Source organism: Melospiza melodia, chromosome 6, assembly GCF_035770615.1.
Source record: "Melospiza melodia melodia isolate bMelMel2 chromosome 6, bMelMel2.pri, whole genome shotgun sequence".
Lineage (NCBI taxonomy): Eukaryota > Metazoa > Chordata > Aves > Passeriformes > Passerellidae > Melospiza > Melospiza melodia.
Genome location: NC_086199.1, coordinates 68288332 through 68576689, shown reverse-complemented (window position 1 = coordinate 68576689; position 288358 = coordinate 68288332). Strand labels below are relative to the sequence as shown.

At 44.1% G+C, this 288358-nt stretch overlaps 3 protein-coding genes across 5 annotated transcripts; 1 reads left to right on the top strand and 2 right to left on the bottom strand.

Annotated features, from left to right (window-relative positions):
• The first annotated feature begins 143606 nt into the window (after positions 1 to 143606).
• Positions 143607 to 182101, top strand: ALX4 (ALX homeobox 4). Of its 2 annotated transcripts, XM_063158835.1 has the most exons (5): positions 143917 to 144096; positions 148575 to 148734; positions 170991 to 171301; positions 178286 to 178414; positions 180486 to 182101. In XM_063158835.1, exons 3-5 carry the CDS (start codon positions 171047 to 171049, stop codon positions 180807 to 180809), a joined length of 708 nt encoding a protein of 235 aa, XP_063014905.1. In that variant the 5' UTR covers positions 143917 to 144096; positions 148575 to 148734; positions 170991 to 171046; the 3' UTR covers positions 180810 to 182101. The 2 variants fall into 2 exon arrangements, with proteins under 2 accessions (XP_063014904.1, XP_063014905.1); XM_063158834.1 differs by lacking the exon at positions 148575 to 148734 and having other exon boundaries at positions 143607 to 144096.
• An 11360-nt stretch (positions 182102 to 193461) lies between these two features.
• EXT2 (exostosin glycosyltransferase 2) lies at positions 193462 to 264662 on the bottom strand. Of its 2 annotated transcripts, XM_063158832.1 has the most exons (15): positions 264614 to 264642; positions 263938 to 264047; positions 262333 to 262892; positions 262072 to 262161; positions 257209 to 257325; positions 253619 to 253814; positions 250165 to 250304; positions 249182 to 249275; positions 230824 to 230955; positions 221861 to 222050; positions 209536 to 209702; positions 202478 to 202621; positions 201831 to 201959; positions 200563 to 200645; positions 193462 to 193883 (listed from the first exon to the last, which is right to left on the bottom strand). In XM_063158832.1, the coding sequence occupies exons 3-15, from the start codon at positions 262866 to 262868 to the stop codon at positions 193745 to 193747; spliced, it is 2157 nt and encodes a 718-aa protein (XP_063014902.1). In that variant the 5' UTR covers positions 262869 to 262892; positions 263938 to 264047; positions 264614 to 264642; the 3' UTR covers positions 193462 to 193744. The 2 variants fall into 2 exon arrangements, with proteins under 2 accessions (XP_063014902.1, XP_063014903.1); XM_063158833.1 differs by lacking the exon at positions 263938 to 264047 and having other exon boundaries at positions 264614 to 264662.
• A 7594-nt stretch (positions 264663 to 272256) lies between these two features.
• Positions 272257 to 287023, bottom strand: ACCS (1-aminocyclopropane-1-carboxylate synthase homolog (inactive)). The gene is made up of 15 exons (XM_063158831.1): positions 286350 to 287023; positions 284660 to 285273; positions 283089 to 283148; positions 280438 to 280508; positions 279848 to 279917; positions 278694 to 278760; positions 278138 to 278235; positions 277487 to 277564; positions 276374 to 276474; positions 275624 to 275713; positions 274608 to 274653; positions 274339 to 274480; positions 273590 to 273732; positions 273054 to 273207; positions 272257 to 272847 (listed from the first exon to the last, which is right to left on the bottom strand). Exons 1-15 carry the CDS (start codon positions 286984 to 286986, stop codon positions 272549 to 272551), a joined length of 2670 nt encoding a protein of 889 aa, XP_063014901.1. The 5' UTR covers positions 286987 to 287023; the 3' UTR covers positions 272257 to 272548.
• Between the last annotated feature and the right edge of the window lie 1335 nt (positions 287024 to 288358).

The window sequence follows — 288358 nt, the reverse complement described above, 5'->3', positions numbered from 1 at the left end:
CACAACTCTCCACAAGGGATTTATGGCTTGGCTCTGGCACAGTGGCAAGCTGCTAAATACTATGAGTGTGGTATAAATTGGTTGGGGGAGAGGCACAAAGCCAGAGCTCCGAGAGCAGCACGCAGGAGGTCTTGCTGACTTATGTGTGTGGCAAAATGATGGCTGAGGAGGCTGCTACCAAAAATGTGGGTATCACATGTGTTGCTGTAGTAGATGCAGCATCATGTAAACATTTAAGAGTTACAGCTCTTATAATGGTATTCTGTAAGCACAGGGTTGTTTGCCCTGTAAAAGAGGCCACCTCTTTTTTGCAGTACCATAACAAGTGCATCTGCATTCCTATTTCACTTTACCCTGATGCACACTAAGACAAAACTAGAAGAGAGTGGAGAGGGAGGCAGTAAAGAGGAAAAATGTGTTTGCACATTCCAGTATGCAAAGAGTTTGAACATTGCAGTTTCACTTGGACTTCGAAGCACACTATGCACCCTAGCTGAAGGCCAGACACCTTTGGTGTGCTTGTCAGTGTTGGGCTGAGGAGGAAACATCAGTGTGTGTCAATAGCCAACTATATTCCTTTCTAAATTCCCTCTGCTGGCCTGAGGATGAGTGTGCCACAGCGACATGATCCCAAAGCCTAGCAGGGCTCATATGTGCTTCTTGGCTTTCCAGCACCTCATTTCAATGCATACTGAGTGCTATGGTGAGGGAGAGGAAGGCTCTGGTTATGACCCTGTTGAGAGCTGAGTGTTACCAGAGGTCATCGCTGCTGATGGCTCTTGCCTGTGCAAGAGAAGCCACTTGGGTTTAATCCAGACTTTAGACTCAACACCACTGAACCCATCACCACTGAACACATCTGCTTGCACAGCTGTGCAGCCCCTCGCTGGCAGGCTCGGTGGAGAGAATAGTGCTGAAATATGGTGCAAGGCCTGATGACACAGTGTCTTTTGTGGAGATAAAGGGAGGCTGGTCCCTTTCATCACTGCTTAAGCAATTGTTTCCGATGTCTTTGCTTTGCCTTTCTTCTGGTCAGGATGGAAGTTGGAGGCTCTAGTGGATGCAAGACAACCTTTGCCAGAAGGTACAGCTCCTTGGACGGGGGTGGACAGTTCTCAGTCCCAGTTCCCTGGAAGGCAGCCCCACACTGGGGTATCTCCATCTGTCTTGCCCATTCTAGAAAAGCCTGGTGTGCAGGGACTCGCCTGCTTCTGTCGTTTGGCATGCCCTGTGAAAAGAAGGGCCCTTCAAAAGGGTTTCTGCTTCTGGCTCAGGAAGTAAATGCTGCACAAACCAGTGACACTTATTCCCATCTGACCCCCACAGTGGTCCTGTTCCTAAACAGACGCCCAGCTCTGCTGTTCCCCTCCATGCAGTATGGCTGCCAGGAGTGTGGCTGCTGAACATCAAAGTTAATTAGCATCCAAAAGCAAATAAATCAATCAATACATTCCCAGCCTCCTTAGAAAATCTCATTATTGGGAACCGACCCAGGCAGCGACTCCCAGGAAGAACTACAGAGGAAGAGATCCTCCAAAGCTGTAATTTTTAAGGTTGTACCACTTGGAGAATAATTACAACCAGCAAAACAATGTTCACATCTCACATTAATATAAAGTAATGACTTTATGCCTGTAGCCAGCTAACCACAGAACTGAGAAGAGACTGTCAACTCTTCAGCCCTGCCATAATACAAAGCATCTTGGAAATGCTAACAGCCACTGCACGCCAGCCCCTTGTCATCCTTCCTTCTTAAAGACACAGACCGTGGGCTGCTTCAGCCTCTGAATGCTGCTGGTACAGGAGATGTTGTCACCGATGAGTTTACTTTGTGTCTAAACTAAAAATGAAAACGAATATGTTTATAAGCTTCAGTGAAGCAGAATTTTAGGACAATTTGAGACACTTATAAAAGTTTTTGTTTCAGAAAAATACTGCTTCTGGTTTTGGAAATGTGTCAAATTTCCAAATACCATTTTGTCTTCCTTCATTTCTACATTATATTTGCTATCCTTTTTACACTACTTCCAAGTGTGTGTCCAGCATATGTTTATGGTGAAGTACCATGAAATAGTGGAAGCAAGAACATACAAACAAATGAAATGATAAAACAAATCAAATCAAGCAGTGTTTCTGAAACTCTGGCACAATTTTTATTATTATATCCAGAAAAATCTAATATTAAGTATTTTTCTATGAAAATGAAAATCAGAAATCAGGGAGTATGAAATCATCTCTCTTTAGACTGAGATAAAAAGTAAATAAAATGTGGCTAGAGTCTTCTAGAAATCATGATTCAAAGAGGACACCTTTGTTGCTGATAGCAAATACTGAAGAGATTGTTACCAGATTATCTGTCATCAGAAGGAGACTTCTGTAAGTTTAGACTCAGTCCCTACTTTTGGTAGTGGAGGAGGTTCGTGTTACCATCTTTGTATGTCAGATGAATTAGCTGTCTTAAACAAAGTATTCAGGAAGTCACCCACTATTTTAGCAGAAAATTCTTCTGCTGTGACTTGGTTTGACTCTCTCAGGAGATGTTTCATGGGTGGTGCAGTCCACTTATGCTTCAACACCCAGGTTCTCGTGCAGGATTTTGGAAGATTTCTCTTTGCTCTCCCTCATCCTCATCTATTGTTTTTTTAGAGCTATCAGGAGGACTAGTAACACAGTTGCTTAATGGTCCTTAATGCTTAAACTAAATAAATAACAAAAGAAAGAAAAAGTCAAAGGGATGTGAAGGCAGAGATTGTGCCAAAATCCATGAAGTCAGCAGAGCTGGCAAAGCTTCACGAAAGATTAGAGAACCACCACTGTGGTTTTAATGAACTGGAGTAAATCTAGTGACAATATTATTTCAACAGCCTGGGTGCAAAGCTTTGCAAATGATGTTCTGCAAAACAGCCAGATCAGCAGTGATGGAGTCGTGGTTTTAATTTCCACTGACTGGACACCTGCCTTACCTCCAGGAAAGGATGAGCTGGAAGGTCTTTGTGTGTCTCTTGCCATCTATTAGCCCAAGCCCTGGCCTGAGGGGAGGCCGGCCAGCATCTTGAACTGCACAAACAGGAGTGTCCCACTTGGCAGCCACCAAGGACATTCCTTGGCTCATCTGCAGAGCTTAACACCAGAGGCGCTCATGCTGTACTTGGGCCAGAGACTGCAGGACAAGGCAACTTCTCTGCTTCTCCTCAGTCCCTTTGCACCCTCCAAACAGCCCAAACTTGCCTCATGTCCTAGTGCAAACCTGTCACCATGGGGCACAGAGAGGAAAACAGCTCACTCCTGTGCTTATCTGCTGAAACCCCCCGAGACACCAAGAGGACAGACCTGGAGGGGAAAAAGTGGCCTGAGAAATTGTACTTTCACTCTGTGTCACTTTGAAGTCACCCCCGAAGGTCTGTCAGCAGCTGACACATGTAGGATAATCCTGATGCTTCTGCAATCCAGTTTAGGGTTGAAAAGCAAAATGTAGAAGGTGTCATCAGCTCCCAGCTGGAGCCTTACCTTCTTCGCTGGGGACAATTGCAGCAAAGCAGGGACTCTGGCCCTAATCTGCCAAAACCAGAAGAGTTTCTGGGTGTCCTGTTCCTTCATGGCACTGGGCAATAGGCAGTGAATCTCATTTATCTTCCAAGACTTTCAGAAAGCCTGGCAACTGCACCGACACCATCTCGCTCCAACTGAGAACTAAGGAATTTTGCCGCAAGATCCATTCGAAACCCACTTGAGCTTTCCAAGCCCACTGTTCCCTTGGGGCAGGGGAGGCGGGGAGAGAGTCTTGTGTTGATTAATATTAGAAGAAACTCCCCTGAAAGAATGATAGATCATGGCTTGGTGACTCCAGAATCTTTTCTTGTTTCTTTCTTTGATGGGAGGAGGGGGAGCTGGAAACAAAAGGCCTAGGAAGGGGGGAATGGAGGGAGGGGTGTGTTTTGAAATCTGCTTCCTTTTGGCCACGCTTGAACTTCCAAGAGCCTGTTTTTGACTGACATCCCTAGGAAATGGGAGAGAAAACTCCATGCTGAGCCGGCTCTCTGCCCAGCAGAGGAAGGAGGAGGCATCTGGCTCCAAGGAGCTGAAATAGATGCCTTTAATATGTCTCTCAGCCAGCATCACAGAGGTGCACTTAGGTTTTTCAGCTGGAGCACTCTTTTGCTGCAGGCTTCCAGGGCCTCTTTGGGGTCCACTTACCTGGGTACTGCATCCACACTCACCTGGATGGCTCCAGGTAGGACAGTGGAAGAAGCCAGACACAGAGCCACTGTGCAATCACAGCTTAAAAGGAGGGAATGGAGCCACTGTTGCAAAACCTGGCTTTGCCCTTCCTAGCAATCCTCTGTGCTGGTGCAGAAGGGGTGGCAGAGAACTGGGACTATCACCCAAAGCATTTTAGTGACATCCAGTTCAAGAATGTGGAGAGGAAGTGTGTTAATAAGGGTATCATCCATGCCATGCAGCTGCCCTCCTGCCTGCAACCCCAGGGGACCAAACACTGGCCCATATGTAGGGCACATGTCAGAACAGAGCACCACAGGAAAAAATGGGAAAACAGCCCTGAAAAGGGAGATCTGCTGCTTATCTAGCATTAAGCCGGGATGGGAAGGTGGGAAGGGAGTTAGGGAGAAGTCAGGGTAAAAGCTGTTAGCAAAAGCTTGAAAACTGTTGGTGAGACTATAGAGATATTTGCAGGATGGTTGTGCCAAGATGCTCAGAACAACACATGGGAGCATTGTAGTTCTGTCTCCAGAGAAGTTAGGGGGATGTCTCCTGGGTAGGCACTCACAGAAAAACTACTATATAAACCACAGCATCAAATACACCTTTTTGCTTTCTAAGGCCTCTCACATCCACCCCCCTGGACAAATTACTGACTTTGAGTTTGCCCTTATGGCCAAGCCATGTGCTTATTGCCATTCTCTGTGTTAGATCTCTTGAGCTCTTTACCAGCAACTAGGATCTTCTAAAAGGCTCTTGCCTGTAGTCTCCAGGTTTCCTTGTCTGAGTACACAAATTTCTTAACAGAGGACTTCTGAGTTTTCCCCCAGCAGAACTGAAAGCCTGATGCCTTTTGTTACATCTTGAAGCATTTAGCTGTTTACATCAGTTTTTGCTAACTAGATGTTTTTTTCTGAAAGGAGGAAGAGAGGAGTTCCCATATTTCCTTTATCACTGAGTTCTCAGTCCATTAATTGATATTTGTCACTAGGTTATAGGAGGTTGGACAATGCCTACCCATGTTTGTTGATGTGGCTATTTCTGATCATAAGTACTTTCCTAATGCTCACCCTAAGCAATAGGACCTAGCAAGCCTTTAACAGAACATGGTCAAACCCTCTTAATAAAAAGTGAGGGAAAGCCAAGTGGACCAGATCTCAGATTTGCTAGGGAACAAGGACAGTTCAAATGCTCCTGCAATTTGGCAGTTTGGGATGTTATTCACCTTACTCAAGCCACAGAGCTGCTTTATTGGCATTCTCCTGCCAATGTAGTTTGACTGAGCTTGTGTTTTACCATGGTTATCGCATGACACCTTGTCACGATCACAAGTCACATCAGGGAAGCCTGTGGTCTACAGGCTTTCTGTAGATTAGGGAAAAATTGGTGCCAAATAAAAGGAATGAAGGTGGCTAATGGCACAAGATGTTGATACTGGCAGTCTCCCGTTGTGCAGATGGCCTGCTGGAGTCCATAAAGTGTTGGACCAAAGCCTCAGTTATATGTTAAATTTAAAAGCAGTCAGCTGGCATTTCTGCAGCTGTATTGGACTGACAGTTTCTCTGTCAGTTCCTCTTTTCTCCTTGGGCTTGTCTTTTAACATTGCATCTTCTCCAACACTGCTGGGTGCCAGCAAGGAAGTTTTGCCATTGCCGAGGAGGTGAGGGGAGTGCAAGTTCAGCCAGCCTCCACAGAGGCTCCACAGAGAGGAGAAGTGACTCTGCCCCGCTCCTGGGGAGCCGTGCATGGGCTTTCTGCAGAGCTTGCCCCTCTGCAGGAAAGAGCCTTCAGCCAGAACCAGCCGTGCTACATCGCAGGCCTGTCTGCAGTTCCGCACGCTGCCTGTGATGAATAGTGAGCCTGGGGAAACCCACAGGGCTTTAGCTCCCCGTGTTTTAGCTCTCCCAGCGCTCTGAAATCCTGCCCTCACTGTTGAGAGACAGTAAGCTTGCACGCGTCCAGAGGAGGACTATACAATGATAGATAATAGCAATAAAGCCCTGAGCTGTTCTGGGCAGGGGAGGGTGATTTATCCCCAGCTGGATGGCCGGGCTGAGCGGAGCGCAGAGCGGAAATCCTACGGGAGCTGCGGGGCACACATCAAACCGCGTGTCACACATCAAACCGCGTGTCACACATCAAACCGCGTGTCACAGCGCCCGCGACACCCGGGGCGCCGCTTCAAAGCTGTCACGTGCTGCGGCTGCAGACCGAAGGTGATGCCAAGCTAATGAGCAAACGAAACAATAAATAACCCCAGTGATCATTACACTCCCCTCCTTGGAGCTCGCCTGCTCCGGCCCTGGTGAGCCAGTGCTTCTCACACCCAATTACTCATGCTGAAGCCCCTCAAAAGGAGCCCAGAGCAGGCTCAGCAAACCATTCATCTTTGCAGAGTGGAGTCCTTTCAAGTTTCTCTGCAGCAGCCTTTCTGTTTATTGTTAAGATGAGCACACAGTTTACATGAACTGTTCTTATTTATCTTTGACTTTTACCTTTTAGGTCATTTCTTTGTGCGTCCGGCACTTTCCAAGTTTCAACCAAACTTTTATTTATGTCCCAGGATTTGCTGTCTGAAACTCTCCGGCTCCTAGTGATGGAAAGGTGAGCTGAGCTCCTGACCGGGGCCTTTTCTCCAAAAGAACTGAACTCCCTGAGGCAAATCAGTCCTCTGGACCGAGATTTAGGAAGCTGCTGAAGGGAGGGGATGGGTGGGTTGTGTGTCGGGGGGGGGTGCTCGGATAAGTGCTAACAGCTGAGTTTTGCGTGACTTTGGGCTGAGGCTGAACATGCAGCCATGTTGGGAGAGAGGATGGATAAGTACATGGTTTAGGCATGATAATGGCACTTTGGGAATTGTTTGGCTGTATTGTTTGCTTTGCAGACTGCTAAGATGCCTGAGGAGAGAACAGACCTGGGTATTGTCTCCAGTGGGCTTCACTGCTGCATGTATTTATAATATTTCCGAAATTCCAGGTCCTCCTTAACAGTCACCACAGCCACAGCTCCCCTGCCTGCAGTGACCTTCTGTGCCTTGCTGGCAGCTCTCTGCCACCAGCCTCATTCCAAGCTGTGATCAGGGCACAAACTCTTGCTTTTCAGATGAGCCCTGTAACAGTGACATAGAGGCAGAGGAGTCCTTCCATGCCTTAGTGATGATGTATCCAAACTGTAAAGAGCTAGACTTGGATTCTCCCTAGAGCAAGGAAATGGAAATATCTTTTATAATATCAGTGTTTATGGTCAAAGAGCACAACTAGGGTGGGGTGTCACCAGACATGTCCCAGTTTACAAGAGCAGGAGATCTGCCTGATGTGTGTTCACACTGGAGGACAAGATGCTAACATGCAGACTAAGGAAGGAGCACTGAGAGAAGGTAAGTCCTTCAGCAAATTAATCACTTGGAAACACAGGACAAAGTGTGGATGGCATTGGAGTTATCTCACAGACTCTGAGACCTTGAGGCAAAGCGCCAGACTCAACAGGGCAGAGCTGCCGATACTGTCACGTCTCCAGAGGGCTTGGAAGCAGCAGTGGCTGGAGGGATGGCCCTGGGCTCTGTGTGGGCCTCCAGGCCTCTGTGCCCCTTGTCAGCAGCTGTGGGAGGCTGAGGGCAGCAGGCCTCGTCCCAGCCTCCCACAGCTGCAGGAGATGGAGCTGCAGACCTGCTGCCACGTGGCACGGAGGAGGAGGAGGCAGCCCGGCAGGAGCCACTGCCCTTCACAGCCAGTTTGGTCTTTCTGCTCCAAAGGCACATCACCTAAGTAAAAGTCACACATTTAAATTTCATTCCAGGGGTTAATTACTTCCACAATGATTACAATGGAAAGAATTTTTTTAATTGCATATTCATTTTCACTGTTGCTTTCTCTGGCCTGGCCAGGAAAATAGCTGTGAAATTTTTTCTACTTCTCCCTACTCAGGATCTCTGATTTTTCCTTCTCTTGTCACCAGTGTTATCAGTTATGTTAGCCAGTGCCTGTTTTTACCTTGGCTCTTTGACCCATGAAATAGTTGAAGAGCCTTTGCATCTCACATGTCCAATAATAATGTCCATGCCTGCAGAGTACTGTGACCACTCTATATGAGTGGTACTAAAGAACTGGGATGTCTTCACAGCACCAAGAATATTTTCTCACTTTCAAGGGCCAGCATGCAGGTCTTTCAGTCCAGAGCTATGCCATTACAAAAGTGCTCAGGAATATGCAGGGGCAAATTCTGCTCGATGTTACACTCACACAGCTCAGAAGAACCACTCAGGCTCTTCACAAGGCAGATAGGGAGCAGGAGCTGGGCCCACTAGAAAGGAAAAGTATCCTAATTTCTGGGGCCTGATGGTATAAGAATGGCCTTCCATTTCCAAGAAGCTACAGCAAAGCCTTGAAGAAAAAGAAAGCAGTAACAGGAGAGTCTATTTTTTGAGAGGCTTTGCTGACCTTAGAGAGTTATCAGATAAAGCCTGTTCATGTATTTCTTCCTTTCCCCTAGGGACCAGAAAGGGTTAAAAAACTCCTGTGATATAGGTCTGTGTTCACATTGAATCTACACCCATCATATATATTGGCTTTTGAGGAGGGGGGAGTGGTTTGCACATGTCACTGGCCATAACTCAGACTTTTATTATAATCGTGACCATATGGTTAATGGGACCTAATAAACCACTGTTGACCTGGACACTGTGTGCACAAATCCCTTGCTCTCTTTGCTTTTTTCCTTGCTTGTCTGGGTGCACTATGCCAAGCAGCTGCAATTTACCGACTCTAAAATGCCAGTTTTAGTGGCTCAGCAGCCAGTTTGTTTAGAAAGAAAAAGCCATTACACTGTAGCCTGATGGAGACAGGGACTAACTTTTGCCAGGTGACAGGGCAGCTGCTCAGTGCACTGCACAGACATGAGCAGTGTCTGTGGGAAGGCTGGAACAAGGGACATGGCAGGGACATCAGGCAGGCCTGAACACAAGGCCTGGGTGTGATCCAGTGATTGCTGTGGAATTAAATCCATGCTTCTCCTGGTGCAAAGAGAGGAGCATTTAGCCAGGAATTTCAAAGGAACCTAGAGTTCTGGCTTTGGCAGAAAAAAAGTCTTCCACTTAATGGAAATTAGAACTGGGGGGAAAAAGCTATTAAATCCTATCTCAAGCTTTCCTCTAGGACCCCATTGAAGGATCCAGGCCATGTCTTCTTCAACTCCTTTATATAATCTAGTTTTAGAGTTATCTAAATAATGGGCAGGTGACCCCAGCCTTGGAAGGACATTTCTTTCTGATCATTCATGCTGCCATCTCTCCCACTTTTAATAATGCTGCCTTGTCACCCATCTGTCCCTGACTCTCCTGCTCAGCCCTCTCCAGCCCCAAAGGGGATTGCAAACTCTCCTCAGGCATGGCTGGACACCTGCTCCCCAGTATTGGTTACCTGAGCTGTGCTGCTCCTGGGGCTTTGCATAAGGCTTACTTTACAACACCTCCCCATGCAGAAACTTCCCCAAGCTTGGTCTCATTGCATTGCTCCCAGGAATGCTGCTGCTGACTGATTTTACTGGTGGGGGCCCAGGACAAGAAGTTCCTTAGCTTTCCTAGGGAGATGAACATATGTGCCTTGGAGGAATGAGTGATCTTGAAGCTATAGGTATTGAGGCATGTGGCTGACACATCAGCCTGAGCCAAGGTAGAAGTTTTGGTTCTATTTTTTGCTCTTGAGCTGAAATTAATGTTTCTATTATTTGATTGGAGTTTTTGTGATTACATGCACCTGCTAAAAATGATATCCAGGCACACTTGTAGGTGAGGTGCTGTCAAAATTAAACTCTTTTTTCCCTAAAATGACCGTGTAAACACCAATATCAGCTCCTTGTATCGTGTTTAGAAATAAGGGCTCCTGGTGCTGTATGACCATTTTTGAGCCATTCAGAACAGACACAGGGGAAACCTATGTTGTTCTGCTCTTCTGCTCTTCTGGCCATCTTCTCTTCTCTTCTCTTCTCTTCTCTTCTCTTCTCTTCTCTTCTCTTCTCTTCTCTTCTCTTCTCTTCTCTTCTCTTCTCTTCTCTTCTCTTCTCTTCTCTTCTCTTCTCTTCTCTTCTCTTCTCTTCTCTTCTCTTCTCTTCTCTCCCACTGTTTGGAAAATGTCATATCTTTGCCACATTATGCACTTAGAGCTCTGTTTCTTCTGACCACATATGGCTCACGTGGCTTCATTTAGGACCTGATCTGAAGGCTGGTGGTCACAGCTGGAGTCATTATGCTGTCTTTGATGGCTTTTGGAGCAGCATGAGTAGATTTTGGTACATCTTCAATCATGTTGGGTAGGTATAAACTGTTACTCTTCACAGAGTTCTGTCTCTTCTGAAACATGAACTGTTTGTTCCTAACAAGTGGCAACCCTGGCACTTGTATAGATCTAGGAAGCATCAGAGATAGATGGACATACAGACTGTACAGTGAGCCCGAAACATAAAAGAATATGTTTAAAAATGTAAAAGCCAATGACCTGCCTGATGGTTGGGCCTTCAGCAGGTGAGATATGAGTGGTGGAACTTTCCATGTCAAGAGTAACCTGATCCCAAAATGGAGCCATCCCTGGGACATCTCACCCTCCGTTCCATCCCACCCAAGAAACAGCCTTCCTTCGCCTTCCCATGGCAGCCTCCTCTAGCACCATCCTGCCCATTGCTGCAACCACACAAGTTCTGTCTGGCTAAGAAGTCATGGCTCTGGCTGGAGATCATGGTGGGGGCACTGATTATTTTCTGGCAAGTCCCCACAGGTCAGGTGCAGTGGCTGATACGAAAAGGCAGCCTCTGAGAGGGCAGCACCATGTTTTCCCAAGACCTTTTACTCTGTTCCTCAGCAGAAGCAGCCAAGGACAGGGGAGCAGGCAGAAGCATCCACAGCTTGGAAAGTCTCGCTTCAAGCAGAAACCTTGCTGGGCAGTGTCAGCAAGTCAGGCAAGGGCCAGGCAATGACTGGGCAGCTTTGGGCCATGCTAGGGGATGAGGGGCAACAGGGGTACCTTTACTGCCATTGCAGTGCCATACACTGTGTACAGAGAGGAAGCATCCAGCTCCACATGCATCTGTCCGGCAAGCCCTTGCTTGAAAACCAGTCTAAGCAGAGCAAAGAGTGGAGCAGCATGCGTGGAGGCACAGCAGGATTTCAGCAGCAAAGTCTGTCTGACTAGTCAGTCTGTCTAGCCTTGCTTTGTCTCCAGGTAGGGTGTCACACCTCGCCCTGCAAACAGAATGAGTGTTACTGCTCTGAGGTGATTCCAGCCCTGCCAGAGGCTGCCAGTCACCCAGGGAACAGTCCTTCAGGGCAGCTCAGTGCACACAGATGACAGCCAAGTGTCTCTGGCTGCAGGGGGAAGCGGCTCCCCGCACCCCTCGGGAGGAGCGTGCCCAGAGGAGCAGCAGGCATGTGGTCCTCACTCCCAAAGGCTGGCAATGTTTACAAAGTCAGACACGTCAGCACAGTTACAGTCAGCGAAGTGAGTGCAAAACTGGCCTTGTTACTTCCCAGATCTGAGGGATACGAGGCAAAAACACACAGATGGTCGGCCACTTTCCATAATGAAACACGTCTTTATTGTCCCGAGGAAGCTGCATTTCACAACCTAAGCACTGAGGCTTGCTTCTTTTTTTATATATTTTATTTTCTCTGCAAACTGTGGGCAGTTTTGCCCCTTCCTTAAATCAAAAATTGTGGACGATAAAGACGTGTTTCATTACTGAGAGCTGGCCAAGCATCTGTGTGCAATGGACTTCATTTTCTTCTGTAGGTTGCTGGCACAAACATTCCCAGACAAAGCCAGAGAGGAAACTGAAGTGAATGCAGGGATCTGAGTACTCCCAAACTTGGGGAGACTTCCGATTTTGTGGCTGCTTCTTTCTGGTAATGCCCAACAGCCCTATCCCGAACTTTAAATGATGTGCTGAAGTTTAGGCACAGACTGGCTTTGCCAGAGTTGAAATGCTTGGGTGCCCATGCTGCTGTGGCTCCCAGAAGAAGAACAAGCTCACAAGAAAGTAGACACTGTCCTTCAAGGGATGACTAAATTTGTGCAAGTCAGCCTTGAGGAACCCACCTAGAAAACACCTTATGCTAGTGATCCCATGGCCTTTGTTTTGTTTTGCTTTGTTTCTGTCCTCACTAGTGGGGTTGCAGCCCTTACCTTTGTTTGTATGTCTGGATTCATGACCCTGGCAGGGCTCATGAGCACTAGTTTGGGAACACCTTCCCATAAGCCAGGCCTGAGCTCCTCCTCACCAGCAAGGAGGGGATGTGATGTGATGTCCAGTCCCCACAACTGCTCCAGGAGCCAGCTAGGATCCTGCCTGTCCAGCAGAAACGATGCTGTCCTGTTCTGATTTACACTCCTGACAGAATGCTTAACAAATGCAATACTTCCAAGCATTACCGTGTTCACCTTGGGACGAATCCATTCAGAGACACGGTACAAAGCATATGGTTGTGATGACAGCTCTGGGACCAGGATCTATTTGTCCCCAGTGCAATGGGGTTATTTCTGCAAGCATATATTTTGTGAGAAGTAGCTGGCTTTAATGATGTTTAAACAGCTCCCCCAGTTCTCTTTCACAGGAAAGACAGAAAGACTAAGAAATAAAAATAGACGAAGAAGAAAAGGAGAGGGCCCCAAGAAAAAGACAAGTCATTTGTACCACGAGTAAAAGTATGAGGCTCTTGACCAGGCACCTGAATAATTAGAAGCATGTTTTTAAAAGCTTCCTTATCTGCATAATTTGTACTGACCTGTGATGGGTTCCCAAATACAATAAAGTCTGGGAGGGGAGCAGCGAAATGGGATTCTTGAGAGCCATGATTTTTGCTGTAGGCTTTCTGTGGGAGCCAGGACTGAGCCAGAATATGTGCTTTCCTATGCTGTGGCATGGACATGGGGCTCAGGCTGCTTTCTTGGTGAGGCTGAATTGTTTCATGTGTGTGGAGACAGTTTTGCACTGGAGGTAGTCCCCAGGGCTAATTAGTCTGACTTAATTTCTCCTTGCTCATAACCCAGATCCTGATCCTAGTTTACTTGGTCCTGGTTTCAAAATCTGCTTTGCCTTAGAGTTAGGAGCCAGCCAGCACACCAGTGCCAATTCTGTCCAACTCATACTGCATGAGAAAAGGGTGGTAGGTCACATTCCCACACTGTGTCACTGCAGCATGACTCCCTCTGCATGAGATCTCTCTCTCTCAGTGCTCAAAATGCAACTTTCAATGGACAATTCAGGCATATTGTTGTTTAACCTACACAGTTAAAATCAAAGATAATTGAGTCACTAGAAATTAGGAATTAAGCACTTTTACTGGGCTATTGGAAATCTCCTCTAAATATAGCAAATGCAAAATACAGAACATGCATGTTCTAAATCCATATAACTCATCTTCTCTGCTATTTAAATTTCACCTTCAGCTTCTTAAGTTGCAAGGACAGCCAAGGAAATTTACTTGCAAATCCCTTGACTGTCCTTGCCTAAAGTACATGGCTTTTGGGGAACCTGACCTTCCCAGAGTCTTTGGGTTCTTCTCCTTAGGATGCGTTTGAGAAAGAAAAACCTCTGTGAATTCACCGTCCTGTTGAGACAGTTTTGTTAAACATCCTAGTAATTTCTGGTGGCAGATTTGAAGAGTAGCTGGTGTCTTGGCTGGGCACAATACAGAGCTGAAACTACACTAAAATGCTCTGGTTGCCCTTCAGAGGAGCTGAACACAGGAGGGATAAAGAGCCTGGATTCCTGGGTTGGCTGGGCCAGGCTACTTGGTAGATGTTGGCATTGAGGAATGGAGTAGCAAAAAGCTGTTATGGAGCTGAGTAAGAGGGCCAGCCTGTGACTTCAGTGAAGCGGTTATATCACTTGGGAACTAAAACAAGAAAGAAAAACACGCTCCCAGTTTACTTCTGTGCTGTTCTCCCCTGTCCCACCTCTTGCTGCATCATAAGATGTCCGCGTGGCAGAGCATGGAGGGCTGTTTGCAGCATATCTGCTGCAGCTGTCTACACCTCTGCTTCCCTCCCAGGTATCAGGCTGCAGGGTGGGCCCTCACCCGGCCAGCTGGGGGACCAGAGCCCTGCAGGGTTCTTGTACAGCAGGTGCATAAGGCTCTGCTGCCAGCTCTTCTCTATTGCGGAGCATGGCAGAAGACTATAGCTGTATATACACACAATGCTACATGAATTCATGAATTGCTGTGTAGCCACCACAGGGCACAGAGGGACACCTTGTGAAGTGCCACTTCTTAAGCTGCAGCTTGAAGGCAGCTGTAACCTGCAGCTACAGCCAGGAAAACACTTGGTTCTCACAGCAGACATTTCCATGCTCTCTTTCTTCTTAGGAACGTGTACAACAGTAGATACAGTGTGAAAAAAATAACTCTGCTTGCTTGGAGCAACAGCTTCCCATTTGTCAGAGCTTGATGGGAGAACTAGAGGAATTCAAGAAACACCCTATGATTGGCCACATGGCATTCTCTGTACCCACAGCTTGACGTTCACCTTCTTGTCACAGTCAGAAGCTCAGAGTGTCAAGGAGAGAAGCTGGGATAGAAAAAGTTGTTGATAAATGGTCTTCCTCTGAAGTCCTAAGGAGACAGAGTGTTCCTGAGTGAAAACCATAAAGAAATCCCCTTTTCCACTGCTAAGCTGACAATCAAGCACGCTGAGTCAAGCCTTTGTAGGTGATTCATGGCTCTGGGGTCACAGAGGTTGGAGCTTCTCATCTGAAGGGGATTAGGTATTTCCAAGGAAGAACAGTTCTTCAGTGCCTTCAGTATATTCTTGAAGTTTTTGGAGCCTCAGACCTGCTTAAGACCTCCCTCATTACTCTGTCTCATCACATGAGAAGTCCATCACAGCTTTGGCAGAAAGGTATGGAGGGTGTGTGGTGTGGGGCACATGAAAGGAAATCCTTTGAAGGGTGCTAGTTCCTTCCCATAAATCCAAATACATCTGGGTGCAGGGAAGCCAGGCCAGCTCCTGGGAGTCCCCCTGGTGTCCATATAATATGTTCATCCATCTGATAGCCTGTCAACAGAGTGTGCTCCCCACCTGGTGCTCCCTGCGTGCCTCATGCCTTGCTGCACAACTGCACCTTCCACCTGTGCGCTGCAAACCAGCACCAACCTCAGCTTGCTGGGGACGACTGGCTGCAAGGCAAGGCACATCCATGTGATGACAACCCAGGGAAAGGCAAACCCCCTGTGGACAGCACACACAAGGCTGGCTGCTTCGCTGATGAGAACAGGCTCTCATGAGACTGCCGGGAGCAGGGCTGGAGCGGGCTCCACTGGTCCTTGTTTGCCTCCCTCCAAACTCTCTCCTTCTGCTCCTCTCTCCTCTCCAACATCAAACACTTCTCTCCTAGCAAGGTGTTCTCTGATGCCTTGCATTAAGTTCACAGTGTAAAATTAGAATGTACTGGGCCACTACAGGATGCTGAGGTTGTTAAAGCTGCATGTGCGCACACACACGTGTGTGTATGTGTGTGTTTAATGCAGGGCTTTACAAAACTATCAAGCACTCTTTAAAGTACCATAAAATTTAATGCTCAGTAGGGAAGCCTAAACAAATGAAGCTGCACTATAAAATGTTTAGTGTTTCTATCGCTTTCACTTTGAACATGAAGACTTACTGCAAATCACAAGGGGGATTTCTCTGTCATTTTCTCTTTCTTATCCTTTCTCCCTTTGCCTTTTTTTCTTCTGGATTCCCTATTCCCTGAGAATTTACCCTGGATTTTGTACAGGAATATCTCCAATGCCCTGCATGCTTGATTCCAAAAACGTGGCTGTCTGCCACTGAAGGGAGCTGCCTGTTCTCTGATGGTTCCTTGGCAAATATGTAATTGAGACTAAGAGAAAAAAGCACTACTCTTTCATTTACCCCAAAAGCCACTACATTTAATTATCTCACCATGTAAAGTGGCTGCCAAAAGTGCCTTGTGCAACTCTTATCCTTGGCCCACTGAGATTTTGTCTTCTTTTGTTGTGACTTCAAACACAGATCTCAAAGCACCATCAGTAGGTAGCCAAAGTGTGCCCTGAGGTCTCCTGAGGCACAGGTGATGGGCATGTTTTGCACTGTGAACACATCCAAGTGGCATATTTCTGTTATTGTCAATGAACTCAACCCTTGCATGGTTCCCACCTGAGTTGCACATCTATCAACCCTCTCTCTAAAGGAAGGGCATGACCAGGTGGGGTGTCCTTCTTGCTGCTGTGGGAGCATATCTCAGCTAACCCTCATGTGGGAGCGACATAGTCAGCTACTGGTGAATAAAATTAGTCAGTAAATTGTGACTCTCAGAGGCAGTGGGGATTAGATATAACCTCCTGTACCCCAGTTGAACAGTACCAGATTAGTCCTCTCCTCAAGGTCCTCATCTGTAGTCCAATGGTGTCAATATTTGCTGCCTTCTGGCATAAAACTTCCAGCTCACTGATGATGGTTTGCAACATTTGGTTTCTCAGGATAGAGTTGCAGGATGAGTTTGGAAGGGAAGAGCAGGACAGGCTTCTAGTTGGCATGGCTGTGTTTCCAACAGCAGGCAGTGGAAGAATGAATAAAAGGCACTAAAGACTGTGAGGGGTCTCCACCTCTTTGGACTATGCCACAATATTATATAAGTGTATGGTTTCAATTCTGTGCGTACTATGATCCCTCTGGAGAAAAGATGTAGCCAGTTGCCTTTGTTCAAATAATTTTTCCATGTGAAAGGCTTCAGAATGTCCAGGAAATTGGATGGCTTCTCTCTTTCTAGACCTGAAAGAAGCCATAGCTCATGGCCTTTCCTGTTAATTCGGCCATGTAGTTCTATCTCATCAAGGGAACATCACAAGGTCGCAGCCTTTTGTCCTGACTGGAACCCAGGAAAATAGGGATTAAATCTTGGGCATAGCTTAACACTCCTGAATTTGGACACAAGTGGAAAGAACTCTTCTGTTTTCTAGTTTACCTTCCATCTGCCCTGGGGCCTGAACTTAACTGCAGGTTTCAGCATGAGAAGAGGCACGAAGTTCCAATGTGCACATCTGGAATTAAGAGCTGAAAATTGGGCTCGGTGCTGATAACGCTTTATTGACAGGAGATGAAAGTCTTGATTCCAATAACTTTCTGAGTTCCAGTTCCCACTGCTTTACGAGGTGTTACACACTTTGGTACCTTTGAGAGGGAGTTTGCTTCCCCTCCTTCTCTCCCACATCTTTATTGCTTCTGTTCCACAGACTTGAGTCATTAAAGTCTGAAATGCTTCAGCCCAAAAGGGTATGAAAACCTCCTTTTCCAGAGCCACAGTGAGGAAATGTCAGCAACCAGCTTATCTGAGAGGGATGGTCATGACAGACCATGAGGCCAGAGTGCCCCCAGGCTCCCAGCATCAGTCAGGGACAGAAGTGTTTCACCTGAGCACAAAAGTCTTGGGTCAAACACCGTTTTCAAAGAGGGCAGGACCTACGATCCATGCTCAGTTCATCTTCCTTCCTCTGCCTGATGCATGGCAACGGCACAGGAGCTCCCACACTACCCAGAGGGCTCCCTGAGTGTGTGTGTCTGTGTGTGTGTGTGTGTCTGTGTGTCTGTGTCTGTGTGTCTGTGCGTCTGTGTGTCTGTGTGTGTGTGTGTCTCTGTGTGTGTGTGTGTGTGTGTGTGTTGGGGTGAGGGGTGCTGCCAAAGCAAAAGCAGAAGAGGGAAAGATAAACCAAATGCTGAGGAGGTGTGGTGTGACTGCCATTCCCACTGCCACGTGTTCCTACACCAGCAACACAGAGCACAAGGCAGGACTCCAAACTGGGACCTTATCCCAGCATCACAAAGCAAATTGATCTCAGAAGGCTCCAAATCAGAGGAATACCATCCACTTCCATCAAACCTGCCTTAAAAAGCCCAAGTCATCTGCATCCATTGGACTTTGGAAAGCCAAGACAGTACCTGTGTTCTTGTTTCCTTTTGAGCTGTCCCAAGTTGCCATTCCTCTCCATGCTCTAGTTGTGCACTGAGAGGCTTCCTCCTGCCTGTCTTGGGCTACCTGGTCATTTACGACTCACTCCTGCTGCCGGAAACAAGATCTAATAAGAGTCAGCTGCTGGAAGGGACCCCAGACTCTAAATCAGTTCTGCATTAGCAGCAAAGGCTCCATGAAGGAAAAGTCAAAGGCTGCAGGCCATTATAATTACAACTGTCAAAATATAACATTGCTCAAATTGGGAAATATTTTATAAAGGGTTTTTTTGTGTGTGTGTGTGCAGAAAATCTATGCTTGCCTATAGAAAGGCTTCTGTGTTTGCATTTTTTTCTTCTTTATATTAATTTATTTTCTAACAAATACTAGCTCTCCTTAAAATTCTTGCCTGTGCATTTCTGGACAATTTCAAATTTTCTTTAGAAAGTAAAATGTCTGAAGAAATGAAGTTTGGGGGTTTCAGCCAAAAATAAGGCATTTTTCCTAAAGTAAAAATTGCAATAGGAACCTTAGTGAGCTATCAAAAGTCACTCTTCACATTTTAGAGTCAATGTTTTCAGTTAATCATCATCAAAGCTTGGTGTAAGGGCATAATGGAATCTGTAGTCTCATCCCACAGTAGAGGGATATCCCATCTGTACAGCTGACTGTGGACATGAAGAACTCTCACTGTAGCTCCCATTAGGAAAGGCAATGACATGTAAATGAGCCTGAAAAAGATAAGTATTTTCAATGTTAACAACAATTCAGATGAATTTTTTACATTTTTAATGTTAAAAGCTCTCCAGGCTTTCAGCTCAGCTGAAACTGTGATCCAGAAACCTTGTTCATTTGCTGTCTTTTGCTCATCTCCTCTATCTGTCTGTGACTCTGCATTGGGCCAAACTATGCAGGAGGAAATTCTGACTGAAGCCACAAGGTTCCTCCGGACTTCCTCTTTAGTGCTGAGCTTCTTGTCCAATATGATACCCATCCATCACCCTCCATAGGCCAGCATTTCTGACGCCCACAGAAAGGGAGGCATTTAAAAGTGGCAAAAAAATCTCCACTTTTCTGGCTGAACTCAAAACAAGAACTCTTCAGCAGTTTGCTGGGATGCTGCTTATCTGCAGGGCTCCCCTCTCTGACTTCAATATCCACTTTGTCTCTGGTGATTTCTTCTCCCTGTAGAAGAAAGGAAGAATTAAGCAAGCTAACCTTTTTCTCCAAGTCTTGCTGACAGCCCACGGCCCCTCAATAGCTGCAGGCTGCTCATACATATTCTCATGAGGTCAAGTCCAACAGTACAAGAGTGTCACAAAAACCTTATTTGGGAAGATTACCCCCTCTTAGAAGGTTCAAGGTTACTTCCCAGTTAACACTGTCCTGATGCATTCAGGCAATAGATGTCAGGTCTTTGCTTCTCCTAATACTTACTGAAAGAGTTGGGTGCCTTTAGTTTTATGTCAAATATCAAAGAACAGCTCAAAATCTGGAAAGGTCTTGAGTACTCTCTTGAAAAAATCCCCAGAGAGCCTCAGAGTGGAATCCTTTCCTTGCCTTCACAGATTTTATTTTATGTTTATAGGAAGCCTTTTGCTCTTTGCTGGACCTGAATTGTCTCTGGTCTGTCAGCCACATGGTGCAGATGTCGGCATCTCCCTCTCTGCTTGCATTCTCCCAGTCATTATTCCCAAAACCTGATCTCCTTGTCTGAGCCTCCATGTGTTAAGGAACCCTTTGGGACTACATGATTATTTCCTTCTGCCTGTTGTGTATCCCCTGATGGCTAGTCTGGTGAAAGCCAAGCTTTGACCACAGTCTTAAAACCAGTTCATCTTGCTGGGAGAAGTGCCATTACTTGCAGTTGCAGTCCTTTTCACTAAACAGATCTTGTCACCAGCCTCAAAAAAAGCCTAACAAAAAAAAAAAAAACAAAAAAAAAAAAAAACACCCCTCAAAAACCCCCAAAACACAAACCACTAAACAAAAAACCCAAGCAAACAAAAAACAACCAGAGAAAGGTGGTAACTCTTTAATTTCTTCACATTGTAGAAAGCACCTATTTACGCTCTGTTTAAAATTACTTTTAAATTTGAATAAGGAAAGCAACAATGAGGAAAAACACCCAAAATTAGTGTGTATGTAAGCCAGTAAGGAATGTGTATGTACTAAACTGGGGTCCCCTGGCTTCCCACCAGGGGAGCCACCTACATATCCTGCTATGAAACGTTGTCCTCCATTTCCTGAAAAGAGAAGCCTGAGGGAACACAGGAGAAGGGCATAGACAACAATGGTTGGCCTGGGTTAGTCACCAAATCTTCCATTTCTAGAATGGAAGAGACTTAGAAAAAAAAAAAGCTAGTGACAGGATCAAAACACCAAGAGGTATTTCTTAATCCAGCCTAGAGTTGAGCCATGGAATTCTTTGTCACAGGATGTTTGGATATAAATAATGTACTTACTAGAGGCTAAATTAAAGGGGAAAAATCATTTAGAGCTGTTAAACGCAAGGATATTAAATTCTGGAAGTCTGGAAATACATGCTTGAAATCTGCCTTGTTTGTCCTTTCCTAAGCCTCCATCATGCCGGTCCCAGAGGGGCCAGAAGAGATGGACCTTTGGTCAGCTGCTGTGCTGCAGGACCACACGGTCCCCTGCATGTTTAGTTGACTTGCATCTCAGCCCATATTGCTCCTTTAGAGGCCCTTACTACTCTCCAAAGCTTATTGCTTTTTCCTTCCCTTGCCAGTCCTGGCTTTCCACTGGCTGATGAGGCAGACCTGTGTGTCTTCCCTGATGGCCAGCAGAGGATGTTAAGCCCTTCCCACCACAATCCTCTGAGGTGAAAGTGAGGGGTACAAAGTGGAGCGAGCTGCATCTCTGCCGCAGCTGTCTGTGATCTCCTGCTCCCCTCTGACAGATGGGAAATAGCCTGAAGCAAAGTTGAGAGGAGCCCTGTTTATTTTGGGACTGCAGATTACTGTCAAACATGAAGAGAGACAATTATTTCCATTGTGGAAAATGTGGTATTAGTGAATGAGCAGTTCCCTCCACCTCGCCTTTGTGTTTTGCTTGTCTCTAAGGAAGGTTTCCTTTCTTTTTGCAGCACAGGCTTGAATTAAGTGGGCAGAAAAGAATTTAAATGCAAATATTTGTAAACTAAGTGGTTTTCCCGAATAAAGTAGATCCAGATGACAGTCTGCTGGCTGCAGCATCTCGGTGCCTGTCACACCACTGCCCCTTTGTTCGGCAGCTGGGTACCACAGCAGGCATCCCAAGGGACACAGCCAGGCCAGCAGGCAGGGGAGAGCCCACTCAGAGTGTGCCCAGTGGCAGGGACGGGCACACAGGGTGCTTTTGGCTGCTGTCAGTCTTACACATGTTGTACTACAAGTGCCAAACTGCCAGGCCTGAAGGCCATGAGGAGTGTGGTAAAGCTGATGATAGTCTGAAGGTGCAGAAGATGCTGTGAAGTTTCAGAAGACCTTGCTGGTGTCTGACTGGTTTGTCAGGGGTCAAACAGACCTACAGTTCCTGGCAGTAGTGCAGGAATATGAGGAGCAGTGTGGATGAGCAGCTTCTGCGGCAGCATGAGCTCTAGACAGCTCTCACAGCTCATTGGTTCACAAAAGCAGGGCAAGATTTTTCTTGCATAATGTTTTTTTCAGAGAAAAAAATTGTTTGCCGTATCCTAAACCATCTTTGGTTAAGGATTTGGAAACAGCTTAATTAGAGAATTTTCTCATGTCTCAGAAGGTCAAAACTTTCTGAGTTTATGTTTATAGGAAGCCTATAAACCCTGAGGTGGGTGTTCTCTCTTGAGAATGGCCAGCAGCTAAAGCCTTCTCTGGGGCCATAGGTGATCCAGACCCAGACCCACTGCTCAGAGTATGTTTAAGAAGTCTCCACCTTTATCCAAGCCTTGATGAATGGAAACTTGTGTTTGTGTTGTTTTTCATGGAAAAGCTTCCAACAAGCTCTAATCCATCCTGAAGAGAACCCAGAAGAAAACTATTGGAAGCGCAGGATGAAAAATGCACTTTTTGCCCATCCCTATGGACTATAATCCCAAGACTGTACTTGCTAACTTCTGCTTCCTGCTGCCCAGCTCCCCCAGCTCACCCCTGCAGTCATGGGCTCTGACCAGTGTAGGTTTGCAGGGCAGCGCTGCACCCTTTGGCTGCTGCTGAGCTGCATGTGCCAAATGCCAGGAGAGTGCCAGGTTCAGCTCTGCTAGATGCGATTTTTAATTCTTAATAGTGTCCTGAGGCCCTTGTTACTTTCCATTGTTCATTTTGGGGGGAACTGTACTGCCAAGGTCTGTTCACTTGTTCTGGCTTTTTCTGCAAAGGCCTGAAATGTCTTTTTTCTATTTGTTCTACAAAACAAAGCATCTCTGAAAATGACATACACCAGATTTTCACCTTCCCCGTGTTTAAACCACAAATGTCTGACTCCTGACAGTTTTTATACTGTTAACTTGATCTTTTTGCAGTGGCTGCTCAAAGACTCTTGTCTGTCTGTACAGCTGTGGCAGGACTTGATGGGAAGGAAGGAAGACAAACTCCTGGTGCAGAATACCTGCATGGAGCCACCCTCCAGGTCATCATCAGGATGGCCATCCCCATCGACAGGGAGGCTGATCCTGGGCCCTCTCCCCCAGTCTCTATGAAATATATCCCACATTAGCTCACCCATCACATTACTGAAGGGGGCACTGATGTATTTGATTAGTAAGAATGCTCTGAAGGAACCCATCTGTCTTAGCATTTGGACGGATATTTATCTCTTTCATGGGTTTCTTTTGTCCAAAGGAATCGTTTACTCTGATGTGAAATAATGCAAGATCTGGTCTCTTTGGGGATTTCAGCAGGAAGCTATCCTCCCTAAGCCTCATTTTAATCTCCTGTTGTCGTAAATCAGGAATAACCGCAAGAAAGTCAGTAAAATTAAGCTTGTGAAAACTGATGTACAAAACTGGGGGCCTCTGATCTCCAGCAGCAATGGAAATGAACTCACTCCCTGAATCTCTTCTCCCTCTGGATGCAAATACCGCTGGTATTTCAAGGCACTCAGATATGGCTCTGAACATTGTATGTTTGAATACTGTGCCCAGGCTTTGGTAAGTGGCTCCTCACATGATTTTACTGACCAGGTAGAAGGAAATAGTAGAACTTCTAGGGGAAAAAAAAAATCTCCTTTTGGGCGGGGTCATGCTAGATCAATACAAATAAGAAATTCTGGTTGTGTAGAAGAGCTTTCAAACCTACTCGTATCCCAACCAAGCTGCTGCCACACACTTCCTGATCACAGCAATTAAAATGATGGCTATAGATCAGATTGAAAAGGGAAATCTAAAGAATATTCCTGTGATATCAGAGCAGCCTGTTTCTAAAACTTGTGTGACCACAGAAGCTCCAGGAAACAAATCTTTTTCTTTTGTTCTGCCTACCCAGCAGATAAAGTCATGAAAAATATTTTCACAATTTCTTCTCTTTCAAATGGCTAAAATCTGAGCTTAGTTCCTTTCTTGGTTCAGATAAATGGAATGGATTCTAACTAAAAACCTTATTTAATCAGAACTGCAAAAAAGAGAAAATATTTTAAGATTTTGCAATGCTGAAAATATGAATTTAAGGATAGATTTTCAACAATATGACTTGCAAGATGCCATTTTTGAATTCATGTCCCATCAACATTTTATTTGTATCAGACAGTATGAATGGTCTGTTCACTTTCATATTTTGGGGAGATACTGAGATTTCAGACCATGCAGGAAATACCAATTAATGCCATTCCTTCTTGAAATTCTCATGCTTTCACATTAAGGTTTGGCATGAGACCAGGTTTAAGAGTGAAACACTGCCTGTCTGTCAAAGTTATATGGTTCTTCCAGTGATGTCTGGGCACCTTATTGTTTTTGTTAAAGCTTGAGAGATACACAAAGAAGTGACCTTTCTGCTTTCACAACTTGTATAAATAGAGGGGCAGACCTGGATGATGGGAAGGTAAAATTCCACTTTGTGAGAAATTTTCTCTTTTAAAACTGAGATGTTATTCTAAGTGAATGTGAAAAGACAGTCTTCATCAATTTCCATGGGTATAAAATGTTGAAACATTTCAATTTGTTGCTGTCAATGCATCATCTGCTGCTGGTATGGAACTGCTCTGTTTTTATAGCATCAAAACATGCAGCAGTACGTTAAACACGACACCGGGTATATCCAGGAATATTTCATGTACTTTGTGAACCACAGTGAAACTAGCCAACGCATTGAACAACGTTTTCAAAGTAAAGCAGAGGATGGGGGGCCATGGGAGCAGTAGTCACTGTGCTGAGTCTCAGCATGACCACTCTGCTCTGTGCTGGTGACAAGCAGGACAAGGACCCCTCTGCTGTGTCCTTAGTCCTGCTTGAAATGCCAAGCAGTGCTGTGCAGTCTGGCTCTTCACAGGAGATCCTGCTGCTCACTGAGCTCTAGGGTAACAATGACAGCTCCAGCCCATGACACTGGACACTGGCTCTTTGCAGCCTTTCTAAAAAACAGCTCCTTTTGCAGAGTTTGCTGCTCTGGGCGAGAGGAAAAGTCTCAACTGCATTTCCTGATGGAGTCTCAAGGTGCTGCAAGGTTTAATTAGTCCTAAAATACTATCTGATACGGGAAAGTCCTACCAACTTCCACAATTATATGCGTTTTGAAAAACTCCTAGATAAGAAAGGCAAAGTGGCTGCTGGCATGAATGTCTGACAAGAGCATCTACTGATACCCAATTTAGGGTTATATAAGTGACATGGTTGGGAACCTTCCCTTTACATCCACTTAAAACACAGACATAGAGCAGCCGTGTTTGGCAGCATGCGCCACACGCTTCCCCTCCTGTGTCACTCTGGGGGCTGAAGTTAAGTCACCCCCATCCCGTGAGCCCTGGCTTGGTGGCCCTTCCCTGAGGAGCGGGCTCTGCAGCTCTCCATCAGGCACTGGTGGGACTGTCTCCTGTGATGGCTGTCACCAATTTGTTCCTCTCTAATTTCCTTACCCTCCCCCTGCCCGACCATTGTACAGATATCAAGAGGCTGCGATAGGCATGTTTGAATGAGACAAATGAACAAAGACATTCCCCCTGCATCTCCCACTCGATAAATTACAGATGGGGCTGAACAAACCCCCCTCGATCCAGTGTGTCATTATGTATCTGCCACTATTGCTTTCCAAGAAGAAGGATGAATATAGCTTTAAATGATTAGCTGCCTTATGTACTACCATGTCTGAAAGCAACAGGGGGGTAACACAGGCAAATAGCTACACAGCAAGGAAGTACATGAGGGCTGAGCTTTCAGGACTCTCTAACAACTGTGGTTTCTTTATAAAGAGCATTAAAGATGGTTTTAATGTGCTGTATACGATGCAACAGATGCAGGATGCCTCTGGCAAAACTCCTCTGGTCTAAAGCTGACTGAAGACAGTGTGATGATTTGCAGGGAGCTGCAGATCCCAGAAGGGGAATAGTACATACCTGTCAGCTGGTAATCAAAGCTCAAACTGGCCTTGGAAAATCTTAATTAGTACTGACATCAGCACAATTCTGTGAGCTTGGGAACAGTCAGAATTTGGTGCCTTTGCCCTATTCTCTTCCACCCCAGTCTCAGTCCTGCTGAATTTGGGGGCCAGCTCTCTCTGGCATGTGCCCAGGCCTCTGACACCACCTGGTGCAGTATCCCTGTCTCCAGGCTGAGCAGGAGCAAAGAGCAGTGCTGGCTCCTGTCTATTCCTGCTGCCAAAGATGAGTGTAGCAACGTCAATGTGGCAATGACATTGATAAATGCAGAGCAGGAGCATGCTCAAGGGATAACAAAACACATCCTGGCAAGCCCTAAGAAGCACATGGAAAGTAAAGCAAAAGGCTACAGTCTGTCATCTCCCAGAAATACAATGATGCTTCAACCTCAGAGGTTGAAGAATCCATTCTATCAATTAGGTAGAGGTAGAATCAATCCATTCTATCAATAGAGGTAGAATCCATTCTATCAATTAGGAATGGATTTAGACTGAGTCTTCAAATCCAAACTATGACGTGGATCTCCTGTCCATTTCCTTTCTGTGCAAACACCCCTTTCCTTTATAAGGACTTCAGAATTCAAAGCTCTCTTACATATTGTGATGACTGTGATGATTGCCTTCATAAATAAATTCCCTTATTGGATTTAATCTCCCAGTAGACATTCCATCTATAGCTTGTCTTGTCTTCCTTTGCTCCCTGCTGCCTGTGCCAATTCCTCCATATGATCTGGCTACATAAGCCTCCCCAAGCTCCCGTAGCATATTCCCTAGAGACAAATTTTGCATGGAAGCCCAGGGACAGAGCAGGCACTGCAGGGGGAAAATGAGAGTTTCACTTCATGTTGCTCAGAGGGAACTGTGAAGACAGGAAGTATCTCTCTGGGAGTGAGATGAGCCCATGTCTTGCACACTCTTTTCCTGAACTGGATCCAAAGCTAGATTTCCCCACAGATCTGCAGCTATGTCAGTGGGATGCCCAGAACTTTAAAGAAAACTATAATGTCCATCTGTGGGCCCAGCTTCAAAGTTTCCTTAAGTCCTGGGAGAAGATGAAACTATTCCTACCTCCAGTTTTCTTCATACAGCATATCCTCTGTACTCCCAGCCTCTCTTAAGAAAGACTGGAGGCAGCACAAACTTAACTGTGAAGCCTCCAGCAGTACCAGAAGGAAGGGAAAGGAAATATTTTCTGCTTGCATTGTCAGAATTAGAAGAATAAGCACTCTCCTGCAGACAGGTTGGCAACAGTGAGGGAGCCTGCTAACATCCTCCCATCTGTGAGGTGCAGACCTTGACTCACATTTCAGGCTGATGCACTGTGACACGGCACCAGCTCTGAATGGCTGGACGTGTCTGAGCTGTGCCAGCACTGATGGGTCTTTCAAGTGCACTTAGTAGGGCTCCAGAACTGGGCTGGGTGTGGGTGGTTGGTCAGGACTTGATTCTTGATTTCTTGACACAGTCAATGAGATGCTTATGGGATGGAGAGTGAAGAAGAGATTTGTACTTGATGCAACTGTAGTTTTTCCAAATCCCCTACTATGTGAAGACTAAATTCTGACCTATTTTTAGAAATTTCCCCAAAAAAATCCCAACAACAACTAAAATATATATATATATATATATATGTGTGTGTGTGTGTGTGTGTATGTGTGTGTGTGTGTGTGTGGTGTGTGTGTGTATATATATGTGTGTGTGTGTGTGTATATATGTGTGTATATGTATATATATATAGATATATATATATATGTTGGAAAGCTGTGCCTGTCTTGAATGAAGAGAAATCCAGAATTTGTTTTTGTTTCAGAGAGGTAAATAAGTGGAGTGAATTCAGTGGTCTTCTGGCTAGAAGTGGTCAAAATTCTACAAGCCCCATACGGGGCATATGAAAACGTCCATTTGTCTGGAAACCATAACAGCCCTGCTAGTGCCAGGGGGGACAAATATCCGAGAGCAGTTTCTAGACAGGAGATGACATTGTCCCCAGGGCTCCCATTGTTCCACAAACACGGCAGCTGGTCTGGTCTGGGAGCAACATGGGATCCAGGACAATGCAGTGGGGTTTGTCCCAGCATCCCATGCTGGTTGGCATCCTCCTGCCCCTGCAGTTTGGGCTCCCCAGCAGCCCTCCTGTCAGCACAGCAACACTGCCAGTCTCAGGACACTGCCACACATGTTAATGGCTCTAAGCACAAGGGTGGGTTACACCCACAGTAGCCTGGGAACCTCTATCACAGAGGCCTTTCCATTTGCAAGGAAGCAAATCCAACCAGCCTGGAAATTACAACCTTCAGATGTCATCCCTGAAGCTGCCAAGGGTATGGACAATCTTGGAGCAACTTTTCTTCTCTCTGTTCAAATCTAAAACTAATGGTAAAGCATCTTTTACCTAACACTCCCAAACTCACTAGTGGGCAGCGCTGGGCTCTGGGCTGGCACTGCCAGTGGCTCATGAGCATTTACTGCTGCTCTGTGGAGGATGTGCTGGTCACTCCCTTGGCCAGATCTCTTCATTCTTTCTACATACCAGCTTGCATGCAAAGGCATCTATAAAGACAGTAAATACTTTCCTCATGTTGCCAGCTGAATGACTTCAGGATGGCCAGAGGAGAGTGGAGAGAAGGGAGATAGTCCATGCACTGAAGGAGTGCAGTAGGGAATGGAAAGATGCATGAGGTATTGAGATCTGATGTAAATGAGGGAACTGCTTGTAAACTCCTAAATTAGACCAATCATCCCAAATTTATAGGAATGCAAAAAAATAGTCACATCCGTTGCTGTCTTTTGCCAACTGTAAGCCTGCCAGTGCAATTTTTAGACTAGTGGGAGGAAGTTACAGATATACTCACTTTTTTCTCTTCCCTTTCACTTGGTGTCAAGTTTCAAGTGAAAATACCTTTTCGTAGTGGAGGGTCATTTTCTACATTTATGGGGTGCATGCAAACCAGCTCAACAAACACTTTCATACTTGATCAATAAGACTTGATCACAGGCAGTTCTTCAAAGCACTCAAATTTTGTTCAGTAATCCATAAATCCATTATAATTTGACAAAGACAGTAAACGCTTTTGTCTCAGATCTGATTTGTAGCATACAGATACTGTCATGGCAGCACAGATTCACAGTAAGACTTACAGGTTATCTAGAAAGATGCAACTGAAGCAGCCAAAAGGAACAGCAAACTGAATTCAAGGCATCCATTCATGCTCTAAAATCTCTTCTGTGACAGAAAAATGCCCCACTTGCCAGAGAAATGTCCAGTAATGGGGCATACTTCACACATGAGTGCAAACCTTTAGAGAGAGGAGGTTCTGGAAAGAGCTCTCATTTTCCTGCTCTGGTAAAAACCGGCACAACAGTACAGCCAATAGAGCTGGCCATGAAGGACCCACATTCAATGACATGCCCATGCTCTGACTGAGAAGAGCAAACAGAAGAAAATTATTTCACTGTTGAGAGGCACAAATTTTGCTGCCTGCACCCATCTGAGGAGATATGTCCTTTCTAGACAGCTATTAAAACTCACAATGTTGGTTAGCCTGTAGCAAATCAGAGCATTATCTCATTCTCCTCTGGAAGCAATAAAAGGAACATCAAACCAACAGCATCTTCATGGCCAGATCATTAATGACCTGTTTCCCTCCCCTTAAACCCAGCTTCTTACCTATGGCTTTACCTCTATTCAAGAAGATGCAGCCTGCAAAACTACAGGGTGAAAGATCCCCAGCCAGGGCCTGTTCACCAGGCAGAGGTCACCCTGCTGGAGAATGGCTTATGTCACGTTCCAGGGCATGGCCCAGCCAAGTGCTGGACATGAAACTCCAAGGATGGATTCCCTTTCCTGGCTTTAGACTCTTGCAATGTTGATATTTAGGCTGGTACTGGCTGTCTGTCCTCCCTAACTGGAGAGAGTCAGATGTTTGCAGGGTGTAATACATCTCATACAGAGACAGAACTGCTCAATCAGTGAAGCAGATTGTGCTTCCTTTCCTCTGCTGATTGCAAGAAGAGTCTCAAATGCCTTCAATGTAAGCGTCTAAAGACAAAGAAGAAAAGTCCACATCCTATTGGCAAAGGCATTCAGAATAAAACATATAGCCTCAGAAGATGAACTGATTCTCAGAGCAGATGTTGGTTTGGAAAGAAAGTGCATGGCAGCAGGAGTTTTCACCCTCCCGGCCAGACCTCCCTTATACCAGTGATACACTGAGTCACCAGGTTCAGCCCAGCAGTTTCTGCAGTGCAGGAGGGGTAGGACTTGTCCTTGTGTTAGATAAAACTACCTGCAAAGAAAACCTGTGTGATGTAAAAGAGATGCTGTGCCTTCAATGTCTGACACTGAGACTGGACTGACACCTCCTGACCTGTTTGAAATGCCATGCCACAAGAGCCATGCCAGCCATGCACCACAGTAAACGGTTGCCATAAGACCTGAGATGATCCTGCTCCAACAATTCCAGTGTTTTCTCTAAGACCCTCAGCCAGCTTCAAATCAGTGTAAGAACTTGTGCTCCTGCCCTATCAAAGAGGTATTTACACTGCACAGGAGCACAGTAGGTTATGCCTGGCAAAAGTTTGTACTGTGAGCTTCTATGAGGCTGCATTCTGGGAGCAGAAATTGGGAACTCTGCCATCTCTCCAAACTGCCCTTCTTTCTCACTGCCCTTCTTTCCCTGCTCGCCCTACCTGGCACCCAGCAAGCAGCAAGGCCATGAAGAGCTGCAGGTGCTGGGCTCCCTGGTGCCTGAGAACAGTTCCTGCAGTCTAGAATGGACCAGCTTGGAAAAGCACCAGGGCACTGCTGAAACTATGGAGGGGGAAGACAATGTGTATTGACACTTCCAGAGAACAAGATGTGATTCCTTTCCTGGTCTATTGTGGCTGTCCTACAAACCCACAGGTTTTCTTGTCCACAAGCAATGCTGACTAGTAGCAAGTGTGAAATTGGTTGAGGAGAAATAAGGAACTAATGTGTCCCTTCAGCTTCCAGGTGGCCATTGGCCAGAACTTGACAGTCAGACAAAGAAGCAGAAGTCCTAATCTTCATCCAAAGCTGAATCCAGAGCAGTTCAAGCACATCTTTCGTCTTTAGCAGCAGCCTACAGGAATTTATCTATATGATTTCTCATCCAAACTTACACACCTGCCCAGGTACATTCTTTAGGAGGCTGTCTTGAGTCTTCTGAGCACATCAAAACACAATCCAAAAAGTGATGTGTTCAGCTGCATCATTTTGAATACGTGTAACAAGATGGATACTTCTGAGGAGCTCATCCACTCCAAATTCATATTCCACATGCACTGAGTCCCTAACTCCTCATCAGCTATTTCTCACATGCATTGGCAGCCACTGCAGTATCCCCCTGGAGTGGGAGATAGCCAGGGTGATTTCTCCAGGTCCCCAAACAGTACAAACTCTCAAGCATTGCCATGAGTTGGCTTCTTGCAACCTCTACAGTGCAACCATGTTTGAGCCCTGTGTACTGAGTAAAAGAGGATTAAAGGTTAATTACTTGGCTAATAAAGTAATCATGGATTTTTTGTTTCCTCTGAAGTTGCAAAATGCTTTCTGTTTCCCTGGTTTCTCCACTGTCCCAATAGGAAGAGCAGAGTGTAAAAGTCTCATTCTGAAACAAGGGAACCAGTGCAAGTTTTGTTTCCCACTTTATTCTCATTTCCATTCTCCAAGTCCTGATTGGAGCCAGAAAGAAGGCACTGTTTCAAGAGGATCTCAGATGTGTTCAAGAGTCCCATCCAGCTGACAGTGTGAGCAGAGTGCAGAGCACAGGGAAGCTTTCCCCATAGTCATGATCCTTAAGGACTACTGCGCTGATCGGAACCAAAACTGTCCCATTTTCTAGGGTTTTCACCAGAAAATAATTACTTGTGTGCCAAAGTCTCCTTTTCACATACATTTGGCATGAGATGACTGTAGGGTGACCCCTTTTGACTTTGGATTCAGTATTTCCACTCTGGCTTCTCCCTGAGCTGTGCTGCCACGCTGTGCCCAAATGCTCTCCTGTCCCACACTGGCATTCGAGGGGATTCTGTTTCTCCACTTGGTGAACTCAACTCTCCAGCCCTGGTGCTTCTGCTTTGTGATTTCTGGTGCTCACATAACCAGATTCCACTTTTTGCCCCTGCATGAGCAGATTTATTCAGGGACTATGTGGGACTGGTCTCACAGCCTGCCCTCTGCTCCATGGGCACCACCCAAAGCTGCTGAGGTATGCCTCAACACACATGGCTACACAGCCTCTTTTCCCCACGCCAGGCACCTCCCCAGCTCACAACACAGCTGGGCCCAGCCCTGGATATTCTCTAAATTCTGCTGATCTGCCAACATTCCTGCAAGCAAATGTGTTTGCTGAAATACTTGTGGAACGTCAGCATGAGAGGATGTGGACAAAGCCATACAGAAATAATTTCTGTTCACAGGCAGCGTTTGAGCTGCCTCAGCCCTTGCTGCCACCCTCGCCCTTGGGGCTCTCACTGCCCAAAGGGGTGAGGGTCACCCCTGGCAGGCATGGGCTGCTGTGCCCAGCAGGCTGGGGCAGGTGCCCACGTGGGGAGCCAGGATCCCCCACAGTGGCAGAGGGCAGCAGAGCCCCCCTCCCCACCCCCTCAGGATGGAGTTTGCACCAAAAATTCTCCTCGTTTCAGCACAATTGCTCCGCACCATGGAGGAAGGTGCCACATCCACCTTGAAATGCCAGCTCCCGGTTTTAGGGATCATCAGCATTTTCCTTAAGTTTTACTGTGATCACTTCTCCAATCACTATTTATTACTGTAGATAGTAATAATGTTAAAGCACTGTTCCTTGGTCCTCAGTTTCCCCCTCTGGGACACACTTTTGACAGCTGCCAGCCACTGGGGTGCTCATGTGCTGTCGGAATCAACCTCCACAAAGTGCTGTAATTACTGCTGTAATTGCAGTACACAAGCTTTGGAAGGACACAAACCCACCTCTCTACATGGTCCTGCGGAGTAGGGAGTAGGTTTCCCTGCAGATGACCCCTGTGCAGTATGGAAGCCAGCCCCCAGTGTTACCCCCTGAAGGCAGTGAGCTCTCCAACCCCACTGCAGCTTAGCTGTGCCACACCACAGAGACAGTTTCCCCTGGGAACCCATAAGGATAGACAAGCCTCCAGGGACCAGGGCAGATCTTTCTTAATCCCATCTGTTCAGGTCCCATTCCTGCACTGTGGGGCCTTCTGACATGTTTATCCCACAAGAAACCTGTCAAGGGAGGGGATGCTGTTCAACCCCTCCCTAAAATGGGGACCTGCAAACTGAGTGATCTCAGAGGTTCAATGAGCATGAGTGTCTCTTTCACTTCCCCACCCTCTTGTGCTGTTTCCTCATTGTTTTCTTCTTTTCTGGGCTTTGATACCTCAGGAATAGGGAGATCCAGCCCAGCTGGGAAACAGCATTAGCAGAATATGAGTAATTTTTTCTGAAAAGAGAAGATCACGAGTTATTTTTGGTCCAAGAAGGGGCTGGAAGTATTTGACATCTTCAAATGCCTGGAAACCTTTTCTCATAAAAATTGAGCTTCACACGGGATGTTCAGGAAGGCTGTTGTCCAGGGATTTGGAGAAAGCCCTGATGGCCAAATGCAGTGGGGGCATTTGTGGTAATACTGAGGTAATACTGAGTTAATACTGGGGTTGCCATGTCTGGGTTACCCTGACAAAGGGTAACCACCACTCCTGAGCTAGCACACAGCTCTTGGATACCACCATGGCTTTGCAGTGGCTCCTGGGTGCACGCTTCATCTGGGAGCCACCCCCACTTCTCCCACTCCTCCATTCAGGCACTGCTCTTGGGATTACTTTTTTCTCCCCTCTGACAAAGCACACACAGATGGCTTGTTGTCTGTCACAATCAAGGGTCTCAGGTGAGTAATGGAGAGTGGCAGGACTTGGCATGTACTTGTTTGCCTTAGTGCAATTTTCCCATAATTGCACTTCCTAGCTTTTCAGCATCTGCGAAAGATCAGCTTGTGACACAGCAAAATTGGCCTCACATTTTTCTGGAGTTTGCATCAGGTTGGAAATCAGGCATCCTTCATTTGGCTTAAATCATTTTGGAAGGGTGGGGAGAAAACCACCCCATTTTTGTGCATAGTCTATGTTGCCTGGACTTTAAAGCCTAGGAGGAAAAGCATGGCCTGTCAAACATATTTAGCTCAACACTCTGGTATTGCTTTGTGTTGTTTTTAGAAAGGTGTTGATGAAACTGGCACAAGTTATTTAGTTTTCCCAGGCCTTGAGGTAAATGCACACAACACTGATCAAGGATGATCCTGGAGCAATATAAAGCCAAAACTTGGACTCAAAATAGTTCTGAGCTGCAAAGAACAGGGAGATCATGTGCAGACAGACAGCTTTGCTGTGCCAGGCAACTCTTTCTTAACTCTCCTTATATCCTCCATTTCTTTCCTGTGGATGTACATAGTGGCCAATAATGAAATAGAGGAACAATGAGAAACAGAAATAACTTTAGAACTGAAGTGACTGACCTTCCTTGTCAGCTGGGAGAGGGATAAACTAGGCTGTGGCACATACAGGCACCAAGGATGACAAAGAGCAGCCCCTGGCTCATGGAGCCTGCAGTCACAATGATTAGAAACAGAGAACAAACCTTGGAGGTTTCTGGGGAAATACCTTCTGCTCAGACAATCTCAGAAACAGCTTGGGATCATGCTCTGTAATTTATCAAAGATTGCAGGTTTTTGCACTGGAACAAACATATATCCTGCTATCTTCCCCAGAATATTTCAGGTTTCTTCAAGCTACAGCATTAATTGAGTCACTGGAACACATGTGAAACGTCAGCATGAGAGGATGTGGACAAAACTAAGCTTGTTTCTTAAATGGGAAAACAAGGTTTACTCTTCTGGAAAACCCTAACTTTATTGATCTTGTAGCGCACATTCACAGCAATGGTTTGTAGCTAATAATTCAGACTATTCAGCCAGGCATCATTGTATTTTTACAAAGGTTCTGAAGCATTTTGTTCCTTTTCAACATCCCTTCCTGGCCCCTGAGTACTCCTGGGAATAGCTAAGTTTCTTTCTTTTTTTGAGATAATTAAATCCCTTATTTTGTCAGCAAAGTTTTCCAAGTCAGACAAGTCACCTATTTCACTTCTTTATCTTAACTAATAGATTATCATCCATTTATAATAAAATTTTAATGAAACTCATCAGCTTAGTTTATGCTCAGAATAAAGTTTTGTCATAAAAGGGACAACAGCACCACTAAGGAAAGCTTTTGCTTTTTTCACTTTTTATTCTGTTGACGTTGCTTTTATTCACAGCAGGGGTGAAAACAGGGCTGTATACAAACATCTTTAGTAGTGTTGGAAATCCAAACAAAATAATACCTGCCTGTGGCATGAGAACTGCATTACACTGCCAGGAGAGGAGTTCAGTTTCATGACCCAGCCAGATGAAAAGCATAATAAAAGCTTACAGAAAAATGCTGAAAGGAATGGAGGTTTGTTGCTGGTTTGTTTTGTTGGGATTTTTTAATGAGTTTGGTTAATTTCCAGTTTGGTCTTGTCTTGTTTTTCTTCTTTCATTAGAGACTGTAGCTAGATACACAACCATGAGTCACATCTCAGTGCCTGCTCTGATGCTCAAGATACTGAGATTGAGGTTTGGCCTCACATACAGACATATGTACACTCAAAAAAAAAAGCTCAAGATTGCAGCTTGCTGTGGCTTTTACCACTGAAGTAAGAGCTAATCAAAAACTAAATACTGACTTAGCAAGAGGTGGCTCTTCTGTGTTCTGAATTACATCAAGTAACCGGAGCTACATGTCTTTCCATTTGAGTTATACTCCAGACCTGCAAAGTGATACCCCAGCCACTTCTCCATCCAAATATTTTTCCCATCCAATGGGTAGCAGGAAAAAAGTCTTCAGAGAGCTGCCTATGTTAATATTGAGCATCTGGGTATGCCTAAGGAATGATGCTGCAATCTCTTCTCAATCCCCTTCTTGCTGGAGAGCTGGGGAGGGAGTTAACTCTTTGTCTGCAGGAATGAGATAAGGTCCCTGTTCATACTCTGGAGCAAAACCTGGCACAGCCCTTCTGCTCAGATGTGCAGGCAGGCACAGTGCAGACACAAGCAGCAAAAGGTGAGAGGAAACACTGCTGAATTCTTCTCTCATGCCAGTCCAATGGCAGCACTGATTCAACAGCCAGCCACAGCCAGTGGGTTTGGCCCTGTGCGAGATAAGTACAGGAATTTACCGACCCCAGGTGGCATCTGCCTGAATTCACTTACACTTGGAATGTACAGGACAGTGAAGTGCTGCTGCATCAGGGGCCAAAAGCATCAGCAGGCAAAAGGAAGAAAAGCTAAGAAAAGCAGCTGAGTATTGGAGAGTTTAGAAATTAAAGGAGCGGGAGACATTCTCAAAGGCCTTGAGGTCCAGGGCCACATGCTGAGTCCCAGTCTGAATAAAGATAGTGACAATGCCTCCATGGATTTCTAAGAGAATGGATTTTACATCTTAAATTAGGGAACAGAGTGAAAAGAGCTTTTCCAAGGTTGGGTCAAATAATAAACATGGTAGAGAACAAGCTGTGATGATGTGAAAGCACCCAGAAAGTGATGCAGGAACAGCTGCTGATTCAGCCTCAGCATCATCTGCAAGGGCAAAAATGTTTTCTTATCCTTATTTCTGAGCCAATGGATCTTCCTCCCACAGAAAACAGAAGGGTTTCATGCCCACAGGGTCAAAAGAAGCAGGTAAAATATGCACCATCTTGTCACTGTTGGTAGTTATCAGATTCTTTATAATCCAGGTAGTTCTGAGAACCAGGAAACTTGGTAGTTGCATCCTGCCTGCTGTGCTCTCCCATGCCCCATGTTGCAGATCAGTGTGTTCTGCTGTCTGCTCTAAAGCTGCCAAGCTAAAAACCAAGTCAAGGTTTCAGATAAAAGCCACAGCCAATTATTCATTCCTAGAAGTAGCTGAAAATGTTTAAAGTTTTTTTCCATTAAAAAGGGGTGCCTCATTCATCTTGAGGTTTTTTTTGCTTTGTTGTCTTTGGGGGTTTTGTTATTTTCGGTGAAAATAGTGTCATTTGTGGCCTTCTTTCATTGAAAACCTAATTAATAATTCTAGTAATAACAGTCTATTATTTTGGGAGTTTTTTTCAAAAAACTGAGAAATCACAAGGTATGGGCTTGGAAGGATATTGCACTTTTTCCTTTGGCCGTCAATTCTGCACTTTTTTTGGTTCTGAAAGCTGCCTTTGCATTTCCCTGAACAGAGAGAAGATGTGAAGCGAAGGAGGTTAAAAAAAGAATGAAAAACAAGAAAATGAAAAAATGCATATAAGCTGAGAAAAAGCACACAAAACTTTACAACCTTGTAGAACAAGCAGGACCTCAAAAATTACCTTTCTTTCTCATTGTTGTTTTTTTGGGGGGGGTTTTGGTGGGGGGTTTTTGTGTTTTCTGGTTTTGGCTTTTTGCTTTCTTTTTGGTTGATGTTTCTTGCCTCAACACCTTCTGTGTAGCTCAGCTGTCTCAGAGAGAGAAGAACCCTGTGGGCCCCTGCTCCTCAGCAGCATCCAGGCTTGCATGCATTGAATAATGTGCCACCATAAGAGAGTGACAGAAGGGTGGCTTCCCTTCCATCCCCCATGTCGTGCTGAGTAGCCAGCCCTGAGTATTGGCACTGGGTCCCAACCAGGTCAGCCCAACCACTGACACCGTGCTGGGGTGGCTCTTCCAGCAGGTCACACATTTCACTGTATGCTTACCAGAGAAGCCCTGCTGGCACTGGTGGCTTGGCAAGGCACCACAGAGTCTGCAGCCTTACAGTGAGAGAGGGGAAATGCAGTACAGTCTGCTGCACCTGGCCGGTTTTTGATTTGGGTTTGTGTCTCTGTGTATGTCTATTGAACTTGGTTAGAAGGAGAGGTGAGGAAGGGGAAGTGTTTGCATCTCATCCTGGGACAGAAAAGGGTCTCAAATGGCCTGACTGCAAATCCCAGAACAAAACAGCCTTTAGTTTTTGGAGAGAATCTAATCCAAGATCATTCCCATTTCTAGCTAAAACTGAATTCTTGCCTAACAGCCTCACAGTCACATTGCAATTAAAACACTCTGTTACTTTCCGATGCAGCTTGTAGTAATTTTGTATTCTTGAAGTCAGCTGTGAGTTAGGAGAAGGTGAAGAGTATTATGTGGCTGCCACATCCTGCACGCTTTCCTACCTAGATATTGTAAATTATGTGTGCAATGAGCCCTGTTATTGTGCCGTAACAAGGAGGAAATCCCTGCAATGTAATTTGTAATGCATCATCTTCTGCAGGCCAGTTTCACAGGCTGATATGGTTCTGCTTTACTCTCTGATTTGCTGTCAACAGCTCTTCTCCACATACAAGCATAATATATTTTTTATGAGCAGGATATAATCACTTCAAATCACCCAGGAGATTCTCACCAAGCTGCTCCAGCTGAATGCCAGCTATCAATAGGACAAGGGGAAAGTGGGGTGCTGTTTCCATCTGATTGCCTCAAGCCCACTCCACAGCCTCACTGACTCTGTGCCAGGCAAACCCTGGCACCAGCCAAGAGTCACCTGGAAACAACAGGTCATAAAACCAACTCTGAAAAAGCTACAGCTATGCTACTCACTCTGATAGTCCACAAATTGGCTTTCTCTCTGTCTTTTATTTTTCATAGGGCCAGTAAGTTGAAGATTGGTCCCAACAATCCACAGGGTGGAGCAGAGAGGTGCTTAGGAATACTGCCATATTCCAGAAGCTCAGCTCTCTGCTACTTAGTATGAATGGGGGTCTGCAGAGTTACCATCTCCCTGTAACTCCAAGAATGAGCAGGAATTTTTCTCACACTCCTTGAGAGATGGTAGAGGTTCCAGCTCACTCTTATCACTGCTGGGTGCTCATTACTTTAGCCTTGGGAAGAGAAAACCACCAAGTGTCTCCTTCTCCTGGAGACAGGTCATTTCCAAAGTGGAATGATATTGAGTGCACCAGGAAGCTGACCTCTCTTACATCTCCTTTTGAGAGCAGGAGAAATGAAATCTCTTCTGCTCACATGCAGTTTCTGTACTTCTTTCTTGCTCAGGATTAGCAGCAGGAGAGGCTGAGGTTCTGCATGAGAGAAATATGCCCCTAGAGAGAGGGTTGTGGACCTGGAGGTAGGTGGCAACCCTGAGGAACCCAAGGTGCCCAGGGAACCCAGAGCTCAGGTTTTAGCTGCTTTCGGCAAAAGACAAAACCAAAGCAAAAGTCCTGCAGGCTCTAAAGAACAGACCCCATCCTCTAGGGATGCATATGTAGGCTGGGAGCAAATACATGAAAGGAAGTAATATCTACTGGAAGATGAGACCTTCAGTCCTTGAAAGAAGAAAAACACAGATGTCTCTGGAATATGAACAGGCCGTAGGGCCTTAGAGCAAGCGAGGGACAGCAATGAAAGCAGAAGTCTGGGTCTGGGCATAGGCAGGCCTGAAACAGGCAAGTACTGCTCAAATCCTCTCTCTTGGCCAGGAATACCCAAGAAACTGGCTATCCTGGGCATTTGCTATCCTTTCCCAGGCTGGATTTGTGTGATGTTTCCCTGGCCACTGGAAATTTACTATAAATATGAGGTACTGAGCAGCCCTTGTACACTAATATCACCTCTCCACCCTTTCTAGCTGCCCAAGGCTGCAAATGATGTGAAAATTGCATACCCCAGTCCCAGGCTTTAGTAGCTATTCAGGGGTTTGGCCACATGTCATTTGTTATTCTTCACTTATGCATACATTCTTCTTATTTACTTTTTGTAAACATTTGTGTATAATTATTCACTCCAGAATTTCCAGTGATTTTCCCTGGCTTGCAGATGTGGCAAAATTTGTTCCCTGCATTCAGGAAAGAAGGTTTTTTTCCAACTACTGCAAAATAGAATCCTGACAGATTTCAATCCGCCGCTTCCATGTCCATTCTTGCGACACTTCGCTACCCATGGCAAAGAGACAATTAGCTTTTTAAATATAAACCAGAAATGGTCCCAAGCCGCAGATTTCACATCCAGATCCAAATTTGGGGCAGTTCAGATTCGGCCTGACATTTTAGGCTTGGGCCCGGGCCGGATTCTGCTTGCGGAGCCGTTTGACATTTGCAGTTCTGGGAAGTCGCCCTCCCTGGGCGCGCAGCCTCTCTCTCCGCGGTGCAGGCCCGGCCCCGGGCTCTGGCCCTCTGCTGCCGAAAGCTCTCCTGCTGCTCCGGCCCGTTCAGAAGCCCCTGCCTGTCGTTACTGCTGCTAATTCAATCCCTGCAGGGATGGGTACAAGCCTGCCATGATGCTGCTGCTGTGCCATTTTGGGCCCTGCAAGGGATCTAGACAGATTGGGCTCTTGCTCTCTGCAGCTATATGTTGCTTGCAGAGGGGAAAAAAAACAAACAGTCAAATGGCAATAAATCTTGGGAATTCAGGTTAGATCTCAGGCCATCTGCCTACAGCTCAGACCCCACAGGTACCCTCATGTAACCACAGTTATGCTGTGATAACCTTACATTCAGAGTACAGGCCACAGAAGCAGGATCAACAACTCAGAGTCCCTTCTTCAGTCATTTTATAATCAGTTCTTCAATAGAACTGGATCTTTTAATAAGAGGGCTTAATTTGGCTTTTTCATTTTTATTTTGTCCAAATATAACACACAGGCACACTATCTCTAAAGTTCAATCAGTCATTTTCAGATAATTTTGGATGGATAGACCATGACAATCAGCTAATATATTGTGTCCCTTCTTCAAGAGTGAGGTGCTTTAAGAAGCTCATGTAAGCAGAATTTACCAAGCTCAAAATCAAGCTATCAGTGTAAGAAGTCTCTTCAACACTGACATTAAATAATATCACAATGTGTTTAACTATATAATCTCAACAAAATGTGACTACTGTAACCTCGCAAGGCAGACAACTGAAGCACAGAGAGATGAAGTGATGTGCTCTAAATAACACAGTACTCTTCATATTGAAGCTCAGAAGAGTGGAGATCTCCTCAATCCTCTTGGTCTTTGTCCAGGAGATCATAGTTCCTTTGATATGCGCACCATTCATGGGCACTGAAGTTATATCAGGAGTTCACAGAAGGATCGCTACAAGTATTAAGCCTAATTTTAGCCCTGACATCAACTTTCAGAACATCCTTTTAAGAGAAAATGTCTGGCAGTAACAACGCTGTGGCAAGCTTGGTGGAATGGTGCTGGCTTTACAACAGGCTCCAAATCAGCTCATAATGTCTGAAAGAATTCATTAAACAAGGCTCACAGATAAAACACACATATGACACAGTTCTTTATAAAAAGAGGCTTTTAGAGGCCAAATGCTGAGAAGCCACATGAGATTACTAAAAATTCCAAAGGGAAGTGCTTGGAAGCCTGTTTCTTGGGACACAGAAAACCAGCCCGGAAAAATGTCATGGAGACAAGACTCTGGGGATGGATCAAGCCCTCCCCCAGGTCCTGGTTATGGATCAAAATGGTTTTCCCATCCTATTTTCTTCCATCAAATATAGCCCCCACAGATCCAGTGCAAGGGGTGCCAAGGAGCAGGAGGAGAGGTGAAGTTCCACCTGCACTCAATTCCAGTTGTTTCGCCAGTTCCTCACCGTCCACTTGCAAGCCAAGGTGACACAAATGAGTTAATTTCCATGGCACACTGAGGCTAATTGGAAACAGTTCTCAGACCCTGTAAAGCATTAAGCTGGGCTGCAAGTGATAATTGCTCACCTGCTGCATGGGCCTATAAGAGGCAGTGCATTAACTGGCACATGGGGTTTTATCACTTCCCTGCGACAGTGGGGAATGGAGCCCTCCCAGCACCCATTGCACTGAAAGCAAGATACTGGATTAGGCCTGGGCTTTATGGGAAGTCAGGCAGGGAGAACTGCTAATAAGGGGCCAGATTCCAGCTCTCATTATGTGCTCTCTTTTTAACTCTACCATGGCTGTGGTTTCTTCTTCTTTTCTTCATAGCTTGCTTTCTTCTTGCAGAGAGCTTTAGTACTGTGTTGCAAAATAGAAGTACAGATATTTGGGGGTATAAGGAGCCTAAACATTACTCAAGGGTTTAGACCTCTCTATTGCAGGGATTTGACTGACAAAGTGTTAGAGTCTGAGACTCTTTATTATAAATTCAAGCAGCTCTTATTTTATAGCTAATCATAATCATCCTCTGAGTGGGAAGAGAGCTACTCATTATTAAAGTCTGAAATGGCAGCTTGTCTCAGCAGAGAAATATTAGAAATGTCAGAGAAATGAAGCAGGAATTCACCAGGGGCTGAAAATTATAGAGTAGAATAAAATTATTACAGTTATCCATCAGGGGGATCCTGGTACCAGGATCATCAACTTGCAGTGTTCAGCAGCAGCTGCAAATCCAATAAGAAGCATTGGGGACTGGTGTGCTGTAAGATCCACATACCCTGATGTTTGACATGAGGCTTAACTTTTTAGAGTAACTACCAAGAGACCCTCAGTACTTGGTACTGCTTGAGACCCTGGGAATGCCTGTCAGGAACTGGGATCTGAGACCAAGTTTCCAAGATATGTTTTTGGGTGACTATAATATGATAGTACTGATTTTAGCTTTTACTGAACAGGTAAATGGGTGGCTTAGGTGTGGGGTAGATTTATCATGGCCTAATGGCATCCGCTTAATTGTGACTTCTGAGTGCTTTCTGAAGAAGAATTCATCTCAATAACCTCAGAAATAAAGTTAACTGGTGAGGCTTTTCAAAATGACTATCTACACCCTCAAATTAATGAAAATGGTGCAAGGGAAAGAATTTAAATGTCTACAGGTAATTAAGTCCATCAAAAGTGCCGGGAAACAGTGCTCTTTTTCCATGAGGTTCTTACCACTTCTATTTCTGATCCTGGTATTGAAACATAAAGACAAAAATAGGCTCTCTTCCAGCCTTTTCCACTGGTGCCTTGACCCTCTGGAGCTGAGCCAAAATCCAGAAGCTCAGAGGCCAGCAGAAATGTAGCCATGAGTATGTGCCAGAGGCTTGAGACTCTTATGAGATTAGTGTGAGCATGAGGAAAGGGGAAAGAGCCCGAGCTATTCTGTTAAGTTGAAATGGAGCATCCCTTTCCCTGGCTCTGTCATATCCTGGGAGTTTCTTCATAAATAGTATGTTCCCATAAGGAACTCCTGGCAGGAATGTGGTTCTTGGAAAAACCCAGATACCAGTTTCTAGCTGGTGGGAGCTAAGAATGTCCTCTTATCTGGGAAAACCAATACAAAGTGTTCCCTTCTAATGAGGATTTTTAAGCATTTCCTAGTGAAAGCATTGCTGTAGAGAGAAAAAGGAGTGTCCTGTGATTGTTCACAAGTAAGAAAATTTTATAGCCCATGAACTTCTCAGGAATGACATATTTTTCAGGTAGTCTGACTGTCAGATGCCTGATTTTGATGGATGATGCTAAGCACGGACATAATCACCATCTTGGTCTCAGAACCAGCCAGTAGGATATGTTAAGATTTTCCAAATGTTTCTCCAACAATAAAAGGAAATGTAAAGTTAATCAAATTGTCATGAGAGATCAGAGCCCAGCAAGAAAGGACTAAGACTGACATTTGAAGTAGAAGCACTCCTAAAACAGACGGCTGCTTGCTGATCCTGTCCATGCTTGTGTTTAATTTAAACAAGTTAACAATGAATGGAGTTTGCAGAGGCGGGGCAGGGGTGCTGTCGAACTCGATGTATGTACCAGCCATTTAAAGAAAGCAGAGAAGTGGGAAATCTCTAACTGTGTGTGAATATCATGCCTCAGCAGAAAGGTTCAGCAAACATCTCTGTTGGCAGGTTTGGGGCAGGAGGCCATTCTGCTCCCAGCTCTACCCATGGCTGCTTGCTGCCCAGACAGCTGGACAAAGTTAATTCCTGATGCTTTTAGGTTGATTTACTGCACTATGCTCAGAAAAATTAATTCTAACACCTAAACAACAACAAGATAATTTCAGAAAAATGAGTAGGGTGAGCTCTCCTCATTTCCCAGCTTTCCAGTGGTCAGCCTCTGATAGTCCACACATGCATGTGCATGGCTTGAGTGGCCATTTCTCTCTGAAGATCTTTCCCACTGTAAATCTGCTGGGCATAAAGATCGAGGTTGCTCTTTGGAGAAGATATTGAACAATGAAGTGGAACATCATGGCCTTGCCTGCTCTCAGTGGTAGACATGACACCTTGTCAGGTATCTTTCCCACTGAGCTGCATTGTTATGCGTCAATGTGCTTTTTCCACACAGTGGTGTTGCTAGGAGAGTTGGAGGGAAGTAGCTCTGTGTGTGGCAAAGCCATGAATGGCAGTTTTCCTCTCTTTGGGATACTCAGCCCCACACACTGCTCCCTTACCCCCACAACCGTTTTGTCCAGAGAAGGTACTTTTTATCTTGAAATCCAAGTGTTCATTTCCTACAGAAACCCTTCAACCACCATCAGGTGGCAATGAATTCAGCAGTGTTGCCCTCCAGGCACCAGCCAGGCTAGGGGCCTGGACATGAGAAGCTGCTCTGTTACCCATTACTCATCCCCCAAGCCAGCCCGCATTTTGCTTTGCTCTGGATAAATACGCTCAGGAGGCAGAAGCGCTCCTTTTGTTCCCTGATGCCTTTCATTAGACCGCACCTTGTGGGTGCTGGCTGTGCTGCAGGGCAGTGGGGAGGTCAGGATGGGCAGCCAGGGTGGCCAGCAGTTCAGGGCAGCCCATGGGCCAAACAGATGAGGTGCTCGGTGTGCCGCTCCCCTGTGTGCCCTGCAGCAGCTCCCCGGCCACAAAGCCCTGTCTCTGTGGCACGCTGTGTGACCCCTGCCCGCCCGCCTCTGTGCTCTTATTCTTCTCTGCAGTTCCTCCCTTTATCAGATTAACTTTAATTAGTGAAATCAGAATCACATGGAGTGGGGAGGAAACGCTCCAAACACGGCAAATTTCTTTCCAGCCAAGGAAAAATCAAGGTGCGTGCAGGCTCTCGGAAGGACTTGGATGAGGTTATGTCCAGAAAACTAACTGTGGGTGTGAAAGTGCTGAGGGGGCTGTGAGTGTGGGACAGGACAAGGAAAAGCCAGTTTGCCTTTTGTGAGATGTGTGTATGAAGGAATTGCACCTACACATGAAGTGTGTAGAGCTACAAGCATGAACTCCCTAACACGTAGATGAGGGAGACAGGAAACATAACATGTGGCCTCTGATTGCTTCAGTGATGGATATTTTTGAGTGTATAATCTTGGGAATCTCTCTGACTAAAGAAATTCTCCACTGTTGTTGGCCAAGTTCTGCTTCTGCATGAAGTCTCTGTCTATGATACCTTCATTACCACTCCACATCAAACCAGTCTGGTTTCTGAGCCCAGCTCTACCTGCGTTTTTCCCTGGACTAAATGGCTGCCCCAGAACGAATAGCAAAGGGCCTCTGGTTGAAAGAGGCAGTACCATGTCTCTGCTGTCACTAAAGGTGGACACATCATCCAGGGAATCCACATTCCCAAATGCTGACACCCTTTGCCTGGGCACTGGAGCAGGGTGCTCAGGAGAAGGCTCTCAACACTTGGGAATGTGGCTTCCCTGGATCCACAGCTGCAGCCACAGTGGCTTCCAGAAAGTGCCATGAGGTGCTCAGCACATGAGATCTCATCCAAAAATACTTTTGGGAGGATTGCCAGGACCAGGCCTGCCAGCTGCACAGCTCCCTTCCCTGCTTAGGAGTCCTGAGTGGGACCCAGCCAATGAGAGCATATTAGGATAAGGGGGAGCAAAAGAGATGCAAAGCAGCATTTCACAGTAAAGATCAGGAGGAGTGTGGGAGTGAAGTCTCCCTGAGTCTGTTCAAGCCATGTAGCATCTCCTGAGAGGAACTGAACTGGACAGAAACATCTTCCATTGATAATGTACAGTGGCAATCAAAGACAATGAAAATATTAGACTTCCTGAATCTTTTTCAGTTCATTCTCTTGCCTCTGCACAGATAGATAATGTTTCATCTGCCTACCATTCAGACAACAGCACCATGGTTCAGTTAATACACTGTAAAAAAAAAGAGTGGCTTAATCTCTCCCTCCTTCTCACTGCTTTCTCAGTCAGTTTTGCTGATTGTTTGTTCCCCTTCACAGTTCTGCAGCACAAACTGCTGCACACTCCCCCACATGAAGCTTCTGCCCGGGGCCACTCCTCCACCAGGCAGCATTCTCCCCACCTCAGGCACTCATCTGCTAGGATGCAGCCACAGGACAGGGCAGGAAGGGAAAAACCAAATTAAAAGATCAGTAGCTTGGAAGGAAGCTGGCTTTGGTGGTGTGGGCAAGACAGTAAGGGTGAAGAAAATCAGACCCTGATTCAAAATCCAGTAAATGAAGTGAGTAGATATTGACAGCATCTGTTCTTCACAATAACAAAAGATGAACACATTTAAAACAATTTGCGAAACCTCTAGTGGCTCTGGCTGCTGTACCCAACGCTCTCCTGGACTGATGGAGGATGAACATGAGGCATACAAATTCTCCCTGCTTGTTACAGTCCCTGTCTCTCCCCAGCTTGTGTAAGTGCTAAAGAAGACAGTGTTCATAACGTGAAACAAGCTTTGCTGCTGATGAATGCTTCTCTTGGCCACACAGCACCACCAAAACCCTCTCAGGCAGAGTCCCAGGGCTCACACACCGGCCAAGCTGGCTGGCTGCCCCAAACCCACAGCACACCTGGGAAGGTCCCCAGGCCTTGAGCTGCAGGCAGGGAGAGCGAGTGAGCACATACTGCCTCAGCTGAGAGACAGCTGAGGGCACATGCTGGATCAGGAGGGCTCAGGTGATGTGCAGTAACACCATCAGGCATCTGAGCCCTCCACATGGGTTCCCCACCACATAAGACCATGACCCTTTTTATGCTCACTTTTATTAAGGTGATTCGTGGGCCTCTCACAGGTGCATCTCATATGGGAGTGAAGCAAACTGCCTCTGGCTTCTCCTAAAAATCAGTTCCAGATGTGCTGGAGTAGAGGTCTTCAGAGAAAATACATGTTTCAGGTATGGCCCACTCTATGAAAGCTCAGAATCCTTCCTACACTGGTGAATTAAAATTTATTCATTGCATCTACTCTCCTTTCTGACCTTCCTGTTTCCCTTCAATCTCTCTGTAACATGCTAACACAAACAGTTGTAGTTTTTTCTTATCAGCCTTGTTCACGTAAGATTCAAAATTTCATTTGTTGCTGAGAGCAGCTTCCCTCAGTGTCTCTCTGTCCATGTGCTTTGGGGCCTTTCTTCTTTCCATCCCTGCTGAGACACGCCCTTCACACCCTTCTCCTGCCATATTTTCCTGATGACTAAAATGGTCCTTCACTTCTTGTGGAAATGAAATTATTCTCTTGCTCCATTCAGAGCTCTCCTTGAGACATAACTGACAATATTATCAAAAAAGCATAGATTTATTTTTATGATCTGTGTGAATTTGATACTGAAACTTGATCATGTATCAAAAAGCAATGTTCAAGGTCCCCACCACTGAGTTTCGAGCACATTTTGCCAGCTGTGTTAATGCCATGCCAAAGCTATAGGGAAAGGCTTTAAAATCCACCCCTGGCTTTGAAGCTGAGACCTCAAATCTGTGGGTTTCTCTTCACAGTAGAAAGCCTGCCTCCCTGTTAACCTTAACTTGGCCACCCTGGGGACCTTTGCAGAGCAAGGCATGGATGCACATGGCCATTTTGGTGGGAGAGCAGGGCTGAGGTGCATCTCGCCCTGCTCATCCTGGTGACAAAGCAGGATGAATGCTTTGGTCTGTAGACTTTTAGTTACCACTGTTAATTGGCATGAGGTCATAATTTTACCAGAAAAAGCCAAGAAATTTGTTTATTGGTGTCCCACACTGCCTTCTACATGACACCAAATATTGAATGTTCTGGTTTCTTGTAGCTGGATGTCTTAACTTTTCTATTTTTCACCCTAACCACTTCCATAGTACCACTCAATGTTAGTGCAAGCATCTGTAAATGTAAGGGCAAAGTGAAAGGAATGTAGCTTAATATCCAAGCAATTAGCACAAAGGTTATTGTGCTGAAGGCATTATTCATTTTTAATTATCTGAAGCTGCTGAAAAATTCCTAGGACTGCCTCCAGTAGGGTGCATGAATCAAAGCCCACACACAGAATGGCAGCATGTTGCAAAGGCAAGAGGAGAAGCACTTGGCCCACTCTCACACACAGTTTCTCAGCCCTGGCCTGGGACTTCTTGCAGCAGTAGAGAGCCAGCTGCTCGCAGCTGAGACCTGTTTGTTTCTGGTGGGCATATTTCTGAGCTCACAAAAGTAAGATAACGAGGAGGAAGGAAACAGGAAACATAACTGCATGTTCAGTCACATTGGTTAATTTGGGCCATGTTTCCTCTGATTAAAAAAAAAAAGAAGATAATATAATAACAATAACAACCTCTGAGACAGGTTTGGGAAGTGGGTTGGAGTATGGATGGGGTTGGATTTTTCAAGTAGAAGTGCCACTCACAAGTTAAATATACTTAGTAGGCATATTTTCAGGGTGTTTAATTTAATGTGTCTATTGATTTACCACACTTGAAAGAAAAATATACATTAGACATGACATCTTCCTGCAGAGAACACAATATATTCTATGTAATTCAATGAATTGTAATCAAAAGATGAATTACAAATCTACTTTTTCCTCTCAAGAGCGAGTCAAAGATGGCAATGTACTGAAATGAGGAAATAATCTCCAGGCTTTGCTTTTTTAAGTTTATTGAAATTTAGTTTTCTATTTCCTCGTGGTTTTACTCTTTCAGCCTAAGAGTGGAAAGACTGCACAGGACTGCAGTAAATTCATGAATACTGTGCATACAGGACCATTTGCTGCCCCAGCCGGTGCCAGGGCTCTGCTTGAACCCCACAAGCACAGCTCCTGGGGGGACAGCGGGTGGGAACAGTGGGACTGGAGGCTGCTCCAGAAGCCCCACTACCACATGTGCCATCCTCTCAGGAGTTATTATAAAGTGCAAACAGTACTGGGGTTGGGAAGCAGGTGGCAGCTCTTACTCCATTTAACAGCGGATAATGACTGGTTAGAATTTACAGTTTTTCTAAACAAGAATTTTGAACAGAGTGTTGCTATTCTTAATGCTCTCTTAAACTCTGATTATAATTTAAAAAATGTATCTCAGCACTGAATTTTAGAAAGTGTCATGTTTTTTAATGTAATAGTTTCTGAGATTCTTTTTCAACAAAAAGAAAAATTTCTTATGGGAAAAAAAAGCTGGTATTAGGATGGAGAGGGAAGAAGGCAATATTATCTTAAGCTACATATTTTAACCAGCTTTTATAAGAAAACTTGTTTTTCTGAACTCTTCAATGTGGTACATCTCTCTAGCATAGCAAGACAAAAAATAGATAGTGGAGAGGCACTTTTACTAAGAAAGAAATAAACTTCTCTTCACCATTCGCAGGAAATTGCTACTGACAATAAGCCACAGTCTGTGAACTTAAAATTCCTTGCATTTGAAATGGTTAATTTTTTTTTAATGTTTTACTTCCAGATCTGACCACCCACATGGGACAGGAAAAATGGAGAAGAGCATACAGCTTGCACAAAAAGAGTCCTGCAACAAAAGGATCCTTCATTAGCTGTACTGATTATAAGGTATTTCTCTTATGACAATTTCCAGGATATGTTCAGCACTACAGCTTGCAGGTCAGAAGATCAGATCAACATTACAAGTTCTGAGAGCAAATCTTCAACATCACTGGCTAGAACTGAAGAGTCAAAACCAAAAAATACCAAATCTAAAAGGCTACAGTTTGGTGGGTTTTTCTTCTTGTAACACAGGAAACACAAACTATTGAAGTTTGCTCAAAACAGGAAACACTGACTACTGAAGTTTTTAATCTAGAAAAACATTGCATTCTGATGCCACCTTACTGATAAACTGGAGTTCCTAAATCACACTCCATTACATTCACGAGCATCCTACACAGAAGAGATGTCATTTTCTCTTGAGAAACAAGTTGCTTTGCAGAAGTCTAGAAGGGTTGTCCTCCAACCTCTATAAAAATAGCATCATCTCTGCATTTCTAGGTGAAAAAAAGCAAGTCTTTGATTTGCTAATACCTCTAAGCTTTAATGAAAAACAATGAAAATACATGTATCAGTGTTTAAAGAGGCCCCATAAATAGTAACTTATTTTGAAAGACTGGTTTCTATCCAAGGCTTTGCAAATCACTGTCAACTTTGGATGCCCTCATTCTGCAGCTCCTGACTTGTGCCCCTCTAGCAGGGTGTTGCCATCTCATATCTAAAGTGGTCTAGACATTTTAAAAGCTGATCAAATGATAAAGCAGGGATGAGAAGAATCTTGTACCCTTTTACTAATTCTGCAGTCTTCATCAAAGACATTTTTCCAATAAAACTTAAGCTATGATAATTTCTCCTGTTTCTCTCATACAATTTGAGCTTTTTTTACTGAAAACTTATTATCAAGCTTGTGGATATCAAGCAGGGATGAGGTGTCTGATCTGCGGCTGTCTGGAGCTGCCCCATCCCTACACCCATGCGGCATTGAGGGCATGTTTACAGCACAGACCTTGAAAGCAGTCCAGCCTTGTTTAGAAGGTCATGTCCTTGGATTTATTACCCTCATCTTTCAAGGAGAGCACACCATCAGTGTTCCCAGACCACTTCTGTTCCAAAGGGAACCTCAGTGTGGGCCCTGTGGTGTGCTCCACTGAGTTGCAGGGACAAGTGGCTCAATCTGCCTGAGCAGCACCTGAGCCATGCTTTGTTCAAGCCTGCACCACTGGGGCCAGCAGACCTTGCCTGCAGGCACAGCTTTAGCAACAGCACAGCTCACCACACTGGGCAAGCAGGTGTGTTCCCATGTTGGGGCTGAGGTTCATTTCCACTCTTACTCTACAGGCTGCCAGCCAACCATCAACAACCCCAACGTGCAAATTGCCAGCACCAGGGGTTCATCACTTAGCTTATCTTTTGTCCCCCTGCTCTCAGACATGTCAGTCCAGCTGGGACTGTGTCACACTCAGCACTGTGTTATATCTCTGCAGAGGAACCCCCAGTCTCTTTCCTTTCTGAGAGGGATAGGCTTGAAGGAATAAAATTGCCACGGCTTTTTGGGCAAGGTTGCTTGATAAAGGGTGTCAGCTCTGCAGTGCCTGTGCGTTGTTCTGCCAAAAATGTGAGGTTACCACCTTCAGAGGAAAAGCTTACATTTGTGGTGGCAAGGTATCCTCATAGCAACCTGAGAGGCAGAGCAGAAGTTCTCCACACCACTGACTCCTGGTGATGCTTCTACACATAGAAATGGAAGAATCTGGGAGTGAGTGTATCTGGTAAATATTAGTGTTTTCTCTCTTTTCCTCGCTTTCAAACTGATCAATCAAAACAAGGCTCTCAAGAACAAAGGAGAAAATAGAAGATCAGAAGTCCAAGCCTCTTCTTTTTTCCAGCAACACCTTTCATGGGTCTTCATGTGTAACTGAGAAGTAGCTGTACTGTAAAAGTAAACTCCTGTGGAAAATGAATGGTAGGGACATTTTTCCTCTGAAAAGGAAAAATTAGGTAGTGAGGGAGTTCTTGTGCCTGGTTTGTATCACAAAAAAAAAAAAACAAAAACCAAAAAACAGAAAGAGAGGAGCCAGTGACAGATCCACTCCTCTGGCATGAGTAAAAGGAGTCTAGTTTGAGATGTGATCTTGTGTAGCCTCCAAACCAGAGAAGTTCTTGTTAATGACCAGAGAAGCTCTTGGAAATGATCCACTGCAGAGCAGTAGGAAATCCTGCCTTAGAACCCAGAAAATTTGAGGTTGAAAGTTTTATCTTTTGCCTGTGTCTAATAAGATGAGCAATACTGGTTTCTAGGCTTTGCAATATGCCAAGCACATTCTCTTTCCTTTGTTATATCCCAGGGAAATGCAAAGGCCGTGCGTGAAATTAGGAATATTCCTCTCAGGTAATGAGGAGACTGTTTGGATGCATGAGTGATACCCTTGGTATAAGAACAAGAGAAACTAAAAAGAAATCTAATTTTTTTCTGGAATGGGCAAACAATTCATGTTATTCTAATTGAATTATTGCACTAAAGGACAACTTGAATTGAAGCCTAAGTACAAATGATTCTTGTTTTTCTCTCCACAAATAGCATTGCTGGTTTTAAATATTATGTCCCATTTGCACTGTTACATTTGTAGGACTCTGCTATTTGATGTTGTTATTCTCCTCAATCCCTGCCAGAAGTTTTGGGTTTCAGATTCAGTGGAGCCCATCTGAAAATCTGTAGTTCCTCATTGCTGCTCAGCTGGCCTGATTTCGTTGTGTCTAGCCCTGCCTGAGACTCAGCCTCAAGAGCTGGCAAGCTGAGAAATAAGGCCAAAACTTGAAGCTGAGAAATAAGGCCAAAACTTGAAGCTGCAGCAGGGCAAATAGTTGCAGTCATTGTGAATTTAAAGTGAAGAAAAAGAAGGGAAATAATGTCCTAGGAACGTCTGAGTTACGAAGTCCATGTTATCAAACAAGAAATCATGGTACAATCATGCATTGTCCCACAGTCCCATGGTCCACGGGACATAAGTCAAGACCAAAGATCTACTGTCTCTCTTTATCATTTGTATCCCAGCATGTTCTACTGAGAATTAAACCAGAAAAGTCCTGTGTCTGCTGTTAGACAAGCAGGTCATGCAAGGCAAGCATGGCTCCCTCTGGACCAACTTAGGACTCTCACTGCCCCAGCTTTAGTAAGCAACAATGGAGAGAGATAGTAATACCCCTCCACCTCTGGAGTTCCAATTGCAATTTTTTAATCCAAGTTCTCAGTGTTGGTAAGGATTGAAACTTGGATTAAAAATTTAAAGATTACTCCTCACACTCAAAATTAAATGTTAGCTATTATTCAGTGGAAACTTGCTCAGTGGCATGGCTTCTTCAGCTCTATTATGGGCAGATGGTCTGTATCAGAAATATAATTTACCCAGTTTCAATGACCATTAAAACAGTCCTTTGGGGGGCAGACAATATCTGATATCAGACAGTGCAATGAACTTCATGCAGAGCAAAGACAAATCCACAGCGATGCTGCGGGAGGGCACTCTCCAGCAGGGACTGCCCAAGGCAGAGAAGCTGCCTGTTCAATATGCTCAGGGACACATTTTTCCTTTTTCTTTTCTTAAGCTTGCTGCAGACTGAGCTGCCTAAGTACTGTGAGGCACCTGGACATGGCAATAACCAAGGAGTGATAACACAAGAATGTCTATGAGCATCAGGTTCCTGTGAGTGGCTGCAACTCCTCTTTTGTCCATCTGCCATTCCCATCCATGAATGCAGGGGAAAATGCCACCTCCCCAAATCTCTGCTAAACGTTTCGTGTCAGGAGCACAAATTTATCTTCCACAAATATTTGGTCTGCTGTGTTTAACAAGGCCTTAATCTTTATCACCAGTGGCAAAATCTGCTTGGGATTCATATTATCTGACAATCACTTCATCTTGCTTCACCTTCATTTTGCAGTTCATCTTGATGTAGCCTGTAATGTGATGAGGGTATTGGGCTCCTTTCCCTTTCCAGAGCCTGTGGACTGGACTGCAATGCCATGGCTTCTTCCACTGCCACATGTGCAGTGGAGTCCTGCTCTGCAAGTCTGTCTTTCACCACTGCCTACACCTCATTTTGCTCTGTGCCTGTGGTTCCTTTCACACAAAAGAAGCCTTTTGCTCCATATGACATCTGGTTTGAGTAGGCTGACAGCAGGCCAGTTTGTGAATGTGTGTTTAGGTAGATGCACATCACAGAAACACGTCTGAATAGCCACTGCAGGTAAGGTACAGTTTAACACGACATGTTTTGCCCACTCATGAGTTCACCACCCCTTGTCGGTCCCACTCAGCAGAGGGCTGTTCCTCCCTTTCCCATCTGCCACAACCTCTCCTGTGTGTTTTTCATCTGCCCCAAACACTCTGTGCTGCAGAGAGCATGCAAGAGTCAGACTCCATATGAGGTGACAGCACAGAGGGGCAGACTCTGCAACTTTCACCCTGTCTAGCCCGATCTTGTTCATGCAATCAAGAGTTGCTCACTCTCCTGCAGCCCAAATGGGTAGGGGCAGCACTGGCAGCATTTCCATCCCGGGTGCCCCAGCAGCCCCTCACGTCCACCTATCCTGCTTGCCCCAGCATGCACACCGGTGCAGGGCAGCATTCCTCCAGCCCCATGCAGAGCAAGAGCTGATAAAAGCCCTCTCCCCACTGCTGGCTGCCCAGTCCCAGGGCTGGGGAACTCCGGGGATCCACAAGTGTTCAGCACCTGCTGCCTACCCCAGCTCCCAGCCGCTGCCTGGCCAGCCCTGCTCTCCCTCTTGGCTGCGGGAAGCAGCCGCTGAAAGGCGATCTGCCTGACCTGACGTGAAAGGGATTTCACTGGTGTTAGGACACTTGATGACAGGGGGAGGGAGGATTGAAATGAACTCCTTCCATCTTTCTGATGCAAAATGAGTGCAGACACATTGCTTTAATATCTTCTTTGTAATTCATTTCCTCCAGCAAAGACCGAAGACTTGATGCTTTATGTGTCTCTGGGTTTATGCCAGCAAACTACTTGCAAACTGACCCATCTGGAATAGAAGAGGGTCATTAGTAGTTCTGATCCAGCTCTTTGTATCCTCTCCAAGATGAGCATTAGCCCTGTATGAGCATTGAGAGCTAACCTGCACCTTTAAGACTGAATTAACTGGTTAATACAACAGCCTTTACCTTTCCTCATCATTAAGACCTTGTCTTTCTCAGACTGTCCTGATGTCTTGTCTGCCACCAGTGAGGAGCCACAATGGAGTCTGTGGGTGGAATGGTTTCAGTATAACCCTACAGTAACAAACCTCAGCTGCTGCTCCCAGTAGGCAACATCAATGCCTGTAGTTGCAGGTTCACCCAAGGTCTCTGCATGGAGGATCTAAACTGCTTGGGCTGGAAGAAGGATCAAAGATGCTTGAAAAGGGCCAACCACCTCTCGCCTCCAGAAGGAAACCCAAAGACCTAGGCTCAGAGATTGCCAGGTCTTATTTGCAGAGCGTCCTTCCCAGATATTTTATGAGACTGGGATCACACCCAAACCTGAAAAATCCTTGGGGCCTGCATATATCTTAAAGGGAATGAGTAACCAGTCACGACACTCTCTAAGGGATTGCCCACAGAGCAAAGAACCTGCTTGCAGCTTGCGCCTTGTTGCCAGAGTTCTCCCTGATGGAAGAATTCCTTCCTGTTATGAGCACAAGGAACGGGAGACAAGGCCACTGCATCTCTCTTGCTCTTGGTATTGCCACTGAGCATTACAGATGGGTGATCAAAGTATGCCAAGTCTTCTCCCAAACTTTGTTACTGTTATGTCTCTCAGTCAGGCATTTTGCCTGTTTAATGCAAATTATGTTTGGGGTTTATTTATGTTCAGGAGCTTGGAGGCCTTTGGGCAAGGTCCTCCTGCAGATGAAAGTCTGTTATTAGTGTTTGTTATATCGAATAACACCTGTAAGCATTATGTAATGTCAGCACATTTGTCCCTGCAGGGAAAGGAGCCTTGGTTGTTCCATCCCAGAGCCAGTGCCATCTGGTTTGGTACACATCAGCGCACAAAGTACAAAGACTGCACGTTTTCTATTAGAAGGCTTACTGACACTAGGCTCCCTTTATGAGTCAGTCTTGGTAAATTGAATTTATTTGGAAATATACATGGCCTCTGAATCAGCTCAAACTGTCTTTTAACTTTATCTGTCTGTGCTATGTATCTTGATGGAAATGTTTAACACATTGAATTTGGAGTGCTTTCTCCAAGTCCTGCTGAAATTGGAGATCCAAATGTTTGTTCATCAGTGCAGACACACCATGCCCAGGGCTGGCAGCTAGCCTTTCCTAAAGAAGCTACTTCTGAAATAAAACTTGGACTAAGAAAGGAATGCTTTGGACCAGATAATCTCTCCAGTTGTCAAAGAGCACTGAAAACCTTTGTAAGGTAATATTGCCAAATATCACAAGCTCCGTGTGTTTCTCAAATTTTCTTATGGCATTTCAATCTTTTTTTCTTTCTTTTTTTTTCTTTCTTTTTTTTTTTTTTTTTTTTTTTTTTGAGAGGATGGGTAGAAAGGGCAGTCTTGACTTGAAGACACTATTTTTAAGCCAGTTATGAAGACTGCACACAGCTCTTTAGTATCACTGTTCTGAATTTCAGTATTCAGCTCTGTTCCCCACCAGGTGGATGAGCATCATTACCTCCATTTTACCAACATCTTGTCAGATCATCACAAAGCCTGATAGGACATGGTGAAGACCAGAACCCAGCACTGAAGTTCTCATTTTCTGACCTGCTTGTGACTTACAAGACTAAGAAATGGCCTTATAATTAGTGCACCCACTATACCCTCTGTACAGCACAGAAATTGCTTTGAAATCATGTGACTGGGTGGATTTTTCTATTTTTCTCTTGGCAATATGAACAATTATTTAACATTGTGTTGCAGTGAGAAATGGCTGTTTTCTTCTACCTGTCAAGTTCTTACTCAAGCTCAGGAGTTTTTAATTTTTCTCCCATATCCATGGGTGGAATCATAAGCTGTTCTGCCAGACATGAATGCTGCCTTCTAATCCTATCCTTATGCAAGGTTGTTGCAGAAAAAATGGAAGCTGCCATCCTTGGCAGATCTAAAAACAAAGCAGGCTTCTATTCACATGAAAAATGTCAATAACTTTTCTTCATAACTACTGTGACTCTTCCCTTTAAGGCATAAAAACCAAGTTCAGCCACAGTAGAAGACTGCTGAAATCAATTCCTGTCAATGAATTCACACCTTTTTGCAAAACTCGTGACACAGTTTCTCTTTATCTACTCAGTGGTTGTAAAAAAGGCAAATTTTCTGACAACCTATCAGTCCTAAGAGGGTGGGCAACACGACCCACTTGCAGCTATTTCCTGAGATACAGCAAGGACTTCCCTTCGCTCACCATTCAGACACCTTCAGTGATTTGTTGAGACACCATAACAGTCAAGTTATTGGAAGTTAACATGCCTTCCCTTGGGCATGTAATTGGATAAAAAGTGCAGAGTTAGCAGTCCTAAATGAGCTGATGAACCTGGTTATCTATGGTCTAACTCATCACAGAATGTCCAATTAAATCTGTCCCAAAACATCTGATTTCTCAATCAAATTGTTATTCTGGTACATGTTATTAAAGCATCTCACTGTTTAAATGTCAGCGTTGTTACACAATTACCTCTGTTGTAATTTTAAAATTTATTCCAGTGAAGATTTTTCTTGTAATGGATGTAGAAGTTAAGGATACAAAGGGCTTTTTGTTCCATGGCTCAGATGAGGTACTGCAGTCTGTAGGCTCTCAGTTCTAACCCTGCAAAAGTAACCTGTTGGTCTGTGCAAGGAGATGCTTGGAGCACTGGTAGCCTCATTTCCAGCCACATCACAGAAATCAGAGATTTTGATCAAAAAACTTAAATCTTGTCCTGTATTCTGATTTATCCACCAGGTGGATGGAATAGATGACCTTTTAAAAATTAATCTTTAAGAAGAAGAGTTGTAAAGTGTACCTTGCTGCCCAGGATGATCATTCCCATAGACTAACATACGGCCTCCATTTTCACTAATGGTGAAGCACATGCCACAGTGAATGGATGCAAGGGAAGAGGACAAGTGCTCCACAGAGTGGTGCACATTCTGTGAGACACATGTCCAAAAGCACTGCCCCTGTGGGTTCCTCTCCACCATCTGCAGGAGCCACAGATCAAGTACAGCCATACACCCAAACAGGACATGCTGCAAACAATACAGTCTCACTCTAGCTTGTATCAAACTAAATTCTGAAAAATTAAGGCACATTTTGTTTTCAGGAGAAGCCACCTCCTAGAAGACAGAAGATAGCCAAAACTCTAGGTAGATCTGCATTGTGGAAGAGCCCGTGGCCTTGGATGTAATGCAGAGTGATAATAACACCTCTGAAATGTTCCTCAGAAGATGGTTTCCTTCTCTTCTGATCTCCATTATGGCAGTGCTTGGGATCCCAGTCAAAGCTGTATTTGTGAAGCAGGCACTCTCCCTGCACTAAGCACATTTTTAAAACAAGCTTGAAGAAAACAGCTCAGTGGGAAAAGGGAAAGGGAACACTATGTATCCTATTCCACTCAATTACAACCAGGGGAAAGCAGAGGGAAAGACAAGCTTAAGAAGTCATCTAGCCTGTCCTGCTGCCTGAAGGCAGTGGGTACCATCTCTTAATTTGATACCCAATGAACAGAAATTAAAGAGTTGAAGGACTGGTTTTTTTCCCACCAGGACTTACCAAAAAAACATTCGTTTTCACTTCATGGGTTTAAAGCTGGTTTAGACCTCTTCACTGCAAATGGTCGATGCATTTTACTTATCAAAATCACCAGTCATTTTCATTTTAAAATAATGGCATATCAAAAAACAATTTTTGCTCCTCAAACGACAAAAAGACCAATCTTCATTCACTTTTTAAAAAAGTTTTAAATCAATACAGTGAAAAATAGCTGCTCTGCCTTTTTCTGTGTATTAGATTTAAGTAAGCCCTTTCCTGTTTCTATTTACAATTGCCTTTAGCTTGATTTTTTGAAAGAATTTTGTTTTTCTTTAATAAAATAATCTCTTGCTATTTTACTCCTGTACAGTGGTATTTTTCTATATAGCTCACTTGTGTATTTTATGCATCTGAATTTCTTTGCATTTTCATGTCTTTCTCTTCTATTTGCATTTAATCTAGCTTAAAGTTTCTGCTCTCTTTAATTCCTTAACTCATGCCATTTTATTGCCATGATTAAGTAGCTGTCCCTAGGCAGCAGCAATGAAAATGCAAGCTTTCCCATCACATTCACTTATCTGGTACTTGCTGGAGTTAAGATTAATTATAGTTGTCAGCGCATAACTAAAATCACAAATGTCAATTTCCTCTTTTCACGTTTTTCGCTGTCAGAATAAATTGCATAATCATCACTTAATACCAAGCTCTTGTTTCCCTAATAATCCCTAATAATATGCTGCAGCCAAACGTCTACCAAGGGGAGCCCAAGGAAAACACACGAAACCTGAGAGGGTAAATACAACGTGGGAAAGCACAAGCGCGATAAGGCTGGTGCCACAGCTGGAGAGAAACCTCCACAGCGACTCCAGACATTAACCTGCTGCCAGGGCTTCCACGGGCCACAGCAGTGGGCTTTGCTCTGGTGGGCATGATTGCCTAGAGAATGGACACCCTGGGAGACCCCTGTGGTACATCTCTTTCTGGAAAAATGGCCATCAATCAGCCAGAACGTTTCACAGTTCTTTGCCAGGGAGGAGATCTGCAGGTCCAGGAAGAGATCCAGGCTGGAAATGCCTGACAGCAGCCCACATCTACAACACGAGCAGTTTGTGAGAGCCCTCCACTGAATACTTGCTCTCACCACCTCCCCAGCATCTCACTGTGCCTGCCACCAGATCTGGGCTCCTGCAGGATTGTGGGTCGTGTCACTTCGGATTTGACAAAATTAGAACGTAGCTGTTAGAACATATCTGTAACAGGCTGCCCTGTCAACATGTCCTGTTCATGTGACTCGTGTTCTTGATACACAAACTCACCTTCTGAGCATGTAGCTAGATCATGGCCCAACGATGTAAATGGAGAAGCTTATTTCCAAGTTAGGATCCCAGAAATTATATCAACACACAATTCACTTTGTTGTCCTAAACTCCTGCTGGATCCCATCCAGCATGCTGATGTCAACCCTGAGAATCACATACTAGCTGTCCCCACAGTCTACCTTTGTGCTGGTTTTTAGACCCCTACTTCTCTGTGTTTTCTGTCTTAGTGATGTTAGTCAAAATTTGTGTTCCCATGGCCTTTAACAGAGGGGAACTGGGGAAGAAAGTGCCCCTTGTATCTTTACTCCTTGTCCTGCTCAAATGCCAACTGCCCCTCAGAAGATTTCCTCTCTTTCCTCCAACCTTCCAGGAAGGTCTCTCAGAAAAGTCATCTACAGTTGTGGGTACCTGCAGCTGGATGATGTTTTTAACAGCTTTTGACAAACCGAAACACAGTCTTTTCTTTCTATCTTCCTTTAAGAAAACAAAACAAAAGAACAAAACTTCTGAGATTTACCATTAAAAGAAATAAAAACATATATTTAAAAGAGAAAATTCAGAATCTCTTTTATGAAAATTCTGTATTTTAACTTCCAGCTCTTAAGCTGGAGAGTATATTCAAATCTTGACTCATATTTGTCATTCCTTTCATTCTCCTAATGCTTTCTAAGTGAATTTCCCATTTAAAAAAAATAATTCTAGCATCAAATTAATTCAGAGAGTTCAGCACTACAAAGTGAGAGAAATATATGACTTCTGACCTTGTATATCAATAGTAGGCTTGTGTGCAAACCAGAATGAAAATACCACTGTACTCAAGGCCTTTTGGCAAAGTTACTGTTTCCTTTTCAGTTCCTTGGTTTAGGTGGATTTTTAAGATCAATTGCCATTACTCTTCTTTATTTTTGGGTTGGGTTGTTTGGGTTTTTTATTGTTGTCTGCGGTCCTCAGAAGATTAATTTCTGGAACTCTATGAAGAAATTTATAGATGTGCTTCAAACCCCAGTTGTTTGAAAAATTGGACCTATAAAAGGACTTCTCTCAGCCTCTGACATTTGGGAAGATCTTTCACGTCCAAAATAAAGGAAACCTCCAAAACTCACTGTCCTCAGAAGAACCTGCTGTCCAGAGCAGATGAGCAGGGTGAAGAATCAGAGCAGAGGAGCTGGTGGGGGATTTGCAGAAGGGAATGGGATGTTCTGGAGGCACTGCAGCAACAGGAATGTCTAGGTCTGGCCCATGCCCTTCACCTGGCAGCAGCAAGGCATCCTGCAGCCCTTCAGCCTGCAGGGTGACCACCCTGAAAACGTGGGGCTAAAATGCTACACATGACATTGTGAATGTATTTATTATAGAATAAGTACAGAATTCTGTAATAATTTACAGTATTACAGAAATAAACCCCCACACCTTGTAAAGTCAGATGCTTAAGACTCTTGAAAGCAGTTCACTGTCAGCCTTGGCTCCTGCGGGTGTGACAGCTTTTCTTCAGAGCCACAGAGCAAGGGAGCCCTTAGCAGAGGTACTGGGTGCCAGATGCCTGGTTTTCTTTCTGATTTGGCTGCTTTGGCTTTGTCCCAGACTCTTGTGAAGTGCTCTGGAAAGCTGGTATGTGAAAGGAGAGAGGGAGAAGAGCTAGGATGATGTTTCACAGTGCATGTGCTAACTTCAACTGCCAGCTTTCACTTCTTTCCCACAGACAGCACTCTTCCCAAACCCTTCGTCTCCCCAGCCTCCTAATCCTCCAGCCCTCTCTGAGGGCTGTGGTGTAGCCGAGGCACCAGCAGTGGCGAGAGTGGGGAGCCAAGAATTTCCATCCCACCTTCCAACAAGTAGAGCTGCTCCCCTCCTGGCCCCCCATCTGCCCCACAGCCCATCAAACATACCCTTGTGATTAATGGAAACAGTCAGAGATAAATAGCTGACTGACTGTAGCGCTGGAGGAGCAGAGCATGGAATTATTTGAATAGAGGCAGCATATCAAACAGTGTAACAACTTGGCTTAATGTATTTCCTATGGCTTCTTTTTTTCATAGAAAGTTGTATGCATGCTTTTGGGCACATGCCTACTGGCTGTAGTGCCAGGATAGAGAGGGAACACAGAAAGGATGAGCTTTCTCCTCTGCATTGTGTCAGAAGTAACAAGCTGCCAAGATGAAAAGGGGCCTCATGAGATCCTGCTGCTCTTTTCTGGGGCTTGACTGGGAGTCAGAGGCAGCAAAAGCCCAATGTTACTTTACCCTTTCAAAATGCAAAGTGTGTTTGGGACAAGAGAGGTACCAGTAAAGGGAGCAAGCAGCAGAAAGTGGGTTATTTTTACTCTCCTAATGAACTACTTCTCCAGGCAGGCTTGTCTAAGGGAATCACAACTCCCTGAAGACAAACCTCCCTCATTCTCTTACTTGGGTCACATACTTGAACAATATAATTCATAGTTTGGTTTATTTTATTTTTTTTAAAAGCTTTTCTTTTTTAATGCTGTCAATTCAAAGCCTTCCATAACAATGGAATCTGTCAATATCCTCCAGATCTTCTCACACTTCCCACCAAAAGCTCTTTAAACATTTGTAATATTCAAAATTGTGATAATTAGTGTTTTGCCCCTTCTTGGGTGATGTCATTTTCACTGTCTGATACAGTAAGAGTGGCTCAGCATGCTAGCTCTCCAACTAGTGAGGAATACTTTTCTATCTGTAGGAATGATAATGTGCACTATCATCCTCTGCACTGCAAGACAGATCAAGGCTGGGGACAGAGACGCTGTTTCCTGGCTGGAGAACTTTCTTTTGTTGCAATAGGGTAATCACTGACCAAAAAATGCTGCTACTGATTTTTCAGTGTTTCCTGTATGCTGTTAAAACCTGTGAAATATTGGAGACCTGCATATTTCTTTGTGTACCTCGTCCTACTCTGAACTTCTCCAGCAAGCAAGCAATACAACATGGCATCAGTGCTTTAATTTGCAAAATCACTTGCAAACCACCTCTAGTGTTTGTGACCAGCTGTTCATTAATGTATGAATCCTAATCCTATTCCTACTCAATACAGAAGTGGTTTGATTTCTCACATAGAACATCAATGGCACCACGTAAGTTCCTGGATCTCAGCTCTAGTCTCTCTGTAAGGCTGAGGGTAGCACACAGAGAGGGAACAGCAAGGGTTACAGACACACAGCCTGGTAGCCATGAGAGCCAAGCTAGCAGGATGTAGGGCCTCCAGCACTGCCAGCTCGTGTGGACAGTTTTATGTGCCGTTTCTCTGCCTCCTGCTTCACAGGCGGGATAAACAGTGTGTGGAAGGAGCCAAGAACACATTTTATATGAACATCATGTACTGTAGGAAACATGTCTCTGCCATCTTGCAGCCTTGGTTCCTTTCACAAGAAGTTAGCCACTCCAGAAAATTCCGTTTCTTCCTGGTCTGTATTTTCTAAGTGTGTCAAACCCATATGAAGAGGTCTTTAACAGACTAAAGGAGCTCAGTGTCCGCAGCACATACTGTTGGGGAGGCAGATGGCTTCAGAGAGATGTGAGCTGATGTCGTCACCCCAGTGGAGCTGTGGGGGCTTTTCCAAGACAGGCGGCTGGGCCGGTGTGCCCTGGGCCCAACAAGTGTGTCCCCAAGGCCCTTTGCCCACTCTCTCTCTCAGCTAGCTCTCCTCCTCTGCAGCTGAGACTGTTCTGGCTCTGTCTGCCCTAGGGCCTGTGACCCTCCTCCCCATCTTTTTGGGCTGCACATTTTGGTGCCTGCAGATGCACTTACAAGATGCAAGCTTACATGTTTTCTAAGCAGCGAAGTTCGATGACATCCCTCACTACTGGGCCTTCTATTATATGAATAAATTCCTTATTCAGGGAAAAGGGCCTCTTATGCTGAGTGCACTGTTTTTTCTGAAAGTGGTGGTCTTTTCTTGTACACACGGACTAAACACAAGGGAAAACATGTACCTTTTGTCAGTTAAAAGTCAAAGTTTTCTCTTTAGGAACAAGGGCTTTAACCAGTGTGTATTGATGCATACCTCTAGATTCAACATGGGTACAAGGAAAACTTGTCCTGTATTGTCTCAGGAGATACCAAGGAGATACTAAAGTTTGAATTCGATTTTTTTTTTTTTTTTTTTTTTTTTTGCCTGGAGTTAAATCAATTCCAGACTCTATTAATTTGAGCAAATGCCCTTTGTCCCATTGCCTGGCTATCCAGAGCTATTGTATAACAACTAATTGGTCTATATGTCCCCTTCAATAAGGTGAGGCTGCCACAGACACGAGGCTCGTGGAGTCCATAGGAGCCGCCTGGCCGGGGGGAGCTGTGACACGAGGGGAACTCAGCGCAGGCCCGGCGTGCACGCAGCTCCTCGGGAAGGGAACTGGGCTGAGGGGAGGCAGGAGGGTGAACAGTTCAGAGAGATTATGAACCAAAAGACAAATAAACACCACCCCTAACCCCAAGCTCTGGGGATGGTGAAGGTTTAGCTGTGCATGTTGGGATGCCAGAAGAGGGAATGTGGGACTTAGGGTTGTGAGCAGGGGCAGGCTGGGCTGGAAGCAGCCCAGTAGCCATAGCCTGGCAGCAGAGGCATGGAGGCAAGGAGTCCATGAGGAGCCTGCTGAGCTCAGGAGTGGAGGAGAGGGGTGTCTGGCCAGCCAAACCCAGCCCAAGGGCTTTGCTGTCACTCCCACAGACAGAACTGCACTGGCTCTGAGGGTGAGCCTCTGCTCACATGGGGATAGTGCTGATAACTTATCTACTACCTCAGTAGGGAGAAACATCCCCTCCAGATGTGGTGATGGGGCAACAGCAAGGAGCATGCCACCGGTCTGATGGCACAGGACGTATCCCCCAAAGCCACTCCCTGGGGCTGATGCCAGTCCCTGGGCTGAGGAACCTGTGTAAGAGTGTTAGGCCTGGGGACTGCAAAGGGGCATCCCATGAATGAACAGGCCCGTTCAGCTCTTAACCTGAACAGGATTCCATGCTGGAAAAGAGATTATTTTCAAAGAGAAGACTCTGTGGCTGTCCTGGCCCCAAAAAGGACAGGCCCCCTTCTCTCCCAGCAGGATTGTGTCCTGTGAGGGCTTCAGCCTCCCCTCAGGAGATGCTGATGAGAGAACAAGGACAAACATTTTGGCTGCAGGCGGGTTTCCTGATGGGGCACGGGGGCCAGGTTTTGGCTCACAGGTTTAATAACTGACACCACGGGTAATTTTGGATTCCTCAGGGCTTCATTCCCCTGTGAGCCCCCTCTCCAGCACCCTGTGGACTTGGCCCAAAGCTGAACTTGGGCCCAGCACTAGAAGAGGCCCCAGGGCAAAGATCAGGGCTTGCCAGCCGACTCCACCCCTGCACAGGGCTGATACAATGTCCTCATGTCCTTCTGCTGCAACACCACCAGAAGATGGATCTAGCACTGCTTTCAGCCCTTCTATGCCACCATTTCTTTTTCCTCAGACAAGAAACAGAGAGAAAAGATCTGCTGCCACTAACACAGGGGTGGACTGATGCTTTGCCCATCATGATGCCTGAAAGCAGCCACTGCTTTCTCCAACATTTGAGTCTACCCTGCCATGAATGTCCTTCATCAGCTGTGAAAAATCTGCAATTAATAAATATCAGGCAGAGGAATAAAAAATGTTATTAACTTGGGGGGAAAAAATAGACTCCCTCATCAAGAACAGTGTGGAGAGGAAGACTGAGAGGAGAAAGGGAACTGGTATGCCAAGAGCACAGGAAAAGGGAGAGCAGGAAAGGACAGACAGAGGGGACAGGCAGGGTGCACAGGAGGAGGAAGAGGAAGGAAGGGGCAGTTGCAGAGGATGAGACACAGGCACAGAGGAACTGATACCAAAGAGGACAAAGAGCGGTGTGGGGTAGATGGAGGGAACGGCATGAATGTGTTTGCAGAAGAATACCCACTAATTCTTGGAATATGCCAATCCCTTAAATCACCACTGCAGGAGGGGACCCATCCCAGGCTGGGGAGCCCCACGGACTCTGGGTGACAGGCCCATGGTCTTTCCTCAATAAGAGACTGAGCAGAGACTGGAAAGCTTGAATCGCTGCGCCTCCTCTGAGGGCTAACATTTCTCTCCCTCTTTCTTTTCTTTCTTGTCTTAAACTTGAGAAAATCAAAAAAGAAAGCAAGTAAAACAAAAGCTCCTTTGCCTTAATTAAATTACTCAGCCGCCCTCTGGGGTTGACACTGGGGATACATGAGGCTTTTGTGTAATATCTGGAGGAATTCTCCCGCCGCCTCCCGCCTCCCCCTGCCCTGTCCTGGGGACAGGCGGGAGGATTTCAAAGGGGAAGGGAAAGGAAGGGGGAGGGGGGTAAGCTAATAGGGATGGGAATTATTCTGTGATGGCTGGGGGGATAAGAGAAAAAAGGGAAGGAAAGTCGCTGCTGAAATTGAAAGCTGATTCCCTGCGCTGGCTCGAGGCAGTGCTCTGACCTGAGGTAACTGCCCTTTTGCCAGAGACACAGGCAAAGTTCAGGGCACAGGGAAAGCTGCATAAATATGAAGTCTTTATCAGGGGGATGATCCGCTGCCTCAGGAGGTTCCTGCCCGCTTTGGACGCAGCGTGACGAGGCAAGGCCAGCTCTCCACGGCCACCAGCACCGGGCAGGGCTCGAGGCAGCCTGGCCCCATGGCTGTGCAGCTATGCAGGGGCAGCTGGGGGGCTGTGCCTGAGCAGGGATGCTGCTGGCAGCCGAGCCAGGCCGTCCTGCAAGCTCCCAAGAGCATCCCTACTGACCCAGGCAGCAACATCATCATTCCACATCTGCTGCAGCCAGCTCCCTGGGTCCTACCACAAAGTTAGCAGTGGGAAAACCAGCTCCCATGAGCGGCAGGATTCATTCAGAGAGGGAACTGATGTTTTTTATCAGTATGGCCCCCAACCCTGTGCAGAGCATGTCCTGGAGATGCTGCAGCAAATGTATGCTCTGCCAGAAGAATAGCTCTTACACTGCTGCCACTGGTGGACTTTGAGAGCTGTGGTTTTCTTAGCCAGAATCTCCCATTAGCAAGACCCTACATCTTCCCCTCTGAAACCTGGGTGAAAGGAGCTTTGTTTTGTACCTTCATTTTGGCCTGAAAAAAGAGACCCATATCTGTGTTTGAAAGGCAAAGGCACCCTTCACATTAGGAGTAGTCTGCAATGGTAGTCCATGAGGGACTTGCTGGATCCTTTCCTCCGTCCCCCCACATATGTCCCAGCATTGCTCAGGTCCCAGAGTCCCAACATCAGGTTTGATCAGTGGCTTTTGGGGAGGTAAGTGTGCTGTCTGGAACTGGGGGTGTAACCCATAAACAAGCGATGGAAACAGAAGGAGCAGAGACTGCATACCAGCACCAGTTCCCTTTTACTTACTGTTGGGAAGGAATATTTCTGGGAACAAAGAACATCTGGGCTGTAGGCTGAACTGGGCTTTATATGATGAAGCTTGTAATACTGTCCCATCTGGAGAGCAGCTCCAGTGAGCTCTGTGGGGAGATAAGAGACAGAGTCAACCATAAATCCACTCCTTTAAGCATGACAAGTGTGTGCCTCATATTCCAAAGAGAGGAGGGGGAAAAGTAAGTGGAAACATTTTTCTCTGTGCTGAACACACGCAGAGCTCAAAAAAGGCCCGTCCCTCCATAGTGTGATGGGAGGTTGGTAAGCATGGAGCACCCCCAGGGTGCCAACAAGAACAGTCAAAGGCTTTTTCTGCAGTGACAGCTTCATTCCCGAGTGACAGTCAGGCCTGGCGGGGACGTAGGAGCTGGAGGATGCTGCCACACACACAAACCCCTGTGCAGTCAGAGCTGGAGGCAACTACCACTGGGAGAAGAGAAGGAACCAAAACTCTGGGGCTTCCACCTTGCTGGGGAAATTGGCCTCCCACTTCTCAGAGCTTCTCTGCTGTTTATTACTAACCATGATTTATGACATTAATAACAAAAGCCTTGCAGATGTGGAATGCCCAGGTGAGGAATCAGGCTGTGGACGTGGGGAAATAGTATCAATGTTAGGGGAAAAAAAATAAAAGGTCTATTATTTCCCCTAGCAAACTATCAGGGTTCAAATGAACTTTTGCAGTTTGTACCCAATGGACTGGCAGCACATTCCAAATACACACCTTGCAGATGGCATGTGATGCTCCCTGCAGCGATCTGCTTTCCCTGCAGCAGTGTGGCCCCATGATCAGCCCACCCAGGTAACCCATGTCTGGTGAGCACCTGTGTCAGCCAGCTTGGAGGAAGGTATAAATACACCCTTGTGTTTATCTAGGATTTCCCACTTACAGCCTTCGGCTTTCAAATAGCCACCCACTTGAGGCTTTGTATCCTTGCTTCTGTCCTCCAAATTTCTCCTGCAGTTCCTTTTTCCCTCCCTTGCTTCCTATGATTTTCCAGATTAGGTTGATTGATTACAATATTTGACTCCCTCTGCAAGTTCTTTTTGTTGTGTGTTTAAAGTAGATGGTTTTAATCCACATCCAGATCTTTTGTGGACAGTCTGCCACTGTTCATAAAGAAAAATCATTTTCAGGGCTGCAAAACAGCACGTTGCATGGTGCAGTGCCAGTGCTCTGCTCCAAGGAGATTCCAATTAGAAAGCACTGGAGATGAGCCTGACAGGGATGGTGGAGGCCAAAAGTGGAGAGAAGATGGAGAGAAGTGAAGCAGGAGGAGGAATGCCAGGGGCTGGGGTAGGCACTGCTGCACTGTTCCTTCTACAATCTCTGTTAGGAGGGATCAGTCCCTTCTCATCCAGGGGCCAGCTGTGCCACACAGGGAGCAAGATTTGTTGCCAGCATCTGAATAAGAAAATATCACAAGGAAGGGGCTTCAAGGGAGGACTAGCCTTGAGAAGTTACTCAGAGGTGGGAACTGGGGCAGAGATTTGAATGATGTCATGGGACTATATCATGATCACACCTTTTGTGCCTTCGTCCACATTGTCTCTGTGACATTTATTAAAGTCATCTAGCTATGCCTGGACCCAAAGGAATGGAAAACTCTCAGCTTGCATATCTGTCTGAAGTGAAAGCCCTCATTTATTTATGTCCCAGAACGTGCTGTCTGGATCTTGCACCCCAGGCTCACAATAACTCAAGCACCACTTATCTTGGCTTTTAGTTGCTAAAAAGCAGGATTTAGCATAAAATAAGATTAGTGCTGACCCATGACAGAGATGTTATTTTCATTCACTACTCCCTAAACTATATTTTCCTATAGAAAAAAAAAAGGGGGGGGGGTTGGAAGGGACAAGTAAGGGGAAAATTAGAAAATTAGAAACATACTTCTTTCCTGTAGAATGCTGTCCTCATCTGATCCATACCCCACCTTAGTTCTTCCTTCTGCCATCTCTCCCCAGACCATGGCAAAAACATCAAAGATGTTTCTAGGAGCTGGCCTGTGTGTGTCAAAGGGAGGGAGGGAGACCATTTCAGACACAGGTTATTTATTAGAGGTTTAATATTGCTCCATATAGAAATTAAATGGAACAGCATTCAGACGTGCCATTAAAACTTACTGCTTCTTGCTATTTAAAACCCACGTAATCATTTCAAGTAACACTGATTAGGGTCTTGCAAGAATTGAAAAAGACCCAACCAAGTCAACTCAGGCATCACCACAATGTCTCCACCTAATAGCTGCTTTATTAACACAAGTCTGGAAGCAGGACTGCCTTATGTTAAATTTATTTATTTTCCATTTACACATCACTTTTCTGTGGGGTTTCTTTTCTAAACCATTTGGATGATGACCGCTTCCTTCTTGACAGAATGCCTGACTGTGTGGTATTCAATGTTTCACTGATATAAAATGTTCATTTCCCCAAAAATGTGATTTTTTTTTTCTTTAGAAATTTGACTTTTCTATTTTGTTCTTAACTTGCTCTTTCTGGAGTGAATGTGCCTGAATGCAAATATGTTCAAATGCATGCACATGAAACACATAGTCTGCCACCTTCTTCCCTTTCTATTTCTTTTATTTATGCACATATGTATGTACCTCCTCCCAGTACATTATTTTATATGCATTCCTAGGGATATGTTCATATATACAAGTACATGTGAAAAACTTGTAGTTTTCGAACCAAGCTGGACTCTTTTCATTGTCCATGCCTTGAAACCCAAGAAAACTCTTCCAAACTACTTAAGGTTTGGATTTTGGGGCTGTTTTATTTGTCGTTTTGCAGATGAATTAATAAGAAGGCAGGAAAGCTATACTGGGCTATGTGGTAAATGTGTTTGCTTCAATTATTGATCCTGGTGTTCAAATTACAACAGATTGCTTTAGATCACCATTCAGTCTCCCTAGCTGGAGTCCTTTGGTAGTACCAAATGAGAAGGCCATGTTTGTGTGATGGGTTTAGCCTAGAAACTCAGGAAAAGGTAAGTATAGTGGTGACTTTGAAAAACATGCTGGAGGTCATTCACATAATTATTATGCTATATGTGGTATATCTTATGAAGATCATCATATGGTGATCTGAAGATTGAGAGTTTGATAAGGTAGATACATAAAGGCTGCATCTTACAATATCTGGTTTCCTGGCATTGCACCAGTCAGGAAAATGTTGTCATCTACTCCTGCCAGATAAGGCAGGATAGGATTTTTTCACATGCATTCTGCCAGTATTAAGGGAAACACTCCTGGATTCACTGCCATCACATAAGACTGGAAGAATAAAAAGAGACTGCCCAGAAGTGTAAGCCATAAAAAAAAGCAGCCTGTAGGAGGCTTTGAAGCATTGTCCAGTCCAGCTTCCTATGCCAGGGGAAGGCAGGCTATTTCTGTCCTTCCTGACAAAACAGTTGTCCAACTGTTTCCATAGAAGTTGCAAGCAGTAGAAGTTCTGCAACTTCCTCAAGCAGTCTGTGGCTATGCTTTGCTACCCTCACTTCTGGAAAGCTTTATTCCCTCAAATGTCTCAAAATCATCACCACCTTCCTGCTCATTTTGGTATTTATGTTGCTGTTGGACAGAAGAATTGGGAAAAGTGTTTGGAGACAGGCAGGAGCTGAGAAATCAGAGAGCTTCATCTTGGCTGAAGGGCAAGAAAGGAGGTAGCCCTGTGGGGGACTGCCCAGAGCAAGCTTTTCCTGCAGTAGGGGTAGGTGAAGTGTTTGACAAGGTCAACCGTTCCCCCAAATTTAACTTTAAAAATCATCACTGGAAGGAAGATGGCATTTAAGATGGATTATTAACATAGTCTTCTAGCTTGCATGGAGAAATATATCTTCAAGGTGGTTAGATGCAGAAAGGTAATAAGTAAGTGTTTTCCAAATGACTCCTGTTCTGCTTCAGCTGGCATACCTTCCTTGAGAGCTAGAAAAAGGAATGAGGTGTCAGGTTACTGGTCAGCATTTCATTGCTTTCACTTGGGCTTTTTGGTGGATTTTTGGGGTTTCTTTTTGTAACTTGGTTTCCAAGTTTATAACCAACAAATTAAATCCTCATTTTGCCAGAAGATTTCTTTTGTATACGTACGCTCAGTTGTTACATAGCTGAACTGTGCACAGTATGAACAGCTTCTACTTCCTCAGCTGTGGTCAGACAAGTAGTAGATGCTGTCAGAAGCAGTTCTGGCTGCCTGAAGCTTCAGGAGGTTTCAGAGTCATATCATGCTGGGAAGCATCTACTTGCAGGATGCACAAAGGAGCAGTCTGATGGCTGGTTTATCCTTCCAGGTGTAACCTGAGGCCCTTTCAACAGGAGAGTCTGTGAGAGCCCACAGGCTGATGCACCCCAGACCTTGCACAAGGTAGGTCACCCATGACTGCCCTTTGAATGAGTGAAACCTTTGAATTGTGAAGAAGCTCAGTCGAGCTCACTAACTCGCTTCTTCTCCCTTGAGTTTCTCTCTAGCCTGGTCTTTGCACTTCCTCAAACATGGATTGTATTGATTCACTCCTGACCTAAGCAGAAACACATGCCTTATCCAACATATTGATCTGGTTTACAGAAAAATCATCTCATACAAAATATGGAAGCTTTAAATGCTGGTGTCCTCTGCACTTCCCCACTGGAGTGAGTGACCTCCTGCCTTGGTTTCCCTAGGGACTAACAAAACAGACAGTGCAGGACTGGGACTGGGCAGCTGCTCAGGACTGACTGACGCTAGTCCAAGGTGCGCTATTCATCTCAACCTCCTTTCACTTGTTTGCACACAGTAGAGAAAACTAGCAACACCACAGCTTGTATCATGATAGGTATTTACAACATGACACCTCAACACCACAGCTGGAACCACACCAGTTAATTCGCTGATTAGTTTGTCCTGATAAATATCACCACCATGCAATGGTGTTGCATTATGACTGCTCATTTTTAGCATACAGCCTCCTCTATAGCTTCTATAACTTCTTGAATATAAATCAGGTGAACCTACATGGATGATGGGATGGATGGCAGCACTGATGGAAGATTATTTGCTGGGCCAACAGTGTGCCAGCATCTTCAAGAGGCTTTCCTTATGGAGAATTCCAATCACCACATCTCTATAATGACATATACAAAAATACTTTGGTAGCATCTTCACCTGTCAGGAAAAAAAATTGCCCTTCCTCTCACCAACTCTTCCTCAGAGTTAATTTTGTTTCATGAAATAGATTTTTCAAACATACATATTTTAAATGCATATTCAATATATTTCTCTCATGCCTTTTTTTTTCTCTGAAGCTTAATACATGGGAGTGGTGCATTGATGCATGGATTAAACTTAGTTTGGCTAGCAGTTGGGCCTTGAGTGCCAAGATAACCAGGTCAAAGAGGGAAAAGCATGAATATTAAAAAAAAACAATGTTTGACTGACAAAAGCAATTTTGAAGAGATGTGCCGGGTAAGGGGAAGTGAGGAGGAGAGCCCAGATTTACACTGAAGAAGTCTGTTATGTAATTTAAACATTGTAACTGTTGGTTTTGCTTCACCACCCACTGTTCTGCCCCGATGGAATAGCCTGAGGAGGGTATTTAATATTTTGAGTCGCTGGAGAGCTCTGGGCTTAATGCTGATGGGAGCAGACTTCTGTCTGCTGCTGAGGGTCCCCACTGCCACCCAGCATGCAAGACATGGGAGCTGGTGACATGAGAGGACTGTTTTGCCCCATGAGCCAAAGGAAGGGCAGCACCAGATCTTCTTTCTGTATCTTCCTCAGCCTTCTATATCTAATAGCTCTCTTCCTGAGGAAGAGCTCAGGGGGCATTTTCTGAAGAAATTAATGGACACTCATACACTCCTTAAAAAGCTCTGGCTTTGTCAGAACAATTTCAGTTCCAGGAAAGGGCTAATTTCAAAGCCTCCTCTGGACTGAAGAACTCTGAGGAGAAACAATGGTCATCCTATCCTCTATTGGCATCTCCAGCAGGAAAATGTAGGGGTTCTCCCACAGTTCATAGATACGAAACCAAAATGATCCAAGAAAAATATTTTAGCTGATCACATCTCAGTTTGGTTTTTCCATGGATTGTAGGGCATTCAGAGATATCAGAGAGCTTCCTCACCTCAGGACCAAAGAGCAGAGCCTGTCCATGGATGGTGCCCAGACATCCCATCCCAGAGGCCCAGGAAACTTTGACAGAAGTAATCCTTTTCCCTGGAGCACTCCTGGTGCTGACTTTTCAAGAGCATTAGAGAATCATTGTTTCACCAGCATGTGAAGCCAAAGCTGTTGCCAGACCGGAGGGCCTTGTATTATCTTACCTTCAGGAATGCTTTAGCCTTTGCTATGAGCTCTTCACCAGTTTCCCTTTGACTTCCTGCACATGCTTTCAAGGACCCACTGCAGAATCACAGGTCAAGAAAAGAAGAGTGATAGTACCCTGAAGCAGTAGAAGCCAGCCCATTGTTTTGTTTAGAGGGCTGAAATAGGACTCAAGTGATGTTTTTGTTCTTCCTGAGCTTTATTGTACAGGCAGAGTGCTCATTGTTGGAATATGGTGTGGCTACCTGAGGGTGTATAGTGTACATATACATACTCTTCCTGGGAGACTTCTCAGTCAGGGGTAGGCAGTGAGTGAGAGCTGGATTAACTGTTTTCAGTCTCTAAATTGCCACAGTCCCACAGGAATTTAGGAGTCTATTAAGAAATCTTGCAGTACTGGATAACCAGCTGCTCTCATGCAGCAATTTCCAAGCACTTAGAAGACAAAACAGAGCAGCCAGGCATGGCCAGCCCAAAGCTCTGTCAGCCCAGCACCTTGTCAATGTATAGATGCAATTCAAGAATGAGGAAACCTGCAGTAATGGTTATAAATATTAATAGTATTTATTATACAGTAATGGTTATAAATATTAATTGTATTAAGGACTGACATTTTGTAAGCACATGAAGAAATGTGTATCTTAATCCCACTAACCTGGTCAGCTAAATCAGCATCATTTGGAATTCCTAATTCTCTCCTCCAAGGGAGTCAAGAACTGTCCTCCTGACTATATTTTTGGTGTAGTACAAAGGCACAGCAACACTGAGGCAAAATGGTTCAGGGAAAGCTAAAGACCGGGACATATGTTTCTGTGAGCACAATAATTATTACAGTACATTTTAAGCAGCTAAGATGGTTTGCTTAATAAAGATGTTGTAGACTTGATGTAGTGAGTTTAAGAAAAATACTGATTTGACTTAATGGTTTTCCACATCCTACACATTACCATCATACCTTTTCATTTACTGAAATAATGAGATTTTCTTTTTTTTTTCCTCTCAACAGGATTGTGGAACTTCCTCAGTAATGTTCAGATAGGATGAAGGCATTTGCAGCTTCACCAATATCAAATCTTGACATCTCTCTTTCACAAGTGCATCGGGCAGCAACATGAAACTTTAAAACATTGTCATAACACAACAAACAAATCTGCAAAGTGGTCACTCTGCGAGCTCTGATAATCCTTGGTGGTGCAGAAAGACCTCCAGGCATTTCAGGACTGCAGTCTTTGTACACTAAAAGGACAATTGCCATTGAGCTTGGCAATAAATTTGGCTGAATAACTCAGACCTCATTTCAACCCACAGATCTTGGATCTCCAAGTGACCGCTTGCCAGATTTACATTTGTTTCCTCTATGGGGAATGTGGAGTCCTTTTCAAACCCTTTGAGCTTATTTTTTCTTCTCCTCTTGGCTTTGATGCCAGATGATAAAGATTTAATTCTTTTATTACCATTACAATCCATCTGGTTTTGAGCACAGAAGCAAGCTGAGCTTTCAGAGTGTCTTCTGTTTCTAAGAGAAAATTGTTTTCACCTATCCTTGTCTGCTTCTCTCTTGGGCACAAAATACACTTAAAAGTGGAGGTTATCCTCACTCTTCCCACGCCCTGGATCTCACCTGTATTGCAGCATGGACTTGATAATAGAGAAGGATGGCTCTTCTTCCCTTCATTCTTCAGCCTAGGGGACTCTAATACGGAAAGTTTCCATTTTATCTTCAGTCTGAGTTTATGCTTGGTTTGGTTTAGAGTGGTATGGGGATAAATAAAGAGCAGTCTCAAGTACCAGTGTTCAGCTGCCACAAAGAAAACACTGCTGCCATTCCCTCTGGTAGCCTCAGCTTCTTGCTAACCTCTTCTACAATCTACTAACAATACATTGACTTGGAGGCAAAACCTGTGCTTGCTACAGATATGGTGGGCTTTTTTTCATGAAAACAAGGGTACTAGCTGCACTGCTGCACATTTGCTCTGGTCAAAATTTCTTCTGCAGTACAGGCAAAGCATAGGCTATTATTTACTCCCATTGTGCATTGTTAGAAAAAATATTACATCCCAAAGCTGACTTCTTTCTACTGTTGTCTGAAATAGCCAAAGCATTTCCCTTGCCCTCTGTTTCTAAGAGCTCTGTGATCTCTGGATGAAAGCTCCTAGATATATGTAAGTTAATTAATCTTGCTGGACCAAGTTCTTCAGCCATCAAAAAGTTATCACTCATCAGTTGTGCACCTCTCTGTGGAATATCGAACTTTCTTCACTTTCTAGTACAGCCCCGGGGGCAGTATTTTTCTAGAATAAGAACACACAATATTTTAAGTGAGTTTTCTCTGTTATTTGCAATGCCCAGTATCCAAGGCCACTGTAACCAATGACAAGACTATCAGAGACTTCAGTGAGCTTATTCCATAGCAATCAGGCATACCTGAGATCTAGAAATTCTGATGATAATATTAGCAAAATGTATGGGAAAAACATAAAGTCAGATGTTTCTGATGAGATATCAGTGCTTCACAAATGCAGCCATGCAGTGTGTGCTTTTACCTTTCAGTTCATATGCCCATTTCATCCATAGCTGCAGAACTTACTGCAAGCAGAGTTGATACTGGGGGTTAAAGGTTAGAACTAAAAATCCAGGCACTTCTCTGACCAGGCTGCAAAAGCAATAAAGAGTCAAACACGAGAAAAATGTTCTCAGCTCACAGCTTACCTGCTCCAGGGGTTTGCTAGAAGTTGGATTGAGGGGATAAAAGAGAGTGGAAGAGACCCAGGACTGGGGCTCAGAGCTGGAAAAAGAAACAACAGTGAAAAGGTCAATGTTCAGATGATGGTATCACATCCTCCTTTCATCCCTGCGGTTCACACGAAGGCCGGGATCCTTGCTTTGCTTTACTTTGGGGAAAACTCTTGCTTTATTTGTTCATGTTGAACTGCTATCAGAGCTCAATGTCTCAGTGTTGTGTTTTAATAACATCAGTTTCCCTGGACCAGATACATATGAAGTCGGTTAGACGATTCTATAAACAATGGATCCAAGTCACGCAAAGCAACATTTCTGATTGCAAGATAACCTTTCCAAGGGCGAAGTTAGTGAGGTGAGGGGTTGGATTCCTCAGCCAGGCACGAAGGGAGACCTTCAGTGTTCAGAGTTGCTCCAGTGGGACAAGGTTCATCTCCTCTTCTTTTGGGGGAACAGCTCCCTGGTTTGTTTTTCTAGTCCCCAGTCAGCACACTGGGTGACTTTTCTGAATTCTGGCTGCCCAGAGCATAATTTGTTGACAGTTCATTTAAGGAGATCTGCACAGAATATTTTCTTTGAAATCAGTTGAGAAGAGGAGTTACGCTGAAGTTTTAGTGAGTGCTTCATTTTTATTTTGGAGTTTAAAAAAAAAGCAACAATTGTGGGAAGATGTTTCTAAACCAAGAAATTGGAAGGTTCATTGAACATAGTATGGGAAAGGTCAGAAAGGAAGAGAGGATGGAATCAGCCAGATGAAGACTTTGGGAAAGCTTCTCTCAAATTCTAGCATTTATAGTTATTTGTTGATGAATATATTAGTTTCTAACATCTGTTTTAATAGAATATGAAATTTATGTGAAGTTTGAATTTTTTTTCCCTTTCTTTAGTACCTAACACAAGGGAAAACCTCAAATCCTCAACCTGTAGCTTTACCTTCACCAGCTGATGAGTGTGGTTACCACCACACGTGAAGGAGTCTGGCCTTCACATTTATAAACAACACCAGTTTGGTACTGACAAATACTCTAACTGAATGTCCTGGCATGAGATCCATTCCTACACTTTTCTTAGGAGAATTCTGCTCTGGAAGTTTTTCTGTTCTTTTTACTGTATAACCACATATGAGCTGAGTACAGAGACATGCAGGCTTTATCCTTTTCTTCCTGTAGCAAAGTTTGTGTGCAAAGCTATGTATGATGATGATGAGATACTGATGTGTTTTTGCTCATGATTCAAGTCCTTGTCTGATGGTGCTAACTTCAGATACATTTGTTGAGTGTAAATCACAGTGAAAACAACCCTTCACTGCAGCTAAGTGAGTGGTTCTGAAAGCAAACATGGACTTTCTTCTTCAGGTACCAAGAGCAGTCCTGACATTATGACATAGGGCTTCATCCTTCCTGTGGGCTGATTGACTCTCTTTTCATGTGTTCAAAGGAGACTGGATAGGGGAATCTGACTCATTTGATAAAATCAGAGATTTAGGCCTTCATCTCTATCCCGAAGTATAAATGTTCAGACCAGAGATTACAGTTGTAATCCATTTTTATTTGCTATAACCCATAAATTATTTAAGTAGATCTTTAACCCAACATGCACCTCCATAACTCTCATAGTGAGTAACTGGTGTAATCCAGGATTCATTCAGAGAGAAGCTTCATTCATCTAAAGGAATGGGCATCAAGGGGAGGCTAGTCAGCAAATTTGAGTTGTCAGTCTCTCCCAGCATCCTCTAAAACCAACTCTCATTCACTTTCATAACAAGAAGATCCTGGAATAGACACCTGAAATGGTTTCCCAATTCAAGGGATGGTCTGGAGTAGAATTACATCCATGGGGTATTCTAGACCCTGTCTAAGTTACAATGTCATGTTTGGCTGACAGATCTGGCCATGGAGCAACCAGCTGATTCTGCCAGGCATGGTGACAACTACAAAATTCCTTTGCAAATAAGGCACCAGTTGGCTGCAAGTGGCACATGGATGCAAGTGACTGCCTGCTGCATCTTAACACCTTCTACTTTATGTTGTAGAGAAACAGCTCATATTGCTCAATAGTCAGGATCTCATATAACTACTCAGGCAACATTGGATTATCAAGCAGTTCCATGCATGGACAGTCAAAAGACGACACAGTTCTAGCTGCACAGACTGCCCTTGTGACTGGACTGATGTATTTTAGATAAGTGATTATCCTACTAAAGTCAATTAGCAGCCCATCCCTCTGTGCATATCTGTCTGCCTTTTCATACAGAAAAGGAACTAACATCTCACATATGTTTGTGGAAGATTTGTTTAATTAAGCAAAAATTAATTGACATAATGAGAGTTCATTAACAGTTTACGGTGGCTTATGCATATCGATATAAAGCTGGGTTTTAGAAAAGGCTCTGGCTGAGTATCTAGGGGGTCTGGATTCAATTCTCAGCTTTGTCGTAGGCTTCCTGTTTAAACCTAGGCCAATCATGCAAAGACAGATCTGTGAGGTATCAAGGTATTTGATTCCTAAATGTCTATTTATTTCTTCTGTTATCAGGGCTATGGTGCCTTTCTGCCACAATTTTTCCACCAGTAAAAGGGACATGATTGAGGGTCTCTTCACACACTGCGGCTGGAGCATTTGTTTCAAGCAAAGGATACTTCTGACTGTGCCTCAGTACAGCAGCAAGAGAAATGGGATCTTGATCTCAGTTATGATCTTTTGAGTACTACTGTACTGTGAATAAAAATAACCCTTAAAGCAGAGACTGTGACATCCACAGTGACACTTAAACTAACACACTCTCTGTTTGTTTGTTTGTTACTTAATTTTGTGAGGGGGATTGTTTTTTTCTTGGAATACTTGTTGTATATTCCCCCCAGCTATGATACTGTGCTCCAACTGCAATGTTTAACAATGGGAAGCTCCCTGACCTTTTGTCCTGACCTTATACTAAGACTGGATTATTTTAACAAGAGGAAAAGTAAGTTTTCCCACTTCCTTCTCAGTTTAAGCCTTGTGTAAGAGTCATGGTCTCTGTTGAACTCTTCCTTTCTCCGTCTCTCCCTTTTTCTCCTCCCAGCTTTTTGCTGAGACAAATAGCCTTTTCCACATGACATTATGCCTCATTGGTTTATAGGGTTTTTTGTATAAACCAGTATCCAGCATTGCCAGTGAGCATTAATTATTGCCTCAATTATGACACACAATGTTTTTTTGGGTAAAATGAAAGCCACCATCATCAAGAATTCATGACCAGCTCTCTCAGCAAGGACCAGTAATCTATGGGGTAGACATTTTGGAAAGATACTTCAATCCATAAGTCATTGTATTGATTAAAAGCAAAAGGGGGCTGGCTGTGTTAAAAACAAAACATTCTGTAGCTTTTCCAAGTTAATTATTCAACCACAGAGGCATTCTACCACCCAAGAACTGCACTCACTTTCTTGAATTCTAAAGGAAATATCTTTTCAGTCCTTTTGTGCTGGCCATCTCCTGGGCCAGAGTGGCCAAGATGAGCCACAAAAATTCAACATAAAATGCCTTGCCCAGGAGTACTCTCATTGCCACCTGATGTTTCCTGTTTTTTTGCCAAGACGTTTGGGGTGATCCACCATTCTCTGGTACTCAGCTCATCCATCTTGATGTGGGAATTCCCAAGTTGCTTCCCCATATCAGGAAATGCCTCTGTATCCTGTTTTTTACTAATGTGCTGAAGGCCCTGACCAGGCTGACATGCTCAACCCTCTTTCTTCCCTGGCCTCCTTAAGCCTCTAGGAAGAAGAAAAAAGCAGGTGCCACAGCAGGTTCAAGTTTTTCTTCCTGCTTCTTTTATCCCCAAAGGGTTTTACAGAAGTGGCTGAGCTGTTCCTCAGCAGGGACCTGGCCTGCTGTTCAGTCCTGCTGGATTTCAAGCTCTTCTTGCCAGGCTGCCCTAGTGCTCATTCAAACACATGTCATCACATGCAATATGGACACAATACCCTCATTCCTACGGGCTCCAGGACCCAGCAGAAGAAAGCGCAGGCAGAAGATCAAACATGGAAGGAACAGAAGACAGAGGAGCTGCTGTTGTCGTCTGTGTCTGGAACAGAAAAATGAACACAAGGGAAGAGACAGGGTAGGGGGATAATTACTTTCATCCCAATTTTATTCCCACAATTCTCAACCACTTTTGAAGCCAATTTTCCTTTAATAAAATATACTATTAATGACTCAAGTAGAAGCCTTTTGTGCAAGACAATACTCAGTGCTCCAGATGGAAATATTTTGTGTTCTGCACAATATACATGTATATATATTTATATACATAAACTGAGCTGTGAGCATAGCCTGCATTACCCTACTTTTCAAAATGAATAAGTTATTTCAAAATATGTTTAACATACTTCCTTTCTTTTAAACTAATTCTTTCATAGTTCTTCCTCTCCTCTAGTTTTCCTTATCCCTTAAAGAGAAACACAAGCCAAACAGCAACAAGAACTATATCCCATCATTTCTGGAAGCCATTCATTTGCTATTTCGGTTCATCACAGCTTCAGAATGAAGGAATTTAAAGAGCTACTGATGCCTTTTGTTGGCATATATATCCAATATTGTCTTTCAAGCAGTTTAGACGCATCCTTCTTCTCTTTCTTCTTTAACAGCCTGTCAAAGAAATAGGCCTAATTAGTTTATTGTGGGTTTGTGTGTGAAGAAGTTATTGAGGGAGCGCCAAGCCAAAAAGTCAAACACAAACTGATTAATTTTCACAATGCACCCCTCTGAGGTGGGGAAGTTCTGACAAATCCACTGGGTGTTCACAGTTATCCTGTGCTCTGCTCACACAGGCTGGGAGCCATATGGAGAGCAGAGCACTGGCACCACATTTCCCACTTCCCAGAGCTCACACTCCGGGTGCTGGGGCTGATGCTGAACTTTCATGCCCAGTGAGAGCACAGTCCATCAGACCTGTCACTTCCTCTTCTCCCACGATCAAATAGAGACATCTCATGACAGCCCCTCCTTGAGGTCAGCCTTCTGGGCACAGCAGAATATGCACAGCTTAGGAGTGCGACGTAATCCTTTATTGGCTCACAGAATAGATAGCTGGGGTTTGATAATCCACTAGGGTAAAAATCAGCATGCCCCGTGTAAAAATAAGGCACCCAGAGTCCTGTCTGACCAGGCAGACACCAGTCAGGAGAGGCTGGGTTGGCCTCTGCAGTTTCTGGGAACTAACTCCCTTCCTTGCTCCGTTGTCATCTTCCCCTGTCTTCACTGACAGCAACAACACTTTCCCCACACAGGACACTGCAATTCCTCACAAGTCTCTGTGGGGTTTAGTTTTCTTTGCTGGTTTGTTTGTTTGTTTGTTTGTTTGGGGTTTGTATTTTTGTGTTTTACAGTTTCCTATGTTTTATGGTAGTGCTTTCCCTATGAATCCTTGAGCAACATATGAGCCCATCTCAACAGTGCTTTCTCTGTCAGTAATTTTACATTTCCTATGTCTCTACAGACTCTCACAGCTCTTCCTCAGCAGCCTGAATCAAGGTTATGAAGCTGTGTCATATCAGAGCAGGGCTCTGCTCCTTGGTTCACAGGCAGCTGAATCCAGAGAGGGTTTACAGAGGGGAGCTACAACAGTTACTTGGGGAGGTCAAAAGGAAATGACTGGGTGGGCTGGTGTTAAAGTCTGGCAAGAGACTGGGCTAGATTGGTGGCTTTTATCTCAACAAAACTTCCAGAAAAAAGTTCATGAGCCACAGTGGTTCCCATTTCCAACCAAATACAAATTAGACTGACCTTTAAGAGTTTGCTTAGTGTAATGCTGCCCAATGCGTTTTCTTGCTTCCTCAGATGCCAGAGAATATCAGGAAGAAGGAAGGTTTATTTCCCCCAATGGTTTTGTGAAACGCCTTGTAATGCCTTTCAGACCAGCAGTTGTTCTCCTGATCCTAAGCTTAAAACACTGTCCTAAATGATTTCCAAAGGTCCCTTCCAGCACTGTTTTGTTTAATTCTGAAAACTCAGAACCTCTTGAATTTCTATCACTATTCTATTGCCACCAGCTATGTGTCAAGCTCTCAGGACTATCTTTTGTCCCGTATTATGCTGGCCAAATAGTTTCAATGCAACAAAATATTTGTCCAGAAGGGAATTATTGTTCCTGCCACAAAAGGTTATTTGAAGTCACAGCTGCCACAGGGATGTCTGATGGCACTGCAACCTTCAAAGACTTGAATTTATCTCACTTGGAGCTGTTTACAGGTTAAAGTTCCATGAATTTTTGCAGGTTGGAAGACTAGATCTCCACCCACTCAAAAAAAAATTAACCCTAATTCTGTGAACTTTAAACTGTGATTCAATAAAGCTATTCATCCATCTGTCTTTATCTCTGCTTTAACAATTTTCTCCAATGAGGCATTTTTTTGCAGTTATGTGCTTAAAACAGCTTCAAAACAGACACTGAAGCAATATTAAGAAGCGATCACAACACATCCAATTCTACCAATAGCTTCTCTGAGCAAAAGTCTCACCTTTCCTCGGTACAGGATATATAAATACAGATTCAAACAAGTGACTAGGAGGTGAGAGGAGACGTTATTTCTATGTTCAAGGAACTGACAAGTGACAACTGACCTTGGAGTCACCTATCTGAAGCTGTGGACCTCAGCCCATGTTTCCATAGGGGACCCATTACCATGCTGGTCTGGCATTGACCGCAGGATCATTCAAACCTCTGTACTGGTTTAGCTGTAAACCCCTATACGCTGGGGCAGATTTGCAAGAGTTGGTTTTTGTGGTAGGGCACTGTGCCGCAGCCATCGGCCTCATTTGGATTCAAACAACGTAATGAGACTCGAGGGGTTTATCTGAAATATGAAAACACCATAAATATTCATTTTGAGAAAATCCTGCTCAGACAGGGAGCACAGAGCAGACTGATTTGTGCCCTGCTAATGCCATCCGGCTGTGAGTGGGCAGGGAGACCCCCACCCTGCCTGTTCACCAGACCCACATCAGATCCATGTGCCTGGCTGGACGTCCTCCTGCTGTCAGCAACCTCACAGCCCCGAGCAGCTCAGCAGTGCCTTGCCCCTCAGCTCACAGCAAGGAAAGGCAGTTCCCATGCCTTCCACGTATGCTGGGTGGAATGTGCTGCACATGGGTGCGAGGCAGGCATGATAGAGATATACAGCGTTGGCCTGATTTAGTGGAAATGAAAATAACTAGACACGTGTTAAGCACATTAAAAGCAGTGGTGCATATTGTGCCCTGCTTAATGTTACTTCTCCCTGGGTTTTTTTTGGTGGTGGGGGAAGATTCTTGCAGATCCTCCCTTCATGGTCACATGTAGTTTTATCAGGGAGAAGGGCAAATTTTAGGAAAATAGTGCGAATCTTCTCTATGATCAAGATAATGTCCCTAATGATCAGAAGCCATGTCCTGAGTCAGAGGGGAGCATTTGGTGGAGCTTTTATTGAGTGCAGTGCTGGATCAGATCCCCCTGGTCTGTGCCCCAGCATCATCAACCCAGAGTCCCTCACCAGTCCCAGACATCTTCAGAGGAAAAGGACAGGCAGCAGCCACCTTAATCCAATTTCATCTAAGTATGTAATTAGGGCTGTACATCTGGGATCACTTTTTCTCCCCTTCAAAAGTTAAAAAGCTTTATGAACTAGAGGCAGGAAGAAGGGTTTGATCCAGCTTTGGGTGTTGAAAAATTCCTCTCATCTCAGCTCAGCTGTACAAGGCCCCAGAGGCTTGCACTCACTATTTGATGGTCCTGAGGGAAGCCAAAAACTTGTGCAGTCATCCCAGAGCTGTCTCATTATAACCATTTCTCTGCTATGTGTGTGCACAGGATTTCTCTTTCTCCCCAGTAGAGTCCTCTGGCCTGCTTTTGCCAAGGTGGGACACCACAGCAGTGAGCAGCTGCTCACCCGAGCATCCCACCAGGCTCTGGGGTTTTGCCTTTCCCACATTATTGTTTGGAGACACATACTTTATGGGGGATGTTTCCATACAATGCTTTGTACAAAAAGGGGCATCTCTGCCATCAACATGTGCCCCTGTTCACTCTCCACGTATGACAAGGTTCAAAAGAGGCTGGATATTTTCAGAGATAGGAAAATTACTCAAAATACAATATCGAATGTGAAATGTTCCAGGCAGTTTGTCCAGCCCCTGCTTCAGGAGAGAACTCTTTTGGCCTGGCATTCACAGCCAGCTTGTGGTCTGGGGAAAAATATTGAACATTTCTGCCCCTTTGTTAAAATTCATACAGATAAACAATTACCTGAAGGTATGAAAATTTTGGAATGGAGGGAAGAGGCAAAGAGGAAGAATTGGGGATCATGCTGTGGATGTACTGTGGAAGAAAATCTCCAGGCAATGTAAATGATCCAAGAGGTTTACCACTTTCCTCCAATCCTGTCATAAGAACATCTTTTGCCCCTCCCAGTGGGACAGCACTAAGTCAACTGTTTGTGTGGCCAGGTGTCAGCTGAGAGCCTGGAAACTCCTCAGGCAAAGCACATGTGGGTGAGGACACAGTCGGATATGTGGAAGCAGTAGACACCTATCAATGGACTTTAGGGCTTAAACACACCCTTTTCTACCATAAGTAGGAGAGCACAGACAGAAGGCAGAGGCTGTTCCGTGTGGGCTCACAGGTGTCTCCTCCCTGGGAGCACAGAGGGCTGCTCAGGGCGCAGGGGCTGTGTGGGAGCTGAGATGGAGCTGATCATCCATGGCCTGTGCCAGGCCTGCCCTGGCACCATGGTGAGACCACTGGCCCAGCACCTCCACCACCACTAGCTCATCCTCGATTCTCCAAACAAGCTAGAAAGATCAGAACATGCTTGATTTTAGAAGATTACCAAGAAGAAAAACAACTGATTCTGACCCCCCTCTTAGGCCTTGCTCCATCAGATTGGCTGGGCCAGTCTCAGCCTTTATGGAGGCAAAAACACACTCCTCTAACTGCAGCTTTTGAGCCAAACCCTCAGCTGGTGTGACACAATTTTCAATGGAGCTGTGCTAATTTACAGCACTCTTGTGTCTGACCTTCTTCGGGGGAACAATTCAATGTGAAGAGAATGAGGATTATAGGGGGGTAACCTCAGCCTTTCTTCTAATATAAATCACAGAGGAGCAAAGTTGGCAACTGATGCTGGTCAGAGAAAGCGGATGGAATTGCACTCTGTGAGAATAAGTCCTTCCATCAGGATAAAACTGATACTGCTGTTGTTATGTGAAGAAGAAACCTGGGGGAAGGGAAGGAATTTCAACAATGCCAGTAAAAAACACAAGATATTTTAATGTTCTGGAACAGAGAAATTGCCCTTTCCTTTTTGATACAATGTTTTGGGTTTTTTTCTTTCTAAGTCATGCTATATTTAGTATAAGAAAACAGTTAAAAAATTAGAAATCAAAAATCAATCATAAGTATTTAAAAGTTTTCCAAATATATTTTTCTGTAGAATTTTGTGTCATGGATATCTTAACCTGGGGAGGGTTGATCAGATTTGAAGCAGAAAAAAATTCCCAAATCTTGAACTATTTAATGAAGTAAGCATTTCATCTACTTCACTGAACAATTCAGAAAACTTTGGTTTGCTGTAGGAAAAAAGGTGAATGCTTCCTTCTAGTTCCTAACTGCCTTCTAGCCTTCCCAAACACTAGAGATGTCTGGTTTCATTTGAGACTCAACAACCTTAGTCCCAGAGAAGTTACAAAGAAGCTTGTCTGAGCAACTTACGTTTACCCACTCAAAAAATAAATAAATTCAAATGCACTAAGCAAAGGATTACAAAGTCAGATTTAAAGATAGACCCTGAAGAAACTTATTTGTAGATGGGCTTAAAGTGTGGATAATAGTACTGACTCACTATTATGAACTGCTTTGAGGTCTAGGGATAAAAGGGTTTATGTTAGTACTGGGTATTATTATATTTTATTGTTAATTTCAAAAGCTAGAAAATTAATAACAAGAAGAAAAAAAATATTTCAGTGAAATTAAGGACTTAACCTGATAAGAGATCCCAAATGTCAACACTCTGGCATTGGGACTGCCCCTCCAGCCCTTTTTACCTTGCTGGCCCTTTTTAAACCCCTTCAGTATAGAATGAGTCAAAAAACTGCAGGCACTTGGACTTGAAAATTCATAGGGTTTCTCATAACCTATTTCTTCTGCTGTAGGTGTTGTCATGTACGACTTTGTTGCTTGTCATGCTGTCAGACAGAGCCCCTACACACACTCTCAAACACACGTTTTTCCTCCCATACACACTCTATCCTTAACAGGTAGCACATACAGCACAAAAGGGAGAGAAACAAGAAAGCACGGGGAAATCAACATCTGGTTTGAATAATTCCCCTATTTAAATTTTTACTTAGAGAACTCCCATTGGTATCAAATAATTGAACTAGGTTATTTACAGCTGAAAACCCTGGTAGCACTCTTCCCCACTGGTTTCATGTTGTGGATCCTCACACCTTGGCTCCTAAAGCCTCACTGGGGATTTGTGTTGCAGGTACCACACAGCAAAAGGCAGATCCACTTTCCTCCCTGCCTCCTCCTCCTCCCACAGGCAGACATTAAAAGATGTTGCCTTGCTTTCTCTCACTCCTCTCCTTTATTAGGAGACATTGAACTTATAACAAATACACTTCACTTTGCAAAAAGCAGTGTAATTAGCCTTGCTTTTTTTGGCCTGCATGTGTGTGGTAAAATGTCTAGTAATAGTTGGCAAGGCTTCTGCAGGGAATGAGATTCCCATGGTTAGATCTAAAGCCCAAATACTTGGAACAAATTAACACCAGCCAAGAAAGTGAGGTTAATTACTGGAACACTTGGAATAGAAGGTCTCCCTAGCCTAGAAAACTGCAATACACTATCTGCATGTATGGTATGTGGCTAACCAGGATCTCTCCCTCTCTTTCTCTCTCTTACTTGCTCTCTCTCCTTCTTTCCTTTTGTGTCCCAACTCCAGACAAATGTCAGAGCCACTGAGAGCAAAGATTTCGTTTTCCTCTGACCCGTTGCTCCATCAGGCCAGTGCCATTGATGGCCCTGGAAGCTACTCAAAGCTGAGAAACACTGCCATCAGGGGCTGGCTCTCTTTCTGTCTATGTTTTCTCATTAGTGGTTTTGCGTTGTTGAAAGGCATCTTCATTGGAGGCCCAGTATTCCAGCAACATGCTGCTTTAATCTGGGGTGGGCACTGAGGCTTTCAAAAACACAGCCTACGACCCAACAGGAGAACAGCCATCTTCCTTAATATGCTCTTTGGAGAGCAAATCTGTAAATCCTGTTGGCCCCCAAACATCTGCCTTTGCTAAGGTTTTAATGGGGAAAATTTGCCTAGTAACCACATTGCCATTGACCTTTGATGTGTGAGGAATGTATACATGCACATGTCTGGGGGGAGCTGCAGACGGGGCAAAAACCTGTGAAATCAAGGTTGCAAAACCGTGGAGGTGAAAGCTACGTCGTCCAGTTCAGTTACCTGTGCACCTTTAGGAGGGCTCCCTCATGTGTTTGCTTTATTCATGACACAGCCTTCCGTGGCATGACGACAAGGCTTTTTTCCATGGGATGGCTGCCTCACTCTGTGCTCAGGAGGGATACTGTTCATTACAGGAACAGCTATTCAAGATTTTGTTTTCTCTTCATTGTTCAGCTTGTGACCTCAAGCCTTACTGACCGCGCACTATTCAAATCCTCCTCTGAAAACAACATCATTTTGTTTTCTCATGGGCTTTTCTATAGCACTCATGACAATAGTATCAAAGTGTCTCGTAAAGATTAATTCGTCTATTTTTGCTACAGCCCCAGGAGGCAACTTGGTATTTGCTTCATTCTCCAAATGTTGGACTGAAAGCATAAACCCTGTCCATACAATCCTGGGTGCAGTTTACCAAGCAGCTAAAGCTGTGGTGTCCTCTGAGGCCCCATGACTGTTTCAAACAGTGCCTGCATGGTCCGTCAGGCTACATCTGGCTTCAGCATGTGCACTGCCTGACCCCCTGGCCACGCTTGCAAACTTACAAAATTGAATCTAGTCTTGAAGGCAGCCTCAGGGCCTTTGACAGTATAGACACAGCCATATGGTCAACAGTGTGTCTACAAGATCCGTGGTAAGCATTAATTTTAAATCCTGTCATTGAGATGCCTAGGTCTTGATTTTTTCCTCTTGCTTGTCATTAGCCAGCATTGCAGATGTTCATAGCAGAGTTCCTGCCGACCTCAGTCCCAGCTGAGACCCCAGGGTCTCAGGCTGGGTCCCCAGAAAATGAGAACCTACATCTAAGAGCCCTCAGTGAACAATTCCCTGTAGGCAGCATGGGCTAGCCTCTGTGAGGCCAAACCCTTTGCTGGCTCTCACAGCTCCTCGAGGTACAGCACCAGCCCTCCCATTGCTCATCCTGCTTCAGCTGTCCCTCTCTAGCTGTCACCTGCAGGAGTCCAGGAGCTGGTAGCTTCGACTCTCTGCTGGAGCATGGCAGGAGACCTGTGGGAAAGTGGCTTCAAGAATGTAACACGTGATCTGCCCAAAAGGGTGGGATTACCATGTGCACAGACCTAATCCAAGTATTTCCTGACTTTTGAGTGATCAAATAGAAAACCTTGGTAATGCTCCCTTAGGACAGGGATGCCTTATTTTCTATGTTTTAAAGTAAGCTAGGGGACAGCATAGGCATGTCAAAGTGGCCATACCATGGATGTCTACAGGGTTTGCCATCAAGATGGCAACTTTCTAGGGCATGTCACTGTGCCAGGAGTTAAGCTGGCAGGAATAACAGATCCTCTCCACGTGGTTTTTCAAAGTATTATAACTTGGCCAAATGTGAGTAGTTTTTCACAGAGACAGACAAAGCCCATCCCCAACACAAAAGCCACCTCTTCTGCCAAGTGTCCAATTGCACTTCCAAAGCACAGGGGTTCTAGGGCTTTCCAAATAAAAGGTTGTAAAAAAAAAAAAAAAAAAAAAGGAAAAACAACAAGGCAAACAATGTATTTTTCCAGGCTTCTTCTCAGAAACACTATGTCATTTTGGCTGAAATTTTGGTAAATAATTAACTTTGAGGGAAACACTCTCTACCTAAAATTTAAGACCAAACAGTAGAAGCTGTCAAAGCTTTAAGTAAGTGAAAGACCCCATAACTAAAAACATGAGTTAAAGTTACTAATAAGCAGTTTTGCAGCTGCAGGTGATGCATTATGTGGGCATTTGCACATATTCAGTATGGCCTGCTACATCAGGCAGGCTTTGAAGTTGTTCTCAGAGTCCTGCCCTGAGAAACAGACCCATACTGAGTGCTTGCTGTGCCATTTAGAAAAGAATATTGGAAAATGGACAGAGAGGAGAATACACTGTAGTGACAAGAAATTAATCAGTGCAGTGTATAGCCCAGAAGGGCTCTCTTCTGCCAACCCAGCCTCTGGGGCTTTCCAGATTCTTAGACTAAAGGGTCAAGCAAAACATGGAAATGCAGGGCTGAAAGCAAGGAATTCATCTAGCCCAGTCCCCATATCTAAACTAGGATTAAACCAACTTATTCTTGACCAAGTGACATCTAACTTTTTCTTCCAGCACATCAGAAAGAGGATCCCCAGTACCCCCAGCCTTTCAGCCTTTCCCAGTGCTGAACTGAAAGTGCTTAGAATAGCTTCATTCCATTTCAAGCAGCCTATTCATTGCAAACTGAACACATTCTTTCTACCTCTGCCCAGTGTTAACAGGGAGCATGAATGATCACTGCTCTTTTCCAGAAGCAGCTTTACATACCAGAGGACTTCCATATTGCCCTCACCATTCTCTCTTTTCTGAACATACATTAAATTTTTTTGCTCTTTCCCAGAAGTGGTGTTTTCTAACTTTTATTATTCTGGACTGTCTTCACTACACCTTTCCTGAAGTGTAAAAACTATTACAATAGAGTCTCCCATATGGGTATAAAGCAAAAGTCATAACTAAGCAGCCCAAGAGCTTACAGCACCTCTGTGTCTCTCAGCTAATGCTGGGTGAGCAAAGTGCTTGATGTGTACAGGAAAACCCCAATTCAGGAGTAGTCAGGAGACTAATTTTGCAGCTAAGTTAATACAACCCAGCATTTAGGATGGCCCAGAATAAGGTGAGACCTTAAGCCTATAAGCCTTCCAAAGACTTGCCTGGTACTCTGGTCACAAAGTCAGACCTTTTACCTTTTTTTTTTTTTTTTTTACCTTGCCTAAAACATTCATTTTGCCACATTGCAAAATCAGGTTGATGGGAGGTTTTTTTGCTGTGCAACTGCATCATGTTGTTGGCTAATGATCTGGGATGTTTTTTTAACCAGTTTTGTGCTGTCTTCAGCCTGATCATGCTTTTCTGTTTACATGGAATGATATCTGAGAGCTTTCTTGATGTCCAAGTATAACATAGGCATGGGTTTTATTTGAATCCACACCACCAGTTACCATTTTCAAGAGAGAATTCTAGTTTATATTTCTTTATCTGAAACACCTTGTACAAAATTAGGACCTTATACGTTTCTCAAGTCAATATATCCTGGAGTAAGGGCCCCCAGCTATCAGAAATACATCCATAGGGGTATCTGGGTACCTGACATTCCTTCCACAGCTCACAAAGTACACCTGTAGTGCCAGAAACAGCCAACTAGCAATAAGGTATAGTACTTCATATTCCCTTTAACCAGGCTACCTCTGCTGAGCAAAGCACATATTTCTCATTAAAACCAAGCTTGCTTACTGAAATTAAATAATTTCCCTGCTACGATCTGTTTGTATGTCCTCTTTGCTCTTTTGACTACTTTAGAACCACACTTATCTTGCTAACACTCGCAGAGCACATAAGCAGCATCATAGGCCCAGAGGATGCTTCGTGCCCTCTGTGATCATCCAGAATCTCCTTGCTGTGCAGATGTGCACACAGACACAGGACCCTGCAGTCCCCTGTTAAAGAAAAAGAAACGTTTCAGAGCCCTGTGAATCCATCACACAACATAGGAGTTTTGAAAGTTCACAGAACAGCAAAAATCACTGGTTTTATGCATGGAACAAAGGGAAAGGGAGGCAGGTACAACACTAATGTAACTGCGGCCGTTGTTTTCATATCACTGTAATGAGGTGCTGAGGAAGGTGTAGGTTACACAACAGAAATCAGCACCCACATGTTCTCTGCATGATCATATCCCTTGTGTTAAGGCTGTGGTCCCTAAGGAAAAGAAGAGTGATACAAATGTGCCCAGACTTGCAATTGCTGCCCATGGAGGCAGCCATCCCAGGGTCTGGACACGCTCGGAGGCTGCAGGTTCGGGCACATCCCAGCAAGAGGGGGAAATAGTTTCCTTCCTAGCCTTTGAGTGCTGTATCTGCAGCCATCATGCACAGTCTGTATGGCTTGTGTGTGCTCATGGAATGTCTTGCATTAAGGAAAGGTGAGAAAACCTCTGGCCAGTCTGCAACGTGATCTCCTCTTGACAAAGTGAGGGCAGGAGTAGGAGCTGTGAGCTGGGACTGAGGAGATAAGCTCACCGAGGCACACAGAGGAAATCACTGCAAGAATACAAAGCTCTCTGATACTATTACTCCATATCACTTAGTGGAAGGTAATGTATACAATAAAGACATATTGCAAAATAGGGTTTATTTCCTTAAAAAATCATTTCACTCCATTCTCCAAAGTGTTGCTCAAAGCAAATATAATTTTATTGCTGACAGTTTAGAGGAGCTGAGGCTGTTATTCCAGGGCTGGTGGGAGGCAGCTGTATTTGGCTCATTTCATCACTTGCATATGGAGAAAATTTTGTTATTAGACTCTCTCAAAGCTGAAATTTATTTCCCTGAGCCCCAACTTCCAGCTGTGAGAAACAGAGACTTCCAGCACTGGTGGCATATGAGGACTAGGACATGTATCCTTAGCTCAAGCACATGAAGGTCTTGACAGCTGTTCTTGGATTGAATTTGTGTTTTCCTGCATAAAGGCACAAAAACAGAAAAGACTGTTTCTTGAGTGTGCCTGATGACTGACTTGTATTAGGGAAGGGTGAGAAACCCTCTGGCCATAAGTGTGAGCTCTGGTTGAGCTGCCTCTCTGTAAAGACAGGAAATGCCCCGGCTCTGTTTGGAATCCACTGTCCACATATTCTTTCCTTCATAAGATCTGACAAACTCAAAAAAAAGCATAGCTCAGGCTTTGGTACACCTGTGAGTGACCCTTTTTTAGATAATTTTCTTTAGCATTTCCACAACCCTTCCGAGAGCCTGCAAACATATTTTCTTAATAACTGCATGGTATCATGAGGACCAATATGCCTTATTACCAATTTATTCTTCATCCAAGATGTCAGAATAGCTTTTCAAAGATGCTTTAGTTAAGCCCCCTAATCTCTCCAACAGAGCAGTTGGTACTGTTATCCTCTGAAGATAATGGACCCAAGGTACAGAGAGATGAAGTAACTTGCCCACAGCTGCACGATATATCAGTCACAAAGCTGCAGAGTCCAAGAAGACCAGCTCCCAATCTTAAGTGTTAACCACTAGACTATGATCTGTACAATACCAGAAAGAGCAGGAAGGACCAGGAAGCAGCTACATAACATGAGGAATTAATTCCACTGGAGGAATACGAGAGAGGCAGAGGAGCAAATCTTAGTCAGCACGGGCTCTGTGATGATTGCTGCCTTACTGTTCATGGGCAGCAGAATGTGTCTTCTGTTCCCACATCTGCCCCGGATCTCACTGCTCTCTCTCTTTTTCATTTTTCCTGTCTCTCCTTGTCTTCCCACAACCTCTCCAGATGTTTGTCTTTTCACATCTTTAAAAGGAGAATCTTGTCTTTTACCCAGTTCTTTTTCTCAAAAACTCATTGGGAAGAGCTCTAAAATGTCAGTGGCTCTCCAGAGTCTTAAGGCAGAACAGCTCATCTGGAAATGTGACATTCTCTGGGAAGTCAAGCTCTTTATCACTGTGGATTTAAATCCCAGCATAAGCCCCCATAGAATTCATCCTGTAGTACCCTATAATAAAACTACACAGTATCTTGTACCTACCAGCTGTTTTGTACAGATAATTTTAATCAGAAATTATTTTCTCTTTAGATTCCTAGTCCAAAGAAATTTAGGCTTTGGCAACAGTTTTTCTACTCTGCAGAAATTTTAGGAGGATTTCATTGTATGTCTACAGACTTCTGGAAATTCATGTGTGGTAAAAGGGGGGCAGCCTACATGATGTGGCACCAGGAGAAGGACATATTCTACAGGCTTTTCAAGAGAAGTTTCCTAGATACATTTCCAGGATGTGAAGCCAGACTGCCACTAAGCAAGTGAAATTTGAATGCAAGAGAGGTGGCCAGTAAAAGTAGAAAATGTGTTTGAAACTTTAAATCTCAATGATCAAACTTCTGCAGCCCTGAATGAGTTCCTAAATTTCAAAATCCTTTTCAAGATGGACATTATTTCCAGGAAAAGTAAGCAAAAGGCTCAGAAAGGGTTTCTAATCCATATTTTGAGTGAAAAATACAATGTGGAGTGTCCCAGCCTGATTCTTTGCAAACAGAATTCTGATGTAAAGCATTAACTTATGCTTTATTTGTATGAAAATAGGAATTTTCAAAGCTGTAGGGAAAAAATATCTCCCTTTACAAGGAACAGCCGTATTTTTTCAGGGAAAAAACACACAACCTAATCTCATTACAAATAACGCTAATAATAGTAAGCTATGCCATAACAGAGAACAGTGTCTAGAACTCACAAACAACATTTCTCCTGAAAAACAGGACTGTCAACAGCCTACAGAATGGTAAGAGAGTTCGACAAAAAGCGATACTAATATATTTATTTCCCTTATTGGTTCTACAGTGGTGAGTTTTGCTGGCCACCCCTTGAAGCACTGGTGATCCCATGGAGTCAGCATTCCTGTTTCGTTGCTTCCACAAGCAAAACAGTGCAGTGAGCCAGCAATTATAGAGTTAACTGACAATGGTACCTCTGATGATTCCAGGATGCTTAGGGGGTTGAATTCCTGGACTGAATAGTTTTGATGGTGCTCTTTCTAATGGAGCTACAGCAGTGATGCCATTTATCAATGGTTTTTGTTTCTCAGGAGAGGAGGTATAAACTGTATATTGTGCTACCTACCCATACAGCTCAGATTCAGGTGGTCAGAGATCCTACTGCCTGCTGAGTTAAATGGAGCTTTCGACAATAGGAAAGTAAAGTGTGGCCACCTGGTATTCATCAATCCTCTTACCATTTCAGAGTGTCCATTAGAAACCTACATGCGTGATCCCTGCGTTTCGATTGTTAGAAAAATTAGCTGTTAACCATCAGGAAATGACCTGTTCCCCCAGCACAGTCACTCAGACCCATTATAGGCCCTGTTCTAAGTCCTCTTCTTATTGAGCACAGTTTACAAGAGGTTCACCATAATCTCTTCAAAATTAGATTCTTGTTCTTTTTCTAAGCCATTCAGATTGTTACTTAATAAAATCCTTTTGTCTGGTTGCAGAGAGAATGAGAAGCCAGCACCAGGGTGGGTGATGTGGTATCGTGCATGACTCCAGGAGAGTTTGCTCATAATTTGGGGTGCAAAATAGTTTTTCATCAGAAGTGGTTGACTTACAAAGAACATTTGTCACATGTAGGGTGCCATATCTGGTGACAGAGGGAAGAGGCAGGAGGAAGGGGGGAAGACAGGTCCATAGCCCCCACCATGGCAAAACTTCAGACCCACTTTGGCCTCCTTCAGATACATGTATCTGCACATGTGGGGCATGTGGCCACTGCCCCTGCTGCCAGGCTGCTTGCAGTGTCTCTTGGCAAAGGTGTTAAATGTCAAAGAAATACTCATTAGAAAAGGGGGAGATGGAGCTGGAGCCCCATAATTAAGCAAGGATTTAAATCCACAATATGTGAGCGCTTTGCCACCAGGCTTACTGAAGATGTTTCATTGTTTTTCTCTGTTTCTGAGAGGGAGAGCAAAAGGGAAGAGGTGGACAAGGGTTTTGGAAAAAAGTATTTATGCAGCTTGCTTTCCATTTGGCTGTGCAATAGCAAAGCACATTCTTTTAAGCTCTGAAACATTTGGTTTCAAGAAATGCTTTCAGTTTAAAGTTTTTTGTTCCTGCCTAGTTCTCACCTTAGGGAGATTGTCCATAGCAGGTATTCTGCCTTCAAGTACCCCTGTGCAAAACTGTAGGCACACAGCCTGTGGTTATTGGGAGTGGGGCTGCAGCCCAGTCTTATCCCTAATGGGCTGCAGCTGTGAGCAGCAGGTGAGCAGCACTGACAGCAATGAGCCATGGAGTGCCCAGGGGCACTGACCAGTCACCAAAGGGAACAGAGGGCACACAGGTGCAGTACATGAACATCAGGGGTATAAAAGGATGGGCTAAAGACCAAGAAGGGCAGATGCCTGAAGCCTTCTGAAGTGGTAAGGTGTTGCTCTCTAGGGGTTGAAGCCTTCTGCTATTGTATGGTAGTGCTCTGTGTATTGTGGCTGTCTCTGCTGTGACATATGCTGTGGTGCATGCTTCAACACAGAACTATGACACAAAACTGCCTGTACTAGTTGCCCTTGGCAAATTACAGTTGTGTGGCCCCATTAAGGGAGATGCATCCCACACATGGATGCTTGTCGTCAGTCTTTAAAAGCATTCATTGACTGGTCTTGGGTGCCTTCTCAAATAGTGTGGGGAGAGTGGATAGACTGATTCCAAGAAGCTGAGACTGAGCTCCACATAGAAGCCAGGATTGTGTCTGGGTAGTGTGTGTACAGAAGAAAAACAAGGGCAGCCAGAAAACTTGGAAACTTTAGGGGTGTCAGAAGGATATGGTTGAAGTCCAAATCAAGTGTAGGCACGAAACTCCCACCCTCATAGCTGTTCATAACCGAGAAGATTACAATGCCCGTGAGACTTTGTTGCACATGCACTGTTTGCGTTTTAAAGGAAACACCGAAAAATCCTAAAGAGTAATGTGTCTGTTTAGAGAGAAAGCTGGTCTTCCCCCCTTCTATATCTAGTCATTACCCTTCTGAAACTCATTTACTATGAAATACTCCAGAAAATATCGTCCCAGCCGCAGACCAGTAAAAGCCAAGGTGGAAAAAAAGCCTAATTTCAACTGTAATTAGAGGATGCTGAATGCAACACTTCAACAGTCAGATGTATCAAGCAGTGGAAAGAACATTGGTTCAATCATAGTGGCAAAGCTCTGGGAAATGCACACTAGGCAGAAATTTTGCCTTAGCTAGTGTTGGCTATCAGAAGGCAGGAAGCCCCATCTCATGCCAGTGAAAGCACACAGCCCATGGCAGGGGGAAATCTGCTTCCCAGAGAAATCCCAACCTCAGTTTGAGCTCCCATACTGCAGGTGGAGATAAGAATTCACTACTCAGGGAGAGCTATGGGTGATGCTGGCGTGATGCACAGCTGGACACCCACTGGCTGCTCAGCCCATGCTGCCTTACACAAGTCTGGCCTTCCACCTTCAATAGAACTTTCTCTTTTTTTCCAAGTAAATTCAATCAGGAGTTTAGTCATATCCTTAACTCACTTCATGTGAACTCAATTTCCAGCTCTGATAGTTATTTTCAAAAAGGAATTTTTGAAAATGCAGTGGGCTTTGAGGACAAAAGAAGGAGGAGGGAAAATTCAATTAACATCATTTCCAGTGTTTCTGTATTTCTCGGGTGTATAAGCAAAGCTATTTCGGCCATTAGGGAAGTTAGTTAGATTTGGACTGTACCTTGCCTGACAGATCATGTAACCAGGCTTTTGGATTCTTGGACCTTATCCAGTAGAAAGGATGGTTTCTGCACTCCACCAGTGCAGAGCAATGGCCACGGGAGCCCCTGGCAGCAGGGACAGTTTTGTAACATTGCCAGGGCTAACGTGCATGAGAAGGTGTTTCAGCCTGGGATTGGTAGTAGGTATTTAAGAAAGCACAGAAACAAAAAGATATGAACTAAGCCTATTTCAAAATGGAAAAAAAACTATGGATAATCAAGAGATCTTATGGAAAATGAGATGTTCTGCCTTACTCTCCAGAGCAAGATTGCCCTCCAGAGATTTTGAGGTGGGGTATTTTTTTCTTGTTTTTTACATCAGAAAGCATAGCTACTTTTAACCTCCCTGCTTAATGGTAAGAAATAGGAAGCAGCAATAAGGACAACAGAATGTCTTGAAACAAAAATCTATAGTTCAAATTTTTTATTAATTTGTGAAGCCTTTTAATTTTAAAAACTTAGAGTCAAATAAACTAATTCTGAAACAAAGCTATTATATCTGATTTTAATTGAAGTTTTAGTTACAATTTGCAACAAAGTAAAAAAATTCCTTTTGTAGTTTTTTAAATGGAATAAAAAGTGAGTTAAATAGTTTCTTGTAAGTGTTCTTGAAAGAGAGCAATAATTTCCATCCAATTATTTAACGAACCAAGGGCATGATTTCCAAATGAGTATATTACGTGATGATCAATTTAACCAATCCTTTCTTTGGCAGAGACAAACTTATCCGGGTATGGCCCAGGAGACAGGAGTCAGAGAATGGCCTATGCCATCGGATTTGCTCAATTAATCCTGAGCAATTTCTGATGTGTTTTCCATTCATCAACATGTCCACATGTTTTCCTAAACAAAAATAAAAATATTGTGAACTTCAAACAGACAAACCACACTAATCAGACATACACCAATATTTTGGTGGCCATCCTAAGAGAATCTGTGTAAATCCCCACTACTATATACAATGAAGTCTCATATGTGAGGGATTATATCTTTTTCTAACTCTCTATCTTTCAGAAAGATACTCAGTTCTTCCAGACTTAGGATCCAAACTACAATTCTTAAAAAAAGCATAGTTGTTTCATTGACGATAATTTCAAAACCATGGCTCTTGCTCTTCTCACCACTTGCTAGTGGCAAGGAGACCCGGTGCAACTTCCCAAGATCTCTCTGTCCTCAGGTGATAAGATTTTTCTCAAACAGCGGATTTTTTTGGTTTTTTGGTTTTTTGTTTGTTTGTTTGTTTTCCCTAGATTTTTTGCATGAGTTACTGGTTCAGTAAAACTGACAAATATTTGAAAAAATCCACCATATGATGCATTTCAATGGTGCAAAAATGTACATGCTCGAGAGAAATAAGAAATTACCTTCTTCTCCTTGTCTGGAGATTTCTTAGACATCTGGATGGAACTGTCTGATCAATGATGGGTTTAGATGTAATTTTCAAGTTAGTCCCAAACATTTCTATCCTCTGAGATAGCAAGGAACTATCAGCAAGCTTGCATTTTTTGGGTGAAGGCCACAGACAATGCATTCCCCAGTAGTGCTTCTTGTCATAGCACAAACCATCCTGGTGGTGTGACATGGCAGCCAGTGGCACAGCCATGCAGGCTTCCCCACTGTCTTTACTTTAGCAGAGATCTTCCCACCTCGCTCTGTAGTTTCCTTTCCTTTCCATCCTCTTTCCCTAGCAATGCCTTTGCTGAGTCTTTTCCTGTTGTCTTGTTGACTCATTCCTTAATGCATGTGGCACCTCAATGATCCTACTCATTACTCTTCTTTCCTCATAAAGTCACCACTGTCATGATCACATCTTTTTTTTTTTTTCCCTCTCACCAGCTTGCCTCTGCTTGGCTACTCCAGCAATAGAGCCCTTGGGTTTCACTCCCTGTCACAGACCAGTAGCACCTTCCTGCTGTCACCTGCAGTTGGAAGAGCAACCTGATTCATGGAAAAAAGTCCTCTGTATTTTGACATGAGACTTTCCCTGTCAATCCTGAGTGAACACCTTCACTCCTGCTGGTCAGCAGCTTATCCAAATGAGGTACTTTCTCTGCAAGAATTGCTGATGCTCAGTAATTTCTCCTGTCTTCTGCTCAAAAATCTCTTTACTGAGTGGTGACAGTCCAGTTTCCCAAGTGAGAGCTGCCTAAAAGTTGTTTTCCCTTTGCTTGTCCTCCTATGCTAGAAAGCTTTACCACAATTTTAAGATACCTGGGCGTTGTATGCAAATGAAGGGAAGAGCAGTGAAAATGCAGAGGTTGGCCTTGCAGTGTGGGAGGAGGTTTAGCAGTGCAACTTCAGCACCATTATCAGCGTCCATTCTCCCCTTGGACACTTTGGCCCTTAGTGACACAAAGCACTTTACAAACAATGGTAAATTAACCTTCATAGCCTTAGCCCAAGAGGGACAAGATTTGTCCCCACAGCACACTTGGAAAAACTGAGACCTCCAGTAACAAAATAACTTTGCAGAGCAATTCTGTGGTAAATCAAAGGAAAAAGGAATGAAAAACTTCACTCTCAATCTAGTCGTGGGCTATTATCTTCCAAAGAAAATAAATGCATTAGCCTGGATGACATCTCTACTAGTCTTCAGATTTTGTTTTACTGTCCTCTTTGCCTCCTAAGCCTCACCAAAGTCAAAGGTTGTCAATGGACATTTTGAGAAAACATGGGGCAGGAGAAGGAATGGAGCAGGGTGGCATTAAGTTTTATCACCCCTTAAAGTGTAATACTTTCCTTTGCGTGCTCTGTTTCTTATTCACACGGCTATAAAATCTGCCACATCCGGGCGAGAACATCCCTCCAGTCAAGCGGGCGGTGTTTACGGACTGGAAAAGGCGTTCTCTTGCTCCTCGCTGCAGGGGTGGCACAGAAACCTTAACAAGTCACTTGTGGTTTTCTCTTTCCAGGTTGGGCAATCAGACGTCTCTCAACACCACAAGAGGGGACATAACAATTTAGGGACATTTTATACCTCTGAAGATTTGCAATCAGCAAATTGTCTGGAACGTGTTTGATTTCCCCACCCACCTCCCCTCCCTGGTGTCCCACCGCAGAGCCTCTTGCTAGGGACATCTTGATGTTCTTGGTCTCACAGATTCCTTGCTCCAGCCAAACTCATTTCTTGTGTGCTGGTTCTCAGCTGAGCTTGCTTTACATCATAAATGTAAAAATGTTTCTTTTATAAAAAAATTAAAATAAATTAAACCAAAAAAATAGACGAAACACACAACCAACCTATAAACAGAACATAAAAGCTGTTTAATGGAGTGCATAATGAAGCAGAGAGGAAACAGACTCACATTGATTTTCCCTAGCATTTCACCTATTAAATTAAAAGCTTCTTAAGGAAGAGTCTGAATTTTTTTTCCCAGTTAATTCAAGTTCTGTAACGGGTAACAAAAACATTATTGTCCCCAGCAAGCTGAGGCTGCATGAGAGGCAAGTCAAGAAGAAATAAGGCCTGAGTACAAAGACCCCCAGGAAATTGTCCCTCCCCATTTCAGACACCCTTCATGCCAGTCTGGGTACACTACAGAAGAGATTCTGAAGGAAAACCAAGTCACAGAAAACCATATCTTTGGGACCAAATGAGAAGGTGAGACCTCAGGCCTGGTAACCAAGCTTTGAGATTTCTGCCACAGCTTTGGACAAGTTGCTCAGACCTCCAGCTACTTGATGCTGTCCTCTGCACAACAGGAGCAGCAGCGTTGACCACTACTATCCCACCTACTGAGATTACTGGAAAGATTAATTAATCTCTCAGGCTCTATTGAAGGCAGCGCTCATGCCAAGAATTCATCTGGAAGTCCTCATGCAGTAGTTGGGAAAAACTATAAAGCACACCACGTAGCTGGAAACTGGGGAGTAAAGGGCTGCCCACGCTGCAGCAGGGAGACACTTAATGAGGGACAAGATGAAAAAATAGCAGCACAGCAGGGAAGTGAAAAAACAATGTAGGATTCATTCCTTCAGGCACAATGACTATTTTTAATGTAGCTCAGCCTCACAAGTCAGTGTTTGCTCCTCTCTCAGCAGGCAGGAGGGCACTGCAGTGTGAGGGTCTGTGTGGCTGAGCACAGGGATGCTCGGGCTGGCCAGGGCGAGGCTGTGAGTCCCACGTGTTGACAGTGCCAGTGCCATTGTCAGCCCCATAGATGCTGCCAGTACAGACAACCCAGAGGAGGGCAAGGGGCTGGTGTCATTCACAGAGCCATGGCATGGCAGGACCAGAAGCCTGGCCGCCAGCAAACTCCTTGTTGTAACGTAAGATGACTGGTCAGCTGTATTAGAACGCATTTTTTTACAGCACTCCAAAATAGAGAGAAATTTTGGAGAGGCATTTGGTTTCCATGCAGATGCCAAAACCTGTCATTCCCAGGGCAGCCCAGCCTGCTGGGGGCCGTCTCAGAGCCCACACCAGAGCATCTGCTCTGCAGTCACTTGGCATGATCCTTCCCTGGTTTGTCTCTGGTATCAATGCTCAGGAGCAGCTGCCCTGTGCTGAAACCAAAGCTTTGACTTACCAGCCGGTCAGAGCAGCCAGAGCAAAGCCTTGAACATAAACAGCATTGGTTCAGTTTCTTAAGAAAGGTGAGTTTTTTCCAAGTGAATGTTTAGGAAAAAAAAAAAAAGAGAAAGAGACTTTTCAGTTGTAATTCTGCTAAATAGAGCAAAGTTCTCACTCTTGTTAGCAGTGCCACGTCCTTGAGGTGCCAGCATGGATTGGGAGCTGTGTTTGTAGCTGAAGAGAAGTTCAGCTTTGAGATGATGGCTTAGTGAGTTCTGTCTCCTTGGGTGTGCCTCTCATGTGAGTGACACAACAAAGTGCAATAAATTGCTCGTGTGAGATTTGTGATCTTCGGGCTCTGGAAGCAGGACACAAAGTCTTGCTTTGAAAGGATTTTCTTCACACAGGCAGAAGTTCTTCTCCAAACTTCACACAAAACAAACCAAGGCTTATAGTACTGATGGGAACACCAGCTGAAGTAACTCTTGAATGTGTTGTGAAGGCTCACACAATTGTGAGAAAACACCTGCATGTGCCCAAAATTATCCTCTCTTCTGGTTTGCCATATACAAGCAACCAATTTGAGTCCTTCTGAATAAATAATGTCAGAACGCTGTAAATCGGTAAACTTTATGGAAAGATAAAGCAAAGAATTGTTTTGGAAATCTTGTCATGTCACCAGACAGTACCAGACTTCCTCAAAGAAGTGCTCCTGCATTTCTGGACACCTCAGCGGGCCAGCATGCCGGGCACACAGTCTGCAGTGCCAGTGCTCCTGCACACACTGAGTGTGCCATCACACAGGGGAGCAGGGATGCTGCTGCCAGCCTGGACCCCAGGAGCAGCTCTGAGTGGGGACAAGGCAGGCACTGATGTCCCTGGGGTCTCTCACAACAAGCCCACCCGCTGGAGCATGGGTTTCTCTGCCAGACCCCACATGTACTGCCATTGCCACCAGGTTGCCAAGGGCTTGCCAGCCCTGGCAGGGAGGCACAGCATGCCACAGCATGGCACAGTGTGGGGGCTGGAGCGCTCAGCTATGTGACCAGGTCACCACTTTGTTTGGTTTCACATAACTCCTTGAACTTATTAGGAGGCTGGGGAAAGGAGACATTGTTTTGCTTTGGCTGTGAGGTTTTGGATGCTTTGCTTCCAGGCCTCCATCCCAGTGATCCCAGCGATGAGGACAGATTGAGGGAAGATTAAGTCAATGCCTTAGGAAATTTACAGTTGGAGCCTGGGAGAGAAGGCTGTCTTCTTGGGAGAAAAAAGAAAAGTGATAGTAATTCAAATCAGAACATGTTTACACGTGTGTATAAACACACACACATACAAACATGGGGTTTTTGTATTTCTGTGTAGTTCTGTCTCTGACCATTTATTTCTGTATTTCTCTATTTTAAGTTTCAGGTAGACAGAGGCAATTGAAGAGTTTTCCTCCCACGCACACCCCGCTAGCAATGATGGGGGAATAGCACCACTGTAATTAAAGATCAAGATTTGCTGTTACACAGAAAGTTTTTCTAAGTGCTTCAAAAATCCACGTGCTTATTCAGACTTTTGTGAAAATTGCTTGCCTCGAGGGCTGCTGGGGAAGAGCTCCAGCACAGCCTCCTCTGTCTTTGAATAAGCAGACACCCCACAGACGATGCAGCAACAGCAGTGGTGTTGCACTCTTTTTGCAGGGTGCCCTGTGCTGCACAGCTGTGGCTCATACTTCCTTTTTGGTCCTTTTCACCAGCTAACCCACTCAGGATTCAGGTGGTATTTGACAATCTACACTACCCCTTTTTTTAAAAAGGAAACTCTGTTTTAGGAGTTTTTTGAGTTATAAGCTGAACCACCAGACAAGGGCTGCCCTGTAAATCCTCCAAAGGGGGAAGCTGCCTTTCACAGCTGGGTCAGAATAGTGCAGATGCTGGGTGAAGGCTGGCTTAAGTGAGTGGCTGCTACCTCCCAGGAACCTGTAGAAATCACCATGCTCTCCACTGTACTGCCTCCCCTTCCTTTCCTCTTGTGGGGGACACTCAGCCCATCACCCCTAGACAGCAAAGCTCAGGTTTGCCCTTGCTGAGGTGAGCCTGGAGATCCAGTGTCAAACACTCAGCCCAGTCTGGGACCTTCCTGCTCTGCAGCAGAGGCCCCAGGTGGCAGAGCAAGTCTGTTGTGAAATATTATGTCATGGGGAACAATTTCAGGTGTGCCTCTACCCAGTGATTCTGAGAGTTTCAATTTATGCTCTTTAAAATTAGGGGATCTGCCTGTGTGATCTGAGGACCCCTGTAGAGGCTTTGCTTTAAAAGCAACGATTCTGATTCCATAGCTAAAATTTCAAAATCTGCTAAAACATACATGGTGGCTCTGATTTTAAATAATTGGCATCCAGAGGAATATCATTAAGCAGTGAGCTAGTATTTTAGAGCACTATAACAGTGCCTTGTGCCCTTTATCGATTCGTGGACAACAGGAATGAGTATCATATTAAAATAAAGTGAATTACTTAGCTCCAAAAACTCAGCCAGGCAATAAAAAGCAAAGGTTCAAAGGAGACAGGTCAACCAAAAAATGCTGTAATTTGGAGGAACAGGAAAAATCAGACATCATGCCAAACCTACCATATGACCTTTCTTAGAGTGGCTGTAATAAACTTCAAATGATATTTTAGGGCATACAGAAAAATGAGTGGAATGCAGACAAGAATAAACAAATGAAAAATGTTTAACCTGAAGCTCAGAGATCTGGCAGGCCCTTCTGATTTTCACTAAAAAGAAAATCCCCAGATAAACACGGTGATGGTGCCATCACATGTCTCTATTTGTGCTCCTGTGCCCCGTGAGGGCCCAGGGCGCTCTTTGTGATCACAGTGGTTTTACCTTTCCTCTTTGTCTTGTGGCTTTCTGGGAGGGAATTTAAATGAATTTAGCATAACAGCAAGCATGCACTACACATCTCACACCACCTCTGTAACCAAGGCCATGGATTAAAAGCAGGGGCCTTATTCTCTGTTCTTTTGGGGGGGAAGTACACCCGGATATTTCATTAATAATAGTAAATTAGAGTGAATTGAAATTAAGACTAACCAAAAGGCTGATTAAAAAGGGAAATATTTAAAAATAGAGTGGAAGGAAGGGAAAATCCTTTTTCTTTAGCTATTCCATATTTATTTGACAAGAATCACATCTCTTGTTATTTCACTAACATTGGCATTCTCCCTTCTTTTGTGCCCTAAACTCACATGTCTCAAGTGGCATTTTCCACACTGCATTTCCCATCCATTTCTGGGTCATGTGACGGGTTCACTCTGCTTCTAGAGATGTGTTAAGGGCACCCAGAGATGTGTTATAGTTCAACAGGTTCTGTTCCTATACAGAGCACTGGCCTTTGACAATAACAAATAATGAAAGTAATAAGCCAGTCTCCTGGCACAGATTCCTTGCAATGGTGTATACATATAAATATACTGCAGCCTTTCCAAATGCCTTTTGGGGAGCTGGATTTTATTCATGGCTGCTTAGGAGGTTGCTTGGATGGTTTAGGTGAAAGACAGTTCACTACTGCTGCTGTTCTCCTTGGAGCAGCTGGGCTGGATGCTGAGGCACTGGAAGCACTCAGGGAAGGTGCTGAATGCTGGGCTGAATGCTGAGGCACTGGAAGCACTCAGGGAAGGTGCTGTCTTGAAATGCTATCAGAGAGCAAAATCCATTTTGGAACAATAGATGGCTTCTCAAGAACGCCTTTGACCTGACACAGAACTGAACCTTTAACCACTAAATTGGGAGATTTGGTCAGGGCTAAAGGTGAACCTGAGGCTCTTGAGACCTGCATGGTTTGGGAAATTATCTAATTAGGACTTTTCAGCAGTGACGTCACAAGGAGTTCCTGATTTTACAGCTGGTTTGTAACTGGCAAGGTTTTTGTGAAGGCTCAAGGGGTCTGAAAGGTCAGCTGGTCCCTGAAAGCTGGTCTGTTCTTTCCTCTATTGTGTTCTGTGCCCCCTGCTTTGGGACCCCTAAGATGCCAGCAGCAACTAAAACAAACCAAAATAATAGTTTATTTATCTTTTTTTTTGCCTAGTACACTGCTAGGAAGAAACATTTCCAGACTATGACAATTGTCAATTGTAGGAGAGGAAGTTCATACATAATCAAAACCACTGATGCATCCCAAACTCCCCAGGCCACAGCTGCTGGCTGAATGGGATTGCTCCTGGCCTCGCAGGCATGAACCTGGCTGGTGTCACGGCTCTGACCAAGGTCCCCTTTGAGGTGGCCTGGACATGCCTCCAGCTGGTGCAGAGGTTATTATCCCTGCTGTGGCTTGCAGGAATGAATAAGGACAGATGAATGATGAGTGTGATGGGCCTGTTTAAGCTCTAAGTATCATACCAGCTATCAGCCTTCTTAGCACTGGAATCTGTCCATCCTCTTCTGCTGGAGAGCTGCAGGGCCCCAGTGGCAACTGGCTTTACAGAGCCTCCTTCCTGCATCTCTCTCACACAGACCCATACAACCACACTGCAGGATGTAGGTCTCTGTATCAAAGCATCTCATTGTCAATTTTTCCAGTCTTTACTGAAAGAAACACTCTTCTGCAGCTGTTTCTTGGCCTCTATCTCAGACTGGTAAATCCTCTTTCCTGAAATGCTAATTGTCACTCAGCCTGAGGATTTACAAAAATCAGGTCCATTAGGAGACTGCAGAGAAATGTATGTGACAACTCATCACAGGTTGAGTTAAAATTACAATAATCTGTAGTTGGAAAGGCCATCTGAGTTGTTCCTTAGAGGCCTGATTTGCTGAGAAACCATGAACAACCAAGAAGAGGGACCATGAACAAGCAATGCCCTGTCAAGGAATCCTTAAGCCTAAAATTTTGGACAGAAGATGCAGGCTGGTTTTAGAAATCTCATTTCCCCTCTCTTGTCTTCCTATTTGTTCTGTTCCCATTATTTTATGTCCTCCCTTTACCTCTCTTTTTTGCAGCACTAGTGGCAAATGTGGAGTAAATGTTTCTTTGTGTGTTCTGCAGAGAAGGACTATTTTGTTCTTTCTCTGCCTTAATGATTCTGGATCTCTGGTAGCATGTTGCCTGCTCCCCATGACTAACACACTTTGGAAGGAACAGCACACCATCTCAAATGACTTTTTCCACAGTGGAAATGCCTGGATCTGTAACCTTGTAACTTGAAAACAGGCAGCTTGAGTATCCTTCTGAGGCCAGACCCAGTGTTCAGTAAAGCAAGTTTTTATTAAGGCTGAAAATTTCTGTCTGAAATTCAACCAGTTCAGAGAAGAAGCATCCAAGGCTGTGGCTTTCATGTGCAATGAAGCATGGCATAGAGCCCCCCAACCTGCCTCAGTCCCTGGCAGTGGCACACAAGTGCAATGCAGCCTGGGGACAGCACAGAGAAGCAGAGAAGTGTCTCTTCAGTGCTGCTCCACTGGGGCCACACTCCTTCCACGTTCAGCATTTGTTTGTGCACACCCAGCTTCTCCCCCTCCGTGCTCAAACACACATTCCTGGTCTGGTGACAGAGACACCATTCACGAGGATGATGTGATGAAATGCTAGTGACCCTCAGGTTTGGGAGTAAAAACAAACAAACCAACCCTGTTACCTTTAGCTCATGCCCACCCATTTGAAGTCTGATCATCCTTGGACTGAGCTTGGGCCCTGTCACACAAACTGTCATCAAAACCAAGCCTTGATGAAGAGGGCTTGGCAAATGGGCCCAGAATGCAAATGTGCCTGCCTTTGGGTGACAGGAGCAAGCAGGAAAAGTGGCATATTCAGTGACAAAAGCAACAGCTTTTTCTTCTTTTCCAAAAGCAACAGCTCTTGCAACAGTTGAAGAGAACATGAGAGTGTGTGTGTGTGTGTGTGTGTGTGTGTGTGTGTGTGTGTGTGTGTACAGCATGTGCTCACATAAACACCCTCACCAGGCCAGTCATACCCATCAGTCTGTGCGCATAATGCCCAGTCAGACTGAGGAAGAAAGTTCTAGTTAGCCTAATGATTTAAGAAAATACTTTCTGCAGGGAGGTCTCATTCTGGCAAGATTCATACTGTCAGGTTATGTCCTTGTGGCATACCTTAAGAGGCGTAACCACATTTCTGTTCCTGCATGCTGTATCCCTACCACCTGGAGCATCCCCATCCAGTATATCCTTCCTCAAAGGTCAGCAAAGTGGTGAAATACACTTCACAGCTCTAAGTACTAGTCATGCAGGGCCAGAAAGAGAATAAGACTGGAGAAAACTTTACGTCTCCCTTTCATTCTTCTTCCTTTTCTCTCCTTTCTTCTGCTCTTCCCCAGAAATTGTCAATCTTTCACTTTCCAACCCAAAAGCAATCAAGCCGAAGCAAGATGGCAGGGTGCAGAGGGTGATCTGAGTCAACCCCTTTTATATCAATTTCAGTTCCTGTTGGGTGTTCTCATGACATTTCAAAAGACTGCAATCCTAATGAAAACCACACAAGCTCCTGAAATTAAGTTAACTGCTTTTGTAAAAATGCAGGGGTGGGAGGATGGAGGGAGGGAAGAGGGGGGTGAGAGGGAAAAAAGGAAAGAAAAGAAAATGGGAAAATTAAGGAAAAATCTCTTTCAGGTTGTATTCATGCATGTAAAGACAGGATTGTTTGTCAAGCCCTATTCTGCCCTGTAAACAAACACACTTCTTGTTACTGCACAGCAGGAAAGCTACAAAGATTTTCAATTCGATTATTTTTCCCTTAAGAAACCAAAGTAAAATAATTCAGACAGCTTTTATTTTTGGTGCAAAATATCACTCTTGGGGTTTTTTTCCATCTATCTTTTTGTATTATTTTGACCATTAATGGACCAACATGTTGAAAAACCTGCTCTCTTCCTAATAATAGAGTTTCCTAAGCAGCACAAGTCCAGTACTTTTTCTGAATGTTGCTGACCTAGAGCCCGACTTCTTCCTATGTCTAATCAGAGCTGAACACAAAAGAACTCCAAATCTTGCTACACTACTGATAATCCTAATGTAAACTGAAGTAAAATAAAGTACTTAGATTTCTAAAGGGGCGTAGCTCAGGGGTCCCAAAATCTAGAGGTTAAGAATAATTGTACAAAGAGAATGAAAAGAGTGTAGAATCCCTAGCCAGCCCCCAGTGCAAGGAGGATATACTGCTTAGATCCCAGAAGAAAGGTTGTTTTTTGGGGCATTATTGTTGAATACCAAAGTGTAAGGAGACATTTATAAAAACAAAAAAAAAGATGTATAACTAAGCCTTTGCCTGTCACAGTCCAAGAAGCATCTGGACTATGGTCTTAGTTATATGGTTTAGTTTTTGGTAGTCCTGAAAAGAGCAGAGAGATGGACTTGATGATCCTTAAGAGTCCCTTGAGATATTCTTGCCTGAGGTATTCTATAATTCTATGATTGCTACATTTCTTGGCTTATTTTTAGAAGAAACGTTCTTGATGTCCTCAAGTCATAGAGCATGTGTGAAATGAACTTCCAAAGCAAGATGAGCTCAGAAAAAGACAATAGACTGGTGCTACCCATTTCAGCAGCCCAGTTGGCCAGATGTCCACCCATCAATGGAAACTGAGCTTGTTGGCCATTTAGTCACTTGGGTAAACACCTTCCTTAATGCAAGCAAGTATACTCACCCTTCCTTGACTCCAAAAATTTAATAATTGTTGTTCCTGAGTCTTGTTGCTTGGTGTACTGCTAAAGTAGTGGAGACATATTCTGGGAACTGAAAGCTTGGTGATCAACCCTTTTCAGCATATCAAGGAATAGTTAAAACCAAGTTTATTTGTCTTTCTTTGATCATGGCCAGAGAAGGGAAGTCAGAATTAAAAATCAAATCAACACTTGGCTTTCTATGCCTCTCTACTAGGTAGGTTTTTCTATGACCACTCCCAAAGTAACCTTTTGCTTTTTCTACAATTTGTCAAGGACCACAATTTGAATGGAAGTCATCAGATTTTCCATTCTCTGACTCTCCTTCAAGTGCTCACCCCTCAGCTTCCTGTTGAAAAGAGCTCAGACTTTGCTGGCACACAGGTCTGTATGGCAGCCCCCACCCTAAGGAAGGTTTGGATACAGATGATGATTTCAGTAAATCCACTGGTGTCAGTAGATTTGCTCAGAGTACAGCACCATGGCCTGGCCCTTTCTGAGTCACCTTGTGGTTCAGATAACCATTGACAAATTATTTGGAAAAAGCCTCATCCTGCTCTTGTTTTCTAATCAACTCAGAGAAAATAAAAGATTTTAACTACATGATGACAGGAGACCTCTGGCAGGATTTTGGCTGCATTTCTCATAACTTCTAGTGTATACAACAGGGGAAAATCTCTCATTCCTGGTTATGATGAGCTTCATATATTGTGAAATCCTCCAGAGTTTCAACATGAGAATGTGGCAATTCCTAGCAGTACAGAGCTTAAACTCTTGGGCCTGAACTCTAATGTCAAGAAAGCTGAAACTTGGCATTGTCCCTAATTGTACAGGAATCATTATATACATTTTCTTCTAGTCAGAGTTATCCAATCCAATGCCAAGATGAACAGGGAAAGTAAGGTCATTAAACACACTCAAAAGTTAACAAAGTTCACCAGAAACAATTTCAGACTATGGAGCTCACCCAGAACCCGAGATGCAGAGGCCTTTGGTAGATGTCTTTTCAAGAGGATTTTTAGAACAAAGAGATTGAAAGAAAATATGTCACCTTGAGAATGGAAACTTCAAAACAGCCATTTTCTCTCTTTCCATCTCTCCCTCCTTCTGTCTCCACCAATATCCTCAGGCAGCTGGAAGAACCACTAGGGTGATCTCAGTGGTAAACAACGACCAACATGTTTTTCCCCGCATTTGATAATGAGCTGGTTTCATCAAAGCTTGGCCCATTTGGAGAGGCTCATGGGGAGTTCAGACCCACAAGGCTTCCTCCTTTGCAATGTGCTTTCAAAAGTTTCCAGGACAATGACATCATGAGAAAAATGCCTGTCTCCTGTTGCCTAGACAAGTTTTGGGAGAGGTGCGCCTCTTTGCACTGCTTTGCTCTGCTTCAAGTGGAGAAGTTAGAAACAGTAGATTCCATTTTCCATTTTTCAGAAAATTACAGCAATAGTTCAGCTGTCCAGAGGTGCAGTTGCCCCTTCAAGGCCTTTCAAGAAGTGGCCTGATTTGCAGATACCTCTGTTAGCTCACAGCATTCCACTAGAATGCTCACATTTTTACAAACCTGATGAAGTAAATGGGAGGTTCTGTATGCTGAGAACTTCTGTTGATCTGACCTGTGGTTACATGACCCACACCATAGCTAGGCAGGGTCTCAGTACAGACAGGATATTGCCACTACAAGGTGGCTCATGACCTCTTGGCCATATAGTTCTTCCTGTTATCCCTCCATTAGGACCAGGTATTGCTTCCCTGTTACTCATTTATGCCACACTGCTACTGAGAATACAGCTCATGCATAGCTGTATACAGCTCATGCATGGCTCTCCAGTGTGGAGTTAAGCTACATGGCTCAAATACCACTCTGGGATGAGAAGGGAGTGTGGGAAGGAGGGTGGGTGTCAGTGGGTAAGCCACAGGAAGCTCCATGGTGTTGCAGCTCCTTCAAATTGCCATGCTGGCCCTTGCAGCTGTAACAGAGGAGCTCAAGGCTCCATGGCAGTATAGACCAAAATGTTTGCTCCTACCCCATGGATCTTGGTTGAAGCTAAACCTGGCTTTTCTGCTGGAGAAGAGTGGAGCTCAGGTGGATATGCTTTAGAGTGCAAGGCTGGCTGATTCTGCTGCCATGGGAAGAGGAGAAGCGAGGGGTTAGGCACAAATGACTGGTGCTGGGATCACTCCTACCATAAACACAAAGAGCAGCCTCTTCCATGAGTGAAAGCAATGGTAATTTTGCCTTTCCAAGCCTGTCCTTTTCTGCAGGCAGAGGACATGTCAGACAAAGCATGTTTGCAGCTGCCAGCTTTGCCTAAGCCCAGAGTCCAGCCTGTGCAAAACTCTCCAATGCATTCCTAGATGTGGATAGGACTCTAGCTCAGGAGAAGGAGTCTTAGAAATTACCCTTCCAACCTGATGAAAGCACGTGTCACTGCAATGGCTATCAATGGTGTTTATCTATACATATATTAAGAGCTAACTTCCCCCTCTCTCACGTCTGTAGCCACAGAGCCAGGGTACAGCTCACAGGACTTGTGCACATGGAGCAGAAAACATGTCTGTAGCTTCAGATTTTGTAGAACTACAGAGCTGTTTGCAGGACTGGGAACCACTGATGCTACCAAGGTTCCTTCCCAGTCAGTACCTTGCATCTGGGTTAATTCTCCTGCTCAGCAATTACCACAGTCTCTGTACATGAAGAGGAAGGAAGAGCAATGGACTTAATGAAATCCAGCGCTCTGGGCCCAAAACATAGGCTGCAGCACTCCCGCTCCACTCCATCCCATCTAAGATCACAGGCAAATCCCTTTATTTTCTGTGGTTCTCCTGCTTTAGGGCAAGGTTGGTAATGCCCACTCCATATGGGGAGATAGGCAGTCAGTAGTATTTCTACAGCCCTGCAGCATGTGCTCCCATAGTATCTGGGGACCAAAATCATGGAAATAAGATAGCTGCCCTCTGAAAAGGAAAGTTTTTCTGTTTTGCACATCTCCTGCCACTCTGTCCCCTCTCTCTAGCCAAGCTGTCTCCCTGTTCCTGAAGCAGGAGGCTGCAGAACCCCTGTAGGGCAATCCATACAATAGTTACTCCTTTTTCCTGACTGCCACTGTTGTTTTCAGATAGCTCTCACATCTGACTGTCTGGTGTGGTCATAAGCCAGTTAAAGATTGCTATTTTGTCTGTATGGTCAGGACTGGATTTTCCCATATATGTCACTTTTGCGACATTTAATTTCCTATTCTATAACTAATCATTTGTAGTCATGTTGCAACCCTCTCCATTTAGTTTTTGGTTTTGACTACCCAGATCAGTATTGTATCATCTGTATTTTATCAGCTCACTGTTTATGCCATTTTGTGGAGGATGATTTCTGAATACCCTGAACTGTGATCCCAGAAGGATTCTCGAAGGACACTGTGGGTAACCTCCCTCTATTGTGAAAGATGACTATTTCAGCCTATTCTGTTTCCCTGTTCCCTTCAACTTGCTATTATTCTAAGAGAGGAGCTTTCCTATTGCCCCAAGGGACTATATTACCATTAGTCAATCTTTGTGAATGCTCTTTTGAAAATTTAAGTGGTGTAAATCTGCAAGACTACCTTCCTCCATGTGTTTACTGACCCTTTAAAGAATTGTGATAGATTTAGAACTCGCTTTTGTACTACAAAGACACATGGCTCATGATATTAATATTAAACTTAAGCATATTTATTTCCATTTCTTTTTATGGGACTGTGTGAAACTTGTCTGGAACCTGTCCTAAAGGATAAAGTCACAATATCCACATTCAGGCATTTAGCTAAGTGCTAGGGCATCCCTTAAATCAGCACCTCCATTTCAGTTCATCTCAGATTACAGGGTGAACACAAGCTCCTTTGCATCCTCCTCCTCACTTCTGATTCTTCTCGTTCAGATACTCCCACTGGAGCAAGTGCCTCCACTTTATGCAGCACTAGAGCTGGGTCTTGCATGAGAGCTGCCCACAGCTAAACATGTTGGTCCTGCTGCACCAAGAAGCAGCCATTAATGGGGCTTGACAATGTAACATCCCCATGACACTCTCTTAAAGAATTTGTTCCATCTACATGGGATGCACAAAACTCCCTCTGCTTTCTTCTTTTGCAGCCATTTACATTCCATCAGCATTTCTACAGACACCACCAAAATTTGACAGGCTGATCAATACTACACCATAGTCCCACTAGAACTAGTGGTCCCTAGTGACCCCTGATGTCTCTAGAGTTACAGTAAGTAGATACTCCGTGGTAGGTGTTGATGTGATTAGCTTGTTTCTCTTCTTTGACGTTATGCTTTCTGTAATGTAGAGGGCCACCCCCCGCAAGCACTATCAGATCTGTCTTCCCAGCCCCTGGGTGGTAAATTAATGTTTTCATTCATATTTGTCCATGAGTAAGTGCTCTGAAATGCAGACAGCTGAGGGGCCCCCAGTGTCAGCCTAGACCATAAGCTCCCCGGGGCAGAGATGGCATCTCTGCTGCGTATGTAACCAAGATGTGCAACTTTTCAGACTCCACCATTTCTTCTGGGGAATGGATTTGGCTGAACCACAATGTCCAAAGATTAGGTTGTGTGCATTTTTCCAATTCTCCAGGTTTCATTCAGACATCTTCAGCAAAAAGGCTCATGAGCCTCTGGGAGCCTTTGGATGAACTTTTGCCAAATTTGCAGATAGTCACTAAAACGTAAGCCCAGATAAATTTAACAGAGCTTCTGGGTTTGGAGCTAAAGTTTAAATGTGAGTTCTTTCATCAGAGGCACTCTTAAATCAAACAGGGATCTCTTAAAGCACAGTGTCTTAGTCATGATTCTTATCCACATATGAATTTTGCCATTCAGGTCAACACTCTGTCAAAAGCAGATATCAACATATGTGGTTCTGCATCCCTCTCCCACAGCGCAGTGCTACACTCTGCTAACTTTCTCCAGACCCAAAAAGACTCTCCCATGCGTGGAGACAGCCACAGCACAGCCTGGCTAGATCACTTTCAAGTGACTCCTTTATCTTTGACAATTGTTTTTTCCTAACAGTCTTTTCCTCTGGATGAATCTGCTTATACAAAGTCAAAGCTTTGAACATGTTGTATCAGTTAACAGAAAAATTCAGCATAGCTAAACTATGCCGTAAGGGCTTGTGTACCCCTCTTCTCCACTGCAGAGAGGGAACAAAGATGGAAGAGGAAGGACTTGTGGGGCTGAGAGGAAGGAAGGAAGGAAGGAAGGAAGGAAGGAAGGAAGGAAGGAAGGAAGGAAGGAAGGAAGGAAGGAAGGAAGGAAGGAAGGAAGGAAGGAAGGAAGGAAGGAAGGAAGGAAGGAAGGAAGGAAGGAAGGAAGGAAGGAAGGAAGGAAGGAAGGAAGGAAGGAAGGAAGGAAGGAAGGAAGGAAGGAAGGAAGGAAGGAAGGAAGGAAGGAAGGAAGGAAGGAAATATCACACAAGCCATAAGGGGTGGGTGAGTGGGAAAGAATCTTCCTGTGAAATATCTTTATGAAACCTCAAATTCACTGGAATAAAAAGAAAAAATGCAAGAACTACTAAGATGTAAAGTGAGTACTCTCATTGAGCTCTTCCCTTTGGCATGAGCTGCTATCATTCACAGGCATTTCTCTGGTTTTCAGAAGGTCCACGGCCTTTCATAGAAAGGGGAGAAGATCAGTCATAGAGAGATTGTGTGTCCCTAAGAGATTGCCACTTTTAGATTCTGTATATGGAAAATAGTGGGGAGCAAAAAGGAGGAGAGAGGCATCTTGTAAGAAGAGAAAAGAATCCCCTGTGTTTATTTCGGCTGATCATAGGAGCATTGACCATGGTCTTGTTTTCAAAACCTTTGGTTTAGGAGGGGCCGAACACATTTTGGGGGAAACTTCTGGTAAAGTGGCAGAACAAACATGTCTATTCATAGTTCATGCTACAGTGTGTTAAAGAGCATGAAGTATCTTGAGGACTGCCTGAAACACAGCCCACAGCTGTCTGTCCTGTAACAGTTCATCACTTATAGCCCATTGCCTACAATGGAACAGAACATTCATGTCACAGCCCAAATAAAGAGGCAAGTGAGTCATCAGCATCCAAGATTTTAAAAGATGAAGATGAATGGCTTCTTAGGTTTTAAATTATAAAGAAAAAAAAAGTATTAAAGAATGAAGTGGTAGGTTTTGATCAATACTGGAGTCTGTATTCCACAACAGACAATGTAGAATGATACCCCAGTACCTGTCTTGTCGTCCACTTCTTTTCTTCCTACTAAGCCTTTCCCTCTGCCATCTCAAGAATCACAGCTCATCTTAAAGGCGGATTGCAAAACTGTCCTGTTCATCTACATTTGGATATCTTAAACAAGGAGGCCAGTGTCACAAGAAATTGGCCAGGAGACAGCATGAGACAAGTTTGAGTATTTCAGTTTCATCCCAGGAAAACACATGCTCAAGTCAAAATGTGCAAACCCTTTCACCATCTGGGGCAGAAATTGATCAGTGAAGGTGATTGGGATTGGAAATGATGCTACTGCCCCCACCTCCAGACAGAGAGCAATAATTTTTTCTTCTAAAAGCAAAATGGAAAGAAAGCACCTCTAAAGGTATAAAAGCTCTTACAAAACCAACCAAGTTATTTCTGTACAAAGTCTACAAGCCAGCACTGCAGTGCTTCCAGATGTTCCCCTTTATCTGGTTGTTGCCTCCCCATGGTGCACCTACCTTTCTCCTTACCCTTGTAAACAAGTTATCTTCCACAAGCCAGGGCATATTTTTCTCCTGTTTTAACCCATGACCTAAAAGTTTGCGAAGAAGTTGTATAAGCTTTTTAATGAAATTATCAGAGGTAAAATAACACAGTAATAACATACCCATCCTACATTATGTGTCTTATCAGGAAAACAATCACCCACATCTTAAGGAAGCTCAAATAGCTGAAAATCCAAATAGAAAGTCTGCTCAAAGATACTGGGCTAAGGTCTGCAGAGATGTCAGCATGGGAGCAAGGCCCAAAAGTGTGGAAAAAGAATTTAATGTTTCAAATTCCATCAGCTTCTAGCTTTTTATCCCTGGCATCTTCCCTAGAGACGTAGAAAGGGATAGGTCATCCCAAGTCACTGCAAGGAGCTTCCATTGAGCAAATTGGATCATTTCAGGACTAATTTAGTCCTGAACTGACTTGTGCTCTGCTGCCCAAGGCTACCTCTCAGTGCCCCTCTTGATGCTCCCACTGCCCTTCTGTTGTGTCCTGGGGCACGCAGGGAAGGGGCCCATGAGGCCAGGAGCTGCAGAGCTGGGCTGAGGGCAGCTGCCAGTGCTGTGGGTACAGAGCTCACAGCTGAACCAAGGTCAGGCTTGCCCATGGTCAGAGCCAAAGCTGCTCATTTCCAAGGGCTGGCTGCTGTCCATGTGCAGAAGTGTGTCACAGGCACCAGCACAGGGCAGAAAACACGACCATGGAAATCGATGCGGTGTTTGGAGAACAAAATGTTCCAATGTGTTTGGCTTGTGATCCCTTGTGCCACAATCTGACTCTGTGGCTTTCTTTAGTCAATCAAGGCTGTAAAAAATACATCTGTGTCCTCCCACCACCAAGCAAAGATGTGGCCTCTCCAGCTCAAAGGGAGGGAATTTATGAAATGCCAACATTAAGCAATGCCATCCATTTGGAACAGTACAAGGCTTGAACTTCAAGTACCCTGTAGATATATTAATCAACTCTTTTTTAAAATTGCTATGACTTCTATTTTCTCTTCTTCTTAGGTCTTCACTAGAGATAAGTATGGTTTGGTGGGCACATCAGTGGGATCCTTCCCATCCATTCCAATGCCTGGTTTTATCTACTCAATTCTAAAGTGGATATTTAATGTTCATAATAAGAATATCCAGATGACACTAAGGTAATTAACAATAAGGAACAGCATGCTAAAAGACAGGCCAAATTCCAGCTGCCTGAGGTCTGGAGGAAAAAGAAATCTCTTTAGAAAATTAGCCCAAAAATTGTCCATAAATTATACTTTCCCAGTTTCTTAAGAAGTAGGCAACAGCCACCACCCAGTTTGCTTGTCCAGCTAGTTCATCAGATCTAGCACAAGGATTTCTACAGTCAAATAAAACAGGCAAACAAGTAGAAGCAGCTCAGGGCCCTGGGAAAAGCCAAAGGCAGGCACCCCACTTCACTCTGATATTTATCATTGCCTCTGGGAGGCACTGAGTGTCAGCTCGAGGACTTTCATTGCAGGAGAAATTCAAGATCATATCTTTGAAATGGTGCAATAAGGATAATTAATGTCCCCTGCATTTATTAAGAAATATTCTTAAGGACAAAAGGCACAAAATCAATCGCACCTGAATTGCAATTAAACATTTCCCCTTTCTGCTCTGTACCTCATCAGCCAGCCTACCTTCCTGCTCCCATTCACCTTCTTTACTGCATTTATCATTTTGCTTTCCAGCCAACATATCCCCCCTAGGGATAGTCTGGCTGCTCTTACCGCCCCCTCAGTCCCAGGCTCTTCCTGGGTTGCCATCCTAGTGCCTGTGCTCTCAGTCCCCACACTGAGCACTGAGACCTTGGAGCCATCATTTCTGCAGGTGACAGCCTTGCCCTGGGTCTGCATCACACTTGGAAGATGCTGATGTGGCTTCTGAAGCCTGGCAGCACATCACAGCCCTCTCTGCTGACAGCCATGGAGAAGCAGGGGTGGCTCTGCCACCCTGCATCTGCTTCCCATGACAATTCCTGCATCAGCAGAGGGGATTTGAGCAGAAGGCGATTGATTGTTGGTTGATTGAGCTTTGCAGTAATACACAGCATCCTTGTCCATTATTTTCCTTCAACAATTATCTGTCTGGTTTTATTTTTTCAATAATAGGTAATTAATAATTATATTGCAAAAGGTACTAGAAGCATAAAGCTCACATTGGTCTGAATGTGTTTATTGGATTTGTCTGTTGCAAGAAAACATTAGTATTTTCACTATAATATGTCCCAATTTTGTACTTTAATGTTTTCATAAGAATGTAAGAATTGCCATCTCAGAGCAGCCTGAAGTCCTGTCACTCCCTTGTCCTGGATCCAAAAATGATAGGTATTTCAGGAGGTGTTCTAAATGATATATCAGATATATTCCTCAGATTTTCAGATAAAGAAAATATCTCAGGCTCCAAAGCCTCCAAAGTCTAATGTCTCAGCCATAAAAGGATCACTATCGATGATCATGACAATGCATTTCTTTAGTGTCCCTTTAATGTGTGACAGGAACCACCTAAAATATTGGTGGGTACATTGGAAGATCAGAAGTTAAAGCAACACCCTAACACTGGTTATTTTTCCCTTAGCTTTGGGATTTAATTTTATCTGGCTACTGTAGGTACTTGATCATGTTCTTTTCAAAATAAGTATTTTGAAATTTTGAAAAAAATCCAAAATAAAAATAAAATCTAATAAGAACTTTTACAAATAAGATTATTAAGTGGATTTCATATGCTTAGCTACCTTGAATTAATCTAATTGCCAATGACATTCACCCCATTTTCTCCCTGGGGAGCACGGTGTGGAGCTCTGCACAGGGAAGAGGCAGTGCCTGTTTCAGCAAGGCTGCTCTGCTCCTCTCAGACAGTGCTGAGTGCAGCTCAGGATGGCCCATTTTGGGATGGTCTCCCCCCCAGAGCCTCCTGCCAGCTCTGCCCCAGCAGGCTGGTGTGTCTGTGAGGATGCACAGCAGGCTCCCTCTGATGGCTTGCTCAGAGGGGAAAGGCTGATGTGCCGCAGCCAGCTTGAGGATTTCATGGCCTCTTTGGGTGGTGGAGTTCAGTTTCAAGGGCCTTCAAAAGGGAAGTGGAAAATGCACCAATTTCGTCTGGATTCTGGCCAAAAGATGAATTTCCCCACTCTGTCCCTGGGGGGGTGAAATGCATCAGTCATGAAAAACAGAGCCCTGTAGCTGCTTCACTGGAGATGGGGGTGCAGTTCAGCGAGGACTTTACCACTCTCAGACCTGAGGGCTCATACTGGCCCCCTCCATTTTTTATTCTGCTTTTCATCCCCAAAGAACGAACATTTTAACCTGGACTGTTCCTAATTTTGCGAGGCTACAGCAGTCAGCAAGGCACTAAAGGACACTCACCTTACCCTGGAGACTCTGGCCTAGCTACTTCTCCCAAGTCTCCAAGAAGGCCATATGGATTTGTACAAGACCAGGGAAATAATGTGACTTTCACATTTCAAACTTTGTCCTTTCTGTTGGGAAATATTAGTGCTTTCCATCATGTCAGGACACTGCACTTACACCCCCATGCCCCATTTCCATATGTGGAAGAAGGACATTAGGTCTTGCCCCACTGTGGTCAGTGTGGAGAAGAAGTCAAAGCAAGAAGCTCTGACAGATGCCAATATCTGACTAGGGGAGAATGATTATTGGCTATCATGAGGAGTAAGTTTCACATGGTAAATGGAAGGAAGAATTTTATTTAGAGAGGTGAATTCTAGATGTCTGAGTAAGTCAGGGTAGATCATTCAGCTCGGTACTAACAATGCACTATTGAGGTAGGGTGTTTTTAAATTCAGATGCCAAGCTGAAATTTGGGCTAGGTTGGAATTGATGACTTGGCATCAAGCTAAAATTTTAAGTTTTGAGGGAACAATAGAAAAAAAAGTCTGTCTTTTGTTTTGTTCCAGCACCAAATGCTTCTCCCAACTCAAAGCGATTGGAAACTATTTAATTTTTTTCTCTCACTTTTATTTTTATCTTGTGGGTTGGTTCATTTTTTGTTAAACTACATTAGTTTTACACTTCTAAAATGTTTCCTACCGTTGCTTACAAAGAAAACCATGAAGCCTTATTAAACAGTCTGTACATACGACCCTTTTTTCTTTTATTCACCATTTTTCCAGGTTCTCTCCACTAAAAACAGCACACGCCATTTTGCCTGAGACAACAGCAGACAATCTCTGTCAAATAATTCCTGATTTTTGGAAGAGCAGACTGCCCTTCTGGTGTAAGGCACATCTGACCTGATACCTCTATTAGGTATTAGATCATTGAGCCAGGAGAGTGCCAAAGCAACTGGCAGCACCATCAGGACTAAGAGGGCAATGCAAAGAAAACATTGAATCAGTTTAATTCAGTGCTGCAAGGATGGCACAAGGCAAGGCAAAGATCATGTTGAAACAACTGCCTATACCTGCTGTAAATAGTCAGTTCTTTTCTCCCCAGTGCATTATACCCACTGTGTGTCTCTGTTTGCCCCGGCCTTTTCCCGAGCTGAAGCCAAGGGATTTTTCCATGTCCCTGAGGAGTGTGTTAGAAAAGCAGTGTTTATGTTAAGGGACTTCATTAACATTACTAGTCAGGCTGTAGTACCCAGAGACCATCACAGCGAAAACGAGACCTTGTTCCTTTGCGTCATTGGCCCAAGCAACCAGCAGGCTGAAACCTAACCCTGGCTGCTTGCCTTCAGGGGAAAAAATAAGAAGGGTAAAGTAAACAAGGGCCCTGTTCAGCTTTCCTGAGCCTGGATGAGAATTGCTTGCAATTATATATCAAAACTCAGAGCTGACTCTGAGCAGGCTCAGCTCTGCTCCTCCACAGCCACAACCCTGGGAAGAAAATCCACGCCCGCAGCTTGCAGCTGCTCTGACCAGCCACCTCCACCCTGAGCCACGAATCCAGGAAACTCTTAAGTACATGCTTAAATCTACCATTCCTCAGGACAGCACTGATTTGATACCAGCAGGGCTTAAAAGCAACCTGAGGTTACAGGCTTTCCTGAACATGCTTACTTTACCGAGCCTGGTTTTCAGACATTCATTATTTTATCCTGATGACAGCTGAGGTTTGGGGTTTTTTGGCTGCCGAGCTCAATCCCCCCACTCTCCTCTCCATCGTGGCAAGCTCAGCCATGCTGAACCCACTGCACGCCTGCCCCTGCCAGTTCATCCCATCAGCGAGCTCCATCGCACCTCCTGCTCCTGCAGCGCCTGCTGCTCAGCTGTCTCCGCTCTGCTGGGGACGCCTGGGGGTCATGGATGGCCACTGGCCTGCAGCTAAAACCCCCCAAGCACCAGGTGCAGGTGCACCAGGTCCCCTGCATCACCTCATCCCCTCCCATCCCCTCCTTTCCCACTGGCAAAGAGCAAGGGGCTCCCACTGCCTCCCAGGCCATCCTGCTCAGTAGGGCCCTAAACACACCCATCTAGGGCCCCAGAGTCCTTCCTACATTAATGCAGCCTATCTTTTAGCCTGTTGTTCATTCTTGGGAAAAGATAGCTGGTTTCCACCTTCCCTGTGAGCTTTAAAATTCCCCCACCTCCCAACAAATCAACTGTGTGGAAAGAGGAAGGATGTCAGGTAAAATCAGTGCTGCCCTCATCTTGCAGTCTCTGACGTTATCTTATGTGAGAATAAGGAAATTCTCCAGACTTGCAGAATCTAGAGATAGTTGTGCCGGGTAAATTTTATATAGTTGACAGGAAAATTTAAGCTTTGGATTTGAAGTGACAGCTGAAGCAATACAGCCTTATCTCACCATTAATCTCCTCTCCTTCCCCATACAGTGTAAGCTAACTAGGCTTCTGAACAGACGGCATTCCATGTGTCTCTTCTCTTCTCTTCTCTTCTCTTCTCTTCTCTTCTCTTCTCTTCTCTTCTCTTCTCTTCTCTTCTCTTCTCTTCTCTTCTCTTCTCTTCTCTTCTCTTCTCTTCTCTTCTCTTCTCTTCTCTTCTCTCTTCTCTCTTCTCTTTTCATAATTCCTAATGATGCATTTAATTAATAGTAAATGTGCATAGAAGTTTTCTGGGCAGCCATATGACAGCCACATTAACACCATATGAGCCTAATATTGTTTATTGTTATTACAGTAAATACCAAAGTGAATTAAGAATGATTGATCAGACATTTATTGTGACTTGCCCAAATATATATATATTTAATAATAGGATATTTCAAAAGAAGAAAGAGAAATGTTGGCAGAAGAGAAATTCAAACATATATGCTTCTTTCTTGTTTGTTTGTTTAAAAAATAACTAATTAGCTGAACTGTGTGGCCATATTTGAAAGAAAGAGAAGTATTCACTGTGTTTAATAGCACTACACTAACCCAAGGTGACACCTACAGAAATAACTTGGAAGTGTCACTTGACAGTCAATCAATTCCTTATGGTCACAAACCCATTAAAAAAACCATAGCACCAAAGGTATTAAAAATATTAATAGGGCATTTAAAGTCCTGCAGAAAGACAGAAACGTGTCAGGCCGGGAGGAAGGCAGGAGCAGGAGGGCCCTGCCCGGTGTCCTTGTGCTTTCCGCAGGGGAGCGCAGGGAGATCGGGCATCCCCCACGGGAGCGCCCCTGCGCCGCGCTCACCCAGGGAAACAAAAAGAGCAGGAACCCTTATTGAAAAGATTATCTTTCCCATCAATAATCCCCCTCTAAGAGTTCTTTATTAGTAAACCCCGTGGCAAAACCTGACATATTTACAGCTTGCAGTAAACTTTATGTATCTGAAACAATATTAATAATAAAGAGCCGGTGACCAGAGCAAATCATTCCAGCCTGCAAAATGATCAAGTGAAAGCTTAATTGTACTGAAAAGAGAGAGTCCTGACAAGTTGAAAATCCTTCCCACACACCCTTTCCAAAAAGCAAACTTTACTAAGATGAAAAAAGTGTGCTGGAGGATTGGAAACATAAGAATACATATTTAAAAAAAAAAAAAAGCCCAAGTCTGATATCACAGGCTGAGCTGAGACAGAAACCTGATCTTTTACATGGAATGGGCAACATTTGGGTCTGTTTTATGTGAATTGCTCCAAGCTGTTTTGGTTAGAAATGTATAGATTTTAAGGTAAGGAGTACCCTATAGGCAGTGCAGGTCATTCTCAGTATTGGAAGACGTTCCCCATTACTTTTCAGCTGACAAAGGTAGGGTCCAAACTTTTCTTTCTTTGCTGAGTAACTTATTTGCTTTAACGGTGAGCTGGATTTGGCAAGAGAGACATTTGTATTTTGCTGCTTGATTGTGCTTTTCAACACTCTCATTCCCTCTCTCCTTCCCTTCTAAGGATTATCCTGTTTTAGTCGCCAACCTGCAGAAATTTTTATTTTCCTTTTTCCTGCTAACATTAAAAAAAAATGTTATTTCTCGGTAATTCTACAAACGTGTCTTCGCTGGTGAAAATGGGGAAAATTAATCTGTTTAGAACAATTTTTTATTTTGGAGGGGATAAACCTGAAGAGCTCCAATTGTTTTTCGAGTAGGCTTTGCTTCTTATTAAACAGCATTTATGTGCTCTTATTATGATTTTTTTTCACTAAAAATATTGAAAAATACCTTCCCATTTTACCAGTCAAAAATATTTCCTTGCCTTTATTTTACTTGACATAATAGCTCGCAAACATCTTCATATTGACTAAAGAAGAGAAATATTCATGGGGGGGGAGAAATGCCAAAAAGAGCATAAGTGTAAGAATTTTTGTAAAAATTGTAACATCTTCCAGGATGTTTTTTAAATCTGTTTCTGCTACCAAAAACAAAAACAAACCCCCGCAAAGAAATTATCAAACCTAGTTCTGCTTTTATTCTTTTAATTATTTAAAACTATATTTTGACAGAATCATATTTCTTTTACATGCATGTTAAAACTAGGGGGACAAATATTGCAATATATTTTTGAATGTCTGATATGTGCCATTTGTTGATTTAAAATTTACCAATGAAACACACAACAAGAGAGCTGTAAAACTCTCTTTAATATGTTACATATTTAAGTAGTGCTTACTTGTCACATTTTGGCTAATACTTATGTAGCCTTTTAAAATGAAAATAAAATATCTTGACCATGATGTTGTAATTATGCACAGCGCGTTCGTTCCCTTTCCAGAATTACTCCCTGCTTTACTCTTCTCTGATAATCACACAGCAATAGCTTCCCTACGTGGCAATTTATTTTTTGTCCTCAACGTATTTCTGCTCTCAGAAGAGTTTGCATTTGTAGGGCAGCACGTCCAGACAACGAGCTGCAAATACATATTTGTCTGTCCCCATGAATGCCTGCACACAGAGGGATGGGCAGTGGGTTTAGTCCAGTTTTGCAATGAAAAGAAGAAAATCCTACGGGAACCCGCTCCATTATTTCCCTGCCTTGGAGCCGTACTGGTTCACCGTTGGTGCTTGGGTGTTTGGCACACAAGTTTCCACTGAGTTTGTCCTTTAGATATTTATCTGCTTAAAATGTGGAGGTTCTTTTTCCACAGAGCGTGAGATCAGATCTTATTTGTTTATTCACTTTGTGTCATCAATTGTCACAAGCCACATTTTCGCTAAATTCATTTTGCTGCTGTACAATAGTTATAAATGAAGTGAGGGGTGGGAGGGTGACTGCTGGGTGACTTGTTTTTTCTTCAACTATCTTCATAAAAATAGACAGAGATTTCATAAAAAGAATGAGGGAATCATTTTTTTGGAAAAAAAAACTGCAAGCAGCAGAGATGTGCTGCCTACTGCCCTCAAGAAATTACTAGAAGAGACTTGAGAAAAACATCAGCTATTTTTGCCTTGTGATTCTCTTTAATTTATTTTTATTGTCTATTATTATGTAGAGATACATCTGTCCATAAATAGATTGCATTACTTGCTTTCCTAATATAGCTCAGCTAATTAAATCAACCTCAAAAAAGAAATATTTTCTCATCACATTTTCAGTTTAATTGCCTCCAACTTGGAATAAAAAATTGTTTTAATTTCAGTACACTGGGAAGACTCATACTTAAAAGAATAAAGTAGCATACTCTAAACTTATAGTGATTTTCCTTTAGCCCGTTAAACTTTCTAATACTCTTGACTTGCCTATTTGGAAATGTTAAAGACAATGCCACTATAAACACAGCTCTTTCTGTATTGCCAGGTACGTGCACATATATATATATTCCAAAGGCAGGTTATAAAGTGCACCCAGTTGGCAGCTGTCGGGAAGGTTATTTGTGGAGCGAGCGCTTTAGCCTAGGGACGTAGTGGGCTCTTAATAATAAGTAAGGAGGGAAAAGAATTTAATGTTTTCTTTAAATTAAGACTCAAACAGAATTGCTTTAATGAATATCGGAGAAACTCACAGGCTTCAGTTTGCTCCTACTCTAACAAAATTTCCTTTGTGGTTTTCACTGTAAGATCAAAAGGAGCCAATTAACTTTTCTATAAGGTAAACAAACTGGAAATAGACCCGCGAATGATCCGACTGGAGGGGTCCTGCCTTTTGTTGTTTTCCCTTTATTTTCGGCGCCTTTTCCCGCATCGCCAGGGCAGGGGCAGGGGAGCTGCCCCCCGTGCTGGGCTCTGAGGAGACCTGAGCAGGGGCTGGAGCGCCAGGAAAGGCTGGCAGCACCGCGCAGAGGAGCCCAGGGCTGCCCCAAAGCTTGGTGCACCAGAGCTTTTGAGATGCAAGATGTTTCTCAGCACTGAAGAGGACAACATAAATTGAGACCACCGTATAGTGGGGGAACGGGAGCATTTCCTCACCATCACAAACTGCAGTCCCTCCCCTACTGCTGGCTTCACTAGGATCCTCCACAGCTTGGAAAGTTCCCTCAGCACAGGAGCCCATCAGGCTGAGGGACCCAGGCATGGCTTGGCCGTGCTGCACAGTCCAGGGAGAGACAAGAAGGCACACACTGGGGGTGCTCTGGAGAAATCTGGGGTAGGAGAGAAGCAACAAGTACAGACACAGACACAGGGAGATGAGTGGCGGCCAGGGTAGGAGAAACAGAACGCACAAGAAAAACTTTCAACTAAACCTTCTTCAGTTTTCTTCTCACAATGTGAAAAAAAAACCAAAACAACATAAAAATATGCAGGTCCTCACTCCCACCTTGCACATAACCAGGAGAGCTGCTCTTTTTAACTTTTTCTTTGCTGGATATTTGCTTGGCTCCCCAGCACAGCTGCACTTGCCTGGTTAGCCGAGGAACAGCTGCATTGCTCTCTCAGTGGGGAAGCAGAGTCCTCAGGATTGCACCTCTCCATTGGGAGTGCCACACTGATCCACAGCTCCAATGCTCCCCAGCAGGCACTGCTCCCCACCATCACCCAGACAGGAGAGCCCAGATGGCTTCCTGCATCTCAGCAAAGTCACTCCAGTTTTAGGGAGCACCAGCTGTACTTATAAATGCAGATAAGGGAATAAAATTACCTACCCTTAGGAAAAAAAAAAAAAAAAAAAGGCTTTCTGGAGCTCCAGTTCTATTCACTTGAAGTGGCCATTTTATCTCTGAAAGAGTCACTGAAATTGTGTGTACCACAGGTAGGACAGAAGAAGGCTCATTTTTTACTCATTTACTGATTTTCTGCAGAAAAGTAGATATTTCAGTAAGGTGTTGGGCCATGCTGATGCTCATGCTTTGCCTCCAAGGTAGCTCTGTCTAAATCAGCTGGAGTACCTGTGACCCACACAGCTCATGGTGTGGGGCCCAGAGGTGCTGCTTTGGAAAGAGCAGGGCCGTGTCTCCAAGCCCCAGCCCCCGCAGTATTTCTGTGTGGGACTGCAGCTGTCACATCAGCCACCAAAATATCGGGGTGCAAAAACCTCCACAGGCTTCAGAGGGCACAGTGTCTTGCCTTTAGCCATGAGGATGGAGAGCTTGGGTTTGCAAAGCCAGCCAGGTCTCGGTCATCCACACAATATGACAATATGAAATCAATCAGCATTAATTGCTTTGCAGGGCCACATCTAGAGGTAGGAGCAAACTCAGCACAGTGACACCAAACTCTTCGTAGCTCTTGGGTCAGGTGCTGCAGTCACCAGCACCATGGAAATACTGCAGATTGACAGGCTCAAAGACACCAGGATGCCGATGTGAGTCACATACTTTATCACTGTATAAATATCTCAAAATACTTCCAAACCTCTGAATAACACAGAAATGCAGCCAGCTCTGGGATGGAGGGCAGCAGATAGCGGACTGCAGCATTACAGATTAATGGCAGGAAGGAAGGGAGGATTTGGCAGGCCCCCCTCACACCAAAAGGCATCCGTGGTGTTTGATGTCCATGCAAAAATATCTCCTCCCTCCCAACAGCAGGGAAGAACTGCAAAGCCATCTCTCCTGCATGCCCACCCTCAGCAGCTCCAGCCCCGGGTCTCCCCCCAGGTGCCTGGGGGCACAAAGGCACATTTGCACTCTCACCAGCCATGGGGTTTTGCTGCTCCCATTTCAGTGCCACAGCCTCGCTGGAGATATGCAGAGAGCAAAGTGCTGTTCCAAGGTTTCTCCTCATGCTGCCACAGGCTGGTTCCCACACATGCCATTGAGGAGCACAGAGAGTTTCTGCCCCTGGAACGTGTGCGGGTGCTCATGGGGCAAAGCATCCCACTGTCCTTATGTACCAAATAACTTGAGGAGATGGGGAAGCAGAGTGATGAGTGCAATGGTGTGAATAGAATGTTATTTTAACTCTCAAATGGGTTTAATTACTGGGAATTTTCTTCCTTATTCCAAGGGGCAGCTAACAGTTTCTTGGGTTTTTCAGAACAGGCTTTCGCCGTCATGTCACCAGTACATGAAACTAAGAATTTCTCTACCCCCACTCCCAACCCCCACATCTTCCTGTCAGATCCCTTTGGTGGGAAGGAGAGTTAGCAATATTCACAGATCCCAGTCATTAGGCCTTTCCTGCATAATTTCTAAAATGCACTAAGAGAAAAGTGGGGGGCAGGGGTGGGGCGGGGGGCAAAGAAAAACTCCTTTATTGTGCAGAGGCTCATAAATTCACTGCAGGACAATTTATAGCAGCAGAGCGTAGCACCTAACTCAAGTCAATGCAAGAGGTTAATATGAAAGGTTAAGGAACTCGGTTCTGGCTGATTTATGGTTGCACTGTCGGCTTTTATCCTGACCACAGCTCTGCAACTGTAGCTTGGGACTCTACAAAGCGCAAGAGGGGGTGGTGGTGTTAAAAAAATAATGTGTATTTAGACATTATCCCTGCCCATAAAATAAAGACCCCAAAATTCTTAAACGACCAAGAAGCTTTTGTATCACCACATGCCACTGCAAAAGCAAAGCACCTCCACTCTTCTATTGCCAGGCTCCCAGAGCAGAGGGGATTGCTGTGATCATCTTGTTTGCTTCCTGTATTACACAGGCAATAGGTTTCTCCCACAAACTGGATTAAAGCTTCTCTTTCTGAAAGCTGCCCAAGATTAAAATTCCCATGTGCCAGCACAGAGCACAGGATAGGCAGAGGTGACTTTGTGACAATAAGATCATACCTTGCTCCAAGGATGAACTTGCTTGACTCCAGAATCCAACCACTGCATCATAAAAAGCATTTTTCTTGCAGTATGGAAAAGCCCTATGCAGGTGGATATTTCTCTTTGCAAGTGCACATAGTCAGTGACCTCCCAATATTTTGTCTCCAACAGGACAGCCTCCTTCTATGAAATTTATTAGATTGCCTCGCTGACAATCTTTTCAACTTCCTCCAGCTGTTGTCCAGCCAGAGAAAGGCAGAACTGGTGCAACATTTGAGTAGCAACCTTACCAAATATCATAAAAGCTCTGCTACCACAAATACACATTTCTGCTGGTGTCACACTGGCAGTATTTTCATTAAAATACATGAATAATTTTTTTTCCATTTTATAAAGTTCTGTCTTAATTCCACATACTGTAAGTTCTTAATCTGGCAGTATTGAGACAGGCATTGTCAAGAAATATGAGTAGCTGAATTTCATGTAAATTGACTTTAGCAAGCAAGCTGTATTTCTGTTTCAAAAGGACAAGTAGCTCCTCTCACAAGACCCATTCCTGTGAAACAGTGTATTGGCAAAACACTTTTGTCCTTGCTGTTTACCAAAACTATTGCAGTTTTAATCCGTGACCAACATCAGACTGCTCTGCCTATAGATCCCTGAATCATCCTTCAGTCCCAGACTCAGCACTGTTTATTCACAAAGGCTTGTGGATTGGCCCTAGATGTACCTCTGGGTAACTGAGAGCCCAGCCTGGGCACTCAGAGCAGTTCTGTCTGACCATCCATGCTGGAGAAGGGACATAGCAAGGATACTTTTGCAGTAACATTTTGCAGCAATGATCCAAATCCACAAGAAATTCCTGTGCCTGTAGGTCTATTACTATGTTAGAGAAAAATTGCATTTGTCCTTTGATTTTTTTATAGAAGAGTGTCTATCTGTCAAAGCTTTGGGGAGCTGGACTGTGTTAAGGCTCCAGCCTGGAACTGGACATGAAGTTTTCCTGCTCAGGAGGGAGGAAGGGCTGAGAGGCAGCCCTCAGGCACTCGGTTTTCCTTTCTCTGCTTGCAGACAGGGGGTAACTCAGTTGTCCCCACCAGGACACGGTGTCCTCTCAGAGCCCTTGGCCATCCTGGTCCTTGCCCATGAGGTGCAGAGACCCCGCTCCCGCTCTGCCCTTCCCAAGCTGCCTCTCCAGGCGCTGCCTCCCAGCACGGCCCACGGAGGATGTTCACGTCCCAGCTGGGCAGCAGCACAGGGGGGACAGTGTCCCTGTCTGTTTGCAAATGCTCCCTGCACCAAGGATACGCTCCTGGCCAAAAATAGCCTTTGGGTTTACTTGTGTTGGCTAAACAAACCATGAAGCTTTTAACCCCACTTGAAACCCAAATCTCCCGAGGATTTCTGATCGGAGAGAGAGAATTGTACCCTTATGTGTTCAGGAAATACATTATTTTTTTCTTAGCTGTGTAACTAAGCTTTTTGTTTTCACTTCATTTTCTTTTTGGTGGATTATGGTTGAATAAGCTCAAGTTTTAATATCTGCATGTTTGTGCTACTAGACAGTGTTCTTGCTGCTTCTGGAGAATAGAGAATATTGGTTTATGGCCCATATGAGGCAGAGAGAGACAGAGACAGTGAGAAACAGAGAGAGAGGGAAGAAGTTAACTTTAGATTCTTCTTTAGCCAATTTTTTAACAACAATTCATGAGCATATTCCTGCTCTTGGCTCTTAAATTATTTGCATAATACTCTAAGTACATAAGGCATACAAGTATCTTTAAGAGCCATTATGCAAAGGTGAAGTACAGAGCAACTTTGTCAAGTTATTGTAATCCAGGAAAGTGAGCATTTGCATAGAACCATAAGTTTTGTACACAACTGGTAAGAAGTTTATATGCTCAGTGTATGGTATTTCAAGTAAAAAATAAATCCTCTCTCCTCTTTCTTTCCCTATCATCAATTGACATCAATAGTTAAAGGCCTTGGCAGAAAATCTAAATCACAGATAAAGAAGTAATACAAACAGAAAGCCTAATCCTGCTGCCAAGAAGCTGAACAGCAAAAAATTTATTGACGTTAGCACAGGCTAGATTGGGCCCAGGCACAGAGAAATTAGGGAAAGTTGCTATCTAGATTGTATGAGCCAACATAATGCAGTCTCTAGAGGTTAGGGAGATTTCCCTTTGGAAACTCATCCACCCAAATGCTTGAAATGCTGGCAATTCATATGACTAAGAGAAGGAGATAGTTCCCAAAACTCAACTTCCCTCACAGACTTGCACATATTCTTCTTGGACAGCTCCAAATACATATATATATTTCTCTTTTTAGGTGATAGAAAAGCAAACTTTATAGTCCCCATACCTGGACTAGTAGAACATATGTGTAGGTGCATTTTTTGTGTAAAGATGGGCTGAAAAATTGGTATTTTTAACACTTCCCCAGAATGTTGCATGTTCTTGCACTCTTCAAGCTCAGACATCTTTTTAGAGGTTTTACACTGTGAGCAGCCACAGCTGCAGGGAGTCCACGCTGCTGCATGTATGTGGTCCTTTGTATTCTAACCAGAGGGATCTCTCAGGAGATGGAAATATCAGTACAAGAGCCTTGAAATGGCCTCTGCTTCTGTAAAGTGACTATGCAAGAGCTGCATCCTCAGCAGACATGAGCAGCAATGCCACTGCAGCAAACTTTACTGGAGGGCTTTTCCTCCAGGGGATTCATTTAATCTCCAGGTAAATTCAGCTCCCCATGGCCCCACTTGCCACTCAAAGAAGGACATAACCTTGCAGACCCAGTCATACTCACGGTATTTTTCTTTTCCTGCTATAGTTATTTAGGGATTTCAGAGGGCAGTCCAGAAGGATCAGCTCAACAAACCCTATATAGCTTCTGATAGCAAACCAAGACAGTGCTCAGCAGCTTGTCACGTGTAGGTAACCAAACCATGCCCACTGCCTCTTGCACCAGGTTTCCTGGGCAGCTGCCAAAGCCTCGGCACTGACTCCACCTGTGAGGCTTGCACCCAGGGTAACACAGGAATTATGCCCCTGGAGAGGAGGAACTGGACACAAGGCACTGGATGCAGTTCCATTTCATCCTCAGCCATGGAAGTAACTGGATTCATGTTTCCGTGGTATCTGTGAGGTCTCTGTTCGTCTGTGCAGTTCAGTGATCTCATCCTTGCTGCTTGTCCCAAGGTAAAATAAATTTATGGATTTAAGGTGACTGAAGGTTTTTAAAACAAATCTCTTCTTGTCCCTCAAGGAACCTAAAAAAAATCATATTTCAGCTTTCTGTTTTGTTTAAATGGCATCACACAACTCCATTGCCCTCCCAGAAATATCACCAAGAAACTGCCTCAAATATGACCTGGGAGAGTGCTGATGCAGTTGAAGTAAATCCTGCCAGTCATCCAGAGTGAACTTTTATTCCCATTCTCCTTATAAAAATAATATTAACCAAGGTAAAAAAAAAAAAAAAAAAAAAAAAAAAAAAAAAAAAAAGAAAGAATGCTGACTTTCTTGGAACTGGCTATCAGTTGAGTGGGTCAATTTAAGGTTTTTAGTGAATATATTTCCCTCATGCTGCTTGAGGCCTTGAAGAGGAACTACTATACTTCTTCCAATATTTTTCAGTGCTGTGTGTTCTATAAGAAAAGAAATCAGATAGACACAGCACTGAACTCTCTCCTTTTGTCCAGTTTGGCTGGAAGTTTTGCTGCTTCTGATTGTTGAAATACAATCAACCCAAACCCAAGCTGCCCTCCTTCTGAATAGCATTATTTTTTTAAAGCAAAATTGATTTTTTTTAATGGAGACAAATACTGAAGAGTGAACTGCCTTGTGTGAATTGCCACAATGCCATCAGAGCCATGTACAATTTCTGTGAGGTGAAAAACCATCCTGGGTATTGAGAACATTAAGGCTGCTATAGACAGTTCTGCTGGGAAGGAAGATGGGAAAATATAAGAGGTAAAAAGATGTGCCTTAACCCCTCTAGAAACAGCAGGTTCATATTTCAGACCCATGGGGTCTCAGACTGATGCGTTTCTTAAAAGGAGTCAAAAAGTCACAAATTCTATTCACTGAGCAGATGTTCTCCAGGTAATAGCAAAGGCCTGTTTGATTAATACTCTTTTTCCAACATACTTAAAATTTGCCCCTCAGAGCTGTTGGCTCTTTAATAAAATTCCTGTTCAAAAGGAGAGTGAAAAGGAAGCAAAGGACCAGCTCCTCGGTGTAAAACTAGTGTTATCCTCATTGAAACCACTCTGAAGCCAAAAGAGCAAACAACTTGAAATAAGGAAAAATCTGACATTTTCTAGCCATGTTCTGGCAGCAAATATATTTTTGACCCTCACTGGCAAGGAGCTGAGAGTTGTTCCCATTCCTGTCAGCAGAGTGCTTGCTGGTGGGCAGCTCACCATTGCCATGAGCCTTTTGTTTCCAGTAAAGCAGACGAGTTCACAATCATGTGCATGCCTCATGCACTCATGACCTGTGTGACTAGGGATAATTCAAATAGAAATAATCATATTAGCTCAAACGTGGAGATCAAAAATCTTATTGACCTTTAGAGGCAGTGACACCTTCATTCTGACCAGTGTGCTCAGGACCAAGTCTTGATGGTCATTTCATGCCACTGAAGAAAACAGAGGCACACCGCAAGATGCCATGGGCAAGAGTGATTTATTTTGTCTCTATATGATTTGGGGGTTTTGCCTTTGATGACAGGATTCAATGCAGAGTTTCAACCAGATAGCATGGAAATTTCAGTCACAGACAGCATGAAGTCTCTTTTAGGAGAATCTGGATACTGTGAACACTTACAAATTGGTCATTTATGTCAAAATATAAGAATTAGTGTGAGAGAACAGATTCTTCCACATATGGAAGTCATGGCCACAATATCTAATTTATTATATACCATTTGCCCAATGAATCTGATATCATAAGCCAAACAAAAGACAGTCATTTTGTCCATAGAAACCTCAAGTGTTGGATGTGAACTCAAAAGACACACGGTCGGACTGCAAAAAGGGGTCACTGTGTGCCACTGTAGCAGAACTGTTTGGTGGATTTGGTCCCCTTGACCCAGAGCAGAGAATCTTTCTGATTTCACTGTTGAAAAATGGTGAGAAGTGAATGCCATATAAAAGTATTCAGAGATCAGAGATACCCTGTGGGAAAGGGAGAGCTGGTTGAGCTGGTGGCGCCTTTGTGAACCAATGGAATTTGTTCCAAGGGAGTGTGTACAGGCACTGGTTGTTCAGTGAAACATCCCAGTATGGTCAGTCTCTGAATCTGCTTGGGGTCTAGAGTGATATGAGGAGAGAAGGAAATCTGAAAAATTCAGGTCTAGCCACAGCTGGATCAATACACACCTCAAGGCAGAGACACAGCCACACCAGCATGTGTCTGAGTCCCTGGACAGGGAATGCAAGGTGAAGGGTGCCTTGGAGAAGGGACAGCCCAAAAGCTTTTATGACATTTAAATCTCATAATTCCCGGAACCCATTGATTCTCCTGCTCTGATGCACAAGGATGTGCTTCACATGCTCTGGATGTGCAGTTCTACATGATTAGCCCATGCATACACGTGTCTCACCATGGGCCTGGGACACACCTCTCAGTAGTGAGCAGCCTGGTTACACAGTGCTGCTGCTCTCAGCACATTTTTGTTGATCACACCTGAATGAGGGTTACTGCTTCTGGGTAAGCAATCAAAAGTTTAAACTGCATCTGCGTAAATATTCACTATCACATGAGGGTTTAAGCTGCTCTCAGCAGAGTCAGGAGTCATCAAGCAAATGCCCATGGCTTGTCTGGGTGTATCACCATCTGTCTGCATGGTTTTGTCCTTTTTCAGTGGCAAATGTGGGCTTAGTGCTGGTGCACGTGAAGGACTGGTGGCTTCACAGAAAAGCAGGCGCTCTGAAAGCTTTAAATAGCTCTGCCACATACTTCAAACATGACTGGCAGCACTCCTAGTATTCTGCCCTGCATTATTTGGCCAAGAAGCCTCAGCCTTTAGCTTCCAGACTTGGCCATTTCGACCTTAAGCCTCCATATGTCTCAGTCCTTCAGAGCATCCCACCACTGAACCTTGTCTAGCACAGGTATGGCTGCCCGGGGTGCTGTTCAAACATGCCAAGGGAGTGGAACATAATGAGAACCCATGGCAGGGCATCTTTAATTTAAGCCAGGATTTGAACCCAGGCCTTGGCAGATGTCTAGGAGAATTTTGCCCAAGTGTGCTTGTTTTCCTCCTTTCTTTTTCCAAGTGTTTGTTTCCCAGTTTGCACTAAATTTTATTGAAAACATCAGGCTAATAGCAATGGGGAGAGTGGTTGAGTAGATTTTGCCTCTTTTTCCCTTTTCTTTCTGGAATGCAGCCATCAAAATAAACATTAAATGCAAAATGCTGGGGCTTGAGTTATTACTTGTGAGGGTGCTGGGAGGGAAATTTATAGCAACATTACTGTGTTTTGCTAGAAATCTCTTAATGCACCAAAGTGGAGAGGTGTGTGTGTTTTTTATTAAAATGTTGCACTCTATAAATCTGAGCAGCAGGGAGGACACAGGTGGGCCCGGGGCTCAGCTGACTGGACTGTCATTCTAAACTTGGGGAAGGTCTGTCTGACTGTCCTCCCACACCAGCCCAGCATCAGCACAGCCACAGGCTGTCTCCATCACAGACTGCAATGGCTGTGGAGGCTCTGCCTTTGCCTCATTACAGCAGCCTTCCAGCACCTAAAGTGGAAAGAGGGAGAGGGACTTTTTGCAAGAGCCTGTAGTGATAGGACAGGGGGGAATGGCTTTAAACTGAAAGAGAGTAGGTTTAAATTAGATTTTAGGGAGAAATTCTTTGCTGTGAGGATGGTGAGGCACTGGAACAGGTTGCCCAGAGAAGGTGTTTATGCCCCATCCCTGAAGTGTTCCAGGCCAGGGTGGACAGGGCTGTGAGCAACTTGCTCTAGTGGAAGATGTCCCTGCTCATGGCAGGGGGATTGGAACTGGGTGATCTTTAAGGTCTTTTCCAACACAAACTATTCTATGATTCTTTGCTGTTATTGTTATTGCTGTTGGGTTTACTCCCTCTTTTTGTCCTTCTGATTTTTAAGCCACCAAAAATGACCAGTCAGGCTGTCATTGCTCCTGCTTTGATAGCAAATTTCCTAATGATGTCACTCAAACACTGTTCCTTTTCGGACTTTCTCAGTGACCTTCTCTTGTGCCCTGGCAGCAGTGTGTCCTGATGAGAAGTGTTCATGAGTGCATGACCCCTAAAAGCTGAGGATGGCAGCTGGGCAGAGGTCTGTTGCTGTGACTGGGCAAGGCTGTCACCACGTAATTTGGAGACTTGGGTGCACTTCACCAAGGCTGCTAACTTAGTACTTAATACAGGCTCCAGGGAAGCTGACGAAGCTCAGGACCTAGAGAAATACCAGCCACTGTGTCCCTGCGTCTCAGTGGATAAGGTACTTTTGCCTGAAATTCAGAGGCTGGCCGTGCTGTCACCTGGGCTGCTGCTCAGCTGCTCACTGAAGGAAAGGACAGAGACCCACGGGACTCCGGGGCTCTTTCCCAGCATCCAGCGGACAGCAGATATTGTGGCTGAGTGTAAGTTCAAGGAATCACTGTTTGCGGCTCATCTTCTCTACCTTAAATCAAGGGTGCTTCCCTCAGGGTGAGACTTTAAAGCAAGGATGTGACATCGCTGCGGAATGTCCGTACAGGCAGGCGTGTCCTCAGCCTGCTCCACGGCTTGCAAAATGTCTCTGTAAGACCAATCCTGGACCATCCTGTGGAGGCAACTTGCGAGCCCTGTGGACCGACTCCCCCTTAATTAGACATGGTTCTGACACAATAAGCCTTGATAGGATATTTTACAAATTAAAAAAAAAAAAATAGCAGTGTTCCTGAAAGGCTTGAAAAAAAAAAAAAAAAAAAAACAAAAAAAAAAACAACAAGCAAACGAGTAACAGGAAAGAAGGAGTCATATCTACGGTCCAGGAGACTGGAAGAGCAGCCTGAAGCCCCTGCTGGGAATCACATCTATCAGGGATCCCGCGGCTGAGACCCGGCCGAGGCGGAGAGCGGCGCCCCGGGCAGCGCTGGGGCCGGGCGCTGCTGTGCGCCCGCGGCTGCCGGGGCTGCGGGTGCCCCAGAGGAGACACCGTGCAGAGAAACCGGAGATTTTATTTGCAAACCCCCTTTGTCCTTCTCCCTTCCCTCTTCGGGAAAGTTCTGGAAGGGACTTTTCCAGGGCTTGCCTAAGTCCCTCCAAAAAGCACACGTCCCCCTTCCTGTACTCCTCCTCGAATGAACCTGCTGATAAAAGGGGGTTTCCTGCGGCAGCAGTGCCTCTGAGGAGCGGGACGGGAGAAAGCCGCTGCCGTGGCCCCGGAGCAAGCGTGGGAGCCCAGCGCGGCCGCTCCTCACCCGGGCCAGGAGCTCAGGAGCTCCGCGGCGCATTCAGCCATCGCCCTGAGTACTTAAACTGGGCAGAAAATTTTGGTGCAAATCACAAGGAAAATAAGTTTGTGCGTGATGCCCTGTCTGCCTAAAATTGTGCTTTGATATCCGTGATTGTTCCGCAACTGTTATCAGGAAAAGAAAAATCGTCACCATTATAATTCCTAGCACTGGGTCAGGAGTGGCTTTGTCTGGGAATATCTATTTTCCTTTGGTTTACAGCTGGTTTAAGGGGGCTGCTTAGACATTGCAACGAGAAAGGTGCGTTTGTTACAAACAACCCCGGAAATATCTACCGGAGAGAAAGGCTGGGAGAGGAGCAAACGAAATCCAAGGGCCAGGCGGGACCGGGGACGGGGCTCAGGCGGCCGCTCCATCGCGGCAGCCCCAAGGTTCGGGGCGCCGAGCAGAGCCCCGTAGAGTGCGGGAACGGGCGCGGATCTGCCGCCCTTCTCCCAGACCTGGAGCGCCTTGCCCTTGCCTCAAAATTGTAATAACAAGAATCCACACTCCTCTGGGAGGGCTTTTCATCCTCCCTTGGCAGCAGGCACCAGCTGCTGCTCGCCGAGGGATGCTGGAGGTGGCTCTGCGGGCTGGGCCGGCGGCCTGGGCGGCGAGGCCGGGTCTCACACCAGGCGTGACGGACCGGGGCGAGCTCCCTCTCGCCCAACCTGCCCTCCTGCCCTCCTGCCCCGGCCTGTCCCCGTCCCTTCTCCCTCTCCCCGCCGCCGCGGGCTGTCCCAGCTCGGCCCTGCTCATAAAGGTCAGGGAGAGCCGCTCTCGCCGCGCTGACAGGTGCACCAGCTGCCACTGGATGCCTTCGGCCCGGAGCTCCCTCCTCCCTGACCTCTTTGTTTCAAGCGCAGGGCAAGGAGGACATTCTGAGGCCGGCGCTCCCCAAGGGGCAATGCCAATCCCGCGGCGCATCGCGGCCCCGGCCCCAAGGGTCACCAGTGTCCTTGTCCTGTTCCTGGGACCGGTGCCCGGGCGCTTGGGGCGGTGGGTCCGCCCGGTTCCGTAGCACATTCCCGGGACGGGGGGGCGCGGTGCCGCATCCCCGGGGCTCGGCTGCCCCGCCGAGCCTCCCGCAGCTCCCGGGGTGCTGCCGTGCCGCCTCCCACCGCCGTGCCCTCGGCAGGAGCCGCTGGCTCGGCATCACCGCCCGGAGGGGCAGCGCTTCCCCCGACGGCACAGCCGCCCTGCCTTCACTGCGCCCCAGCTTGTGAATTACGCAAAAAATAGCGCTGGTTTCAGAGCCAGGGCTGGTAAGGTTACCCGCAAAAGGAAAGTATCGAGCAAATTAATAGCGAGTGCGTATTTCCCCGCGTGAAGGAATTTACTGACTGCCACCAGAGATGACATATTCAATAGAGACCCCGTCCCCCCACCATCCCAGGTCTGTCCGGGGTGCTTGGAAGAGGGACGAAGTGAGCGGCACGGATTTAGCTCGGTCCAGCTTGGCCGTCTAAGCCAGTCCGTGGTTCTCAGAGCCAGCTCAGCCCGGGCCGGGACACGGCGCCAGTGGGGTGCGCTCCCCGCGCCCGGCGGGACCGGGGTGCGGAACGGGGTGCGGAACGGGGTGCGGAACGGGGGGCCGGGGCCGCCCCTGCTCCATCCTCCCATTGGTCCTCACACGCTGGCGTCACCCGGGACCCCGCGAGCGCCATGCCAAAAGAGGTGATTTTCCGTGTTTTTCTGGGAACACCGGGAAAAGGACGGGATCGAGGGTTTCTGCTGCTCCGGGGACAGCTCCCGGAGCCCCGGACAGTGCAGGGCACAGCCCGCAGCGCAGTGGGCCCAGCCGCCCTTCTCCGGCCGCGGCCGCCCCGGGGTCTGCGGGCAGGACCGGGCACATGAATGCCCTACCCTGCCCGCCGCTGCGAGATCCACACTGTATGGAAAATAAAACAAAATTTAAAAATTAAAATAAAAACTAAGGGAACGCCATTCCCGTCTGGAAAGCCCTTGCGGCCCGCAGCAGCACCCTATGGCACCTTGGGGACCCCGGCATCGTGCGAGCAGAGCAGGCCACGGTGGCTCTGGCTCTGGCCCCCTCCTGCCGCCGCCCCCTGTGCCCAGCACGGAGAGGGCTGGGGACCCCGCCTCGCCCCCTCCTCCCGAGAGGACACCGGGCCCCTCCATGCACCGGCAGCGGCGGCAGCCCCGGTCCGGCGGGGCCCTCAGCCAGCAGGTGCCCGCTTTGGTGACAGCACACAGGCACAGGTGGCCTTGGGAATCCTCACGGAGCTCTCCGGCCCCGGAGCAGCAGGAGGGGCCGCGCTGCGGAGAGCACGGCCGAAGAGCGGGGCTGGGGGTGAGAGCCTGCGGGAAGCGGGGTTCCCTTGCTGAGGTGGATGTAAGAGGCAGCGGGGCGGGATCTAAGGAGCCGGATGGAAAAGCTTTGCCCGTACAAGCCCGGAGAGGCAGAGGCTAGCCTGGCCAGGGTCGGAGCCTGGTCCTTCCTTCCTCCCGGAAAGGAGGGGAGCTGGTCAGCTTCAGTTCTCGGCAAGGGCCTTCTTTGCACGAGAAACGCGTTTTGGCAACATTCGATATTTATCCCCGAGGAAAGGGTCAACAGGCAGGGGAGCAAAGCCGCCGCACTGTGCAGCTCAGGCCGCGGCCGGTGCCCGGCAGGAAGCAGGAGCCGGAGCGCAGAGCGGCAGGTACCGGCCGGACGGTCACTGAGCAAGCTCCACTCCTGAAATAAAGATGCAGCCTTCATCCCGCTGGGGTAAAAAAAAAAAAAAAAAAAAAAAAAAAAACATGTTGGGGGAGATTAGCACGAGTACTTTTTTCCCCTCATTCCCCCCTCGCAGTGTGTTATAAATAGGTTGCCTTCAGATCTCGATCCGGTACAAAAGGAGCCCGCAGGTCTGAAGTGACCACACAAACCAATCCGTTGGGGGAAAAAATTCGAAACGGTTTTCGAGAGCAGGGCTCTGCCGAAGTGCCAGGAGGGAACGGTGTGAAAGATCTCCCCTCTCTCCATCCCCCTCTCCAGTGAAATGACCCCGCTCCCTAAACCGAGGTATTTCCTCGGGGTGCTGGATCCGGCACCCCGGGCTGCAGCCGTGGCTCTCCTCAGCCATCCCGCCGCCGCTCTGGCTGCAGCCATCGGGAATACCGGGAGAACGGCGGAGGCTTGAGGGGACACGCCTCAAGCCGCGGGTTTCCCTCGGAGGTGGCTGGGAAAGCGGGGAAGAGCATTCCTGCCTCCTCCCCCGGCCTCCTGCGGGAGCCGGGCTCGTCCCAGCCGCCGTCCCGCTCCTCGCAGCCCTGCGCCGCCGCGCCCGGTGCGCGGGGACCGGCGGAAACCTCTGCCTTTCCCCGGACTTCACACAAGCCGGAGTGCTTAAATCACACGGGAATAAAGATTTATTTTTCTTCCAGAAATCGAAATGCGGGATATGCCCTGCATCGCCTGCGCCTCGCTCCGGGTCCTCACCCGGGAGTGTCGCCCGCCCTTGCCTCGGCGTAAAGGAGACAGCTCCTCGGAAACAAGCTAGTCAGGGCTTCCCTGGGCTGTCCCTTCTCCCCGGGGTGTCGCCGGCAGGCCACACCTGGACCGCCCGGAACTGCAGATTCCTGGCGATTCCCGCATCCATCTCTCGGTCGGCGTGAGCTGCCGTCCGTAAAGGCGGGACCGGCTGGCTCTCACAGGGGCTCCCGCAGCTCTGGGGGGGAAGGGACCCTCGGGAGTGACCTCTTCCAAAACCGACAGGGACCACACCTGAAAACTGCCTCGGTGTAAAGCCCATGTACACATGGGATTGGCAAACGGCTCCTACGGAGCGCAGACCTGTCGGCCGCTCATTTTCCCTTCCCTTTTGGATGCATTTGATGCAGGGACAGGGCAGATTTGGGGTCACTCGGAGGAAAAATGATGGGACCCTGTTTCAGACGGTGAAATGATGAGACCGTGTTTCAAACGGTGCGCGTCCCATCGCGCCTTGCTCTGCGGATCGCGGGTCCTGCAGAGGAGAATGCAGAGCGCGGGCGGGCAGAGCGCCGCGGCCGGAGGGACACGGCAGGAGGGACACGAGGGACACGGCCCGAGGGACAGGGCCGGAGGGACAGGGCCGGAGGGACACGGCAGGAGGGACACGAGGGACACGGCAGGAGGGACACGAGGGACAGGGCCGGAGGGACACGGCAGAAGGGACACGGCCGTCCCGGCTGCACCGCCACACCCCGCTCCATCGCCCCGCTGAACGGGAGGGCGGCCACGGGCTCCCTGCGTGCTTTAGTACTCGCAAGGCTCCGCTCCCGGCTAACGGGGGCCGAGGGGAATCCCCCGTCACGCTAGCAGGGAGAACTGCACGCCAAACCTAGCCCAGCTAAACGAAAACAGTCAGGAAAAGTGATTTCCCGGTTATTCCCCCCCACGCCCGCTAGATCGCCAGGTATTTGCGCGCGTCCTTTCCCCCGGTAACGATTCCCGAATTAACCTTCCGCTTCTGGGGATGCAAATTGCCTCTTGGGCAGAGGGTTCCATTGCTGTCCTTTCCGAGGGCTGCGGATCAGCTCTGATTTGAAGTTAATGGATTTTTCGTTATAATTTAATGCAAGGAGGGACTAGCCGAGACTTGTGACCAAAGGAACCCTGGGCAGCTCTCCTTCGGGTCGGCCACGCTGCGCTGCCTCTGCGAGCCACTGCATTGCAGCGTTTCTGAATAAAAATGTTACACATATATGAATACACACACACACACACATATATATATACACACACATATGTGTGTTCATAATCTCCAAATATCTCCCTTTAGTTTTTCGCTCTCGCCGTTGTTTAACTTTGCCGAGGAGAAATCCCGAGGCCGAGTATAATGCTGTAGCATCGAGAACTGCCCTCACATCATTTCTTTCAGGCTCATTCTTCGTTCCCCCAAACAAATTGCAGGGGAACGCGTATTTAAAGCGCCCCTCCGCCGTGAGCCACGCCTGCGAGCCGGCTGCGGAGGAGCGGGGGATGCGGGAGGTGAGGTGCTCCCGGTGCTCCCGGTGCTCCCGGTGCCCAGGGCAGCTGCCCCTCGGCGGAGCCGCTCCCAGGCTGCCGGTACCGGCAGTACGCGGCTCCCTTGGCCGCCCCGGAGCGGATTTTAGAAAGGCTTTCATGCATTGAGTTGGTTTGGTTTTTATTATGTCGTGGACGAGGGAAAGAATGGGGCCTGCAGTGGGGTGGGTGAGTTTGGGAGGGGAGAAAGAAAGGACGGGAAAATAATTAAGTAGAGGTAATAAAGAGAATAAGGAAGGCAAATCCGCTGAAAGCTTTCTTGGACTAGAAAACTCAGCGAGCCCGGCCCTGCTCTGAGGGAAACTCGCAAAATGGTTTAAAATCTCGTAAATGAATCCGTCTCTGGCTGTTTTTAATGACGACGTCGCTAGAAACCCCTTCTGCTTCTGGGGGGCGAGGGGTGGGCGCCTATTCTTGTCAGATCCGAGCTAATGAAAACGGCGGTGCCGCTCTTGCCCGTGGAGCAAAGGCCTGGAGGGTGGCGGTGGCCGCGGGCCCCTCCCGAGCCGCCGTCTCGGGGGTCACATTCCCGTTCTGCCGCATCCCGCTCCCCCCAGATACACACACACAGATGAGAGGCTCGAGTCCCTGCTCTGCACGGCGAGGGGGAGCTCCGCGGGGAAGGCAGCACTCATGGTTCGGGCCGGCGGGACCCGCTGGGAGCCCAGAGCAGCGGCCCGGGCCCCGCTCCCCGCCCGGCTCCGCTGCGGGCCGCGCTCCCGAAGGGGTTAAGGTTCTTCTTGTCTTCCCGTTCTTCTGTTACTCGTTTTTCCCTTTATTTCGTTAGATTCTCTTTTCTTTTCTTTTCTTTTCTTTTCTTTTCTTTTCTTTTCTTTTCTTTTCTTTTCTTTTCTTTTCTTTTCTTCTTTTCTTTTCTTCCCAAGAACTGTAGATTTAGTTTGCGTAATATCTTTATTACTGAAAACTTCAAGGTAAGTGAGCAATAGAAACCAGATGTGGGGATGGGAGGAAGGCAGAGTAAGAGTGAGTAAGGGGTAGCAGGAGTTAACTGGGGGAGGAGAGGAATCAGGTTGATTGGGGGCAGGGGGGGGGGAAGGACGACGAAAGGTGAGTATTGATTTATTTTTAAGCTCTTTCTGGGTTGTAATTGACCCCTCAAACCAAAAAGGGCTCCTGCCAGCCTTTGTCCCTTTGCAAGTCACTTCTGGCAATCCCAAAAGCTTGGTCCAATTCTGCGTGCTTGGTGACCCTGTTAAAATCCGTCCCTGCTGCCCTCCGGTTTGGATGCAGTAGTTTTACACCTGAGGAGAGCACGGTTTTAGAGGTGAATTAATAATGACCGTCATAAACGTGTGGCGAGACCCGGCGGAGAGCTCGCCCGGCTCTGTGCGGGGCGATGGCGGCACCGCCGTGCCACGGCAGGGAAACGGCTCAGGGCAGCGCCGTCAGAGCTGTCGGCCCTGAAGGGGTTAACGGGCAGGGGGAGGCTTAAAGGCAGATAGCTGCGGGGAAAATCCGCATTGCCTTTAATAGAGAGAAGGGGGTCGCAGAGGCGAGGGTCCCCACAGCTGGGGCAGTGAGCAGAGGAGGGACGGAGCGAACAGAGCGTGTCACGACCATTAAATCGTCGCCGGCTCTTCCGCCGACGCGGATGCCGCACTCATCCCTTCGTGGAGTTTATGTCATCTGCTCGATTTTCTGGTTTCTAATCATAAAAATTTTGGGGCCGGTTTGTTTTTCTGGTTTGGTTTATTTTATTTTTTTTAACGCAAAAGATATGACCTCCATCTTCCCTCTGCTTCCACACACCCCCATACACACACACACACTCACACACACCCCTTCCTAGGCCCCCTCCCCTCCACTGTCATCATCTACATATTAATTGGGGGAGAGGTCTCCCTCTCTCTCTTTTTTTTTTTTTTTTTTTTTTTCCTATGTGGTGGGGGGGAAAGCGCAGAGAAGAGCCTCTTTAGAATGTAGTTTGGAGGGAGACACGGAGGGCGAGCTTATATGAGAGAGGGAGGGAGCGAAAGAAAAAGACCCCTTTTACTGTGCGAGAACTTAAGGGGGTTTGGAGATCTGGTCAGCTTTCACAAACATCTGAATCCTCTTAGAGCTCCCCGGCCCAGCTGTGAGTGTGTGTCTATGCGAGAGGGAGAGAGAAAGAGTGGCTCCTGGTGCCCCTCCAAGCGCATTAAGGACACTCGGGCCTTTTAATTTTAGGAATGAATGCTGATACTTGTGTTTCTTATTGTGATCCGGCTGCCATGGATTCCTACTACAACGCAGCCTCCCAGGACACAGAAGGCTCCTCGCCTTTTAGGGCATTTCAAGCAAGTGACAAGTTCAGCCCTACTTTCCTGGCCAGCAAAGGACAAGGCTTTGGTGACAGCGGCACTAAGTGCCGGAGCCGCTACAGCCAGCAGGAATGTCAGTCCCTGGATGGCAGCGTGCAGGCTCCCGGCTCCGCCGGCTCCCCGGCCTCCTTTAACAAATACCCTCCGCAGCAGCAGCAGCCGCCGCACCTCTATATGCAGCGAGGCCCCTGCAAAACCCCCCCGGACAGCAACATCAAGCTGCAGGAGAGCAGCGGCCACAACGGAGCCCTGCAGGTCCCCTGTTACGGTGAGTCCTTGGCGTGCGGCGGGGGAGCGCTGCAGGCGAGAGCGGAGAGAGGCTCCCGGGCCTGGGAAGCACCTCCCGGGAATGCGGGGGGCGGCTGCCCGGCAGGACGAGCCCTCGCGGGGTCAGGGAGACCTTGCCCGGCGGCTCCGGCTCCCGCAGCGGGGGCCGCCGTGCCCCGCGAGTATCCTCGTTCCCAGCCGGCCCTGGAGCCCGCGATGCCCGCGGGAAGCGCCCTTCCCCCGGGGCCCGCTTAGCCGCGACCTTAATCGCAGTTTGGGGTGGCAGGCGATGCGCTCCCGTTAGCTCTTGTACAACGCGGGGAACTCAGCGGAAAGCGGGACAGAGAGAGAAAGAGCGGAGCGCCGGGCTGTGCAATGTGCTCTCCGCGGGGACCGTTTTCCGTAGAAAGAATTTCTGGAAAATTTCGCCGAAATTATAATTTTTGCGGTGACGGCCTCTCCTGTCTCTCACTTTCTCCCCTAATTGCCACTCCCCTATTGATTTCTGCCCGGCTGCAGATAACCCCTCGCATCCCCTCCGCGGGTCATTAGCTGCAATTAAGACACTCCCTCGCGCTGGCGCTCGGCAGTGCAGCCGGGAACGGGGGCGCTTCTCATGTCGTTTCCGACCGTGCCTTTTAAAGGTTTTTTCGGGAGGTTTCCGCTGTATCGGGGCAGTTAGGGAAAAGCAAAACAAACAAACAGCTCCCCCTTAAAACAAACAGAAAAATTCAACAATGAAACAAATAAACCCGCTAAGTTTTCCTCAGAAGAGAAGGTGGAAATGAAAGCTCTTTCTTTCCCTCCCGGTGATCTCTCTGTGGGCAGAGAGGCTGTCCCGGCCTAGATTCAGAGCGCGTCTCCGCTGACGGAGTCCCATTCTCGATGCGTTAGTCCCAAAGGCAAGGACATCTATAGGACTGTGTCTCCAGGAACACCCTAAGACGGACAGTGACTACGGACTGGGGGCACGGAGGAGGTGGAAGAGGTCCGGGTCGGGCAGCAATCCCATTTCTAGGCTGCCGCCGTCATTTGAGCACCCTTTGCTCTATTTACCCTTTTCCTCCATCTCTAGACTTAAAAGAGGGTAGAGGCGCCCCACTTACTTCTGCCTGTCTCCCAAACCGTGGCTTGCCAGGTCGCCTTCAGGCGCCATCTCTCGCCCCGGACTTGCAGCTGAGGCGTCCCCGGATCCAGCTCCACAGCCCCAGCTCCCCCGCGCACAGGTGACTCCCCTTCACAGAAAAGGACATTAGGTCCTTTCCACACAGCCGTGCTGGGGGCCGCAGGCACAGCCCAGCTCCGCTCCTTCCCGCTCCCGGTGGCGCAGCCTTCCTCCCGCGGGTGATGCCTCCTCACCGGGCCGCGCACCGCCGTCAGGGCTCTCTTTGAGGGCTGCTTACGCTCATTTGCTGACCAGAGCTGACCCTCTCTTACGCTCCCTCTCTTCCCCTGCCCTTTCCCCATGGGCGGACAATCCCCGCCAGCGCCAGGCCCGCTCCGCATCCGCGGAGGCCTTCTGGGGCCAGCCCGGGCTCCGCGGGGAAGGACACACGGTGGGACCGGGGAGACACGGGGGGCTGAGGCCCGTGCAGGAGATAACCGCTCCCCGCCCCTTCTGGGAATGGGATGGAGGGTCAGTCCCCCGTTTCTTCCCCGCTGCCCCGACATCCTCTCTCTGCTAACCGGCTCTCTTGTTTTGTAGGTTGCAAGGCCCAGGGCGCCCTGTGATGACACATTAAAACCCCCCGGTAGAATGACACGAGTTTATTGCCTTCCTAACCCCGCCGGGGTTCCCCTGATTTATTTTCAAGCGAGGCTCGGGGTTCTCCTTCAGCGGGAGCCCCGCAGCGGAGGCGGGTGGCCCGGCCCGGCCCGCGCTCGTTGTGAGCCCCTTGTGATGTGGCTGGGGTCGGTGGGCTGTAATGAGAGACACATGGTTCGGCAAGGATAATTAATAGCAATCGCGATAATAATAGTGCTTAATGGCTGAAGGGAGAGACTCGCTAATAACAGACAGATCGGGGTTTCGCAGAGCGACTGCAACATCCATAGGCGCCTCTTCCCAAACCGCGAGACCACCGCGCCGGGCGCAGGAGCTGTGCCCGAGGAGCCCCCTCGAGGGCTGCAGGGACGGGGAAACCTCGGAGTCTGGGCAGATCCCCCGGCGCGGTGAGCCCGGGGAGGCGAAAGCCGCTCTCGTTCTCCGCAGCGGGCACCGGCGCGGTCAGCAGCGCACCCGCGGCGCTCCCGGCCGTGAGGAGAGCTGCCCGGAGAGGTTCCCTCGGGAAGCCGGGGATAGGCGACTGTCCCACTGCTTCCCACCGACCCCGCCGCAGCTGCGGTGCTGGTTCTGCCGTGCGCGGGGCGCCGAGGGGAAGGAGCCGCTGGCTCCCCGCGTCCCCTGCTCTCCGGGCCTGAGCAGGATGCTGGGCTGGTGGGCGCCGTGACCGTAAACCCCTCCATTTCAAAAACAACAAAACCCCAAAATAAGAGGAAAGAAACCCCAACCAAGCAAACAGAAACCGAGGCCAGCCAGCAGCAGGCTCTCCTGCCCGGCGATACCCGGGCTGCCGGCTCCCCCCGCGCCCATCCTTGCCGTGGGCCCTTCGCCCGGGCCGGTCCCTCCTGGGCTGCTGCTCCCCGCACGGCCGCCCCGCAGCCCTCGCCCTTCCCCCGGTGGCTGTGGAGGCCCGGGAGAGCCCGGAGCCGAGCGGGCTGGGGCACGGCGGGCACGGCGCACACTCCGCTTGCTGCAGGGACAGGGTGTCCCCTCCTTTTTTTAGTTGTTTAATTTAATTTTATTTCTTTAATAAACAAGTCTTTTTGAGTTATAAAAAGCCCGAGCCTGCCATCTATTGCTCTCGGCTTCTATTTCTAGATCTAAGACCTTCCACTGCATTGTACGGATAAATATAGGCCAGGGAGAGCGGCGGCCGTAAATACACGGAGGACACGGACGGCAATGGTCGGAGCTCTTCCAGCCCGGCTTCTGGCAGGGACAGCGGCACCGGCGGCCCTGGCTCTCGGCCGGGCTCCCCGCGGCCCCTCGCAGTGGCGGCTGCCAGCCTGTCCCTATGGGGCTCCGGGCACGGCTCCTTCGGTGCCGGTCCCGCTGCCCCTGCCCTGCAGGGCCGGCAGCCTCGCCCTGCTCACCCCGCGTTCCCTGCTTCCAGCAGGGGTACGGGCTGTTCCACAAACGGCCACGGACAGTGAAAGCCGAATTCTTTAAAAAAAGTCACAGAATGAGAGAATCTTCAAGGTTGGAAGAGACCTTCAATATCATCTAGTCTTGAGAACAGGTTATATATATATCTTGGCTTAGGAGGGCAAAAGCTTTCGGATGATTTACGCGCTGTAGTAATCTGACTTGATATTTCTACTGCATGGAGCTGAAGTAAGTTACATTTCTTGAAACATGTGTATTCACATACCCCTATACACAAAGAAATGTATACGTATATTGCTGTCTAGAAGTTCCGGCTGGAGCAAAATCCTTTCGGGAGTGAAGGCCAGAGTGATGGGGATGTTTGCTCAAAGGAAACAGGAGAAAGGAAACGGCTTTCTCTAACGGAGGAAATTCTTTAAGTACCCCGTTATGCAAATAAAGACCATTTTTTATTTAGCTAGCAAATAAAAAGTGCGGCCGTAAGTGCGTTATTATTAGAAGTACAGAAAGGCACTGCTGTAGGAATCGGAGGCTCGCTGCGTGCTTTTGAAATTGACACTTTTAATGGTTTTCTCCTCCTCCTCCTCGTTCCCCGATGTAACGTAAGCTGCAGGCACGGCAGGAACGAGCTCGCTGGCGGTCCCTGTCCGCCTCCCGCAGGGACCGGCCGCTCGCTGCCGGGGCTCGGGGCTCCCGCAGGGCTCCCCCAGCTCGGGGATGCCGCGTCCCCGCTCCGGCATCGGGCGGCTCTGCCAGGAGTGAGGGGGGTGGCGGTCCCTGCCCCGAGCCCGCCGAGAGGCCGGGGTGCAGGGGGCTTGGGGAGGGGTGTCCCGAACTGCCGCGGCCCTTCGGTCCTGCCTCCCCTTCCCTCTCCCCGCGGCTTTGATCTCGGCTCCCGGCTCCTGCCCGGGCTCCTTCGCCGCGGCCGGGGGGCGGGTGGGGTCCGCGGCCTCCCCGCGGCTCTCTCCGCCCCGGTGGGGATTTGCCGCTGCCCCCGCAGCTCTCTCCGCCACGGTGGGGAGATGCCGCTGCCGGGATCCCCGCGGGGAGCAACACGGGATATAAAGGGGAGAGGTGCGCTGGAGGCAGGCACGAGTGGGGAAGCGGGGCAAGGGGACAAGGGGAGACGTGATCCAAGCTGGCATCGGGGAGCAGGAGGGCGGGAGGCGAGGCGAGCTCCAGGGAGCAGGGCGGCAGAGCCGGCCCTTCCCTGCCGCTGATGCGGGACCGGCTCCCGGCGAGGTTCGGCCGCCGGCTCCCGGCGCGCTGCTGACGCCGCCCTGGCAATCGCCCTCTCTTTTCCACAATAGGGCCACCAGATCTGCCATTCAAGGGTTCCGGCACCCTCCCAGGGAGGGGAGGGAGCTCTCGCCGGGAGTTTGGCTAAGCCTCTGTTTGAACAGACACTCGGAGGTGCGGGATCTCCTCCGCTGAAACCTGCGGGATTTCCTCAGGCAGCCAGACGCCAAGGTAGGGCTCACGTTCCTTACCCCTAGGGCCGCGCAGGAAGGTTTGTTCGCGGCTCTTTCCAAAAGGTGTTTTGAGCTTCTCTTGAATTGGACGCTAGAATTGGTAGATCTGGCTGGAGGTTTTTATAGGATTCCTGACCCGAGCTGTTTATAACACTCATGTGTCAAAGGACCGGGAGACTCCCTGCCCCTGTATCCCCGCCGCTCCCTCCTTGCAGGAAGATTTCTTTTCGCACTAGAGCTGTTTATTTTCGACTTGTCCGCTGCTGATTGGAATTAACTCCGCTTTAGCCCTACACTTGAGCAGCGCACGCCTGTAAACCCAGCAGGACTTTACCAGCGAGAAGAAGGTGCGGAAAGAAAGAGTCTTAAAACTTTTACTAGTCTTAACTATTTTGAAAGAAACACAGAGCGAAGTAGACGAGAAAAATACTGATGTAGAGAGAGATTTGGAGATGCTTATTTGAGCGCGTTTTTTTCCTAAGGGTTTGGTGTAGGAGTCCTATTAACAATCTATGCTGATGCCAGATAGCGCAAATGAGCTCTGTGTGTGTTATCTGGAGCTGCAGGCTGTTTATTTTGTGCAGCCTTTTGAGTGTACATTCAGTGTGGTTGCATGACTAACTGGCTGGAGTGATTCACTGGCTGCTTTATGGGTGACTGCTCAAAACAAGTTGTGAATCAAAAGAGATTTCTTTGGCTGCGGTTTCTAACCTCCCAAGTTAAATGTACCCACGGTTTAAGGGGAGCTAATGTGCAGACTTCAATCTCTCAGATCGTGAGGATTTCTTCATTTTCCAAGCCCTGCGTTCAAAGCCGTGATGAGTTTCCCTTGTAAGAGGGAGGTGATGTCTGAGAGGCTCGGAGCCAAGGTCTGCTGCTAAAGGACATCTCCAGACCTGTCCATTCGGTCCCCCTAGTTCCTGGCCCTTTAGCCAGTTTTGCTCCCTGGAGCCCTTAAGATGCTCTATTACTTGTTCAGGGCATTTTTGCAGCTTAGCAATTGTCAAGTTAAAAGTGTGAATATGTCTTGGGGCAGTAAGAAGTTTTTATTCTCATTTTGCAGTTGGAAAAACTGACACTTGGGGTACCCGAGTGGCTTGTGCAAGGTGAAGCTGTGGCCACTCAGTGGCATCAGTGTGACCTTTGCAGGGCTGTGGCTCAGGCAGAAAGAAGCACTCAGCCAGCTTGAGAAGGAGCCACTGCTGGAGTCAGAAACTCATGGAGTAGAGGTCCCATGTGTGATTTTGTAGGGGCTTTAACTTGTGTTTCTTGACAGCCACGTCCTTATTCTGTGCAAAAAGCTGTAAGCAATCAGTGTGTTCTCATATCCTCAGATTTTTCAGTATGTAAAATAGGCTCAACCTGCCAATCCACGTTAATGGTCTAATCTTTAAAAAGTAACTCTTCAGTGTAGGCAACCTATATTGGCCAACACAAGATATGAGTTATGCTTTTCAGAAAATGCTGAGCAATCCGTGCCCCAAAAGTCATATGTTTCTGAGGTACTCCTCCTACACATCTGAAAAAATCCCATCTCAATTGTTAATCATGTTGGAAAGCACAGGTCTAACATCTTTATGTAGATACATTTTCAAATGGAAAAAAGAGATAGTTGTGGATTAGGAGAAGCCTGAGTGGTAATGCAGCTGATATAGGACCACTGTGACTTGAGAAACATTTACTAGGAGATGGATGGAAATATTTCATATTAATAAAATGTCAGAGCAATTAATCATAGTTACATGTGTCTCAGCAGCCTCAACTTGTAAAGGGAAGTTCATAAGTAAAGGAGGAAAGCTACTTACATATAATAAATAAATGATCTCCACTTTATTTTCTGTGTAAGTTCAGATGATTCAGTGCTATTATACATACTGGTGAATCTGCTTAGCCATATTTTTCATTCATGCTTGTAAATCATCTTCATATTTTGACTGTCACATAAGTAGATACAATGTGAAAGAGCAGTTGTGATTGTCATGATAAAGGTCATTTTTTGGTCAAAGAGAGGGACCAATGAGAAATAGGGTAAATTGATGGAGAGAGGAAGGAGAAGAGATGAATGAGGAGAGGCAGGGCAAGAGGAAGAAGAAGAGAAGATATCTTGAATGGGTAATAAGCAGTGACAGACTCAGCATTATTATGGAAGGTGGTCTGCAACAGATTTTATGAACTATCTAAATTCATATCTAAGTATGAACCCACTAGTATAAAATTCTTTATAACTCCCTTGAGAATATCTGTGATTCAACTTTTTGTAGCTGCTGTCTTCAGATCCCAGCAGGACTTAGTCATGACAAGTTGGTATATCATGAGCTATGCTCTCTCATCTGCACTGACTGAACACTGTTGCATTATCCAAGTCAGTACTAAATGTCTATTTAAGTCTATTTGTGTCTAATTTTTTTTTAATGAAGATGCAGTTCACGTGTTATCCTTTTTACACTTAATCTGCTTATTGGAAACAGATGGTTGAATCAGTTTTGTTTCTAAGTATATTATTTATTAGCAAGAACTAATAGGTTCATTAGCTGTAAGGCAGTGGGTGAGCTGGTGGTGCAGCCTGAAAGGTAAGCTGGTTTACTCACCAAGAGACTGTGCACTGCATGCTGAGTCTGGCTGCAAACTCTGTGGTACTTAACATGACAGCCACCTCTATTCAGTGGAAGTCTGAAAAATAACCCTGCGAAACCAGAGGGCAGGGAGTCAACAGCATCAAGGCCCATCAGAGAAGTGCTATCAGTGAGGAATGAGAGTACAAATGCTTTGGGCAGACTGTTGTTGAGGGGAAATAAAATAAATTTGTAAGATCTCGATATAACTCCTATCTGACTGCTGTTCCCCATCCGGGCTCTAGGTGCAAGCACTGCTGCTTAAAAGAAATATCTCGTGTCACATCAGTTCCTCCCTGCAGTGGAAGCAATCCCCTTGGGACTTTGGATAGTGACTGACTGGTTCACTTGGGAGCTGTACATCAGTTTTAGGGTAGGATGCTGCTTCCAAAAAGGGAAATGGGGAACTGTATTCATTCTTTTGATGCAAGAGAGATCAGATAACAAAAGTGCTTGCAGATATCTAATCTATTCAGGAGCAGTGGGAAGTGAAAGAAATTCACACCAAAATTAAATCAAAGCAAACCAAAGTTGTACAGTATGCAAAGGGAAAGAGTGCAATATTGAGAATTTTCCCAGAAAGGGTCAAAACCAATCAGAGAATTACTCTGTTCTGGAACAGAGCTCAGAGAGATCTGAAGCCCCATCTGCAAGACCATGACTCTGCAAGGTGTTGAGAAATGTGTGTGACACAGGCCAGAAGTTGTTTTACAAAACAGGAGAAACAGAAAAATATTGCTCAGCTCAAAACTTAGTACGAGACCCGTGCCATGGCAAGGTTTCTGAAAGAAAGGAAAAGCACTTTAAAAATCATACCACAGGCTCACAGGGGTACCAGTCTGCTGGGCATGGAACTGCTCTCAGGCTGTTGGGTCTGCCAGGTGGGGACTGGTCCTTTCCAGTGTGTGTGTGTGCACAAGCCCACAGCATCAGGTTTTTCCTGCCCCAGAGATGCCACTCAAGAATTACTGAGTACTGTCAGTGGGAAGATGTGGAACATGTCCATTCCCACTGTGAGGCCAGCTGGGAAGGGGAATGGGCAGAGCCTTGCTCTGCAGAGCTTGTTCCCAGAGGGGAGCCCCAGGGCAAACAGTGGGGCAGGGTCTGCCCTAGAGCCTGGGCCACAGTGCTGCACTTCATGAGGCAGGGAGACCTTCTGGAGCACCTCGAGGTTCTTTCCAGCCTTCCCTGGGATGGTGCATGCCCAGACCTCTTCCTGGAGTAGAGTCAGGAGCACAGCTGTGGCAAGGACCCATAGCTGAGAGCTGAGGAGCCCTGCACTATAGACATAACCTGGCTTATCAAGATTTGGTCTGAACCTTCATAAGCAGATTGGAGCCAGATATCACTCTGAGCTAGACAGGACATAGCCAAATGCTAGAAGGCAAGAGGAAGAAGAACCTACCTAGTTTGGCAGAGGAGCTGCAGACATTTTGTGTTCCTCACATCTCCAGTGAGGACTTCCAAGATAAATAGCCGATGGACCAGACAGTTATACAGAGTGTGCAGAAGGCCAGAAACACTCCACGAAGCTGTGGGATTTATGGCAGGGCTTACATATTGCATTTCAGCTCTTGAACAGAAGTTCGAAAGCTGCTACTGGACGAGAGGGAAGCTGGTTGCTTTATATAGTCATGAGCTCTTGCGCTAGAGAAATGAGTATTTCCATCCAGATCATACCACTTCAAGCTATTAGAAAAAGGGACTTATGAAGGATAGAAAGCAAAGGGGTATTGTCTGCAACATCAAGCATGAGCACAGCAGCTCAGTTAACTGTGGCTCTGTTAGCAAGGGGAAATATCCACAGAGAGAGTTGTTATAAATACATGGCTGGTCAGGACAGAGCCTCATAAAAATAAAAAAAATCACGAAAGGCCCAAAGTCAGCTCAGGAAAAGTAGGGACCTGTAGCTGTACATGCAAAGATGGGTGATGCTGGTTTTAAGTTATAGTTGAAGCTATAATAAAGCTTATTTGTGCCTGGGCTTGGATATTAAGCTGGTATCCAGAGAACCCTGCTGTTCCCTTGTGCCTTTTAATTAGTTTGGGTTTGTGGCTGGTTGTCCTGAAAATCCCCTTTTCCTTGGCCTAAGTAGTAAAAATTGGAGTTCTTGGTTGAACAACCTTTTTCTCCATTTGTCAGCAGTCCAACTCAGAGAGGGGGCAATGGGAATAGCCAAGTAGCAGGAGAGGGGTTTATCACCTGTGTAATTCACAGGCACCACAGGTGCTCATTCAGGTGTTGAATTTAAAGATGTTGTATAGAAATGTTGTATAGAAGATGGGAAAATAAAACAACGTACAACAAGCACTCTTGAGAGCTCATCATCACCAAAGCACCCAGAAAAAGAGGTTCTGATGTTTTGCTGTGATGTCTTGAAGTTGTAAAGTCTTTAGTCATGCCATGAGAGAACTGTTTATGAGGAAAATGCAGACAGATAATGGGAAATTACTGCAAGGAGATATGATGCTTTTCTTGCATGTGTTGTATTTCTAAAGTGGGTCCTCAAAGATGGGGAGAAACCCTACTGCAGTTGGTGATGGAAACCAGAGGGGAAGATGATGGGACAGTCCAACATGGGTCTGAGGGAAGGCAAGGCCTGAGGAAAATGTCCTTGCTGGCAAAAAATGCATGCAGCAGACCAGGCTGCTGGGATCCAGGAAATTGCTCAGCATAGCCAAGGTGGGAGATGAACTAACACTGAGCATACACATCACTGGGGCTGGGACCTGGTCAGTCCTGAAAGCACCAGGGCTTTCAACCTGTGGTGTTTTCCTTCAAAAACACGGCTCATGTGAAAGAAAGAGGTTTGGGCAGTCTGTTGGTGGTGCCTGCCTCAGTGGGCAGGCCCTGAGCCGTCTCTTTGAGTTTCTACACAGCTTTTTGGACCTCATCAGCTGTCCTGGTTAGAGAAGAAAGCCAGCAAGAGCTTTTCTGTGTGATACATTAACCAGAGGGTGCTTGTGTCTTACCATTACTAGATAACATCTGGGATGTGCCTTACTAGGCTCATTTTGGTTTCCACAGTGAATATCTGGAGGTGAAAATGGCTTTCATGTTAGCACAAGTCCATCAAATCCTGTAGCATGGGTCTGCCATCCCCTGGGTAGAGCAGCCCTCCCTCAGGAGGCCGAGCCAGCAGGCCCTGCACCGGCAGCCACGTGTGGTACAGCTGGCATGTCCTGGTGAGGGGTGAGCCCTTCGACAGGAACCAATGATGATTTATAAACAGGCTGTCATGAGCTCCAGGCTGCCAAGCTAAATGGAACCCAGATCAAGGTGAACTGCTGAAGAGAGGCATAACATGCACCCTGGGCAAACTCAATGCAGGGCTTCCCCCATGCCAGGGAAGGGAGCACAGAACTGTCAGCCTGTCTGGCCTTGCAGGGCACTGATCCTGCTCCTGGAGGCTCAGCTGAAGGCTTGCCAGGACTACAAAAGCTCCACATGCCCCTTGTGAGAAGAGAAAGCTGCCCTGGCAGTGAAAGGAGAGCAGCCAGGCATTTTCAGGCTGAAGCAGCTTCCATTGAACACAGCTGGGGGTGCCTGTGGGGTCGGAACAGCGCTGACACAAGAGCACAGTCACCAAAGACTAGTTCTGCCAGTGCCTTGTTCAAAGGCTTTTTTCTTGTGCAGATACCTCCCTCAGCAGGGCAGCAACAAAAAACTGAGACTACATCCTTTTTTACCTCCTTCTTCCACAGGGTGCAGGAATGAAAACTCTCCTGTTTCATCCATAGATGTAAGTTTGCAAGAGCAGAGTTCATGGAACTAAGAGGGAGCGTTCCTCAAAAAGACTCCTGGTGTCAAAGCAGGTGTGATTTAAAAAAACAAACCCTTGCTTGGCAGCCTTCTCTGCTTTTTGACTCTTTTCAGATGAGTGAGGCAAAAGCCCTCTGGTCATGGAGGGAAAGCATGGAATTTAAAGATGAAATGGTTTATAGGAGATAGGAAAATAAAATGACATGTGACAAGCGCTCGTGGGAGCTCATTATCACCAAAACACTCAAAAAAGAGGTTCTGATATTTTGCTGTGATGTCTTGAAGTTGTAAAGTCTTTAGTCAACCATGAGAGAGTCAGTTTTGAAGAAAATACATATAGATGATGTCAAATTACTACAAGGAGGTGTGATGCTATTCTTGCATGTGTTGTATTTCTGAAGTGGTCCCCAAAGATGGGGAGAAGCCATGCAGAGCAGTGGCTCCTGGGGACCTTACTGTGATTCATTGTCGTTGATGTTGTTGGGCCTTTGCCTGAGACAGAATCTGCCAGACAATATTTGTTGGTAGCTATGGATTTCTTTAGAAAATGACCTGAAGTTTACCCAAAAAGGAACCAAGAGACTATGATAGCAACCAAGCTTCTAAGGGCTGAATTTTTCACCATATTTGGGGACCAAGACACAAAGAGCATGCAACAAGGCAGAGGCTTTGATGCCAAAGTATTTAGACAGGTTTGTCAGATGCTAGTAAAGGCAATAGGAGGTATCCAGCACCCTAAAGATAGTAGGGAGGAGAAGCTTGGCTGGTGCTGAGAGAAGGCATTGAGCCAATTGTGTGCCACCTGGCCTGAGATGCCTCCATTTACACTCCCTGCTCTCCCTGTGCTGCTCCTCAAGGCTTGGGTACCTGCCCCTGTCAGCATCTGAGAGACTTTAGTGTGTTTTGCACAGCACCAAAACCCCATGAGTGTGCAACTGAATCACACCCCAGACACTCCACAAGAGAGTGACAAAAGGACCAGGATGATCCAGCCCTTTGTCTATTCTGTTGGGTTTTAATGACTTTCAGAGTAAAGGGAAAGCACTGTCTGACCCCAGTTGTCCCTTTCAGACATTAGCCAGGAAACATAGCACAGCCTTTATGAGAAATTCCTAAATCTAGACTTTGTAAGTCTGGCCTATCTGGACTCTGCAAAAATCAAGTGGAACAGCCTAGGTTTTTCTAGAGAAAATCTGATGCAAATATTGTGAATGTTCTCTGATGTATGCTTTTGTGTGTTAATCTGGCTGATTGCACCTCCCACAGAGATGGAGATACTAGGACCTGCAGCAGATAAACCATGGTCTGTAGCACTGACCACATACATGCATTAACACGTAAGAGGCCACTGGGTCCTGGCCAAAGAGAAGTTATGAGGGTAACTGAGTGGGTCCTGAAAGCCAAGAACGCAGCCAAGGGTGTTGAGTCTGGTAGAAATTAGTTCCCCACTGGGGAAAAACAGGGAATGGCCTCATTTAGCCCACAGATTTTATTAAAACCAAGAACTTTGCTGAGAACTCCTCCTCGGGATTTCAAAAGAAAAGGGAGCAGCAGCTGAAAGCCTGTGGTGACATCTCAGTGGGAGCAAAGTCAATCCAAGCTCTGTGAAAATGTCCCAATAGGAAAATGTGATATGAGTGTGTAAATAGCTAGCCTGGTTGCTCTGGCATTTCCTCCCTGTATGCCTGGCACGAAGTAGGTCCATGGCTCTGTTCTTCTGGAAGGAGGCTGAGCAGGGCATGTTTGTGCAGGTATCCCTGACAGAGGTGAGCAAAGCAGTTCCCTTTTGTTCAGTCCTGTGCCAGAAGTATTAACACAGTGGTGTGAGCATGGGCCCTGAGGACTGCCCAAAGCACATCCCAGAGCATGCCTGGCCCAGGTGGCAGGGGAAAGCAGGGGAAAGCAGGGGAGCTGGCAGCATGACAGCGATAGCAGTGTAGCACCGTGGTAGAGATGACCTGCTCCTCACCCTATGGTGCCCTGCCCAAAGGATGTCAGACCACCCCTTCTCCAGGCAGGCAGTCCTGCTCCACAACCTTCAGCTCTCCTGTCCCAGATTTCTCCTGGGGCAAAAACCATTAAACAAAAAGAGAGTACACAGGCTTCCAGACTCTCCCTGCCTGGTAATAATCTATGAAGATTCCTACTGTAGCATCCAAACACCACAGTCCATCAGTTGACAGGAGACGAAGTAACGTTTAATTTTCTGTTTGTTAGATCATGTTCTTGACAAAGTTAAAAACTAATGTAGTCCACAGTGCACTGCAGTTTGAAGCAAATTTGACTGTATAGCAGTTTATAAGCCTAGCTTCATAAACTGCAGGAGATGCCAGTGGCAAGAACAATGTGGTTTAAGCCAAGTCAGGAAGCTGCATCTTTGCTTTGGAAAACAGGGGCCAGAAGCAGCAAATACTCAGAGGGTCTCTGATGCCAGGCAAATCTCTCATTACCAGCAGGCACTGCCCAGGGCTGTGCTCCCTTCTTTGGGATGGAGAGTTTCCTCTAGCACTAAAACCTTGGCTCTAAAACCCTGGCTTCTTGGAAACTACGTACCCATAACTGTGTTTGCTGAGGGGGTTTTGGAGTTTGGAGTCCTATTATTTACATCCAACTGTATATTTTCTCCTGAGAGCCCTATAAACCAAATGAATTGCAGAAGAAATCGCACATTCCCACACAGGCGTGTTTTCTCCTCATGAATCCAAAAAACCATGACCCAAATGTACTGTGAGATAGTAAATCTGAGAAGGCAGTGTGTGGGAAGCCTAGCCTGAGATGAGAAGGAAGGAGAAAGCAGCCCACTGCAGCCCCCAGCATCTTTCCATGCAAGCACACTGAGCCTATGAGCTGGAGATGCTTCGGGGAAACAGAGGCCAGTTGGTGCTTAGTGGCCCCACTAATTCCAGGAGCCCTCAGACACTGGAAACAGAAGTTTTTTATCTATTCTTCCTAAATTTCAACCTTTCCAGACCCTTGCAGACAGGCTTGCTTCTGAAGAGAAAAGAAAGAGCTGGTGAAAAGGGATCTTGCTCTCATCTAGAAAACCGAAAGAGCACGTACCTTTCCAACCAGTGCTTTCCAGGTGTATTGATTCCAGCCCATGTTTTCTGATTGTGTATTTTATTCCCCTCTCTAGGCCATCCTGTCTGCAGTCACTCTTTCCATCTGCTTTTAATGCCTCCTGCTGCTTCCCACCCTGCTAGAAAAGGCAGCTTCTAAGCACTGAAGCTCTGCTTGTGGCACCAGCATCATGATGTCTCTAGGCAGAGACTTTCTGAGCTGTGGTCCATGTCAGCACACAGCCACCTTTATGGAGATGAGGTATCTCCCAAAATAAGGGCTCCCCTAAGGAAGTATTTTGGGAGACAGGGAGCAGGAGGGATGAACACCCCGTGTGTTTTATTTGCAAATTGTGAGCAAGATGTGAGTTTTTGAGGTCTGTCTGGGACACAGGATTGTTTGCATGATGATTGTGAGTAATCTTTGGTCAGCAGATTGTGTGTGTGGGTGAGCTGGCAAGGAGCAGGCAGCTGAAAGGGCTTCTGTGGTGGTGAGTGGAAGGTGGACACAAAGGATGAGCCCTTGTTCCCTGATTGGATGAGCACCTCTGGCAGAAGCAGGTTTCTGGGACAAACATTCCTTTTCACAAGTTCCTAAAGACAATTTCTGTAAATATTTGCTAATGTTTACTTCACATTTGTAGTCAGTCATGTCAATACGATCCCATTCTGGAATGCTAACTGGAAGCAAACACAAAAGTGGGCATGAACTCAGCTGTCTAATTTAGGCTGATTTTCATGGTCATTATCCTTCATGTAATCATCCAGTTTGGTTGAGAACTAGTGGTGCTCCAGGAGTTCCTTTCCTTCCAAGAGTCATGATTTTTTTGTTTTCTGTTAGGAAAATGTGTTACCAGAGTCACTGTTGTTTGTGTCTACTGCCTGACACTTCATACCACAATCCTGCATCCAGTTTCTTCTAACTTAATCAAAATTTAACAATCTTGCCTAAAAGCTCCCACAGCAGTTGTTTGCCTCTGGCTGTTTTTATAATACTTTTTTTTTTTAAAGTTCTTCGAATCAGTTAAGACATTTCCAAGAATGTAAATAAAACTAAGCACATTTTTGTTTTCTCCATGTCAGGAAAAATCCAATGATGACTTTTTTCATAAGTTCTGCCGCACTGTGCTGTGGAGCAAGATCATCAGATTTTCAGTGGAGCTGGGCTTTGGGTAGGAAAAGTGCTTTGTGCCTTTCCTCTGAAAGATTATCCAACAACTAGCCACAAGGAGTTGTGGTTTGAACTGTCTCAGTAGTGACATCTTTGATTTTCACACCTAAAGACACTGCAGATTTCTCATGTTTTAGGAAGTGTTTTCAGCCAGGTCTGAACTTACTCTTATTGCAGTGGCCATTTACCCTGGTGGCTGGTCCAGCCTTGCTTGGACCCAGGCAATGAAGGGGAGCAAAGGCTGGGATGAGGATAAGGAATTTTGATGTGGCAGAAAATTGTTCTGAAGGAGTGTGCTGGATTGAATGCGGGTTTAGATCTACTTGGCCAGGATGCAAAGGTATTGCATGATTCAGGGCATCTGAGAGGCACAGGACCTTCACCTCCAGGCTGCAAAAATATCAGACAGCGCTAAGTACTTTTTAAAACTCAGGCTTAGATAGAGTGTGTGTTGTGTTCTCTGTCTCACTTTGCCATCCACACAACACAAGAAATAGCAGTGCCTCAGCTCTCGGGGCTTGCTGTGACTCGGGCATCGCTGTGGGACTCTCTGGCACAGCTCTGTGGATGCTGTGGGGAGCCCAGGTGACGCTGCTGAACAGGGTGTGGGCGCCAGGCAGTAAATAATGATCACCTTCCAACACTGGATGATGATGAGAAAACTGAGAAGTGTTCACCATAGAGAGGGGTGCAGTGTCTGTGATCCAAAGACCCAGAAAGCAAGAAGTGTTTAGCTGGAGAGTATGTGCAGGATGGGCAGTCACTGTGAGGATGCAGCTCACCAGGCACAGTCTGGGAAAATAACTGACTCTCAGAGATGGAGTAGAAAGTAAAGGTCAAATGCTCTTGGCTCATGCAAACCTACTTCTGGGTTTTTTCGATTGTTTTGTTTTTTTTTTAATTTCATTTTCCCCCCCTGGTGACAATTATATGTGTTGCAAGGTGAAGTAGTTCTCAAGTGAAATGAAATCCCTTTCTCTGACCTCAGAGTGCATAGCTCTCTGAATTACTTGACAAGCACAGTTTACCCTTTGAGCAATTCATGACTCCCCTTTCACAAGTAAGAGCACACTTTTGTGGATGTTTTCCTTGCTCAGTACTACTTAATGGGTTTTTTTTCCTTAATAACTGTCATTTGACCTGCATCTTGGGTTCAATCCCCACATGGGCCATTCACGTCAGACTTGGACTCAATGACCCTTGTGGGTCCCTTCTAACTCAGAATAATCTGTGAGTCTGTGAATGTTGCTATTTTCAGCTCAAAATTAAAAATGTAAGTTGCTGATTGTGAATACTATTTGTTTTTCATTTACTAGAGGAATCTTAGGCACATCCATTTCATTTCCTCTTGGTGCCTCATTATCAATAAACCTTTGCCTCACTGCTTCTGTAAATCATTTTCATCCTTTTCCTTTGGGAACCATGTGTTTGGACTCTTGCACAAGTGTCTCATGAGAGTAATTGGTCAAGTCATGGAGTATCAATTTTACTCCTTGATGAATTTTCAAAACTTCATTAAAGGAGGATTATTGAACAACACATAAGTATTTTTTCGGATGAGGAAAGCATTGCACTTAAACCATGATGCAAGCAGGGTTTCCCAGAATTTTACCAAGTACAGTGGCTTGTGTCAACTATTGGAATAATTCAAAAAAATGCACTTAGATTATCCTGACTCCCTAGTAAACATATACTTTCTCTCTTCTAGGTTATGAAGGATGTGGAGCTAGAGCCCCAGAGAAGTCCTAAGTTGGTATATATGTTTCAGAGTTTATGGCAAATGAGGGAGAGTTTCAAATACCTTTTCCCTACTCCTCACAGCCCCAGCAGAAAAACCTGTGAGGTACAAGAACATAGCACTCATCACTAATGGTGGTCTCCCATCAGATGCTGCAGCGGTGTTGGCAGCTCATGGCAAACACCAGTGGTGGACACAGACCCAGAGCCTGACTGAGGCACGGGAGAATTGTTTGCTGCAGAGGCTGGAGGGAACCTACAGAGGCCAAGGGTTTATTAAACTTCAGTTTGACTGGAGCTGAAATATGTGCCTCTAGAGCAGGGCAGCAGAGGTTCACGGAGTCCTTGCTGCAGACATTTTATGACAGTCTTTGGGGATACATATAAGAAGACCGGGGCATTCTGATTAATTTAAAAAAATATTTGTTTAGACTGTGTCAGGGTCAAGTGGAGTTTCCAAGCAAGCCAGTCTTAGATGGATTTTTCTGTCTTTGCCCTTTCTCCTCAGCTATGGTGTAGACACACTGGGGTTCATGGCCAGGCCACGCAGTGCAGCCATGTCTCCTCAATACCTCAAAACAACTCTCAAGCTCAGAGAGACTTTGATGTCATTGTGTGCCCCCTGCACTGCATGTGGGCTCATGGAGACCAGGGATGAGAGTCCCTGGTACCTTCACACCATGTCAGGAGTCTGGGCTTTCCCACCCCAATTGGCATCAGCATCTCCTCTGCAGGAAACTCCTGTGAGGCTGCAGTACTGCCCCCACCTCATGGTGAGGATGTAAAGCTCAGGGGAAACAACCTGCTGCTCTCAGGTACTTTTTTGGATCGGTTATTGCGTCTTGCTGTTGGTTATTGTGTCTCGCTTCTTGGCTGGCAAGTTCCCAGTTTGACTGTGCTGCTTGTTGCTTCACTTTGGGATTTTGCTGCCCTACTACTCTCTGCCAGTAAAAGCTGATGCCAGTCTGTTGCCCAGGCCCAGAGATGGTGAATTAGTGGGTTTGGTAGCCAGAAACCTCATTTCTTTCTGGAATGCTTCTAAAAGCCTAGTGCTCATAGGAATTTTCCCAGACCTGGCTAGCCTTGAGTTTTGCAATGTGCAGTTGGAATGGAATTAAATTATAGATGTTCTTCCAAGAACAGGCAGGTTTAGGGAGGGCTGAAAGTTTTTTTTTTTCCTTGTCTGGGCCTTTCTTTACTAATCAGCTGCAAAAAGCTAAAGAACAACAGAACTGCTTTGCTAAGAAATCTTGCCCAAACTTTGTCTCAATGTTTAAACTCAACCCTTTCTGTGGTTCTGTGAGGTTCAGCCAACTTTGGTTGTTTTCTGCTTTTACTCCAGCTTTCTATCACTCCTGTTTTCCAGTTTCCAAGTGTAATTGGTAGCACTCAAATCCCCCTGAGTTGTATTGTACTTGGGTTCCAGTGGGGTTGCCACAGCACCTCATCCAGACTCGGCAGTCCCCAGTTCTTCTCCAGTGGGGCACCTGAGGGCCCAAACTGAGAAGCACAAGGAGCACCATGGGAGCAGTGTTGGGGAGATTTCTCTGGGCTTGCCTGACTGCCCATCTGAAGCACATAACACTGCACTTTAGCACAAGGGTAGGCCAGGGACGCACATGTGCTGCAGTGCCTTGCTGGACTAGGGCCACAGGCTGGCTGCTTCAGCCTGGCACAGCCTGCTGGACCCTGCCCTGGCCAGGGCCCACAAGCCACTGAAGTTCATCTGCCATTAATCTGAACCAGGACTTCATAATGCAGATGCAGCTGAGCTCCAGCCCAGTCCATTACAAAATGGCCCTGACCTCCCTCCCACTGCCCCTCTTCCCAGTCGGCAGTTTTCAGGTTACAGGTCTGGCCCTGCTACCAGCAGCACAAAACAGACCACTAGAAGTCACCTCTGGGAGGCAGCTAAACTTCAGCAATGCTTGGCTGTCTCTGCTGCAGAGAGGTTGCTTTTGCAAAGCAGACAGAGAGAAGAATGCAGAGAGAGGCAGACAGACCAACCAACCCAATGACGAGAACAGCGTCCAGGCAGGCACCGACCCACAGGATGGGGTGAATCACTCTGCAAGCTGGCAGCAGGGAATTAAACTGTGCCATAGCCAGACATCAGAGCAAGGATCATCTCCCTTCAGGCAGCTTTGTCTCCCCAGCCTTCCTCACCAGCAGGAAGTGGAATCCCCCACTCCCTCCTTGTCCAGATGGCTGATTTATACCTTCAGTCACAGGTGATGGCTGGTGGGGACTCACTTAGTGTGTTAGCATGGAAGGTTAGCATGGAAGGCAACACACACACTGAAGTTTGGAAGGCTGCATGACTGCCTCATACCTCCCTCTCACCCTGTCAGAGCAGAGGTCCTGCTCATCCAGCACACAGCCTGGGGTGGAAATTGTAGGGGAAATGTGGGGAAGAGAGAGGCACTGACTGGTTGTAGGGGAAACCTCTGGAGAAGATGACAGCTTGTGGAAAAGAGCCCCCTTTTCTCTTGCAGTGCTCAGGGGAGGGATCTTTTCAGATCCTTGCAGTGGCCAAATGATGTGGGTAAGGTTAAGATGAATACATAAATCTGCATCTGATGGGAACTCTTATGCTCTTCCTTTCAGAGTGAGAGCTTAGCCCTAAGCCCTGCATTGACCTCAGCTGTCACTCACATGTGAACAGCACTCAGTGACTGCTGTCAGCCCCAGAGCTCCACAGTTTTACCTCTCTCTGCTGCAGGTGTAGGGACTGACTTCTCAGGGCCCTAGCACAGGGAGGGAGCTGAATCCCAGCTGCCTTAGATGCTACTGTGACTAAAGCAGCTGGAGATAGCAGCCAAGCAGAGGAGCAGCAACCTTGCTGGATCTAGATTTTTCTAAAAGCAACACAACAGAGGGATAACTGAATGATCCCAAAGACCTGTGGATTGGGCAGACATTGCTCCAGATGCTGACAGCCAGTAAGGATGTCCCAGGAGGAGAACTCAGCTCAGACAGGAGCAGAACAGAGCTCCCACACTGGGACAGAGCATCAAGGTGTGCAAAACCCTACAGTGCCTGTCTGTGGAGAACATAGGTCTTCAGCAAACAGGACCTGTCTGTTCTGTGTCTAGGTATGAGTCTATGACTGAGATGACACCATTTAATACTTTGTCCAATATTAATGATGCTGATTTTTTTTTTCTTAATGAAATCACATATTTCATCCATTCAGCACTGAGCTAAGTCTTCAGAGCAGTTAGGTGCTTACATCTGGTTCTGAGGAGCTTAGGAAAAACCAAAACCCTCAGGTGATCACTGTCATGGCAAGGCACGCAGGACTGCTTGGGAAGGAGGAGACTACTTATCCAAGAGGTATCAAAACCAGAGCCAAGATGAAACTGAAAGCCCTTTCAAGCCCCCTTCTCATAGTTGTCTGCCTTGTCCATCTTCCCTGGCTGGTACTCACTGAGGATATATCAGTTCAGAGGTTCTAGATGGCTTTTGGTTAACATGCACTGCTTTAGGCAGAGACCCAAGTAGGATGGAGCAGAAATCCACCATTTTTCCTAGCTATTTGTGACATGCCAGTGGGACATGTGGGAAATGAGACATTTTAAAATGCATTAGCTGACCCATCTTGTCTGTCATACTTTCAAACTTTGCACATGGCCTGGCATGCTGCAAACCTGTAGCTGACCACCCCCATGCAATGGAGCAGCTTCATTTTCTCCCCGTGGAGGCAATGGCAGTACATTTTCTTGCTCTTTCCTTATATCATGTTCTGGGAGCCAGAAAGTCAACTGCAATTGCAGCAGGTTGCTAGAAGCATTTTTGTGCCTTCAAAATTTGCTAGTCAGCACTTTCCTGCTTTTCAGATGGATGTGCCACATGAAAAAGGACTTGGGGAATGAGCTGTGCCTTTTTCTCTAGCCACAGCTTCTATGCAGAGTTTTCAGAATTGATTTGTTTATGTAAAAGCCAGTTTTGTTAGCGTCCTTTAAAAAAAACGAAAGAGGAGCAAGCAGCACATGTTGCATTTGTACAGACAATGCTGAGCTCTCCCCAAGTAGCCACAGGGTGTGTGAATCCAGCTAATCAGGCAATAAAGCAACACATGCCCTCAAAAACAGATGTTTGTATGGGGGAAAAAAAAAGCTAGCTCAGAATAAAAGTGAGAGGAACAGCAATTTTCCCAAGTAAATAGTGCATATTCCCAAGGCTTGCTGTGATGTAAACTTCTCAGCAGCACTAGAGCTAATGTTTATCAAGCTGTCTGTCCCCAAACTCATACAGTGATTTAATCCAGGAGAACTAGCCAGCCAGGAAGAAGAGGGCTTAAGTGCAGCCAGGGATGAGGTGAATTGGAGTCCCACAGAAACATCTCCCAGGCACAGAGTGGAGGTAGAGCCAGAGACTCAAGTTATACACTGGCTTCAAGGCCACCAAAAATCCACCCATGGACTTACTGCGTGGGACCTTTGACACTGTCTCCAGATTGCTTTTCAGCAACAGAAGGAGGTTTTTAGACCTTTCTGCTCCAGGCTGTATGCTCCTGCTGTATGCTCTGATCAGTAAAATAAGTCTGTTCTCAAAGAGGAGAGTCCTAGATGTGGTGAGGAGGAGCACAGTAGAGAGAAACACTCCTTCCCCCTTTCATTCTTTTACAAGTAGACTTTTCTGTGGGACTTCACTATGCCTATAATTAGCTTCCCAAGGTGATCAGGTATTTCACAGCTGGTTTTAGTCTGTGAGTTCCACTGTGAGTAACCACTGAGTGTGTCCCCCCTTTGCTGCAGAGCCTCAGGAGGCTGCAGCAGCAGTGCCAGCAGCTTTGACAAGATCAGCAGAGATGGACAGTGTCCATGCAGATGAGAACATTCATGCAGTGGTCTCCTGAGCACAATGGGAAGTCAGTGAATGCTGTACCTTGAGCAGAGGAACAGCACAGACTTTATTCAGCCTTCCTTCAGGTTCTGCAGAATCAGCCAAAGGAGGCCCAGCCTGGGAGGGATGGACAGGCCGTATACTCATCCTCATCCAGAGCTGAAATGGACATGCTCCAACCAGCTTCTGCTTAGCAGCAAATGATAACTGCAGCTCCCAGAATGAAGTCAATGGTTTGTGTCCTATCTAGAATGATGCCACCTGCATTTAAGAGATGGATGCTGCCCAGTTTTACACTTCAGTTGGGCACAAGAGTGAAAGTATGATTAAGCATCTGATCATTGCAAATAAAATCAGTGAGGCCACATACAACTAAAAAAGTGTTAAAATCTTTTCTACATGTGCAGACTGCAAGAGTACTGACTCCCTGAACAGAAATAAACCTAAATATTTGGGTCTTTATGTGTCTAAAATTCAGTAACTTTGTTTTTTCCTATATAACTCAAAATGTGGATGTTTTTTAAATAATAGTCTTGTGCTGACTTCTAGACTTTAATGACAGATAGGAGGCAGAAGACTGCAACAGGCAGCTTAAAAACAAGTATAATCATTTCAGCATGTGCTAAGGCAAGATCACAGGAGTTGGATAAGGTTCCTGTAGTTGGCCAAGTCCATGAGGTGTGCTGGCTGGATGTGGTGCAAATCTGCCTTGGTAAGAAGTGTAAATGCACTGCCTGAACCCTCTCTAGGCAAAATTTTAGCACTGGTATGTAAGCAAGAGTTGAGAGAATTACATTAAGAGATTTTTTATTTTAAAGGGCCATTGCTATGAAGAGTCAGACCATGCCTGTGCAGGCAAGGAGAGGCACCCTGCAGTGGCCAGCACTGGAGGCCACGGAATTTGGGGGTGGGCAGGGGGGAACACCCCTGTGCCCACACTTGGACAGGAAGGCAGAAGGCTCCAATGTCATTTAGTGAGGGAGCAGAGGGGCAGCCTGGTGCAGCCCATGCCACCTGTGCTGTGCTCTTTGGCCACGGGTTATCCACAGGCAGACAATGTCTGTGAGCTGCCACAAGCCAGTAGGAGTTCCAGGCTGTTCTTGAAGCCTCCCAGGACAGGGATAGCATCAGCTCTTCACTGAGACTGTAATGACTTGGACAAGATATTGCCAGAGCAGTACATTAGCAGTGCCAAGACCCAGCAGGCTCTTTTACCTGCAGCCCAGGGGAAATTGCCCTGTGCTGGCTGTGTCCCTGCCCTGTGCTGGCCATGTTGCTCTCCAGCAGCCTTGTGGGCTGTGGAGCTGCCATCACAAGATCTGTGTGAAGGAGCCTATCGGGCAGGAGCTGTGGCCTGCCATGCATTTGCTGTGCAAAGCAGATCTACCATTTCAAGTTGGACCCAAAGGTGTGTGTTGGAAATGTCCCAGTCTCCATCCCTGTGGATGCACCAAACTGACTTTGCTCTAAATTAAATTCCATGGATTAGACTGTACATAGCGAAGATTTTACTTCAGCACCCTCTCAAAATAGGACACCTGAGGAACAAAAGAGATGCAAGCTGTGAATCCAAACATTCTGACAGCATGATAAAGATGACTGTTCCCTCCAGGAGTGTGTCCACAGAGCAGTGCAATGCCTTGCTGTCTCAGGGCCTTACCTCATGACCACAGGTGAACACGGTCTTGTGTCTCCTGCACCCTCTTTCTCCTCCATAGGGCTCCCAGGACAGATGTGGTGAGATTTGAAAGGCATTATTCTGCATATCCCCTGCAGAAGTGGGAATGCAGGCATCCCTCCTGCCCAAAAGGAGCTGCAAGATGCTTGGGGCCCACATGCCCAGTTATCCTGGACTGTCCCATGGCAGGTGACACAGGGTGACTCAGGGAAGATCTTGGGAGTTCTGATGGTCTAGCAGGACGCCAAGGCACTGGGAGGGCAGGGTATAATTGTGGGAAGTCAGAAAATATCCTCCTTCTACTGCTATGAGGGCAAGGACGGATTGGCAAGCAGTGAAGGAGGCACCAAGCTCTGCTGTCAGGCTTGTAAGGGTGCAGTGGTCTCACATCAATTCCTTGTCATAGAGATCTCCACAATATGTAACTCAAGGTCTCTCTAGGTTTGATTAGAAACAGACACCCTAAATTTTGCACTGAAACTTTGAGGCCATCTCCAGTTACAGGAAGTCTGGGCATATCCATATGCAGATGTATGCAATTTGTTTCACTTCAGCAGTTAGCGTGACTGTTTAAGGTCAGGGAGCCTGCTTCTAGGGAATGAGAGTTGCTTCTTGGGATGCACACCATGCCCTCCCAGCACTGCCATCAGGCCCTCCATCCCAGAGTTTCTGCCCCTCCCATGGAAACTATTCGTCCCTACCAGGGCCCTCAGGGGCTGGAGGTGAGGAAGCCCATGTGTGCTGCAGTGCAGGAGCACTAGAGCAACATGGCTGAGCTGCAAGGAGGGCTCTGGACTGGCAGAGCAGGCATGGGAACACCCCCTGTGTGTGCAGCAGGGACAGTCCTTGCTCCTTGGGGCTGATGGTTTGTGATGGAGATAACTTATCACTGCTGAAAATCCTGGGCCCAGCTCTCAGCTGCAGTTTGAGCTATGCTGTCAACAAAATTAGAACAGACACAGAGCTTTTCTCTGTGTGTGTTTGTGTTTGTGTGTGTTTGTGCAGACCCCTCCCCAGCTAACTGAGCTCCTGAGGCAGAAAAAAACCAGCAGAGGATTTCCCAAGGAAAGGCTTCAGGTCTTGTGTTTGCTGCTGCTGGAGCTGCAGGAGGCTTAGGGATGCAGCCAGAGCAAAGCTGTGGGGGAAATGTACTGAGCTTCCTGACATCATAAATAATAAAAGAAAGAGAGAAAGGAGAAAAAAAACCCAAGCCAACCTCTTGGAATACTTCATTTATTACTCTGTTTCTACTGAGTCTCATAGGTGGTAGTCCATTGCTGCAGACTTTCTGGAACCGTTTTATTTTCAGTTGTAAAAATTATAAATATCATGTCTGTAGCTTATGATTTACCAAGGCTGTGGGGCAGGGCACTGTCCCAGTCCGTTTTGGACAGGTCTGTCCACCTGCATCCCCCAGGAGCAGTGGGAGAGGTCAGCCAGTTGGAGAAGGCAGGTTCTAAGAGGAGGCAGTGTGTCAGTCACTGGCCTAGACACGGGTTCTGGAACCCAGGGAGCATAAATTTTTACAAAATGTTCCCAAGGATCAAAGCAAAGAGTGCTGAGATAGACATCAAGCTTTGGTAGGCTTTGTAGGGAGCTCCTCAAAAGTCTGAGGGAACAATATTAGAGAAAGCAATACATCTGAAATCACAGTAGGGTGAAAGTGGCAGGTAGCTCCATTGCCTTCATCCAAGGTCTGCCTGCAAGCCCTCTGTACCACCTGGGCAATTTTCTTCCCAAATCCCTTTCACAGCTCATTCCCCCAGGCTAAACCTGGGCCACCCTTGCTCTCATGCCTGAGGGTGACAGCCACATTTCACCCTCCAGGTTTCATCCCAATCATCTCAGTGCAGCCTTTCAGCTGTGAGAGTGAGAGATGGACAAGGACTTGTACACTGTGCACCTTCTCACAAAAATTCCATGGGCTTTTGGCTGTGACAGAGCTGTTCACAGAAGGGCTAAACTGTAAATATACAGTGAATTAGCAAAAGGATTTTGTAACAAGAGATGAGTATTGCCAAAGACACAGGCGAAGATGCCTAAGCTGGCATTAATAACACTATCACATTGCCTGGGAAAAGCTCCCAGTGGGGACATCACTAAATAGTGGAACTGTTTCCCAGAAAGACTGATCCTGGCCTGGTAAGTTTTAAAAATAGACTAAAGGGAAATTTCAAAAAAATATGAGACACTTGATGTGCTCTTGGCTTGGTAAGGAGAGCATAGAGGATAGAAAATACCACAGTATCACTTCCCACATATTTAGGAACTGAGCATAGTGGCTCAAGGTTAAAACCTGCAGTAGGGCTACCATGCTTTTGCCCAAAGATCCCATCCAGGTGTGACACTCAGCTGTGCACTACATGGCAGGTAGCCAGTTACTCACACAGATCCCTCTTTTTCTGTCCTGGGTTCAGCCCACCATGCAGAGCAGTGGCATCAGATAAGGGAGAGCCATGGATCCCCTCCAGGGTCCTGCTGGCGTAGCATCACTCTTGCTAATGAAGGGGACACCCCTGTTACTGGTGGCAGGAGGTGTGCAGGAGAGGACACACACAGTGCCTGTGTCTGAGGGTGCATACACCTCATTTAAAAAGCTCAAAGGTGGTTTTTAGAAAGAAACCTGTTCACTGGTTCAGGGCTTGAAACCTCTTCCTCCTGCCTGCCATACTGCTCTCATACGTCATGTCTCATTAATTAATTGTTGAGGGCAACCAGGTGGGAACAGTGCCCCAGACTGCTGTCACACTCCTCTCATTTCCCTCTGCTCTGCACACATTGGGGTGCTGTTTCTGCAGGTGTCTCAAACTGTGCTTTTCCCCTTTCACAACCTCTTTGCCAAAAGCAGTGCAAGTCCTGGCAGAAGGCTGTGGGGTTGACTGGGAGTGTCGGTCAGGAGCACCTCTGCTGACACACCAGCACTGCCAGAGGATGCAGGAGCAGGAAACAGACCCCACTGAGCACCTCATGTGGCTGCTCTGTACTCCTGTTTTTCTATGCTGTGTTATTCAGCAGGGGAGCAGAGATGGGCTGGTGGCAGGGGACCTGCATGGTGCAGGGAGCAGACAGGTGCCTCTCAGAGACCTTTCCTGTGGCCACAACCAAGGAATGTAGTGCTCCATGACATTCAACCCTGATGTGGGTGTTGAGAGGTTGAAGGAAGATCTTGCTGGAGTGTGTGCACCTGAGTGTGCAGGGCTCATCCTCCCACCTGGGTCTCTGGGAGGGAGCAGGAGCTGAGAGAGCTTGCCCAACCTCCTCTTGTCCATCCACGCTGGGCAAAATAGGTCAAAATATTTACATGTGTTTCCTTTTCTCTCTCTCCCTGTCCCCTCCCCTTGGTCAAACCTGCCCTCCTCTTCCCTCCCCTGCCTCCCACTGAAACAGGTAAGGAAAGAGCTTTGGGAGAGCCTGACTTGCAGCCGAGCTCCGACCCTTCAGCAATGGACAGCAGCTACCTCAGCGTGAAGGAGGCCGGGGTGAAAGTGCCCCAGGACAGGGCCAGCACAGACCTCCCCAGCCCCATGGACAAGGCTGACTCGGAGAGCAACAAGGGCAAGAAGCGGAGGAACCGCACCACCTTCACCAGCTACCAGCTGGAGGAGCTGGAGAAGGTCTTCCAGAAGACCCACTATCCTGATGTCTACGCCAGGGAGCAGCTAGCCATGAGGACAGACCTCACCGAGGCTCGTGTACAGGTATGGGGGAAATCCTGCCGCTGGGTAAGGGGTGGATGAGCTCCAAAAACCCTCTGAGGTTCCCTTGCAGCCCCTCCATAAGCTGCAGGCAGCTGAGCCCCAATCAGAACCTGTGGCACAGGGAATGCACGAGGAGGTTCATCCACGTCTGACACTGGTGTCACCTCCTTTATTTGGTCTGGTGTCCCACAATCCAGTGTTCACAGAAACACCTCTTGCCCTTGAGCTAATGGGACAGCAGGTGGGTAAGCCTCAACACCACCCTGAACAAAGTTGGCACAAAACCTGCTCTCTTCAGGAGGCTTGCAGGGGACACAGGTTCATTAGTCTGAGGTGGAGCAAGCTTTTCCATAGCATCGGCTCTTTCTGGCAGATGGGGCTGCGGGGTGACTGGGAGTTCAGTGCCCAAGAACGTGGTGATGCAAGAGAGGCAGCTCTTGGTGCTGCTTGGCAGGTGCTGAAACTGCATGAAAGCTGGAGATCTGGAGGCAAAAGATGCACCCACCACCTTAGGAGAAGCAGGAGAAACAAACAGCCGTGCTCTGTTGACAGCCTCAATCACTCCCACCCACACAGGTGCCAGCTCTCATGAATTAGCTCCCTTGAAATAAGCTGGGGGGCCAGCAGACCCAGAATGCACATCACAGGAGGGAATGATTCTCTGACTACCGCTCTTTCCTGTGAGTCAAGGTTAAACAGGTTCTGTCAGGGCTCAGAAGCATCTGCAAAAAGGAGCACCCCTGCATGGGGCAGACATCCGCAGCTCACACCTTGGTGTCTCCAGCACAGCTAATCCTCTCGCTTCCATCGGCAGGCATTTGTCAGCTCACCACCCCCAGAACCTGCTCTAGCATCAAGAATAATTGGCCCATGGAGACACCTGATTCTATCTTTTATACCAGGAATATTTCCAGCTCCCAGCCATCTTCTTTAAACTTTACAAGTAATTGTTGCAATAAGGCCCACATCCATGCTTAAGTCCATTTTACTTTGTACATTCACTTCTGAATTCAACCAGAAGCAGAATTTTTCCTGTGTGCTTGCCTAAACTGGTATGCAGGGCTGGTGTGCTCTTCTTCCCCACAGCTGTTTCTCTTCAGGCTGGGCATGGCTGTGTTTCAGTAGGCAGCAGTGTGATTCCCTGAGTGCAGCATGCTGAGCATCACAGGATGGGCAGAGCAAGGCAGTGCTACAAACACCAGCTCTTTACTTGTGCATTTCCCAAGAACACACCACAAGTGCTAATGGGGTCTCCTGGGAGGCCAGCATAGCATCAGGTTACTGGCTGCACAGTGCATGACATTCCTTCAGCTCAGGAATGAGAATGAGGTGCTGGAGGGTGGCAAGCTCCTCCTGCTCACTTCTGAGCCAGGGTTTGCAGCTACTGTGTGTCCCAGGCAGTGTGAAGGGCTGTCCATCAGAGCCAGGGCAGGTGAGGCGGATGCAATCTACACATTCTTACATATAACCCTTCATTTTGTGGTTTTTCTCCACTTTACTACTGGATCACACTCCAGCTGAGGGCAAAAGAACCCCCTAGGTATCCAGGAGTATATTTGGCAAAGAGGAATTTCAACTTGCTCTGAGATAAGCGTGCCACTAGCCTGTTGCCACAGGCAGCCTAGAACAGCCTCCCTGCCAGTGCCACCTCTCACTTGGGATGGCGATGACAGGGCTCGTGTGATAGAGCTGCTGAAGGGCCTGTCTGAGTGGCCTGGCTGCTCGTGCACTTACCCCGTGGTGAAAGGGGTAAGCACTTGCATTTCAGTCATTCCCTGGCTCTGCCAGGAAGGACCTGGTGACCTGGGCCATGGGCTGGCACCAGGCCACCACCTTGTGATGCAGGCCTGCTGTGCTGTCAGCAGCAGAGCACACTGCTATCACTGGAGAGCAAGGAGCAGCAGCCTTGTGCCCAGAGCAGCAGGTGCTAGGTACTCAGACACCCTCCATGGCACAGGGAAAGGCTCTGGCTGCTGGGGGTGCTGGGCGTGTTGTTCAGGCACACATCTGCTGCAGCCTCATGGGCTTTGGGGGAAGCTCAGAAGCCCCTCTGCCAAGGAAGATATGTCCATCTAAGGGATAATCCTGCCCTGGAATGATTTTTTGGAGGTCAGCTTCAGCTGCCTGCGAAGCTGAACTAAGCAAACCAAGATGGCAGAAAGGTGAGGCACAGGTTTAAGGTGTGATGCTCCCTCTCACAGCTTTTGGCTGGAGGTCATCCCCTCTGGCAGGCTTGGCTTCCTGGCGAGCATAACCAGCTGCACTGCAGGCAGGACCAGATGCAGAGCCCAGGCACGCTCTGATTTTTCCATCCCTTTGCCAGGCTCATGCTTATTAGTGAAGTAGCTGCCAGAGATTTTGGTGTCTGGAGAAGAGCCCATGCCAGCAGCATACATGAGGTGGACCATACTGTCTGTGAAGCAGTGGCATTCCATGGCCAGGCCCCTCTCCTGTTCCATCTCCTTGCCTGCCTCAGTTTCCAGCCATCTGTACTGGTGTCTGACAATGTCAAAGATAATTCCCCTTGTGATGCAACGCAAATTTTCCTGCCTACTCCCCACAACCTTGCCCCTTGTTTCCATGTACTATTAAGATACTGCACATCCCTGTTTTCCAGAGTGGGAGCCATGCATAAGCTCTGTGCAGAGGCACAGCCAGGAAGAAGTTGCTATGGCTCAGCCACAAACCTGCAAGGGTGCACAGGGGATCTGTGCTCATGTAGGTCCTACACACCATGTATATCCCATTCCTTTCTTCTCCTCTTCCATGTCTGGGGCTGCAGAGCCCCACAGAGAGCTTCTGCTTGGTACCAGCAACTGCTTGAGGCTCTTTCAGCTCATCCAGGTCTGCAGCATATGTCTGAGGCAGTGGCACTAGAAAAACAAGGTAGACACGTGTATTCACACATTATTCCTTTCCTTTGCACAGAAACACACACAGGCATGTCCCAAGCCCATGCCAGCCTGGCCCTGGCTGCTTATCTCTCTTGGGTTATCAGTATCTGCCTCCTGGACTGCTCTCTGGGAGAGAAGAAGGGGATGGGACTGGAAGGAGGCTTCGCAGCCAGGGAATATAACCCCTCAGCCAGCCCCCCTCAGAGGCAGCTTTATGATTGCTGGGACCATTAATGAAATGTTTTTGGCGGTGACCCTGTGATGCGGCGGGGGCTTGAAAGTGAGAGGGAAATGTCAAACTCCGCTGCAGCAAAATCACCGCCTTGGAAAAAAAAGAAAAGAAAGAAAGCAAAGCAAAGCAAGAAGTAATATATCTTGATCCCTTTTCCCCCATAAAACCCTGGGAGGCTGGTGGAAGGAGCGGAAAGACTGAGCTAAGCCTGCAGGAAATTAAACATGAAATGAAAACAAGCTCGAGTTATTCAATTCTCTCATCCCAGGCTCCAATTTCCCATTCCAGGCCACTGATAAAATGGTGTCCAGTTTCAGCACTCAAGGATGAATTCTGGCTCTGTTCTTGCAGTCTGATAAAGCAAAGGGCTGGTGTCCATCTCCAGCAAGAGGAGAGACAGCCTGGCCTTTCACAGAGGGATGGGGTCCTGAACACAGACAGATGGAGGCTGAGCAGAGAGAGGAGGGTAGCAGGGTGAGAGGACAGGAATGGGGAGAATGGATGCTGTGGGGCTGCCAGAAGAGAGTAAAAGCACAAGAGACTTGAACATGGCGGGCAGCTCTTACCTGCACCAGAGCAGTGATGCAGTGAGGGGTGCTGAGCACAGGGCATGAGCACAACCCCACAGCTGCCACCAGCCCATCACCACATGTGCAGAGGGCAGCCTCACCCACCGCTGCCATGGTGGGGGCAGGAGAGAGGGGAAAACACCTTTAACTTAGAGGAAGGACAAATCAGTGATGCAGCCCCCAGATATCCAGACATGGTCAGTGGCCTGGGTTAAGTCCCAGCTGAGCCCATCCCCCTGTGCCCAGTGCAGGGCACACGGGGCTTGGTGGCAGGGGCAGACTGGCAGGGCCCACTGGGTGTGAGGGTAGAGGCAGCAAGAGAGTGAGCAGGAGCCTCCTTACTTTGTCTCAGGCCACTTCTGGCCTCTCCACCCCCAGCAGCACATCAGCTGTGTATACATATGGATTTAGGTACCACATATCGCTGAATGTTTGTGGAGATATGAAACATTCTCTGTTTTGTAGATTTTTACAGGGCCGATTTGGTACCTCAGGGCTTATTAAAGCATTGTCTGCAGGAGTCAGATACGTGCCATTACCATACACTCCTGCTGTAATTGCTAACACTGAGATTCAGTCCACAGTGACTGCTGGCCCCTGCACAGCAGAAGTAGCCCGTCCTGACTCCAGAGAACATACTGCACTAGCCACTGCAACCTCTGCCACCACATTCCCATTCCACAACAGCCGCTCTTGACAAGGAGTGACAGGCAATGAAAGGAAAATGAACTTCTGTTTGGGTTTAGATTTGCTTTTTAAAAGCAGGTGTCTTCTAAGACTGTGGAAATACTGAGGATTAGTTGAGGTTTTTTGCTGACATTTTCACATTATACATTGCCATGCCTGTCTTGTTTTCCCCGGAGCACTGTGGAGGTCTGGAGAAACCCAACTGCAAGACACCAAGAAGCCTATAAGGACTTGGACCAGAGGAGAAAGGAAAGCTTTAAAAAGCTGTCCAAACCTTGCCACAAGTGCTTCAGAGCTCACTGTCAACTCTCTGAGTGTCTCTGGTGCCTGTGACACCAACACTTGGACTGAAGACACTCTTCTTCAGCCTAATGCAATGACTTGTCACATCGTCCCAGCCCACCAGCCACGTGGCAATTTGGGAGCTGCCTGTTTAAATCACTTTGCTCTGTTCAATCCAATGCATAAATGCTTTAGAGCAGGGGCCGAGACATCACTCTGCTCTGTCAAGGCAGCTGTTGTGCTGTCCTGGGAAGAAGAGGGCACAGACCCTGCACTGCTGTGTTCGAAGGTCCCACTGCAGAGCCACACACTGCCGTGGGGGCCGGAGCTGGGCCGCCCTGCTCCCAGGTGGGATGCTCAGGCGGGCAAGGCAGCCGGGGCCTTCCCCACACAGGGAGGGGCTGCGTATGCCTGGCACATGTTCATCCCTGCCCTGCACAGGCAGCCCTCTGCTCCCTACCTGTTCTGCACCCCTCTGTGCACAGCGGGGCCTCCTCCGCCTGAGGAGGAACCAGGTCACCACCGCTAACTTTGAATCTGCAGATCAAAGCGGCGTGATCCAGGCCAGCCCTGGGACTGGCCTGCAGCTGGGCTGCAGTGGCTGTGCCAAGAAGAGGTAGAAGAAAAACAGACAGATGCCTGAGGCATCAAACCTGCTCCAGTAGGACGCTCTGCATGTGCAGCGTGTTTGCAGCTGGGATAACGTTAGGATGCTTCTCCCACTGCTTTTTGCACCTACTGAAAACACTCACAGGGTTTTTGGTTTGGGATAGGGGGTTGATAGCAGGTCGCTGCTTTGGCCAGCCTGTGGATGGCCCATGCCAGTGGCATTGCCATGGCCATGGGGCCAGGCACTAAACCCTGTGCTATCCACAGCCCACATGACGAGCACGTGCCTGGCAGCTGCACTGCTCCCTGCCCAAAGCAAGGCATGGCCAGACCCTCAGCTGCCTACTCATACCACAGGCCTGGCAGAAAGAGACCAGCACCAGGCTGTCTATGTGGTGGGAGGCAGAAACTGAAGCAGGAGAGCCTGAAACAAGTCTTCCAGCACAAGCAGGAAGGTCAGCTCAGACCAGAAACCCAAACCCCTTATCCCTCCCAGCAGCAGCTTCTGGCTGCACTGACTCAGGCTGAAGGTGCCACAGCACTCCTGCCCCTGCAAAAATTGTCCTGCCATCCTACCTTGTGCCAAGCACCTGGCTTGTCCTGCTGTCCTGTGAAGACATGAGCTTCCTACCTGGTGTCTGCTTTGCCCAGGTGCCTGGCAAGCAGCAAAGCTGCCCCACGGCCAAGCGTGGGAAGGGCCAAGCTGCTTGTCAGCAATACCCCCTCTGGCCCCCTGCAGCAAGTCACCGTGTAAAACTCGAAGCAGAGCTGAGAGGCTCTAGGAGTGCTCCTTTCATGCACTGGCGTGACCTGCACAACCCAGCCCCCGGTGATCGCCCTCATCTCTCAGTGCCTTCAAAGCAGCTCTTGATTGATGTGTTTCCCTGACTCACGAGCTTCAAGAGGCTTTGAAGACACTGGGCCAGGCTCTGATCTCTCTGAGGCTGATGCAAATCGGGAGCAATGGTGCTGACAACAGTGCAATAATCCACACTGATGTCAAGCCAGTAAAAATAAGAGCAGAAACAGAGTTTTGGTCTTTGCCTTGAAGGGATCTGAGCAGCACTGTGAAGTAAAGAGTAGCAAACCCTGCAAAGAAAACTCAGTGTAAACCAAAGGATGTTATAGAAGGACACCTGTCCTTTCCTGCAGCTAAGGAGGGAAGGGGTGTTCAGCTTTGTATTTTTTGCTGCGGTTAAGAAAAATGAGGGAGTTGGTGAGAAATGCAAGCTGCAGTCAATGGCATCATCATAGCCAGGATTAGTCCTGGGGAAAGCCCCGTCACCGCTGTTTTCAGCCTGGCAGCAGCAGCACACATGGATGTATTCACATGTCTCTGAGACTGGCTGACAGCAGGAGAGCTGCAGGCAGAGCCTGGGTAACACAGATTTAGGGGTGAGAGGAAGAAGGGCTATTCCAGGGCAAATCAGGCTGTGGGAGACAAGAGCTGGATATGTCCCCAGAGGGGCTGTGCACCAGAAGATGGACATCCCCGTTTGCATGGAGTGTTCCCTTTCTAGGAGCACAGGCTGGCCCCAGACCTTCAGGAGAGCAGGGAAGGACTGTCTCTCCCCTGCAGAGCATGTGTGCGGAGCGATGCCCTTCTCTGTGCCATACAAAACCACCCGCCTGGTGAGGCCCTGCCCTCTGGTGGGCTCTTCAGGGCTGCCGGGCTGCCCTTGCTCACAGCCCTGCTGTCGCCTCTCCCCAGGTGTGGTTTCAGAACCGGCGAGCCAAATGGCGCAAGCGGGAGCGGTTCGGTCAGATGCAGCAGGTCCGGACCCACTTCTCCACCGCCTACGAGCTGCCTCTGCTCACCCGTGCTGAGAACTACGCCCAGGTGAGTGCATTCCCCTGCCTGGGCACTGTGCTTGCTGGACACGCTGCCTCTGCTCCCAGTGCTCCCCAAGCCAGGCTTCCCTTCTCAGGCACATCTGCCTGCCCCTAGGCAAGGCTGCAGGGAGCGGGGCTATACTGCCAGGCTGTACTGAAGGGCTGGCAATTTTTTAGACAGGTGCTCTGCCTGGCTCCCTCATGCCCTGGCCCAGAGCAGCCATCTCTAAAGCAAGTACCAAGCCCAGCACTGTGTGATACAGAGCAGCACCCTTGGGCGCAGGTCACCCCGTTCAGCACATCCTATCACATGTGCTGCTGCCCACTAACTTTCCACTGGTTTGAAAGAGATCCAAAAGACTATTTCATGCCTAAAGAATAGCAGATCCCAGGGAGGCTTCCTGCTACCATGTCTGATTTTTATGCCCCTTGGACATGGTGGTTGGATAAAAGGATTTTTCCCCTGGCAAATTCCCACAGCAGTGTCCCGGTGATGGGCTGTGGTACGCACAGCACACTGGGTGACATCTGGGGATGCTTCCCAAGGGAGTTGTAGATTTATGCTCCAAAGGAAGAAGGGAGGAGGCAGCCATGCTGGGGTACCTGAGGCTGCTTCTGAGTCCTATTGAAACCGTTCCTGCCCTGACCCTGGAAGCAAGTCACGGGGTTGCCTCCCCTTTGTAGCTTCCTGTCTTGGAAAACCTGTCAGCACAATAGCCTCTGAAAGACTGGGCCAGCCCAGTTTCACAACGCTCCAGATGATGCCAGGCAGACTGGGGTTTGCTAGCTCCAGGGCTAGGGTGTGCCTCAGAAAGCACTCCCGCCTTCCTCCACTCCTCTTCCCACCACCCAGAATTTGCTCAAGGGTGCAATTCTGCAGACATGATGCTCTGAACCTGACTGTCCTCACAGATTTGCTGGAAGCCCTCTCTCCCTGACACCCTGTCTGTCAGCTGCCTCCCCAGCCAGAGCTGTACCAATGCTACCCTGCAGCCAAGCCGGGAGTGTTTGACCTCTCTCCCGCTTGGCGTCTCCCATAAACTGAACAAGAAACCCTTTTGAAACAGCTGAGATGCCAAAGCAGCTTTTCAAGCAGAGAACACTCTCAGCAACCTTTTTAGCATGTCCTTCTCTTGCCTTTGCAACTTACACTGCTCTCTCCCTCCTTACACTGCCCTCCTCTCCCAGCACAAGAGATCAAAAATTTGAAAAGCAATTTGCAGGAGGTAAGAGATCAGAGAGGGCCCAAGGGCAAGCAGTGGAAAGAGGCAGTGGGATGAAGGGCCCTTTGCTCTCTTGCTCCAGCCAGCTGCTCACCTCCTCCCTGCTTTCATCCTGCATGCCCATGTGCCCCCTCCTGCAGCACACCTATTTCCACTACCAAATACTGAGCCCTCCTCTCTTCTGCAATATCATTTTTATGAGTGACCCTGCAGGATCCTAGATGGTCTCTTGAGGTGGCCCTGCAGGGTTGTGCTCTGCAGCAGGGTGGGTGATGCTGCCTGGATGGGCCCTGTTGGGGGAGAGGGGCAATGAAGCTGCCTGTGCTGGGGGCTCAGCTCTGACAGGCATGTCTGTGTGGTACAAAATAGCCCTTGCCTAGGCAAAGCTGCCCCGAGCTGGAGAAGGACGGTGGATGAGCAGCCTCACAGCACTGCTTTCTGCCTGATCCCTCTGTAATGAGTAGGACCACAGAAACACCATGGATGACACAATCTTCCCATGCTGAGAAAAGTGCTCATGGGACAAAAAAAGTAAGAGCAGTGTCTGGGAGAGGAATAAATGCAGATGCTATGGCAGAGAAGGAGCAGAATCCTGCTCCCCGTGAGTAACCCTGCTGCACTCCCTGCCCCTGTCCAGGCTGCATACAGGTTTTGGAGTGGATTTGCTGGCTCCAGGAGCACTGAGGGTGCTGCAGCTGGCAGGGCCCAGCAGACAGGACTGCATGTCCATCTCACTGGCTGCCCCTCCACTAGGCTGCCCTGCCAGGCCAGGGCTGCACACAGTCCATTCCCTCAGGCCAGCTGCCCAAAATATCCTCCTTGGGGCAGCCCTGATGCTTCTTTTCCCATCCCCAGATCCAGAACCCTTCTTGGATCGGCAACAATGGAGCAGCGTCCCCTGTGCCTGCCTGCGTGGTCCCCTGCGAGACGGTGCCCTCGTGCATGTCCCCCCATGCTCACCCCCACGCGGCCGGCGGCGTCTCCGAGTTCCTTGGGGTCTCCGGGCCCGGCAGCCACGTGGGACAGACTCACATGGGCGGCCTCTTCGGCACAGCCGGGATGAGCCCCAGCCTCAATGGCTACGAGCTGAACAGCGAGCCGGACCGCAAGACCTCCAGCATCGCTGCCCTGAGGATGAAAGCAAAGGAGCACAGCGCCGCGATCTCCTGGGCGACATGACAGGGCTGCGGCCCGTGCGCGCCAGACACGGAGAGAGCACGTGGGGACAGCCCGGTCAATCCATCCGCTTGGACTCCAGACAGCAGTTGCCTCCTCGGGGATCTGAATGCAGCACTTTTAGCTACCCTAGGCATATAAAGTACATATGTTAATGTAAGTGGAGCGTTTCCAGCATGAACGTGGCAGCTCCCGGCTTCCTGGGATCAGGCAGGGAGAGGGAGGCTGTGGAGCAGCACCTCTTCCATCAAGATCTGGGATAGGATGCATCCCTTCTCGCTGCCACCTCCCCAACAACCTGGGCATTTTTTCTTCCCACTGTTTTTTTCTGACACCAGACATGCCTTTCCAAAGAGCAAGAGCCCACTGGCCTTTCAGCAGCTTCTCCCATCCCACCACTTACCAACACACACTCACACACACACTCTCACATATTCTGCCCTGGGCAAGGGACTGCATGGGGACTCTAGCACCAGCAAAGAGACTCTCTCACATTGCCAACATCATTTTAGTGGGAGCTACGACTTCCCACGGCCGAGTGGGGAACAGGGCTGGGGAGATAACCAAAGCCAGAAAAAGCCATCTCCTTCTTCCCCGCTCCCACTCCATCTTGTACTTTGAGATGAAGCAGAATTGTAGAGGCCTGTGAAGGGGATGCCCCTCTACCCACCATAGCACGGTGTTATCACGCTGAGAGTCTTTGCCAGCCCTCTGGTGACCCAGATGGAGATACACCCCAGCAAACAAAAGCTTTGCAGCATGGCTCAATGCCCCTGGGCTTTGCTTTCCCTAATTGTGCTCTCTGTTGAGCCTCCCAAGTATGGTGGTACAGGAAAAGATTCCCTCTGTCTTTCACTGGGTTGGGAATTATTAACTTCAATTTAGAGACAGCAGCTCTGGCAGGGAAGCACAACTGCTCTGTAAATCTGCAAGTCCCCAGAAAGACTGCTCTAAGAAAGAGCTCAAGCACTAGCACACCACCACAGTGGCACAAGGCCACCAAATTCCTCATACACCTCATGCTGGGATCAGACATGTGCAATGACAGGCCTTCCCTCAGCCCTCCACCCCAGTGCCCTGGGGCACACAATGGCTGTGGGCATCTCTGCACCAGGGACAGCAAAGGAACAGGCTGGGAAGGGGCTCAAGGGAGAACAAGATGATCCTGCCCCATCTCCAGCCACCTCAGATCCTCTTCATTTGCAGAGGAAGTAGAAGAGACCAGAGCTTCTCTGGTTTGTGAACCAGCATGCCTCTCTGCCTTTCCGTCCCAGTGCTCTTACCTGCACAGAGCTGTTCAGTAAGATCTCCTTTGCAAGGCTAAATGTTTTACAAGTTTTTCAGTGATCATGATGCATAATAATTTTGGAACATCCTTTTACCCCACTGAAATACCGCCAAGGAGAAGCTGAAAGTCAGCTGAGCACTACCAGCCATACAGTGTGGCTTTGCAAGCTGGGCTTGAGCTGGGGTAGCCATCTCCAAGATTTACAAGGGAATTATAGGATACTACTCCCAGAAAAACTGGTGTGTCACCCTTCCCTCTTTCCTCTGCTCAGTGTTAGGGGATCTTGTGATATAAGGTCCAGGAATATCTAGTGGTCTTGGAAAAAGTTCCAAATAAGCTACAACCAAATGTCCAGCTTCAGGTTAATGAGCCATACAAGTATTTCCATAGTGCCTAGACTGTCAATACACTACCTTAATGATACCCTATTGCTGGGGAAAAGTAATATATTTACTGGAATTAGAAAACACCAGTAGTACTGTTTCTTTTCTCTCCTCAGAAATGCTAAGAGATGCATTCCCTGCTATGCACAGGGAGCCAGCATGCATTTCACCACATCATCTGTGTAACCAGGGCCTCTCCCATCACAAGCAGCCAGGATTTACATGTCAGCCTAAACATTCAGCTGAGACCTCAGGCATGGTGGCTTAGATGGTGAAAGTGATGCTGATCACCGAACCAGGCAGGATCATGCTGACCAGTTGCAGGTGTGTACATCCCCACTGAGTACCCCAGAAGCCACTGAGCTTCACAGCCACCCAGGGACTGGTGACAGGAGCACTTTGTCCAGATTTGTGCAGGCAGCTGAGCACAGTGTTGAGCTTTTTCCCAGGTACACTGGGGATCTTGATGCTTCCCAATGTCAGCAGGCAATCAGTGGAGGGCTGCTGCCTGAACAGTCCAGTACCACTGCTGACAAAGCAAATCAGCAACAAGCAGAGCTAAGGAGAGGGCAGTGGGGCAGGCAGGCATATGGGGACAGGTCTCACTTAGCCTGCAAGCTCTGAAGGCAGCTCCAGTGGAGGGCTGTATCTATTCAAGAGCTTAGCTTCATTCCCTACTGAAGTTAAAAGGTAGCTTTTCCTCACCAACTTCCACGGGGCCAGTATTTCATCTGAGCTGTTTAACAGTCCAGAGGATTAAGTGCTGTATCCCTGTCTTGTTAGAGAGAGAGAGAGAGAGGACAGTCTCTTGGCAGCAGACTTGGCATTTAGAGAAGCTTGGCCCCCACTTTCTCTCACCTTAAAATTCATGTGGAAAGCACATGTTGGACTCAGTCTAATTTAAACACCACTGTGCGTGCCCAGCCCTCAGCCTGCCTGCAAACACCACGAGGCAAGGGGAATGTTGTTCCCTGGACCCCCTTGTGCAGGACTCCCCTCCCACCTCCAGCTGCAGGCAGCCCCACTGCTCATCAGGCTCTGCCTCACCTCCCCGGGTGCTGCTGCCATTCAGGCACAGTCCCTTGCACCCACACTTCTGGATAATTCTGGAAGGGGTGTCCCTCCCAAACCTTCAAAAGCAGTTGTTCTGGTAGTTTTTAAGCTACATGCATCTGTACTTAAAACACATTTTTAAAATTAATTTAAAAGGGTTTTAAAACTAGCTGTTAAATTAACATGAAAAACTGTATAAATATATATATATATATATATATATACACTTATATATATGTGTATATATATGTGTGTGTGTGTATCTTAACCTAGCCAGCCTACAGCTACTGCATTTCTTAAAGGTCACAGGGTCAGTGCTGTTCTTGCAATCCCACGTTACCATGATGATACCTTTTTTAATTATTATTATTGTTGTTATTTTAATACTTTTCAATTCTATTTATGACTTTCTTCTCTATTTATTTCTTATTTAGTATTTTACTCCTGTCTATACATTGAATCACAATTCCCTGGCTTGGACTTGCCTTCAAAGCTGCAAGCTTTATCCCCATCCACCACCAAAATGTCTCACAAGCGTCAGCTGTCCCAACACCTGCCATGCCCATGGTGGCATCCTCTGTGGGTGCCGCCCACAGAGCTCACCCACATGGTCCCTCCAGCCTCATGGAGGGAGGAGAAAAACATTTCTCCCAAGCAGTCCTGGCCCTGGCTATGCAGCAGGTATCCTACAAGGTGGCTCTCTTATGTTGCCCATGGCTGGGAACCCCAGAGATGTCCCACAGCTTTGAGACTAGGAAGATGCAAATAGCAAGAGCAGCATGGGTTCCTGGCACTGGCTTAAAAGTGGTTGGGTACCACTCGCTGCCAAGCACTCAGAGGCACTTCTTGCCTACAAGCAGTAGTTAGTGCTTTGGTAGCAATTGAAACCAGTGGGGAACTAGGCTTGGGCTTGCTGGGCCCTGCGGGGTCCAGACTCTTAGGGCTGCTGTGCCTCAACAAGCTCCTGGAGAAGGGCCAGGTCAGCCCCCTGGCACGTCACCTACTGCCAGCAGTGCCACCCACCTGCACTCCCAGCAGGCTCTCCAGCCAGGCTCCAGTTGCCCCCTCCAGAATATGCCACCCACTTCAGGTCCCACTGCCCCACCCCCTACCTGGGTAGAGCCTACAGGGAGGAAGACCAAGCAAAATAAAAAGAGAACCACCCTCCCTGTCCTCTAAAGGCCGTGGCAGGGTGTGACCGAGCATCTGTCCCTGCCAGAATGCACATCCCTGCCGGGTGACACGTCCTTGCTGGACCCCGCCTTGCCTGAGCCATGGCATGGGTAGGGTGTTAGGGAAAGGCCACACGCAGTGACAAGGCGTCACATGTGAGGTCTCAGAGCTGCAGCACCCATGGCTTCACCTGCCCCATCAGCCCCATCAGCCAAGGGGATGCATCACCAGCCTGGCCCAGGAGTACCCCGTGTGCTGCCCAGCAGGGCTGCCTGCTGCTTTCCTCCTGCACTGGAGGTGTTTTGGGGTGGGAGGTGTGTTCCCCCGATTCCCAGAGTACACTCAGACCGGGCAGCACATTGTAAAACACTCTTCAAACAAACTAAGGCAAAAAGGTAGTTTCTTGGGAAAGGATTGAAAAATAATCAAGTAGAGGCAGAGCCCTGTGTTTATTTTGCTGCTCTGACTGACACAGCAAAAAGCAAACAGACCGAGGGAGAAATTAAACCCAAATGGGAAGGGGGTGGAATCGGATGGAAAGTCATTCAGCCCTTTGCAGCTTCCCGAAGGGAGCTGGGAGGAGGCGAGGGAGCAGCCTTACACCCCCTTAACTCTTTGCTGGTAACATGGTTCTCCACTCCCCCCACATAGCTAGGTAGGTAGGTAGAGCTAGGACTTTTATACTACTGATTTTGAAGGACAGTTTTCAATGTATGATAATATATCGGTTTAGGTGTGCAGTGCTTGAAAGAGAGACTGGGAGAAAGAAAGAAAACAAACCTCAATCAATATTATTGGTTTTTTGTTGTAAAATATTGTAACCTTGTATAAATGCTACCTTTTTTTTTTTCTTCTCTTTAGCTTAACAGCCTGGGGTAGAACATATAAAAAAATAAAAAAGTTTTTAAAATGTTCAGGAAAAAAAGAATAAAAAAATCATTTTAAATGTTGCCACATGAGGTTTGTGCCATGCAATGTTATTGCCTATGCAACCATGTATTACCAGTTCATTACAGTGGAATATTAAAAAAGAACAAACAGTCTTGCAGCTTGATTCTTTTTAACTTTTTTTGAAGTAAATTATTGCACTTGCAGCTTTTTTTTTTTTTTTTTTTGGTTTTTTTTTTTTTTTTTTTTTGGAGGTGAAGGGCTGGAATTTCCAGTCACCAGTTTTTATTTTTCCAGGTTTTGAAAGGAGTGAGAAGGTCCCTGCTTCCCAGCCACCATGGCCAAGGGGGCACAAACACTGTTGTAGTTTTGGTTTGCAATAAACTCCTTCTCTTCTCTCCTCTCAACTGCAATCTGGCTGGTTTGTTCCTGACTCATGACAGATGAAATGTGATCAGAGGGGCCTCCAAAATCTCACGTTAATTGAAGCTGGCAAAAAATACTAACAGTGCCCTTTTGAACTGCTGACGCAGTCCAGAATGGATTAGCCGGGGGTAGATTAACAACAGGTGGCAGCTCACGGGCTGCCGCCTCTGCCGTACAAAGCGCTGGGCAGGAGCCAGCGGGCGGGCCCGGAGTGCCCTGCGGCCGCTCCCGCCTCACCGGGCCCCGCCGGCGGCGGCAGCGCCTCGGCACGGCTCGGCACCCTGGCCACGGGCTGGAGAGCAGGATGGTCCCCTTGGCTTACTGCTCCGCACTTGCTGCTTCAGCAGAGCTTCAGCCTCACAGAGCTCCTGCAGGTCTCCCAGCCCTGCTCAAGCGGTCCTTAATGAGGCAGCCGGTAATCCCAGCTGACACAGGGAGAAGCTGACTTGGCAGCAAGGGGCTGCAGAACTGGGGACCCTCAGGTCCCCATGTTGTGGCACCACCCCTTTTACACAGCCCAGTCGTGCTAGGGGTACCAAGCACAAGGTCTCTTGAAGCCCTAGGAGAAGACACCTGGGGCTGGCGGTGTTTCCCATATTCCCACAGGCCATCACACTCCCTCTCATCTCCACCTTAGCAGAGGCATTCCAAGCCTCACCCACCCTCTTCTCGAACTCTGTGGGTCTGTAGGGTTTCCCAGAGGTGCCTGCCTGCAGCCAGAAGCTGCTCAGTGGGCTGGGGGGCAGACTGAGCCCTCTGGGTTTCACTTGTCCCCACACAAAGGGTTTGTCTGGGCCCCACAAGTTCACAGGGCACAGATCTTGTCCCACTGCAGGGAAATCTGTATTCTGTGAGGGCCCTTTCTGTGGCTTGCACTCCATCAATAAACTCAGCTGCAAAACTGTTTCCTTCAGACTGCACAGACCCACCAGCACTGGGCCCAGTAGGACCCAAGTCTTGTACCCAGATGCTGGGTGGACTGGAAAGGGCCTGTCTTGCCCAGGCAAAGCTGAGAAGGTGCCCAGCGGCTGCCAACAACCCACCAAGACCCACAGAGCCCTTCTGGCCTTTCCATCACTTGTCTGGGAGCATCAGCTTGCTTCAGATGGTGCATGGCTGTTTTCTGTCTCACAAAGAAATGGATAATGCAGGTGCTTTTGCAAGCTTATCCATTCCTCTCACTTGTAGGAGAAAAATTCCTTCCCTCCCCAAACACTCAAAGCCAGATTCTCCAGATGTTGGCAGAGTTCAGAGTGTTGAGAGCCTAAAGCCAGTTTCAGTAACATCCTGCTTGTATGGGTTTACATCAGAAATTGCTCCTGGCCTAAATGATGCCAAAGAACTAAAAAGTCTTTCTCTAAACTAGATAGTGGCAGAACCCAGATTAGAAATGTGCATTTTCCTCCTGAAGCTGCACCTTCTTAGTGGAGTTACAGGAGTTATTTAAAACACATGGAAAAATTTCTCTCTGGGAGATGTGGCTACAGCTCCTAGGTTAACGCATTCCCTCTCTGCTGGAGAATATGACTTTGAGGCAGGGCAAAGTTCGGCCAGTTTAAATGAAAAACAATTTTTTATTCCTGTAAACTAAACAGATTTGCCTTTTTTTCTTCCTCTTTTTAAAAGCAGGTTATTAACCTTTAAGCAGATGGATGTTCAATAATCTTATTGGCAAGGAAGGTAACAGCCATGCAAGGTGCATCTACTTATGGCCAGCTGGAGCCCACATGTAAAGGTGTTGCATTTAATCTGAGACAAACAAGTGTTTATTATTTGTGAAAGGATCTTCCACTTTCTCTTGCTTTGCAGTTCGTAACTTACTCACAGGGCAAAGACAGATGCTCTGAGTTAGCAATCTGCTCCTTTTGCTGTAGCCTTACTGAATTCCTGGATCTCATTTTACGGTCCTTTCTCCTTAAAACCTTTTCCCCCTCCCTGTTTGTATGAAGTGTGGCAAAGCAGTTATTGTTCCCATCAGTCTGCAACTGAAGGCACCCAGCACTAACTGTGGTCAGCACCCAGCTGAGACCTGCCTCTCACCTTCAAAGAGAAGTTTCACAAAAGAAGGACCTGTAAGTTTACAAACAGGCAGCCAAGCAGGTGAGAAACAATGGTTTTCTTGAGTGTGTGGCACATATACACATGGGCACATGGGAGGGAACACAGCTGGTGGCTTGAAAAACCTCAGGTATCTCTCCAGAGCATTACGGACTTATCTCCTGGATGAGCATGAGGTATTCACCCTGGGCAGCTGGATATCTGTAAGTGGCACTTTGTTCAGTCAGTCCCAAGCTTTTTTGTTTTACAGGTTCCCATCACTGCACAGAATGACAGTAGGGGCTAAAAGAGATAAGCTTCATCCTTAAAAGCAAAGGATGCAACAGAAACCACACCTTGTAATGACACATGGAAGACCTCCTCTGGGTCTGCATATCTCAAGTTCTTCATGCTTTCATTGGTCAAATGATCCACCTTTGTCCAGACCCCCTCAACCGAAATTTAGGTTAAAAAATCTACTAGATGTGACTTAATAATTATGCTGGTATTTTCTTAGTCACAACATCCCCCCTGCACAGAGTCTGGTACTGAGCACTGACACAAGTTTATAGACCTAATAAAATCATAACCAAGCTGCACTGATCTCTGTCCATGGTCAGAGTTGGTATGCTTGTCTGGAGCAGGAGCACTTCCTGTTTATGCAAGTAAACAGGCATTTAGCATGACTAAAGGAAATTTGAAGGACAATTATGGGATCCTTTTCCAGACAAATGAAGACAGCAAACAGGCAACCTTGCAGGAAGAACCTTTGAGCTGCACTGCTTTCAGTCGGAAAACTCCCTTCGTGCTGCTAGCTCCAAGCCAGTCCACGTAATTGCCTCAATTGTCCCTGTTATCCTTTAATGGGAAACATAACTCACTTTCAAAGCAACCACAAGAAGCTGCAGACAGGGGAATCCTGAAGATCAGCAGAGGTGGGACTGCATTACAGCCATTTCCATCAGGCTGAAATTACACAGAGTGCACCAGGAATGTCTCTAAATGGCTTCAAGCCAGGGCCCGCTGAAGCCTGCTGATTCTTAAAGTCAAGGCTAACAGTCCTCTGCCTTGGTAGAGAGGAACCCAAAACTCCAGACAAACAACAATTCAGACAAAAGTGTAGCTGTTCTGCTAAATCCCAGGCTTGGGATACTGGTGTTCAATCTTGTTTTTACCCACACATCTCCAAAGAGAATCTGACTGCCTCTCTCTGTTTCCTTGTCTGCAGCTACAAGTAAGAGGCTGATCTTACCCATGCAGGAGGACCATAAAGATCAATTTCTTGCACTTAAATACAGCAGTGGCAGGCATCATAAAAAGAACTTACACTGTCCTACAGGCACTCCCAACAGCATGAGACACAACTTAAGGACCCGTGACTCAATAGCAAAACAAATGTGTTGTACCTGAATTTTCTGCTAAGCAAGTGCTACCTCTGTCACGTGCCAAAGTCAGCAAGAGGTTTGAAGTGACCACCTGCTCATGGGATAACCTGCAGATCCCATGAAGTATTGTGTTTGGTATTTTCTGGCAGGTTTTCACAGAAATTATTATTTTCAGCCTAAAAATTGAAATGAAAAGGCAGTATAGGCGAAATACTTGCCAGGATTTGCTCTGCTCTTCTCAGCTTTTTAGGATCAGACTGAAGTTAGCAACTGGACCAATTGGAATTGGGAAATTGCTCATTTTCTAGCACAGATTTAATCAAACATAAGGTTACGGATTGTTTTTTGTGATTCAAGTACATGGATGAGACTACCCCTGACGACAAGAACTACACAGTTTACATTTTAGTTTACAAAAGAACATGTTTTGCAGCAGTCATAGTAAAATTTAAGTATGCAAATCTTCAAAGAGAAAAATGAAAAGATTCATACTCACTCTGTCTGATTCCATTTCTTCATCAGCACCATCGATTTAGATTTTCTTCCATGTATCATGCTTTGGTTGTGAGAGCAGCTTCCTTGTAAGAGGGCTGGACAGATTTATGCAGTACCCATTAACCACTCTGAGAACTTTCCTGATCAAAAGATGCTCTATCTGTGAGAAGTACCCAATGTATCAGACATTTGTTACGGAGGGCATTCATATCAAATCTTGGAGACATATTTAACATTAAAATTGCCCTTCTAAATCCATTTTCATGTGTCTCATTATAGCATCTTTTTAGAACGCTTCAGTACTCACCAATACAGCCTAAAATCAAAATGAGTCAGAAGTACTGAGCATCACTTAAATCCCACCTCACAATTATTTTGAAATGTGTCTCTAAAGTCCTTGAGTTTAAAAGACCCTTGAATGGATAATTAAGAGGGATAAACTTGTTGCTACAGCATATTTGAACCACATCAGCAGAAGCATGATGGATGGTAGGAGGCTCCAGAGCAGGAGTTAGAGATGGAAGGACAGAGTCATTCAAAACATTAGGGCCTGAATCTTCACATCCTGTAATAAGACAGTGGAGCCGTGAGGAAGAAAAAACTCTTGCATTATAGGAAGAGTTAGTGATGCTAAAAAGGCATCCTTAGGACTCCCCATGACTGGCAGAGCAGCCCCTGCAGCACATTCCCCATGCTATGCACACGCAGCAAGGTGTGCCATGCACACACTGCCCTTTTGCAGCATGATCCACAGGGCTTCTGGAAACAAAAAGCTGCCACCACATTGGATTCCATAATCTCAGTGACTCAGCCAAAAATCTCTTCTCAAAGGCACAGTTATTTAACATCTGCTGTATCTCTTTGCAAGAAAAAAAAAAAAAAAACAACAAAAACCCAACCTGTTCTATATTTCTCCAAGATAAATGCTATTGTCAAATCTTGGCAGAAAATTAGAGTAACAACTACTCTCCCCAAAAGGTGACTGGGATGCAGACCAAACTTCTATTTTCAAGACAGCTGTCAAACTGCAGTTATGGGAAAGACAAAATATTGACAGACCTTTCTGAAATGCATTGTGTATATTCAAGTTTAGCACAGATTTATGTAGTAAAAGAGCTTGTCACTTTAATTCTCCCTTCTGAATTAATTAATGTTTCCTTGTGCCATTCCAGAAGTGAAATACAATAAACACTCATGTGATTGAATTTTTAATATACAATTATCAAGCTTTTTTGGATATCATATATACAATGAAAAGTTTAAAATTATCTTAATTTAAAGATTGACAAAACCCCCGCTGTAAATCAGACATACAATTAAATCTTACCTTTACAGAATTTGCATCAAGAACATCACAATAATAAATGCAGAGAGCAAGTAAGAAGGCAATTTTACAATTTTTCTTTATGGTCAATTGCCCAATTTTCTCCATGGCATTAAACAGAGACAAATAGGATTGTAAATGAGCTATTTGTAAAAGGCCAAAGGATAAAACATTATTGTTAGAGGTCACTGGACATTTTGTGCAAGGGGAAACTACTCAGATGCTCCTGGATGCAGACACAAGGATATGTTACCTTTTTATTGACAGGAGATTATACCTCAGCTTATCAGGACTGGTTTGGCTGTCTACATCTAAAAATATTCAACCAAGTGTTTCAAATCCTCAGTGTCTTAAAAGACTGTGCAAAACGAACCTTTTACTGGCCTACTGAGAAAGAATCAAAAAATCACAGAAGCTTCACAACTCTGTAAGGAAGGTGTTATAACTCAGTTAAGCTGCTAAGGCCTGCCAAGCTGAGATCAGCTCCAAAAGGACAGCTAAAACTGACTACTGCACTGTTACAGGTACCCTTTTAAAGGAAACTTCTCAAGGGAAATATGCTGGTATCTCCTGATGCTCAAGCACCAGCACATAAATCAATAGGAAGATTCAAAAAGAAGGTTCATGTTAATAAACCTGAAAGGCTGCAAAGGAGATATAATGAGTAACAAACCTTCCTCTCTCTTGTGATAGCCACTGTGCAGACAGCAGTTGTCACTGCAACAGCTATCCTTTTAGCTCCCTTAGCAACTCAGGAATGAAACAAAGAGTGCGGCAAAAAACATTTACTAGTAATTAAACACTCCCAGAGAGTCAGATGATACAGTTTACAAGCACATCCCAGGGAGGTTATGAAGTGAAGCATCCCCTCAAAGCTATTGTTCCAATATGAGTTTTATTCACAGCACATCCACTGCATTGGGCAATAAGATAAGTCTTAGTGGGGGTGAGACAAATAGGAGCAGATGTTTCCTGTTTCCAGCCTGACTTTCATTTGGTTTCTGTCATTGCTGCGTATCCAGTTTAGGAGAGGGGGTGAACCATGATGTCTAACACTTGTCCTATTGTTTGGGGTTTGGCAGATCTGAGGAATAAGGTTGCTTGCACTGTCACAGAAAAACAGCCCGTCAAGTAGGATGTGTCTGTAACCAGCAGCAACAGAAGTTTCAAAAGACAGTGAAATCACACTTATCTAGCAGCAAGCATTTTATCAGTGGAGCTAGAAAAGAGATTGCTTCCTCAGCCCAACTTAGGACCCTCGTTAATACTGAAGGGCAAGAGTAACAGTCCAAGCAACTTTTATTTCTAATTTTGTTGCATTTTGTTTTCTCATTCAGGTTCATTTCAGTATGGAGAAACAATACAAATGTTCCTAAGAAATGTAAATCTTCTCCAAAAGACTTCTTAAGCTATATGTTTCAGCCTGTGGCAATGGGTTCCTTAAATTACAACCAAAGACACAATAGTTTTTCCAACAATGGTAACTTACAGGAGTTTGTAAGTGTGCGTTAAGAGTGTCTTACACATACACACGTGCCTGTACATTGAAGCTGGAACTGGGAATTTCTGCAAATATAGAAGGTGTTTTACAAATTAGTACACAGCTTGCTGAAGAGGATTCAGACATAAAAAACTTATTTCCCTATGGATGGCTACAAAGTAAAAGTGTAACCTGATTGCTGGTTTTATAATTCAGATAAAAATATAAGAAGACTAAAGACAAATCATTTTATGTATAATACAACTAGTTCTGATAGAGAGTCAGAGTCTTTTGCACGAGTGCAGCAGAAAACCTGAGATTTACACAGGAAGTGCAGCAATTGCAGTTCTGTCCTGCAGGTCTCTGCTTTGAAGGAGACTATCGTCCCGGCTGCTGTGTGTCCATCTCCATCAAAATAATTTAAGTAACACAAACTGCTTTGTTCTTTAAACCAGGTGAAAACAAACAGATTTTTGTTTGTGATGTTGTAAAAAAATAAACATTTGTCTCATATTACAGAAGAAAATATTTGTTACAGTTACTTTAGACAACAGTTAAAGCTCTAAAGACAGAGGCCCACCAGCCACACAGGAAATAAACTCCTCCCGAAAGAGAACAGCTCTACATGGCAGACAGTTGCTTTAAATGGATGGGTGCTCACTAACCAGAGAGCCTGCAGCACATTTGATAGAAGAGGTCAGTCATGTCAGTCAGACCACAGAGAGCAAGATTCTGTTTTATTCTTCCAGATGCATAGCCTCCTCTGGACAAAAGTGTGACATTTTTTGGAGAACCCACAAATAGATTCGACTCTCTGTGAGCAACTGAGAAGCAGCTGTCCAGATTTCAAATACAACTTTGTGCAATGTAAAAGGAAGACAACAACATTAATCCTCATCTCTCTCAGATGCAAACCCACTCTCTAGCAAGTTTTGTCTTCGGGGCCTTATATTCCTCATAGCACCTTTTCAGCTGTTGTTTTCCTCATGGAGGTTTGTCTCACTCTTTACAAGCTGCCGATATTGGGGAAGCTCTTCAGTTTCTCAGGAAAGTCATCTTTGTACAGGACGGGGTCAGCACGATGCTCCACCACTTTGAGAGGCATGGTCCCAAAGACAGAGGCAAACTTATTGATGCATTCAGACCTGGGGAAAAGGAAAGCAGTAAAATTAACAACAACTGGGCAGGCTACCAACTCCCACACCAAAATAACTGGTAGAAACCTTCCCTCTTGCACTTGGAAGTATTTCAGCCATGCTGGCTACTAATAAAGAGAGAGCCTCACTGCAGAGAGAACAGAAAAGAAGCTGGTGTTCTTTGATTTACCCATTTAATCACAGAGACGAGCAAGGGGATGCTGGCAGCAGCACATGTGCACGTGGAGGTCAAAGCTTCCCTTCTCCCTCCCCCTAGAATTCCAGTCATTCTTAAAGCAATGTACATGCTGTAAACCAGAACAGATTAACTGCCAACATGTCTCTTAAAGGGCCACTGTTGGGTCAATTTCGTTTATAACGAAGTTTTTGCAAAAACCAAGGTTTTGTGAAAACAGAGTTCTAAAAACAAAAAGTCTGTCTTTTTTCAGGCTTCTTCAGAAGCTCTATCTTTTCCCACAAAAAAAATAAACATGCCTCAGAGAATAGGCAGAGCTGATTGTACTGTAATTTAAAGGTGAAGCTGAATTAAAACTATAAAATGAAACAAACTAACTAGTTTATTTTCCTTGTCTAAATAAAGATATATTAAGCAATAAGACATTACATTAGCACAAAAAAACTGAACCACTGATGACTCTTTCAGTTTTAATAATCTCAGTGTCAGTAATGTGGAAAGGAACAGCCACGTTCTTCAAAAAACAAGCAAGCAGATGTTTAACCGTGACATTGCTCCTTTAACTTTTTCACTGACGGGCGCTATACCTGTGGAAGCAAGGCAGAAAAAACCTGGCTCATCTCACCTCAGCCAATGCTCAGCTAACTTTAGCTGCCTGCTACATTAAACAGCTTTTAAGGAATTCAGATACCAAGAATCATGACAACAGTTCCCTGTACATTAACAGAGAGCTACAAGAAAACAGGTGACATTTCTTTTGCCATTCAAAGGGGAAAACAAACAACGAAGTGAGCACTTTGACTCAGCTGCAGACACTGAAGTGCTGCAGGCGGTGGCAGAGCAGGTTTCTCACTCTCCAACCACTGCACCCTCTCCCGACCCCTGTGGAGGGTTAGGGGGTCACTACGGCTCCAGGATAATTTTCCTCATCAGGACCTGGTCAATCACACCAACTGAGTGTGACAGTTCTGTGATGGGGACTGCTCAACGCTGCCCCAAACACTCTTTTGAAGTAGACAGGACAGCAAGAGAAGTTTTCAAAATTATTTCCTCAACCACATAGCTGTTTCAAACTATAATGGTCATCATTCAGACCATTTTCTGTCCTGAGAAAAGTGCCAGAAAACTACTTCATATGAAGTGATACTTGAATAAAATATTACTACAGGTAAATGCAGACACTTCACTTTCTGCTACCTTCCCATCCTCTCATACTTCATCCTACCTCATACCTTTCTATCTTCAGATCCAAATCATCGGGACCACAAACAAATGAAAAGAAATTCAGAGTGTAAGAGAAAACCATGTACAGTGGGACACAACCTCTACTCCTGTGACAAGCACTATCTGCTCCAGTGTAGCACAGATCTGAAATGGCAAAGGAGCCACCAATGAGGACTTAAGTGAAGATGCAGGTAGATGTTCAATAATCTAAAGTAACAAGGTGAACCATCAAGAGAATGAGATTTGGACCACAAGCACTGAAAGGTTCACTGCAGTAGTTCCTGCAGACAGCAGGATGCCCACAGGATGCCCACCATAAGATATCTTAAAACACATCTGATTTTTAGATAAATTCAGACTTTCAAATAATCTGTTACTTGTAAGAAATGTGGTTAACTAATCCATGATGTGGATGTGTATTGGGGAAGACTTATGGCAGGAAACCCACAAACTTCACAGGCAAGGAGGTAGATGCACTGGGAGATGTGCATGTGAGAGGTTTGCACAGCTGCTGGCCTTCACTGGTTTCTGGAATACAAGAATACTTTTAGTCTACTGGTTCAAATCCTGCCTTTGCCAGTAATGACTGAAAGACATTGTAATGTAACAGCTGCTTGGTGGCTGGTGTGAAATGAATTAGTTATCTCAGCCTACTGCCTGGCAGGCAGGTGTCCACATCAGAGCAGCCATTGTCACAACCAGAACTAAGTGGCACCCTCAGAGCAAAAGACAAAACTAAATGCATAGGGCAGACAAAATTGACCTCTTCCCTCCAGAGGTTATACTCCCAAATCAAAAGTGAGGTATTATGACAAAATATCAATATGGGATCCTTCTACAGCTGAACTTATTTTGGTGTAAAGTCAATTTAAGCCTGCCAGTACAATATCTTTAACCACCAGGAAACCATTTCATTGTTAAAGAAATGGCAAAAATTAAAAACGGAAAAATTAGTATGTTCTAAACACTCTTGCTGAAGCAGAAGTTAGCCCTCCACAAGTAAATATCAAATTCAAAGATGAGAAACAGACTTTTTAAAAGAAAATACATGTCATGCACAAGCCAGAAAATGTCTTTGAAAGAAAGATACTTTCCAAAAATTTCATCTCTAGCACTGAACTAAATCACTTGAATTCTGAAGTCCTTGCCACTTTTGGACAATATAAACCAGAAGGGATATCTAGAACATAAAACACTGAAAGCTAGGTAGCCAAGAGAATGTATTGTCATCTCAATATGGAGGGCAGGTGTGTCCCTTAGTTGTGTCAATAGTTTTTCAAACTCAGAGTAACAGAGGCATATTTGCTTCCAAGTATTATTTTTTTTTCTTCCATTGCTCGCAATATGCAGTTGTACTCAGCTCAACAAGACATTAAGATTGTGTAAATTTTGAAACTGAGAGCCACATTACCCCTGGATGAACTTGGTATTTGTTAAGGTCTCTCTTAAACAGGTTCCTCACTGCTAAAATCCAACTACCTATAGGCTGATTTACCTGACTATGGTTAGGGTTAGGGTTATGCCTAGGGTTAGGGATTTTTAAACCAGGAAGTCCAGAGCTCCAGGCACACTGCAGCTGCAAAAGACATCCCAAGGGGAATGCAAAACTGCCCCAACATGGCTGCCACCACAGCTTTTACCTTGGGAGCTTCCCAAATCCTAGGCTGATTTACATGACTAAGGTTATGGTTAGGGTTAAACCTAGGGTTAGGGTTTTTTAAACCAAGAAGCCCTGAGCTCCAGACACACTGCAGCTGCGAAAGACATCCCAAGGGGAATGCAAAACTGCCACAACATGGCTGCCTCCACAGATTTTTCCTTGGAGCTAGCCATAGCCTAAGTCTTTTCTTATTACATGGGGTTTTGGTTAGAGTTGCAGCTAGGGTTACTGTTTTGAAAACCGGGAAGCCCCGAGGTCCACACACACTGCAGCTGCAAAAGACATCCCAAGGAGAGTGCTAAACTGCCACAACATGGCTGCCTCCTCAGCTTTTACCTTGGGACCATCCCAAATCCTCAGCTGATTTACCTGAATAGGGTTAGGGTTATGCCTAGGGTTAGGGTTTTTTAAACCAGGAAGATCAGAGCTCCAGGCGCACTGTGGCTGCCAAAGACATCCCAAGGGGAGCGCAAAACTGCCATAACATGGCTGCCACCACAGATTTTACCTTGGGACCCTCTCTAACCCTAGGCTGATTTACCTGACAAGGGTTAGGGTTACGCCCAGAGTTAGGGATTTTTAAACCAGGAAGCCCAGAGCTCCAGGCACACTGTGGCTGCAAAAGACATCCTAAGGGGAGCCCAAAACTGCCACAACATGGCTGCCTCCACAGATTTTCCTTGAGACCACCCCTAACCTAACAGGGTAACCCTGTACCTGCAACCTTTGGCCAACTGTGACCTGGGCAGTTTGCCTCTTAAGGAAATGGCTTCCTACTTTGACTCTGACAAATTCTTGCATTTCCTAAATAAAACACTGCTGTTATTGCGGCTGCAGAAGCAGCTCAGCCCTTTCCTATATTTACTGTACTGGCAGTTGCCCTCCAGATTGCATTTTAAAGCATTGTCCATTTTTGAAAGCCAGATGTAAAGATGTTAAAGGCAGTAAACTTTTTGCTACTTAAACACCTGTAAATACAGGGAATATAAGACCATCCTGCAGTTTCTTCTGTGACCTGATGTGAAGGCTAACCTAGGACAAGAAGGGAATTCTTGGTTCAAAGTTTTCTTCAGTTAAGATATTTTAATGATGGAGTTTGATAACCCTGGGGACTAAAGTCTTCTATTTATCTAAAATAAATTAGACAGCAGGAAGAATAAAAGTTGGCTTTCCCTTGATTCAGTGTATTGCAAAAATAATAAAATTTCTTAATAAGAGACAGAGTTCAACTACACCATCTTCCTTTGTCTCCTCTGAATGAGTCAAAAGGCCCAAGAAAACCAATTAGTTACATATCTTTCCTGGACAGATCTCCGCAACTGAATTCTCAAACCTTTTCCATTTACAAAAACCAACAGGCAGTTGCTGGGCATCCCTCTGCTATTTCTGAACCAGAAACCTAACACTAAATGTTGTGCATGTACTTGGCAACCCTGATAAACCGTTTGTTTCACAAACAGTAGGTTGATCCCTGGATATCCGGGCAAGTAATTAGCTCAGACTACCTGTTTGTTATCTCTGAATGCTAGAAAGCAAGGAGTCAGGCACTTGGGGAAGCTGCAGTAAAGCTGAAAATGGCTCTTTGCCTGACACCTGAGGTATTGTTTCTGATACCCAACACTGTAAAGTTATCAGTACAAAGTTATTCTTTTATAATGACAAGTATTCCCTGATGCATGCACTTTTTTTCATTCAGCTTCTCTCTTGACCCTGAAAATAGTTAGTGGATAGATTGGATGGATGGATGGATGGATGGATGGATGGATGGATGGATGGATGGATGGATGGATGGATGGATAGATAGATAGATAGATAGATAGATAGATAGATAGATAGATAGATAGATAGATAGATAGATAGATATGAGAGCCTTACTCACTACTAAGTTAGGAAAATTTGCTCTAGGAGTTGTTACCATTTATTATCCACTTTAAATGAATATCTAGCATAAAACTTTAAAAAAAAATAACCCTTTCAGGTTCTCAAATAACTCCCTTTTATTTAGGTAGATGATAACACAGGGCAAGAAGGCAATAGGTCTAGCAAGCAGTTTTAGTATGACATTAAGGATTTTCAAAATCAAGCCTGAATATACCTAAACTGTCTATCTCTCCAGATTCTCCTGCACTCAGACTCTACCTCAGATGTACTTCTTTGGCTGGGCAAATAAAAGTATGTGGATTTGCAGTCCATCTAACACTTCCCACAACCCAGTATTCCCCACTTTTCAAAATTGCAGACAAGCAAAATAACAGTTTAAACATGTTCTCAATAAACTGTCAATGACACTTTACTCTGAGGATACAAGAACTGCTATAGACATGGAAACATGACCTTTACCCAGCATCATAATGCACTTCAAGGCAAAGAGCAATTTTTTCATCTTCTGTTTTTATAGCATTTACCTTAATGAGAACCTAGTTCATAACTAAAATTCCCATGTGTTGTTGTAGCACTACTGCTATGACCACAGCAAAGCTTAACTGGCTTGGTAGCTCATCCTGTAAGCCAAGTCAGAATTCTTAGGTATGGGGGAACCTTTTGTGCTTTCCTTTTAGCTAACATTTAAGATCTACAAAATTTCCCACCCCTTTCTCAAGTATTTTCCTGCAGAGTAATTTTTACCATCTTAATGGGGTATGTTTTACTTCTGAGTTGCATACTCCTTTTTTTAATTCAGTCTTATTAAAGCCCATACAACACTTAAAATTTTCTGATTTCTACAGAGGACAGAAAAAAGTTGACTGTTAAAATGATAAATGTCTTAGTAATGACTAGTAAGATAACCATGTTATACCTCTCCATGCAAATCTAAAATGGCCTGTTTTAAATGCAGATTAGATTTTTTTTGTCACCTCTTCGAATCAAAAATGTTGGAAGCAACCTTTAAGATCATCAAGTCCAACTGTCTGTATCTCCTGGTGACTTCTTCCCCCTGCTTATCTACCTCATCCTATTCTGTTGTTGGAAATAATTTTCCCCAAAGTTTGCAGGAGAAATGCAACAGACCAAGAAGCCTAAAGTAAGATGCCTTCATTGGTCCTAAATGTCAGGTTAATTCCACCTAATAACTGGTGGAATTAATGCTGACATTGTTAAAAACACAACATGGAATTGTGCAGCAAATGCCCTTCACTAGTGGAAGCAATATGCTTCACAATCCTTAGAAGGAAGACAATGTACAAATATTACTTCAAATTATTTTATTAATAATTTATATCCTTTCTGCTCTTTGGTAAGCTACCAACTGTCTAGTTTAAAAAAAGAATTCATACTTATTACAGTTGATATTCCACGGCAAATAGAAATGTGGTATTACTGACAGTACTGCCAACCAAGAACCTGAACTTCATATATCTGTCCTAAAGATTTACAGCAAAGCTGCTAAAAATTGTACACTTCTAAAGTCCTTTTTTGTAGTAGTCTACCTTTCAGTGACACATCACCCATCATAGGAATAACTTATGTTGATCGAATCCATGTAACATTCTTTCAAAATTAGTAATTTATAAAAACACTATAATTTTTGGTCCTAATTTAATGAGACACAGGATAAGATTTTAGGGATCAGAACAAGGCAATCAGAGAAATAGAGTGTGGTCACTCACCTTTCCACCATGTGTGTCTGGTCCAGTGATAACCCATCGATTGCTGTGCATTCTGGACATTTGAACTTCTTTCGTGGGGTCACCTGAAGAAAGGCACGCCAGATATTATCAAATATCAACAGAAGGGACATTAATCTCCTTGCACAGAGAGCAGTGCAATACCTCTGAACATGCCTGCAGTGTAAGCTGAGCTGTCCCAAAAAGAGGGGGTGTACAAAAAAAAAAGCCACTCTATTCCTCCATTCAGCTCCATCTGGCCCGGCTGACTGCAAAATTCACAGGGGCCTAATAAAAACGGCTTGGAGGGTTTTTTCCTTCTGTAACTGAAAAGAAGTGGCGATGACAAGCTCCTTAATTCCTGTTTAATGACTGTTTTCTCACTGCCAAGGTCCCTGTATAAACACCATTTGTTCTTGCAGCCATAACAGCGATGAAATATAGCTTCCCATACTTCACCGTAACGTTAATCCAACAGGCGCTCTTTCGCTCTCTCCAGTTAAGAGCTGACTGGCAAACCCTGCAGGACTCTCCGAATCGCACAGAGGTGCCAAATTACTCTGCTCTGCCCTCATACAGCTCGGAAACTTTTTCAGCAAAAGCACACACTTTATCTTCTAAAGACTTTTCTAGGAAATGCAGCCACCAGTCCCAGTAAATGATGATGGGCAGAAGGGAGAACGGACCCTGCTAATTGAAGTAATGCCTGGTGGCCTCTAAATCTCATTCCAAGCTGACACACTTTGAAATGAATGTACGGAGTGAATGTCTAGACCTGAAAACGTGTCGAAACATGTCAGGAAATTAATTCAGGGATAAAAAGTTCATTTAAAGCTGATCTTGCAATTAATGTTCTTGCAATTAACATTCCTATAAATCAGCTGTTGTCAGGCCACAATAGAGCGAGCTGTGGACAGTTGGCAATTTCTTTCCTCTAGCGATCTCAAATAGTTAAAATATATGTCTGTGGGCCTGTACATATACACACACATAAGTACAGCTGTCATTTAAATTATCTTCTTTTATAGCTCATCTAGATGGTTAAAATAACCACCAGAAACAACTGGTAAAAAATAATTCTCTGTTCTCGGTTAACACAAAAACTTTACCAGAAGGGCTTTTCTATCATGAGAAAGAGACCAAGACACCATACTGGGAGACAATTAGAGAAAAATGGAGGATTAAGTAACATATTAAAGCCTACTGAATAAACTTAGGTATGTATCTCATATTTTTTAATTTCATAAAGATAAACAGCAGAAAAGCCCCACCTTAATGACTGATTTTCCAGTGACATTTGCTACTAGAAAATTCATGGCAATATCTTCACAATTCATATGAGCATCCACCCAATTCTTGATGTCTCCAGGCATCTTATAGGTGTAAAGATAGTTGAAATACTGCAGAGAAGACAGCGAAAGAAAAGATAATTTTAAATACAGATACAGTAACTATAAGACTAAATATTTCAGTCATGGAACAGCAGGCAGCTAAGTGATAGTGCCTTCAGACAAGAACTACTTCAGCAGATAGAAAATAATTTTTGGGTGCTAAACTGCTTATTATTCTTTTCCTGACGACCACAGAAATTTAATTAAAATTGGTTCTCTTTTCTGAACCTACCAGCTACAAAGATACATTCCCTGCAAAATGTGCTATATACTTTCAGGTCATACAAACTGGCAGGAGTTTTCTAAGTTCATAAAGGTAAGAACTGGTTTTATTTCACTGTCAGAGACAAATCAGTGGTTTTCACAGCAACTGAAAGCGGTCTAGGGAAAGTTTAAAATCAGTTCTACAACTGTTTTAAAGAACATAATCATAGCACCACAAAAACTGATGGAACAATGACAGAAGCACATATAGATCTTTTCTAATGTACACATTGTACATTAGTGCAGAGAAAGTTGTATATCACCTTGTGATAAAAGGCTGCCCCAGTGAGCACCATTGAGACTTCATTGGTCCATTCTGATTCATATTTCCATTTGTTCATCTCGTGGTCCCAAAGATGCAGGCGACCTGGGTATCCAACCAACCTGTCAGGGAACTCACGCCAGACCTGAAGAGAAAAAAACATGACATGCTGTTAACCAGGCCTGCACAGAAAGCAAATGCAACACATCTGCTTTCTGGAAGGGTAGCAAATGCAACACATCTGGAAGGGTAGAGTTTCAGTGGGGCAAAGATCACTTAAATTCTTCTAAGTCCAAATTCTTGGAATAAAGAGTTGCCAAGAAGGAGTATAAAAAAGAATAAGCTTGCTGTGGAAGGACCCTACAACTCAGAGAAACCATGTCCCAGAGCAAAAGGCCACTAATGGACTAATAAAATAATTGTTACAGAAACACACAAATGACTATTCAAAAAGATTTTAACTCTAACTAAACCCAAGCATAATTAAAATGAAACTTTTGATGTTAACTTCAGTAGATATGACTACAACCTAACTACTTTCACAGCTGGCTTTGGATCTAACCAACCTGCTTCCTTTGTCAGGAACTGGCTTAAATTTTAATATTTCTGGTATTCTTTAGTGGGTGCTTGGCTACATGGAAGGCTGCTTTGCCCTCGACTTGTTCCAGACAGCTGGATACAATCAAGATACCATCCTTGACACTCCATACGTTATTTTATAGCTGACTATAGGATCAAATACAGTAGACAAGAACAAGGAGAAGGGCATCATTAACGCAACCCCGGTTCTCCACACTGCTGGCCACATTAAATAATGGACAATTTTTGCATTAGAGAAAAAGGGAGGAAAGATTATAATTGTTTAGAGGGGTCTGAATGCTATTTGTTTGCTAGATACAATTTGTCTGCATTATTTGCAGACAAATTATTCCAAATCTGTCGTCTAATCCAAATAACTGCTAGGCTTGTTTGGAAGAATGAATCTTGACTTTCTAACATACAGTTAGGTTACAAGAGTTTCTAGTTTAGGTTGGTAATGTATAAACAACAGATGCATATATAATGAAATTTTTGTATGCAAGATCAACAACAAGAACAAAGTACCTCAAAAATCCCCAAGGATCCCTTCATAAATTCTTTCATCTGTACAAAAGACAAGGGAACCCTACAGTTGAATGCACAGTAAAGGAAGTGTTATCCGGAATTCCACCATCCTGCAAATGTCACCCCATCAGCAGTTCACTTTGGCCACTTCCTATGTGTCAGTGCATTTCAGTTGGGAGGCCTGGACTATAAGGACTCTATGCAAGTATTTTGTCATAGTAAATATGATAAAACAATCAGTTTTAAGTTACTGCTTCTGCATCTACATTTCTGTGATTTTTCATTACTATATACCTTTTCATCTATACATCTCAACACATTTTATTGCTGTCAGTTAATACAGCTTCAGAATCCCATGATGAGAGCAGTTATTATTTCAAACGTCCAGATGAGGGAACCTGCCAAAATCATACAGGAAACAAGAATGGGAACCAGATCTTCTGACTCCTCGACTTCTATTTTATCCAGAAATCAATCTTTCTAGACAGCTCTAGGGCACAAGTACTGGGATAGTATTTAGATATGACAACGCTCCAACACAGAGGGTTCTTGAAAGCAGAGATAACTTGGAACTGAAGGAAGAGAATTCATAGGACACTTACAAGTTGGTGCCATAAGCTAATTAAAACAATACAGACTTCTGGCAGGCAAGCCAGAGAGGCCTTGAGATATCTATTTTGATATGATGTAGAAAACCTTAATAAAGAACACAAAACTAAATGTACGACACTCAAAAATTTATTCCTCACTCTCCAGGACTCAAAAATTTAATGATTTAGTTTTAAACCTGAATATTAAAATGTCTATCTCCCAGCTGTTGGAAGGCACCACCACATAAGCTACTGAGGCTCAACAAAGGATTTAATGGAACACCACAGATCTGCACCGTACTGGGCTAAGAATTCTTGTAGAGGAAATGGCATGCATATTAACAGCAGCTGAAAGAAAGATTAAAGTCAGCTACTGCTTCCCACGGGAGTGCAGTGCCTTCTCAACACAGAACCCTGGATTCATAGACCTTATAGTTTTTGCCCTTTGGTGTCATCTTCAAGAGTCTAAATGACATAAAATAGAAGCCAACTATAATGCACATTACTCGTACAGATGTTCTTCTGTCACTCTAAATATCAACTCTACCCTGTAAAAAAATGTCCTGGCCTCTGAAAATTGTCAGTTCGATGCATCTAAAAAATAACTATGGTGTTTTGAACAAAGATTCCCTTTAAAAGTAATGCTTTTGAAGTCAGTGGAAAAGCTTGGCTTTTTCACAACGTTCACCACTAGCTCATTCAATGGTAATTCTGGAAAGGCTCCCAGTGGCTCCATCCAGCTCATTACCCAAATCCATACATATGCTTTGTGCCAAAATTAATATATACAGCTACTGCATATAAGGAAGCTTTCAGAATAAAAATAGTGGTAATGATTCTAATACTAGTCTCTACTTTGTATTACTGTCCATTTTCTTGTTTGATGGTTGCCTATAATTTATTAGTCTGTTAGGAGTACATTTCATTTTAGCCAGTGATCTTATTAGCTTTCTCAGACTAAGAAGGATGGTCTGCTTTAATACTGGTAAGGGACACATCCAAGGAAAATCCTATTGCCAAGTGAAGAGGAGGTATGCTTATTTGCTGATAAGTCATTCCAAAGACTCTGGTAGTCAACCCTAAAGATAAATATTTTTGGATGAAGCATCTCCCAGATGAAATGTCAAAAAGAAGTTCTGACTTAGTAGTTTTACTAAAAGTCTTGTAAAGGAAAACCAAAAGGAAATTATAGTAATTCTGTTTCCAAGTCAAGTTCTCAAGTGACACAAACAGTATAGCTAAAACACCCTCCAGCCTCATCTCTTCAGAGCTCTTTCTGCCTCACAGCCTCAGCTATTCTGTGCAATTTGCTGTGCCATCAGAACAGCAAACTCTCCATGTAGCCGGAAGGACAGGGAAGCATATCCTTCTACAAAACATTCTCAAACATTTATGCATTAAATTCAGTAGACTATATTAAGTCACATGCAATTCCAACAACTTAATGAACAGAAAAATAGTCAGCATTTCCAAAGCTACCATGACATTTTAAGAATGAAACACTGATTATTCTCTACAAATGAAAACAAACTCAACCCATCATACTCCTTCTGTCTTCTAGAGCCCCATCCACTCTTAATTCTTTCCCAGTCCTCAAAGGAATGGCTTGTGCTATTACTAAAAAAATTAAGTAAAATGTAAACACAGAGTCCATTAAAGGATGCAAGATGCTTTGCACACACACATTTTGTAAAATATCATTAATTTGAAGAAGAGCTTTAAATGTGGCCAGCAGTGAAGAATTCTTTTGTTAAGCAGAGTTAGAGTACTTGTTCTACAAAGGAATGCTGAAAACTAAACTTTTAACGTCAAAATGAGCAGGGAAGAATTCCTCTGAAGAAGTCATTCCAACTTCATGAAAATTTCAGCCTAGCAAAATATGCAATGCAATAGAGAATAGATTTTTTTAAAGAGTGACAGGGACATGAAGCACTGAAAAACAATTCTGAGACAGAATAAGATCATCTAACAGCAGAAGGCCAAAAGTTTTCAACAGAATAAATGCAGATTTAGCAATGCACCAAACTGTACATTTTGAGTGAAAAATATAGGCCCAGAACAATAATACCCATTTAGACTATTTCTATTATTGGTCTAATAGAAATATTTTGTCTCTGTGAGGACAAACTGCTACATAAGCATGGGATAAGAAATTACTTAATACTATGACATCTGCCTCAAAGCGAGCTGAGACAAAGAGGTGGGAATGCTACAATGATTGATTTCAGTCATGTATTTAAACACCAAACTCTTCAGAGTTGGTTCTGCTTTAACTTTTTAAGATTATGATAATCTAAATACTTGTTCCACTTCTTGGGTGCTCTCTCTGTGAACAACAAAGTTCAGTAAGTGGGAAAAAAATTATCTAGACATAAGTTTTTTTTTGCAGCATCCAAAGTCATGTAACTTAACAGAACTACTTTTTTCAAAGTCAGAATGTCATGAGTATTCTTCTGCTACCTTAATACAGCAGCACACAGGGACTATTTTTCTGCTTGCTCCAATAGATTTATGCAAGGTCATAAATCACTGTACCGTAATAGTTCACTTTTAACAAGTAAAAAATGTCTGACACTTTGAGTGTTACTATATTTTTTTATGGCTGAAAGTGTACAGAGATCAAAGTTTTCAGGGTTTTTTTTTTTTTTTTAGGCTTGCTCTATGCATTCAGAGAAGTGTGTGACAGAGAGGGTTTTGCCACATGTTTAAATGCAAAGTCTCAAGGATGTCCGGAGAGAAAAGAAAATTACTGAATGTCACGTTTCCAGCCCTTCATATGACCAAAGCAGAAGCAGACCTACTTTTAAAAGAAAACTTTCTAGTAACCTTATATGCTGCTACTGTTCCCTCTGGATTCTCCTGCCAATGAGTCAAGAGTTTGAGAGATACTTTTCTGGTAACACACATAAACAGATAAATAAATTATCACAGGCTGAGGACAATTTAAACATCTGGGAGCCAGCTCAGGCCTGTCAAGCAAGTCACAGACACTCAAGGACAGGAAAGATCAATCTTCAGCCCCTGATTTCTGTGCCAGAGAGTAGGAGCTACATCACCCACTCCCTATACGAGGAAAACTGTGTATTTCTAGAATAATTTGTTCTGTTTCTGTATTCAAAGACATTTCTATTCATTTAATTTACTGAGGGAGTGGGGGTGGTGAAGCCAAACTCAAAATACAAGGATTCAAATCACTCATGGGTTTGTCTCAGCTATCTTCTCAATACAGCACTTCAATTTTCCATCAATGTTACTGTGCAGTAAGCTGACTTCCCAGAATTAAAAAGGAATAGGATTTATAATAAAATGCAAAAAACTGCAAAAGAAATTGTTTAGTTTGGCAGACTGGAAACTATCTCATGTCCAAACAGTTACATTCACACACAGAATATAAGGACTGTTACTCAAATAGTCCCTGCAACCAAGGCACATGGCCATAAGGCCAATAAATGAGCCAGCACAATCAAATTGCTAGACCTGTTGGACTTAATCCTAGGAGACAAACAGTTTCAGGTCCTGACTATCCCCTAGTTACACCGACCACAGGGGAATTCACATCAAGTTTTCTTTGCCTTATTTTTGTTTTTCATGAGGATAATTCCTTTCTGGTGTGACCAGACTCAATACATGTGATGTTACAAATATTATCCACTGAGGGTGTTAAAATCAACAGTTCAGACACACAAAAAACCAGGGTTCTGCTTCACATGACTTCTGGCTGACACAGCTGGAACTCAGCTGCAGTTTGAATCTTTGCTTCAAAGCCCTTCAAACCTGCTCTGCCAATAGCAGAACTACTTACACAGTCATTTAGGTGACTTTGTTAAGTCAATCCTTACTCTTAGGCACTTTGAGACAGCTTTATGAAAAGGGAAGTTAAATTGCAAATGGAGCAAGGGTTTATGCAGCATGCACATTATGGATCTGCTATCTTTCATCCCATCAGATCACTCTCAGAACTAGTAGTTATAAGCACCAACACAGGCAAAAGTAAGCTCTGCTGTTGCAGTACAGTGCTTAAAACATTCAGTGTAGACAACAAAGTATAGAGAAGGTCTGTGTAGCCAAAATCCCCTTCCTTCAGATGTCTTCTCTTCCTTCCATCTTTCACACTTCATGCATCAACTCACTACTCTTAACCTGGCAAGGAAAGTATTTCCTTTCTGGAAACACACATGATAGATGAAACCTCTGTCTCCACTACTTAACATCTTTGTTATTACTTCAGCATACCTACATCATCACAAGACATTTCTGGAGTCCAAAAGCTTTTTACTTTCTAACAGTCTCTTTTACTCAAGAGGGAGAAAGAGCAATATTTCACCCCACATGTACATACGCTAAAGAAATACATTCAACATATTTTTTAAAAATATCATCTTGTATTAACCGCACTTAAGATTGCTAGAAATTGGACAACTATCACATTTCACTAGCTTTCTCCACCTCAGAGAAGCAGTTTTCATAATTTCATTCAACTTGGGTAACAGTATCATGTTCTAGCTGTCACTTAGGAAGCCCAGTGTTGTTTTGCTGTTGATAATGCATGTACAGGTGTGACTAAATAATTCAAAGCTTTCTTAAAGTATGGTATTACGTTTTCTAATGTTTCTGATTTGTTTACAAATAGAGCATCTTTATCTTAAATATGCACATATAACAGTAATGATTATGGACAGTTATACACTCAAATACAAATGGAAAACAAAAAAATACCTAATTCAAAACATAGTTTTAGAAGGAAGACAACAGTGTTGCTTCAAGTGTACTTTTAACAAACAATTCAAGTAGCTAGGAAGACTGTCAGTTCTTTGTACTGCCATGGGTAACTGATTAGGACAAGCTCTCTTTTTGTCCATACCCTAATCACAAGAGCAGCTGCTGAAGCTTTGCCATTTCAAGCACATGATCCATGTGTCACCTCCTTGAAATTCTGCAGTTCTTCCTTTCACTGCACTTCACCTTACTTCGGCATGTCCCCAGGACATGGTCCCCCTCCTCTGTTCCCAACACTTAATCTCTGAAACTTGTCTTGCCCATCAAGACATGTTCCCTTGGCTAGCATTTCTGATTTATCTGAAGTTAAGAAGAATGCAGCTCAGTCTTCAGACTGCTTCCCCTACACTTATTCCATTACATTTTCTGGAGTCTTTTGCACTCCTGTGCCAGTTACTGAAAACCTCTTAGCTGGCAGGTTTTTCAATAAAGAAATGACTATCTGGAAAACTGTTTCAGTCAGCATTGAACTCTTGTAGTAAAGAGAGACACAACAACCTGAATCAACAGACTGCACAGTGCTTCCTCCACTTTATATGCAATGTTGCAGTGGATGGCCTAGGAGACAGGGGAAAACCAATTCTCTTACCTCATAGCCAAACTGGAGTTCATCTGAGGTTAGCATAATGATATCATCATCAATAGCCAGCACTGCTTCCGTTTCAATCTCGTCATAAGGGAAGAAGCGGTTGCTAAGTTTGTTTTCTGCAGTCCTAACAACTTTCAGGGGAACACGAATCTTTGGCCAGAGGGAATCTAGAGAGAAAAATTGAAGGAAATACAATTCAATGTTATACTTTACTTCTGAATATGCATATCCATCTTAGCTGCTTTTTACTCTTTTCTTCTTTGCTCCTAAACAAATGTTTCTTATTGGTGAATTTACAGCAGTTTCGGTTTGGCAAATATGAGAGCAATGTAGGCAAGAGACAGAAGTTCAGCTGCATTTCCCTCTGTATCTCTCAACAAAGAGCTTCATGTGCAGCTACACAGAGGATAGCTTGCCCCAAACAGCAACTTGCAACACGCACAGAGCAAGTGCAGGGATAATACATATTGGTTCAGGGCACACAGTGTGAAAAGATACTTCACTCAACTGCAACTAAAATAATTTGAAGCTGCAGTATACAATTGCTGACTGGAAGTCTAGGATCATAAATAATTTGATTAAGAATTTTAGTTCTATCAAGGGCTAAGCAAAAAAAGAAATTATTATATCAATTAAATGTTTAGCACTATTGACTATTGCTAAGGAGTAGATTCTGTGTCTCAGCAATTTCTTTCATCTTCAAAGTCCTAAGTTACAGTGATAATTTAAAACTAGATAAATACAAACGGATTCTAACTTGTGCCCTACAGCATTCATCCAAGTAGAATAGAGCACTGGAGTACACAACCATTAAATTCACAAGTCAGATGAGGATTTAAATGGCAACAGAGCTCCCCGCAGATACAAAACTGGATCAAATTCACCCTACCAATTAATACTATGGTATCATTTCTATTTTTTCCTATGTGTTTAACATGTAGCACCTTAAGTGTCATGTTAACAGCTTCTACGTGTATTCAAAAATTTTCAAAACCCTATTCTATTCCTACAAAAGAATAACTATAGGTGTAAATATAGAGCACCAAGCTAAAGGAAACAGAAGGTCTGAATATTAAACATTCATTCCAAATGCATATAACCATGCACAATTTCTAGCACAAAGGTTAACAGTAGTCATTACAGTATGATGCATCCCAAAAGCAACTGTTTGTGAAAATGTATTTTAATTAAAAGCAAGAGAGACATGGGCAAACTGGAGAGAGTTCAGGAAAGAACCACAAAGGTAATGATGGCACTGGAGCATCTTTCCTACAAAAAAAAAAAAGCTGAGACTGCTGTGGCTATTTAGTCTAGAGAAGGCTCAAGGAAGGTCTCACCACTATGAACAAATACCTGAAGGGAAGATGCAAAGAAGAGAGAACCAGACTCCCTTCACTGGTGGCCAGTAAAAGGACCAGAGGCAATGGCACAAACTGAAACACTGGAGGCTCCCTCCAAACATCAGGGGAGACCCTTCCAGAGTGAGTGTGACTGAGCACTAACACAGGCTGCCCAATGACGTAATGAAATCTCTGCTCTTGAAGAGGGCACGTTCCTGCTTGAGAGGGGGACTCACACAGAGCTTACTGAACTCTATATGACAGGACTGCTTAGTAAACTAGGTGCATTTGAACAAAAAACACACTGACATTTTTGAGACACAATTAAACACTAGGACCAAGGCAACTTTCTCCCTAAAAACAGCTTCTGAAAAGGATTAACAGGATAGAGCAGACACTAGTTCTAAGCATGCTGCTAGAGCAGAATGGATTTATATAATTTTTGTATGTATGGATGGGTATATAGTAAGAAGTCAGGGCAAAGGGCAGGACAATTTTACCTATATGCAGACACAGACAGAGCTAAAATACTGTTTCATTCTGGTGCTTTTATATTTCAAACCATGTTAAAACACTGAAAATGGTACAGAAAGTATCACATGAGTTATGTGAGGTCAGGAGAAAATGCCTTTTAGTAGAACGTGGAGATCAATCTGTTTAGTTTACTAAAAGAATGAACAAAAAGTAGATTTGCTTAACAAGTTTAACAAGCACCTACACAAGAAGAAAAATGACATGTACCTCCAACAAATTGGAGAAAGACATAACAAAAAACAATGACTGGAATCTAAAGCCAGACAAATTCAAAGTATAAATAAGGCAGACATTTTTAATAGCAACAGTGGTTAACCTCTGGCAAAAGTTTAAAAGGATAGCAATTGGTTCTGTACATCTTGTCTTTCAACAAGGCTGGGTATTATTATAGAAGATGCAGTCAAGTTTGAAGTCACTGGACTGAAAAAAAAGGCAATGTGGTGACTTATGGCACACAGGTCAACCCAGATGGTCTTACTGCACCTTCTGCCTCAAACTCCATGAACAGTAAGATGGTTGACTGTCACCAGGAAAAAAATAGGAAGTTTGAATCAAACTACTAGGACATGGGGAGCAAATACAGAAATTCAGAAAAGAGCACAAGGAAATAAGATCCTTGTTTTTGTGTTCTGAGAATAAAAAGTGGAAGTTAAAACAGGTGTCAATGAAAAAAGCCACTGTAAGGACAAAAATAAAGAGAAGTCCTAACCTAAGGAAATGGTTTAAGTTTTTAAACAACAACATATGGTCATATTCTGGAATTGTTCTCAGCAGAAGGATCTGAAGAATGCTGGCTGACAAACACCAAAAATAATAGGATACAATCATGTGCACACACTTTCACTTCCATTATCACCTTGAATCAGGTCTGCCTCCAAGACAGTTCTGCACTCTTTCCACTGTCAGTCTGTTGCAGTAGGAAGAGTACCAGAGAAGAGGAGAAGCTGCTTCATTCCCACATGTACAAGTAAAATTTGCTCTCAGGAAGAAGTGTCCATCCCCATCACCACTGGGCCTCTCAGACTTAACAGCTCACACAATACTCAAAAACCTCACAAATCTGCACACTGCTAAAAGACACCAGAGTCTGAACACTACTTCACTCAGGAAAACAAAGCAGTATTTCCAAACCACAGAAAGTCTTCAAAAGTCAGTTTTTCTTGGAGCTGTATTTTAGAAAGGATTGGCAGGCATGGGTGGCCAAAAAAAAAAAAAAAAGGAAAAAAAAAAAAAAGAAACACGGAGTGATATTTACTGGCCAAATCTGTATTCAGTTTCCTACCCCAAGGTTTTTCCTGTAAGTTTGAAACCATGTCTGTAAAATCTACTTTTATCTGTGTGGTCTTGTAGACCATGGCCTTTATTTGACACGTATGCACGTTCTTGTCCTGTTTCACTCAACCCTTGTCTTTCTACTAGAAGGCACAAGGCATTAGCCCTAGCACGTTTGAGTGGTTTGTGATATTGACCAGCAGTCAGCTGGAAGGATTCAATCCCATCACTGATGGACTCCAGGGGAGTCAGTCAGCCACCAGCTGGGGACATAGAGCAAGCTCCTTGGGGCCACTACAGAAATGGAGCATTGATTCCAGTTACAGCATTACAAGCTTATTTTATTCTCAGCACCCACCATAAGGTCTTTAAAAGCCCTGCAGGAATCACAATCTGAAATGATGATTCCAGTAGGAGACCAATGACACTCTGAAATTTTCAGCTTCCTAGTCATTGTAACCTTAGGAGGCAGTAGCATTGAATGACTGGAAGTGATTACTGCAAATTAGTATTCTTGATTTCACTCACTGCTTTCTTACTGGTTTAGCATACAATGTGCAAGTGCCATTTTATAAATGGTAACAGACACTTACAGGTACCTCACAAAGACAAATGTCATTGCCTCATAAGAACTACAGACTGTGTAATGTTTGCAAGCTTCTTAAAGACCTTTGGGTAATTGCCTATAATTATCCAAATGTAACCCCAGAATTAGTATAAAATAACTTTATGCAGCCTGAACAATCCCAAAAATACTGTTACAAGTGTTTCAGTTGCAATCAGAATTGTCATATGTAGGCATGAATTTGTAAATTTGTGTTTATGTGTAGCATCAAAGTTTACATTTGGTACATGTTAAGCATTCTTTTATTCACCCTTCTCTTCTTTTTGTGTCTGCTACATTTTGAAAAAAAAATGACAACCAAATTGCAACAAAGTGCAGGAATAGATTGAAACAGAAATTGAAAAATCACTAGGATCAAAAAATAATAATTTGGAAAAACAAGCATGTATGTAAGTATTAAACTTCCAGCTCTTCTGAAAAATCAACTATTTGATAGCTTACTAACAGACATGTCACTTGCATAAAAAATGGTTAGAGAAGAAAAAAAAAAAGAAAAGTGTATGAAAAATGAAGATGTAATCTAATTATAATCAGCACGCATCTCAGATGTCAGCAAATCCTCTTAAATCCACATGATTTACTAAGGTCTTGGAAAGTCTCTCAAAATGACCAGTTCTCAACAACGGGTATGTTACTGTCAAATATTTGTGCTTTGAGAAACATAATATAAAGTTTCTGAATTTAGCCTTAGATTAATGAAAAGAAAATACAAGCATTTTGGAGAAACTCTGAATAAGACATCAGGGTACCAGTTACTCTGCAGCATGCAAAATGCACAAGGCTACTTGCTGCCTAGAGGCTGACTTGATACTGGAGCCTGCTGCCCCTACAGAGGTGGAAGCACATGGGAGATGTTAGGACACAATGGCACCTGGGTAACAACTGGCAACCCTGGCAAAATTTGCTATCATAAAGGACAGCAGGCTGCAGTGAGAGATCCAAGTATTACAAATTAGCTCTGCTGCAGGAACTCCATAAGAAATACATATATAAAAAAGACAACAGTCACTTCAGAAGTCAAAGTTTTAGAATCTATCAGGAAGGTTAAAATTGCCAATATTTATTTTAAAGGACCACAAAAGAAAAGTATATGTATTTAAAGAGCAATTAGAAAAAGGTTTGCCACTTCTGTAATATCAGACTTTGAATTTACAGAAACTGCTTGGAAAGTTCTGAGAAACTTCAGCACTAGCAAAACATATATGGAGGAAATTCTCAGTTTATAAGATTTTGTTATAACCAAGGTAAAAGCACAGGCTGTATTCTTACAGTAAGACAGACCTTTAATAGAGTATGACAAACACAAAAGAAGCTTAAGAATCTTACATCATGGCACAAGATCCTTTGTACAAAAATAAAAATGCACGTTTGGACTGGGGACTACTCTTACTTTTTAGAAATAAGTGAGGACTCTGTGATGCAGCTGAAAATAGAAGCAAATTATGGAATTAGAGCTCTGGAGTGAATACAAGTCTATGTATGTAAGGATTCTGAAGAGAATGACAGGCATCTCCTATTGTGTGTCATACTGAAACAATCAGAAGTAAAGAGTGAATAACACTTACACTTGCTCTCTGGTAATGACTCAGGTCACGATTGGAATTATCTGCTATTTAGGACTACTGATGCACTGATTGATAGAGAAGCCCATAGAAACAGTGTGTGGTCCTCTCAACACAAAATCACCAGTTTCCCAACTTTGTCCAATGCAGCTCCCTCTTCTAATGGGCTTACAGACCCTAACAACCCATACATGGTGGTGATTCTGGCCAGACCACAATTCCACCATTAAGTCCTGCAAGTCCAAATCTCACAGCAAAACTTTCAAGCATGATTTCAAGATGATTTAAACTGTAGGATAAAAAGGTGCCATAGTTACATCTACAGTTAAAACACTCCCATATAAAAGAGCAGCAAAAAATCCCATCTTCTAATTATGTGTTTCTCAGCTACAGCTGCCAGTGAATCATATGAGACATGCAGATAAGAGAAGGGAGGACACTCATGAGAAAGAGGCAATTTCATTATAACCTAAAGGAATACCCTCTCACAAAAATCCTCTCTCACTTTCCACACCTCCTTAGGCTTGTGATCAGATGTTTGTAATGAAAATGTAACTAAGCTTGCACACTGTTCATATATAAAAAATTATTTCTTAGTCTGAAATCCAGCCCTGTTTTCTGTACTGAATGAACTGTTACATCATACATAAAAGGGGGATCATTAAAAATAATAGAGGGCAATATTTCCATGGAATGTATTATTTCTTTTCAAAGAGAAATGGCACTGTGCCATGGTTTGGCAATGGTGCTCCCCAGTTCAGTGCCCCACCAAGACTTTCCAAACCACACAACTCTCTCCCTCTTTCCCTTCCCCCTACCTGCTGCAGGAGGATGGAGAGGAGGAGAATTGGAGGCACAAAAGGCAAAGATCACAAGTTGAGGTAAAAGCAACTTATTGCAAACAGCAATGAGATAAAATGAACAGTAGTGGCAATGTACTAACAACAGGGTACAGGAAAAGAAACTATTCTCATGGAAGAAAACCCAACAACAGACAATACCAGACAGCTCCTCTCAGCAAGTTTTTTCCACCAGAAGGAAGCCCTTCTCCTTGGAAGAGACTCCCTTTCCCTCGAACTGAGTGAGGTAGTACAGAATAGTGAGGTGGTACAGGCTGCAAAAATTAACCCTCTCCCAGCCAGAGCCAGGACACACCATCATGTTGTTAAATAGCACCATTCTCTGTATCCCTGCTTCTGAGAAACTGGGAAGCTAATAACATCTCAGCAAATCCTTTTGCAGCCCAAACATTATTGCTGATCTTGTCAGCAGACAGAAGTGTATTTACAAAGGGAATTACTTGCTCTGCATACTTATCATCCATTCCCAGTTTCAACACTCAGCGTAGGAAAAATGAGAATCAGTACAGCAGCTGTACAGAGCTAACCACTATTCTTGGGACACCACTTCTAAGTAGTATCAAGTTCAAAAAATAGCAAGTAATACTTGAATGCACATGGTTTGTTGCATTTGCAATTGGAAGCAGCAGGTAAGGATAATGAGGAACTGGAAACACAGCATACACTCCTGATGGCAAGAACTGAATGCCTGTCAGTATGAAAACCAATATAACAAATTTTTAAAAATCCACTTACTGCCTAAAATCACGGCATTTTGATGACTCATACAAAGACATTTGTACAAACATTTTTTTTCTCAATAACAATTTTTTTTGCCTCAATAACAGCTAAGAATATCTCATGACTAGTGATAATCTGGGTCCAGAATATTAATTCATATAACGCTCTCACTTCTCAAAACTTCTATGGAGTCCATTTGGAAATATAAAAAGGAAAAACCCTTCCACAAGTTTTGCAAGGTAAACAAAGACTGATGAAAAACTGGCAGAAAACATCTCTAAACATGCTGTGTTTGTACTTGCAGTTGCACAGAATCCCATACAGCATAACCAATCCTCATACCTGAACTTTTGTACAAGCTCTCATCTGATGCTTATTATAGCTGATCCATAGTAGTTGGCATGAATGTAGCTAATTGAACGTTGCTGATGAAACCTAATTAACACTTTTTCAGTCTCTGATACAGAATGGCAGAATTTTGCCGGAGTATGAAGTTTAAAAAAATTGTCAGAAGCAACATCAGGCATGGAAGATCTACTTATTATCAGAATTCCTTCCATTATGGCTGAGTGGAAAAGTCTGTTTAGAGCTCAAAACAGGTGCATTCTACTCACATTAAAGTGTTTATATTGTTCTACAGAAATCCACAGAATTACTCTTGTGTATAACAAAACAGAACATTTGGTTCTAGGACACAAGAGCCCAGTGTGTTAAGATGGGTTTGATAGGCTAACTTTCCAGATTTCCCTAGGAAGTAGTATTGCGAAATGCTTGCAATATGCCTTATGGAAGACTAAAATCACCATGAATTAATTCTCTATCTAATCAAGGAAAATCGCATGAAGTCCATGATCAAGAAGCCAAATTAATTAAAAACTTAGAAGTTAAAAAATCCATTCCTGGGTTAAAAAACCAGTGCTGAGTTCCAAAGGCACAGTATTCAAAAAAATCCCAAACCTGTCACTGCAGTTGTTTTTATTGTTTTTAGATAATACTTCCTTAAGGTACAGCAATCCAAAGGATACTCACTTTCTTTAGCCCCAACAGTTTATATCAATGTTGTCCATTAACAGCATCAAATAGAAATACAAAGATTATTATTTCAGTAATACTATACTAAGTTGCTAAGTTTATAGCAACTTAGCTCCAGGATCCACAACTAAACAGAAAATACACACTCTTTAAAATACATTTTTCATTTTTATAATACAACCAAAGGAATCAGTCTATCACACATGATTTCTAGCTTGTTGCATCTTTACTAACAGTAACAGATTTTTACATTATAATATTATTTATGCGGTAGACAAAGTGGTTTCTTCACTTGTCTGAAACAAATATTTTTTGAGAATTTCTATTACAGATTATTTTCTTGAATTTCAGAACTAGCAATTTAGAAAAAACACAAATGAAAGGAAAAAAAATATTTGGCTGATGGAGAAAATCATAATTTCTACAAAATATTCCCAGCGGCAGGCACTTAGACCACAATGTTTATTTTAATTGATCCATTGTGAGGGGAAAAAATAGATTTTTTCCTCTAGTATTTCAAGGCTTTTACTATTTTTATTAGTATTATACACACACAGTTATGGGCCTACTGACATTACTGCTGCATTGATGGGCTTCTTGCATACAATTCACGGCACAGAAAATAAGCAAAACTCAGCCAAAGACACTGAGCAGAGATCACGTCCCTAAATGAATTGAGTACTTAAGATAACAAGCTGATTCTATAATATTTTAAGGTTCCAAAGTAGAATCATCCATGTATGTGCTATTTTCTTTCTGCTATTTCACATATAAGATTCAATATTTTTACCATCAAAAACGTTGTGTAAACTTCAAACTTTGTTGCCTTTGCACAAGACATCTGTGTTTCTCATAGTTCATCTTGTTTCTTTTCACTGATTCTAAAGAAAACACAGAACCATCAGTTCAGACTTCCACAGACAGCTCTCAGACATAGGTTAAAAAAATGATCCTTACAAACTCTTAAGGCTAAGGAAAAAACAATCTTAAAATTACTACTGATATCTAACCTACCCACATACATGTAATTCTCCAATTTTATATTTTTACACACTACTTGGTTGAAAACTCTCCTGTCAAGTGCTTAATTAATCCATTGCCCTCTTACCTTTTTTACCAGCCAACATAACAAAAAAATTCTGTTGCATCAGGGCTGCATCTGCCCTGAGAGTTTTAGGTTTGAAAAGAGTTTGTTTCCAGACACCTTGCACACTCCCCACACTTGTTACCACTGCACAGCAGCTGAAATCAGCTACAACCTCTTAGTTGGGATGCTCAGCACTACTGATGGCAGTGACCACCTGTGACTCCATGATCTTAAATTTTGTACAATTTTTAGAGTATATCATTTTCACCCGGTTTTCCTCCTAAGTCATATCATTACATAAAGGCACTATTGCAAATGCCTATCATATTGTTGTGATAATAATGGTATTTTCAGTTATAATAATTTTCTGGTGTTGACAGAGGAAAGAAAGGAAAGGCCACATGTCACTTGTGTGGCACTTTGCCAGCTGCATCCCAGGAAACCTAAGCCAAATTTGCAATTTAGCACACATACTCACTAAGGAAGGCAATTTGGATGTTCTTCACTCAGCCCTCCCACTTACACATGCAAAACAAAATGAAGACATGAAAAGCTGCAATGACAAATGCCAAGATCTGCTTCTGTACTGAAACATGTCTCTTACGTGGAAAGGACCAAGAAATAAAGCACTTGATGCTCTAGAAGGTTAAGCACCTCTGCTTTACTACAACCAATTAAAAATGAATAGCCATAAAAGTGCAGATACTACTGTAGGGTAATAAACTAGACTTTATCAGTGACAGTGGTGCACATTACAAACTTCAAACTCATTCCTTGTTCTAATCCATCAGAAACTTCCTGGCTTTAACAGGCTATAAACAGCAGAAGCTTTGAAGTCCGAGGATTAGGATCACTAATAGACAGACTGAACGAGAGACTGGCTGAAGAGCCAAGTGGAATGCCCTGCATGGATCTGGAATAAAACAAGTTCATTTAATCAAACTGACCTCTCTCTAGCCATGGGCCAAGAGATTACAATGATTGTAACAGCAATAAAGGGAAAAGGGACACTAAAAACAAATAGTTATTTGCTTCAATGCAATGCTTAGGCTAATGCAAGGACAAAACTGCTTATGCTTTCAACTGTGCTCTCAAGTCCACAATTTTAAGTTCTACAGGTTGGGTTTTTTTTAACTAGTTTATAACTTAGGGGTAATAGAGGCAGAAAAAAATTAAACACACTTTGATTTTCAGGATGAAAACAATGATTGAAAAGAAAAGGTCATTTTAATGATCTATTTGCTTCAGCTCTCCTGTATCTCAGACTCACTTGAAGGAAATGTGAAAACAATTCATTTGGGTTGAATCCACCCACACTCAGTGATCACATAAATTTATATATCACTAAGCTTTTTTGCTTTTAGAAAATAACTGCTTACTGCAAAAATTCCTGTCGCTATCAATTTATACACAACAATTTTTACTCTAAAGGGTTGCAAAACATTTAAAATATGACTAAACTTGAGGTATTTAGCCCAGAAGTAATAAAGAACACTTTTTAAAGTAAGCAATAAAGTAATTCTGCTTCCAACTGCAGCAAGTTGCCAAAATGGCAAATGAGCCAAGTGAATGGTAGCAACAGCTTGGCTCTAAGCAGCTCTTAGGAGATGGTAAATTGAGACAAGTGGTCAGGGATTAATTTCTATGTTGCATCTTGCTGCTATGAAGAATAACTAACCTTGAAGAGTAGAACAAAGCAGCAGTTGAAGCCTCTGGAAAGAGAATTATAAAGTGAAGAGCCCTAACAACACACTTCATTTGCTTCAGAAGAATCCACGATACAACATTTCTTTTGAACGTATTCCTAGAAGGCAACATTTCTTGTCCCACAAAATCACCACATTTTCAGATGAGAATGACAGATCCATATGCACAGCACATGGGAACCAGTTTCATTTCAGCTACTATAGCTACAGTATTTAATGCAGAATGAGGAGGCTTTAATTGCCCAGCACAATACTCAGGATTTTAGTACTGGTGTTCAGACCTTGGAGAAAGTCACCCTAGGGAAGGTAAGTACAGTAAGCACAGAAATAAAATGAGCAGTGTTGCAGAGTCTGTCTAGCACTGGAGAGGATTACCAAAGGCCAAGCCTAGCTAGTTTCCCTTACATGGGGCAAGACCTCCCATTTATTCCATGGTGATTTCATAATGGAATTCACTAATGTCAGGACATGTGTTTCCAGCTGAGGACCTGGGAACAGATTAGGAGCAGCACGGTGTCAGGAGGCAGGCAGCCTAAGATGGGAAAGAAGGGAGTTGGTTGGACACAGAGCAGCCCATGGAGTGTACAATGACATTGCATAGAAGGAGACAAAAAAACATGGGATAGGGATCTTTGGTTTGAAAATGTAGGCAGCAAGCTGTGAGGACTGGGCAGACTGAGATTGAGACCTGGTACAAGGGGATAGAGTACAGCAGTATGCCAGGCTGGCAAAGTACACCTCAGCTACTGAAAACAAAATAATTGAGAGATTTACAGCATTGAATTCACACTGGAGTAATTAATATACCTTTGAAACTAAACCTCATTCCAAAAATCTACACATATAAATAACTCGGGAAAATCCCTGTGAATGAGTCCTCATTTTAAAATAACCACATATTAAAAACAATTTAAAAACCATGCAGATGACACCAGACTCACTCACATACTACAGAGAGCAGCACAGTATACTGAATGTATTGGAAGCAGAAATAGTTTAAAATAGGCACTTATGTATTGTCTTACTGGGCAAGCATTAGCATTTTCACATGATATTCTAGTGATATGGAGACTCCATTCTGGACACCTGAAATGACCCAAATTTACATTTCATTTCATCAATCAATCAACATATTCGCTTATTTTATAGCTCCAAGCATTCAAACTACTTTGCTTTGAACCACATTTGCTCTAGAAACAGTCCAGTAGCAGCAATATATACACTGTGACAAAAGTCTGTCTACAAAGAAATAAAAGCAAGTATTGACAGATCAAAAATAAGCTTCTCCTTACTACTCCCTCTAAAAATGTTGAGGACAGAAATGTTTCTGCAATACTATATAACTTTTGATTCAGAAGTTAGCAGCACAACCACTGGTATGCTTTTGTTCTTGTTATCTACTTTGCTTTCTCTTACTTTACTTTCAAACACTTTGTCACAAAAAATCCCAACCAATTATTTTGAAAGAACCATGAAATACTTCTTGAATATAAATGATGTAGAAGAGAGATCATTCTGTAACAGGTGTCAATAGATATGCTATGCCCAGTTTCACCTTCCTCCACCACCCCTCCCACGGGTTTTTACCTTCTGGTGGATTCTTATTCTGGTTGTTCCAGACTACCAACAATTTGGATAGACTGGGCACTTTGGACACCTCGGTGATAACTCGGAAAAGGCTCTCCACTCGGTCATAGGTCAGAACCACGGCTGTGAAACCTTGGGACTGAGGTGGGATCAGTGGAAGGAAGAGTGGGTTGCTCACACTGCTCCATTTCTGTGAAGGAAGACAAGAAAACAGTAAAGCAATTTGTTTAAGTAAATTATCACAACAGGGACTAATTCATATAGCCAAACCCTAACCATCAGATTTGTAATTTGCTCAGATCAGGCAATTCTCCAATTCTGACTTTGGCAATTTCTCAAAACCTTTATTCCAATCTCTTTCTTATTTCAATTTTCATTTATGTCTGACTGTAATTTTGCAATCAGATAGAGATTAAGGCAAAAACTAAAGTGGAAGAGGTAGATAGATTTGTGGAGAAGGAAAACCAAGGCAAACTGAGCCCAGCTAGCATGGTTCAATTCTCATTTACTAATCACTATTTCAAGACATTTATATTTAGAGTCAGGACTCAATAAAAAAAGAGAAACTTAATCAGCACTACAATTTCAGAGTGAAAAAGTGTTAACAACAACAAAAGCAAAGGAACAAACCCTTAAGCTTGGCATAAAATGTGCACCCAAACAAAAAGGGAAAAAGCAGGTACAAAGAGGAGCAACGTACGAGTTTCCACAAAGTTTGGTCAATGGTGGAGAAATCCCACCTATTACATTAAAAAAAAAAATTAAAAGATATGAGATTCAAAGATGAATTTCAGAGTTATCTGCTCCTTTTGAATTTTAACTAAAGCATCCCTTTTGAGACTTTAAAGATCTTACTTCAATACACAGCATAGGGAAGTCAGCCCAGATGGCAAGAGACAAGACAGACAACTACATTCCCACTGAATGTGCCAACCCCCTTTGGAGCTGACAACATGGGAGAGGAAGCAGTAAAGGGACCATTTGACAAGAATGAAAACACCAGCATTTTAGTCTCAAATTTTCCATTCCAACTGACTTTCCAATCAGGGGTCAGACAGAGAAGCAAAGGGAAAAACCAAACCCTTTGGGACAAGGTGAAAAGGGGAGTTGGGAAAGCAGAAACTGAATGATGCTGTTTTGCAAGGAAGTTTTGAATCCTAGCCTGTAAAAACTATGAAGACTTGTAAGAGGTTAGCAAGTGTCAGCAGTTTACAGAAATACTGTGAAATTCTCCAGCTAAACTCATACCATAGGCCTGCTTGTATCAGAGTAAAGCAAGTCTTACAGACTCAGTTACAAGGCCACATTTTTAGGAAGTAAACGTTGAAATTTTCTGTTTCCCTATTTAGTCTTTGGTTAACTTTATACACTCAACAATCACATTCCTCATGTTTAATGGTTAGACATCTCTACAATGACTTCAAGGACAAGGGGGATAAAGAGCCTATTTACTGAAAGACATCACAACATTTTGGTAAAGAAGAAAAAAGAAGGATGTGAATATGATTTCCTTCTATGAACAAATCAAAATTGAAGAGGGGATAAATACGTGAGGCAGAAAAGTTAAGCACAGCACTGGCACACTCTTTTCTCCAGGATAGTCGAAGACTATGCTCCGGGCAAGGACCTGTCAGTAGGAGTAATATGTTTCACTAGACTTCCTGAAGTAGTTGAAAAGACAGACTGGTCTTCAGCTACACACATTTTATCAGGTCTGGTAAAAGCAGCATTCACCTTAAACTCTTTGTGAGGATCCTAATGGAAAACACAAAGTTTGAGTTTTTACCCAAGAGGAGTAATAGGATAATGTAAAAACAGTAACAGTACAATATAGAACTTTGGTTCTTGAAAGGGACATGGTTACCAGTGAAATCACACTCAGTAATTCGGAAAATATACATCCATTTCTTCAGCAACTGCTATGTGCTGAGAAAAATCTGCTTTCAGATTATTACATTTTCTAAAATTAAAGCTTTTGTACATACTTTGCTAGTTGTACAAGATGACTAGTGGCAGATGGGGACAGCCCTCTGATTTTGCTGTAGCTCCAATAATTCCTAGAGTAATTCACAATCTAAATGTTACCAGAGCATAATCCACCTCATTAAAGCTTGACTACAGACTTGTTTCCACACAACCCCCACCCCAAGACTTATTATCTGAATGACCTTGGTAATGTCAAGCAGCTTCTTACCACAAGTCTCAGAAACCTCTTTTCATTAATACTTGAAACAGAGGTTTAACATCATAATCAGAGTGCCAAGAAAATATTATGTTTATGTCCTACAAGAAGAAATAACTGGTAGAGCCATCTGCAGACAATGTTCTATTTATTACTTACGGGTGAAAATTGCTACCTAGATTGATGGCTCCCATTTGAAGTTTTTCTAGAAATGTTTTCTCTTTGTCCACAGCACTTCCTAACAAATTGCTTGCTATCATATATTTTGAAAAGCATTATTCCTTTTCCATAATCTAAGACTATTTTAGGTACTTACAGAAAGAAATATATCATGCATTTGTGTGCAAGCACATGCACATATATCTAAAATGGTCATGAATTCCTCTTTTAAAGTTAAATTTTAGGTACATTCCTTAAATCACAACTTCTACTACTTTCAGAAAGGCATGAAAATTCTCCCCTGCTGGTCATAACTTAGGAAAATAAAGCAACTTTAAAGAAGGCTTTGCTTCTGCACTTACTAAAGGATGGTGGAGGGAGGGAAAAGCCTGTAGACACACACTAATGGATGGGAGAACCATGCCTCTCATTTGAGAAAAACATTTCAAAAAGGCAATTAAGCATCTCTCAAGTGCCATTAAGAGCCAACCCCCTGCTGCCTGCCTGAAGAGTGTGTCTACAGTCTGAGACCTATTGACCCCACTTTCTGCAGGAAATCAGGCAAATTCAAGCCTCCATAATTTGCTAAAGTCTTCCAGATTTCTGCTTGGGAAAAGAAAACCATACAGGCAATTAATACAACAGCAACCTAATTAAATCTCCATTATGGCAGCAAAGCATGAAATGGCTAATGACATAGGGATGGCTTCTCCCAGTCACTGCTCAAGCAACCAAGTGATGAAGGCACATTTGCTCTATTCCCATCTTTATTAACATTCTTGATGGAAATTCACAGGGACTTTCACTCTCAGAGAGGAGAGCAAACAGCAACAGTAGATTGATCATCCATCACCTTTCTTTGACAAAGTGCTGACACTCAGCTATAGATAAGACAACCCTTCACTATCACCCTCCCAGCTAATATCATTAGAAGAGCCAGGATAATTAATCCAAGATTAATAGGTTACTTGCTGTGAATCATTTTTATGGGCAAAAAGGATCAAATTGAAATGCTAGTTTCCTAAGAGTAATTTCATGTCACTTAAGTCTCGCAGTCTCAGTTGTCTGACAGCTCTTTGCAGTTCATATGAAAATCCAGAGTACTGGAATGTGAGTGACAGTGAGAGCTTGGGAATAGCCTGAAGATGGAAGAAGGGAGAAGTCAGGAAGGGTTCTGTATATACAAAAGGATTCAGACTAATGCAGCTGTCCTGTGCATGCTTTCTACAAGTGTGCATGTGTGATAATGCCTTAGAAACAAGGCACCTTCCTTTACTATAGCTCAATCAAATATCGTCCTCCCTTTTGGTCATCAAAAACAACCTGATACTACTTTAGGAAAAATAAATACATTAAGCATGATGCACTAAGGGAGCTGAATTCTCATGACATGGGAGGCCTCAGGCTGGATTTGAGGTAGAGTCTTCAGGTTAAACTTAGCAGAGAAGGTTATAACAGACCTTTCTTAGCAGGGTACAGAAGGGAGAGAGGTGGGAGCTCCACAGCATCAATGAACACATACAGCTGGACTGAGAAATGGACAATCTTAATATTTAAATTCTACGGAGCCTCAGAGATACTGGTAAAACATCAGAGGTAACAAAGACTCAGGACTCAGTCCTGTCCCAAAACTTCTTAACTGGTTGTTCACCATTGAAAGAGACTTGAGGAAAGGTACAGTAGACACATTAGGAACTACATCACAGAATGGTCTTTGGGAAAACAAGGCTGTGTAAGATGTTCCATATAAAAGAAGAATCAAGAATCTCCCAGCTATCATTTAGTGGGAAAACTCAGCAACAGCACTTAAGAAAAATAAAATTTCACTGCTCCCATGAACAAGACAGTGAGCTTTCCCACCTAATTTATTTTCAACATCTAGCCTGCTTGTTGTAAACTACCTGTTACTGAAACCATATAGTCTGAACAACAATTCACCGTCTTTTAAAAACACAGAGGTAAGGACAGCAGTGTGCTGAACTTAGTAGCTGAGCAGTCCTACACATCTAAGCAAAACAGAGAGATATCCCCTGCCACTGTGGTTAAGGCTTTTTCAGCTGGGTTGTTCTTAAAATCAATCTAACCTCAACATGGTTTCAATTATGAATTACCAGACCAAAAAAAGCCTTGATTTATTCTATTTTCCTCCAATTATTTATGGTAAGTTTCTGTTCAATACTTTGAGAAAGTATTTCATCATGCTTCCCATCCTCAAATGGTCACAGGGCAAACCCAAAGGAATTAACCCTCCCTATTTGTCCAGAGCCAACCAAAGTTCTTACACCCAACAGCATTACAAAGTTGAGTGGCCATCATTTCATGTTTCAATGAAGATCTTAAACCCTCCTCACATAAAAAATTAGCCACAAGATATACAGGAACTTCCACCTAGTGTAGAATAATCCACTGTGTAAGAAAAGTACCCTAACTCTGGGCAGGTAAATTAAAGAACCAACTGTTAAATCACGTTTCACACTCACATAAAAATACCAACGTTTACATCTGAATACGTGTGGGATGTTCAACCAGTCCATAATACCAACACCAAAAAAAGCCATCAATAAAATGAATTTTATTTAATATTTTAAAAAATACATATCTTCTAATATAATAAATAAAGCAAGATTTGATCCAGCTGATTGAAACCATCACACAAGTAGCTGGAAAATACAGCAGAAACAGAAATCTAATAGTGTTCAATGGAAAAAATACCAAATATGCACTGCCCAGAAATGTGCTAGCTTGCTCTCACTTACAGGTAGATAAAAAAGTGTATGCTAATATTTGCTTAATGCTTTGGAGATGACAAACAGTACTAAGAAGGAAGCATAGTTATAACAGTAGCACTATCTGTAGACTGAGGACTATAAAATATTAGTCAAAGAAGTTAGGAAGAGTTTATTTTTTTAACAAGTGTCAAGTTCCTAGTAATTGGCAGGACCCACAAAGTATTCTGTAAATTAACATTCTTCTTAGGCTTTGCTAAATGAATGGCATTCTGGGCACTAAGACAACTCTGCTATTTTAGCTTACACCAAATGATGGTGCTGTTTTCTGCCTCACTGGAAGAAATGAAATCTGGTATGTTTATTGTTCACATACTGATATTCTCAAGTGATTATTAAGCTCTGGTCTGTATCATCCAAGGTCAGAGCTCAAAAGCAGCCCCTGACAAAAAAACCATCTAATGTTTCATAGGTCTGCATTATAAACAGGCTTGAAAGAATTTCAGCAAAAACAGCTGAAGAATTCTGAAAAAAGCTGTCTTACTCATTTTTCAGAAACCCATACGTATTAGTGAGGTATAAGGCAAAGAGGAGAATTTCAGCAATCTACAACGGAGCATAAGTGAGGAAGTAATTTACCTCTATTAGAGCATAACAAAGTACTTAATTGAAGGTAACAGATCACATCTCAAGCCCAAGTCATTATTTCTAATCCAGCCCAAACTGGTAACCATCAAAATGCACACTGTAGAATCACTCATTTTCTGGCTTACTTGGACGTAACTGATTGCCTCTGCCTAATGGATAATGGTTGGGCCAAAAGATATAAAAGACATTAAACTTCCATGCCTGCATCAAAAGACTGTCTGGGATGTAAAGGGCTCCAGTAGTACCGGAATGAATTTCAGGCCCCAAAAGTATCATTTGCTCCTCTTCATTAAAAGGAAGAAATATGTCATAATGCATTTTTATTCAAAGTATTATTCCATAACATACTAGCATGTTATATGCTACTAGTCTTCCATTTCCTCAATAGGACAGTGAATAAGTAGAAAAATAATCCACTTTATTACTTTTTTTTTTGCTTGAGAAAGGCCAACAGTCTTCAGTCAGCCCATAAAAACACATAAAACTGCTTGGATCACTTCCCCTGTGCCATGTACTAAGTCTGGAATTAACTGTATATGCATTTATCTTCTGCATACTGCAAACTCCCTCCTGGAAAAACACCCTCGTGTACCACTGCTGTATGGACACTCTGGTGAAGATACTCAGGCAACAGTCTTACTAATATTTTGAGCCAATATAAGTCAAAGTAATGCCAAGTTAAGCAGCCTTCAAGCCACACAGTCCCTCCCTTGCACACACCACCACTCTTTTTTTTTTCTTGCCTGCTAAGTTTTATATAAGGAATATTATTTTGGTTAGTTCACCACAAGTGAAATAGAAATATCAAAAAAAAAGGTTGCACATGAAAGAGGAAACTGTGACCCAACTGTAGAAGAGTGCGGGACTACTTTGGGTGTTCTGGAAGCAAACACATGAAGCTACCATACTTCAACAAAATGCAAAGTATAATGTGCACCTTGGAGAGTTATGAGCCATTCTAATTGTCTAAGTAGAAATAATGGTTATACTGCTTTGTCTAACACACGAAGCAGTTGTAACAATTGAACAGTGCAGCAATTAGGAACCAGGACATCTTACCAAACTTCTTCTATTACTTCTCAGGATTCTGTGAATTACTAAGCAAAATTACACACAAAAAATTCCCACCTCAAACCAAGGAAGAGGGCAGGTAAGAAATCATGGCCAAAAGTTCTTTCTAAGTATCCTTCTCTGCATAATGAACTTGCACAGCAAGCTCTTCTTTCTGTTATACAGTTGAATTTGTCCTAGCAATTAAATGCACAAATTCCTTAAAGCTGGCATTCTCCTGTATAGATATTCCATAGGCAAATCTGTGCTCTCATTTTCAAAACCTCACTATCCAGAGCACAGGGATCTGAGGAGCCTTGTACTGATTAAAGTAATGTCTGGCTAATTTCAGTAAGCCCTTGAAACAGTGATTGCACCTCTGCACCTCTTCTACACACCCTGCACCTTTGTGTTCCTATGGAAACCAGGTAACAGGAACAAAAGCGTACAGAAGAGTATTGTACCTAATCCCTACTGACCACAACACCACATGCAGCAACAGGCAGAGCTAAAGGAACTGGCTGCACTCAGGTGACCTTGAAGGCAAAATACAATGGCAAGTTCTGGAAGTTAGTTCTGGCCAGTAACACAAGAATTTATGAAAGTTACTCACAATTTTCACTGTGGTATTAATGTTAACTCACATTATTTTGCTTATGCAAAATACTGTGAGTTATTTTAACAATTAGCTATATCCTAGCCCCGAGACTGAAATAATTTTCTTTAAAAACTTCAGTCATGAGTTTATTGAGAAAAGAATACCACCATTTTCTTGTAAACAAAAAGGACATTAGTTACTTTGCCTTCTTATCAAAGTTAGAGGATACAGCTGCCATTTTCTGCTACCTCAAATGTACATATTTAAGTCCTTCCAACTATAATGTTTCATCCAGGCTGACTAGAAATTGTAACAGTGCTAAGAGTGGATATTACACAGGAGCTAGATGAGACACAGGCTCAAGCAGATTATTACTGCCCAACAAGAAGACAATTTTGAGACTGTGACTAGGGCATTTAAAAAAAAGTACAGGAGAGAATCCAGGATATGTTTTTAGGTTCCCTCTGTAATCCTTAAAGGATTTTCTTCATTTCACTAAGCACGTTTAAAGGTGCTTGGCTCTGCTACCATAATTGTAAAGGTGTTAAGATATTCTGATTCCCTTCTTGTCGAGTACACACTTGTGCAGATTAATTTTCCCTTAATACTGATCAGGGCCACATTTCCTCTCTGAGAAAGGACAAGAGGAGATTATTAATGCCTTTGGCTCAGCAATGGAAACAGAACTTCTGAAACACAGCAATGAGCTTCTAACTCTTCATCAGCAACTGTTCACACTCCACAGGTCTGAAAAGTTTCAAGTAAAACCCACTTTACTCCTACCCAATACTCCTACCCAGCTTTCTTTTTCTAAACTATCATAAAGCAAGACAGTTAACAAGTTTGGTTTTATTAGTAAAACAAAACTATTTTTTATATTTTGACACAGAGAAAATTAACTGATTATGAGTGAAAATTATCTACAGGGTTTTATATAGTAAAAAATCAGAACCAGCTGCTTGGTGCAGGAGGTTAATTAATACTGCACTGTTTTTTCTTAACAGAAGTGAGTTCAACCAGTGAAACTTTAAATTAAACCAAGAACAGGCAAAAAAAAAATCCAGTAAAACTTTGATCATCAGTTTCTGTATTAGAGAAATTGTTAAGAAGTAACATAGAGAAAATTTTAGGCATAAGAAAAATCAGCTATATCAACAGAATTATATGAAAGATTCCCCCAGATTTTTTGAGATCTTCAGCATTTCCACTATTTTCTCTGCATCATACAGACTATGTCCAAATATATACAGTGCTCCAAACTCTCTCTGAATTAAATAAAAATAAAGCATGTGTGTGTGTGTGTGCGCGCATGTGTGCATCAAGGAAAAAAAAATCTAAACAGGGAAGCAATTTAATGTGTGCAATAGCAAAAGTTAAAAGTTCTCATCTTTGTGCCAGGACATAAAACTGCTAGTTATTTTGCCAGTTGTCATAAAATATATTAGCTTCATCTGTGCAAGTTACCAGCACAACACATACACACACAAAGTCAGACACAGAATTATTACCGAGTTTCATAGCACATACCTTTTATACAAGAAAAAAAAAAAAAAACAAAACCACAATTTGTTTTATGAGTAAATCAAATGAATTTGCTTACCACAGCTGGGGGATCATTCCACTCTTCATAAGAAATGGCAGCATATGGGTAAATTCTATCATTGATAATCTGAAGAGTAGCGAGAGCAATTGCTTTCATCGATCGAAAATATGCTTCCCAGAACCACCTTGCCTGTAAAGAAAATAAAATTCACTTTCACACTGCCAGATCCAGTGCTTAATACTCAATTTTGGCTTGCCATGCACAATCTGTTCCATGCAGTCTACATGTCAGGTGGAAATTAAATTAGGAGGCATGTTTATTGTAGATAGAGTATTTCCATAATGCCTGAAGGCTTCAAACTCAACTCCACCCCTTAAAAGGACTCACAGCCAATAAAAAGAAGCAGCAGCATTATTTTGCAAGAGATTAAACAGAATGAAAATATTTGAAGGAATCAAGTACTTTCACACTTAGATCATACATTTTCATTCTGAAAAATGTCAAAAGCATTTTGACCATAGAAGAAAATAAATTACATATACTCCATTTTTTCTAAGGTAAAGGAATCCACAGTACAGTTAAATAATCAAATAAAAGCACTCTGCCTGAAAGGCAGAACTTAAAAGTCTATTTTTAACATCAATATTAGATATTAAAACACTTGATCATATAGAGAATTTCCATATTCACAAAACCTACCAGACTAATAGCTTCCAAGAGACCTAATATTATTTATACAAGTAAATGATCATTATTTTTACCAAGAAATATACATGTACATGCCAATTTATTACAATTGTTAATCCAGGCTAATTTCTAGCACAGTGTAAAGCTGGTGAAATGAAGCCTGAGATTGTTATACACAGGTGCTCCGAATTTCACAGATGAGTTGCTCCAAAACTAAGGCCCCATACAAGCTTTCATCTTGTCCCAGTTTCTGTGTATGACAGAAATTACAGAAGAAAAGCAGAGGTTTGGAAATGAAAATGCTGACTTATCTGACTCTCTGTTAAGAGATGTAAACATACTTTGTCAATCCCTAGAACTATCAAATGATCCTGTAGGTTCCTATCCAACCCAGAAGGAAACATGCTTAACCAAAACACATAGGTCAAGAGTTCTGGCCCAAAAGATATTATTTTTTTCAATCTTACTTTTCTTCAGGAAACTGCAGCACACTGAAGTCTCAAGAAATTAATTTCATTTGCAATCTCCCTATGGTGAATTACCAGCTATAAGAGTATGTGTTTGCTTTTAGAAGGTAGAGCAATTAAAATAAATGCACTTTTTCTTTAATTGGAAACTTTAGAAGTTTTCGGAGTCAGGACACAGCTGAAGACAATACACAAATTTGGGCAAATGCTATTTTACTCTTGCTACAGATTTCTTAAATAGCAAAAAAGGGTCTAGAGTTTAGCAGTTTAAATAGCATGCTATGAAAACATTAAATAATATTATTTACCTTATTTAGTTACCATATTATTTACCTTATTCAATTACTGAAAGAATACCAAGTTTCTGGAGGTACAGATCTTAGGATTAACCAAAAATAACTCTTGTTTATCTGTTTTTAACAAATGCCAACAGATCTCACTCTGAAGGTCAGTGCTTTTTAACAGAAGACACATAGTGATTCCTGCATTTACACTTCCTTTTGGATATTCCTAGACTAAATAACAGTATAGAGGAAAGATTATAAGCACAAACTTGCACATATTCATGTTTATGCTACTTTACTCAGAGTGTAAGATATGGGGTTTAGGACTACAGTCTTGCTGCTGAACCACCAGCCCTAGAAATCTACTCTGTGAGTAAAAAAAATTAAATTCGTAAAACAGATTCAGTAGAATATTTCTGCAAATATTTAAGATGAAAAAAATCCATGTTACAATTTAAAAATAAACCAGGAAAGAGGTGTTTGCTCTCTGAAGTACTACATTTACTGTGCAAACAGCCGTAACTGTGACTATTTCAGGCTATTTCAAAATTTAACTGCATAGAGTTAAATTTTAACTCACCCATGACACCCATGCATAGAGTTTGGACACCCATGCATAGAGTGATGGGTATGTCCAAAATGACACTACTCTGGAGGTTGTCATCCAGAGAGAGTGCAAAGCAACTTCAGTTTAGAATAGAATTACTTCCCTCTCCTTATTTCTCTCCCTGATAGGACTTAACAGCTGGATAACAGGCTGATTACCAGGAACACGGAACAAAATTACTTCCACATTCAAGTGTAAAAGCAGAAGAATTACATAAAAGGGTAAGAATAACTAAAAAGACAATAAAGCAAACACCACATGCTAAGCAAAAGCATTAGTATTTCTTTCCCCATATCCTATCCCTGAAGAAAAATATATTATCACAACAGCAAACTATCTAAAAAGAAAACCAGAAGCAGATCAAGAATTAAAATGGACCACAACAGCTAATTTCCTTTTTCAAGTATGCTAAACAAAAAGGATTCTAAATTTTATTTTCATGATAGACAACAGTTTAGAACAATTGCTGCAAGCAGCACTAAGTAGGAAGGAGAAACTATGTAGCCTTTTAGCATACAACTTTATAAGCAATTAAGTAACTATTAATAGTGTGAAATACAGGATTATGTATTCCATTGTCATTAAATGACAGGATTCCTATAATGTTCTAAGACTGTTTATTAATACCATAATATCTATTGCTATCTAACTTCATAAAAATCAAATATGGTTTTCTTTCTTCAGCAAAAGTAGGATGGCTCTGATCTAGCTTCTCTTTACTTAAAGAATGCTTGTAATGTCAGGGAAGATTACACCTTTATACCTGAAGCAAATCTGGAGAAGGGGGCAGAGGGAATTTGTGTTTTATAGACTAATATTTATGTAATTAATTTTTTGTAAAGAGCCATAAAATGTTCCCACAGTTAGTTGTAATATTTTTGGAGTTGTGTTTCTTTAAGGCAGAACTCAAAACCTTCTAAGGGGATTTGAAGTCCCCAAACAGATGTTTCAGGGTCTCATTACTTCCTCCCCACCTTGTTTGCTTTTATAAAGCAGAACTGATTAACATGGCTTGCTAGTGTCTGCTGTTCCACATGCTGAGTTACTAAATATTTTGGGAAAGTTTTCTATTGGGAAGATATATGTTGATTCCATTTGAAATCTATTTTCTACTCTGCTTGGTGAGGCTGAAAATCTTATGTTGGAATGTAAGAAATAGAGGAGATAGAAATCCCATGAACACATTTGTGATATGGGAGAGTAACAACAACAAAAGGAAAAGGTTTCTGTTCCAGACTCTTATGCCAACTTTCTTATTGTTCTTACATGGCTTTAATGAGCTCTCTGTTCCTTTTTTTGTATCTACGAATCCAGGAAATTCAAGAGTAACTTTAATACACTAAGCAATGTTTTTAAGGTATGGTAATTGTAATGCACTAATTAGAGCTACCTGAACTCCTTTCAGGATCTTGAAATAAACAATCCGTAAGTCCAGACCTTGGCTTTCACATAGAATTGATTATACAAGACTACAACTATGATGAAGTCAGACTCCTCCTTTCAACTTGAACTGAAATTAGCTTCTAGTACTCTTTGATGAAGTTTCCAGATTTTTCTTAGGAATCACACAGACTTGTACAGAAAACTAACTTTGTATACACCTAAATATTGCTTAGGCCATGGGCAACCTACATGGTTAACAGAAATCAAACATCTGCTTTGTACTTTGTTTGCCAAGACAACAAAGATCAATGTACATTAACCATTATGGCTTACAAGGAATTGAAAACTGAAAGAAGAAATCCAATTTCTTTTCTCCTTCTAAATTTCTGGATAAATAGAAGATCTAGGATAGATGCAAAATGAAAGACAGAAAAGCATTACTTTTGAAAACAGTTTTACCAATGCTTTGAAGAGTCAAATCGAGCATACCGTATGACTTGACTGACAATGAGAAATACATTATCTTATCGGGTTGCCCAGTGGGTTGGAAGTGACTGGAAGTTCTCATTACACAATAGATTGCCCATGAAATTACTTCATTTGAATTCCCTTTCTGCAGTAAATTTAACAAAGCCATGACAACTTCATTATGGAAGCCAAAGACTGAAGGAATCGGAGACCAAATTCTCTTCTCTCGCCAAGCAGTGAGCACTGCAGACTAAATTCAAACATGGGCATGCAAGTAAGTAGTTCTAAGTTGTTGCCCTTCCTTCTTCTTTCCTCCTGCCCCACTTCCAACTGCTACATCCTCATCAAATCAGCCATGAAAACCCACCACTTTCTGTGAAGGCCAAAATTTTTTAACGTAATATAGTGTTATCAATTTATCTCTACAAATACACATGCACACCTTGAGAAAGATTAGCAATATCTGCAAGACAGATGTTCCTTAAACCAAGCAAGCAAGCATCCAACCCAAAAGTTCAATTCCACTTGTTTTCAGTTCCAAGATTTAGTTCAGACTATGAAGAAACTAAACTGCCAATATTCAGTACATACCAGCACAGGCAAGAGCTTGGGAAGGGAGCATTTGAACTTATTTTCATACCAAACAACAGGCAGCAGCATGCAGCAACAGGGCAGCCTACTCATAGAAAGTAACATTTATTTAGGTAAGGTGTTATTTTCCTTAGAAATAAACACACTTGGGGGACTAGCATCTCTTTATAAGCTCTTTACAAGCCAACATAGCATCAGGTTACAGAGTTCATTCATATAATGTTTATAAGTTCTAATTTTAATGCCATTAATGGTGCCCTGGTGTGGAGTGCAAGACAGATCAATGTAAATATTTCGATTGGTTTTTGACAAAAAAACCCACTGGGCATAAGGTAAGGAAAGGACTATCTTCTTTAACATTTAGATCAAGGGCAAAACAGTCCATGAAAGGAACTTTCTAGCCTTCTGGCTTTTCACAGCCCATGATTTGGTGGGAGTTCATAAAAGTAGCAAGAGGGGGAAAAAAATTCGCAAAAGAGTAGTAAAATTTAACTGCCCATAAACCACCACTTTTCTCAACTTTTAGGTCAGGCGCCATGATGCTGTGAGATTCTGCCCCACTGCAACAGTTCAGTGCTTCCAAAATGCCTTGAAAGGGTTTACAAGGCCTTGAAATACAACCATTTTCACACCACCTATGGTGACTCTACTTAAATGCTTTCCCTTCTTAATGGCTCTTGGTGTTCCTGGCTTTTACTCCCAGCTGGATTGGAGAAGTCTATGCAAGCAAAAGAGTGTGGCCTACCTGCTGCAACAGCAATGGCCTGGAAACTTGGTGAACTTACTTTTAATCCTGGTTCTGTTACTTATTTACAGATAAAAGTTTGGCATTTATTAGATTTCTTGCTTCTACTTCAGCATCTCAGCAGTATGTGTAATATTGACCTCAAAGAGATGTTACGAGACTTAACCATTCTAAACCTTTCAAATTTTGGAATGGATAAAAGAATAGAAAAAAAACCCATTAACTTTATCTTCTCTTATTATTTGTAAATAGAAACTTTAAATTAATAAAACATTTAGCTAAGTAACTGACTGCGGTAACCCTTTGCTAAAACGTGTACCTTCAACAGGGATACAAAAGATATTACAGTAAATATCTACAGCTCAGCTGTGCATCTGACAGCTCTGGACATGGAAGTGCATCCACAAGGCCTGCTAAAGTTTTATGCCATATTGTTTTAACAAACATATTTTAAGTTACTGAGACACAGCACATTATTATATCAAGTAAAGTACTCAGACTGGTCCCAGGCAACCTCCCCTGCCCCCAAACTATTGCCATTGGGCAGTAGAATTAAATGGGCTACTGAGGTTCAAGATAAATTGAATTTTTGTATGTTTGCCCTATACTCAGGATGCATATGAATATAGCTGATGTTATATAATAGTCCAATAGTAAACCTGAGCTTCAAGAGCCCTACTGACCTCCTGTGCAAAAGGGGACTGAAGGTAAGTTACTCTTTTGGAGCAATATGCATTTTAGAAAAAGTTTCTCAAAATAAATTTTGGGGTTAGACTGAGGAACTTATAGCCTCAAGTTCCCACCTTTTTCTGCTTATGAATTGTAATTTGCACCCTCTTTCTGTACTGTTTCGTTGCTCCTACATCTGGTTCCCTGTTCCAACAGTTTCCTTGCTGATCACACATACTACTTTTAGTATGCAGTTCTCCAGCAGAGATGATACCACCTGGTATCAGCTAAAACCAGTGATATGTTTAGGTTTTTTATACAGGCTTACAAGAAAGCCTCATAAGACTTAATACTATTAAGAATTAAACAGTATTTTGTTGTTTCTAAAAAATGGTAAGATTTTGGGATTTACAAAAAATGCTTGATGGTTTAGGACCCTTGGTGATATCACTCGATCACATTCAACCAAAGGCAGGTTGGCTTATTCTTGGTAATCAGTGCAGGAAAAAATAGGGTTATTCAGACAGAAATTTAGACTTCTGGTACCTTAAAATAACTTCCAATAAATCCATTCCTCTCTTAGTAATGGATCAGGAGAGGACAAAATAAGTGACTAGCTGTAGGCCATGGTCCTTCTTTCCCTTAAAGCTCTGTTTTCAATAGTGACCTGAAGTAGTCTCATTTTTCCTAGAGAGGGATGAGGACTTGAAATGCAAATCTAGGTTACATTTTTCAAAAACAACTCTCAGCCCATGAAAAACAGTAAGAGAGCTGTGCTCTGAAAAGTGATCTTACTTTTAGGGTGCCAGCACAATTACATGAAACTGCAGGTAAACTCTTTAGAAATTGCAAGTAAAAATTGGTTTCTTTTCCCCATACATGGATTATGTAAGAATTTTAAAAGCTAATCCATTAAATCAATTAAATACTGGTAAAATCATGCTAACTTGCCTGAAACTGAAAAGTTTTCTGATTTTCACATTTTTATAGAATATCAGATTAAAAGCATCTTTCGAATTCAACCTAAACTGGCTGTGTTGCATCTGTTTCTCACTGCAGACCTATCCAAGAAAAGCAATAGTGCAGACAGTATATAGAGTGTTCAGAGTAACAACATGTCACCTCTAAAGCTAAAAATGGAGATAAGCAAGGAATTGAAGTTTTGGAGGCCCATGATCACTTCAGATAAAGACTAATCCATAATTCAGCATCGGGGTTATCTGAACCTCAAACCAGAGGCTCCTCTGCAAGGGAAAAAAGGAATGAACAGTAGAACAATGCAGGGCACACACTTATTTCGAGTTAACTAAGGTTTGCTCCTAATGTAATCTGACATCATTATTTCAATATTATTTCTGAACTTTCATTCCACGTTACTGACTTACGCACAATTCTCAAGTAAAGCCCTGAGAGCACTCAATTCTTCTATTTAACTTATACAAATTATATGAGTAGCCTATAGAGGAATATTCCTTAATTACAAGACACTTCAGCAGTATGAACAAACAAATCAATAATTTGTATCATTACAGTTAAATATTTTAAGAAAGAGATTCTAGACAGACTTTTCATGGTGCTGTTTTTTATTGTAATTCAGCTTCAAAAACAGTGTCTTCAAAAGTGAAGCAGTAAGTTGATTTAATTCTTTGGCTCAATATTCTCTGCTGCAGTAATTTCAGCTATGAAACAAGTACATTTGCCTCCTTCAGATACAACAGAGTGAAAACTGAATATTTCCATTATCCAAATTTCTTTTTTTTCTTTTTCTTTTTGAAGCTGCCAATTCATAAGGGGACAGAGGTCAGAGTTCGAAATGCTAATCTTACCCTTCAGATAGCAGCCACTTGGGAATAACTCACTTCTACTCACTCTCAGTTTTATTGCTGGAGACTACTTGCTGACTCTTAGAAGAGTTAAAAGAAAAAGTTAAAAGAAAATCTGAGTGCAAGCTCAGATATTAAAACTAGGCTTCTTGCACCGCAGCCTTCCTCAGATTCTCCTCTTTGGTGCTTTGAAAAGAATCACATCAATTGTAGTAATTCATACATACAACACATACCATGCATATACAAGAACAGTTCTTAGTAGCTTATCTGTTAAAGTTAACATTTTCACTCTTTCTTTCACACTTTTACATAACTTTGGGAGTTTGAGGAGTTTTTTGAATTGTTTTAGGGGTGGTGGGTTTTGGAAGCTTTCTTGCTTTGGTTTTTCTAAGGTTTTAATCTTCTCATGAAGAGCCTTCTTCTGCTTAAATACATGACACAAAAGAAGGTACTTTCAATAAGAGCTCTCATTCTCTCTCACTAAATGGCAACTTTTATATAGTTTTGAAATCCTGCATTATCTTTACCCTTAAAATACAGATTTCCGCTATTCCTTGTCCTAGTAATAGCAACTTAATTCTAAAAACAGCGAGAACACAAGACTTGAATAGATAAAAATATCACCTGGCACTGGTGCTCTCTCCTCCCTCCATATATTTCTGCACCTCAATCTGCTTCTTTGATTAATGAGTATGTCAACTTAGCAACTCTTGTGCAGAAGGCAACATTGTACCAGCCAGGAAACCTGACTTACTGTCCTGGCACCCTAAAAATCCATGATCAAAATACTTTTCAGTTATGGAGCCAACAAACAGCTACCAGCACTATGAGCAGCAAGGAACCCACCCCATTCTCAGCTGTGGCTGGGAATACTGTTACAAAAAGTGGAAACAGAGCCAGCAAAGAAAGCAGGATGAGAGGAAAAAACAACAAAACTCAAAAAAACCCCGCAACCAAACAAAATCCCAAAATTTTATGCAGCATTTACAGCTTTTAAAATGTGATATTAAAATATTACTACCATTTTCTGAATTCCCTTTGATCCCAAAGGGCTTTCAGTTTGTCTTGCTATTTACAAGCACATGGCATGTATTGACACCATAGAAATAACACAGCTGAAAAAGAGAAAGATACTACTCTAGCTTCCAGATAAGCCATTATATATACATAGTCATCAATAATGATGTAAAAACACAAAAAATAGCCCACTCTCATCCCTCCAGTTTCCAGGAGTTTGCATGGCTCTGTAATTACTCCAATTTCACCAGGCCATTACTATAAAGGAAGTGGCAGGCACACCTAACATGGGGAGTAGTCAAAAATACTTGAACCTGTATCATCCTTATTAAGATGTTTGTTCCCAACACACTCAACATAAAACCAGACCTACAGCGAGCTAGAATTGTGCTATCACTGACTCAACAGGAAAACAACAGAAAACAAATATATATGTATGTAATTGCAGGGAACATTCAAATACTGCATGCCCAGAAGTTGGGGGGTGGGAAGATGTTTTATCCACATTTCTTGACAAGTGACAGACAGCTCCTGAAACTGAAAGCAATAGGTTTCTAGTCCTAGGGGTATTGCCTTCAAATATGTCTATGTTCTCAGGGTAGATCAGTTTTCCCTGCTGCAGGCATCCTGCTGAGAGGTGAGGTCCCAAGCAAAACACAGGAATCTGACTGCAAGTCTTTGAGGTGGCAGGAGCCAAGGGAGGTTCAAAGACAAGGCTGGCTGGTGGGCAGCACCTCTGAGTACTGCTGAGGTTAGAGGTTAGTAAAGCAGGAGCCACTGGCCAATAAAACAGTGTTTGGAGAGCCCACCCTATAGATAAATTGGGGATCTGTTTACACCTTTCCCAGCTTTCTGAGTTACACACACTGATGCTTCCCACTGTGATCTTGTCCTGTGTCCACCAGCATCTCCCTTCCTCGGCAGCTGCCCTGCTCTCTGCTGGTTGGCTTTATAGCATAGCTAAAGGATGCTTGGAAACTTTTAATCAGCATCCAGCATCAAAAATAAATAAATAAAAGCACAACTGCTTTTATTTGTGTCAACTGCTGCAATAAGATCTGGCTTGTTTGAGATTTCCCATGACTGCTGTACTAATGCTGGGAGAATAGAAGCTTAAATTCCCTTGATTAGAGAAGCTAAACACAAAGCAAGCCCAGTGCCAATCACACACATGAAAGGATAGCTTTTTGAAGGATGAAAAAAAAAATCTAGGTAAGGTTACCACTATATTATAGCTGTCAAAAATCAGCACATACCTCAATTTCAGAGCTTAAGCTCCATACCAGGAAGAACTCGCCCTTTTGATGAAGGTATGTTTTGCTCAGTTTCCTGTAAGCTATACAGCTCTGTTTTATATAAGCACAAACACAACACACATACCCCCATACACACAGTTCCCAACACTGGACAACTTTAACCACAGACATTACTGCCAGCGTTGCTTGAATACAAATACATCTTACTGACTTCTCAGAGGATAAATCTGAAGGACTGGCAGTCATGCAGGTTTTTCCATATCTACTGGAAAAATTCCATTTAGGACATGGCACTGCTTTCTTCCTCCACATCTTAAAAATAACTGGTCTTAGCTTGAGCTATATAAAAACACCTCATCCTTCATGGCTCAAAGTGCACATGGCTGTATGGCTATCTGATGAAATGGGAAAGGTGAATATTAACTGCAGGTTGTGATAATAGTATGTGGTAGTCACACCACAATGAAACAGAATTGAAAATAAATTAATATGAAAAAATCATTGAAAGACATCAAAAAGAGTTATTTATTTATTCTTGTTTCTTCTTGGTAAACATCTGGAATAGCATTCTATTCTCTACTGTATGAAACCAAATTTCTATCCATGATTCCCTACCAACATTAGCATCCTGGAATATGCACACCCTCTACAATCCTTCTGCTCATAGCATCTCTACAGAGCTAAGTCACCAGAATTCAATGACAACTAATGCCAGCTGCCACTTTAATTTCTAAAGAGCATTCAAAATTGTTCCCAATGAAAAAAAAAAAAAAAAAAAGGGAAATGAAGAAGCCAAACCCCAGATACAAATTACAGCATTTGAAAGCCAAGGGACACTACAGTATATTCCTAACACAGCCCACTATTCAGTTTGCAAAAAAGAAAAAAGACGCATAATTTTCCTACCCCCAGGCATCTAAGAAACTATTCAATATATCTGCATAATTTACAGACAAAGATTAAAGGAAAAGCTGGCTGAAGATTATCTGTCAGCAAATTGTTTCTATAGAAAATGTAAGACCTTTCTAGTTTAAAAGCCAGATGCTCCTACTGTACTCTAGCATACATTTGATACAGTCATTAAAAGAGGATCTAGATTTCTAAATTCCATTATTAATATTATGATTTGACCTTGTATAAGTTATTTACATTCCGTAAAATGGATACAAGACCAAGGTGTATTTACTATTCTATTTAATATACTCACATGCAAACTACTACAGCCATGAAGTGTATTTATGCTATATAGATATATGCTAAATTTGTAATACTTTCAACAATTAAAGGGGGCAAACAAAGCAAGCAGCTTTGATAAGGAATGTGATGTGGTATGGACTATACAGAGGGAAAGCATACAGTAACAAAGAAAGAGTCCAACACCAGGAGATCATGCTTAATCATCCATTTGTCTGCAGCTAACTGCTTCATGTGCATGACAGAATAATTTCAAATATTCTTTCTAAAAGTACATGCCTTTCCAATTTCTGAATCATCTGGTTTATCTGTAGTCTATTCAAGTTGTGTGTAGCAATCTGCAAAGGGTATCCAAAAATCCACTATGCAACGTGATACAGACTCTTAAAGCACAAATTCTCAAAATCTAATCTGAAAACAAAAATAAAATTGTCTCAGAATAGCATAATTTTCCTCTTACAGTAAAGTTTAACCTTTTACTGTTTAGAAGTTGCCAATGTAGATACAAAAGCAACCCAAATGTATCCTTTAAAAATGGTACATAGAGGTGCTGATTGGTCTCAAATTTCAGAGCTCTTTCTCAGAGATGCCACGAAGGCAGTTTTCTTCATTCTGAAAAACAACAAGGCAGGACAGACAAGGAAAAAAAAATCTAGGATAAGGATACTCTCTGCAACAACTGAAGGGAGAGGGGAGCAATGAAGGTCTCATATATAAATGCCAAGGATTCTACAACTCCCATGGTGATCCTAGCAGTAAGCCAGGAAAAAGTTTTTTTCTTTCCTTTGCTGTTTGCAGCAACAAATCTTTCCTCTGGGGGAGGGGTGAGAGGGCTGGAACTAACTTCACTGCATCTGATAAGATGGCAAATTGTCCAGGCCTGACATTTATGGGGGACCCAGAGCTTCACTGAAGCACTCAGGGAGGATTAAAGCAGGGTTAGGCTCTGCAGTCGCACTCCTTAAAATGCTACAAATGGCAGACAGATGAAAGTTTTCTTAAATTTGATAATGATGATTCTACAGAACCCAGAGACAGAAGCTGTCCCCTGTCAGGGAAAGAACTGCAGCTGTACATTTAATATTCTCATTAAAAGGACTTGTAAAAGCCTAAGCATGTTCAAAGAGCATCTAGTGTCCAGATATTGAAATGAATTTCTGTTTAATTGGTTAACAAGAACTAAATCCCATCTCTTTCATGTAAGCTGCACCACCCACAGGAAAACTCCACCACCCATTTGCTTTAACTCTATCCAAGACCATTTCACTGCAAGAATGGGATGTTTCACACGCTGGCAGTGATTGCCTGGAGCCAGCAGAAAGACTCATATAGCTGTCAGCAAGCTGATAAGAGTTGAAATTACTCTACAGAGCCCTCTTTAAAGAAGAGCCAAAGAAGCACATTAAATGAAAGGGAGGAGGGTCAGAAAAGCCAGCCACTCATGTTGTTTTAACGTGGCACTAAAACAAGTCATTGATTTATGCTTGTGTCTTCAGCTCTGTTTGACCTGGACTCTGAACTTCTCCTCAGTTCAGGGCCGAGGCACATGGGATCTGCCCAAGAAAAACTACAACAGCTTGTCCAGGTATTCTAACTGTGGGAACAAACACTGCAAACTATGTTTTCTATCCACAAATTTTACCCTGAATTAACATCCTGTTTTAGCCTTCAATTGTCCACTCAGGCTAAAAAACACAAGAGGCTGTGATTATCTGAAACTTTAATTAGTGAAAAGCAAGAATGGTATGTGGCCAACTATTTGAGAGGGTACCTTGTGAGGCTTCAGGAAAGTAAATTACACATTCACCAAATAAGGAAACTATACATCACTTTCATTAGTGTCCCACTGAAGTGTTTGGCAGCTGGTGAAGATGCATTTTAAAACCCACTGATTATCTGATAGTGTTATTACACAAGGCAATATAATACTCAAGTCTTTTGTAAACATGAGTCCTGAAGCTGCCAGGTCTTACCAAATGGCCTTGTGTTCCCATACCAAGCTCCACAGCAGGTACCTCAGGAATCCCCCTCCCACAGACACAGCAGGCATAAGCCACCACTTCCTCAAAGTGCTCTCCAGCTTCCAGAAGTCTGCAGTGCAGGAACTTTTAAGCCAGAGGGTATATCTTTGCATTCATCTCTGACAGATTTTCCTTCTCTGGATTTCTTCATTCTGCCTTATATGTCAATAAAACCCCTTCACTCACACAAAATTATGAAGCAGTGATTCTCATAGACTACTTTTTAGTTCTGTGAGATCATCTCCTTTTTTTTAGACGAGATTCCAAATAATAAAAGTACTGTGAGACATCAAATGAAATTGTATCCAACAATGTACAGTCACATCCAGTCACTTTTTCATTGCCTTCTTATTTTTTAGTTCTGTATTATATTCCTGCTTCATCATCACCAATCATTTATTTTAAAGATGAAGAGTGTTACACTATTTCATCAGTCTCCTCTTGAAACTTTTGATCACATTTGTTCTATTATATAACTTTCAAGATGGGAGTACCATAACTACAGACTGTATTCATGGTGAAGACATACAACAGATTTACATGGTGGCAAAGTATTTTCCATCTTGTTCTCTCTTTGCTAAAAATTCTTTGTATTTTTTTAACATAACTGACTATGGAATTTATACTTTCACATAACTATTTATTACAGCTCTTAAGAACTCTTTTCCAAGTGATTGCAGCTAGTTAAGAGGCCAAAACTGCCTATGAGAAGCCTGTTTTAAATTGCATATACCCCTTTGTATACTGAATTTAATTTATCACTCTATCATTTGGCCATTTTGTACCTGAATTTCTGTGGCCTAAGGTGTGCCAGTTCCAAATAAAACCTTTCCCAAAGCAGACAACTCATAATGGATAAATGCAAATGGTTTTCTATAACTGTTAGCTCAAGCCGCAAAGTTTCTCTTAAAAGGCCATGCTATTCTGGGGTACTTAACTCCTACAGAGGTGCCCAGATAAGAAATTCAGGGAATTTCTTATCTCCAACCTCTCCACTTCTCTGTAACTTTAGTTGAAATTGGGCACTAACAGAAATCATTAGAGAAATCAGCATGCACATTGTATGTGATCATGCACATTTCCCTAGAAAACCAGGATGAAAAGAATTCCCACACTTGAGAACACCAGCTCATCATCCTTGTGCCATCAGAGCACACACAGTCATCCAATCTTCCAGAACAGATTTGAATCCAGAAGTTTTATTTCTGGGAGATGGAGAGTGTTACAACGTCAAAAAGGAACAGGCACACAAAGCCACCTTTTGAAAACAAACTCCTTACCTAAAATCTCTGCAGAGAGTAAGAATACCTAAATAAACAGAAGAATGAGTCTTCTATTCCCACTACATAGTACTTCTGATTCTGTGCCTTAGTGAGTCTATCCATGCTAAAAGAGTTCTAAGTATGTTGGTATTAAGTGAAGATAAGTACTTACAAATGCCTGTTTATTTGTATAGACAGATTCACCTCACAAAAAGAGGGTGAAAAAAGCACAGTGGCTGAGATATAAGCTGAGGAAAACTTTCACACTACTAAAGACATTTATGCATCAACTACAGTGCTGAAACATGTTTCCAGAGACTAAAAGGTTTCCAGAGCAAAACCTTAAAAAAAAAAAAAAAAACAAACAACAAAAAAACCAAAACCTGTTGCAAGGGAAACAGTACAAGGTGTGAGACAAGGTAATACCAGCAAAGTTTTGTTTAGCTTTTTTTCTTTTATCTATTTCACTCGGCAGGGGCAAGAGAAAAATTCAAATTTTACTCTCTATCATACAGGCCCATTATATCTACTTCTTCCCCTCCACTTCTAGAACTTTGCTATTACCTGGATGCTGGTTAGAGGTGCAGATAAAGTGAAAGCATAGGATGCAGCATCAAGCCTGTGCAGCTAAGCTGCTTATCAACTTTCCCCTGGGCACTTCTGCCAGTGTTTCAGACTCCATATGGAACTATTTGTGAGAGGGGGGTGGATCAAGGAAGCTTCAAAGAAAATGAGAATGACAATGTTACTGTAGAAAACAGATAAGACAGCAATCCCAGAGATACATAAGTTTTATCCAGCCTGCTATTAATTTTAGCAGCTCAGTCAGCAGAGGCTGGTTTTGATGGTCAAAATAATAAAAAGAACTATTATTATTATATTTATTATATATTATTATATGTGAGAATTTGGTTTTCAGGGACAGAGGCTGTACCTGCAGTATTGAAAATATGTATCAATTTTTTACAACTGTGCAGATCAGGCTACAAGCACAGAAACTATTCCCTTTTGTGAGGACAGACAGGAAACTGGACTGGTAATTGTCGAGTGCAAGCTGTTCTGCAAGTTTGAACAATAAAAGCATAAGTTAATATAGTTGATCTCCAGAGATCTCAGTGCAATCAGGGATGATGTAGGACAGTAGAATTAATTTTGATTTCCCACACTCAAGCTCTGCTCAAACCAATTAATCTCTTTCCCAGTTTATACCATGTACTGTCTCATAAAAAGTTGAGCAAAACAGAATTGTGTTGTAGGAAATCACAGCTGAGGTCATACCAGCCCCTGATCCTAGCAGATGTCTCCAAAATTGAAACTCCTGTATTTTATCCTCTTCATGACAGTATTATGTGATGTCCATGACAAGTGTGCAAACTGGAAGAACACACTTTCAAATATGAATTCTTATATAACTTAAATGTAATGACTTCTCTCTACAAAACTTCCCTTCTATACCCAGCTGATGTATAGCTAGAAGCACCTCCAGAAACAAAGAAATAAATATGCATTGAGAAAATTTTACTCATTAAAAGCAGACAAGCTGAAAAAAATTATATACAGGTATATGTAAGCACATGCTTATATGTTTACAAGCACACACCTAGAAAAAATTATATACAGGTATATATTCAACTTGAAAAAATTATATACAGGTGTGCTTATATGTTTATGTCTACATTTTAAGCTTGATATATGATCTCCAGCAAATCTCCTGTGATAAAACACTGGAAAAAGTACAAAGTAATCAACAAAGAAAACTGGCAAGCTAACATTTACAGTAATATTTGTTTTAATTTTGATGTTTTCCAAATAAGGATAAGAATTATATCTTAAGATAACAACTGAAACCAATGCAGTTGGACAGCAAGGCTCCAATCCCACAAAGGTCATCAGACCCAAAAAGTCTGACACAATAAATGCATGTTTCAGCAAGGAGAAACTCAGAGCAAGGATTTGTTCTATTTGCCTAGAAAAAATTATCTCAACCATACATGTCAGGTTACTGGTAGTTCACACAGTTTCAGTCATTTAGTACTTTTCACCATTCTAGGTGGCTAGAACACAGAACACCTTTCAGCAAGGGAATTTCAGAGACACACAGGGATTTTGCCTTGTAAATAAAGCTGACAGGACATGAAATGTATGGATAACATGTTTAAGTATCCTCAGTACACAGAGATAAAATTAGAAAGATTAATTCCTTGTGATTTCATCCTGTTACTTTCACTATCAAAACACACAATAAAAGCAACAAGATGTGAGAAGAAGCTTTAGAAAAACACATCACACCTTCAGTCAATAGAATCACACTTTCCAATGATGTTCAGTGATGTTTTAACCCAGTGACAATGACTATTGCAAACCATGCATAGTCCAACAAAAATTCCCTCTGAACAGAGATTATATCTGTACTGTGAGCACTAAAATATCATCTATTTTAGGTTAATTTTATAGAGTTACAGGTAATATAGATAATGTATATATAACCCAAATTAAGGGGGTTATTGTTGGTTTGTTTTGTTGTGAAGGTTTAGGGGGTTTGCTCCTTTGTCTTTATTTTGTTGGCTTTTTTTTTTTTACAAATGAGTTGCCTGATTTCATACTTTAGTGTTTAAGGTGTCAATAATGTCATGTGCATTGTCCATAGCTGGAGAACACTATCCTGAAATTATTATTTTGCATTATCAGTGAAATAGTCAACAAGAAAATTATTGCACACTTTGACAGACTATTAATATGATTTTTAAAGGTTTATTAGGCAAAACTCCCTAGCGCTGACATCTCTAAACCAAAAATCACATCTCTAGGAGTTGTAACACCAAGGTTACTTTCTCACCTCCTGGTTTTGGTGGCACATTGGAGCTGCCAGCAGGCCCTATCAAAATGGCTCATTTGTGTGAAGGCACTAAAGAGAAAGGAGACCCCTGATGGCTGCTGTGGTATTTGCAGACTCAGAACAGAATGAAGTGAAGCTGGCAACAAAATTCAGGTATGAAAGATATCTGCATCTAAATTTGAGAATCTATTTTCTCCCCATGTATTATTATTAATATACACTGTGCAGTTCTCAGCACTGCCTAAGTAGAAATAACTAGACTGTTGTAGGCTACATTCTGAAAAAATGTCTTGGGCCACTTTTTACAAGGACCATGCAAAGGACCACTTTGTCACTAAGGTTGTGTAAGGGAATTTCAGACACATGACTTCACAGTTCTTGCAGAAATTTGACTACAGAAATTCCATGCATCTTGAAAAGTCACTTGAAATCAGATGGTTTACTTTTTCCTTAAATACCTAGCTCTTACTTCCTCTATGATTTTCCTGATGAGGAACTGAGGCAATGATAAGAGTACTATCTCGCCTGGTGACAATATATGCTCAAGTACAATAAGATGTCAAGGATGAAATATCCTAGATACAAGTGCACATTACATGTTAATATCTTCTTTGCTGGCCTGACAATTCAGGGTCTCAGCTCTTGCAGTCATCAAATAAGAAAAATCTCTCTCTCTCAGAGAAACTGTCAATGTAGATAAAATATTTAAAATATTTTGGACTTAATGCTCCCCTCACATTTTAAGTGACTAAAATTTTTATACAAGCCAAAGGTTCCTTTGAAATAAACACAGACTCTTAAACTTCTTTACTACCATTTAAATACCATGTAGAAAAACAAATATACAGCATGATTTCATCAGAAATATGTTAATAGAGATCAGTAGGCAGTACACTCAGGGAGAGCTTCCATCCCACTGAAAAGTGATGGCAAATGCAGATGTTTAGCACAAAGAAAGAACAGGGTCAAATAATAAAAATATTATCATGAGAGTACAGTGGATATTTCTGCATTCCAAAGCTTTCAGAGCATGGCAGGTGTATGAACCTACACCCCAAGAGTAAAGCAAGGACAATAATTTGACCATGGTACATTGCTTTACCTGTCTTTGCATCTCTTCAATCTGTCGCTGAGGGATGCTTTGCAGAATACTGTACATTTCAGGCATCTTCTCTTCAGGGATGACAACAGAGGCCCTACAAGCAAAGGAAAGAAAACATATGGCAAGGTGAGAAGAAAGAAATTCTACACTGAAAGAAGTTTTCCAGAAGAAATTTTCATTAAAAGACTGCTTTTCCAACCCAGAATCTTGTCCTATTTTAACAAGACATATTCAAAAAACACAAGCAAAAAGAAGCAGTTTTCTTTCAGTGTAACAAAATACTCCACAGCAGTTCCTTCCCAATACCAGCCAGTCTGCCCATAGATAATGCCACCAAAGTCTGTAGACTGATCTGTCCAGACAATCAAATAACTATGGAAGGGACAGAGATTCAGAAATCCTGAATTCTCATCTCTGGATTGCCACTGACTTGCCGACAATAATCAAACAGTAACAGCATATACAGTGTTAAAAATAAACCAAATAATTTTTGTACATATTTTCCCTATCCCAAGACCATGTAACTGGGCACAGTGCATAGAAAAACAATCTAAACTCCTAGCAGTGTACTCAGTAACAAAGTAATGATATCTTTCCATCTCATATAAACTTAGGAATCATAGTGCAATACAGAGAATTTGCATTTCTGTGATGCAATATTTAGTATATATTTTCCTTAAAAGAGCCTGAATGGAAACCAGTCCTCATTGAATTCAAGCACAAGATTATACAGCAAATCTGTTTTAGAAGAAAAAATGACGGGCTACAAGCTATTCAAATGCTCTGTCATATCAGCCTCATTTATTTTCCTCTCCTATTTTTGATACATAATAGATCAAGAGCAAAGACAGTGTGCATCTTCCTCTGTATTTCATTTCCTGTAACCCACAGTACACTTGATTATCACACAGATTTGATTCAAATCACCGAGGCAGTGAAGTATCCCAGGCAGTGGTTCAATGTACAACAGTGAGGGCACAGACCTCTTCCAGTCCAGAACCTCAGAGAAAGGTAAAATGTAGGAGTCAGCAATGATGACTGGGACACAGCCAGCTTGAAGAACATCACTCAGCACTGCCTGTCCCAGGCGGGCTCCACGTAGAACAACACAGAACGTAGACTCCTGTCAACAAATGACACACAGATGAGGGAAAAAAGGAAATGTTATATTTGCATTATGTGTGTGTATGTATATATGCATTATGTTTTCCTGCCCTTCCTTTCATTAAAAAAAAAAAAAAAAAAAAAAAAAACAAGTCAAAAGGAAAACCAAGTTGCTCTGTGCAATCAATATATTCTGAATTACTACCTAATTCAAAATAATTTTACAATTTTATCTTCCAGAGCCTAGGAAAAATACCACAAGTGGAGGAATGAGAAATGGACTGGTAGGACAATTCTGTGCTTTATTTTAATGGCCAAACTTTAAAATGCAGTTGAGAAAACTCAAGGAGAAAAATAAGTTTCAAACATTTCAAAGGTCTGGCACAACAAGATGAACAACAATTAAGATAAACTTATTTGAGTATAAACAGTATGGAGCCAGCTTAATTTTCTTTTGTTATAAGGCAGTGCAGCTCTATGGATAGTGAGGAAGTATCAGATTTCATATCTCAACTCACTTGACATTTTTGGCAGCATTTTCACATGCAAATTAAGAAATCAGGGCTAGATAAAGCCCTTACAGGCTCCACAGTTACAAAAACTCCAGTTACAGAACTCCAAGTATAAAGTAGGTAGCAGTGGCTCACAAATAAAACAGTGATGGACCAAGTAATCTTTTTTAAGTACAACAGCATCCAATGTGTCCCTCAGTTAACTGAGTAGCAGAATTAAGGCCATACTTATTAAAGCTCACATTACCTATGATTTTGTGGGATTAGCAGGTATAATGGATACCAGGATTAGACTTTGACATCATATGCATAAATCAACTAAGAAATACTGATACATAAAGAATTCAACACCTAGAGAAAAATAGCAAACTGCACAAATACAAAACATGAAGTAACTGGCTAAGATTTGCACTTTGCAGAAGAGGACATTTCCTACAAAAGAACAGGAAAATAAAAGGTATTCATGGGATAGAAATGTGGTACTGTTGAAAAAACAAACCACTCCATTCACAGGTAATATTACAGTCCAAAAAGATGTACAATTGAAGAAATCTGAAGGATTCACTTACTCTTCACAGTAACAAAACTCAGAGCAGGGTTCAGTCTTGGGCAGCGCACTTCCAGTGGTAAATTAAGGGTGATTACTTACCTTGAAAGGAAATCTACAAGGAAAGATTGACTCTATCAATGCTACTTATTCTGAAGGAATGAGGGCAGAAGGAAGGGAGCTTCAAAGATAAAAAAGTTGTCACAGAGAAGAGTATAATGTGGACATTTACTCATGTCCACAACACACAAGACAAAATGCACTGAGTTTAACCTCCAGCAGAGAAGACTTCTTGACTATGTTGCCCTCACCCTGTATTTAGGGACTTTGGTTCTCACTGCCACTGAGGAATCTTGCTACAGATTCAAGGTCTCAAAACAAATGCTAGTAGAGTTCAGCTACACAACAGGGAAAATCCCAAGTCAGTATTATCCCTAAGTTTAAGAAAGAAAAATTATAAAGTTGATACAGAGATTCCCACAGATAAGAAAACATCTTTCCAGCTTGTGTTCCATGGCCTGAAGAAAAGGAGCCAGAATGCTCAGCAGGGCAGCAAAACATCAAGATGGAACTAGGAAATACAAGGGGCTTTGCTGGCTCTTCACTTGTCTCCTGATGCAATCATAAGACCTGTGTTCATACCCATAGAGCACTAAGAGCCTTGAAAATCTCATCCAAGAGAAGACTGCAAACAGGAAGCATTAACAACCCAGAAGTCCAAGAGTCTGTCTAGTAAGACATCTGTAAAGGCAGTGCTGGAAAGGATGAACTGTGATCCAAGTCCCCCTTCCCCCACTCTTGGACAGGAAGAGAAGGAAAAGAAGGGTGTGGGGAAGGAGCAGAGAAAATGAACACACATTTTAACCATTGACTCACTAGATCACACAGCAGCAGGTGGAAGATACTAGTAAGGTCTGGGAGAGACAAAAAAGGAAAAAAAAAAGCCCAGATGTGGACACACATGCTCATCTGCCCAGATAACCATTTTTCCTGTCTAGACAAAGGTTACTATAAATACATCTCCTCACATCACCACTGTTATCAGCCAGACATTCCAAAGGGAAATGCAGGGGAAAGTATTTTAACAATCTCGGCATGTGCCAGCTCTCTTCTGAGTTATAAAATCATATATAGCAAGATAGAGATTCCCTGACTTGCCATCCTTTAGCAATTCAGTCTGTATTTAAAGAAATAAAGCAAACAAGTTTTTTTTTTTACTCAAAAGTTTAGGACTCACAGTGACCCTTTCCTCCCTCTCCTCCTCCTCCACATGGAATTTTAAACATATTTCCTACAAAACATAACAGGAGGGGTGGAAACTTTGGCTTTCCTCAGCTTGTTTGTTATTTTACCATCATTTGCTGAAGTTCAAAGACAGATTATATGCTGGTGGCCACAGACAGAGCACAGTGGCCTATGGCATAACTCACTTCACCACACTGCATGCCAAAGCACCTCTGCTAGTGAACTGCCAAGAGACACAGGGGTCTGAGAACACTATCTAGTTTTATCTTCACTGACACATCAAAAGGCCTCTGGAAGTTGGGCCAAGGCCATGAAACACATTTCACCTAGATGTTTTCATAGCTGCATGCTGACAAGCCTTCTAGCTCAGTCTGTCATATCTACACAGACAGTTTTGTACAATTTAACTACTAAGCTGCATACAAAAAATGTAATCTGACTAACTCTAAACAGCAAGAGTGTTAGATGTAAGTAGAGTTCATTTTAACCTTCTATCCAATTGACAAAGCCATCATCAGCTCCAAGCTTCATCTAGCAAGGCCTGGATTGTCATAGCTGAGAAATTAATTACAACTTCATGCCTGCTGAAAGCCCTTTTGTCAGCTGTTTTGGAAGATGTAGATTCCAATGTTCCCCTCCAGTTTTGAAGTGAGCAAGTTTATCTGCCTCTAAAAGTTTTTCCTTCCCTTCTTCCATTTTAGCATCCCATTGCTGTTGGATTTGACAGCATCCTCTGTGTAATTTTTTTAAGTTTACATAACACTGTCTTGTCTTACTAAACCACCATGACCAGTCTCATATAATCATAGTCTACATATAAGTTTGAGCACATCGCTTTTGGCCCTCTTAAAAATAAGGATGAAGTTAGGATATAATACTCAAGCTAACATAACAAATTATGCAGTTTTAAAAGATATCCAGCATACCAGTTAAATACAAGGAAGTACCCTACCACTGCTAAAGAGGAACAGAATCACAGCTAAAACAGACACTGCTGGGAAGGGGAGTCTGCAGGACAGACAGCCTTACCTGAAGCACCTGAGGATAATCAAAGACTTGATTCTTGTAGCAGCGCTTGCGAACGGCAGGGACCCCATCTGACAGGTTTGAGCATTTGTCCAGGACCAGCACTGACTCCCCATTCTCAGCCTGAAGAGCCTCCAGCTCCAGGCGGTACTCTGGGTGCAGAGCCATCTGAGATGAGAGAATGAAATACCTGCGAGGGCTGAAAACACACAGCCAGGTCACCTGACTGCACTGCAAGTTTGCTTCCAAGATCTCAAGAACACGTTTCCCTCCATTCTGGAGAAGCAGAACAAGATTTACTAAATGTGGATATGCTGCCAAGACCAGATTTTCAGACAACACTGGAAAGGGTAATGATGAAATATAATTAAGTCTGGGATAGCAAGTGGCTAAACATCATTTATAATTCTGAATTTATTTGTACTTGGTAAGAGTGCTTATTGCATTAGAATAGGCACCTGCATTATAACTTCTACACAAACTTAGAGAAACATTATTTAGCTGCATTTTAAATCAGCCTGCTACTGATGCCAGGATTGTTTGTACTTTTGTTTGGTGTTTGTGTACTAAAACAAAGTAGATAGGACACTGAGTGCTGAGTGCTTCTAGTTTCTCCTCCCATATATGTTCTCATGAATTTTACTTGAGAAAAGATGCTGAACTAACAACTCAGTATTTAGTATTTAGCTTATTTAGTCTTGATATGGTGACAGCAGCAATAGCACAAGCTCATCTTTTTAACTGTGATTCAGTTCTATCCCTTGGGGCAATATAAAGGCAACATTTCCAATGAAAAGTTGAAGGTCCATATGGTGTATGTTATCTCATACACTCTCAACTCATACCATGCTCTAAAACCATGAATATTTAAAATGTGCTGAACATTTTAAATACTGACATGTTTAAAAACACTGGAGGTAAACCATACAGGAATACAACTAAAATTAGGTGCTTGCTGCTTAAAAAAGTTATACTAATACTGGAAAATAGCATGTAACATAATTGTTATACTCATCTACTTGGGTTTTCTTTTAAAACAGGTCAGCTGAAGTCAGACTGCTCCAACCACTCCCCAGTGAAAAGAACACACATAGTGAGTGAGTGCCCTCATGCTGCCAAAAGAACACAGGAAGCACGAGGCCTGTACTTAGGGTTCCAGTTTTACTCCATGTGATGCTATCTTTAATTTACAGCTCTGAAAACACACAAACACACTTTATAAAGTCAGACCTCTCCTGCTGCTCTTCTCACCTCTTCTACTCATTTTCATGCTGGTCACTTTAGTTGCTCCAATTAACAGATGCATAGTATTTTTTTTAAACATTCTATCTCACAAGTCTCCAGCTGCTACCAACTTGCTACCAGCAGAAGTGGATTTTAAGCAATCCAATTAAAAAGGCAAGTAAATCAAACCCCCTCAGTTCAGCTCTGTAAGAGGCCTTAAAAAAGGAAATAATGATACAGATGAGTGATAATAAATGCATATAATCAGCTAAAAAAAAAAGGTCTGTTTGTGTATACGTTTAAAAGCAAATTTTGCCTTGAAACTGTCATCACTCTATGACACTCAAAATCTAGCTTATCAAACATTGCTACAAAGGAAAGAACAGGCCATCTCCCAAGAAACAACACACTAATACAGTGTGATGAAAAGGTTTATCCCAAGCAAGCCTGGATTCTGGGCGGTGTGTCCCCATCCCATCCCTCCTGCAAAAAGCAGGCGAGGCTGGGAACCCGTCTCACTAGTAACGCTGAGTGGCCACTGGATGGCACTCCGGACACCAGGCTGCCCAACACTATTTAAAAAAAAAAACAGTTTTGAGAAACGGAATCTCCAAAACCTTTACTGAACACAGGACCTACTTCTCTTATTCGACCCAAAACGAGACACAGAGTTTATCTGACTACATGGACATGAACAATATGACTGCTTCTCTCTTTACAACTGGCTCTGTACATGCTGGAGCCTATCATCACATTTGTGCTCCCCAGACAGAAACACAAAGCTTGCTTTCACTCTGTGTCACAATGTTGTAACACCTGAGACCTACGAACAATCAGCTGGGATGCAACCAGATGCCACTCGCTGGCCTGGTCCAAGGCATCACAAAGCAGGGACACAAAGGGTGTGAGCAAAGTAAACCACTGCTGCACAAGTTTGTCCTAACTGACTGCATTACTGTACTTGAAGCAGCCAAGAGCAACAGCAGGAGCACTGCCCTTAGCAGCAAAGACAACTGAACCCAAAGACTGATAACTTTTGTGTCCAACACAGGGTGCACCATTTCAATCAGTTTTCCATTTTGAAAATTCATATTCTCTTCAGAACACTGTAAGAAGAAAAGGAACTAAAGCTTCTACATTTGTAAACTTGATGTTGACAATGAGCAGACAGATCACTGATCCCCACTGCCTCTGTCTGCTCATCTTTTAAACCATAATAGCGTAAGACCTTGTTACAGTGGAACTTTTCCAGCTGTGTAATTAGAAGATTCATGAAATATAAAAAGAATCTTCCAAAACCAGTTAAAGCATGTCTTCCAAACCTCTACCTCCTCTTATTCTGAAGACATGAACAGATTAGAGAAGCCACCATTGCCAGGATAGTTAATTTCAATGGCTAATTACATGTTCTTAGAAAATCAGTGCTTTATTTCCCAACTGTCTTGCTTTATTTCCAACTACAAGGTTCAGGTAGGGGAGGGTTGTGTTGTTTGTGTTTATCTCTTACTCCATTACTTTAAAAAAAGAAACAAATCAAATCAGTATTCTAAGCTCCAGATGTATGTATTCCCATAATCACACATACAAGTTTTCATCCTTCTTTTTTATGTGCTCAATGACAGGTCAGGTGCAAATGGTGGGTGTTACATCAGGCAGCCAACCAGTCACAGTGGGGCTCCTCAGGGCTCCAGCCTAGGGCCTGAGCTCCTCCACATCTTCATAAACAACTTGGACACGGGACTGGAAGGGATACTAAGTAAGTTTGTCAACAACAAAAAACTGGGAGGAGCTCTTGGCTCTCTTGAAGGCAGAGAAGCCCTGCAGAGAGATTGTAACAAATCAAAGGGCTGGGCAATCACCAACAGTATGAAGTTTAACAAAGACAAATGCCAGGCTGTACCTGGGACAGGGCAAACCTGGATGTATGGACAGACTGGGAAATGAGAGGCTGGAGAGCAGCCCTGTGGAAAGAGACCTGGGGGTCCTGGTCAATGGCAAGCTGAATATGAGTCAGCAGTGCCCTGGCAGCCAGGGTGGCCAGCCATGTCCTGGGGTGCATCAGGCAGCTGGTCAAAGGAGGGGACTGCTCCACTCTGAGTCCTCTGCACAGTTTTGGGCACCACAATATAAGAAAAGTATAAAGCTATTAGAGGGAGCAGTTGCCAATTGAACCATCACCACTGGAACCATCAGCATTGAAAGCATCATCTATTTTAATAGCAAGAGCTGTTAGAAACAACACAAAATTGCCCAAGCTCACCATAAAGTTATTAGCTATATTTATATTTCACAATCACCAATATGAAATATGATATTGAATTGACTATAATATTGAATATACTTTGCACAATTCATGGGAATTATTTTACCCTGGTCCTCTTTCTGGCAGATCCACTTCTGCTGACAATGGGCTGTAAACAGGAATGCTGACATCGTAGCCTTGCCGGTAAGTCCAAGTGGAGAAGCCTCCACCAGCCAACAGAGCTCTGGAAAATACAAGACAGTTTAAACTGACAAGGTATAACATTCAAACTCCAGTGATTCACTGCTTGTCATTGCCAGAACAAGAAGGCACGTGCTCCGAGATAAGCTTTTCCCCCAGCATTTGTCAGTGGCATGTTTTCACGTTGGTTTTAGGCTGACTTTAGTTTTTGTCATCTTGGTTTACTGCTAAACTGGATCATGTAATTGTAAGCATTCTAACAGAGTGCTTACAATTGTGTAGGATCACTGAGGAATGGACCATTTTTGCATTAATATAGGGAAATGAATATATTGCTGTTATTGTTGCAATTTCCAAGTTTACATATCCTAAGACAATTTTAATCTGAAGAAACACATTCTGAATTTATACTAGTTAAGATATTCCTTGATGCCTGTCCTAAAATTTGGTATAGCACAACTTTCAAATTGTTTGAGACAAGCTGTATTTCAGATACAAATTATAGTAGAGTATTTTAGCATCTTATAGTGACTTTGGATGTCTCAGGATGGAAATTATTTGCAACTGTATTTTCAAAGTTATCATACTACTGAAATTTATTTCATTTTTATGTTACACAAAAATTCTATAAACAGAAAACATGAAAACAAGAAATCTGTATGTTATGACACTAAGTTCCAACAGGAGAGGTTGCTTGTGACACTATATTCTAGAGAGCAAGGCAAAAATCAAGGACTGATAAATTAAAATGCAATTCAACCTTCCAAAAGGATGACCTGCATAGCGCCTTTTCCTAGATGGGACAACCTTTTGCCACACAGAAGTGCTTTAAGAAACAGAAGAGAACAATATGTATAGAAGAAAGCAATATATCATGCAGAATTCCAGAAAAAAAAAGTTTGCTACTATCTCCTATCACAAACCAAGCCTCTTTGAAATATGCTAGTACAGGACAACAGTTTTTCCATTGTCATTTCATGTCCAGTGACCAGGTGGCATCAGGAACACATCATCCTAGTTCCAAAAGAAGCCCAGATTCAGCTTCTTTCGTGAGACTTCTCAAAGAGCTGATCAAACTTTCAGTCCTTTGCCACTCAACAGGAGGGTGTGCTATACTTTTAGCTGCTTCTGGGATACTGGTTCTGCTTGAGGTACCATATTTCTCAATTCCAGTTTGTCTCCTTCTCTGTGGAAAGGAGCAGGACACAAATACATTACTAGACAAGGCACTAAAGAAATGATCTCGAGGAGCTGTACCCGTTGTTGCAGCTATGATTACACTGAGAAGCCTTACTGTCACAGCTCAGGTCAGAGCAGGCACAGGTCTCAGTAATCAGGACACACACAGGAACAAAATGTCAACATGAGACTGGAAGAGGCACCACAATCCATTAGCTACTATTCTTGTTTTCCGATATCACTGAATGAAATCCTTGGTAAGGTGTTTGGAAAAGCAGTTTTCCACAAATGTTAGACAAGAGATTACCATTATACCGAATTATCACCCAAGATTTTTCCCATCAGAACAAGACACTCAGGATGAACACCAGTATGTTGTGCCTGTTCTAATCCCCATCAGATGGCCCACGGATACTTCACTTCCTGCCCTGACCTGCAGCACAATTGTTCAGTGCTCAAACACCATGATCACACTTTGCCATAAATGAGACTCTTCATTCGGAACACAAACTATGATAGGAACAAAAATCAACTTGAGAACCAGCTGATAAATTAAGTGCATGCTGAGTTTAGGTTCCAAATAATTTCTAATTCCTTTCCAATGTCCCCCATCCCCCTGCTTTTGGTGACATGTACAACACTGCTATGACTAGGTCTCACACTGGAAGCTGCATGTTCTATATCTTATCCATATTAATTCAGTTACACGAAGAGAGAAAAAAAAATTAGCTTGAGTGTTACTGTTCTTGCAGTTTATATCTCCCTTCTCTTTTTTACACCCCCTCCCCCCAAACTGGGAAACCAGAACCAGATTGTCTTAATAGGATCCAGTGAAAACACGACAGCACCTCATCAGCCTTGAGAAAGCAGGTGTGTGTCATGCAGACTTTTACCTAAATAAATCCACAGGGAACCAACACCAGTTAAGTAACTCCACTTGGATTTTCATTGTACAGTGCATTAAGAGAGTAGGGATATTAACTCCTAATGTACTCAAGACAAATAATCTTTAAATTGCACTGATCAGCAAGGAATGACTGTCCCTGAGCAACTTTTCACCACTTTTCAAATATTGAACCTTCTTTCTCTCCATGAAGTGCTCCAGCTGGCCTGTACTCTAAATGTTTCTGTCCAATGCCATCTGCAGTAGCTTTCTGCCAAACTTCACAAGGCACTGAACCCAATTCACGGACTGAAACAGAAATAAATAAAAAGTATCTTAGTTCATAAATTCAATTCTACACCACCAGAATTTCTCTGCAAAAGAAATCCTTTCAACCTCATCACTGTACTGAATCCAACAGCACTAATTAACAGACAATATAGAGCTTATCTTTTAGGTTTTATGGCAGGAGATTACAAATGTTACGGCAGCTAATACTAGCAACATAAACTCCATGCCCACAAGGCAAACTTTCACCTTTGAAATTATGAAATAAAGCACTTTTACACTGCCTTTGGAAATTGGATTTAAAGATTTAATAAACAAACAACCCCTTAGTGAAGTATCTTAGCCAAGAACTTTTCCAGATGTAAAATTATTATATAACCGAACTGCCCCCCTGTGTATAAGGTCTTACTTTATCTGGATCAACATTCTGCAGCAAGTGATTGGAACACAAGTCTGTTAAACTTCATGATCCGCTACAGTTCAACTGTGTATGATGTCTCAGACATGTTGATTAGAAGGCAGGCCACCCTCCTGTGCAAACTACACAAATATTACCTGTGGATTTCACAAGTGATCCACAAACTCCCACAAATGCAGTCTTTCTAGAGTTGTCATGGTAGAGTTCAGAGAAGTCATTCAAAACCAACTGAACCGTGCCAGCATGCCTTTATTTTGGCCAGCAGCTTCTCACCCTGTGATGCTACAAACAATTGTCTTTCATAGGTGTACCCATTCCTAACACCTTTAAATATTCTCAAATTAAGGAAACACACCCACGTTGCTTGTTCTGTTAGACATGAACTAAGAACTCCAAAGGTCTCTAAAATCATACTGAAAGTTCACACTGCACCCTCAGGCCTCCCCAGGACTAGGTCCACACTCCCAACTTCTTTCACAGGCCCCTTGTCTTCATACCTGTGACCTGTAGAATAGGTTCTGTACATCAAACAGCCCAACTGCTGACTGCCTACAAAGAGGAATATCCTTTTTTTCTTCCATCCCAAGCACTGTTATTGCCTCTCTAATGTATTACAGCTCATGGTCATACAGCTGTGGACTGAGTCAGATTGGCAAACTACATCAGCTGAATGCCAAAAAAGACTTCAGTTTTTTACTTAAATTACTCAGTTTTCCATGTTAGCATGATAAATACTTAGGAGAAACACCTACCAAAATAATAGGCTTCCTGCCTGCTAAGCCAAGGCATGCAAGGCCAAATGTAAACAGAGATTTGAGATCAAAAAGTAAAAATAAAAAGTTCTGCAGCATATCTACTACTTTCAGTTAATATATTCAATTCTTTGATAGACACATGTATCCATAAGCATGCATTCCATGCCATTGTCAAATGAAAATTCTCCTTAAGTATAAATCTAAGGTAACAAATTCAAGTATTTACTAACAGATTAACAGATTGTCTGCAGGAGACTGATGCTCGACTGCCCTCTCCAGGTTAATCCATACATACAACATGTTTCATACAGAGGAGGAAAAAACTTACACATATTTCACAGTGATGTAATTACAATGAGGAAATTTACTGTTTAAACATGTGCAGGAAAAAAATCTGTTCTGGTACTGGAGGATGTTTTAAATTGTCTTTGCTGAAAAGAAAACAAGATACACTTCACAGACCACCATCTTAGCAAAGATCCCATATCTCAGGAAAGATTTTATTAACATTTGGCAGAAGAAAGTTAAGTTTGACCTTCAGGAAAAGCCCTGGTTACAACGGACCTAACTCAGCAGAACTAAGCACACACAGGCTGACATATTAGAAACATTCAGCAACAGTATCGCCTTGCTCTAATTCCAATTTTCTTTACCTTGCAACCTCCTTTCCTCTTCCAAAACTAAACTACCCTGCAAGTGAAAATTGAGCTCAGAATATATGCCTTTTAAGTTCCTGGTAAATATTTTTAAAGCACACTTGCCAGAGAATAACTAAGAGCACTTGTCCAATTACTAATATAGTCTAATTATTAAGACAACAAAAACTATTGAAATTCAGCATAGTTTTGTCAAGCAGAGCAGCTGCTTTAAAATATCCCTGAAGAACCTGACTTCTATTAGAAAGCTGCTGCTACAGTCATCTTTGAATTTCTAATTTGCATCAAATGGAACATTCTGTAAAGCATTCATAATCAGTTACACACCAGATCATGGTTCTCCAACTTTATAGCAAGTCCAAGAGTTAAAAGCAAACTATCAGCCACATCCCTTATAAATTTAAGGATGGGGCTAAACTATCAAATTCCAAAAAGTAAATACCTCTTCTATACAAGGCTTTACTTTCCTTTTTTGAGAAGCAAGCAAGTCATAGTCTATCTTTGCAAAGTTTAAGGAGCACATCCTTTGCTACCAATTGCCCTTCTGAGCTTGTTGCTTCTTCAGTGGCACTTAAACCCAGATCTGTCCATCACACAGCACAACACATACCTATCTCTAGGAACATCTAGGGCAGTGTTATAATCCGGTGGCCCTCCAGGCAGCATATTGAAGAGCAAATGATTTGTTCCTCGATCCCACCTACAGCAAAAGAAGAAATAAACTGCAGTTAGAAAGGTGTTCTCTACATAGAGACAAGTTCTGTCAAAGCCTACTGCTGGCATTAACTCACTGCGTTCTCCCCTCCTGCATTAGACTCACTTTTTTCACTTTGTGTTCTTCACATTCACACACTGAAGTTTCAGCACATACCTGGATAGCTGTGCCAAAGCCTGAGCTGTCTCTTTGATCCGGAGGGCGTTCTGATTGAGGACATCTATGGATGGCACAAAAAGGCAGGCCCGGTTGACATCGTCCGTGTAGAATTCGCTGTCAGAGATGGCCGTCAGCAGCTCATTGTACTCCCTGGAAATGGTGTTGCTCACCAACGTCCCATACTCATCCACATACTTTTTCAGTGAATAGATGTACACTTTGATTTTGTTCTTGGGATTGAAGCCACACCTGTAGACATCGAAGCAGGTGTGCATCCTGCAGCTGAGGTCTCCCCGCTCAGGAATGGGGCTATCGGCAGGAAGCTTGACCACAGGCACATCATGGACACTGCGCTTTTCAACGGTCCAGTCACTGGATGATTCAATGGAGTGAGGCCAGAACTGGAACATTCCTGTGGCAATGAGGCCAAGCAGAACTATGGAAAAGAGAGTGATGTAATAGATGCGGTGCTTGGTTTTCATCCTTGGGATGAGGGCTGGACCCCGGGTGTTGTATTTGGCAGAGGCACACATAATGGCACCAATTATCTCTTGTCACTATAAAACAGAGAGAGAGGTTTTAGGAGGAACTCTACAATAGAGACACAGTTACCACAATGCAGAGAAAGATGCAGTTACTCCTTTCAGGAAAGGGTCTTTGCCTCAGCAGATTGAAGTAGCCTTTCTTCAGATGCTCATGAGTCCCACTGGGACACAGGATGCCAAGCAGGCCTGCCACTTGGCAGGCACCAGCTGAGGCTGATCTGCTGGGCCTGGCTGGAATGAAATGATGTGGGCCAATCAACAACCGCTGGCCAGAAAAAGGCACAGCTTGGGCAGAGAGAGGGAGAGGAAATCTCAGACACTGCAGAAGTGGTGAGGCCTCGTAAGTCCCACTACGCCTACAACAAAGCATAGTCAGAGGCAATGCTAATAAAAAACCAAAATGCTTATCTACAGGAGAAACAACCTGGATACCTACAAAGGGCTTATAATGTCATCTTTGTAAATGTGCCTTGTGGGGCACAAAAGTGTTCTATGAGCTGCCACTGCAGCCACACTGAGAAAAGCATTTAATCAGTTCACTACAGCCTGAACTACAGCTGAAATGAAAAACATGATGTAATATAAAGTATCACAAACTACTGTCATCTCTGATATTTCTTACAAGCTCCTACACAAAGAATTGTATTTCCTGCAAAAGACAATTTACATTTACTACAGACTGAAAAATCAGCAAGCAACAACTTGTTTAGGTTTTCAGCTAAAACTTTCAATAATAAGTAAATTCAACCTGAATTCTCCATAATGAGAACTTTTGAAGAGTAGTAAGCATGTTTTCCAGAAAAAGAATGTGAATGGTATAATTATGTGTTTTTCTTTTGGAAAAATGGGATGTTTTCTTGCTCTGTGAGCTAGAAAGAAAGTCTGACATGTCAACTATCCAGCAGACATCAAATATGAATAAAATAAGTATAAATTAACAAAAACATTAATTTCATTATTAATCAAAAGATGCAACAAATTGAATTATGTTTATTTTGTGTTCTTAACAAAAGACTGTTAGGATGGGGTGGCTAATGCATGACTTGACTGTACTTACACACAGTAGCACTAAAATAATCTCAGATGCTAATAAACATTCCACTTTTAACGGCTCTTCTCATCACTTTATGTCCACAATCTGATTCTGGAGGAAGCCTCTAAAATCTCCTGTACAAGGCAATACACGTGTCATGCTGTTATCAGGACAGAAGCCAGAATGCTACATTACAGTCAGCTTTACAACTAAAAACTTCCCATATTCTTCCGACTGTCAACCACGTCCTTTATTCCTCATTCTGACCCAGCACCAGAACCAGCTACGTGATGACACTCTGCAGCGAGCATTTCAAGCCTGTGCAGCCCGGAGCCCGGCTGGAAGAGCCCTCAATGGAAGGCACCGCTCCATGCACGGAAACCTTCCCTCTCTCACAGCAACAATCCGCCTGGGCAGCTGCAAGCACGGCACAAGCCGTACGGGCTTGGGGCGCGGGAAGTAACGGGAGCAAGACGCAGCACACACAGAGGCGGCAACAGCGTGACGGGCCGCAAGGGCCGAGGGACTGAACGGGACGGAACGGGACGGGCCGCCTTCCGAGCGACGCGGCGGGCGGGCCCAAGCCAGCACGGAACCCGGCCGGCAGCAGCCGGGCCGCCACCCCGCTGTGGCCCCCGCAGCCCCTGCTCTCCGCCCACCCGCCGGAACCGCACAGGCCGCCCCCGCCGCCCGCACTCACCGCCGCCCGCAGTCGCCGGGGCCGCCCGGCCGCGCCCCGCCCGCCCCGGCCGCTCCGCGCGGGGCCCGCCCGCACCGCCGCCCCCGGCCCGCCCCCGCCGGTGCGCACGCGCGGCCCCGCCCGCCCAGCGGCCCCGCCCGCCCAGCGCCCTCTCGCGGCCGGAGGGCGGGCGTGCAGCGGGACCCGGCCCGCGGGGGTCTCCCCACAGAGATGGCATGGCATGGCATGGCATGGCAGCTTCTCCCGGCGGAGAGGGCATGGGGAGCACCTCAGCCATCATCTACCTGTGCAACACTTGTTCCCATGAGCTGCCACCAGCCTGCTTTTCAATGCATCCGCGTTCTCCAGTCCCGTGTGCCTTTTCAAAACCGTACTGGGCTTTCTCGTTGACGGAGGACATTTGGGTCATGTGCCACTTTCTGCTGGATCACACTACTTCAGTAAGGAAATATCCCAAGTCTACACCTTCCCCAAACCCTTCATAAAAGTAACTGGAAGTTTCTTTTTCAAATAGAAGATAGAGAAGGAAAATTTGTTGCACAAAACTCCAGCTGTGTGGGAATCAGAGACATTGGTTTCATTCCCAAAAATGGGAGCTGACTTGGTCTGTAAGCCAAATAAAACCCAAAACAAACAAAAAACCAAAACAAAGCCAAACACAAAAAAAAAACCCAAAAAAAAATTTTAAAAAGCCAACCAACCAACAACAAAAACCCACAAACCCCCCTCCCCCCCAAAAAACAGGCAGAAAAGGAAACAACAAGAACAAACAAACAAACAAAAAAACCCACTCAAGTAGGTAAGATCATAGAATGGTTTTAGTTGAAAGAGGCCATCTTAAAGATCATCTATTTCCAACCTCTCTTCCATAGGCAGGGACACTTCCACCAGACCAGTTTGCTCAAAGCCCCTCCAACCTGGCCTTGAACACTTCCAGGGATAGTGCATTCCCTGCTTCCCTGGGCCACCCGTGCCTCACCACCCTCACAGTGTAGAATTTCTTCCTCATACCTGATCTAAATCCTCTCTCAGTTTGAAGCCATTCCCCCTTACCCCATCACTACACGCCTTTGTAACAAGTCCCTCTCGAGCTTTCTTGTAGGCTCCCTTCAGGCTGCTCTGAGGTCCCCCCAGAGCGTTCTCTTCCCCAGCTGAGCAATCCCCAAGTGCTGCAGCTGAACCGTGCACAGGGCAGTGCTGCAATGGAGACGTTCCAGCAGCAGCAGCCTGGTGTCCCTGCCTGTGACACCATGTCCTTCATCCCTCTCTGCTCTCTGGGCTCGAACAGCAGACCCACGGCTGACTCTGTATCTCTCACCTGTAAACAACTTTCAGCTGTTTCAACTGTTACACTTTTACCATTAAGTTTTCAACAATTATGTCCTTCCGGAAAAATTTCTCCTGCTGCAGCCCCTTCAGCTCCCTGATCCCTAAGCCAGAAGAATTTCCAGTCTCTCTGCCCACTGGGAGAAAACGCAGAGCAGCTCTGCTTCTATCTTGTAATCCTTGGTCTTTGAAAGACTCTTACCATGAGTATCTCATGTCAGTGTCAGCTTTTGTATTTTTCCCCTTTTCAACTGTTATTGTAGCCATTTTTATAGATTTGTATCTTATGTACAATGGTGATGTGATGGTGTGCTGTCCTATAATGTGTGTTTGTGAAAGGATGGGGGTTTGCACCTATCCCTGCTGCAAGCCTCTAAACTGAATCTCTCTGTCACACACACAGTACAGTGTCCTTAAACAGCCTTGACTGGCAGCAACAGATTAGTTCTCTTTCACTTCACCTGCCCTTGGGAAAACTGCTTTCTGCAAAGCCATCCACATGCACGCACAGACAGCTCGGTGCTCCCACAAAAAAGGCAGAACACTGTCACTGCAGTGCTTTCTCCTCCTCCCTTCAACTTCTCCTCACACACGTGGCATTGCAGGTGATGTAGTATTCTCCTCAGACTCATTGCTACCTTCTTCTTTTTATGAATGTGACATTCAAACCAACAACAGACAGCACTCAGATCTCAAAGCACCTTTCTGAGCCCTGGTACCGGCTTTCTCCTCTGGTACTGCTTGTTCCTCCCCTCAAGCACAAGTTACCGGGGTTTGTTACAGCACTTAATGTTTCTGGGCGTAACCCATCAGTTTCCAATTGCCGCAAGCTGCCCCATTCATAAATCAGAGGCAGGAGCCCTCCTTCGGGAGGGTGCGTCTGTGTCTCGTTTTTTGTGAATTGGAAGGTGCCCCATTCACGCGTTGGGGCCGCTCGGATGAGCGCGGGATCCCTGCAGTTACGGGACTCAGCAGCAGGAGCGGTGCCTGGATGTGCCGGAGCCGAGGAGAGGGGATCCCAGCGCTGTGACAGGGACACTGGCTGGGCCACGTGCGGCGGCGGGAGGAGGGAGGGGGTCACCGAGCCAGCCTGCGCCAGCCCACGCAGTGCCCGCGGGCGCCTCCTCCGCGTCCCTGCTCCGCCGGGGAGAAGAAAGTGCATCGAATCAATTGCGGCTGAAATATTCGCGGAGACTTGATGATCCTTTTATCCCTGTAGGAAAATTTGAGAATCGATGCAATTTTATTAAAAGCTATATTAAACACATTCAAGAGGCATCAGCTATGTAGCAAGAAAAATGGAGGATGTAGTCTGTCTTGCTAGAGATTTCCCTGAAACCACACCAGGGAGCCTGTTTATATTCTAGTGATGTAGCTAAGCCAGACAAGTCTGCGGCACAGCATCTATTTTTAGACTCCAGGTTGCCATTTATAGCTTGTGAAAATATTCATCAGCATCTGGATAACCAGCTATCAATTTTTATAAATGCGCAGGAGAAATCAGATATTTCACTTCTCTTTGCTTTGCCCTTTTATGTCCTGCCTTATGTGGTTCTTTGGGATCATTTGGAATTTAAGGGCTTTACCGTGTCACCATACATTTGCCTGCTGTCGCATACAGCATCCTGCATTTTCTGCTGGGATGATCAGTGTACAGAGGAGAACCTTTTGCTAGCTACTGTGTCTCCATGTGTAAAGAAGCTGCATGTGAGATTGTGGTGCACCTCGTGCAGTGATGGGAGCAGCACGTTCTGCCTCCATCTTGTATGATTACAATGAGTACAAGGAGGTAATTTTAAAAAGCAAATATGAAGGGGAAATCTAACGGTTTGAGGACAACCTTATTTTCTACCTATGGCATAACAACTAAAAATTCATAATTCAGTTCATTCTTCTGAAAATTTTGTTATTGGCTACTGCCAATACATGAGGTACTGAACTAAATTAAAGGGTTTCTATTATAAGAGAGAGAAGGATATTGTAGCAGCCAGGTCCTTGCTTTGGTTCACTGTTCTGGTTAAAGTCTTACAACCAAATGGTACCCTCATTTATATCAGTTTTTAACTAGTCTGATCAACGAACTATCTAGCAGCCAATTACATGGTTTTCTGTCTTGATCCAGTCCATCATACACCTCCAGTGCTACTGGTTTGTGATGGATGACACTGGTCAAAACAGTGATTTGATTTATGTTTTAACTCTTACTTTCCTTACTCCCTTCCTGAACTGAAAGGAAAAAGAGGTGCAAATATACTTACAAGGGGTGCTGCAATAGCTCCCACTGAGGGATAAGAGACACAAGGAAATTCAGTTAGGCAAGATTCCCTTAAAGAAACTATTAATGTGGCAGAAAGATGCAGATAGAAACAATCTGCCAGTGTGTGTTCCCCCCTCCCTAAAGCTTTCAGCTGTCACGGTCTGCAGAGGCATTAATCTTTAATCAATTGAATGCCTTCTGCAGAGAGGCATCCAGGGAAAGGACAGGTCATAACAAGCACTTGCCTAGAATAACTAAGCAGTCGTGCATGAGCTGTGCCATCAGACCTTGCTGGATAGCAGCAGGGAATAGACAGAGAGCTAAAAATAGCCTTTCCTTGCAGTGTTTTTCCAGACTATTTTTGATTCTTCATTTTGATAAGGTCGACTGGCTATTTGCTAAAAATAACCAATCCCGGCAAACTGAGGACAAAAAGTATTTATAACCTCCTCAGACTCTTTAGTACATTTGCTGGCTGCAAATAATCTCGGATCTTGTCATCAGTCAGTTGCCAGTGTTTTATGTAAGTCAGTAATAAATAAAGCATTAATTGGAATGGAAAAATGAGTCGATCTTGCAACTCTGATTTTCTCAGATGGAACACATATCATTCTGCATATAATCCTTGTAGGCTACCTTGCCTTATTCTTCATTATGTGGTCTGAATTGCTTCAGAAATAACTAAAACAACTTCTTGTTAGGTCAGCCAATCTTACAAAAATAGCTGCATAAGTAATGAAAGTGCAAAAGCAGTTTTGCATGCCTGATACTTCAGGTGCAGAAATTTTCAGGGGTGTGATTCACATGGCTTCCTCCATGAGAGGTTTTTTAGCATAGAGCCCCTGTGTGCCACTATCTCTCTGATGAAATGAAATCACCACTCTGCCAGCAGGATGAGAGCAACAGAGGGATTCTGTAACCAAGTAACTGGAAGAGGACTGCCGAGAAATTGTCAGTATAAACGATAGTTTGACCCCAAGGCAGGTTTCAAGAAGCTGAGTCATTATGGGGAAGGGGGAAAGACACAGCAGTCAGCCCAACTGTGTGACCTGTTGGATGTTCCAAGATAGAAAGGCAACAATTAAAGGATTAACATTTATTTTTTAAAAAATATAGTCTATCACACAGTACATTTGAGCAACTTCCTTTCTTCAGTTAAGGTGGAAAACTCTTAAGTTATCAGTGAATATTTTCCCTTACAGGTATTTTGCTTAGGACTTACTACATTTCTGTAAGGGAAAACTTACTTTCACAGATTCTTTCTGTAAGTATGCATGATTTTTCATAAATATATATTTTGAACGGGCTCCACTTACATTGTCTGCTTAACTGCAATGTAACACAGGTTAATAATTTCGAGATTTACAGATTTTTTCCTTCCCAGAAACATGAAATGTCAAGTGTATACCTGAAACGTATGCTGTAGAAGTTTCTATGACAGAGAGCAGTCCTGGACAGGAAATTCCCACCTCTACCCTAAAAGTATTGAATACTTCCCTGGAGAAGAGAGACAGAATGGGCAAGGGGGCAAAGGAGGGGGACAGAGAAGAAGGGGGACAGAGAGAGTGACTGGAACACGGCAAGGACCTTGAAACCATCTCCCATCCTTTCTGTGCTAAAATGAATGATAACTGGAATATAAATATTGTATGCAAAGTGGATTTTATCACCTTGTATGATTACAATGAATACAAGCAATGAAGGCAATGAAGTGTTATACTCATTTTGATGGCATTTCTTGTTTTAGATGAAATGCAGAAGTTTTAAAAACATAGATCTGACTGGCTTCATTTGAAGTGCTGCTCTCTTTGCCCATCACTTGACAAGCAGGTCAAAAAAAAAAAAAGTGAGGGCAGGCACAGCACGGAAGAATCTTTAATCTTTTTGCGATGTTTTTTGTCAGTAGAGGTTTGCCACAAAGAAAAAGAAAAGGCCATTAATGAGAACTATGAGATACATCAAGTAGAGAAAACATCTAACATGAAGGTAGCAGAAAGAACAAACAATTTGTACAGGCAGAACCTGTGTTTTTCCTCTAGGGGTAATCTTAGAGCAAATCTTAGAGAAAATAGGAATTGATTTAGTTTCTGTATACATATGCACAGGACTTTCTACATGTTTACCACTTCTTGTAAACCAGTTAAGGCCATTTACAAAATTTATGGGGTTTGCACAGTCAAAAACCCCATTTTTTTTCCAACAGCAGTCTCATGACCATGTTTCTTTCTTGCCTCATTTCCAGTTATATTTATATTTTCTGTGACCAAACTAACATTCCTCAGTGGACAGATCCTAAGGCAGGTGTTAAAATTCAAAATAACATAGAAAATACTCTATGTGTGTGTTCTGTTAAGTTACAGCAAGCTCAGATGTGACTGTCAGCCATACTGTACTAGCTGTGAGGATTCTGAAAGCACATCATACCCTCTTTCCTGCAGAGGCGTGCTTTACTAGCTGAATCCACACAGAAACAGTACAATAAATCAGCTTCCTGAGCAGTAAATATATATGGGTGAAAAATATTATATAAATTGTTACTTTTGTATATTCATATACTCCAACAGAAAGAATGACTAGAACAAAAGAAAATGAGGAGTAATTAATGGGTTGAATTTGCTACAGGGATTCCCTAAAATATCACTTCAACTAATGTCTTACCTTGTTCTTGATTTCAAAGAGCTCGATCCCTAAAGTTTTGTTGCTCATGTCCTCCTTGGGGACATAATAGGGGGAAAATCAGGGAGTCCATTTGTGATTTGGCTGTACATCGCATTTCCCACTCCATTAATGACATCTGTCTTCTGCTATAGCTTTCTTTGTGGACTTGGAAATATTGTCCATGGACAAATGCCAGACTAGTTAGCAAATACTCTGTTTATAACTGTCCCTTACACTGATCTTACCTGTCACCTCACCAGCCTGGCCTCAGCACTGAAGGGGTAGCTGGTTACTGCTCACAGCAGTCACAAGCAGCACCATCTTCTCTTCAGCCACTGCTCAGACTTTCCTTCCCCTGTCCAAGCAGTTCTCTGCCATCACCACACAGCAAACTGTGGTCGCATTAATTGCCTATGCTTTGGTAATTTGGTTTATGATGCAGATGTGCTTTTGTCACTCATGCCCATCTGCCAAAATCTATGAGGAGGGAAATTATGCACTTCTATTCATTTTTCATGAGCAAATTTCCTTCAACTCTTGATTAATATGTATGCAGAAGAACAAGCTCCAATTCCTTTAGGATACCTAAATTTTATAGTACCAGAAGTTAAATAGTTTTTTATCTGTGAAAGAGGCCTTCCAGTTGAAATACTCTATCACCAGCATACAGAAAACAGTTTCTTAAAATGGGAAAGAGGAGGAGACAGAAGAATACCATTCAGTCAAAAAAAAATTACCCTGCAAACTGAGAAACACAAAAAAAAATTGCATTCAATATTGTGATAATGGTGGAAGGTGCATCCTTGGATGCCTGTGGTAGGTGACAGAAGCAGCTGTACCTGCAGGTGCACCTAACATGATGGCAGAAGCATTCTCTGCACTCTTTTGCCAATATATGCTGTTGTTAACCACAAGGGATGAACTTCCAGGAATAGAAAAATGCAAAAACAACATCTACTTTCTATTGCCTCTCCATTTGTAGCTCTTTTCTGGACATTCTGCCAAGAGGCCAATGAGTGCATTTTATTTATAGGAATACAAAAAAGAAGAATAGAAACAAAACCAGGCATTTCACCAGCCAGGGGCAGTGGATACTGTCTGATCTGAGGTCAGACTGGAAACCAACTCCAAACAAAATGATTTAAAGAACTCAGCCTAGATGACTATGGTCCTAAGAGCCTCAGTCATGAAGATGAATCTATGCACATGTTTATTTACCCTTAGCTAGGGCTAAGTTAGGGCTGACACTAGATTCTATCTCCCAAAAACACCTCTTTGAGACAGCTGGCCCCCAAATAGTTATATCTGACCATCATTTAAGAAACGGGAAACCTCACATAACTTAATCTAGAATCTGTTTTTGGAAAGTGTGAAGAAGAATAAAAAATTACACCACAGGACCTTATAAGAGAGTTAAGAGCATATTCATTAGAAATTAATTAAATATAAAATACAATGATGCTGCAGAACAGAGAGCAGCACACAAACAAGACACCCCCCCTTCCCTACCCCCACTCCAATCCAAGGAAACACAGGTATATAGTACAAATCAGAGATCTCAAACAGAGGGGAGAGGAGGGGGCCTACAAAGTAATTTTCTTGCTATACAGAAAATATATTATTTGCTGGAAGTCACTACTGAGTTGTTAGGCGTCAGTTACTGTTCAGGAAATGCCCTGGAGGCACACTGACCCCTATTGCTTCCCCACCAGTTTGCTGAACACATCATAGATCTCTGGCTTTTCCTGGGCAAACTGCTCAGCTGTGTTTTTCTGTAGCCAGTCAGATGAACGCATCTGTTGCTGCAGGAGGCCAATGAGGTCACCAAGGCTGGAGCTGCTGGCACAGAGAGGGTCCTGGTGGCGGGATACAAAAATGACTTCATCTGTGCTATCTGCTTTGCCATCCTGATCTGACTGACAAGGCTGCTCCTTCTCCTCAGCCAGTAACTCCTGCTCACGCTCCTCCAAAACCTTGCGTATCCGTTGCATGCCTGCAGTGGTACAATGAGGAGAAACACTGGTGGATTAATTTAAGCCACAAGCATCTCCAAATCCATCAGATCCAGGAAAGGATAATGGAGAAAGGGAGAAAAAAACAGAGAAGACAAGAGGATAATAATAGCCTAAGTTTAGGATTGAGAAGAGATGGGAATAGTGGTGCAGAAATTGTGGTGGGAGGAAAAAGAACGTTACTCACCTAACTGCAGCCGGTGGGTCTTGTCAGAAAAGATGATGCGGAACCATCCAGGTTCACTGCACTCAAAAGCTTTTCCACAGGACAGGAGGACCTTATTATCCAGAAAACGCTTCCAGAGCAGCAACTCCTCCTCAAATGTGCCTGTCTTAAGGTACTAGGAGAGTCATCAGAAGGGCCAGAGGTTAGTACCATATAGACTACATCACTGAGATCCTCATGAATTTGTGATTCCCATAAAGTCTGCAAAGGCCAAGGGAGACACCTTTTACCTCTGAAGTACAGCAGTTGTGATACAAAGGAAGAAATGGGGAGGGAAGTGGCTTGAGAGCAGTAAGATTCCTGCAAGGAGGGAAGTTCACAGATTGACAAAAGGAAAAGATCAGACTGAAACACCTGGCAGTCCTTCCCTCTCCTCATCAGATGACAGATTTGTTGAAACAAAATGCTTGTCACAATATTAACTCTTCTTCTAGATGCAGTTGCACTACGTGCCTGCCCTCATCCCAGGAGAAGCCTCACTTCCCAGAAGTACCAACCTTTCGGAAGTCAATCCAGACAAAAAAGCCTGCATTGCGGTTGAGAAAAGGAACCCCAAGTGTCTTCAGCTCATCTGTCACGTACGTATGGGCAGCTTTTAGGCGGGCATGGTTGGCCCTCAGGTACACCTGGTTGATCCAGTCTGACCAGAAGAAGAAGAAGAAGAAGAAAAAGAAAAGAATCACAAACTGAGGAAGCATTCAGATCTGTTGAAGCTTTGAAAACACCCAGTTGTCTTTTTCTGCTTCACACTTTACCTCCTTTTTTTGTTTTCTGTTTCCTCAAATAACAAAAGGACAGCCAAGAAGTATTTTGCAGTTTCATGTCTGTGCAGAAGAGTATCTCCCTGACCTTCCTGAGGAAGTTTCCCTACATTTATAGTTCTTAGTCATCATGGACTGTTAACATTCCACCCTGGGCAGAGTATGAAGCCCATTTCCATTTTCCTTGTCCTACAAGCCTGTATTCTTTGTTTCTGCTCATCTTGTTCTGGGTAACTCAGGCAATTTCTGTATAAATAGCTACCATGCTTCCTCCAAGCTGCTCCTCTAACTCTGCTGATCAGAAGTTCTGCATAAATGGTGCTTTTCTGCAGAGCTGTCAGCCATGGGCAGCTTCAGGGTAATGGAAGACTGTCAGTTAAGGCGTACAAAGAGGAGACCACTAGGGAACGTAAGGGAAGGGGAGATCTTCCAGGTACTAAAACAGACAGAATGGCAGAAGACTGTATATGGAGCTACTGACTCACCTCTGTCTCTGAGGAGCTGTGCAACCTTGTGCTGGACAGGTCCACAAACCCCATGGAAATAACACAAAGAAGCCACTGCATTAACAACATCTTGGTTCTCTGTATATAAAGTACCAAAACGAATCCCAGAAACAGCAAAATCCTGCAGAAGGCACAGAGAGACTACTTTATTACACTGAACAACTGGGATCCTATTACTACTAACTTGATCTTTCCAGCATGAGGAACAGCAGCCACAGAGGCACAGCATGGTAAGAACCAGCACTCACCTTGGTTATGCCCCACATCACGTGAGTCCGCTGTGGATCAGGCAATCTGTATGTAGAAGGATGCAGATGGGCAGTTAGTGTCATAGGTGCTGAAGCTTTTGGATCACCAGTGCAGCATTGCAGAAACAGAGAGGCAGCATTACACAATGACAGACAGTGCACCACTGAACAGCAGTCAAGCAGGGAAAATTCAAATGTGACCTAACTTTAGAAGCTAGGAACCCCTTGGAAGTAGCTTTAGACACAGTTTTCAAATATTTCAAAGACACAGATGCTTACAAGTGCTACATTTTAAATGCAGATTTCCTGAAGCTCGTACATTTAATGCCAGAAATCAGGCTTCTGCCAATGTATTTTGTCAAGAATCAAAATGATGTTCCTTTACATCTAAGCCCAGCAAGACTGAGCTAACACTTAACCGATTATATTTAATTTCCTTGCAACTGAGCACAAAAAGATAGCTAGCAGCACTGGTGAAGACTAAAAATTAAAAAAAAAACCCAAACAACTCAACAACACACCACATTTTAAAAAATATTTTAAAAGTTCTTCATCTCATTAAAACAATACCTAAAAAAAGCCATTATCCAGTCTGTAATACTACTGTGATCTGGAACTACTCTATGGAAAATTAGGAAGTAAACACCAATTGAAAGTCTTTACAAGCATCAACAGAAACATGGGAAAAAGACATTTAGGTAGGAAGAAGAGCATCACCTTCAACTAAAGAAAAATCTGTTTTCTGTTTTGGGGACTGTCATAACCAAATACTGATGCACACATTGAGAAATATACCACAATGAAAAGCTAGCTACCATTTTTTACTTGCTAGATTGTACTTGACAAAATGCATTTGCCATTCAGAAATTACTGAGAAAGAAAAAAGGGCATAAATCAATGTAAGGTGGATTCAGAATTTACTAGCTCATGACTTAACTTCCAGTCACAAGTTCTCAGCAAGGCATCATGTTGAACTGTCACTGGAAGATGGCCAGGGAAGTAGGAGCTGCTTTTACCTGTCCATGCCTAGGACACTGTGAAACGTGGCTGATTCATCAAAAACTGACAGCATGTAGATCTCATCTACTATCACATGCAATTCATGTCTGCAAAAAGACAAAATGGAGATTACAAAAGAAGGCTGCTTCTGGTTTAACAGACATAAATTCAGGCCTCCAAATACCTGCTTTATACAAAGAAGAGGGGATGCCAATTTTTGCAGAAATAAAGCAACTTTTCTCAACTTAGATCTATTTTGTGTACATTGAAATGATTTGATGTATATCCACCTGTCACCCACTGTAACCATGTAACAAGACAAAGATCCTATAATTACCAATGTGAAAATTAATTCCTATATGTGCTACCCATCCACTCAGCATCTCATAGAATCCGAATCTCAAACAGTATTATGATCCACGATGAAACCATATCCATACACTTCTTTGTCTTTACAGGTACTGAAAAACTGGGAGGAAATGAACACAGCTTTCTACCAGGGAGGCCCAGTGCCAGTGTTTCCTCATATCACTGAAAAATAAAACTTGCATTCCTTGATACAAGCTGCTTTGCCAGCCCAGATGACTGCAGGGTCCATGATCCCAGCATTTCCCTCTCCTTTCCTAAGTCCACCAATATGTATAAAGAACAGACTATTCACCTGACTTAAAAGATATTCACAGATAAATTCAGGGACAGCAAGTAGTCCACCAGAGTGTGAAAGCTGTATCTGACTCAGGATATCTCAGCTTTCCAAAGTGACATACCTCTTAGCAAATTCCAGGTAATCCCGTAGCTCTGACAAGGAGTAGATGTCCCCAAGAGGATTTTGGGGATTCAAAAGAATTAAGGCCCTTACAGTGACACCCTGCAGAATACAAATACCATAGTATTAAGAGAGTGCCTACCATGGGATAAATTTTCAGTTCCTCTACTTGAGCAGTCCCTCACTTGAGTGTGACACAGAATTCCCCTGAAGCTTCCACTATGACTTTTCACCTCAAAGTTAAATATGTATGAGAAAACTTTCAGCCACAAATTAAGATTTTTTTGTTGTTACTTACAATTAATTCATTTGCAAAGTGAAATGAGCAAAATATTATAGAATTAATCTATGATTTTGAAAAGAGGGAATTGCCACTACCAATTAATTGGTTGCCATCTGGTCAACCAATTAATGACAGAGATGGTCTACATTTTCTCAGTATGGAAGTACTTTTTCTGAGTTTCATTAGTAATTGGGAAATAATAAACTACTGAAGACTGCCCATGAAAGTGGCAAGAAAGATGAGAATTTGAATTAGGTGAATGCAAAGTGTACTCATCTAAAGCACACTTGGCTGGAGATGTCAGAGCTGGTAACAATTCAAAGATGCAGCTTAACATATATGGGATTTAGGACAATGCCAAACTTACAGACTAACTCTTCAGAAAAGTGATATTCACTTGCATTTTATTCTCTAGAGTTCTCTCCTGCAAAAACTTTCGGCATTCTTAGTGTATTCATCTGCCCTGCTGTGTAGAGCAAACAGTTTTCAGGCAACTCAGCTGCCTTTCTGAGGGGAAATCCTGGGTAGTCCCAAATTTTAGTGCATGCCCAAGTACATTATTTTTGGTTATATGAATGGGTTCCAGTGATTTGTGAATTGTCTCATTTATCCTTTTGTGCTGTGACCAAAACTGGACAGACACAACACCGAGACATTTCCCCTAGAAGTGCCCCTGAGTTCACAAGCCATCATCTCAGATGATCTACAAGAACAACCAGAAAGCCAGGTGCTAGGCTTTGAAAATGCTTTGATCTTTAGGCCACATGTGGGATGTGACATCTCCAATATATTGTAAACTTAGCTGGTAATGTGAAGCTCAGCTAAACTCACCTCTGCCCGGGCATCCTGGAAGGCTTTTTCCAGTTTTTCCACTGTAAGCTGAAAGGGTCGAGTACTTGTTCCAGTAATCTGAAAGACATAGAAAAGATTGAAAAGGCAAAGTTGTTTCAATAGAGACTGCCTTGGGCCAATCCACTGACAAATGTTCCCTGAAAGAAAATAAACCCCCAACAATAATGACCTAGCAACCATCTTCTTATCCTCCTATACTACAGAGAGAATAAATAAATCAATAAGCAAAATCAAAGTAAAGTCCATCACAGGCTGGCCAAAACCAGAATTTTCTTGCTATCCTTGAATAACTAAAGCAATGCGAGATCTCCCATCTGCTCTTGCACCCTGGGACCACCTTCAGTAGGACACGTAGGATAACTTCTCTCTCCAAGGTTCAAAATGGTAATTTTTTTCCTTTCAAGGACTTTTACTGGGAGTAAAATACAAGAAAACTACAAAACTGGAATCCAGATTCATGGTCTCAAGTGACTTTCTTGTAAACCATGTGTCCATTTTCCCAGCAATAAACTGTGTAAATGTCCACTGGCTGTAGTGTACCCTTGTTCTGAGAACTGCTTGCAGAGATTCCCAAAGCTCAACTTTCCAGTTTAACTGCAGAGGTTGTTATTCCCTTCTCCCAGATCTTACCTTACTGTCTAAATAGACATACACCAGCTTGACATTACCATAGAGGAAGATACTCTGGGTAATACCACCATAACAGGGAGTAGCAATCAGAATAGCTTCTGGAACCAAGAAAACAAAGTTAGTTACCAACAGGTCACAGTTTTCTCTCCTAATGTGCTTTAGCTAAACACGAAAGCATTTTTACAGCTGTGTCCCTTGGAAACACTGCAATTCTACTGCCTCTTTCTTCACTTTATTTTACTTTAATTCTTTATTCTTCTGCAAGTGCCCAGGTAACCATGAGTATAGCCCATGTCTAGTCTGGCAAGCTAAAAAAGTGTACCACAAAACAGTGAGGGCAGACAGGGCAGGCACCAAGTGTGCGTGCATGACACCTGCAGACCACAGAAATGAAGAATTTCACAGCACAACTTTGCAGGAAACAAGAACTTTGCAGCAGGCCAATGCCAATTCCACTACTTCACTTCTGTCTAACAGTATTTAAACAAAGTAACATTATTTCCCAGCAGAAAAAAAACCAAACCAAAACAAAACTATGTTCCAACCATCCACTTACCTCCTGGATCACAAAGGACTGTAGCTAATGCAGAAAATAAAGAGCCACAACCATTTAAAACAATCACCTACAGAAGAAAGAGAAATGCTAGTGATAAATCCATACATAGAGAGTCAACATTATAAAGCAGTATCACTGACAATATCACTGAAATAAATTTCCTCCCTAATTCTCCATTAGAATTTTCCTGCTGAAATCCCACTTCTACCACAATAACTTTAATCCTGTTATTTCATAGACACTTCGTTCTAGTGCCATTTTTCATTCTAATAAGCAATTTAGAAAAAGAATAGGTAGTGAAAAAGCTGGGGAGCAGTTCTGAGATGCTAGTAAATCAAAATACTTTTCAACAGTAAATGTGTCATCATTTCTTCATGGTAACAGCAGTTCTGACGTCCTGCCAAATTTGTGCAAAAAGTGGAAACTACTGTCTCGGACAAATGCTCACAGGTACCATGAGCTTCATTCCAAATATCAGGACAAATCTGGTGCCTTGAAGAGGCAGTGATCAGCAATCTGATCAGTGTTAACCTCAGTTCACAGGAAGCGTGGGGTTCTGCTGAATTACTGCAGCCAGAAAAGCAATGGCCGCACCAGCTCCTGCTGCCTTCAGCACTCAGCAGAGACAGGAGCTCCTGACCTCCACAAGCCCCTTTATCCAGGTTGTATCTCTCACAAGTCAGCAAGTCCTGCAGAGATTCAGGTCCTGATGTCTTTATAGCAACACTGCCACAAACTTCACAGGCCAAAACTAACTCTTGGTTCAATTACAAATCTCTGTCTTGAGGTGTAACAGAGGAATGTGATGACATGGAACTCAACTGAAACAGTGGACACTCTTTGTCAAGGCTGAGGGATACAGGCAGAGTAGGTCCCTGAGCTAAACAGGGAGATCAAAATGCAAAGCCCCATTAAGAGTACCAGCAGGAGGAGCTGGCACACAGAAGTGAAACATGAGGCAAATATGCAGTAGGCCTGAAGTGTTCTGGTGGAAGTGTGCATCAAAAGCTACTGAAATGCAGAATCAATCTCATTTACTTGATAATAGCTTGCATTCTTACCAAATCATTTGTTTAAAGAAAAAGAATTTGAAACTTTTTCCCAACAAATGGCAACACATTAGAACAGACACCAACCAGCACTGGGTTACCTACATTCTCTGCTTTGAGAGGCGCAGGGGCCTTGCAGTAATAGGTCAGAAATCGAGCCACTTCTTCCCGTAAACTGAAAAACACAAAAGCAAATACTGATTGAAATATTCTCCAAGAGGCTTCCAAACCAGGTTCACATCTTAGGAAAGTCAAGTCAGGGATAGTACAGTCTGGTGAAAATAGCTAGAAAACAGGATAGCTCTGGCCCATGGAACAGACATGATTTTCATACCCAGCAGAGGTGCCGCAGATAAAGTCTATAATGGTGCATACATTTCTGATGAGCTTTAATCTGGCACAGAAAAGGATTAACAACCCCAAGTGTTCAAAGAATTGTTTGGAGTTATCCAATTTGTTAATGTATCCAAGTGCTTTTAAAACTCTGGTTTAGAAAATTTGCATCTTCTCTCACATAAAACGATTTTAACTGGATGAGCTGATAGGACAGCTAATGAAAGTTTTGCAAAGAAAAAGATTATTTAAGTGACCTAGAAACATTTTAACTAGAGGATGTAGCAGAAAAGGTTTGTATTCATCCATTCTGTTTATTAAACAAGTAGTCAAAAAAGAGAAGTGTTACAGAAAAGACTTACAACAGATGCCCTTTCCAGTCAGGATACTGAAGCAGTGAAGGGTCCATGAGATTCATATCAGCCTGTGTCAGCTGGGAAAAATGAGAAGAATCATTAAAAGCCCAGTTATTGGTAAGGGAAATATGGAGATAGACAGGATCCTTGCATAGGCACACATCTGCACAGACACTTGTGCAATTTCAGTTGTAAAACTGGATTGGGAAAGCTACTGACCATCAAAATTAATGCAGCTTGAAGAAGCAAGAACCAGCAAACTGATCTGTGATACCTTCAGGTTGTATGAACTACAGGTTTCTGCTAAGCTACTGCAGCCAAAACTTCTCTGCACAGAAATCTACAAAAAGGATGCAGAACAGGCAACATACTATGCCCATAATCAAAGGCGTCTGCAAAAGTCTTTCTCAGCAAATGAAATAAAACCAAGAGTGTTTTGCCCAAGCTTTGAGAACAACAGGTTTTGGCTGGAAAAATAAGTGCCAGTTGTGAAAGATGGGATCCAGACTGTCAGAAAGAGTTAGAAAGGAATTTGTAGTCAGATATGCATTTTCCTTAATTAACTTTCAATCTATTAATTTTTTTAATGAATTACAGCTTTCATTTATGTCTCAGTTCAAAGTTATGGCAGATTCTTCAGATTTATTTTTCTGACCAGTTTGGTAAATGTTGAAATGTAACAGGAGCTTTCAAAAGACACAAGAAGATTGAAATTATCTTCCTAATAATTATTCCCCAGGGCAGGCACTTTGTTCCTTATAAGAAGCTCATTCTGATCCCAAAGACAGATTGACCTGAACTATGGAGGTCCTTTTTAATATTTATAATTAGATAAAATGTGCACACTGCTTTTACCTAAATATTTTCAAGGTTTTAAATATCACGGTTTCATATAATCCAGCTCTGCAAAGTTGTAAGGGAAAGCACAGCATTGATACAGGCTAAGGGAACATTTTAGATAAACAAAAGGCAATAAACAAGTATTATATACAATGCCCCTTCCAAACATTTAATGGCAATCAAATCTGTGAGTTAATACTAAAAAAAATAAAGGTGGACGTGACCCAAGTAGGTGATAGTGCAAAGGAGGAGGGAAATTCCACATGCAGTGCAAAAGTTTCACACTTGATAACAAAACCATAACATTTTCTAGAGGTGTTTTAATAACTGGTGCCAAGCTCTGGAGTTTAAAGACTATGTCCTTATCCCATGCAGAATTACAACCTGATAGTATAGGATAAAAGTTCCTTCTGCTGTAGATGTTCTTGGAGTCTACGTAGCTCCAAGAACTGTGCCTCCTTACATCTCCCTCCTAAACTTATCTAGAGAATGAAACCCCAAACATACCAGCAGACTTGGCCAAAAATGACTCTGAATTAATAAGAGGAGAACCCCTAAAAGTAATGTGTTAAGTGTTCTCTAAGGGTCAGAAGTTGAAAACAGAAACTGGATACATTATTCAGTGGCAGCAATAAGTATTTTTAATCCCAAATAGCAAAAAAAATTATTTGCCTACAATCCCTGCTGATGCTGTATCAGCTTCAGTGAATCCATACTGTTACTCAAGGCTGCAAGGACCGAGAAGCTGGCAACATCTTTGTTCTGCTTGTTGCCACAAGCATGAACACTGTACCTGACAAAGTCTCAACTCACTTTCATAGAAGGGCTAATTAAGATGCAGCTGACTACTGTCTCCCTCTACTACTTACTGCAGACATGGTGTTAGTTCAAAGGAGAAGGGACAGTGAAGGAAGGAAGGAAGGCACCACCTACACAGCCTAGAAGACCTTTGTGTGCAGGCAGCAGCTCTGCCTTACCTGTTCTTTTAGCTGGAAGGAGGAGTGGTGGGGTAGCATCCCCCGAGCCAGTGGAGTAGCAGGGAGAAATAAAACAGGGAACACTTTGAGGGTGGGAAGTGGTGGAATGGGAGAAACTAAGAACTTCAAACTGCAGAGACTGTCCAACTGTCCAACCCTGAGGCACCTTCCCTCCCCCCATACAGCCACAGGTAGGAAAAGGTGCTACCTGCCCACCTCAAAGGCTGCCTGCCACAGGCAGTGATTTTAATGGAAATCTAGAAGCATTCCTCTACAGCATAGTTCTTTTGTTTCCTTTCAACTTTTTCTACTTTTTCGGTTCTGCTATGTGTTGCACTTCTCTGCCTGGTGCAAAGCCAGCAGGTAGCAGCTGACCCACTCTGATTTTGAGAGATTTCACTGCTGCCACACTTGCACATTTCAGGTGAGTTCAGAACCAGGTGTCCAAGTTGTGACCTTATAATGGACAGGTGTAAAGATATCCAAAATTAAATAGATTTCAAAAGTAATTTCAAAATATATGTATTAAATAACCTACTGTGAGCAAGGGAAAATAAAATTCATCTTATTTTAATCTAGTTTTCTTTAATAAGTACATCCCCAGAGGGAAACCCATCATGAAGAGGAAGAGAAAAACACTCATCTTTCTATCCTCCTGGAAAAATAAAATAAATAAATGTACAAGTAGTTGTATTCAAAAGTGACTTCCAACAAATTTAAAATTCGCAGTGAAAAACTTCACCAGAGATACCTGAGTAACAGCAGTAACTCTAGGAAAGTGCAAGCTTTGAAGAGGGACTGCACAGCAAATTCAGTGTTTTATTTTGGAATAGAACTTACCCGCTTGGACATCAGGTCAAAGCAGAGCTTGTTCTCACTGGTGCCAAAGTTTATTATACCCTAGAAAAGAAACAGTATTGTTTATAGACACATAAAACATGTGAGTACATCACCTTAGCTATCACCTCACTAAACTGACTCCAAAAAGCTTACCAAGGAAAAGTCAAAACAGAGTTCTCATAAACTCCACCATATAAAACTCAAGACATGCATCTGCGTGTGTACATTTCCATATATATTCCAAGCACTAGGCTTCTTAGTCAATAACAATAAACTGTCTGTAAAGAACATGTACTAATAGTTTATACTTCTTTACAGAACATGTTTAACCTTATCTTGAATTCACTCACTATGATATGTAACTAAAAGAAGAAACCCTAAAACAACTCTGAAAAAAACAAGGTTAACACTTCAACAGCAGTTTTAAACAAGGTTTTGGATATGTTTCTTTACCTTAAAAGCATTTGTTTATCATTAATCACTATTCCACTCTACTGATTTGCTCAAGAAACATATAAACATGTAGTCATGATAAGTAGTTAAAATACTGAGTTTTCCTCTCTGAAGAGATGACCCTACAGTTCCAGGTTTATGATTTGGCCATATATACTATGGCATTAGATCCTGAAGAGTTCAAATCAACTAGTACATTCTCATTATTAGAAGAGTTTGGGTAAATAAAATTTTATTATGTGAAAGAAAATGGAAACAACTATATACTTCTGATGTTATTAAAGCACAAGTCTAATTTTAGGTATTTGTTTAAAAAACCTACCTCCTACATAGACAACAGTTTGTAGAAGCAGCACCCTGTACCTCATAATACACCTTGTAACAAAAACTTCCCAGTGTATTTCTAGTTTAACAATCTAATTTTCATCCCTGCAACACAGCGCAACTTAAGTCAGGGCTAGTAACAGAATATTTTTAATGTTTCAAGAAGTTAGTTCAGCATGTGAATGAAGGATCAAAATAAAAGTAATCCACATATAAATTATTTACATTTACTATATTTGTTACTCAGTAATAGTTTGCCATGAACTATTAACACAGCCTTTGTGCCACAAGAGGGCTATGATGAGCTACTTAAAACCAAGCAGCTGAGTGTAAATGGGCAGAAAGTGCTGAGTGTTATTAACAGTAATTAAAACAAAAAAGGCTACTACTTAGTAGTTCTACTTCCTGCACCCATCATCTGCAATAAACAGATATAATCATATAATGAGAGACAGTCCTCAGTGGGCAATAGAGGTCATGAGGTGGAAGGAGGAACATAAGCTCTCTTCCTGCACATTGCTTACATTTTTCAAGGTCTGCTACTGCTATTACTACCCTGATTAAAAAATCAGTGTGCAAACCTGAGCTGAACACAGCATTCATCCTTGGTATCTAGATGATCCACAAAGCCACTTTTAATTTTTTTTTTTCCTCAAACAAGCAGTTTTATTCACCTTGTATTACTGAGGTAAAAAAAAAAACCCCACACTTTCAGCACATCTGCCAGCAAACTTCTAAGGAACTATTTTTTCCGAACAAGGAAGCCAGGAAAACACTTTGAGGCTCTTACTCACGTTGGGGTTCTTGTCTTCATCATACTTGTCAGCATGATAGGCATTGTACCCTTCCTCAGTGGAGCCCTGAAAAGCACAGGCAAAGTTGCCACGAGCAGAGAGGTAGGGGCTTCTCTGGAAGCCGCTGGGGTTACAGAAGCTGTGCACGTCAACCCTCCTCTTGGCAAGCGGCCGAAGCCTCATCTCCTGCAGGTTGCTCCCTCTTCCTCCCATTCCCTCAATTTCGGACAGTGCCTGGCTAAAGTCCAAACCCTGAGGCATGGCAACAGAGGAGGAGGAGCCGCTATGGCTCTGCTTTAGGATGCTGAGCATCTGAGCAAAGACATTGAACATGCGAAACTCATGTTCCCTCTCCAGTTCAAAGCGGCGCTGCTCCAGTTGCATCCGGCGCTCCTCCACGTCCAGATCCCGCTGGAAGCGGCGCTCTTCCATCTGCAGGAAGCGCTCCTCCATGGCGCGCTGGGACGTCAGAGTCTTCAGCAGCAGATCGTCCAGCGGGTCCCTCATGCGCTGCCCTTTCCGCTTCTTTCTCAGCCGATGCAAGGCAGAGAAGCCAGGCCGGGGAACAACGTTCTGGATCCGCGATGAGTTTGCCATGTTTGGCTCACTGAAACCTGTGAATACACAAAAGCAACGAAGAAAAAGTGCAGCAAGCAAAGTGGCATGGGCACGCCTCGCTTCCTTCTCCTGCCTAAGAACAACCTTTTATCTACCATAGAGTTTATAGAAAAAACAAAGTAAAACCTGTCAGGTGCATCCTGAGGTTTGCAAACGGTTTTGAAGTTTGTTTTTAACATCACACATTGGGCACACCATGACGATGCCGGCCCCAGCCCCTTACATGGTCTCCGCATTAACCTGAATAATCATCAGTTCCCTCCACTAGGCTAACTTTGTAAGCACCACAGCCAAGAGGACATACAACTTCTTCCTGAACTCGGACATGAACCTCACATTTGTTATCATCTCTTCTTCTCCAACAATTCATGGTCTTCCATCAGCCTGTCCTAGACTGGTTTGAAACCCCCAGGATTCCCAGACTATACCCTTCCTGGTAGCTAAGCAATGCCAGCTGCATTTTCAGTGCAGGAAACACATCTCCTGTAAACAAACACGGTTTCTGCCAGTGACTTGCACAAACATCTTCTGTGCAAGTCCCACCAAATAGCTTAGAAAGTCAGGCAATGATTACTCCCAAGTATTCTTCACTGTTGAGTGGGCTAAAATGTAAGATCTGGAACATTATTTTAAAACAATGCAAGGACAGTTTACAGTGCAACCGTGGCAGAAGAGGGTGTCATGATACAATTCAGCATGAGGACAGCAGACAGCTCTGGTTATGTTCAAGTGATGCCATAGGAGCATGCAAATGAGTTTACTGTCAGCATTATATACAGAAATCTAACTAGCCCAACTTATGGAGCTCTTTGGATTTCATACACAGTATTTCACCTAGCTCAGTAATTCTAGATTATATTCACCTGCAGTGAGATACCTGCATTTTGGGAATGGCGAAAACACCATAAATTCAGATATCAGCCTTCTACTTTAAAGCTTTCTGGGATGTGGAAAAGCAAGGATCCAAATGTCATTGAGAAAACCAGGTGTCTATCTCTGCACCAGAATTAATCTTCTCTTTCTGGGAAAATGGGCAGAAACCTTATGCTGGAATGTAAAATGCTATCCCTACCTGAAGGTGAAACACTGGTTTCAATGGGAATCTCCACCCTGGAGATGGGAGAGTCGTTTTGGGCCCTCTCCAAGAAGGCTCTCTCCATCTCCTGTTCTTCAGGGGAGCCCTGCTGGTAAGGCATGGCTTGTGGGGGCTCTGGGGTCAAGCTGTGGTCATCAGAGTTCACCTCCTCACATTTGATTTCCATCAGCTCAGGGTGCTGGGAGTGTCCGAAGGGCAGGGCGGAGGAGGTGAACTGGTGGTGGTAGCTCTCCACCATGCTGCCCTGCAGCACCTGCTGAGCCATCATGCTGCCGCTCAGGGAGCCATAGGCCAGGGCCGGCCGGCTGGTCAGCACCCGGTCCATCACCTCGTAGAACTTCCACGTCCGCCCGCCCCGCGGGGCCTTGCTATTGTCCTTGATCCGCCGGTACTCCAGCTTCATCTTCTTGATCTTCTCCCGGCACTGGTCTCCCGTGCGGTGGATGCCCTTCTCCCGCAGCACCTCGGCGATGCGGTTGAAGACGTGCTGGTTGCGCAAGCAGCTCTCCAGCTCTATCTGCACCGACTCGTCGGCCCAGAGCTGCAGCAGCTCCACCACCTCGGGGTCCGACCAGTTACTGCCGCGCTCGTACTTTTTCCCACGAAAATCCATCGCTCCCGGGGCCGCGCCCGCCGCTCGCCCCCGGCTGCGCACCTGCCCCGGGCCCGCCGGGAGGGGCTTTCGCACCTCGGCCCTCGAGGGCGCCCGGGCGGCCCGGCCTCCCCCAGCCCCTACCGGGCTGCAGGGCCTCGGGCACGGCTCGGCACGGCTCGGCTCGGCTCGGCACGGCTCAGCCCATCCGCTGGAGCCAGGCGGAGCGAGCTAGCGGGGAGCCGGGCCGGCATGTTCACATCCGGGGTGACGCACATGCGTGCAGCCTTATTCCGGGATAACTTTATCCCGTGCCAGGCGCTTGTCGCTCTCCCGGGGCCGGGCCGGGCTCCGAGCGGCGCCGTGGGGTCCCTCCCACCCTGCCTCTTTTCCTGCCTCCCTGCCTCCTGCCGTCCGTCCCTCCGCACGCTCCGGCCCGGGAGGAGGCAGCACTGGCCGTGCCGTGCCGCATCACCCCGTGCCGGGCCGTGCCGAGCCACGGCCGCGCCGCCGCCGCGCCCCCCCTCACGGCGCTCGGCACTGCGGCCCCGCCCCGCCCCGCCCGGCGCTGCCAGGCACGGCCCGGCACGGCTTCGCCCGCAACACCCCCGGCTCCGGCCCCGGCGGGGCGGAGACGTCGGGAGCGGTGCCGCCGAATGCCGGCGTGGAGCGGCCGGCCCCGCTCCCACCGCGCCCCCGGGCCCGGGTCACTGGCCGCGCCTTTGCCGGGGGCGGGCCTGGCCTGGCGAGAGCTGCGGGAGTCGGCGGCAGCCCCTGACAGCGGCTGTCCCCCCTGCCCCCGTGTCCCTTGGGGAACAGCAGCCTCGGGGAGACACGCACGGGGGCACTGCCCAGCGCTCCTGGACACCCGCGGAGGATCTGTGCCTCCGGCCCGGCCGTCCCGAGCGACCAGGCATTGCACCAGCTCGGTCCTTTGTTTACACGCCACCGTCAGATCGAGTACGCACTCCGTCTTCTACCACATCTCTAACTGGGCTGAAGGACCGCAGAGAGTGAATGCAAGATTTCTTCCTTTTCCTCCACACCAGCTCGAATTCCCTGCAGGGATCTGTGATTGCGGAACTCGACTTCACAGAGCTTTCCTGCCGCTTCAGCCATGAAGGTGGCCTCGAGGCACGCTGCAGGACAGAGCTGGCAATGCCACATCGGTGCCAAAATCTCAGTCCAGACCCCAGTCCGGCAGGATAAGGACTGAGCCCTACGGCACCAAGTACAAACATAAACCAGTAATTAATGAGGAAACCAGAATGACACAGTGTGTCCATATCCTGGATCACCTGTGGCCATCGTACAGGTGGTGAAGCACTCACTAAGTTTCCAATTTTCCTCTTAGACCAAGAGATCCACTTCATTGCAGCACTAGGTTTTTTTA

Excerpts from the sequence above, each read along its gene's own strand:
- EXT2 (XM_063158833.1), bottom strand. The coding sequence starts at position 262,868 with ATGTGTGCCTCTGCCAAATACAACACCCGGGGTCCAGCCCTCATCCCA. Across the intron at positions 202,622-209,535 it reads AACTCCAGTTTGGCTATGAG|GTCTGGCGTGAGTTCCCTGA; the intron begins GTAAGAGAATTG and ends TTTTCTCTTCAG. Across the intron at positions 200,646-201,830 it reads CTGGAAAATCAGTCATTAAG|GTGACCCCACGAAAGAAGTT; the intron begins GTGGGGCTTTTC and ends GCCTTTCTTCAG.
- ALX4 (XM_063158834.1), top strand. The coding sequence starts at position 143,697 with ATGAATGCTGATACTTGTGTTTCTTATTGTGATCCGGCTGCCATGGAT. Across the intron at positions 144,097-170,990 it reads CCTGCAGGTCCCCTGTTACG|GTAAGGAAAGAGCTTTGGGA; the intron begins GTGAGTCCTTGG and ends CCACTGAAACAG. Across the intron at positions 171,302-178,285 it reads TCACCGAGGCTCGTGTACAG|GTGTGGTTTCAGAACCGGCG; the intron begins GTATGGGGGAAA and ends GCCTCTCCCCAG.
- ACCS (XM_063158831.1), bottom strand. The coding sequence starts at position 286,986 with ATGGATTTTCGTGGGAAAAAGTACGAGCGCGGCAGTAACTGGTCGGAC. Across the intron at positions 277,565-278,137 it reads ATGTCTATTTAGACAGTAAG|ATTACTGGAACAAGTACTCG; the intron begins GTAAGATCTGGG and ends TATGTCTTTCAG. Across the intron at positions 272,848-273,053 it reads GACCCACCGGCTGCAGTTAG|GCATGCAACGGATACGCAAG; the intron begins GTGAGTAACGTT and ends GTACCACTGCAG.